General features: G+C 45.4%; 2 protein-coding genes, 1 non-coding gene and 4 pseudogenes across 3 annotated transcripts; 4 read left to right on the top strand and 3 right to left on the bottom strand.

Moving 5' to 3' along the window:
* Positions 1 to 43,185: 43,185 nt before the first annotated feature.
* LOC142458598 (large ribosomal subunit protein uL30 pseudogene) lies at positions 43,186 to 45,628 on the top strand (annotated as a pseudogene).
* Positions 45,629 to 50,269: 4,641 nt separating this feature from the next.
* Positions 50,270 to 88,511, bottom strand: LOC142458597 (F-actin-capping protein subunit alpha-1-like; annotated as a pseudogene).
* Positions 88,512 to 89,659: 1,148 nt separating this feature from the next.
* LOC142458596 (PHD finger protein 3-like) lies at positions 89,660 to 101,874 on the top strand (annotated as a pseudogene).
* A 239-nt stretch (positions 101,875 to 102,113) lies between these two features.
* On the top strand, positions 102,114 to 178,839 carry TNFRSF13B (TNF receptor superfamily member 13B). Its single transcript, XM_075559573.1, is given in 6 exon segments — positions 102,114 to 102,128; positions 174,487 to 174,508; positions 174,511 to 174,615; positions 176,101 to 176,352; positions 177,895 to 178,080; positions 178,592 to 178,839. Coding segments are annotated over 6 exon segments (828 nt in total).
* A 12-nt stretch (positions 178,840 to 178,851) lies between these two features.
* On the top strand, positions 178,852 to 188,795 carry LOC142458594 (armadillo repeat-containing X-linked protein 3-like; annotated as a pseudogene).
* Positions 188,796 to 193,110: 4,315 nt separating this feature from the next.
* Positions 193,111 to 234,533, bottom strand: USP22 (ubiquitin specific peptidase 22). The gene is made up of 13 exons (XM_075560927.1): positions 234,193 to 234,533; positions 222,138 to 222,270; positions 217,659 to 217,772; positions 216,022 to 216,123; positions 215,271 to 215,440; positions 209,464 to 209,611; positions 208,623 to 208,728; positions 207,426 to 207,584; positions 197,720 to 197,846; positions 196,799 to 196,890; positions 195,748 to 195,810; positions 194,996 to 195,145; positions 193,111 to 194,310 (listed from the first exon to the last, which is right to left on the bottom strand). The coding sequence occupies exons 1-13, from the start codon at positions 234,328 to 234,330 to the stop codon at positions 194,268 to 194,270; spliced, it is 1,545 nt and encodes a 514-aa protein (XP_075417042.1). The 5' UTR covers positions 234,331 to 234,533; the 3' UTR covers positions 193,111 to 194,267.
* LOC142460281 (U1 spliceosomal RNA) lies at positions 228,574 to 228,736 on the bottom strand. Its single transcript, XR_012786523.1, has one exon. It is a non-coding gene; the product is annotated as a U1 spliceosomal RNA (small nuclear RNA).
* Positions 234,534 to 253,717: the final 19,184 nt, after the last annotated feature.

Raw genomic sequence — 253,717 nt, 5'->3', positions numbered from 1 at the left:
CCTGGAGGTTAGCAGCCCAATGTGTAACCACTACGTTATCAGGGCTTCTTTCACCTCCAACGTATGGAATTTAGTTCCCCTCTCCTTGAGTGTTAACTGAACTTGATGGCTTTCTTTCAGACAATGAAGTATGGAAGCTGACTTCACAGTAGAGAAATCTAGCAGTTGTTTCCTTAACCACGTGAGCAAGGTGAGCATCACCGAAGAGACGTCGTGTGGGGACCATGCGCCCTGATATGATGCAATGAAAAGGGCAGCTCACCTAGACCCAAACTGAAGGATATCTATGAAATACCTGAGCAAAACCCCAAGTTCACTGCTGTGAAATCAGTTCCCACTCACAGGCACTGTAGAACAGAGTCCAGGCTCCACTGAAGGCATTAGCCAAAAACAAGGCTCCGGGAATTGGTACCAAACGAAGTGTTTCAACAAGCCAATGAAGCACTGGAAGCACTTACTTACTGAAAGACAGCTACCTGGCCAACTGACTGGATGGAATCTATATTTGTACCCTCTCCAAAGAGAGGTGACACAACAGAGCGCTCAAATGCTAGAACAATATCACTGATATCACATGCAAGTAAAGTGCTGCTGAAGAGCAGCCATCAATGTTCGCAGCAGTACATTGTCCGGTAGCTGCCCGGGGTGCAGGAGGGCTTTAGAAAAGGACTTGGGACAGAAGATGTCTTTGCTGACATCGGAGAGACCTTGGCTGAAAGGGAAGGATACCAGAAGGATGTTTGCTTGTGTTTTGTGGATTATGCAAAGTCATTGGACTGTGTGGATCCTAACAAACTATGGATAATGTGAAGAAGCATGGGCATCCCAGAGCATTTGATTGTGCTCATGTGGAATCTGCACACGAATGCAGAGGCAATGGTGCACACGGAACAAGGGACTGCTGCCTGGTTTACACTCAGGAAAGATGTGTGACAGGGTTGTGTCCTCGCACCATACTTAGTCCATCTGTCTACTGAGCAAATGATAAGAGAAGCTAGACTATATGAAGACGACTGGGGCATCAGGATTGGAAGGCTTATTAACAATCAGATGACACCACCTTGCTTGCTGAAAGTAAGGAGAACTTGAAGCACTTGCTGATGAAGATCCAAGATTGCAGCCTTCAGTGCGAATCCCAACTCAGTGTAAAGAAAACCAAAATCCTCACACCTTGACCAATAGGTAATATTGGGATAAACAGAGAAAAGATTGAAGTTGTCAAGGATTCATCTTGCTTGAATCCACAGTCATTTCTCCTGGACGCAGCAGTCAGGAGATCAAAGAATGCATTGTAGTAGGTAAATCCGCCCAAGACCTTTAAAAGTGGTGACGAGCGACGATATCACTTTGAGGTTGCTTGATCCGAGCCATGGTGTATTTTCAATGGCCTCATATGCATGTGAAAGTTGGACAGTGAAAACGGAACCCCTAAGAAGAATGGAAGCATTTGAATTATGCTGCTGGAAAAGAATATCGAAAAAGTACCATCCAAGGCCAAAATAACAAACAAATCTGTCTTGGAAGACGTACAGCCAGGAGGGTGAGACTTCGTCTCATGCACTTTGGACATGTTGTCAGGAGAGACCAGTCCCTGGAGAAGGAGATCACGCTTGGTCAAGTAGAGGGGCGGTGAGAAACAGGAAGGTCCTAACAAGATCGATTCACATCTTGGTCTTCACAATGGACTTAAACCTAAAAACAATTGTGGGAGTGGCACAGAACAGGGCAGGGTTCCACTCTGTTGTACACAGGGTATGCGTCAGAACTGGCTTACTGGACCTAACAAGAGCAAGAACTGTGCTCAGTGACTGTCGAAAGACAGGTTCTCTCAGAAATACACTTGTCTTCCTTGCTTTAGGATGTTTCTCCCCCCCCCCAAATAAAAGATCAATAATATTTGGGGGGCCGGGGAGATCTGCTCCAAAATCCCACCAAACCCTGTCATTGAGTTGATTCTGATCCATAGTGACCCTACAGGCCAGGGAAGAACTGCCCCTGTGGGTTTCCGAGGCTGAGACTCTTTACGGGGATAGGAAGCCTCGTCTTTCTCCAGTGACATGGCTGGTGGTTTCAAACTGTTGACTTTGTGTTTAGCAGCCCAGTGCCTCCAGTTGCTTGCTGGACCAGTTGAATTCAAGCAAAGAGATCAGTGCGGAAGGTTATAGCAGCCATGTTTTGGAATCACAAGGGGGTTCTCCTGATTTCTTCAAAGGACACTGGAAAATCACAGGGTTTACTGTGAAGACATTGAAAACCACGTTGGCGAGAAAAAGGCCAACAAAGTTGTGCCAAGGTCTTCGTCACAATAACAAGGCTGCTCCTTCTTCAAGTGAAGCGAGGGCTTTGCTAGGGAAGTTCCCTACCTGAAACCTGAGGCCTACATCCTACATTCTACCCGCCCCACCCCTTCAGCCTTCTTTTGGTGCCCTAACTGGAAGAACATTGGCAAAAAGTCGCAATTGGTGTCTCTTGAGGGTGCCCAAGCTGCCATTTTGCTGTGGCAGGAATCAGAGTGGAAACTTCTTTAGGAAGGGTGGGAGAAGTGGAAACCCTGCTTTCAAAAGTGGATAGGCCTACCCGGAGCATGTGCTGAGAAACAGTGAAGTTCCATATGTCTGTAGCAATACTTTTTTATTTACCCTGGCAGATACAGGAATGAATGTAGTTGATCTATACAGAGGCATGCAGGGAAAGATATCTTGGATTAAGCATTTCAGGAATTGTAGACTCAGAAGCCTCCAGGTTGAGGCAGATAAGGGCCACTGTAACTTTGATGAGCTGGAATATCATGTTCCTATGAAAATGGGCAACAACTTCTTGACCCAGCGGATTGCTGTCCTCAAGACTTGGAACCAGTCCTGGCAGGCCTTCTAATCTTCCAAAAGAAACCAAAATCCAGGGTGTCAGGAAAAAACATCAGAACCCACTTGGATGGAGCAGGGGGGAGGCTTCAGGGTCACCTGCCCAGGGGCAGAGAGGTGGGTCCCAGGCGAGGCAGTGTAGGCGACATACTGGTTTCTCCCAGTCTCGGCCTACTACCTGCAGCCCTGCTTGCGGCACAGCCAGTTGACAGAAGCAGGAAAAGACAGACAGTGCTCCTGGCCTACATTCCTGTGTCCAGATCCAAAGGAATGGAATAGAGGTTTCCGGAGAGTCCAGAGCTGTGTATCCTGACCGTCTGGTTGGCCAGATCATTTTGTGACTGTGACTGAGTGTATGTGCTTATACATGACAAGGTATGGGTATAACATCTCCTTGTGTGTCCACGTCTATATCTGTCCAGGTGGTACCTGGGTGTCTTTGAGGGTATAGGTAGGAATGGCTATGGCGGCTGCTTGCTGGGAATTATCTGTCTGTGGATCTGTACTTATAGCTGACTCTGTGTGAATTGTATGGATATTTCCATCTTTGCGTACATGAGGTGATGCTGGTTATGTGTTTATGCATGCTTGTATGCATATTTGGGGTTACAGTAACTGGCTGATTCCACTTTGTTTTTCATTAAACTATCTATCTATGATCCATATGTATTACTGTCTATGTCTTTTTAAAAAATTCTCTCTATTGACAAATACATTGATTTCGATGTGATGGCCCAATTGCGCACTTTGTGTGCGTGTCTGCTCTGTCGGGTTGCGTTGTGTTTGTGTGTGTGTCTGTTAAAGGCATGGAGTGCCTGTGTGTCCACATCTGTGTGCGTCTCCAGCCATGCCTCTGTGTGCGTGCCTCTACTTGTGCCCCTGTGTGAGTGCTGCTCCTTGTTTGTATCTCTTTGTGGCGTCTCACTGAGGGTTCATATATGTGTGAAGGTTGGGTCCTAGGTCAGGGAGGTCAGGGTTCAAGCCTCACTTATAATGTCCTTCCTTGTGCCAAGGCTCCTCAAGTCCCCACAAGAAGCGCTTTGTGCCAAGGAGAGCCCCAAACTCCGATCACGGGAGGGGGGGTGCCTGAAGAGTCTGGGCCCTGGCATGACCAGAGTCCAGGCTGTGGTATATGCCAGAGTTGCAGCCACCATCTGCGTCCACCTTCCTCACTGACCAGTGAGTGTCCGGGAGGTTCCCAGGCCTGGCCAGCTTAAGAGCACTTGATCCGGGGCAGCCCACCACCGCTTCATTGTCCCCCACAAATATCTGTGTAGAGGAGATCAGTCTGCTTTGATCCCTCCCCAAATGTAGACTATAGGTTCAGGAAGCCATTTGGTCCCTCCTCCTGTGAGATGACCGGAAGGTGGGAGCGTGAGGGAGGTAGGTAAAGGGGGGAAAATTTGGACAGGGAAAAGGAAGCACGAGGTCTCAGAGCTTTATGGCCAGAGGGGATCAATCATGGTGTGACTGTGACTGAGTGTTTGGGTTCACACACGTGCAACTAGACACTGTCTACTCCCCTGTTTCACAGACAAAGACACTGAGTCCAGAGAGGACAAGGTCCTGACCTGGAGTCACACAGCAAGTCCCCAGTATTGCTATCAGAGAGCTAGGCAGTTCCAAAGCTCACAATTCACAGGTGCCATTCATTCACTCAACAAATACATATTTGGTACCTATTTGATTGCTACTAGGCCACAGTGTCTGTCATGGGCTCTCACTACCTCAGCCGAAGTAAAGGAGACCAGGGAGGTTTCAGAGTGCCTATAATATACCAATTAGATACCTGGCCTGCGCCATCTCAAGTGTCCTTCCAATAACCTCAGAGGAAACAGTAGCTCCCAACGTATGGATGAAGAAACCAGGGCTGGGGTCGGGGGGCACGGGCCGTCACCAGAGGTGGCATACCAGCACACGAGCCTGGTAGCAGGCAGGAAGGGTAGGAAACTCGCAGGGGCCATGGCATGGGCTTTCCACTTGATGGCTCACCATCAGGGTCACTTGCTTGGAACACCCAACAGGCACGCTGCAGCCCAAGCCAAGTGGCACACTGGCAGGATGCAAGCCTGAGTCCCCCTTGGGCTGCTCATGGTACCTTTGGTAGACATTAGCTGGGGGTCATGGAGAGCATCAATGAAGAATGTGACCTCACCACTGGCCCACCCAGAGAGTCACTTTCCAGGCTGACACCTAGGCAGGGAGGAGAAAGGCTCCAGGGCAGTGGTTCCCAACCTTCCTCATGCCGAGACCCTTTCATACAGTTCCTCATGTTGTGGTGACCCCCTACCATAACATTATTTTTTTAGTCGTTTTATTAGCGGCTCATACAACTCTTATCACAGTTCATACATACATCAATTGTGTAAAGCACATTTGTACATTCACTTCCCACATCATTCTCAAAACATTTGCTCTCCACCTAAGCCCCTGGCATCAGCTTCTCATTTTTCCCCTTCCTCCCTGCTTCCCCCTCCCTTATGAACCCTTGATAATTTATAAATTATTATTTTGTCATATCTTGCCCTGTCCGATGTCTCCCTTCACCCACTTCTCTGTTGTCCATCCCCCAGGGAGGAGGTCACATGTAGATCCTTGCAATTGGCTCCCCCTTTCCACCCCACCCTCTCTCCACGCTCCCAGTATCTCCACTCTCATCACTGGTCCTGAGAGGTTCGTCTGTCCTGGATTCCCTGTGTTTCCAATTCCTAGCTGTACCAGGGTACATCATCTGGTCTAGCAAGACTTGCAAGGTAGGATTCGGATCATGATCGTGGGGGAAGGGGGAGGAAGCATTTAGGAACTAGAGGAAAGTTGTATTTTTCATTGTTGCTACATTGCACCCTGACTGGCTCATCTCCTCCCCGAGACTCCTCTGCAAGGGGATCTCCAGGGGCCTACAAATGGGCTTTGAGTCTCCACTCCGCACTCCCCGCCTCATTCACTATGGTAAGATTTTTTGTTCTGATGAAGCCTGATGCCTGATACCTGATCCCTTCGACACCTCGTGATCACACAGGCTGGTGTGCTTCTTCCATGTGGGCTTTGTTGCTTCTGAGCTAGATGGCCGCTTGTTTACCTTCAAGCCCTTAAGACCCCAGACGCTATATCTTTTGATAGCCGGGCCCCATCAGCTTTCTTCGCCACATTTGCTTATGCACCCATTTGCCTTCAGCGATCATATCATGAAGGTGAGCATACAATGATATGATTTTTTTGTTGTTGTTCTTTGATGCCTGATAACTGATCCCTTTGGCACCTCATGATCGCACAGGCTGGTGTGCTCCTTCCATGTGGGCTTTGTTGCTTCTGAGCTAGATGGCCACTTTTTTACCCCATAACATTATTTTTTGTTGCTACTTCCTAACTGTTATTTTGCTACTATTATGAATTGGGCAAGCCCTGTGAAAGGATCTTTGACCCCCCCAGAGGGATCACAACCCACAGGTTGAGAACCACTGCATCTAGGGAAAGCGCAGTGTGAAGCTGCCCCTCCTACCCACAGCGGCTTGAGCAGCTCCAGGAAGAAGGACCACAGGAAGCATCAGAGGAACCATCTGACCTTTCAACGCCACACCAATGTGCGACCTTGACCATGAGGGAAAAAGAACAAGACCGGGCATGTTACAAAAATGCCTGTCATAATACTTACTCAGCGCCAGACCAGGTCCTGGCACATGACAGACCCCACCCCACTGAATGCCCACAACAACTCCTGGAGGGAGCAGCCCCTATCCCGACCTTCATTTAGCAATTGGAAAACTGAGGTCTGGTCAAGTTGGAGCCAGGATCCTTGCTCTTCTGAAGCCACTCCATAGCATACTGCTCCACACACCATCTTGCTCTGCAGGCACTTGACCGCCAGAGGAATCGTGCACTTTGTTTTCCTCTCTCTGCCCCACTCTTGCTTCTGCCCTTTGGGAAGGTCACTTTCCCTCCGTGGTCTCAGTTCCCTCATACACGACTGTTCATAATAGCAATAGGCGATACTTGAAAAACTAAATCTCTGTCCATGGCAGCATGGGCAAAACAAATCGTGATATATACATGCAATGGATTTTGACTCAGCGTTGAATAATAATGCCATTGAGAAACACAAACACAGATGAAGCTCAGAGACATATTGTTAAGAGGCAAGAAGCTGGACCCAAAAGAAAGCACGGCTTACAGATCTATTAATAGGAATTTCCAAAAGAAACAGTGAGACCATCAATAATGCTAAATATGGAGAAAAGTGAGGCTGTCTACTCTCATCAGAGTCATGGTCTTGGAAACCCAGAGGAGGAATTCTACTCTGTCCTGTCCAGTTGGTATGAGTCAGAATGGATAAGATGGTAGCGGGAGTGGATGGAGCTAAAAGTCGTGGGAAGGACACCAACTAGGTAGGACAGGGGATACTTGTTGGGGTGCTAGAAGGGCTCTGAGTCTCCATCTGCCTGGTGGTTACTCACATGTGACTATATGTACAAGTTCATCAAACGGAATCAAGTCTATATCAATTTTGTTAAAAGACAAAATACAAGCTCTAGAACCTTGCTTAGATTTTGACTCTATGACTTCTGATCCGATTTGGGTAACCTAGGTGCGGTAGTTACATAATCTGGTGTAATTTGGGACTTGAGAAGATTAAGAATGCAGGGGTAGAATTTAGTCTGTCAATCTGGTCATAGCCAATGAGGCCTCTGTGTGGGCGTGGCCTTCTCCTCAGAATTCTGGAACTTCCTGATTTTCCTCCTGGGAGGCGGGAGACACACTCTCTCAGTTCATTTCCTGTGAGACATCCCTGAGGACAAGATATGCACTACGCTGATAGACCTCATGCCCTGGGAACTGGAGAAGCCACGTGGAGACCCCTGCCAGCGCCAAGATGCTTACAACGCCACTGGATCCAAAGACTTTCTACCCACCGGACTGTGATCGTCCTACATTCGGCGTCATTGCATGTGTTTCCTGAGTCTGAAGAGGACTTTATAAATTGGAATTGGACATATGGGCTAATATCAGACTTATGGGCTTGTACTGGACTGGGTTGGGATGAATTCTTAATGTACAATTACCCTTGATATAAAACTCTCTTATGCACACATGAGTTTCTATGGATTATATGGGACTTATGGGCTTGGACTGGACTGGGTTGGGATGCATTCTTAATGTACAATTACCCTTTATGCAATTACGCTTATGCACATATGAGTTTCTATGAATTTGTTTCACTTCCCTAATCTGGTCTCAGAATTTGTTTTCAAAAGATGCACCTAAGAGTGCCATAGGCTCTGAAGTATAAACCCAAGGCAGCTAGGAGGAAGCTTGTTCTCTTTCCGGAAGGTTCCCTGGGGGGCAAGAGCCTTGCTATGACATCAACCATAGCCTGGCAGCAGCGATGCCTGCGTCTGAGGGAGAGGGCTCCTGCCTGCCCTGCCTGTCTTTCCCGTCCCGTGAGTCCCACCAAGGGGGGAGAGCCAACTTCCAGAGGACTGTGTGATAATCCTTCCCTGGGAAGATGGAACCACCCACCTGGGCATCCTTCAAGGGAAGGCCTGGCTCTACACTCCTCAGAGATAAGGATGTTGCAGGCAGTTGCCCTCTGTGAATACCTCATACCACCTCTTTGTACCCCACCCCAGACCTCTGGATGATGGTCTTTAAAACCTGGTCTTGATCTTCCCTCTCTGCCTTCACCTCACACCTGTGTTTCATTATCATGATGTTTTGAAGTTCCCCCATTATCCTGTCTATGGGAACCCCTTGGGGAACACACAGAATTTGCTACTGGGGACCACAGAAGTTTGTCAGATCAAGCCTGGGCATCCAGGTGTGGTGGTCAACCACCTTGAGACCCTTGGGTGCTCTTTTCTCCCCATCCATCAGGGTTAGCTTTCATCTACGATGCGCTCTCACAGGCTGAGAGCTTTGCTGAGCCTTCCACCATCAGCACTTAGAAATCTCCTACAGCACAAGCTCCATTGTGACCCCATTTTACAGATGAGAAAGTTGAAGCTCGGGAAAGGGAAGCACCTTGTTTAAGGTCACTTTCAGAGAATGGCAGGGCAGGGATTTGAAGCCTGTGTGTTTGCTTCAAATCGGGAACTTCCTCTAATTCTCACCTCTGGTGTGTCCCGATGTTATAGATTACAACACATTGCATAAAAAATAGCTAAATATTCAAATAAGCATAATGCTGTGTGTTGTTTGTGGATATATGCATATAAAGGAATAGGTACACGTATGGAAAGGGCCGTTCATGAGAACAGTTGTCAGTGGCCTCACGGAAGATGAAAATGCATTTGTAATACAACTTAACTGTATACGTGCCGCTTAATTCACCTATTTCAAACACAGTTTTCTGTATATTCACAGTGATGCAATCAATACCATGATCTAACTTAGATCACCCCAGAAGGAAACCTTGTGTCTCGAGCAGCCACTCTACTCCTTGTCCCCCGAAACCACAAATCTGCTTTCTATCCCTAAAGATTTGCCTCCATGAGACATTTTCATTACGTGGAACCATCACGTGGCCTTTGAATCTGGCTTTTGTCCTCCTCGGTTCCCAGGGACATTCTGAGTGTACTTCTGCCCCGGCAGGGTTGTTCATTCTTCTGTCAGTTCATACGTGAAAATGGGGTGGAGGCATTGTCTGACATTTAACTTCACTGGCCCAGGGCGTGCCTCCGCCCTCCAGATGTCTTTGACCCATTTGGACACCAACTGTACCTCCCAGGGCACGCTTTACTGGGTTTGATAATTCATTGTGGTGGCCGCACAAAACTCACAAACCATACTCGCAACTATTAGGAAAGCAGCTGGTTACAAATCCGGATCAGAAACACCGAGGATACAGTTTTTCCATCAGGGCAGTGTCTTCTCAACCATGCCCACAAGCATGCCCAGGCCTTTAGTCTTGAGACCTGCTCAGGCAATCGTTAGAAAGCACTTTTAGCTCTGCCAATAAAGCATCGTTTTGTCAGTCACCCTTAGCCTTGAGATGCTCTGTTCTCTTCTGAATCTAGCTTGATTTCTGACAGGTTCCTGTTTTTGTACTACTGCAACCATTTCAAAGACTTGGCAAAACTTTCCGTATGCATGAGATTAATGAAGCAGTCCTTGTGGCACAGCGGTTAAGCACTCACTGCTGCCCCCTAAAGGTCAGTAGTTTGAGTCCACAGACTTTAGACACCCTCTGGGATAGGTCTTTTCTTTCGTACATGAGTTGCTATGAGTCAGAAACAACTTGATAGCAACTGGTTTGGTTTGGGGCTATTACTGATAACGGTTCAATAGTTTCTGTATTCTATTGGGTCATCTTCTTTTGGAATAGACACAAATGTGGGTCTCTTCCAGTCAGCTGGCCAAGTCACTCTCTTCCAAATTGCTTGGCATCGATGAATGAGTGCTTCTAGCATTCATTCCATGGGCTGAACCATCTCAACTGGTATCCTGTTCATTCCAGGAGCCTTGTGCTTAGCCACTGCTTTCTACCATTGAATCTTGAGCGTTTGCGATGCTGAAATGGTTGAGCCCTGACCAATTCTTTTTTAAACAATGACTGTGCATTCCGTCTATCTTCTTCTCTTGCCCTTTGACTTTTTATTATGATCTGAGTGAAAGTTTACAGAGCAAGTTGGTTTTGTGACCTTGATTGCCGTCCCTTCAAAGTCACGGCATCCTTCCCACGTCCTTCCTGCATTTCTAAAATGTTTGCATTCCCCTTGACCTTCTTTAAGGTACACTCCTGCCTTCTGAGCTGTGCCCCTTTACCTCATATGGTTGATTTTCTAAATAGTGCACATGCCCCTGGTATTGTCTATAGGCCTGTCTATTCTTTGGCTGAAAGCTGAGCCGTAGAGCTGAGTTTAGTTCTAAGCTTAAAGGGTCTCTAAGGGCCATAGGGCCCATTGTAGCACACATCTGTTTCAGACCAGCAAACTTGGACTGTTTCATTATTTTTAGTTTTGTTCTACATTTTTCTATCCGTTGTTGTTGTGAGGTACCATTGAGTCAGTTCCAGCTCGTAGTAACCTTAACCACAGAAGGAACAAAAAGTGACCTGTCCTGAGCCTTCGTTCGCAGTTGTTCTTAGGTTTGAGTCCATTGTCACAGCCAGGGGTCAGTCTTTGAGGGCCTTCCTTTTTATTTTATTTTAATCAAACATTTTATTGGGGGCTCTGACAGCTCTTCTAGCAATCCATACATCCATTGTGTCAAGCACCTTCGTACATTGGCTGCCTTCCTCTTTTTTGCTGCCCGTTTACTTTACCAAACATAATGTCCTCCTCAAGGGATTGGTCTCTCCTGACATGTCCAAAGCACGTACGACAACCTCTCACCATCCTTTCCTTCAAGGAGCATTCTGGTCGTACCACTTCCAAGACTGATCTGTTTGTCATTTCACCAGTCCAGGGTACTTTCAGGGCCCTTCCCTAGCACAATGATTCAAGTGCATCAATTCTTCTTCCATCATCCTTATTCAATGTCCAACTCTCACATGTCTACGAGGCGAGCTGAAAGAAAAATGTCATGGCTCGGGGCAGGTGCACCTTCGTCCTCAAAATAACTTCCTTGTTTTTCAACACTCTAAAGAGGTCTCATGCAGTAGACTTACCCAAACAACTTGTCTTTTGATCTCTTGACTGCTGCTTTCCTGAGTGTTGATTGTGAATCCAACCAGACAAAATCCTTGACAACTTCAATCTTTTCTCCATTTATCATGCTCTATATACAATCTGACTCTGGTCTAGTTGTGGGGATTTGGGTCTTCTTCACACTGAGTTGTAGTCCATACTAAAGATTATCGTACTTGATCTTTATTGGCAGGTGCCCCAGGTTCTCCTCAGTTTCAGCAAGCAAGGTTGCGATGCTTGCATATCACAGGTGGTTAATAAGACTTCACTCACTCCTGATGCCGCATTCTTCTTCAGATAAGCCAGCTGCTCCGATGATTTGCTCCACGCTCAGACTGAGCAAGTCCAGTGAGAAGACACAACCCCGTCACACACCTTTCCTGGGTTTATTTTAAACTATGCAGTAATCCCTTTCTCCATTTTCATTACTGCCTCGTGATCCATATGCAAGTTCTCATGAGCACAATGGAGTGTTCTGGAATTCCCATTCTTCTCAAGGTTATCCATAGTTTGTTATGATCCACATGGTCAGATGCCTTAGCACAATCAATGAAACACAAATAAACATCTTTCTGATATTTTTTGCTTTCAGCCAAGGTTCATCTGATGTCAGCCATGATATCCTTTGTTCCACGTTGACTCTGGCCTGAACCTCTGTCAGCATCCTGTCAATGTACTGCTGCAGCCACTGTGGGATGATCTTCAGCAAAAATGTTACTTGCATGTGATACAGTGATATGGTTCTGTAATTTGAGCATTCTGTTGAGTCACCTGTCTTTGGAATGGGTATAAGTATGAGTCTCTTCCAGGCAGTTGGCCAAGTAGCTGTCTTCCAAATTTCCTGACATGGACAAGTGTTTCCAGTGCCTCCTCGGTTTGTTGAGACTTTTCATTTGGTGCTCCATCGTTTCCTGAAGCCCTGTTTTTGGCTGATGCTTTCAGTGCAGCTGGGGCATCTTTCTTCAGCACCATTGGGTCTTGCTTATATGTTGTTTCCTGACATGGAGGAATATCATCTAGTTCTTTTTGGGGACTGTAACTCTGTGTATTCTTTCCATTTTCCCCGTAGAATCTTCCACAATTGCAACTCAAGGCTTGACTTTTTTTTTTTCTTGAGTTCTCTCAGTTTAAAGAACTGAATATATTCTTCTCTTTGGGTTTTCTAATTCTGAGTCTTTTAAGATTTCATTATAAGAGTTGGCATGTCTTCTTGATTTGCCCTTTGAAATCTTCTATTCAGCTTTTTGACTCATCATTTCTTCCATTTGCTTTAGCTACTCTATAATTAAGAGCAAGTTTCAGAGTCTCATCTGACATCCACTTTGAAGTTTTCTTTCTTTCCTGTTTTTTAAATGACCGTTTGCTTTCTTCATGTATAATGTTCTTGATGTTATTCCATAGCTCAGCAGGTCTTCTGTTCTTAGGGTTCAAGGTGTCAAGTCTGTCCTTGAGATGTTCTCAAAATTCAGGTGGGATAGATTCACGGCTGCATTTTGGCTCTTGTGGACTTGTTTTAATTTTCTGTTTTATTCTGAACTTACATGTGAGCAGTTCATAGTCTGTTCCACAGTCTGCCCCTGGCCTTTGGTGCTGACATTAAGCTTTTAGCTGCTGACATTAAGCTTCTCCATGATGTCTTCCTACAGATGTAGTCAATTTGATTTTTGTGTATTCCATTTAGAGACGTCTATGTGAACAGTTGCCTTTTGTGTTGTTGAAAAGGTATTTGGTATGAACAAGTCGTTGGTTTAGCAAAATCCTATCATGCAATCTCCAGCTTCATTTCTACCATCAAGTTCATGTTTTCCAGCTAGTGTTTCTTCCTCTTTGTTTCTAACTTTTGAATTCCAATTGCCAATAATTATCAATGCACATTGACAGCAAGTTCAGTCAATTTCAGACTGTGATAGTTGGTACAATTTTCCATTTCTTCATCACTAGCTTTTGTGGTTGGTGCCTACATTTGAATAATCATTGTACTGATTTGGATTTCCTTGAAGACAGGTAGATATAATCTGATCGCAGATAGCATTGTACCTCAATGGGTTACCAAGATCCTTTTTGACAATGAATGTCAAGGCATTCCTCTTAATTGTGTTATTTCCAGCATAGGAAATCATATGCTTTTCTGATTCAAAATAGCCAATACTAGTCCATTTCAGCTGAGTAATGCTGAGGATATCAATATTCATGTTTGGAACCTTCCAATTTTCCTAAATTCATGCTTCTCATATTCTAAGTTATGATAATTAACAGATTTGTTTCTTTCAGCGGTTCCTCCTCGAGATCTGGAAGTTTCCACTCCCATAGGCTTTACCTGATCCATGTCACCATGATTGCCTCCACTCGGAGAAGTTAACTCTTTCTTGGTCACATTTTGAGTATCCTCCAACTCCAAGGGCCCATCCTCTGACACTGTCCCTGTCAATGTTCTGTGTCCGTTCACTGGGCCGTCAGTGTCTGACAACACTTTGGAGCTGTGCATACCGTTTGCACCGGCTCCTTCCTTCCAAGTCTGAGCTGAGTCCTTCTTTGTTGGCTGTTCTTTGTCTGCAACTCCTCTGAAGCAGAGTCACTTGGGGTGGCCCTCTGGCACGTGAAAGACCAACGACATAGCTTCAGGCACCATAGCAACACATAGCCACCAAAGTTTGTCAAACATATGGACAAGTGGTGGCCCATTCTATCTAGGACATCCTATTGTGAGCCCTTTCAGAGAGGTTGGTTGTGGTTGCTGGGTACCATCTAGGGCTCTGACCTCAGGATTATGCAGCTTGGGGTAATAAAAATATTCTAGGAGCAGATACACAGATGGACACCCATGTTGAACAGGTGTGGGAAGATGAGTGGGAATACGCTCACAAATATATTGGATTTAACAGTATATATATATATATATATATATATATATATATATATATATATATATATATATATATATATATATATATATATATAAAAGTGCTGTTACTAGGATTCCCAGCTCATACATGCGTAGGTTTATCCCAAGCAAAAAGTTTTAGAACATGCCTCTGAAATTAACTGATGCCTACAGACAAGTTCTATCAGTGATACATCTATTTTGGCCTCCTTGGGGACTTAAAATGTACAATCAAAACAGTGGTTCTTGGAGGTATCTGCTGAGGCGGTTCAAATCAAGGTACCAGGGTTATCTCCGAAGGCTATGGTGACTTGTTTTTTATTCAAGTTGGGTAATTTTGATACAAATTTCAGAGGACATAGAACCATTATGACATTATGGGAGCGTATTAGGAAGAAATGTTTAAAAAGTGAAGACTATATTGGTGAGAAAAAGGCCAAGAAATTTGCTTCAAGGGATTTTCATCAAAATAGGCTTACTTGTTCTTCATGGGTAGCCAGGGCTATCCCACAAAGAATTTTATCGAGATGCCTTACTCTATGCAGCCTTCACTTACGATCTTCCCACATCAGACTTCTTTTTGTTCTCAAAACTGAAAGAACATTTTAAAAGCACGTGGTCGAATCCCTTGAGGGTGTCAACTGAAGAGCGTAGAATTTTCTGCAGAAAAGGTCAAAGAGACAGGAGCACTGCTTTTCGAAGTGTATAGACCTCGATAGAGGATGTGTTGAGAAAAAATAACCTCACCTTTTGCTATGCTTGTTTAATAAACGTTTCTGTGATTTTGTAGCAATACTTTTCACTTAGCCTCATATTTATATGTACTACAAATATATCCATGAGAATAGTAGTATATACAAGTGATGAAAACTTCTTAGTCATAAACATGCACCTTGTGGAAATGAGAGTCTTGGCGTTCAAGCATGTGGTCTTGGGGTTCAAGACCACAGTTTTGTGGGACTTCAAGATCAACTGGCCACAAAGACACTGCTTTGGTGAGGAGTGACGGGGGGGGGGGGAGGGTAAAGGCTTCTGAGTGGCCATCTAAGACGTAGCTGTTGGCGTCTCCTCTTCTGGAGCAAAGAAGAATGAAGAAAATAATGACCAAGGAGCACTGAAAGCCTAACCACCACAATCCTGAGGCCACAAGAATGAGGTGGCTCCCATCTCTTACTGCCTCCTGTGTCATTCAAAGGAGCCCAGTGGGCTAGTGGTTATGAGTTGGGCTGCCAACCACAAGCAAGGTCAGCTGTTCAAAACCAGCAGCTGCTCTGAGGGAGAGAGCCGGGTCTTTCTCCTCCTGTAAATAGTTACAGTCTCAGAAACTCACAGAGGCAGTTCTACTCTGTCCTGTATTGGTCAGCATCTACTTGATGGCAGTGAGGGCTTGTTGTTGTTTTGGGTGTTGTTCAATATTTTGTCCATTCTTGTTGACTCACAGTGACCCTAAACACAAGAGAAAAAACATACTGTCTGGTCCTGCTCCATTCTCACAATTGTTGCTGCAGCCACTGTGGCAATCCATCCCAATGAGGGTCTTCCTCTTTTTCACTGCCCTCTACTTGACCCACCGTGAGGGTCTCATCTTTTCCAGAGACGGGTCTCTCCTGATAACATGTTCAAAATATGTGAGATGAAGTCTCACCATTCTCACTTCTAAGGAGCTTTCTGATGGTACTTCTTACAAAACAGATGATTTGTTCTCCTGGTACTTTCAATATTCTTCATCAACAACACCATTCAATGCATCATTTTTTCTGTGGTGTACCTTATTTATTGTCCAATGTTCCCATGCATGTGAGGTGATTGAAAGTACTGTGACTTGGGTCAGGTGTGCCTTTGTCTTCAAAGTGACATCTTTGCTCTGTAACACTTGTGCAGCAGATTTACCCTAGGTTTGTTTGATTTCCTGACAGCTGCTTCCGTGTGCACTGTTCGTGGATCCAAGTAAAATGAAATCCTTGACAACTTCAATCTTCTCTCCAATTATTGTGATGTTTTCTATTGATCCAATTATGAGGATTTTGTTTTCTATACATTGAGTTACGATCTACACTGGAGGCTACAAGCATGATCGTTTCATCTGCATTATTAATAAGCCTGCTCCAATATTAAGGCCCCCTTCTTCTTTGTTTAGTCCAACTTCTCAGAGTGTTTTCTCAGCATACAGATAAAATAAATATAGTGACAGGCTACAACCCTGGCACACAGCTTCCCTGATTTTTTTTCCCCCTGATTTTAAACCACGTGGTATTTCCTTGTTCTGTATGAATGACTGCCTCTTAGTCCATATACAGGTTCCATATGAGCTCAAAGAAGTGTTCTGGAAATTCCATTCTGCTCAATGTCTTCCATGGTTTTTGTTTGTTTATGATCCACAGAGTTGAATGCTTTTTCATAGTCCACGAAACACAAGTAAACATCTTTCTGGTATTCTCCGATTTCAACCAAGACTCATCTGACATCAGAAATTATATACCTTGTTCCATATCCTCTTCTGAATCTGAACTGAATTTTTGGCAGCTCCCTGTAGGTGTATTGCTTCAGCTATTATTGAATTACCTTCAGCAAAAAATTTACATGCAGGTGATATTAATGATATTGTTCAATAATTTCTGCACTCTGTTGGGTTACTTTTCTCTGGAACAGGTACAAATATGGGTCTCTTCCAGTTGCTTAGCCAGGTAGCAGTTGTTAAAGTTCTTGGCACCGACAAGCGAGTAGCTTGTTGAGTCGTCATTTCAGTTGGCGTTCATCAATCCCTGAGGCATGACTTTCTGCAACTGCCTTCAATGCAGCTTGAGCGTTTTCCTGTAGTGCAGTTGGTTCTTGAACAAATGCTACTTTTTGAAATGGTTGAATGTTGACCAATTCTTCTTGGTAGTGACACTGTATTCTTTCTAATTTCATTTGCTGCTTCCTGTGTGTTTCAACATTTTGCCCATAAAAATCCCTCAATGTTGCAACTTCAGGATTGAAAGTTTTTCTTCATTTCTTTCCATTTGAGATCATCTGAGCATGCTTTTTTCTTCCCGTTTTCTAACTCCAGTGCCTTGTGTATTTCATTATGTCTTTACTTTGTCTGCTTAAGGTGCTCTTTGAAATTTTCTGCTAAGCTCTTTATTCACCATGTCTTACATTCACTCACATTCAGTTACTCTGTGACCAAGAGCAAGTTTCAAAGTCTCTTCTGACATCCACTTTGGTCTTTTCTTTCTGTCCTGCATTTTTTTTTTCTACTAACTTTTGGGCTTTCTTCATGTGTGATCTTCTTGATGCCAGCCCACAATTTGTCAGTCCATTGCTGTTCAGTGCATCATCTCTGTTCTTGGCATGTACTCTAAATTCAGATAGGATATATCAAGGTCGTATTGTGGCTTTTTTGGACTTGTTTTCATTTTCTTCCGCTTCCACCTGAGCTTACGTATGAGCAATTGATGGTCTGTTCCACAGTCAGCCCCAGGCCTGCTTATAGCTGATGATATTGAGCGTCTCCATAGTCCATTTACACAGATGTATCAGTTTGATTCTTGTATATTCCACCTGCATGGCCCATATATATAGTTTCCCTTTTTGTTGTTAGAAAAAGGTATTTGCCGTGAAGAAGCCTTTGGTCTTGCAAAATTCTGTCTTGCAATCTCCAGTTTCACTTTTTATCACTAATGCCATATTTTCCAACTACTCATCCTGACGATTTCCAATGTTTGCGTTCCAATCATCAGTAATTGTCAATACATTTTGAATACATGTTTGAATAATATCAGACTAAAGAAGTCAGTAGAATTCCTCAATTTGTTCATCAGTGGTTGTGAGGACATTTGAATTGTAATTGTATTAACCGGACTTCCTGGTGTTAGCACTCTTGGGCACAGCAGTGACGAGTTGGGCTGGAATCCACAAGGTCTATAGTTCAAAACCACCAGAGGGAAAAACAGGGCTTTCTACTCCAGTAGACAGTTATAGTCTCAGAAACTCACAGGGGCAGTTCTACTCTGGCCTACAGAGTTGCTATGAGTCAACATTGACTCGATAGTAATGTATTTGTTTTTTTGTTTGTTTTGGACTTCCTGGTAGGTGTCTAGATACTATGTATTAAAGACAGCATTGTGCTTCAATGTAGATTTTGAAATGTTCTTTGTGACAATAAATGCTATACCACTCCTCTTGAACTTGTAATTCCTAGAATAGTAAGTAATACAAAATGTCCAATATGGGAAAATCTAGATATTTGTCTTCATGTGTTCCATTTAATTTTTGAAAATGTCCTAGATTCATACTAGGTACATTTCATGTTCTGATTATTAGTGATGTTTATAGCTGTTTCTCCTCATTTTGAGTTGTGCTCCATAAGAGCAAATGAAGGTCCCGAACTTTACTCCATTCATGTCATTAAAATCAACTCTACTTTGAGGAGGTGATTCTTCTCAAGTCATACTTCGAGTGCTTTCCAACCTGAGGGACTCATTGTGATAGGTAGGTTTATTGTGCCAACCTGGCCAACAGGAACATGTGGGATTAATAAGGTCGCAGTTTGATTGGAGGGCAAAGAGATATATGGCTTGGCAAGGCCCACCCCTCTCTCTCTTGCTTTCTGGTGATCAGACCAATGTGTGGCTGATCTGGCTATCTCTCTGCTTCGACTTGTGAGCTGCACTACCTCTGGGACAGCCAACCCATGGACTGTGTTGCTAGAGCTTGAGGTTTCTTCGAGACCTGCTTTGCCACACTGCTGGTGTGTCTATCGCTTGAGCTTGAGGCTGGTAGATCCTGTCATCTTGCATTGCTTGAGTTCAACATCCCATCCAGACCTGTTTCTCTAAGCTCCTGAGCTGCTGACTGTTGGTGACCCATCCTGCTGTTGGCTGCCTGTGGGCAGACTGCCTGCATTACCTAAGGGAAGACTCAGCTGTCTGCTTCCTTGACCTTAGACCTAACAGCCCTTGTGAGTTGAAGGACTTCCAGTATATTAACTGTTCCATGAAAGTGAGTTGAACTGAGCCCTCTGTTGCTGTGTGGACTAATTAGCTGTTATATTCCTTTGTGCTGTATAAATCTATATATCTTTATCTCTATCTACATCTATAATCATAAGTGTCCTGGTTTTGTGTCTCTAGAGAACCCTGCCTGACATACTCATCTTTGGCATTGTATTAGACAGTGTTCTGTGCTCTTCAGAAGGTTTTAGGTGGCTAATCCCTCATACGTAGACAGCCTATTCCTTCTTCCTAGTCCATCCTTAGTCTGGAAGCTCTGTTGAAACCTATTTACCACGGGTGGCCCTACTGGTATCTGGAAGACCAATAGTATAGCTCCTGGCATCACAGCAACACGCCAGTCACCACACTGCAATAAACTGGTGGGCAAATGGTAGATTTTGCCCATAGAATTCTTCAATACTACAAGCTCAGCTTGAGAAACACGGTGCATTCTTCTCTTTTGATTTTCTAACTTCAGGTCCCACATTTTGTGAGCATATTTTGCCCTGTCTTCTTGAGCCACTCTTTTAAATCCTCTGTTCAAATCTTCTATTGCATAATTTATTCCACGGACTTTAGCTACTCTGTGCTCGACAGTAGGTGTCAGAGTCTCTTCTGATGTCCATTTTGGTCTTGTTCTTCTTCCTGTCTCTTTGTATGTATCAACCACATTTTGTTTATGCATACAGCTGACATGTAATACAATTATCTGATTTAAAGTGGATTTGACATAAATTTGATGAAATGTTTACATCATGAAAACAAAGTATTGAGAACATGTTTTAAAACAAAATGTCTCAGTGTGTTGATATATTTTTAAAATATATTGGAGGATTCAAAAAATGAATTTCCAGCCACTGAAGGGAGATAATGCTAAGAATATTAAAGAAACGTTTAGGAATGACATTAAGAAATAAGAAAAAGAATTCTAGAACCTTCCTTTTTCCCTCCTGACCTCCCTGTCACAGAGACAAGGAAAGAGGGACCTCCTCAGGTTGGGCCTTCTCTGGAGCAGGTCCCCTCTCCACATTCCCACATTCCTGGTGCACTGCACTAGGTCCTGGTAAAGCAGCTGCGCTCATAGAAGGTTTGGAACACTTCCCAAGGGTGGTAGTCTTGCCTTTGGGGAAAGGGTCCGGCAGGGCTCCCAGTTGGATCCTGCTTAGGCCCAGGTCTTGCAGCCTTCTCACCTATGTGGCGGCTCACCCTGATCCTGCCTGACCTGTTCTGGCAACATGCCTTGGGCACTGACTGTGAGCTCAGTCCCTCCCAAGACAATCATTCTATAGTCTACCACCAGGGCTGGGTACCCTGGACCATGCCCACTAGGAAAACAGTCCAGGGCATGTCCCAAGAGAACAGGGCTCAGGGGTCAAATGTGTCAATGTGTTTGTGGAGCAGGGACAGCATGATCTAAGGCTCTACCACTGTGTCATGTGCTGCCACATTCCATCCTCCAAGATGCTGCTGTCACGGCAGCCTCCAAGAGCATGAAGTAAGCTGCAGGCAAGACCAGCCTGAGGTCACCATCTGGCCTGAAGTCCCACTGAGCTCTGAGTTAAATCCACACCCACACCCACCCACTACCCCCAGATACCTACGTTTTATCCTGTTTTTAATCATATGACTCAGTAGCAGACACCAGGCTTTGGCACCTCCTTAGCCTGCCTGTGCCTGGCGACTCTGACTTGGTCCCCTGACCTGGCCTGGAGGACATGCAAGAGAGCACCTTGGAGAAACACAGCCCAGTGTTGTGCCATGTGTGGTTTGTTCATGATGCCCTCCAGGCATTTTCCCAGGAGCAGAAACAAAGATGTCTGTGCCTCCACAGTTGTGTGGAGTCCACCCTGTGCCTGTTTCTTAGCAGGAAGCTCTGTCCCCAAGCTAGACTATGTGGTGGGGTTCTGGCTCTGCAGCCCAGGTGCTTGTGTAAGGCTGAGGTGTTGCATCTTCAGGTTCTCATCTAGGGTGGGGTGAAAGGGTTGGAGGAGAAAGGGTTGCCCCCACCCACTCCCCCAGGTTCTCCTGCCCTTTCCAGGGGCTCTTGGGCAAAAGCTCCTATTGCTGGAAGAAGGCACAATGGCTTTTCTCAGGAATGAGCTCAGGAGGGGTCCAGCAGGGGTGGGTTGAAGAGGCATAGGCGTCTCCGCTCCTACAAGTGCTCTTTCATCCAACCCTTGCAGAATGGGACTGCATGTGGCGTCTTGGCTGTGGCTCAGCTCCACAGCACTGCAGAAATGTAGCGGGAGGGGCAACTGCCCAGACAGCTGCTGCCCTTGCTGGAGTTATCTGGACAGAATGGCTGGACACCCTCCCACTTCAGTTAAGTCCCAAGAATGTTGTCATCTGGCCACCCACAGTATTATCAACTTGGCATGTCTCAGGATTGTTGGGACAAAGGGCGTGCACATTCTCGGTTCTCTGGGTGATGCTGGGAATGTGCCTTTGCCTAGCAAGTCACCTGTGGGTAGAGCCAGCAGAACCCCCTGCTAGAGGGGCATGCCAAGAGGGACAGGAACTGGCCGAGGCCATAGCAGTTTTGCTCCAGTGACTCGGGCATCACGTGAAGCTGATTGGATGTTGGTTTCACAGACACCTTTGAGAGCTGGGAAGAAGCGCTCGATCAGAGGTTCCCAGAGCTGCACGGCCTACTGCTCCCTTTCCAGAAAACAAACAAACTCACCCCGCTGGCAATGAACAACTTCTGTACTTTTTCTACTCAGAGTCCAGGATACAATGTAGGCATTTGTTTTCCTAGCCCCCTCTGGATCGTTCCAGTATCTGGAATGCCCTGGGTAGCACTCACTTTGGGAAACACTGTGCCAGACATTGACGAGTGGTGAGGTTGGTGGGAACTGAGAGGCTGGTGGGTGAGTCTTCCTCCACTCTGGTTCATGGCTGCTTTACAGGGAATTAGATCTGCAAAGGCTTTCGAGGAGTCTAATATTCACATTTCCGAAGTTTTGCAATGGCATACTGGACAAGAGATGAATTTCTAAAATGTATTAAAAAAATACAATTTCTGCATTTCAACAAGAAAAAGACAATCCCGGTAAAAAATGGGCAAAGGAGGTGGACAGATACTTTGTTAAAGAAGACATTCCGGCAGGGCAGTACAGTGAGTGATTTAACACGGCCTTGCTGACTGTGAACTTTGTGACTGCCACCAAATAGCCTTTGTTTTCTGGGTGGTTGGGAAAGAAGGTGGAGAAAGATACTGATAGGATTGGAGTCTACGAGTCAGTTGGAGTGACTGTTACAGGGTTCATTGTGATTGCCATCTGTGCCACTGACATAATCTGGTGTCAATTCAAGGATTAAGAGTGTAGGGGTGGAGTCTAGCCTTTTGATCTGCATATACCCAATGAGGCCTCTGTGTGGGCATGGTCTTCTCCTGAGGATGCTAGGAACACCGCTATTTCCTCCTGGGAGTCAGGAGACTCTCTTGGCTTACTTCCTTTGAGATATCCCTGGACAGAAGACACATGGACATATATCTGCGTGGGTTCGTACCCCACTCCTGGTACCATAATGTGTTAGTCTGGGTACTTTAGAGAAACAAATTCACAGAAACTCATTTATAAGAGAAATTTTAATACAAAGGTTAAGTGCACATCAAGAAAACATCCCAACCCAGTGCTGCCCAAACCCACACATCCAACATTAACCCATATGTCCAACACCAATCCACAAAATCCTCCTCCATCTCACAAAACACATGCAATGATGCCAATTGCAGGAGGAAAGCCGAGTCAGTGAACGTGTAAGCATCTCAGCGCTGGCAGGGATCTCCACACAGCTGCTCCAGCATCCAGGGCTACATCGGGGTAGGTCCATGTGGCTTCTCCTTGGGGATATCTTACAGGAAGTGAGCCTTGCCAGCTGAAGCAGGAAACTGGTTAAGGAAGCTGCACCCTGGTCCTACCATCAGAAAGCAAGAGACCCGAGAACTAGAAAGGTGAGGCTCAGCTAGTCACTTATCTCTCTGCCCTACAATTAACCCCACGTGTTTATCGGCCAGGTTGGCACAATAAACTAATTAACTCAGAGGATGATGGAGCCAGACAAGCCACTGGAGATCCCTGACAGTGCTGAGATGCTTACACCACCACTGGATCCACAAGACTTTCCACCCACTGGCCTGTGATCTTCCTGTATTCAGCGTCATTGCATGTGTCTCATGAGTCTGAAGAGGACTTTATAGATTGGTATCAGACATAGGGGCTAATATCGGACTTAGGACTTGATCAGGACTGGGCTGGGATGTTTTCTCAATATTCAATTGCTGTTGTATATAAAGCTCTTTCCCATACACATATGAGTGTGTCTATGAATTTATTTCTCTAGTCTAGCCAGACTAAGACACCATCTGACTGGGCATACAGTGAGCCATCCCAGAAGCAGCAGTGAAGGGGACTTTCATGACCAGCAAAAGAGAAGAGTCAGAAGTAGAGTGCACCCTCTGGACGTGAGGTCCCTGTGCCATGAATTTCCTTAATCCAGGAGACAGCGATGGCAGCAGGGTAGAAGTGGCAGAGGCGGCACAGCAGCAGCACCAGGAGCCAGAGCATGAGACAGCAGGTTGTACTTCCAGACCACAGAGCAAGGAAAGCTAAGCGCTTTGGGGCAGGAGACTGGCTGCGGAGTGGGGTTCTTCTGGGCACTTCATTGGGGAAGATGGGCTCGCTGACTGGAGTAGCTATAACTGAGTGCCTTCAGGCTGAGGCTTATGGTGTGACATGCCCTTTGGGCATTTATTAGCACACACACACACACACACACACACACAGCAGGGCAGAGGCCAAGTCAAGCGTCTGAGGGCCAGAGAAAGGCTTCCTGTAGTCACAGCAGAGAAGACACTGTCCTGTCTGAATGGTATCCTTAACATTTCTCACTTGCGTTGTAACCTGTCCCCTTCGCTAACCAACCCCACAGTTGTGAGCATGTCTGTGAGGTCTGTGTGGACATTGCACGGAATTATCAAGCCCAACTGAAAAGTAGAGTTCTGTGGGAGGCAGAGCAGGCGCCCACAAACATATGAAGCATAGAGACAAGACCCGATGCACGATTCACAATAGCAAGACGATGGAAAGAATCCAAATACCCATCAGTGACAGAATGGATATAAACGATGGTGCTTACACACAAGGAAACATGACACGACATTAAGGAAGAACACAGAATCTACAGAGCACCCCATAGCACGGATGGACCCGAAGGGCATTATGCCCAGTGAAATAAGGTGATCACAAAAAGATAAATTATGTATGAGACCACTATTGTAAGAAGCCAAGAAAAGTTTTCACATTAGAAAACATTCTTTGATGGTTACGGGGCAGAGGGTAGATTGCTGGCTGGAGAGTAGACGCCTGTTCACTTGGGGAAAGGCAATATACAGTCAGATGCAGGTCAGCAAAAAAAATGATGGAGGCAGGAGAAGATACTGTCAGAAAAACAGCAACAACCGTGTTTCTGTGGGGAAACGACTGATTTTCAAAAGTTGGCAACTGATTAAAAAATATATATATATATATATTTGCATATATAAGTTGTTGTTAGGTACCATTGAGTCAGCTCCAACCCAGAGCGACCCCATGCCCAACAGAATGAAACACTGCACGGCGCTGCACCATCCTCACAACTGTTCCTGTGCCGGAGCCACTGATGCAGCCACTGTGCCGATCCATCGTGCCGAGGGGCTTCCTCTTTTTTGCCTCCCCTCCAGTTTACCAAACACGATGTCCTTCTCCAGGGGCTGGTCTTTCCCGACAATATGCCCAAAGTAAGTCAGACCAAGTCTTGCCATCCTTCCTCTCAGGAGCTCTCTGGCCTTACACTTCTTTCCAAGCAGATCAGTTTGTCTTTTTAGCAGTCCATGGCACTTTCAATATTCTTCTCCAGCACCACAATGGCACTGATTCAGTGTCCAGCTTTCACACACATATGAGCAAAGGGAGAACACTATGGCTTGGTCAGGTGCACCTTAGTCCTCGAAGTAACATTCTTGCCTTTCAATATTCTAAAGAGGTTTTGTGCAGCAGATTTACCTAATGCAATATGTCGTTTGATCTTTGACTGCTGCTTCCATGAGCATTGATTATGGATCCAAGTAAGACAAAATCCATGACAACTTCAACATAGTGTCAGCCAAATTAAGTACATCTGTTGGCCAGCTAGCTATGTGCTAAGGACTACTTGGCACCCAGTATCAGGGGTCTGCAGAACCCTGGGGAGCCAGGTACCCAGGCAGGGTCCCCTGATACTGCTGCCGTGGTGTGGTTTGGGGGAGGTGTCTTGGCGGGACCAGAGCAGCCTGGGCAGTAGGCTAGAGGCATGTGTAGCCTCAGCACCATCTCTCTCCAAGGGAATTGTGGGATCATTTCGCTTCCCTTTAGGAAAATAAGCCCCAGAGCAGTTGAGCAAGGTGTCCAAGTAGCCAGGGAAACGAGAAGGAGGTGAAGGTGGCAGGGATTGGGTTGAAGATAGGCTAGTCTGTTGGGCCATTGTGAAGACTTGTGCTATCAGTGGGACCTCTGTAGGTGACAATCGAGAGATCTACAAACACGTAAAGACACTGGCCTTTTACGGAACATCCAGAACAATCGGGGAGGAGGGAATACTTCCCAAGTCATTCCAGGAGGTTCACATTTCCCTTATACAGAAACTGGACCATGGATCAATATCTCCCACGAACAGAGATGCAAAGTTCCCTAGCAAAAGATCCTCAAATCTGGACACTGGCACAGATAGGAACTGAGAACACAGGGAATCCAGGACGGATGATCCCTTCAGGACCAGTGGTGAGAGTGGCGATACTGGGAGGGTGGAGGGACAGCGGAGAAGAAAGGGGGAACCGATCACAAGGATCTACATATAACCCCCTCCCTTGGGTGAAGGGAGACATCAGACGGTGTAAGACATGACAAAATAATAATAATTTATAAATTATCAAGGATTCATGAGGGAGGGTGGGCAAGGAGGGACGGGAAAAATGAGGAGCTGATACCAAGGACTCAAGTAGAATGAAAATGTTTTGAGAATGATGATGACAACAAATGTACAAATGAGCTTGACACGATGGATGTATGTATGGATTGTGGTAAGAGTTGTACAAACCCCCAATAAAATGATTTTAAAAAAGATTATCTAATCAAATGACACAATATATAAAAGGAATTATATACCAAGACCAATAAGGATTTATCTTACATATGCAAGGCTGATTTTACATTTGCAAATCTATTAATCAATTAATATGATTCCTCAGGTTAACAAGTTAAAGAAGAAAATCTTAAGAACCTATCAATAGATTTGAAGAAATATTGGACAAAATTCGACACCCCTTCATGATGAAAACTATCTGCAGACAAAAACTAGAGAGGGACTTTCTCAAGTTGATAAATAATATCTACAAAAACTATGAAGCTTACATCTTACATAATAGTGAGGCACTAGTTGCTTTCCCCACTAATATCAAGAACAAGTTAAGGGTGTCACCTCTCTCTTTTCCAATTTATCAGCAGACTGAGATCCTAACCAGTGCAATTAGACCAGAAAAGGAAAATACATGTGTGTAGATTGGAAAGGAAGAAATAAAGCTATGCTTGTACACGATATGATTTTCATTGTAACCCTCCCAGTTAACACAAGAGCAAACCCTGGGACTAAGTGATTATAGCAAAGTGGAAGGCTGGGAGGCTAATATACACAAGTCAGTCGCTCTCTCGTCTACCGACAATGAGCAATTGGACACTGAAATAAGCAGAAGAGGAAGATGAACCTATTTCATTCCTTCATTAATTTAGCCAGCTGTTGGTGAGTTTAAGACTGAGACAGAGAGATTACTAAATACTTGCATGGTATAAATAGGTAAGCCCTTCCTTGACAGCTATCCAAAAGTTGGAGGGTTGAGTTCTCTCAGAGGTGTCTTGGCGCCTCAGACCCGATGGTTTCACAGGGGAATTCTACCAACTATGCAGAGAACATCTGACAGAGCACGACACACAGCTCTTCCAGACACAGAAAAGGGCAACAAACTCCCAAGCTCACTCTATGAAGCCAGCATAACCCTGATACCCAAACCAGGAAAAGACCCCACAGAGATAGAATCAATCAATGCTCATGGATGCAGCAGGCAAGTAGTCAAACAATGTGTCACTCTGGGCAAATCAGTCTGAGACCTCTTTAAAACGTTGAAGAGCAGGGATATCACTTTGAAGACTAAGGGGCACCTGACCCAATCTATGTATTTTCAATCACGTCATATGCACGTGAACATTGCATACATTCAATAAAGAAGACTGAAAAAGAATTGATGCAGTTCAATAATGGTGCTGGCAAGGAATATTGAAAGTATCATGGATAACCAGGAAAAACCTAAATCTGTCCTGGAAGAAGTATAGCTAGACGACTCCTTAGCAGTGAAGATGGGGAGACTTGGTCTCACATAATTTGGACAGGTTGTCAGGAGAGACCAGTCCCTGGGAGAGGACACGATGCTGGGTAAAGTAGAGGGGCAGCCAATGAGATGGATGGACACAGTGGCTGCAGCAATGGACTCCGACATAACAACAATTGTGAGGCTGGAGCAGGATCAGACAGCGCTGCCTTCTCTTTTCTATGGATTTCATTCTGCTTACTAGGATGACTAAGAGTCGGGAGCAACTTGATGATACCTAACAACGAGATCTCTGTACCAAGAGACGTGAGTATCATGACTGTTTATTTATTTATAAGTAGTGTCAGTAGCAACCCTGCTTTGTGAAACTTGAAGTTGCATATTAATATGCCCAAATCTATAGATGCAATCAACAATCCTGTCAGTTAGACAACTTAGGAGAAAGAAGAAAAATCGTTCCTTAGATCCATGCAATAGCACCTTAAAACATTTATTTTTTAAGGAAATATTAAAACATAATATTTCCACATAAAACATTATTCCCATAATAATGTCTCAGAGTCTATTCAGCGGCTAATTTCTTTGTAAGGCTAATGTTTTACTTTGATTGGAAGAACACATGAGATTTAAGAAGCGACGAGTATAAGAGGTCAGGAGCATGGTGAGTTGTTACCAGAAAAGGTGTGTGTCAGGGGGATATTCTTTTCCATACTTATTCAACCTGTCTGCTGAGCAAACCCTCTGGGAAACGTAATTACATGAAGAAGAATGCAGCATCAGGACTGGAGGAAGGTTTTTTTGGTTGTTGTTTTGTTTTTAACAACCGTAGCTTTGCAAACATGCTTGCAGAAAGCCAACCCTGGAAGCTTGAAGCACTTACTGATGAAGGTCAAAGACTTAAGTGTGGATTGCAACTCAATATCAAAACATCAAAATCCTCAAAATTAGACCAATAGATAACATCATGATAATTGGAGAAAAGCTTGATGTTGTTAAGAATGTAATTTTACTTGGATCCACAATCAATGCTTATGGAAACAACATTCAAGAAATCAAATCAGTTATTCCATCTATTGAGCTCTGGAAACAGCTGGAAACCATGGCTAAGTCCAAGAACCACACCACATACAAGCACAGAAATGGCATCAAGAAACTGAATCACGATGATAGGAATCTCTTCCGGAGGTGGACCCCAAGTTCCTGAGGAACATGTGCTTTGCCAAGAAGCACAAGAAATGCCTGAAGAAAATGCAGACTCACAACACCAAGGCCATGGATGCTCATGCTGAGGCTATCAAGGCTCTTGTGAAGCCCAAGGAGGTCAAGGCTAAGACCCTAATGGGCATCAGCTGTAAACTTTGTCGCCTTTCCTACATTGCCCATTTCAAGGTTGGCAAGCAGGCTCAGGCACGTATTGCCAAGGGTCTAGTATTCTGCTGGTCGAAGTCCAAATCTAAAGCCCAAAGTAAGACCGATGCTCCATCCACGGCCTTGACTCAAACTTGGGCCCCCAAAGGTGCCGAGGCTCTAGGTTGAACTCCTAAATGAGCCAGGCCCCCCACAAAGGCTCCATTGTAGTTCTTCATCTGAGGACAAGAGGGGCTGGTGTGCTGGTGTGACCCCTGGGCTGCCATCTGTGTGGACCTGGTATTCTCCTGTGCTATTTGTACAAATAAACCTGAGGCGGGCCGAAGAAGAAGGAGGAGAAAACAAACAACATATTGCACTGGGCAACTCTGCTGCAAAAGACCTCTTCAAAGTTTAGAAAACAAAGCTACCACTTTGAGGAGTAAGGTGTGTCTGGCCCAAGCCATGGCATTTGCAATCACCTCATGTGCTTGTGGAATGGATGCATAAGGAAGGACGCAGAGTAACTCTTGGGGAACAACACTGACAGTATCATCATCTGCCAGAAGAACAAACATCTTGGAAGAAGTACAGTCAGAAAGCTCCTTAGAAGCAAGGAGGGTGAGACTTCATCCCTCATACTTTGGACCTCATAGCAGGAGAGACTAGTCCTTGGAAAAAGACATTGCACTTGGTAACGTAGAGGGTCAGCAAAAGAGAGGAAGACCTGCGAGCAGATGGATTTACATGTGGACGCGATAATGGGCACAAGCGTGCTAGCGATTGTGAGAATAACACAGGACCAGGCAGTTTGGGGCTCCTCCACCTAGGATCACTAGGAGTGGGCCCGCCTGGAGGGCACCTCACAGCAACAAAGATCTTGAACTCATCCAGACCCCACAAGACATCATAACTTCTGGAACAACATTTGTTTCAATATTGTTTAACATTTTTTGAATTTTAACTATTTTCTCAAATCTAAATTTAGCTTTTTAAGATTTCTTAAAATGGAGTCACCTAGTTGGGGGAGGTTCTTGAAAAGTTTCTGCCTTGCCCTTGTTATCTTTGGCTCAAATTCAAAGATAAAATTAGTCATCACAATGCATTTGCAATATTTATATTGGCCCAGGTATTTTGAAAAACAGTAGACAATGATTTTTTTCTCTCCTTTTACTGTTCTCTCGGTAAATACTTTTTTCTCTATCATGACTAGGGGAGAAAAAAAACAAGCTTTCAGGCTCTTTTCCTCTTTCTTTCTAACCTTGTCCGGACCCCAAAGCCCACTGCCATCAAGTCAACTGTTGCCCTCATAGAAACTCATAGTCACCCTATGTAGGGTTTCTGAGGCTATACATCCTTACAGGAACCGAAAGTCTCGTCTTTCTCCCTCATAGTCGCTGGTGGGTTTGAACTGATGACGTCACAGTTAGCAGTCAAAGCTAACCCACTTGCATCACTAGGGCTCTTTGAGACCTGTCCACAAGTTACAAAAACACAACATGACTCATTGTCACTGAATTGATGGCCAACGCACAGCCACACTGTGAACTGCCACTGTGGGTTTCCAACATTGTCTGTCTTCAAGGGAACACCAAGCCTCATCTAGCTTCCATGGAGCAGCTGATGGGTTCGAACTGCTGACCTTGCCGTCAGGGCTCCTAGCCTTGTGCTAAGGTGTATGGAAATACACTTTTAAAAATAATTTTTTCCTGTAGATGAAACACATTCTGCAGTATGTAACTTAAGTTGGTTGGAAAGATTCTTATAAACACCAAACCTCTGTCAAAATGAATTCATTTAATTAATTTTTTAGACTGTCAAAATGATTTAATTCATAATCATCCCTGTGTTAAACCAAATCAGAGTGAATTCATCGAAGAATTATTATTATCTAATTTAATAAAACCATCCAGAATTTAAAATTATATTTTCAAAACTATTTTTCCATGTATAATTCCTTAATTGTGAGGACCTTATTATAGCAATCAAAAGAAGCATTTAAAAAAAATAAAGCGTGCTTCTTACTAACACAGTCAATAAGAAGTGAGTTCTTGGCTGCTGAGCTCAGAGTCACTCATAGAGGGGATGAAGGAAAATCCAGATGGAAAGCTCTTTCCAGATTAGAATGAAGTCCCAAGCACTTTCCCAGTGACCGACCAGATTTTATCCAAGTGGACGCCATCTTGGTGGAGAATCACAGATCCACTGGGTCCCTGAAGTCAGTTTAAATAACAGGCATTTGAGGCACTGCCTGGCTTTTTCCTTATGATGTCTACTTTATGATAATTAACAACGGCATAACATTCTTAAAATGGCACACCACAAGAGAACAGACAGACGCAGCTGTAGGATTTCAAGCAGTTACAGAGGCCGACCTATCTTAAAATCAGCAGCGTTCTCCCTTGGAGCCTGTCCAAGAACACTGGCCTCCAAAGAGGCCCCTGATTTTCCAGAGAATTCTTGGCAACTACACACTAATATCTACTGTATCCAACCTGATCTTTAGAGGTGGCACCCCCACCTTATCCCAAGCAACTGAACGTGTTCTAAAGTTTAAGCACAGCAGGTAGGAAGGAAGCTGTTGCTATTCTCTCCTGGGAATTCCTTGCAAGATTTGGTGATTCCACCCAAAACACCCACAGAAGAAGTCAGACGGCAACACTTAGCAATAGTGAAGTGAGTGTGTTCGGTTTCTCAGGATTTTAGTCAAAAGACATTATGCACATATGCTAGGCAAGAGACCTAGAAGCCTGGACCAACTATCTGCAAGAGAGCAGACCAAAGTATTAGCAACCCCACAGCAGATAGGCTTCTTCTTAGCCACCCCCACAGCAGATACGCTTTTTCAGGGGGCAAATAAATGACCCAAATGGAAACTCATCCTCTCGAAGTATCACTGAAATGCTAAATGAATTCTAGTGTAGTCTGTTTAAAGCATAAACCCCAAGCCAGTGTCCTGATTAAAAAAAAAAAAGTGTGTGTGTTTTTCGATGGGGCGGGGGGTGGGGGGTGTGGGGGGGGGTGGGAGGAAGAGTGCTGGGCGAGGGTAGGGGCTAGGATCCAGACTAAGTTATCAAGGATGTTAAGAATCAAATGGAAACTTAGATTTTTCCTATGTCAAATAAAATTCCTATCAGTAAGTCAATCTACTGAGATTCTAATCTACTCTACAGAGAATTTCAATATGGCCCCATTCATTTTTCCAGACTGTCCTTAAAGAGACTATGCCACACAGATAGTTACAGCCATGTGGCGGGAACGCTGTATTGTCCCCAGAGGTGGCATTTCCCAATTATGGGGCTCAGGAAAATCCTGATGGGGAAGCCCTGCTGGCTTTGAGAGCCCACGCTGCTGACTTTCTGATCATCTTGTGTGCTTTGTTTGACAATTTCTGGAGCCCAAGGTTCCACAAACGTGAAAGCTTCCAGCACAATCATTTATATAGAGAAAATCTCCTGCTGATGCCACCAGCAGAGACAGCAAGCACAAAACACAAGAGAGAGAACTAGAACCCTGCGCTGCCGATACCAATGGGGGTAAACCAAATTCTTGTAAGGACCGCTTGGGAGTGGCAAAGACAATCTTATTAGACCAGGGATCAGCATGCGCAATTGCTCTTGGAATCTATACATCTGCTGGTACAACCACTTCTATTAGTACTAAAGCAACGTCGTGAGACATGGGATCTATAGAATCTAAAGCAGCAGTAAAGAGATCAAAAGCTGCATTATATTAGGCAAATTGCTGCACAAGACCTTCAATCCTGTAGTATTAAAAAGCAAAGATGTTGCTTTGAGGACTAAGGTGTGCCTGACTCAAGCCATGGTGTTTTCACTGCCTCATAGGTGTATGGACGTTGGACATCGAATAAAGAATGCTAAAGGAGAATTGACGCACATGGATTGAGTGCTAGAAAAGGACATTGAGAGTACCAAGGATTGCTAATAAGACAAACTGATCTTTCTCGGAAGAAGTACGACCAGAGTGCTCCTTTAGAGGCAAGGATGGGGAGACTTCGTCTTACATACTTTGCATATGTTGTCAGGAGAGACCATCCGTGGAGAAGGACTCCGTGTTTGGTAAATATAGGGCTCCTCAAGGAAAGTCACTGCAACGATGGTTTCAAGCACGGGAACAAGTGTGAGGATGGGGCAGGACCAGGCAGTGTTGTCCTGTTGTGCATAAGGTAACTATGGGTTGAACTGACTGGATGACACCTAACAACAATAACAATTTTTTTATTGCAAATTTAATTTCAAAAGTACATGCTGGATCAAAAAATTACATACAACAGTCAAAAGATTCAATACACATGATCCAGAACTTGGAAAAGCAACTTGCGTGAGTTCACTTATTTTCCAGAGAAATATCTGACAAAAGACTTTATTGCTTTGGTCCCATCCCTCTCCACACTCCCCACCCCAGGGTACACTCTTTCCATCTCCTGACTTAATCAGAGATGGGAACACAAACTAACGTACATTTCCTTAGTTACCTCTGGTTATGGACCAAATAAGATAGTCAAAGGTCACACAATGGTGAAACATTAACAACAATTTTAGTTTCTCTACAAATTTACCTTTTATGCTTTCTTGGATAGAAACAGACTGTGCTAGTTAGGCTGGGTTGACTAAAATGACAAATCCAGTGACACTCATATACGTGTAAGAAAGAGCTTTAGAACAAGAAGTAGTTATATATCGAGAAAACACCCCAGCCCAGCTCAGCTCAAGTCCTTAAGTCCGATACTGGTCCATAACTCCCACTTCAGACTCATGAAGCCACATGCAATGATGCAGAATGCAAAAATATCACAGGCTGGTGAATGCAAAGTCTTGTGGATCCAATGGCAGTGGATGTATCTCCAGACTCTGACAGCAACCAGTGTCAGCCAGCAGGAAGGTGAAGGCAGAGAGAGAGGGGTGGGCGGGTCCTACAACCCTCCTTATGAGAAGGCCATGTCCACAAGGAGGCACCATCAAGCTGTGACCTGATTGACTGGCTGAAAACCACACCTACATGTTTATATATCTTCAAGTTGACATGAAATTATGTCACTATCACACAGATTGTCAGAAGTATTTCTACCTATTGCTGGGGATAATTTCTGCCAGCAAACAGACAAAGCATTTACAGTTCTCAGACAAAACAAACAATCAAAACCCCAAACACACACACACACACACGACTTAGTAAGGGTCTTGGAGAGATACATCGAAACATAGGGCTCAAAATCCAAGAGCACTTACCGTACACTTTTCCAGGAGTCTATGGAATAACAAAACCTCCAAGCTAAACCCACTGCCACTCAATCCACTCTGACTTGCAGTGACCCTAGTTTGGGCTTGACTATAAATCTTTCTTTCTTTTTTTATGTGTAAGAGAGAACTTTATAGCAAGAAGTAATTATTTAGCCTAGCCTAGTCCAGATCAAGTTCATAAATTTTAAATTAGCCCATGAATTCCTCTTTAGACTCACACAGCACATACAATGATGTCGAATGCAGTAAGATCACAGGGTGGAAAGTCAGTTCTGTGGGTCCAGTGGTGGTGGAAGCATCTCCAGGGCTCTGGCTGCCATCAGCATGACTCCATGTGGCTTGTCAATAGGAAGGTGAAGCAGAGAAAAGTGTGTCCAGCCTCCAGGGAGGAAGAGAGGAAACTCCTAGAATTATCATGAGAAGGCTATGCCCACCTGACAGCATCAATCTGTCTGGGGTATCAATCTTTATAGGAGCAGACAACCTCGTCTGTTTCCCAAAGAGCAAATAGTGGGTTTGAACTACTAATCTTGGAGTTAGCCATCTGAGATAGTTTACTGTGCCAGCCTGGCCGATAAACACAAGAGGGATTAATTGACGGGTGGAGAGATAAATGGCTCGGTGAGCCTCACCTTTCTTGTCTCTCGCTCTTTAATCATAGGACCAATGTGCGGCTGCCTTGCTTGCTCTGTGCCTCAATTTAAAGGGCACACTACCTGTGGGATGCCTAGCCTGTGGACTGTGTCGCTGTAAGTTGAGGTCCCTTTAAGACCACTTGAATGAAATTTACATCCCTGGAGCTGAGGACTGACAGTTGGTGACCTGGCTGATGTTTAGTGACCTGCCTTGCTGTTTGCTGCCTGTGCTGGGATAGCCTAGCTCTCTCTCTCTACAGAGGACTACCTAGTGGCCCCTCAAGACTTGAAGGACTGCTAATGTCTCACAACTCTCCCGGGAGTGAGTTGTACTGAGCCATTTGTACTGCTTTATAATTTAACAGTTAATTTCTTGTGTTATATATCTAACTATCTTTATAAATATATATATAACATTATCAGCAATCTGGTTTTATCTCTCTAGAGAACCCTGTCTAATACACCATCTAAGAGGTGTAATAGGGAATTTGAATGTGTGCGCAGTTCTGTTTGGTGTTTCTATAACGTGCGTGAGATTAGACCCATCATGGATCCCTCTGTATACTATGGTTGTGGGAAGGGCATAAAGCTCCCCTTCTTTGGTACCTGTTCTAGTCTTTAACCCGCAGGGTCCCACTGGGAAAGACGGCTTTGGACTCCGACAACCATGTCAAATACTCTTGGGGAATAAGGCCCCAAATCCAAACATTTTATAGAGACTCAGTTCTGTTAAGCTTTAAACAGGATAAAGACAGAAGAAAGACACGTCATCCGGATGAGGAAACCTCTGAGAATGACACCATAGTGGTGTCCAAAGGATGTATATAGATGACATAAGCCAAAAGAAATCGTCACAAATCATGGTTGGCAGTAGAGCATCTCATTACTGCCGTAGTCGGGCACTCTAGAAGCCAGGGTACATGTAGAGGATGGCAGAAGGACCATAATTAGGATGTGCACACAATTTCAGATTAGCAATGCCTGCAAGATTGGTTCTGGGTCTCTTCTACCACCTGGTTACTTGAAGATTGAGACATGACTCATGATCATAGGTCATAGGTACCCCAACTTGCAGGGGATGGTGTATTTGTCATTCATTAAGGGCACACCCAAGCTAGTCCCCTGAGGGCAAAGCTACCTATCCCAGGGCTGTCTAGGAGAGTAATCATCTCATTTCAACGATACTCTGCCTGAGGACAAACTGCTGGTTAAGGATCAGAATGAACTCAAATGGAGGCTGGACACAAAATGACTCAAGATGGAGTTAGGCCTCCCACTGTAAAACACACCCTTCAGTCAACCAAGTGCTTTAGAACTTAAGTTCCGATACACATCCTAACAAGCCTACCGAGCCAGAGGGGACCAGTTTAATGGAGGCTCCTTGAGCCCCCGACCTGCAGCACGGAACAGGCTACATGTAGGAGAGCCATCATCTCCGTGGATGAGTCGGGGGGGGGGGTGAGCTGCAAATGCCCTTGTGTTTGCCCTCCTACTGTGCTGTTTGCTCCTCGCTGTACGTAATTTATAAAGCTACTTTCCATTATGCTAATGCTCTGGGATCATCTTCTGAGTTCAGGCTCCGATTGCATAGATATAATTTCCAAGGAGGGATCACTATTAATGATAGGTCTCCTTCCTGGTGATCTGCTGGCTCCTTGGGACCCTGGGAGCACCAGAAGCAATCTCTGACTGCATCACAGACCTTCTTTGTGTGGTCTGGACAGTAGCACACTAGACGAGTAGAAGTCTCCGTCTTTGTGTCGATTCTGATCCAGTGCCATTCTGGAGTAAAACCGCCTAGGCCATAAATCTCTGTGGAAGTAGAAAGTCTCATCTATCTCCCATGGAGAAGCTAGTGGGTTTTGAACCATCAACGTTTTGGCTAGTAGCCCAATGCTTATCCCACAGTGTGACCAGGGATTCTCAAACAAGTAAAGAATTGTGGAGAGAGAGCGAGAGAGAGAACAGGCGGCGTCCTATGATCTTTTCCTCCATGTCATGATCATATGCACCAAAGAATTATGGAGAGATTGAATGGACCAGGGCTGATTCCATCTACTTTCCATGCTCACCTCTCTCCTCTCCGTCACTCTTACCCACCACCTACAAACACGTGAACCAAAAGGAAAAGAGCCAGCCAATGCCATGGGAGTATGGTACAGTAGAAAGAGGGCAGCTATGGGATCGACTTGACCTGGCACAACTCCAGACCCTGGTATGTCCTGACTGTATGACCTCGGGCAGGTCCCTTCCACCTCCCACGCCTCCATATCAGCACAGTGGCCAAGGGAACAAAGGAAGCCGTGCTAAGGCTGCCACACATCCCTTCCCCTGGAGTCCTGAGTCGACGGGGTCTCTGAAAAATGCAAACTCAGTATTTTATCCCTTTGCTGAAAAGCCCTTGCTGTTAATAAAGGCTGCGAGAGGGAAGAACGGGGCTTCCTGTTTCAGATGATGGATATGGTGAAGTGAAATTGCTTGGTAATGACTTGGCTTTTAGGAGGAACCGGAATCTGACAAGCATCCAGAAAGAAGAGCAACTGGTGAAGCGCATTTGAGATCCTGCCTGAAGCGCTGTGTGTGTGTAGACCACGAGGCACAGCCGAAGAGCCGCGCTGACACCGTGAAGCACAGCAGCGGGTTCCTCAGTCTGTCGTGACATCAGTCAAATGGAGTTCCTTGGGGCAGGAGCCCTCGTGGTGTAGTGGTTACTGGTTGGGCTGCTAACTGCAAGGTCAGCAGTCTGAAACCAGCTGCTCCTCAGGAGAAAGATGGAGCTTTCTGCTCCTGTAAAGGACCTTTGTAAGCGTCCGGGTGGTTTTCTCGGGTAAGCATTGGACTGCTAACTTCCAGGTCGGTTGTCCAGTCCACCAGATGCTCGGCTAAAGAATGAGTAGGCTCTGGGTTCCTGTACGCCCCATGAGTCAGAAACTACTCGATGGCAGTGGGTTTCCTTGTTTGGTTTGTGAAACTTCCGTAGCACTTGGCCAAGTAGGGCAGAGATCGAGAGACTACATGGCTGAAAGACCAACAATGGTGCCTGCCAGCGTGGCTGAGGACGGTCACTGTGGACGAAAGGATTCTGTCTTTCATGTGTTCTGATTTGGATACCATTGATGATCATATGACATGGTACATGTAATCAATGCCCCTGCATTTTATGTTTAAAATGGATTTTTTTGGTTTACGTTTTACTGCAATTTAAAAACAGACAAAACAGGCCATCTACACAGGCGAGGGAGAATGAGAGTGGAACTCATCCCAGGGTGCCGGTCCACCAGGGCAATGTTCTTCAGCGGACAGAGCAACTTGTCCCCAGAGATGGCAGCAGGGCCGGCCTCAGCTCAGTTGTGTCCTCTTCCCTAGAGAGCAGGCTACAGAGGCTGGCTCTGAAGATCCAGTTCAGGAATAGTAGCGGGTCTGACCCATCCACATGGGGCAAATCAAGAGGGGAGAGCAACAGACCAGTGATGTATCCTGCCCATAGACTTCTGAGTGGGGGCAGCACTGGGTACCCCATCTAACTGGTTGGGATTACTCACAAGGGGGCCACACTGAACGTCTAAAGGTGTAATGGGGCGGGGTGGGGCGGAGCGGGCACTAGATCGCTTCATTCCTGACTGCAGGGATAGCTCTGAGACCTTTAGAATGCACTCCTGTCGGACCCGAATGCTGAAGACTAGAAGGGTGCATGAGTTGCTTGGTAAGCAGGACTCAGCTGTGAAGCTCTGGAAGAAAGTCGGGCTGGACTGATGGTTTATAACATGTCCTGCTCTCTAATTAATGGAAAGATATTCATCTCTATGGCAGGATCCCTACTAGACTTGTGACTATCTGTATGTTGATTTATTCATCATCCATCTATTTATTCTTTTGGTGTTTAACTATACAAGATAGGCAGCATAGGCAATCCTACAGAGACAACGCCTGGTCCGAGGGTTCCTGGGGCTAATAGGAGGGGTGTGGGGGATGGGAGTGGGGAGCCAACAATGACAGGTAAAGGGGAACAGTAAGGATCCTAAGCTGATGGTATGGAGGACTGAGTCTAATCAATCTAATTGTATCTGAGAGGGAGTACTGAGAGGTGAACAATGGATAAACATAAGAGTGAGGTTGGAGGAAAGAAAAGAGAAATGAGGAAAGAAAAGAGAAATGAGGAAAAAAAAAATATATCTGCTTGTTTATGTATGTCTGTATATGCAAATGCAACAAGGAAGCAGATGGACTGTGGGCCTCTACTTAAATCTTACCTCAGTTCCAGAATGATTTGTTCTAATAATGTGGCACTGTATGACACCTTCCTGACACAATCACTGAAGACAAACGGGTGCATAAACAAATGTGTTGAAGAAAGCTGATGGTGCCTGGCTATTAAAAGATATAGTGTCTGGGGTCTTAAAGGCTTGTAATTGAACAAGTGAACTTTTAGCAAGGAAGAAACAAAACCCACATGGAAGAAGCACACCAGCCTGTGTGATCATGAAGTGTTGATGGGAAGAGGTGTCAGAAGTTCAAAAACAAGCAACCCAATTAATGTGAAAGGGTGTGGATGTAGTGGAGAGCCAAAATCCACCTGTAAGATAATTCGATAGTCTCTCTCAGAAGTGTCACAAGGAATGGATGAAAAATCCAGGGTGTGGTAGGGCCCTGATGAACCACATAGCTATCCTCTATTTCTTTAATATTTCCTGCCCGTACTATTGTGGTTTTTCTTTGTTTTACCTCATTAACATGTTAGATTTTCATATGTTCATTTGTATTTTTCAGATCATTTGGTACATAAGCCAAGATAGATAACCCTTCAGAAACAGTAACGGGAGTAATGGTTCTCTGGGGGTTTGGGAAGAGGGTAGGGGAAGGGGGAGGATGGGGAGCTGACAGTATTGATGACTATATAACCCTACTCAGTGGGATTGAACAACAGAATTGTATGTGAAGAGATATATTGGATTGTGTAAGACATGGCAAAAAACATACCAAACTCTTATAGTGGGGGGTGGGGGGTGGGAAGGGTTCTTGGGGGTGGAGGAGGGAGGGTGTAAAGGGAGCTGACATAAAGGAGTTCAAGAGGGAAGGACATGTTTTTAAACTGATCGTGGTAGCAATTGTACAACACTGCTTGCTGTGATTAAACTATGGGATGTTATGATATCTGTAAGAGCTCCCAATAAAATGATTAAAAATTTTTAACGAAAACAAAACAAACTAAATATTAGCCTGCTGGCTTCTCAATGCCCACCTAGAATTAGCTTAATTCTGTCTCTTGTTTCCCTCTGTTTCCTCTTACAGGCAGGCCTGAACTCTGCCACCAATTATCTGTCAGGGACATAGGGGGCATATAGTTCCCTTAAGAGACCTTCCTAGACCAAAATGGGCCCTTCCCATCACCACCCTCAGAGTCTCTTTTTGTCCCGTGCAGCACCCAGATGTTTGCGTGGGTCCACTCAGCTGCAAGTCCCATCAAGCTGTCAGTGGGTCCCATTGTTTTCCACAGTGCCCCCCGCCTGGTGGTCTGGTTGGTCACCAGCATGCAGAAGCGCTCATTAATAATGAATAAATTCCGGAAGGTGCTGGTGGGCTTTCAGAAGAGTCAAAGACTCGGTCCCAGGGTGGGACCTGGAGGAACCTCTCTGTTCAGGGAGGGACCCGGAGCAGGCATGCCAGCCAAGGCCCTCGCCTGACTCTCTCTGACCCTGAGTCACTAGACTGTGGTCCCAGAGGTCTTGTAACTGGCCAGACAGGTTCTCCAGCCTGCTGGGCAGGATTACTATGGACCTACCTCAGCCAGCTGCTGGAGGACAGCCCAACTTGACACCTGTGGCCCTGGTTACCCTTGTGAAAGCCGTGAGGAGCTCTGAGCCGGGGATCTGACTGAGCCCTCTCTCTGGACTCAGACCATAAACCTTCTCTGCCAGGACTATGATCCAGAGGTCTGATTCCTGAGGTCCTCCCTCTTCATTCTCTCCCCAAGCATCCTGTGCAGGCTGCCACCCCTCCAACCTCTCATTTCCCACCCCCTCCATCCTGCACCCCCCACCCCCAACACACACACACACACACACACACACACACACGCACACACACTGGAGTGGACTGGATTCTAGCCTTTAATGGGATTTGCAGTTAAGGGCTATTGACTAAAACAAAATGACTGAGGAGTAAGGGGGGGTCCCTGACAGGACAGGAATTTTTTTCCCCCCAGAAAGTTTATACCATTTAATTTACATGCTTTCAACAACAATAATTATTTTCAACTGTAATAAATACAAGATAAACACACACCGAGGCAATATACAAACCAGTCGATTTTGACAAAGCCCTACCATTAATGATGACTTTAATGACCTTTTGTTTTTAAATCATTTTATTGGGGGCTCGTATAACTCTGTATCACAATCCATCCATCCATCCATTGTGTCAAGCACATTTGTACATCTGTTGCCATCATCATTCTCAAAAAGCTTTCTACTTGAGCCCTTGGTATCAGCTCCTCAAATTTTCCCTCCCTCCCTCATGAACCCTTGATAATTTATAAATTATTATTTTTTCTTGTATTGCACTGTCTAATGTCTCCCTTCACCCACTTTTCTGTTGTCTGTCCCCCAGGGAGGAGGTCACATGTAGATCCTGTGTCACTGTCCCCAACCTCCCCCCTATCCCCATGGTGTCTCTACTCTCATTATTGGTCCTGAGGGCATCATCTGCCCTGGATTCCCTGTGTTTCCAGTTCTGATCTGTACCAGCGTACATACTCTGGTCTAGCCATATTTTTAAGGTAGAATTGGGATTATGGTAGTGGTGGGGAGGAAGCATTAAAGAACTAGAAGAAAGTTGTATAGTTCAATCTGTGCTATACTGCACCCTGACTGGCTCCTCTCTTCCCCGAGACCCTTCTGTAAGGGGATGTCCAATTGCTTACAGATTAGCTTTGGGTCTGCACTCCACACTCCCCACCTCATCCACATTATGATGTTTTGCTCTGGGTCTTTGATTCCTGATAACTGATCTCATCGACACCTCGTGATCACACAGGCTGGTGTGCATCTTTCATGTGGGCTTTGTTGCTTCTCAGCTAGATGGCCGCTTGTTATCTTCAAACCTTTAAGACGCCAGACACTATCTCTTTTGATAGCCAGGCACCATCAGCTTTCTTCACCACATTTGCTTATGCACCCACTTTGTCTTCAGTGATCGTGTTGGGAAGGTAAGCATCACGGAATGCCAGTTTAATAGAACAAAGTGTCCTTGCATTGAGGGAGTACCCAATGTCCATCTGCTACCTTAGAACTAAGCCTATAAATATACACACATAGATCTATTTCCCTATCATTATATATAAATTTATTTACATAAGTGCATGTCTGTATTTAGACCTCTATAAATGCCCTTTGCCTCCTACTTCCTTCCTTTTATTTTCCTCTTGTCCCACTATCATGTTCAGCCTTCATTTGGGTCTCAGTAATTCCTCTCAGTTACATTGCCCTTGGTCAAGCCCTACCAAGCCTCTTACACCCTCTTCACCATCGATTTCGGATCACTTGTTGTTCCCTTATCCTTGGGGTTGCTAACACCCACTTCCTTTTCCCCACCTCCCCCTCTCCCATGACAGGACAGGAATTTAAGGCAATTCAGTGGAGGTGATCCAGAAGCCAACAGCAGGTGAGTAGGCAGTGAGACTAGGAATGGAGGAGTAGTCAAGGCATGGTGCTCCAGTAGGTAGACCACTGTTGTGGCGCTGGAGTACAGGATATAACTCCTAGTTGTCCCTCGTAGGACTGAAGGGACTAGGGTTCACCCTCCTATGTTCACTGTCATTGGGCAGGGGTGCCTCAGGATCAGGGGGAGGGGAGGGAGATACTGATTCTCCAGTTCTGGTGGGCAGTACCAGAGAAGTCCCAGGTAGGCAAGTGGGATCTGGGCCAACATCTCTGCTGGAGAGAGGCTGGGGGCAGGAACATGGGCAGAGAGAGCAACTTCTACCATCATCTTTAAGGGTCTGATAAGTCACAGCACAAATACCTTCACAACGTGTTAAGGGACTCCAAGCACATCTATTTACATGCCGAATAAGAAGCCCTGGTGGGGTAATAGTTAAGCACTTGGCTGGTCACCAAAAGGTTTGCGATTCAAACCCCATCAGGCGCTTCATAGGCGAAAGTCTGGAAGCTAGGCATTCATTAAGATTGCTATTACAGCTTTTTATTTATGTTATTTAATCTGGCTGGAACCATTGCAGAGAAGACAAAGAAGGTCCCCACTGTTCCGGAGACCCTTAAGAAAAAGTCAAGGAGTTTGCCGAGCTAAAGATCAAGCACCCGAGAAAGAAGTTTGCCGAAAAGATGCTTCAAAAGGCAAGGAGGAAGCGGGTCTAGGAGAAAGCTCAGCACTATCACCAGGAATACAGGCAGATGGACAGAACTGGAATCTGAGTGGCTCCAACGTCAAGAACACCTGGCAACTTCTATGTACCCGGAGAATCCACGCTGGCGCTCTTATCAGGATCAGAGGTATCGATGGTGTGAGCCCAAAGGTTTGAAAAGTGTTGGGGTTTCTTTGCTTTCTCCAGCTTTTCAATGGCACCTTTGCTAAGCTGAACGAGGCTTCACTGAACATGCTGAGGATGTGGGACCATACACTGTAAGGGGGTACCCCAACCCGAAGTCAGTGAATGAACTCATCTACAAGCGTGGTGATGGCAAAATAAATAAGAAGCATTGTGTTAGTCTGGGTACATTAGGGAAACAAATCCACAGAAACTCATATGTATAAGAGAGTGTTTTACATAAAGGGTAAGTGCCCATCAAGAAAACATCCCAACCCAGTGCTGCCCAAGCCCACAAGTCCAACTTTAACCCATATGTCTGACACCAATCTAAAAAGTCCTCCTCCATCTCACAAAACACACGCAATGATGCTGACTGCAGGAGGAAAGCCAAGTCAGTGAGCGTGTAAGTATCTCAGCGTTGGCAGGCGTCTCCATACGACTGCTCCAGCACCCAGGGCTGCATCGGGGTAGGTCCATGTGGTTTCTCCTCAGGGAGGTCTTGCAGGAAGTGAGCCTTGCCAGCTAAATCAGGGAACTGGTTAAGGCAGCTGCACCCTGGTCCAACCATCAGAAAGCAAGAGACCCGAGAACTCAAAAGGTGAGGCTCACTGAACCATGTATCCCTCTGCCCTTCAATTAACCCCACATGTCTATCGACCTGGTTGGCACAATAAACTTTAACTATATCAAGCATATTTCCCCAACAGGTAACACTTTGAGTGCATAATCTCTTGGTGAATATGGTATCATCTACCTGGAAATGCTAATTCATGAGATCTAGACTGTTGGGAAACACTTCAAAGAAGCAAATAACTTCCTGTGGCCCTTCACACGATCTTCTCCACCAGTGGGATGAAGAAAAAGACCAACCATTTCATAGAAGGTGCAGATGCTGGCAACAGGAAGATGAGATCAACAGGCTAATTAAAGGGATGACTGAAGTGTCCGCCATGATTATTTTTGTAATCTGGTCAGTTAATAAAACCGTAACTACTTTCAGTGGGCGGGGGAGGGAGGGAGATTGTTGTTGTGGAGAATGTTTTGTTGTGTATATCTTTGCCACAATTAAAAAGATAATTACACAAATAACAATGAGTACAAGGAGGAGGAAAATGTTCTAAATTGTGGTAAGGATGGTACAACTCTTCTTGATATGATTGAACTACTGAGTTGTATGATATTTGGATGAAGTGCCAATGAAAACTTAAAAAAAAAAAGATTGCACTTGTTAGGTTCTGTTGATCTCATCTTGACTCATAGTGACTGCTTGTGACTGGACACAACTGATCCATAGAGGTCTTCTGGGCTGAAATTTTTATGGAGTCAGATCACAGGTCATTTCCCCAGAGAACCATTGGATGGGTTTGAACCACCCACCTGTCGGTCAGCAGCCCTGTGCTTACGTACGTACCTATGTGCACCACCAGAGCACCTCCAGAAGCCCAGAAATCCCTAGGGGACAGTTCTAGTTCTTCATATGGGGTCATTATGAGTAGAACATTGTCTAAAGGGCACCCAACAACAACAACAACAACACACTTAGACTAGAAGCTAGTTTCTCATTAGTAAGGCCTCTAATCCTAGGCCCTGAATTACTTGAACTCCGCTTGTTTTCCTTTTGCTGGACTTTTACACACACACGCGCACACACACACGTGTGTGTGCGCGCTCTGCCCCTCCCTGCTCCAGCCAAACTAGCTTCCGACAGTTCCCTGGCACCAGCTCCAAGGCTCTGCCATGCTGCTCCCTCTGCCTAGACTGCTGTTTCCCAATGTTTCATGTTCACATCTGTCTGACGCCAATGTCACCTCTTTAGAGGGGCTACCCCTGGCCTCTCAGTCTGGGTTGTGACACCCCTCCATCCTGGACTGTGATAGTCTCTCCTGGGCCCCTCTTCCTCTTCAGAGCAGTTACCATGGTTGCAGTAAGATATCACATGGGTGTTCGGTGTTCAGCAGCAGCATCTCCCCAGCGAGATACCCCTGTGGGAGTGTTTGCTGAAAGAACGAGCGAGCACTCAGCAGGGTCCCAGACCCCGAGTCTTGGGCTCCACATGTCACTAGCTTCCTGTGCGTCCTGGACAAGCTTCCCTTCTGTCCATGAACTTGTCAGATTTTAGTCTCCTGGAGGGCCCAGCTGCTCTGAAACTAACACTCAAGGCAGCCTTGCTGTCTTACATTCCTGGTGCACACACACACCGAGGGAACAGACACATACGCTCGGAGTGACCATCACTCCGTGAGGACAGGGGCATCCTAGACCAGATAGGAGGAGAAGGACGAGAAGACCTCCGCACTCCAGTTTCAGAGGCAAGGATGGCGTGGTAGTCGCCTGAGTCACGGGAGTGGGGGATCCTCCGAGAATGGGGAGAATCTTGGCTGGGGTGGGAGAAGACGTCAACTCAACCCGAAGTCCTTTTTTGCAACATGCTCCTTCTCCTTGGAACCTTGGCCTGGTGAGCGAGGGTATGTGTAGCCACACTCTTTAAAGCACAATCACCACCTTGGTTAACTTGAGTCAAACCACAATGAACAGGAGGAACGGATTGGGAGGAGAGAGCGTAACTAACTCCCTGGTGGGGCGATGGTAGCCTAGACGCAGAGCTCTTCTCTCCCACATGAGAACTGGCCCTGATTCCGGCCAACGGACTTCATCCACAGCCACCACTTACCTGTGATGGAGGCATGTGTCTTGGTATGATGCTAAACCGGTTTCAATGAAGATGCTAAACGGGTTTCTAGGAAGAAAGGCCTGGTGATCTCCTTCAATCAACAAAAGGCCAATACTCCATAATAGTTGTACCCACAAGGGATCACGGGGATGCCACAGAACCAAGCAGTGTTTTGTTCCCTTGTGCATGGGCTCACCAGGTGCCAGAGGCCAACATAGCAGCCGCTAACAACCACAACAGGGTATCTCAGAGAATCAGAAAAATACAGAACCTGACATCCGGAAGGACTGGTCTGGCCATGAGATTGAGGTGCGAGAGTGCTTGGAATGAATGGCTGCTCTCCTTGGGCCACTCTCAGGATTCAAAATTCCCTAATGTATAATTTACACAAATCAATGTTGTTCTAAGGTGCTATCAAGTCAGCTTTGACTCATAGTGACTAAGTACAACAGAATGAACTACACTCGCAATTTGACCCTTCCCAATGACGCTGCAGGGGAACGAGCTGACCTGGAAAACCTGTGGGACAATCCTGTTTTGTCACATGGGGCTGCTATGAGTCAACGCAACGTGGTTCACTCGTATCTCCTTTCCTGTGCGCTGTCTGTGCCATTTTTACAATGGTTGCAGCCACTGTAACAACCCATCCTTTGAGGCGCTTCCCCTTTTCCCACGACCCTCTACTTTACCAAGCAAATGTCTTTTTGCAGGGACTCGTGGCTCCTGGCAGGACCCCTGATGGTATATGGGTTCTAGGGTGGGTGCTAACCCCAAAGTCAGCTGTTCCAAGGCACTGGCTGCTTTGCAGGAGGAAGGTGAAACTTTCTTTCTCCCACAAAGCTTTACACTCTCAGAAACCCACCGGGGCAAGTCTGCGCTATCCTACGGGGTTACTATGAGGTGGAATTGACTCAAAGGCAGTGGCACGGTTTGGTTTATTTTTTGGTCTCTCCTGATAAGAGGTTCAAAGAACATCAGCCAAAATCTTGCCATTCTCATCCGAAGAAGCATTCTGGCGGTACTTCCAAGACAGAGTAGTTTGTCCTTCGGGCAGTCCACAGTCCTTTCAATATTTCTCACCAACGCTGTTATCCCAGGAGGAGTCCTGGTGGCATCATGGTTACGGATTGGGCTATTAACTGCAAGGTCAGCAGTTTGAAACCCCCAGCTGCTCCTCAGGAGAAAGATAGGGCTTTCTAACCCCTTAAATAATTAAAGTCTTAGAAATTCACAGGGGCAGTTCTACCCTGCCCTACAGGGTTACTACGTGTCCGAACTGACTTGATGGAAGTGAGTTGTGTTTGTTTGGCTTTGTTCGCTGTTATCCAAACACATCCCTTCTGCGGTCTTCCTTACTCATTGTCTAGCTTTCACATGCATGTAGGTGATTGAAAATACCATGACTCGGATCAGGTGCAGACAAATAAAATTGCAACAGAAAAAGTTCCCCGTAGCACCAACCCCAATGCTCACTGTAAACGGGCCTCCATCAATTAAGAAGTCAATCTGTACGAAGCAACAACTCATGGATTGTTGATTGCAGTTGGACTATACTCCCACTAGCTCCCCATGTCAACAGTACCTGAAATTCTATGCCATTGGACAAATTATTGATGTTATCAATGCAGTCACCTTATACCTTAGGGGGGTGATTGACAATGTTTTTCTTTCCTGTTTGGTTTGATTTTTATTGTTGTTGGTTCTAGTTTTAGTTATTGTTTTTGTCACAATGTGAACACTAAAGTAAATCAGTCATCCATAGCCCATGGACAAGCAGATGGATTCCGGGTACCCACGTAATTCTAGCCCCAATCCAAGAACAGCCAGTTCTTATGATGTAGTCCTGCACCATACTCACCTTCACGAAGCGATCCCTGAAGATCAGGCTGCTACAGCAAAGTATGGTGAAGAAAACAGATGGTGCCCGGCTATCAATTGGAATAGAGTCTGGGGTCTTAAAGGCTTGTATTCACAGAAGCAACCTTCTAAGTGAGGCATCAACTAAGTCCACAAGGCATAAACACACCAGCCAAAGAGGACAATAACGAAAAATCCAAGCATGAAGAAGGGAAAAGTATCAGAGCTTAAATTGTGAACACCTGATTTGTCGAAGGCTATGGAGGACAGTTGGGAAACTCAAATCCATCTGCAGAGTATCTAGTCAGATTAAGCCTCTAGCAAATTCCCTCTGGCCACGTGGGAGGGACTCAGATAGTTTTACTATAAGATCGAGACGATTGTAAACTTAATTATGATGGACTGAACCGTGGTATAATGTGGTATTTGGTTAGTTGACCTCCCTCTTGACCCACCCTGAATTTGTTCTAGGCTCAAATATTTCTCAATTGTTCCACCACAGAAATTTCTTTTCTGGTTTTAAAAATATTGCTGGTGGTGTCTTCTTTCTTGCTCTTTGTTTTTTAATCTTCACATATTTGTCTCATTTTCTTCTTTTCCATTTTTTAGAACACACCAGGCATATCGCATTACCATCAGACAATGTGGTATGCATGGATAGTACGGATAACAAGCCACACAGATATATGGTACTTGAAATCAACAAAAGTGCTTCCATAGGTCAATGGCTCACTTGGAAACACTCTTGCTTGACTAAATACTGAGCAAAAACCAAAGCTGAAACACATACACCATTCTTTTTTTGTGTGTGTGCCACATAGTAGTGATTGGTAGGAAGACACTACTTTTTTTTTTTAAACACCTTCTTTTCAGGCCTGGTCATAGAAGTGTAAGTAAATGAATCCATTAGCAGTCACATCCTATCTGTTGACACCTGTACATTACGATATTAAACACACAAAGCTGCCAAAAGACCTGGGAAGAGTTGCTATATCATGGTTATATTTGAGCTTTGCCCAGGCAGGACTGAAGAAGAAAAATTTGGAACAAGTTTTACATCCTCTTTAGAACAAGTCACTAGCATTCCCTTAAATAACAGGCGACAGTAGAAAGATACTGCCTAGAAGTCATCCTTCTCCCTTGGATTCATTTTCAGTTATTATCTGCATCACTGTTGGATTTATTTGCTTGTACTACAATCCTGCCACAAAGCATAAAAACATAAAATACTTATGATTTCTTCAACATCTCCGCATTTTCAAGTTTTATTATATATTCTCTACTACATCCGCAGAATGTCAGCTGTTCTTGAATATCAAACAAACATAAATGGGTAGCTCTTCTAAGAATGCAGGTGTCTGTAACTTCCATGGTCCTACATGGAAATGGAGACAATGAGGGAAAAAAGAAGACTAACATACATGTGCAGGGAATATGGTTCAAGCCTTTGGATTTAAGACCAACTTCCCTAGAGACACTGGCTACAATGGCATTTCCAGTAGACCTTCTCTGCTTCTCCCAAAGGATGCAAGAAGCCTCAACCCCAAATTTGAACTCTATCTGGTGACAAGACGCTGTATAAGACGCTGGAAGCAATTGGAGGAGAAGGATGGGTGTGTCTTCCACTCAGCTGTATCTTTTAGCATCCCATCACCTCTTTAGCTGTTAGTGTAGCAATAAAAACCATTGAAGTAACAGTTCTTGAAGAATGGGGATATAAAAGTACTGAACAAATATTACCTGTCCATATCTGTAAGAGGGCTTTTACGGCTAAGGAACTTTTCTAACTAGTAAAATGACTCCAAGATAGAGCTTTCTCCAATATGAAGTGTGGCAGAGTTAAAACACACGCAAACAATGTGCTTGACACCATGGGTGTTGTGCTTCTGACGGAGAGCTGTATGAGCCCCCAATAAAATGATTTCAAAACAAACAGACCAAGTAGCTGTAGTGACAACAGCACATCACAAAATAGAGACTATAAAAGAATTCAGACACTGTGATAGTCAAGAGAATTCCACGAGGCTAGAAAACCGGTTTGCTTTGAAAGCCCTAGTAAAATATCACTCTTGTTGATAAACCAACGATTTATCATATGATCACATGTCAAACACCCCCATCCCCATATCTCCCTCCCCAGCCGTTACACACCGAATAATCTTGCATTCAGCCTTCAATCATTCTGCATTTCTTTGCCAATCTTGTCAGTATCTTGTTCAGTCGCTCTGAGGCGAGCATGGAAGCAGCCGGCACAAGGCCTTGAATGTGGCGTCCGACATGGTTTGATCGCTGTCACTAATGGCCGTCTAATACTCACTGTCTTCATGCTCTATGAACTTCATGAACTCCTATGCGTTTCATAACCTCCCTGGCAGTTTAGACTTCGTTTGACGCAGTCCCTGAGTCCTATGCATCTTTATGACTAACCAAGTGAACACTGCTGTCTTCGTAAGAGTGGACCTGGCTCTTAAGCACTCCAACCTAGGTGATGTGATGGGGAACTTCCACTCGGATCTCCACTCTGATCTTCCGTAAGGTTTTAGGTGGAAACTGGCGGCTTTCAATACATGCATGAATCATCCGTTGCTCATGTATACGTTCAGCATCAACAGCACTGAAGCCATACGAACAATGATCTTTCACATAGGCTCTCAGAGCACGGTCGCAGGATTCTCCCCAAGACTTCAGGCCGCCATCTACTTTCTCCGGTGGGGGGTTGGGGGGTTGGGGGGGGGGTGTTCATTTGCTCCTTTCTGTAAGTGATCACATTAAAAGGAAATTTTGTTTTCCTGCATTAAAAATCCGCTATTACCCAGGTCACCGCGTTCTGTCATGGAGACCCAATCTTCATATGCTTCTGTCTTCACAGGTGTGAACTGATCCGTGTCATCCCGGCAAATGCACACGCTGCCACTTCCCAGAGGAGATTGTTGTTATTAAGTGGCAGTCGGACACCATTAAACACTTCCTAAAACTCTCCAGGAGGTGGCTGGGTGATAAATTTAGCAGCTACGTGTACCTTCTCCTCCTCTGACTCTGATCCTCAAAGTTGGCCAGCTTGGGCTGCTCTCTGCTTTTGTTTTTGTTGTTTCTGTTGGGTTTGCCAGTTTGTGCAGCACAAAAGGAGTGGATGCACAGAAACAATAACTGACGCAATGATGTATTGGGAAGGTGGGGAGTCAGGGAGGGGGAGGGGAACTGGGGAGCCAACGATGAATGCGGGAGGGGCCAGGGGAGAGAGCATTAGAATGGATTGTGATGATGCACATACAACTCTTTTAGCAAGAGATGTAACTATGGAAGTGTATGATATGTGAACATTAGATCAAGAAAATTACTACTAAAAAAAAAAAAGAAAAGAAAAACCCCAAACTTGACTTCTGGTTACCATAGGTGAAGGGGGAAGAGCTGCTTAGGGGCATTGAGTTTAGGTAAATGCTGGTGGAACAATTTGGAGAGGGGTAACAAGAATGCTTGTACAACCTGCAGGGTGTGATCAATGGCACTGAATTCTACATATATAAGTTGTTGAACTGGAACATGTTTTTGTTGTGTATATTTTTGCCAAAATTAAAAAAAGAACACACAAATCACAATGAGTACAAATATTCTAAAACTGATTATGGTAAAGGCTGTACACTTTTGAGCTATTGAATTATATGATAATGTGGATGAACTGCCAATAAAACTGTTAAAAATAAGGAAAAAATGTTCAAGACTATGAGTAGATGGTTCACTGGAAACAAAATACAAGTGACTTATTGTTGGGTTGGCTTATAGTAACCCCGTGTGACAAAGCAGAACTGTCCCGAGTGGCTTTCTAGGCCAAGCCCTTCGCCGGCAGTCACTGCGAAGGCCAGCGGCTGCCCTTTTGGTTAGCAGTGCGTGCTTAACCATTGCACAACGAACACTCCTGCTACCTTGGAGTCAATTCTGACTCGTAGAGGCCCTATAGGACCCTATAGAACCCACAGGGTTTCTAAGTCTGCACATCTTTATGGAAGCAGACTGTCCACATTCCTCTCCCACAGAGCAGGTTGGTGAGTTGGAATTGACATCCTCTGGGTTAGCTGCTGAGCACTTACCTATGGTACGACCAGGACTCCTCCATGCTGGGCTTCCTAAAGGGCTCTTAAACTTATGACAAACTGTTCAGCCTCATTCATAATGCAAATAGGAACGGTGGGGAAATAGCATTTTTAACCTATCAGATTGGCAATGACCCAAAACTTTGATAGCACTGTGTTGGCATGAATGTAAGGAGACTCACTCATAATTTGCAGGTAAGAGTGAAAATAGATACAACATTACCAAAAAAACTTAAAATATACATGCCTTTGACCTAAGAACTCACACCTAGGAACCTATCCTATAGGAACACTTTCATGTGAGCAAACGTCTCTGGGACAAAGATGCTTATGGCAGGATTTATTTTATAACAGTAATAGTTCAGAAACAATGTAAATGGCTAATTTCTTTTCTCTCTTTTTAAAAAACAGTTTTATTAGCACTTCAACCACATCATCCAATTCAATAATATCAAGAAGGATTGCACAATTATCACCACATTCGATTCTAGAACATTTTCTTCGTCCTTGTGCTTATTATTCGTGTAATTATTATTTTTCTAATTGTGGAAAAAATACACACAACAAAGCATTCTCCAACCCAACAACTTCTACATGTACAGTTCATTGACATCGATAATGCTCTTCATGTTGTACAACCATTATTGAGATCCTCTCAATCATCAATATTTTAAAAGCCAGAGGAGAAATTTCTGTCATGGAACAAGTGAGAAATACTTGGCCTAGAGGAAATTCAGGTTGGGTCAAGAGAGAGGTCAACTGTCCACATATCATGTGATACCACGGTTCGATGCACCATAGTCGAGTTTACAACAATCTCTGATAGTATATCTGTTCAAGTCCTTTTTCTGGGCTCAGAGGGATCTGCCAGAGGCTTAATCTGACTAGATGCTCGGCAGATGGATTTGGGGTTCCCACTGTCCTCCCCAGCCTTCTATAAACCAGGTGTGCACAATTTAAGCTCTGATACTTTCCCCGTCATGTCTTCATTTTGTTATCATCATTTTTGGCTCACACAGGCTGGTGTGCTTCTCCCGTGTGGACTTAGTTGATGCCTCGCTTAGAAGGCTGCTTGTTTGAATACAAGCCTTTAAGACCCCAGACACTATTCCAATTGATAGCTGAGTACCATCTGCTTTTGAAGATGGTTAGTTTCATAAGGTAGCCATTCAAGGAAATGGAAGCTATTTTTCAATGAGGCATCTTGATATGCTCTGATCTGGAATGAGATTCTAGATAAAATTACGAAGTGAAAAGACAATCAAGGTGCAAGAGAAGCATGTTAGAAGCATATGCTTGCTAAGCCTGTTTCCTCACATCTTAGTGAAGATGGCTTGCCTCTGTTCGATGAGGACGTGGGTGGTCCTCCTATAAGACCATTCGCACCATTTCTGGGCAACATGGATTGGTTTTAATGTACTTTTGGTTCCAACTGGTGACACCTGAGACTCTGGAGGAGGCCTGCCCTCTAGCTGCTGGGGCCACCCTGGCCCTCCTTGCAGAGAATTGAATTTGGTTTGAAGTTTATGGGCTGTCTTCCCCTCACGACTACTGCAGCCCTTCACCAGTGAATATGAAAGTCCAACCAACTTTGCTCAGGATGGAAAAATTCTAAAGTGTCACTTATGTTGGGATCCACTGGGAAGTCAAACCGAACTCACCCTCTACAAAAAAAACCCCACAAAACAACAAAAACGTCTAGCCTCTTTCTGGTAGGTCTGCCATCCCCACTCCCCCAGCTTGTCACAGAAACCAGAGTCATCTCTCATAACTATGTTCCTTATTTACTCTCTTCTTTCCCACACACACTGGGAGAGAAGGGGTCTTGGGGCTTGCAATGTGCTTGCACTTTTGTGAATAATAGAATTAAAATACTAATAGCTAGCATTTCTTGAGCATTTTCTCTGCACCAGGTCCCGAGTTAAGGACTCTGTATATTATCCCAGTTAACCATCCCAACCAACATGTGAGAGGCCAAGTTGACTAGAGTAACAAGTCCAGTGACACTCATGTATGTAAGAAAGAGGTTTATAACAAGGAGTGACTACATATCAAGAAAATACGTCAGCCCGGTCCAACTCAAGTTCATAGCTCCAGTAGTCCACAAGTCCCTCTGCAGACTCACACAGTCATATACAATGATGCAGAATGCAGGAAGATCATAGGCTGGTAGATGGAAAGTCACATGGATCTAATGTCACTGGAGACAGTGTTGGGGCTCCAGCACCTCTCTGGGTGGTCAGCAAGCAGGAAGGTCAAGGGAGAGAGAGAGCCCAGCTTCCGAGAGTTATGTATCTGGTGGCATCTCCAAGGGAGGTCATCAGGCGGTGACCTGATTGACAGGCTTAACTCCACCCATATCTTTTTTTTTTCACCCATATCTTCTTACAGGTGCCATGTTGACACAAAAAACCCATCACACACCACCCGTATGATGCAGGTATAATGAAATTCCTGTTTACCAGGCGAGTGATATGATATGCCCTAGGTAAGTTAGCAAGTGGCAGATGCGTTTGAAGTCAGATGGCCAACTCCAGTGCTTCCTTCATAGATATTCCACTAATTATATCGAAATATTGAAAATGATACAATCAGGTGGCTATGAAAGCTCCAAATGCAAGGAAAATCTATATTTTCATGGACTGTGAAATGGGGGAAAGTAATTTATTTTCCCAAAGCATCCTCTTCTTTTCAGTCTTCCCTTCATAAACATCATGCTCTCTGAACAAATCCTAGGACCTGAACAACATATTCAGTTTTGGCAGGCCTCGGGGAAGGCTTTTACAGTGATAGGCCGGAAACCTGCCTGGGTCCCCTTAGCTCAGTGGTTCTCAACATTCCTAATGCACGACCCTTTAATCCATTTCCTCTTGTGTGGCGACCCCCAAACAAAAAATTATTTTTGTTGCTACCGTTATGAATCCTAATGTAAATATCTGATATGCACGATGTATTCTCATTGTTACAATTTGAACATAATTAAAGCATAGCGACTAATCACAAAACCATATATAATTATATATTGTGAAATATTTATTTCTAATTACAAATAATGAAATTTTGTCTTGAAGCATGGTGTAGCATGGGTAACATTCTTAACATAACAACAGCCAACTACATTGCTACATATTGGGACAGTGTGCATAAAAAGTTTGACTGTGAATGGGCTTTTGGAAAGTGCAAATGGGGTGTCAGGGAGATTTGGAAAGTACGATGAAGTTTTGTCAGCAAGCATGTGCAAGTGTTCGTTCACAGAAATTATCATCGTAATCCTTTTGTCTGGTTCAATGTAATGCTCTTCAAAGAAAGCAGATAAGGTAGGCAACATTTAAATAGCAGAGCACTATTTGGAGCATCCAACTCATTGCACAGTTGTGAAAATAGTCGACTGTTTAATAAAAAATTGACAGAATTATGATACTTTTCATTATTTCTTTTAACTCTTGTGGCAGTGTCTTCATTGCTAATATTTTCCAATGAGTCAGGCAGTGAGTTCTGATAACTTTTGTGATTCATTCAGTACCAGACATTGAAATCCAGATCGACATCCTAGCATAGCTGGAGCACCATCTGTTTAAATACCACAAAATTTTTCCCAAGAGATTTTATGCTCTTTCAGAAATGAGTCAACTGTGTCAAATACATCACATGCAGTCATTGCCTTTTCAAGAGGTTTGCAAAAAAGAAACTCATCTTTAAACTTACCATCATTAATATACCTCATGTAAACCAGGAACTGTGAGCAGTTTGCAACATCTATAGGTTCATCAAACTGGATGCTAAATATTGGAAGTGGAGCAGATTTAATTTCCTGGATTACCTGATCAAGAATATCAGCATACATGTCATCTATTATTCTGTGGACAGTGTCATTAGATAAGGAAATTGAACTCAATTTTGTAACAATTCATCTATGGTCATAACTTGAACAATGTCTTTGGCCATCGGCAACAGTAAATCCTCAAAATTGGTGTGAGGTTTCATAGCTCTGGTGATTCTGAGTGCCACCAAATATGAAGCTTCAACAGCTGCTACATTTTGTTTGTGGTACTTACCACCAATGTCAAGTCTGGCTTTCCTGAGTCCATCATGTTGGCTTCTAAAAAAGTTGGTATCCTTGCTGGCAAAGTTTGGATGCTTGCTATGAGAATGATAGTTTGTTTGGCTTCATGGATTTGGCTGATAGAACTTCCCAAGGAATACCACATTGTGACTTCTCAATTCCTGCTGTAATTATTGAGGTAAAACCATACTGTAAAAAAATCCTCAATATATTTTCTTTTCTTAATGTTCTTTTCTACATGATCCATTGTAACAGGATGGTTTACTAATGAAAATAATAACAATAGCTTTAATAATACAAAAGATGATACATGGCATAATTCAGTCAATACAGTTCATTAAAGTTTCCTATGATTTACCATTGTGTGTTTTTTTTTTGCACATACCTGTTACTATCACAAAGGGGGCAGTATTCACAGTTGAATATAAAAAAGAGCCATCAGCATCCAGATTAAATTCCCATGGTACAGATATATATATATATTTGCAGTAGTTGATGATTTTACAGTACATTATTTTACATTTACCCAGCAATTATAATGCATGAAGTGTCGTTTTACCTCCAATACTGCTGTTTTCAACACAGTAGTTGCTTTTAACAGAGTAGCTGCTTTCAACACAGCAGCTGCTTTCTACACAGTAGCTGCTCTCTACCCATGTGTGACTTGTCCACACAAGTACATTATGGCACCAACCCTGTCACATACACCTGTTTTTGTAGGGGGGTATGTGATGGGGTTGGCATGATGTCATCACGCCAGGCACTTGTATGTGAGCATATCTGTCTGTGGGCAGACCCGCTTGGAAAGATAGAGAAGCGGTGTCTCAGTTCCTAAGACCAGTGGAATTAGGTGTTTTCTGTTGGTCTTAGATGACCCCTGTGAAAAGATTGTTCTACCCCCAAAGGGGTCGCAACCACAGGTTAAGAACAGCTATTCTATAGCCTTCTACAAATTGATGGTCACAATTTAAGCTCTGCTACTTTTTCCCTTTTTAATATTTACATTTTGTTATGGTCACCTTTGGATCACACAGGCTCATGTGCGTCTTCCATGTAGACTTTGTTGATTCCTCAGTTAGATGGCTTTTTGTTTTAAGATAAACATATAAGATACCAGAAACTATTCTTTCTGACTGTTGGCCACCATCTGATTTCTTCGCCATACTTTGCCATCGCACCCACATCTTCAGTAATATCTTCATGAGGGCAAGTATTGAGTAGGGCCATGTCATAAAAATGAATTATTCTTAGATTAAGGATATGATGAAGTGTGAGCTCAAATTCCACTCATATATTTATGATGTGTATATATATACCTATATATATTCCAAGTTAGAGACATCATTATCATTTTATTAGGGAATATTATAAATTATCCCCATGGGCACATGGTAGTTCTTTTGATAGTATGATTAATTTAACCAATGGTATATATTTTAAAATACTGTTGAGTAAAGGAAAGTAAATAAATATCAGATAAGTATAGTTTTTTAGACTAGAAAAATTGTGGGGTTTTCCCCCAACAGTTTTATTGGCACATAATTCAAAATCATACAATCGAACAGGTAATTACTCAATTATATCAAGAGGAGCTGTACAATCACCACCTTAGAGCCTTCCCCCACCCCCATGGTTATATTGGCTTTTAAACTGAGTTGTATAATCATGATCAGTTCTACTGCTCCCTGCCCCCTTCCACCTTCATTGTTTACTCCTGAAATCCCCTTTCCTTCCCTATTGCCCATCCCCACCCCTGCATTACCTATAGCAGTTAGTATCGTTATACATCCACTCCTGTGCTTCACAGCTGGGAAACCCAACAGAAAACAATGAAAACCAAATCGCACTAAGGTGGTAAAGATAAGATCATACAGTGGAACTCCGACCTTGACACTAATCCGGTCTAGAAGGAAGGAGCGTTGAGATGTGATGCAGTCGAGTTCCAAATCAATTTTTCCCATAAGAAATAACTAAAAATGGATTAATCTATTTTCGATCACCAAGTTTTTACCCTAACCTTGCCTTTTTATACAAAACATGACACAGTAATTTCAAAGTAAATAAGTTCAGAGTTAAATAATATAATTTAAATAAGAAACACAACACTTAACAAGTTTTTGACAACTACAGTATGGCCCCTACCTTGAGATTGATCTGGCTCTGTGGACACTGTTTGGAAGGGGAATCCCCTTCCATAAAATCAACAGGAGCTACTTTTTTTTCACTAGGACCTGGCTGGCTTTCTCTAAAACAAAATCTGTCTGATGTGGTCTGCTGTTGGCATTTCCTTAACTGTTTTCTAAAAGGGTTTACTAAATTATCAACAACATTGGTAATATGGTTAAACAGTTCCTTATCGTGATTATTCTTTTCAAAAAATTCTTTTTTAGGATTCATGTTTTTAACCTAAAAACAGTACAAAAAGCCACCAAAACTAAGAAAATTATAGCAAAATGCTTAGAACACAGCCGCAAAAGGTTTAAACAACGTTTACTAAAAACACCAACTAACTCCCAGTGACCGAAACACAAACTGCTTTGCTTAAAAAAATCATGTGTGTCGGGCAGGAGTCTGATGTTTTGTTCGAGCTCCAAAGCAAAATTTTCTCCACATTTCGAGTTGAAATCTGATTATGTTGCATACTGATGCATTTAAGTACTGGGCTCTTTATTAGTATAAATGCAAAAATACAAATGATGCATAAGAAGGAGAAGACCTCCATCAACATTCAGAAAGCCAGGGAAGAAATTTCTATCATGGGACAACTAAGAGCTACTTGCACCCAGTACAAATTCAGGTAATGCCTGTAGGGAGAAGAACCGTCCTGGCACTGGGGTCAATCCCGCATAGTCAAGGTTACAATGGTCTCTGCCTGTTAGTAAGGCTGTTCAGGTCTCTTGCCTTTGGCCAGAGTGGATCTGCCCATGGGTAGGCTTGACTAGATGCTCTGCAGATGGGTTTTGGGCTCCCACTGTCCTCCACTGCCTTCTCCAAATTGGGCTTTCATAATGTTAGCTCTGATTCTTTTCTCTTCACCATATTTGAGTTTTGTAATTGCCATATTTAGATCACATAGGCTGGTATGCTTCTTCCATGTAGATTTAGTTGACTCCTTAGATGGCTGCTTGTTTGAATACAAGCCTTTAAGACCCCAGAAACTATTTCCATCGATGCCTGTGCACCATCTGCTTTCTTCACCACACTTTACTGTAGCACCCTTATCTTCAGTGATCATTTCATGAAGGTGAATATCGAGCAGGGCCATGATGTAAGAATCAAATGTTCTTTAGTTGGAGCTAGGATTTAGTGTGAGCCCAGAACTCGTTCCTGGATTTATGCTTTAAAAAATTTGCTGTAACTTGGAAATTAATCATATGTCAGTTTAATCATGTCAAACATAGTTGTACAATTTCTTCTATAATCAGTCTCCAGACATACTTTTCCTTCCTGGAATTCTTTTTTTTTTAATCATTTTATTAGCGACTCATACAACTCTGATCACAATCCATGCATACATCAGTTGTATAAAGCATATCTGTACATGCTTTGCCCTAATCATTTTCAGAACATTTGCTCTCCACTTAAGCCCTTTGCATCAAGTCCTCTTTATTCCCCTCCCTCCCCCTCCCTCATGGGCCCTTGATAATTTATAAATTATTATTTTGTCATATCTTGCCCTATCTGGCGTCTCCCTTCACCCCCTTTTCTGTTGTCCGTCCCCCAGGGAGGAGGTCACATGTAGATCCTTGTCATTGGTTCCCTCTTTCTAACCCACTCACCCTCCACTCTCCCAGCATCACCCCTCACAGCCCTGGTCCTGAAGGTATTGTCCCCCCTGGATTCCCTGTGCCTCCAGCTCCCCTTCCTGGAATTCTTGATGTCATTTCCTTTTTATATCCCCACCCTTCTAAATAGCACAACAACAACAACAAACCCTTGGTAAGTGTTCTTTCCCTATAGGTTCAATGTCTCTGGCTTTCTGATACATTTCAGTGAGTATTCTATCAATTCCTGGAGGTTTGTTTTGGAAAGTACCATTTATGGGGCAAGAGAACCAAAGTCCAATGACTTCCAAAACTATATCTTGGGATAGTAGTCATCTGATTCTCACACTAGAACACACCATCCTTAAGTTGAAGAGAGTGTTTCAGTTCTGTTCATCTACTACTGGTGTGCTATAGGCAAAGTTTAGTTTAACCATCCCTGATGTTTAAGCCTTTCCTTCTCTGCTGTCTTTCCCCCTTCACTCCTGTTTCTCTCTTCTTTTTCTCTTTTTATTTCTTCTTTCTCTCACTTTAAAAATTATCTCATTTTCCCTTTAATAGTCTCTTCTTGTTTTCTATCTAATTTTTTTATTGCTCTTTTCTAATTATTATTTTGCTATTTAGTTATTAAATTATTGTTATTTTGATTATTGTTTTCTTATTTGCTGTTGTTTTTTTCCTCTATGCCCCCCCACCTTGCACCACCCAATAGGAGGCAGCAACCATGTCCACATGACTCAGCCACACCTATACCTCCTGCAATCCCATCGACTGGGTAGGTGCCACTCCCTCCTCCAGTGCCACCTGATCCTCCATAGATGTAAAAGCACCAGCCGAACCTAATCTCACGCACGTTATAGAAACACCAAATAGAACTGTGCACACATTCAAATTCCCTATTACACCTCTTAGGAGAGAGGCGGTGAGTGGCTAAAGATCTCATCAACATTCAATCATTAATTAAAGACTACATCACCACCATGTCTCAGAGACAACAGAGAACTTCAGTTCAAAAGAAGAAACAAGACAGAGTGGCTCCAACAAGGGACTGATATAGAGAGACAGAAGCTCTTTCTCAGAAAGATGAAACGTTGAACGCTCTTGAGGAGAAGTTTAAGAGAATGGCGTATAGATACTTTCAAGGGATCAAAAGTAAGATCGAGAAAAGCTTCAGACAAAGTTAAGGAAAACACAGAAAGAAAATTTCAGGGGGAAAAATCAATAAAACACTATCAGATTGAGACTGATTAAAAATAAAACACTTAAAAAACAAAAAAATATAAAACACTTGTGTACATCAAAAGATTTCATTAAAAGAGTAAGACAAAAGCCCACAGATGGGAAAAGTCTATTTATCAATGACATCACGGACAAAGGACTACTTACTCAAATCTATAGACTTCCGCAACACCACAAAAATTAAAAAACAAAGAACCCTCTGAAAACATGGGCAAAAGACCTGAACAGACAATTCACAAAGGATGACACCAAATGGTTAACAAGCACCTGAGGAAATGGCTCCTGGTCACTTGTTAGCTGGGAAACGCAAGTCAAAACAACGATGAGATAGCATCTAACACCCGCAACGGAACCCACTTTAGAAAAAGAAACAAGGCAACAACAAATGCTGGAGAGGGTGTGGAGAGACTGGAACTCTTACGCACTGCTGATGGGCTGGTCAATAAGTACAACCACCGTGGAAAGCAATATGGCGAGTCCTAGAACAACTGACCATAGAAGGACCATATGACCCAGCCATACAATTGCTGGATGTATGCCCCAAAGAGATGAGACACATCATGAACAGAGATATGCTCCTCCGTGTTCGTTGCAGCACCTTTAGCAATAGCAAGAAGTTGGAAACAGCCCAAATCCCCATCAGCAGAAGAGTGGATAAAAAACGTTGGTATATACACACAATAGGATACTACACATTCTTTTTTTGGTTCCAAATTGAGGTTTATCTCTGCTGTGTTTTGTTATTGTGGGTAGTGTTCTTGACTCTCTGGTATGTATTTTTAAATGCATTTTGGCCTATGAAACCCAGGTAGGGTGACTCTGTCGAGACAATGACTAGAATAAGGGGTCCTGAGGGTGACAGCCAGGGAGGGAGGTGTTGGGGGTTAGTGGGGAGCTGATATCAAGGAGTACAAGAAGGAAGAAATGTTTTTAAAATGACTGTGGTAGCGATTGTACAACACTGCTTAATATGACTGAACTAGCGAAGTGTACGATGTCTGAATTATGTCCTAATAAAATGGTTTGGGAAAATCGTAAACAAAAACACTGGAAGAACAAACTGGCCAAAAGAATAAGAGATTAGCAACCAAACAAAAGCAGCCAATAGAAATCCAGAAGATTAATACTACAGTTTCAATAAAGATAATCCATCGAAAGAGCACAGGAACAGAGCGAAAGGCCAAATAAGTGAGCTTGAAGACAAATCTCAATACTCCTCTGATAAAGGCACAATCATTAAAAAATAATTTAAAAGTCCCAAGAAGGCCAGAGAGGCAACAGCTAGGCGAATTGTAGGCTAGTCTGACGCAGCACAGTCAATATCAGCTCTACTTTCGCAGGACCAGCACTAGCTGCTGGCTGATGATGAGAAAGGTGGGGTCTTCCATTGTGTCCTACACCTCCTGGTGACTAGCCCCCACCCTTCCTCACTCAGTGGCCAGTTACACCCCGCCCAACCCTCCTCGCACAGTCCGCGCCTTGCCTGAAGTCAGAGTCGCCTCCTATGGGTCAGACAGCCCTGCGTGCACTGCTCCACTGCGGGAGATGCCTGAGCTCTGTCTCGTCAGCGCAGCATAAAGGGCAGGGCCAGACAAACAGCTTGTTGCCAGTCACCCTGTTGGGCAAGAACTCTTTCCATAACCACCGGGCCCTGTCCCAGCTGCCCTCTGGGCCTAAAAGAGTTTCTTTCCAGGAACAAACCAAGACAAAAGCCACCACATGAGCTTGTGTGAACTACTCCTGAATCAGGTGACTGCCCCCAGCTAACAGCTAGGTACGTAGGAACTCCATCTAAGATCCGGCTTCCTGTCCCTTCATCCCATGACCTCCTCGAATGGCCGAGAGTGCTGGTCCATACTGTGCACTTTGACCTTTATGCTTTCCTCTTCTCTGAGCCCTGCCCCTGCCCAGTGTTTTCCTTTTATTTAAAATACATTTTCAGATATAATTAGCGTATACTGTTCAATAGTTCGGTCATCTCAAGGACTATGCAATCATCTCTAGAACATTTTCTTGCTTCGTGTACCTATTGCTGTTGACACCCCATTTTCCCCTCATCCCCCCTCCGCGCCCCCATGTAGTTACTGCTGTCTTCATAGATTCACCCATCCTAACGTTCCCACACAGAAAACCATAAAAAAACAAAGACAAAAAGCAAAATAGGACCCAGCAGCAATGACCAAATAAAACCAAGAAAACACTTCAATCAAAAAGGAAAAAAAAAGAATATTTTAAAAGTAGAATAATTTCAAAATTGGTCAAAAGGGAGGTTTAATGACAAGGTATGACATTTGAGCCTTACCACAGCTGCTAAAATCCAATGCAATGCTCTTTGTGTGACATGAAGGATGGTCACTTTCCTAGAGCTGGTCAGTGGGAGTCACCAGAGACTCAGTCTACAGAGGGCCTTGCAGTTGTATTTTGGGCTTCCACTGTTAGACGTAGCATTTTGAAAACCGAGTGCTTAGACCTTAGGCTCTGGGATACCTGCTCCAGGTATGGATTTTATTATTCATAATCTTTGGATCATATAAACTGTTGTGCTTCCTCCACATTTACTTAGCTGACTCTTCAATTAGATGGCTGCTTGTTTTAAGATAGGCCTTTAAGACCTCAGGTTCTATTTTTTTTCTGGTCACTGGGCACCCTCTTCCTTCTTCACCACACTTTGCTATAGCAACCATATCTTCAGTGATCCTCTGAGGAGAGCCATGCCACACAAATTCATTATTCTAATATAAGGGCTATGATCTAGTAAGAGCTCCACATCCCTTCATCTATGGTTTGTGTGTGTACCTAGTTCACTCTAGAGACGTCATCATCATTTTATTGGAGTACATCATAGAGTTACATAAAGTAATTCTATTGACAGTAACATTGTTTGAGTCATGGTATAGAATTTAAAACACCGTTGGGAAAATGACTTTATGCATGTGTAGGACATCTTATTAGGAAACAATGCAAATTGTTAACTTGCACAACTTTAAATCTTTGGTGACTGGATAGTAGCGACATAAGCCACAAGGGTGGGCGATATGGCAGTGATTTCACTTACAAAGGCAGAACCATACCTGGTGGACGAAGAGAGCATGGAAATATGTCCATCCTGAGCCACCATTTGTTTGGCACTCTCAAACAAATGTCCTATGTCCAAACCAGACTAAAGTCCAGTGGCCACCAAATCCCTAACTTGGGGATGACAATCATCTGCTTCTCCCACTAGACTGTTTCAGCTTTAAGTCCCATGAAGCCTTTCAGTTCCTTAGCTCTGCAACAAATGAGTTTAAGGTAAAGTCCAGTTCCCTTCGCGGCATTTCCAATTCAGGTTCTTGTGGAGTGATTGATAAAGGGAGTCATGCCCCTTGAAAGGACATAGTCTATGGTCCAGTTGTCTATAGCACACTGGGTCACTGGGGGCTGATTAGAAACTAGGCCAGAAGTATTAAGTTAAGAACATACTATGAGGTGTATTTACCCCTGGGCTCTATATAAGTAATGCTAGGTGGTTTTTCTCAATGGTGGGGTGCCCCACCTGATTTACCCACCATTGGAAGTATAGGCATCTTCTCCAATACAGACATTCCCTTCTCTTGATCTGGGTTCCTAGTACGGTTCACTAACTCTTGTAGAAGTTTCTGTTGACTTGGCAGGACTGTAGAACACAACTAGATAGCAAGGATTGATTGGTCTTCTTCCTCTACCCACACCTGGGAAAGTGACCCCATCTAAGAGGGGCTGTTTGTATTGAGGTGATTTCTAAGATGTTCAAGTAAGGGGGTGACATATGGTTTATGGAAACCAGGCAGGTGCACCATCTTGCTGCCTGGGGGAATCTTTCCTTCGTTCGGTTTGTTTTAACCTTTGCTTTCTCTGATTTTCTCTCTTTGGTTCCAGTTTATTCTCTCTCTCTCTTTTTCCTCATCTCTTAATTCTTTGCTATTCTCTTTTTCTCCCCAGTTTTGCTTATTTTTTTAACTTCTTTTTATTATCTGAGATTTTACCACCACCTCCTTTTTTTAAGTTGGTAAGTTAGTTTTTCATGCTGTAGCTTCCCTGCCCCTTTATTTTTTAATTTTGCTGTTGTTTGTTTGCTTTGTCACGCCTCATAAAAATATTCACCATATCCACACAGTCTAGCAACACCTGTAACTCATACAGCGAACCTACCGAGCAAAGTCCACTAACTATACATGTACCTAATAGTTGATAGAAAGTAGACACCAGACAAACCTGCCCTTAATCACGCTACGTGAACAGCAAACAGAAACCAGTGCCCCATCTGCCACAAATCAGGCCTTTTTTTGTCGCACACTGTTAGTCAACCTTTTTCAGAACCTCTCAATAGAAACCTTGATTAACAGTCAGTCCTGGTGGAATTCACTACAAGTTGACATTTTCATCTGTTTGGGAAGCTGACGGATGTCTAGAACAAGATTTATCATCAATTGAAATTTCACCATTTTTGAAATGAGAAAACCACTGTACCCTTGAGTTTTTCCCACAGCGCTGTCCTTGTAAACTGTGTTCAACATCACAACAGTTTTCGTGGCATTTTTCCCAAGCAGGAAACAAAATTTCGCAGCTGCAGCTCTTAAATTGGCCCTCACAAAAAATGAAGTTCAAGTGAAATTGCTTTAATGAAAAAATTCACTGTGACCAGAAAGATCCTCTCCAGGATACACCACTGGGTGCACTAACTCAGAGTGAGTTGCTTGAGGCTCACCTTCCCAATCATGACTTCATGAGCCAGGTCTGTCCAGAGAGGAACTAATTTAAAAGGAATTTTAAAAATGGTATTTAGATTCTTTCAATGGATTGAGAGAATGACAAAGAAACCTGCAGGAAAAAAATAAAGGGAAACACAGAAAAAAAGAAGAATTCAGGAAATTACTATAATAATAAACTTATAAACAGCACAATCAGCCAAATAGGCAACCCCAACATGACAGTATGAGACATTAATACACCACTTTTATTGAAGAATAGACTAACTAGAGAGAAACTTTAAAAGGCACAAAAAACTAACCAACACAATCAACCAAACTGATCCAGACATATATAAAGCACTCCCAATACAATACACATTCTTTATCAGAGCACACGGAACATTCTCATGTTTGGCTGTAAAGCAAGCTTCAGTAAATTAAAAAAATGAGATATTACACAGATCTTCTCAGATCACAGTGCTATCTAATTAGAAATCAACAATTGGAAGATCAAGGAAAATAATAAAATATACAGAAATTGAATAACACCTGCTTAAAAACTACTGGGTAATCGGAGAAATTAAAAATGAAATAAAAATTTTCTTGAATCAAATGAATGAAAACACAACATACAAAACCTTTGGTACAAAACCTTTGGTACACACAAACCTTTGAGACACAAAAAGTGTCCAGAATTCATTTTATAACACTTAATACACACATCAGAAAAGAGGAAAGAGCATAAATCAACACCTTAAACCAATATTTTCAACAATTAAAAGGAAAACAGCAAAAGATTCCTCTAGCCACCAGAAAAAAATAATAGAGTAAGGACTTCCGGCAAGATGACAGCCTAGATAAATGAGTTGCACTGCTCCTGCCTATTAAAAAATGTGAATAAATAGATATGAAGGGGAAATCTGGAGCCCTGAATCTCTGAGGAAAGAAAGATAAGCAACTGAACACCTACAGAGAAAATTAAAGAGTGGAACCCACAAGAGGTCAAGGGGACCAGCAAATTCTCTGCTGGTCAACCACGAGCTGATCAACCCCTCCCCCATCACAGAGTAATCTCTTCCACCTGACGACAAGACACATGGGCCTTCTTGCACCCACACCCACCTGGTGAACAGATGAATGACGGGGCCTGCACCCAGTGCACTCAGTGGCTGGGTGCACCCTTCTCTCCACATTGTTAGGCCTTTGAGGGGTGGGCCAGGCAGGATAAGCACACAACACAGACCTAATGAAGAGGGCACTGAATCATCCCTGGATCTCCATGGCACCCGGTACCCGGAGGGGGCACTGGCCCACATATTCCCACACTCAGTGACAACTGAGGCGGTGATTCTCCAGTCAGCTCAGGGATTAGCCTCCACCCCCTGGAGTGCCCCTGGACTGACAGCAGCTGTACAGCTGGAGGACTGGCTCTCCTCCCCTTTCCCACCCCCTTTTCTTTGTTTCATTTTCAAAAACCACCATCACACCACAGGAAGGAGGAGCCATCCCTAATACCCACATGCTCTGGCAATCAAGAAGTCAGTTCTTTGAATGGGGGTGTTGATAAAATGCAGCCGTTAATTCTGGCTTTGGGTTTATTATTATTTTGTTTTTATCTCTTATTGTTTTGATAAGACTAGAGAACAAATCCACAGAAACGCATGTGTAAGAGAGAGTTTTATGTAAAAGATAAGTGTACATTAAGGAAGCATCCCAACCCAGTGCTACCCAAGCCCACAAGTCCAACATTAACCCGTATGTCCAACACCAATCCACAAAGTCCTGCTCAAACTCGAAAAACACACGCCATGATGCCGACTGCAGGAGGAAAGCTGAATCAGTGCATGTGTAAGCACCTCAGCGCTGGCAGGAGTCTCCACACGGCTGCTCCAGAACCTAGGGCTGAGTGTTAGAAAGGGTTCTCTAGAGAGCTAAAACCAGATTGCTGATTATTATATATATATATCACAAGAAATGAACTGTTAAATTATATACAGATAGATAGATAATACAAGAAATGAACAGTTAAATTATGAAGCAGTACAAATGGCTCAGTGCAACTCACTCCTGTGAGAGACACTGACCGCCAGGTAGTCCTCTGTAGAGAGAGCTAGGCTATCCCAGCACAGGCAGCAAATAGCAAGGCAGGTCACCAACTGTCAGCCAGGTCACCAACTGTAGTCCCCAGCTTCAGAGGTGTACATTCCAATTCTCTGGTGAGGCAAGTCTTAAAGGGACATCAAATTACAGCGACACAGTTCACAGGTTAGGTGTCCCACAGGTAGTATAGCTTGCAAATTGGAGTACAGAACAAGCAAGGCAGCTGCACACTGGTCTGATGATTAAAGAGCGAGAGACAAGAAAGGCAAGGCTCACTGAGCCATTTATCTCTCCACCCTTCAATTAATCCAGTCTTTATCGTCCAGGCTGGGAAAATAAACTAACTACCTCAGGCTGCACCGGAGTAGGCCCATGTGGCTTTTCCTCAGGGCTGTCTCACAGGAAGTGAGCCTTGGCATTGAGGCAAAGAACTAGCTAAGGCAGCCACACACTGGTCCGACCATCAGAGAACTCGAAAGGCGAGGCTCACCATGCCATTTATCTCTCCACCCTTCAACTAATCCCACATGTGTTTATAGGCTAGGTTGGCACAACAAACCTTAACTATCACCACCACTAACAAAGAGACACAGGGCACAAGAAGGGTGGAATGGTCCCTAATCTCCTACAACACCCCCCCCCCCATGGCTATTCCCTTATTATGTGCATCATGGGCGGGGCGGGGGGGGGGACCTTCCTAAGAGCACACTGTGACCAAGAAGAGAAAGCAGCGGCTGGTCCCAGCTTGAGTGTTTTCCTGCCTCTTGTTCTTTCTCTGTATGTGTGATTTCTGTTTGTATGCTCATCTGCTCATTTATTTGTTTGATTTTGCTTTGTTTTATTGTTCATTTCTCACTCCATTTGATGGAGTCAACTATCGCTACATGACCTAACCACCCTTGCACCTCTAACAGCTACAGACAGTGGGCCCAGGCCATCACCCACTCCATTACCATCTGATGAACACATATAAATAAACGCAGAAACAATACAATGCCTCAAAGACAACAGGCACTTTCAGTTCATACGAAAAATCAAAATGGGATGGTGAAGACAAATGACCAATATGAAAAGTCCAAAGATCTTTCTAGGGTAGAAAAGGCACTGGAACTACCAAGAAAAGATTACAGAAGAACAGTACCTCACTGAACAGTACCTCACTGAACAGTACCTCACTGAACAGTACTTCACTGAACAGTACTTCAGTGGAAAAAGGGAGCAGAGAAGTTATGGGGGCGGGGGACAGCGGAAGAGCTGAGGCAATCTGACGAATAAGTGAAAAATTAGAAATCATGAAAAAAACTTCAGCTGGAAGCCATAAGATTAGTACTGAAACATTAGAAATAGATAACACTTTGAAAACCAAAACCAGCAGAATAGAAGCAATACAATGCCAAGTTAGTGAGTTTGAAGAAAAATCTCTGGATATCAATTTAGGGGAACAATCACTCCATGAAGAGAACAACAACAACAAATTAAAGACGGTCCAAGAATGATGCGGTGCACTATCAAGAGGAGTAACACAATGCCTGATAGGGATTCTAGAACAGGAAAAGACAAACAACAACAACAACAACAAAAAAGGCCAGAGAAAACAGTCTCAGAGCTCCTTAGCATTGTGAAAGAGGAGAAAATAACTGAAAGAACCCAAACAGGATAGACTAAAATATAAAATCACAATGACATATTATAATCAAACATTATATATATATATCAAGGAAAGAATCCTGAGAGTGGTTGGCTAACAAATAGAAATTACCTACAAAAGGGAGATTTCTCTGCAGAAATCATTCTGGCAAGAACACAGTGAAATGATAGATATAAAACTCTGAAGGAAAAAATGTCAACCAAGAAAGAATGTTATATATAGCTTAATTATCCCTCAAATGCAAGGGGAAAATAAGAGCATTTCCAGAAACAGAGACATTAAAGAAGGGCTTGCGATTATTAGCCCTTAGAAAGATGCACATCAAAATGAGATAACAGCTCACCCCAGCATTAATAGCAAAATTCATAAAAACCTAACAAATACTGGTGTGGAGAGACTGGAACCTTCCTATATTGGTCGTGGGGCTGTAAAGTGGTGTAAGCACTGAGCAAAGCAGTTGGGAACTTCCTCATAATGCCGGGAATGGGAATATCCATGAACCGGCATTCCCTCTCCTTTGTATGTATCCTAGAGAAATAAAAGCAGGGACACAAATAAATGTTCGCAGTAGCACTATTGCTATCCAAATTCATCACAGTACTATTCGGAGTAGTAAAAGATGCAAACAATTTGTCTTAGTCCAGGTGGACTAGAGAAACAAATTCATACACACTCATATATGTATAAGAAAGAGCTTTATATAAAAGAGCAATTGCATATTGAGAAAACATCCCAGGCCAGTCCAGATCAAGTCTGTAAATCCAATATTAGCCCATATGTCCAATACCAGTCTGTCAGGGGAAGCCAGCCCCTAACACATCATTTAGGGTCCGACAGGCACAATTGTATAGCGATCATAAGTAAAGATCATAGTAAAGTTATAGAGAGCATGAGAGACAGAAGAGAAATATTGAAATAAATGGAGTCAGACACAATTCATGGTAGCATGCTCACCTCAGCCCCGCTTGGTGGTCCACGTGGAGGAAGAGAGAGAGAGTCTTTAATGCTTGCCCAGGCTTTTTATATTTCCGGGGACATGCAAGCCCCCTGATTACAGGTGAGGACAAACATCACAGGAAGGGGTTGTGCTATAGGTAATACAGTAATGAGGGGGTGGTCTAGGGAAATATACACAATAGGAAGAGGAGGGACATGGGGTATACAAATGGCAAGATGGGCGGATCCTAGATACAGGATGGCAACTTAACCTTGGATGTCACAGAGCCAGTTTTGCCTGTGCCCTGGCTCAACTGATAGAGACCATTATTGGTAGAGTATGAACACTTGGTCACAGGCCTCAGGGAGAAATAGTTTATTGTCCCCAGCAGCAGGGAGCAAGGCCTACCCTGTAGTCTGGTGACTAACTGCCCTCAGGGAGGATGTCTGTAAGCATCTGACCTCCCCCCACAAGTCCTCCTTTTGTTTTATATATAAAATTCAAAAGCCACATGGGCGATATGGTTATTTTCTATACATTAAAAGCTGTCAAGGCAAATCTTCATGATTCAATTAGTATAGCCCAAAATTCAGGCTTATAGCAAACATTTTGAATCCAGGCATGGAGGATAAAGTCCCCCATGTCCATCTGCTATTGGAGGAAGGCATGAGAGGGGCTGGATGCCACGGCGGGAAGAAAATAGAGCCAAATAGGAATGGCTCTATCATTTTTTTGCCGACCTTCTTCATATGTTACCTTCCCCTTCTCCCGGGTTTACATGTGTCTGTCTTCTAGCCAGTAATTTCCTTTCCCTTCATCTCCCACCTGGGTAACCATCAAAAATTGTTTCTTTTTCTGTGAAAACCTTTTCTTGATGTTTTACAGTAGTGACTCATATAATTTTTATTCTTTTCTGATTGACTAATTTCATTCAGCATAATGTCCTCCAAGTTCATCCATGCTATGAGGTGCTTCCCAGATTCATTGTTATTCGTTAAAATTCAATAATATTCAATGGTTTGTATTCACCATAGTTTATACATTCTCCCATTAATGGGCAATTAGTTTGTGCGGCAGTTACATAATATACTGTCAACTTGAGTGAAGGGGTGGAGTCTAGCCTGTCAATCAGGTCATAGTCAATGAAGCCTCTGTGTGGGCATGGCCTTCTCCTGAGGATTCTGGGAACTCCTGTCTTCCTCCCTGGAGGTGGGGCACAGACTTTCTCTGTAAGACATTCCTGTTGACAAGCCACATGGAGCCATGCTGATGGAGCCCAAGCCCTGGAGTTGGAGGAGCCACGTGGAGCCCCACACCAACTCTGAGATGCTTCCATCACCACTGGATCCACAAGACTTTCCACCCACTGGCCTGTGATCTTCCTGCATTTGGCATCATTGCATGTGCTGCGTGAGTCTGTTAGTCTAATCAATCCTTTAAGATTAAAAGAAAAGAAATAGCAGCATTTATTCAGGGAGAAAGTATAGTGCACTAGGAATGAAGGAAACATGACAACAGGACACGAGGAGGGAGGAGGGTAAGTGTTGTGCCACTGGGGGGATTGCAGTCAGTGACGTGAAACAAAATGTGCATGACTTGTTGACTGATCGACTGGTTATCTGCCCTGTAAAGACTTCACCTAGCTCACACTAAAAAGCTTTCTTAAAAATTCGTTCAGGACCATGAGAAATAAAGATAGTCCAAGGAAACTTTCTAGAGGAATTATAGAGATGTGCCAGCGTGATACAGGGAGTGATGGACAGGGATACAGGGAGCCTGGGAAAGTGTTGTAAAGGGTATCAGTGGGATTATTGACAAAATGCGGAGATAGACTGTATATTACTAGAAAAATTTTACACTAAAATTTCTCAATCTGTGTATCGTTCTGTGGTTAAGAGAATACCTTAGTCTTGGGAGAACACAAGAAAGGTTTCGTACAGGATATTAGTGCTGTGTTCTATTCTCAGTGCTCCAGAGCATCATTTTATATCTAATGTATATAGAGTGGTAACAATGGAATATGTACATGGTACGTACAAAGTATACATATATGGCATATTCACAACGTGTCCAAAAGTTCATGGAAAATGGAATTAAAAGTTAATGGAATTTTAAGTGGGCTTTTTTAAACCTCCTCTTTCATTGTGGTGCTGTTGATAGGCATTGGACTGCTAACAGCAAGGTTGCTGGTTCAAAGTCACCAGCCTCTCTCCCTCTCCAGAGGGAGAAGGGTAGGGCTTTCTGCTCCATAAAGATTTACAACCTCAAAAACCTTAGATAAGTAGTGCATTGTGAGTCAGAATGGACTCTGGCAGTGGGTTTCTATAAAGTGTCTATAATCTCAAAGTCAGAGGGGAAATACGCATTGAAATGTTAATGACTGGTGCATCTAGGTGAAGGAATGGAAGTTTGGTTTTGTTTTCATGCTTACACATTTTCTGCTGGGTTTGAAATAATTTCAGAAGAGAAATCTTTAAAACATTCCAGGGTTTCACAGGGTGGGTACACACTGATGGTCTCACCTCCTCCGAGTCCTCATTACTCAATCGGATCATCTTCTCCAGTACTCAAATGGGATTTTGCATCCTGCTTCCTTCAACCCTCAGACACCCCCTCAGCCTCCCAAAAAACATTCTATCGCGACTACCTCCCCATGTTGTAAACTTTCCTAAAATCAATGACTTTTTATGGCTTCTAGCATTCTGCTCATGATGTCGTTAGCCATTGCCCTGTGTTGGAGCTTTTGCGTCCTCCTGGGAAAGTGTAAATAAGCCTGCAGTGAACAGTTTCACGGGTGCCTGAGTGTGTCTTTGGACAGATTTCCAGGAGGGGAGAGCGAGGCGGAGATTGCTGGCTTTCAAAGGCACCGGGCAGGTCCCTATGAGCGCTCCTGCACTCGGTCCGGAAAGGCTGCGCCAATGAGCATGCTCACGGGGTGGGGCCCCTGCTGCACCCTGCCTGACAGCCTGGAATCTTCCCTGGCCAAATTCAGGTGTCCAGCAGAGCTCAGTGTTTTTATACGTGGTTTCTTGGTAACTGGTATGTCCATTTTGGTCTTTCCCTTCTGCGGTTCGCTTGTGTCCCTGGCCCATATTTTGTCTAGTTGTCTCAGTGTTTTTGTATTGAATTGTATTGGTTATGAAGGATCAGATGAGTTTAAAGGGTCACAATCCATATGCGCACCCACAGACGACTGTTGCCAAAGGAGTGTCCGCCCCTTTAAACAGTCCTCGGGCCCATAAACTTAGGCCAGTTCAGCCCAGACCAAAACTCAACTCAACTCCCAAGGGAGATTTTGCAACTCCCTTTGGAGAGCCGTGTTCCAGTGTCACCCGGCTGAGACTGGTATCCCAGCAAGCTATTCTCAGTCTATTGTGGGTCAGGGCTTCTCCGAACCCGAGAAAAGCGGCAGGAGCTTTGTCCCTGAGGAACGAGCCGTGGGTCCTGGCCGGTGTCACCACTCCTTGCTTCCACAGGGAGGGGGCAGGAGGAACTGGAGGTGGGGCTCTGTGTCTCTGGGCTAAGAGGAGCTTCTAGCCAGGTAAGGCTGGGTCTCCATTTGTCTTCCGCCCACCCTGCTCCATGTTCTCAAGTGACTCCATTAGGGAGGGGCCCTGTGCCACCACTCTGCCTCCTTATACTGCCTGGGTGCTGGGGAGCACAATCCCAGGCTCCTCTAGTCTGTGCAAGGGAAGCTGGGAAGTGGGTTTCAAATTAGGGTGAGTCACCTCTCTCCCCTAAATTAGAATGATTGAGGGCCTTGCAGGGACCACACCTGTAGTGGCTGCCCGGCCCAGTGTTAAACATCTCTCAGCATCTGAGGAAGTGGTCGACAGGTTACAGTCAGCATCTTGGCCTGACCTCGGGCACCGCCCAGCACTGCTGACCATGGTCCAGGAAAGTCAAGGATGCCTCTCCTACCATTGATTACATCACTCTTTTATACACACGCAGCCATCTGGAGGATGCTCACCTGCTTTCCTTGTCCTCATCTCTGACAGAAGGGGAAGGAAGGGATGGACAGCCGAGGAAATATCTCTGGAGATGGGGCCGCTAAAGGACAGGAAAGGAGTCACTGTTGGACCCCATCCAGCCATGAGCTTCCTGCTCAGGGATCCTAGGAGGCACGTTCTACCAGTCCGTGTGGCACCACAGACTCCTTGTTAGCCCCGGGGTAGAGATGAAACAGAGAACGCGAGGGTATGCTGACAGTGGGAGCACCAGGGGGCCCTTGCTAACCGCCTTCACAGGTCAGAGGCACCGAGACTTTCCCTCTAGCGTGTCCAGCCTCCTCTCGGGCTCTTGTGTAAGAGCATCTAATAATTTCAGGTTAGGCTGGAGAATGGGGGATGCAGTACCGCTGTGTAGTATATCCATGCCTTTTATTCCCTGGTCCCTGGAAGAAACGAAGCAGATTCCAGCTAGCACCAGCAGCAGCCTCTTTCTGCACCTCAGTGGCTCCACCTGTGGGCAGGTCTTCACGGTCACATATTCTCCTTACTCTATTGTTGAGCCAGGAGATAGGGAGAGCAACTTCATGATGGTTGGTTGACATATAAGAGGTGTCATCCCTTGCTTCCTTGGGCTCATGGTTAACAGCAGTGTGCACAAGGTTGGCCTTCAGGGAACGTGTGTGTGTGTGTGTGTGTGTGTGTGTGTGTGTGAGAGAGAGAGAGAGAGAGAGAGAGAGAGAGAGAGAGAGAGAGAGAGAGAGAGAATGAATGTGTCAGGGAAGGGAAGGATAAGAAATGGGCTGATGAGGGGTTTCAAATGTCTTGGGCCATAAGGGATGGACATGGGAGATCTTGAACTAAGGAGGTAGGAAGGAGGCGCTAGTACAAGCTGATCTCTGGGAAAGCTAGGAATAATTTGGGGTCTGAGATAGTTAAACTTTATTATGCCAACCTAGTCGATAAACACATGCTTATCATGGGTTAGTTGAAGTGGGGAGAGATAAATGGCTCCATGAGCTTCGCCTTTCGAGTTCTCTGGTATCTTGCTTTATGATGGTCAGACCAGGGTGCACCTGCTTTAACCAGTTCCCTGCTTCAGCTGGCAAGGCTCACTTCCTGCAAGACATCCCTGAGAAGCCACATAGACCTACCCTGATGCAGCCCTGGGTGCTGGAGCAGCTATATGGAGACCCCTGCCAGCACTGAGATACTTACATATTCACTGATTCAGCTTTCCTCCTGCAATTGACATCATTGTGTGTGTGTGTTGTGAGATGGAGGAGGACTTTGTGGATAAATTTCAGACATATGAGCTAATGTTGGATTTAAGGGCTTGGGCAACACTTGGTTGGGATGCTTTCTTGATGTGCACTTACCCTTTAAATAAAACTCACTCTTATACATGAGTTTCTGTGGATTTGTTTCTCTAAAGTACCCGGACTAACACAGGGTCATTAAAGAATTTTCTGAATAACCCCAGAACAACCTGGTTAACTGACTAATTCCCTCCTTGAAATATTGACCTTGCATCTTACAAATTATTCATAGCCAGAGGGCCATTATGAGTCAGAATTGACCTGAAAGTTGGCTTGTTTTATTTTTGGTTTTAAACTTCAAAATTATTTGCAACCTATAGACCGAGATACACAAAGTGTCTAAAGCTATTCTGTATAAACTCCCTGCAATAATGATCTTTAAAGTAAAACAACAACAATGAAACTTACTAAAACACTCTTTAAATGTAAAACAAAACAAAGCAAAACAAGCAAATGAAACCCTCCCTGTAAATCAATAAGAACAAATACACAAAGAAAAGAGCGATTTGGAAAAGGACAGGAGATGACAATGAACAGAAGAGGCACTAACATTGGGCAAATCCGTGATCATCAAAATCCCAAGTCACAGAGACTAGAAACACAATTACGTGGGTGTGCCTTCTGCCTATCTAGCTGGCATGAACTTAATAGGGAATGCCTGGCATTGCAGGATTTGAGGAGAGAGGCCCTTCCAGGCTTTGTGGGTGGCAGTGTAATTTGGTACAATCCCTTTTGACCATCAAGTTGGCAATACCTTTCAAATTGTGAAATTGTACAAATGCCTTTCCTTTGATCCACAAATCCTGCCTTAAGGAATGTATTAGTCTAGGTTGACTAGAGAAGCAAATTCATGGACACTCGTGTGGATAAGAAAGACCTTCATATCAAAGAGTAATTGTATATTAAGAAAACATCCCAGCCCAGTCCAGACCAAGTCCATAAGTTCTATATTAGTCCATATGCCCAGTACCAGTTCATAAATTCCTCATCAGACTCATGTAACACATGCAATGGTAGATCACAGGCCAGAGGGTGGAAAGTCTTGTGGATCCAGTGGTGGTGGAAGCATCTCAGCACTGGCATGGGTCTCTACATGGCTCCTCCAGCTCCAGGGCTCTGGTTCCATTAGCATAGCTCCATGTAGCTTGTCAGCAGGAAGATGAAGCAGAGAGAGTGTGTTTCCTGCCTCTAGGGAGGAAGACAGGAGTTCCCAGAATCCTCAGGAGAAGGCCATGCCCATGCAGAGGCCTCGTTGACTATGGCCTGATTGGCAGGCTAGACTCCACTCTTTCGATCAAGTTGATAGTAGGTTATGTAACTGCCGCAAGGAATTATTTCAACAGGAATTTCTGCTCCAGTGTGCTAAGAGTTCTGCATAAGGTTTTCATCTCAGCATTGTGTGTGCTATTGACAAACTGGTAATGACTCCAATTTCTGTCAAAAGAGGACAATGAAGATATGTACTGTCATCCTATGGAAAACTGCCCAACAGTTAAGATCAATGAGGTGGACACACCTGTGGTGTCTCCCTGGAAAGAGGATGTTGAATGGAAAACGACAAATGTAGAATGAGAAGTAGAGGTAGAATGATTATCTAATGAAACATGGCTTCTTGTCTTGGCTCCTTGGGAAAATGTTTTGAGAGATTGTCCCCCACTCCCCACCCCACCCCCACCCACCCCTGAAACCCTGAGGTGTTACCTTTGCTCTGGTTTTCTTTCCCAGAGGATTTGCTATTTTCATCCAGGTTGACTGGTATTTCCTAGGTAAACTATAAACAACTGTGGTTGTTTATATATTGGTCTTAGGTGCTTCCCCTCTGCCCAAGGTGATTGGCATGCACCTTGCTGGGATTGGTTAATAGTCCATGCAAATACAGAGAACTTACTCAAAGAAACCAAAAACCAAACTCACTGTCATCCACTAGATTCTGCCTCCTAGCAGCCTAACAGAACAGGACAGAGCTGTCCCTGCTGGCTTCCGAGGTTGGAAATCTTCACCAGAGGACAAAGTCTCCTCTTTACTCTCAGGAGCCACTGGTGGTTTCAAACTGCTGACCTTGTGGTTACAACCCCACCTGTCCTCTGCTGCCCCACAGAGGTGTGTAGCCTATGCAGAGGAAATTGGTCAGTAGCCCCCCTGGAAGGGCTATACTTTGAAACTGACAAGGAGTTTTGCGTAGGCAGTGCCTGGGCTTTGCATGAATTCTGTTCCTGAGTCTGCACAGTAAGGTATGGTTTGTATCTCACATCAGTTAGTCAAGAGTGTGTCTTCGTATGTGTAGTGTACCTTTCCGTGCATGAAAAACAGCAAAGATCCGGCTCCAGACAGACTAAAACCTTTAGGGCATGTTAGTAGAGTAGTCGTAATCTTTAATGTACATCGTGAAATGGTGCCCATCGGTTATTCTGAACCATGGTTTGGATCTTGAATTCCAAATGTACTAGGGATTGTTTGTAATCACTATAGGGAATGTCCACGAATTGGATGCTTGAAACCCAGAGACTGCTGTGACCAGCACCACAGAGGTGTTTGCTGCAGGGAAAGCTGAGAGAAGAAACCGAAGGAAGCACGGGAGAGAGGAGAAACGGGCGAGGAGCCTTCTAAAGGAGCTGCGACTCGGGCTAAGGCTTTTAACTCTGAAGGCGGCGAGGGTCTCTGATGGGGCGCAGTGGCCGAGCTGGGAACAAAAACAGCTGCGCCAAGGGGAGCTTGTCGTGAGGGAGCTGCGAAGCCTCCAGGGTGGGTGGAACTGAGACAGCTGTCGTGTTCCAAAAAAGGGAAATTGTCCGCACACTTCCTGACCCTGACCCTGAGTTGAAATAAACCACTTAACTGTAAGTAGGATCTGCGGGTCACAGCGGAATGTCAGTCTTTTGTGCCTGACCTCTTTTGCCCAACCTCATGCTTGGGAAATTCATCTACAGTGCTCTGTGTAGCAGTGGGTGATTCGTTTCTACTGAAACAGAGTGCTCCACTGTGCAAACACCGTGATTGATTCATCCATTCACTTATGGGTGATCTTGGGGGTGCCCAGGTTTCCATTATTTGGCTACTGCTGCTTTAGTACTTTGATTCATTTTCTAATTTTTTTCAATTTGATGGAAATTGTAGAACTCTCAGAGGAACAGATGGGACCGTGCGTCTTACCCTCTTTTCCCTTGTCATGTGTAGTGCCTGTTCACGCTTTGCCTCTATGCCCGGAAGTGAGATTCTCCATTGTTTAAGGCAGGCCTGGCGCCCAAAGCTGGCATGGATGTCTCAGAGATGGGGACCATCAGCAGTGGGGTGCTCACAAGTATGGATGAGCAGGACTAGATGCCCCTGCTGGAGTGTGGGGGTGGGAAAAATAACTGCTTTGTGACTTAGCACCCCAACCCTGCGGTGACATTGACACCAGTTGGAAATTGTATCCAGCTGCAAGTAGTGGAGACTTGGGAAAGAGTGACTTAATTTATTTTTGCAGGTAAAAAAAGCCAGGGCTTCCTAGAACAGACGTCACCAGAAGCCCACCCTCTCGCAGAGTTTCTGCTCTGCCATCCTCAAGGTCACAGAAAGACTACTGAAGTGCCAGCCATCATGTCTGTATTCCACCAGGGGAATCGCGAAGGAAGATGTACAGGATACACACTGGCCTTTTGTTATTATTTTTGGAGCCTTTCTGGAAGTCTTTCCCAACAATCTCTGTTTATATCTCACTATCAATTCCAGCTTGTCAGGGAAGCTAGTCAATGCCAGCTGTGGACGGCCTTAAATAAAATCCAAGCGATGTTACTCAGAGAGAAAGGCAGACTAGACAGTGGGCAGACAGCAAGTACTCCTGCTCAACATTCAATCCTGGTTTTGTACTGTGTTTGGGAAACCAAACAAGCAAACTTACCACTACGAACTCATAGTTACTGAGATATTTAGTTTATTGTGCCAACCTGGCTGCTAAACACAGGTGGGGCTAATTAAAGGGTGGAAGGATAAATGGCTCAGTGAGCCTCACCTTTCTAGTTCTCGGGTCTCTTGCTTTGTGATGGTCGGACCAGGGTACAGCCGCCTTAGCCAGTTCCCTGTTTCAGCTGGCAAGGCTCACTTCCTGCAAGATATCCCCAAGGAGAAGTCACATGGACCTACCCTGATGCAGCCCTGGGTACTGGAGCAGCTGCGTGGAGACTCCTGCCAGTACTGAGATGCTTACACGTTCACTGATTCAACTTTCCTCCTGCAGTCGGCATCATTGCGTGTGTTTTGTGAGATGGAGGAGGACTTTGTGGACTGGTGTTGGACATATGGGATAATGTTGGACTTGTGGGCTTGGGTAGCACTGGGTTGGGATGTTTTCTTGATGTGTACTTAACCTTTATATCAAACTCTCTCTTATACATGAGTTTCTGTGGATTTGTTTCTCTAAAGTGCCCAGACTCACACAGTGAGAACAGGGCAGAACTGCCCCTGTGGGTCCCCTGTGGGTCCCCAAGTGTAACTATTCACTTGATCTTAGCCAAAAGGCCAAGAAGCAATGGGACTGTAATTCCCTATGGGAGTAGAAAGTCTAATCTCTGGTATATAAAAAGGCAAAAGCCAAACCCACTGCCATGAGGTCAAACCTGACTCAGTGGCTCGAAAGGCAGAGGAGAGCTGCTCCTTAGCAAGATTGAGATGGCAAGTCTTCACCTGAGCAGGCTGCCTTAACTTTCTCTCGTAAAGCGGTTGGTGGATTTGAACCACCGCCCTTGTGGTCAGCTGTCCAATGCTTCACCCACGGTGCTGCCATGACTTCTTACCGAGGAACAAACCCACTGACACTGAGTAGATTCCAACCATCGTGATGTATGTGGGGTTTCTGAGAGTGTAAACCTTTACAGGAGCACACAGCCTCATCTTTCGCCCTGGAAGCAGTCAGTAGGTTTGACCTGCTGACCCTGTGGTTAGCATCCTGATGCCTAATTTTAGCAATGGATAAAAGCAAGCAAGCATCATTTCTGAAACAAAATGCTTTCAAGAGGGGTTTTGTTGGTATTACTAGTTCTTCTCCTCCTTTAGAGATGTACAACATGCTTTTGGGAAAGGATACGCAGGAATTCAGTTTCCATCTATAGAGGAAGGAACCAGGACCCAAACCTCACCTCAGGTACAAAATCAGACTCAAGGTGGCTCAAGGACCTATGTATAAAACATAGAGCTATGAAGATCACCAATAAGAAATTAGGAACAGACTTAAGGACCCTATTGCTGGGCAAAGGGCATTATATTCCTATATCGCTGGGCATTGTATTCATCAAATATAATGAAGGAAACACACACACACAGCTGATGACAAAATAGGTGACCGGGACCTTCTTAAAATAAGACACCTGTATCCAAAAACCTCATCAAAAGAATAAAAAGAGAACTTATGAGGTGGGTGAAAAAAAAAACTTTGACAATGACACAATGGACAAGGGACTGATCTCTAAAATCTATAGAAAACTGCAACACCTCAGTAAGAAAGAGGCAAATAACCCAACTAAGGAGTGGGCAAAAGACCTGAACAGACGGTTTGCCGAAGATGACATCCCAATGGCCCACAAACATATGGAGAAGCGCTCAGGGCCACCAGCTGCCTGGGAGATGCAAACCAAGGCAAGCAAATATACCACCCTAACCCAACCATGACCGCCAATCAAAGCAAACAGACAATAACAAATGCTGGGAGAGGGTGTGGAGAGGTAGGAACCGTCAGACAGGACTCACCAAGCCAAGCTCACTGTCATAAGGTGATCCAAACTCAGCATGACCTTACAGGACAATGTAGAACTGCTCCTGTGGGTTTCTGAGATGGTTAGTCTTTACAGGAGTAAAGACGTGCCTCACCCCCCCTCATCCCCCACCAGAGAAGCAGCTGGTCGTTACAAAGTGCTGGCCTTTCAGGTGGCAGCCAAACATGTAAGCACTGCACCACCAGGGCTCCTGCGACATACACTACTCATGGGACACAGGGAGTTGGCATTGACTGGATGGTAGTGAGTTTGTTTACTTGTTTGAGTGGGACCTCAAGTATGCACAACCACTGTAGAAATGCTATGGCCCACCACAAACAACTGGGAATAAAAATTCCACGTGACTCAGTTATCCCTTGTTGGGGATAGCTCCCAAAGAAACAGCCTGAACAGACATATGCCCACCCAGATGCATCCCAGCACTGTTCACAGCAGCAAAAAGGCGGAAACAACCCCAAGGTCCACCAGTAGAAGAACCGGTGAAGAAGCTCTGGTGCGTGCACGCGCTGGAAGCCTGCGCGTCCCCGAGAACCGCGAGGAAACCACGAAACACCTCATGGCATCGATGGGCCTGGGGCATGTTACTTTTCAGTGAAATTCACCAATCACAAAAGGATAAATGGTAGATGAGACTTCTGTTACAAGGGGGTAAAAACCTAGATACAGATTTCCATACCGAAGGGAACAGACTAGACACTGTGTGTGGGAGGGCGGCAGAGGATAAATGAAGGAAGACAAAGCAATGGGCCTAAACTCTTAGCAGGTGTCAAGTTGGAAGACAGGGAGAAGAGAAATCAGAGTGGGTAAAGAGTCAACTATTGGGGTGGGGGCTAGGAGTTTAAACTGTTGAATAAAATATTGGTGATCTGAAGTGTAAACCTCTACCTAATTTATAATAATCTATGTGTATATGTTTAATAGATGAAATTACAGCCTACTAATCGCATGTGCTTTATAAGATAGAGATGGTTACATGACAATGTCAGGTGATCTCAAGTTCTGTGCAGACATGTGTCCGCATGGATCATAGGTAATTCCTTAAGAAACCAAATATATAAACACTCTCAGATGAGTGTGTAGTTATTATAAAGAGCACCAACTGCTTTGTGTGTGCAGTGATTTAAGAAGAAAGTGTTTCTGGGGACAGGGAGGGAGTGGAGCAGACTGGGAAGGAGCAGAAGCGAACAGGGTAGAGGCACTGACAGCAAGGGCAAGTATTCAAGGTAAGATTTCCAGAGAAGCCCTGGCCACAGGCTGATCCATGTGGGACCTCTGGGAGGTGGAGATTGTTGGCTCCAGGCCAGGGAGCTGAGCTTCCATGGAGCAGGTTTGGGCTCAAGGCTCTGGAGAAAGTTGCTGGTGTAGGCTGCTGGGGAATAAACCTGCAGACGCTGTGGGGAGGGTGCGCAGATCCGACACAAGAATCCAGGGGGCATCTGGGCTGAGCATCAATGGAGTCCTGTTGCATCGTGCACCTAATTTACACCATGACACCCCTGAGAGGTTGACACTCTTCATCTCCACTTTACAGATGGGGAAAGAGAAGCTCAAGGAAGAAGAGTCACTCATTCAAGTGGGAGTCTAACCCAGCTCTCACTCAATTTGTGGCCACAGCCAAGTCCACAGGTGTGTTTGGAGCCCCAGTCTCCAGGTCTCCCTGTAGGACGAGGCTCATCCCTGTGAGTGTGGCTTTGTGGGCATCTCCAGAAAGCAGGCACCCAAGTGTAGCCAGGATGGGTGGGTTTTTATACTCGGGCCCCTGAAGGATGCACTAACTGCAAAGCATTGGGGTGAGTTTAAGCAGAGGGGGTCCCATGAGTAGATGGACTGGAGCTGTCTGTGGTTTGACCCTTAGTTTATCCAAGGTGGGACTGGGTTCTCCTTGGGTGAAGAGGCGACCTGTTGGGCTGACACTGGAAAAGACTTGGGGTGGTAGTTATGTAATGTCGTGTCAACTTGAAGTGTAGGGGTGGAGTCTAGCCTTTCGATCAGGCCACAGCCTGATGGTGCCGCCTTTAAGGAGGATCCTGGGCACCTCCCCCTGTATCTGTCTTCAACTTCCTGCTGGCGAGCCTCTCAGAGACCTGCCAGAGACCCCCACAAGCCCTGTGACGTGGCCACCGCCATTTGGACCCACTGGCCTGTGATCTTCCTGCAGGCTGCATCATGCATGCGGCTGTGTGAGTCTGAAGAGGGATTTATGGGCTTAGGGACTCAGTTGGACTGGGCTGGGATGTTTTCTTGATGTATAACGGCCTCTTGATATACCGCTCCTTCTTACACCAATAAGAATGTCACTGGATTTGTTTCTCTAGTCAACCCGGACAAACACACTTGGAGAACAGAGGCTCAGGAGGAGGCCTCTTGTGTCTTGTGCACACTTACAGAGTTTAGGAATTTAACCACTGTGTGGCCTGGGGCAATTTTAATTTCTTGTAGGCTTAGATTCCTTCCTGAAAAAATAAGAGACGATCCCATAGAGTGGCTGTAAGGGTTAAATGAGTTATAACTACCACCATCACCCCTGCCCCCCCCCACTTCCCTCCACTCCCCACCAGACCGGAAGGGGACTCCTGGAGCAGTGGTGCCGCCAGGTGGTACTGAGAGGGCTGCTGGCGACCTTTGTGAGACTGGAGATGGATGGGTTGTGCTGCAGCCCCTGCCTGGGAGGAAGCCGGCTCTGTGTGGATAGAAGAAGCACAAGGAAGGTGTTCTTGGAGATCAAGCCCCACTGAACAAGGCGTCCCAAGGGTACGGAAGAGAAGGGATCCGTTTGAGTTCTGAAGTCCAGGTTCTGAAGTCAGAGGGTCCCATGCAGCCATTCTTGCCCCCGAGCACTGGGCAACTGCTTAATGTCGGGCCTTCTGAGAAGTGGGGTGGAACAGAGACTCCCAGATTCCTGGGAATCGTGCATGCTCGGCTCTGTGCCAGGCACAGTGCGAGGACCTCTAGGCTCAGCAGCTCCAGCAGACTTCCAAGATGCAGGAGCGCGGGGAGGCTCTGTTATTGCTCGAGGCCACCCAGATCGTAAGTGACGAGAATAGATGCCCTGGGCGCTTGCCCGCGAGCGACCCTGCTCACCGCACCTTCATGGGCTTGGTCAGCTTCAAGGGCAGATGGTCCAAACTGGGTGTGTTGGAGAGCAACTGCCTCCAGAAACAGCTCTCTGCCCTCAATGGACGTGGGATTGGCAGACAAGATTCCCAGCTCCCTGGAAGCAGTGACAATCCTATCGGATCCACACAGCAGGCGGGGCCAGCAGTGCAGTATCGAGCTGTCCCCTGTCCATGCCTTGCTATTTCCGACTGCTGCACTCCAGACCGACGCCGGCACAGGAAGTCCTGACATCATCCTCCTGTCATCAGTGCACAAGCATCCTCTGCTCCCAGCCCAGCTGGCAGCCTCAAAGCACTGCCGTGTCCCGGGGAGTACGGCTTTATAAAGATGGCGGGTGCATGCTTTCAAGGGTCAGGAGTGACAAGGTGCCAAAGTGAAAGGATTCTTTGTCTTACTTTTTTTTTTTCCAATCTCCCCTGAGGTGGAACATTCTGATGAAGAATGACGGGGATGGGTGGATGAGTCTGTTTTGAAAACCTGCCTTCATGTGAAAATGGAGGTCATTGGACTTTGGGGGGAACCCCTGGCTTAGTGGGTGTCCAATGGAAAGGGACCCAGAATCACCATATAGTTAGTACCTCGATAGTCCTCTGGGTCCCCACTTAGCTCTAGCCCCAATCCATGAACTGTTAGTTCTGATCACATGGCCCTGCTTGATACTCATCTTCATGAAATGATCACTGAAGATAAGGTGCTACAGCAAAGGGTGGTGAAGAGAGCAGATGGTGCCCGGCTACCGGCTATCAATCGGAATAGTGTCTGGGGTTTTAAAGGCTTATATTGAAACAAGCAGCCATTTAAGCAAGGAATCAACTAACTCCACACAGAAGAAGCACACCAGCTTGTGTGATCCAAAGATGACAATAACAACATTTGAATATGGCGAAGGTAAAAGTATCAGAGCTAAAATTATGAACACCAATTGGTAGAAGGCTGTGGAGGACAGTGGGAGCTCAGAATCCATCTGCAGAGCATCGAGTCAGATAAAGTCTCTAGCAGATCACCTCTAGCCCCAGGCAAGGGCCTCAAACAGCTTTGCTAGCAGACAGAGAGATCTTTGTAACCATGATTATACTGGATCAAACTTGACACTTGGTCAGTTGACCTCCCTCTTGACCCAACCGGAACTTGATCTAGGTACAAGTATTTCTTGCTTGTACCATGACAAAAATTTCATCCCTGCCCTTTATAATATAGATGATGGTCTTTTCTTTCTTACTCTTATTTGTATTTTTATCTTTATATATTATTTAATCCTTGCCATTGTACTGCATTTTTGTTTCTCACCGTTTCTGTTGGGTTTCCCAGTTTGTGAAGCACAGAAGGAGTGGATGCACAGAGATAGCAATTGATGCAAGGGTTTACTGGGGACAGGGGTGGGTGGTGGTAGGAGACAGAGTGGGTGAGGGATTTGGGGAGCAAACAATGAATGTGGCAGGGGGAAAGGAGCACTAGAACTGATCGTGATGATGTCTATACAACTCATTTTTAAAGTGATGTAACAATGGGAGTGTATGATATGTAAATACTATATCAAGGAAACCATGGGGGGAAAAGAAACCAAACTTGACCCGTGGTTACCATAGGGGAAGGGGAAAGAGTGGTTGTGTAGGGGGCATTAAATTTATGTCAATGGTGGTGGAATCATTTGGAAAGGGGTATCAATAATGGTTGTACAACATGAAGAGTATAACCAACGATGGAGAATTATACAATGTTCTGTGAGTCTATTTTTGCCACAATTAGAAAAAATTACATAACAATGAAAAAATAAAACAACCCCCCCAAAAAAGCTGTCTTCAATAGAGGTGCAGCTCAATCATATCTGATTAATCTCCCCTACCTCTGATGAAGATAGAGCATTACAGACATCAATATGGTGGCACTTCAACCATAAAACAAACCCCCAAATCTTCACAAACAGCCCAAAAAGTAACATCAAGATGAATAGGGAAAAGATCAAAGTTGTCACATATTTTGTTTCACTTGGACCACAACCAATGTCCATGGAAAGAGTTAACAAGAAAGCAAATGACATATTACACCGGGAGAATCTACCGCATGAGCCTCTTTAAAGTGTCACGGAGTGCAGATGTTTCTTTGAGGACTAAGGTGCACCTGCCCCAAGCCATAGGACTGTCAGTCGCCACGTGTGCTTGGGAACTTTGGACAATGAATGAGGGAGACTGAAGAAGAATTGATGCCCTTAAATTATGACGTTCACAAAGAATATCAAAAGTCACATGGATTTCCAGAAGAATAAGCAATCTGTTTCAGGAGATGTACAGCAGGCTGCTCCTTGGAAGCAAGGGGAGTGAAACTCTGCCCCATGTACTTTGGACATGCTTTCAGGCAAACCCGTCCTCAAGCCTGTCCATGTCCAGAGTGAATCAAAAAGGGGACGACTGTTCAGTGAGACGGATGGAGTGACTCAGTGGCTCCCACAAGGAGCTCCCACACACACGACCGGACACTGTTCATTCTGTTTACAAAGGGCAACTCTGAGTCAGAGCTAACTTGGCATCTGACAACAGCAGCGACATACTTGGGGTTTAAAAGTCACAGTGCAAGCTCCAGGCTCCCAGGCCACATTACCGATCCTTTTCTGTGTTGATAACTCCCCACTACATGTTGAATTTGTGCCCCACCCCCACCACCAAAAAACAAGACATGTTGAAGTTCTAACCCTGGGAATGTCACCTAATTAGGAAATAGAGTCGTTGACATGCGCTAACATGAGGTCCTCTTGGGAGTAGGGGGGAGTCCAAGAATAGGGCGAGTCTAGGAGTGATGTAAGTCTAGAAGTGAGAAGAAGAGTCGAAGAGACGGAGACACAGAAGATGACCCCGTGTGGTACAAAGGCAGAAACAGCAAAGAATGCCTCCCAGAACCCAGGGAAGCCACACAGCTTCCTCTGGAGACTCCAGAGAGAACTGGATCTGGATCATAGCCTCTGGAGCTGCGCAACAACACCTTTGTGTTGTTTCAGGCCATTTACTCCTTGGTGCTTTGTTACGGCCATCCTAGAAAATCAACCCGCTTCTGCTGGCAACATATGCTTCAGCTCCAGGTTCAAGGAAGCAGTCATGCTCCCTGGGCACGCGGTCTGGTGGGGCCGTAGAACGAAGTCGGCAAGCTTTCTGCAGCGCTGCGGGAAGAGCTGAGAAGGGCCACACAGAACTTTGATCGTTTAAACTGGAGGGGTCGGACCTAGTTTGGGAAAAGTGTCCTCAAAGAAAGGAACCTTTTGTTTTACTTCTTATCTAGGGGATCAGAAGAAAAGAACAAAGCAAAACAGAAAACGGAAGAACGATGGGACTTTGTACTCCTGTAAGCAGTTCCTGTCTTGGGAGCTGCCCGGGGCAGATCTACTCTGTCCTATATAGTTGCTCTCAGTCGGCATTGACTTGCTGGCCATGAATTTGAGTTTGAGGTTACATACAAAGTCCACACATTTTAATTGGCCATTGCTTCTTCAAATAGTAGTCCCAGGTGGTACACGTGGCAGAGGGCTTGACTCTTAGCCAAGAGGTCGGCAGTTCAAGACCAAGAAGAGTAACTTCAGAAGGAAGAACTGTCCCTCTGAAAAGGTCACCGCCATTGAGAACCCCGTGCGAAGCAGCTCTACAGGGACACTAACTAACAGGATCACCATGACTCAAGTGACTGCTCCCCACACTGTCTCCTCCTCCTGGGATCTCATAAAACATAGATTGGTCTATTTGATGGTGTCCATCAAATTCCATTCTACTCCTCACCCTGGATCTTTCGATCTCCCATCATGGCGTTCATGGAATCTTACTTCGGCCTGGGGAGCCCCTCTGTCCCTGGGGACAAAGTCCTCAGCAGCAAAGCCTCCCACAAATGTAGAGACAGCTCACTGCCTCCTCTCCTGGTCTTCCATGGCCTCTCATCCAGGGACCGGCAGCCAGGGCTCAGGTCTGGGCTTGAAGCCCACAGGGAAAGGACTGGCGTGCAGGCCAGGAGCGCCACCTGCTGGTAGGAATCGGGACTCTCCAGCCCACAAGGTGGGAGGGAAGGCACCTGGCCCCAGGTGAAGGCTGTCCTTAGGGAGATGGACTAAAGCCACCAGAAGAGGAGCAAGTGTTTTATGATGACGTGGAAAGGTCTTCCTCACCTTTATTCCCCAGGGAAGCCTTATTCAGACACCCCTAGAGCAACGCTGTCCTCATCGCCTCACACAGAGCACACTGGGTGGATAGCGTTTTCTCCTCTACATCAACCCCAGGCTCTCCTAGTCAACCAAGACACCGACAACCACCACAGCCTTCAAGTTGGGGTCAGAGGTCTTCTCCGGGTCCCTGCAGTCCCTCCTGAGTTTTTTTTTCACATGTCTTGTTTGGGGGGGGGGTGCGGAGAAGGCGCCCAGGTGCTGCTCATGGATCCAGAGGACTTACCTGGAATCCAGGTTATCCAGAATGAGTCTATGACCAGACGTCATATATTGGTGAGGGAGCACCCGTTGCACTAAAAGAGTCTCCAGGAGGAAGAACAAAGCGGCGCATCCCACTGCTGTCCAGTTGATCCCCACAGCAAGCAACCCTAAAGGACCGGGTAGGAACTGCTCCGTTGAGTTTCCAAGGCTGTAAGCTTTCTGCCTCCCACAGTTTTATTGGACTATAATTCACATATCATACAACTCAATAGTTCCATCACACCAAGAAGCGTTACACAATCATCAATCACCGCAATTTTTAGAACATTCTCTTCATTCCTGTACCCATTGGTATTAGCTCCCACCCTCCTCTGCCATGCTCCCGATGACCATTCATCTAGTTACTGTCTCTATAGAGTTACCTATCCAGGACTTCATAGACAGAGACATGACATAGCAAGCAAATAAGGGAGGTCACGTGACGCAACCACGCTCCAGCCCCTGCAGCACAGAAGGGGGTCTCGTGCCTCCGATGGCCAGCAAGAGGTGGATGGACCTGGGCGGCTGCAACGTGGAAAAGGAGGCCGAGGAAGAAGCCAGAGATAGTGGGTCAGGCAGCCTCCCCGTCCCACCCTGTCCCCCTTCCCTCCCCCACTCTGTTCCCCCTCCCTCTTTGCTCCCCCCTCCCCCCGGCAGCAGCCACAGCCACCACCTTCCACCTGCTGCCAGAGGTAGTGCTGGTCTGGCGGACGTGGGGCTGAAAGACACACAGAAGTCTTCATGGCCACAGATGATGTATTTAATAATTTAATTCCTACTGAGCATGTAGGGGATTCAACCTGAGAATGAAGTCTGTGAGGATTGTATTACACGTCAAAATGTCTTAGAGGAATCATGGAAGAACATGCTGGTGATAAGTCTTCTAGTCCAGGATCTACCAGTTAACCAGTTCTGGGTAGCAATGATCCCAATGCCCTGATGCCTTGTCCAATAGATGTTGGTCTCAGCGATATGATGGTTGAAGGAGTTGTTAAAGAAAGTGGCAAAGATGCCCTTGATGAAGAACTGATTTTACCTAACAGGAATGTAGGGGACAAAGCAGGAGAAAATTCAGTAAGACCGCCAAGAAAACCGCCTGGCTTCATGGCACAGGAACAAGTAGGAAGTCTGCGACAAAGCGCTATTGCCAACCATTTAAATGCAGCACCCCAAAGTTGCGTCTGGAAAGATCATGTCTTCCCCTAAAGCAGGGGTAAACAACCAGAGAGGTGTCAGACTAAAGGAGTTTATACGTGACCAAGCCTTAAGTATCCTCAAGGGAGAAGGAGCAGCCGGCTTATTGGACAAGTGGAAGTGGTACCCGCAGAGCCTGTGTCCTCAGCATCATCTTCAGTGTCATTTTGTCTTGAAATGAAGGGTGATGCTGAACTCGATTCTCAGCATAAGTGTAATCATGAGGGAGACGCCAATGCAACACCTCATGAACTAGATTGTCCACTTCTTTCAGAGACGTGTGCCAGTACTGAAGAAACAAAAATAGAGCTCAAGGTGAAATCAAGCCCATGGGTTAAGTTTTCAGATAAAGAAGAGTGGGAAGAGAATGATTCCGTTTCAGATGAAATGGATGACATTTTTGTTGAAGAAATGGGAACAGGGGGAAATTGGACAGGAGTCATAGGAGACAGTAAAAGTATCTAATGAGGGTGACCCAATTGTTGAGGAACCTCGATCTTCTGCTGATACCGCTTATACAAATCCAAATAAAATAGAAAAGAAATGTGAAAGTCGGCTTGCTTCTGTTGCTGAGGCAACTGAATGTAATTTGGAATTAAGGAACACCATAGACTTAACTGACGAAGGTAGGCATGTCCTAAGGAATTAAATAGAACCACTGAATTCCTTTAAAGATATAGAATCCAATAGTAACCAGCTACAGTGCTGAATTGAAAAAAAATCAGGAAAAATGCTTTGTGTGATGCTCTTAAACCAAAATTCACAACAGCTCGCTGAGAGTGTTAAAACAGAGCCTCCACTCTCCCGACACAACGGCTGGAGCCAAAGTGGGTGAACAAGTAAATGTGGTGAAGAAAGCTGATGGTGCCGGCTATCAAAAGAGATAGTGACTGGGGTCTTAAAGGCTTGAAGATAAATAAGCGGCCATCTAGCTCAGAAGCCACAAAGTCCACATGGAAGAACACACCAGCCTGTGTGATCGAGTGGTCCCGAAGGGATCAGTTACCAGGCATCAAAGAACAAAAAATCATATCATTGACTGTACACCTCCATGATAGGATCGCTGAAGACAAATGGGTGCATAAGCAAATGTGGTGAAGAAGACTGATGGTGCCTGGCTATCAAAAGAGATAGTGTCTGGGGTCTTAAAGGCTTGAAGGTAAACAAGCAGCCATCTAGCTCAGAAGCAAAAAAGCCCACATGGAAGAAGCACACCGGCCAGTGCGATCACGAGGTGCCAAGGGACCAGGTATAAGGCATCATGCAAAAAAAAAAAAAGATATATGTGTGTGTGTATGTATGTGTATATGTATATATATATATATATATATATATATATATATATATATATATATATATACCATATTAAATGAAGGGGGAAGTGCAGAGTGGAGATCCAAGGCCCAAGTGTCAGCCAATGGAGATCCCCTCATAGAGGGGTTTAGGAGAGGAGATGGGTTAATTAGGGTGCGAGGTAGTACTGATGAAGAACACAGCTTTCCCCCAGATCCTGGATGCTTCCTCCCCCAACTACCATGATCCGAATTCTACCTTGCAGGGCTGGATAGGACAGAGGCTGTACACTGGTACATATGAGGGCTGGAGGCACAGGGAATCCAGGGTGGATGATACCTTCAGGACCAAGGGTGTGAGGGGCGATGCTGGGAGAGTGGAGGGTGAGTGGGTTGGAAAGGGGGAACTGATTACAAGGATCCACATGTGACCTCTTCCCTGGGAGAGGGACAGCAGAGAAGGGGGGGAGGGGAGACTCCGGATAGGGCAAGATATGACAAAATAACGATGTATAAATTACCAAGGGCACATGAGGGAGGGGGGAGCGGGGAAGGAGGGGAAAAAAAAAGAGGACCTGATGCAAGGGGCTTAAGTGGAGAGCAAATGCTTTGAGAATGATTGGGGCAGGGAATGTACAGATGTGCTTTATACAATTGATGTATGTATATGTATGGACTGTGATAAGAGTTGTATGAGCCCCTAATACATTGTTTAAAACAAAGAACAGAGCCTCATAAAACAACAGGTCTGTAGGATCACAGACAGGGCCAGTCCAGTAGTGTTGCTTTTTTCTTTTTCTAATTTTTTTCCCCAGTAGTGTTTCTTATGCAGCATTAAAAAACAAGAAACCCAAGCACACAAAACCTGCAAGTCGTTCCAAACAAAGCATGACCACAGAAACTCCAAATAAATTGTCGCAGCAAAGCTTGAAATAATAGGTCACAAAGAGAAAGTTAATGTTAGACGTGTGAAATGAAATGCCCAGCAACCAGCGTCTCAGCAACATTTGCATAGAACCGTGAAAGTGGGAAACCAACAAAGTGACCGATTTAAAGATTCAGAATAGCAATTCTGAGGTTAAATGTGTCAAAAGTAAGGATCATTTGGTATTTGAAAAAATAAATCGGGACCAAAATGTAGTGCTGATGCCCGAACACATAGGTCATTCTCTGAGTGATAGCCCGGGGTCACCCCACCTGCACTAAAGGACCTTCTCTCACATCCAGCACAGACTGGGCATTTGCTGCATTCCAGCCAGAAGCAGTGTCCTGGGCCTCAGCAGCAGGCCCAGCAATGAAAACCAAGAGTCTCATGAAGGAAGAGTGAGAACACGCAGGTGTACTGTATTTAAAGAAGGGAGGGACATGCTGAAACTTAAAAAAAATGAGAAGAATTTACAACCCCACCAAAGCAGCAGCAGCAAAAGGGTTTTTTTTTTTTTTTTTTTTAAATGAGCCACCATTGTTCATTCCAGACAACACAGCTACTGGAAAAAGAGCAGTCTCAGATCATAGCTCCTCATTCGAAAGCAAACATGTGTGGATCCCAGCAAGGAGTGAGAGTTTTGCAAAAAAAATACCTCACATGGCAACAGGTGTGTGTGTGTGTGTGTGATGTGTATACATTTAAGAGAAATTGTGGGCTTTTAGGGGGTGTGGTTAACATGAGAACTGTTTTACACACAAAAATAAGTTATTCAACATACAACACCCCCCAAATAAGTAAGAATAACAAGAGTAACAAAGTAAAACAGGTAAAAATCCAAAAGAAAAGGAAACAGAAAATATTTTAAATTGCAACAAACTTAAGTGGATCATCAGGCTGATCAAATAAGAGGGTGCTAAGATTTAACATGACGACAGTTGCAACAATTTCCAATGAATTCTTCATGTTAGCCAGGCTATTCACGCCCCTGGTCCATGGTCAGAGAGGATTTCCCAGGGGATTAAGGCATGTGTATGTCCCCCTCAATTAAAAACAACAACAACACACACACACACAGAGAAACAGATTTAAAATAGCTAAAAAGAGAGATCAAATGATAAGATATTACACCGTGACCTGACTATATCTTCCATAATCGAGTTTACAATGCTCTCTGTCTTATAAAAGGGCTATTCACATGCCTCAACTGTGGTCAGAGGGAATTCGACAGAGGCGTAATCCATGTGTGGACTCTGAAAATGGATTTTCCACTGTCATCCAGAACCTTCTGCAAACCAGATGTTGATAATTTAAGCTCTGATACCATTCCCTCCTTAAGATTCAGATCACATTTTTTACAGTCCTTGGATTACACAGGCTTCTTCCATGTGGATTTAATTGGCACCTCACTTAGATGAAGACAAGCCTTTAAGATCTCAGTTGCTATTCTTTCTGATAGTCGAGCACCACCTACTTTCTCTGCCATGCTTTGCTCTAGCACCCATATCTTCAGTGATCTCTTCATGAAGGTGAGCATCAAGCAGGACCATTTCATAAGAACTATTTGTTCTTAGATTGGGGCTAGAATTAAAAGCAAGCCCCAAATCCATTTATGCATCTATGGTTTCACCTTAGAGACATCACTGTCATGTTAGAGAAAGTTATCCCCCTCCTCGGGGGATCATCTCCATGCCATGAAGTCCATGCTAACTTATATTGACTCTGTAGGGCAGAGCACAACTGCTCCTGTGAATCTCCAAGCCTGCAAATCTGTACATGAGTAGAAAGCCTCATCCTTCCCCTGCGGAGCTGACAGCAGGTTTCGAAACGCTGAGCTTGCACTTAGCAACCCAATGATTAATCACTGCATATTGATGGTGTCATAAATTTAGCCAATAGTATAGAATTCAAAACACTGTTGCGAAAAGGAAGGTATACGATTACCTATAGGTCAGCTATGAACTACGATACATGAATTGCTGACTTGTACAGATACACTCTTAAGTGACTGGACATTATTGACACAAACAATGGGGCAAATCTTCCAAAAGAGATGGCCACATCTTTCTTTTTAACAAGCGCTTTGTTGGCATATAATTCACATATCATACAACTCAATAGTTCAGTCATGTCAAGAAATGTATAATCATCACCACAATTGCTTCTGGAACATTTTCTTCATTCTTGTGCTCATCGTTGATAGGTCTCCATCCCACCTCCTTAATGTCTCCTGTCACACTCCTAAGGAACCATGAATCCAGTCACTGTCTCTATAGATTTACCTAGCCTGGATTTCATATATACAAAAAATATTTTAAAAAACAATAACAATTACAAGTAAAACAGATTAAAAACCTCAAGAGGAAAGAAAGCAGGTATTACATTTTGACCTAACCACATTGGCCATCATGGGCTCTGCAATGCTCAGCCTGATAACTAGGCTACTCCCATCCCTCAGCTATGATCCGAAGGGCGTCCCTGGGGACTTAATCCAAGCGGGGCCTGCACATTAATTGGGGGCGTCCACTGTCACCCATGAAACCCTCAAACGTGTTTGAGTCGATGCTGACTCAGCAACACTGTAGGACAGAGTAGTGCTGCCACTGTGGATTTGGGAAACTGTAATTTTACAGGAGTAGAAAGCCCCGCCTTTCTCCTGAAGAGAGACTGGTGGTCTTGAACTGCTGTCCTTGCAGATCACAGTCCATCTCGGAGCCACTGTACCACCAGGGCTTCTTACAATCATCCAGTCTTCTGCAAACCACATGCTCACAATTTAAGCTCTGATACCATTCCCTCCTCGGGATTTGGATTTTATTATTTATTTGCAATCCTTGGACCACAACAAGCTGCTGGGCTTCTTCCATGTGGACCTAGTTGAAGCTTCACTTAGATGGCTTCTTGTTTGAAGACCAACCTCGAAGACCACAGACATGATTCCTTCTGATAGCCAGACAACAACTAGTTTCTTCACCACACATATCTTCAGTGACCTCTTCAAGAGGGTGAGCATCACGCAGGGCCATGTCCTAAGAACTAACTGTTCTTAGATTGGGGTGGAATTGAGAGTGAGCCCCAAATCCACATATGCACCTATGGCTTATATGCCTGATATCACTGACATTTTATGTTAGAGAACATTGTCACTCACCCTCCTGCTCACTCATCACCACAGCCATGGAGTCAAGGCTGACTCCCTGCGACCCTATAGAGTAGAACTCCGCCCCCCCTCCCGTTTTTGTGATTGTAAATCTTTACAGGAATAGAAAGCCTTATCTTTCTACCATGATGCTGGCTGGTAGTTTCAAACTGCTGACCTTGAGATGAGCAGCCTAGGGCATAACCTCTACATGTTGATAGTGCCATTAGTTTAGCTAATGGGATATGAGGGGGTACCCACCCCGCAAAAGAACCCTGAGTTTTTTTAAAGCTATTTTTTAAAACAAATCAGCATTATCACCTTCAAAGTACTCTCCGTGACACTTCATACATTTATCAAATCTGAGACTCCATTCTTGGAAACATTTTTCAACTCATCTGTTCAGATGGTTGGTTGGCAGCATCTCCTTCGTTTTTTCCTTCGCCTCTACTCTGTTGTCAAATTGCTGTCCTTGTATGTCTCTGTTCATTCGTGGAAACAAAAAGAAGTCACAAGACGTCTCAAAGGAGTAGCAAGGTCAGGTGAGTAAAGTGTGTGGGGCAAGAGGCATGCTGGATTTTGCCCCAAACTGGCACACTGAGATGGCTGTGTGAGCAGGTGCATTGTGGCGGTGGCAAAACCAGCCCCCGTCTGCCACAAATCAGGTCTTTTTGTTGCACCCTGTTATGCAATCTTTTCAGAACCTCTAAATAGATTGACAGCCTGATCTGGTGGAACAAACTCCAAATGCACCACCACCCTTACATAAAAAACAAACAAACAAACAAAAACCAAATGAGCATCATCTTCATCTTTGATTTCACTTGACGAGCTTTTTTGGGGTGAGGTGATGATGGCCTCTTCCACTGGCTTGATTGACATGTGCTTTCCGGGTTGCAAGAATAGCACCATGTCTGTCACCAGTAATGACCTTGGGAAAAAGTCTGGGTCGCTTTGGAACTGTTCTTTCAAAGCAGGGCATGTTTGACTTCCTGTGACCCTATAGAGTAGAACTTCCCCCGTTTTTGTGACTATAAATCTTTACAGGAATAGAAAGTCATATCTTTCTACCATGGTGCTGGCTTGTGGTTTCAAACTGCTGACCTTGAGATGAGTAGCCTAGGGCATAACCTCTACACGTTGATAGGCCAGGCTCTTTTTCCTGGTCACTCAGAACCAGAGGCACAGATTTTGAAGCGACCCTTCTCATTCCCAACTCTTCCATTAAAATTTGCTGAACCGAGCTCCAAGATAGTCCAGATAACTCCCCATCTCTTCAATGGTCAAACATCAGTCTGCGAGCACAAGTGCACAAATTTTGTCTAACTTTTTCGTCTGTTCTGGAAGTTGACGGAAGTCCAGAATGACGTTTGTCATCAATTGACATTTCACCTTTTTTGAAACAAGGAAACCCCTTGTACACTTGAGTTTTTCCCATAGCGCTGTCCTAGTAAGCTGTGTTCAACATCACAACAGTTTCTGCGGCATTTTTCCTGAGAAGGAAACAAAATCTCACAGCTGCATGCTGTTCTCTTAAACAGCCATCACATAAAAAAACGAGGTTTGAGTGAAACTGATTTGACGAAAATATTCACTGTGATCAGAGAGAACCTTCCCAGAAGGTGCCTCTGGGTGCACTAACTCAGAGCAAGTTACTTGATGCTTGCCTAGCAGGGAAAAAATATGTACTACAAAAGCTTTGCCCAGCAGGGTTTTTTTGGGGGGAGGGGGGAAGCGGGGTGGGGAGGACCATATTATACAATTCAAAATATTGTTGAGAAAAGGAAATTATATGAGTATAGGCCAGCCACGAACTGCAATACATGAATTGTTGACTTGTACCGATTGAACTCTTGAGTGACTGGAAACTATGTAACCAGTGGGGGTGGACAAGTGGGACATTTTTCAATCATACTCATTTGCTACAGCAGCGCCGGGCCTGCCAAGTTAACACTTGTCACAATGAAGCACAGAGGGCATTAAAAGAGTAAGTATATGGCAGTTCCGGGCCACCACTCATTAGGCACCCTCGAGGCAAGAGACTTGAACCAAAGTCCAACTTCTGTCCGTTTCATGCCTGGGCTAGCAGCCATCTGCTGCTTCTCACACCAAAGCAACCTTTAGTCCAAGGGTGACAGGTGAATTTGAGGCAAAGCCCAGTTCACTTAGTGGGGTTTCCACACCGAGTCCTTCCAGTGTGGCCAATGAAGGATGCTGTGCACCTCAAAGGAACAGAGTCTCAGGTCCCAGGATTCTATAGCACACGACCTGGCTCCCCAAGGGCTGCGTAGATCTAGCCTGGGTTTGTGGTAGGCTAGGGATGGCAGTGGGACCCCGAAAACCCTTCAAGTATCTGCATCTGGATTGAGTCTCCGGTGAATTTCTCTGACCATAGGCCAGGAATGCGAACAGCCTTGCTTTCCTGAGTGTAGTGAGATTTTTGTCACTCATGTTTCTCTGCCTATGAAATCCAGGGCGAGTAAAGCTATGGAGACAGTGACCGCATTGATGATTTCTTTGTGGGGTTGGCAGGGGATGTTGGGGAGAAATGGGGAGCTGGTAACAGTGAGTATAAGAAATAAGTACATATTCTAAAATTAATTGTGGAGATGATTGTACAATTATTTTAAAATAGGATTGAAATATTGAATTGTGTCATTGTGAATTTTTTATATGCCAATAAAAACTGTTAAACTAAGTCAAAACTGCTATTCTTCCCCCTTGGGTTCTATATAAGTATTGTAAGCACTTTATTCTGATGGGAGGTTGCTCTTCAAGATTGTTTTGATTCAATCAAATCATTGTGAATGAGGGACAGTGCAGAGTGGGGACCCAAGACCCATCTGTAGGCAACTAGACACCCCTTACAGAAGGGTCGTGGGGAGGAGACGAGTCAATCAGGGTGCAGTGTAGCAACGATTAAACATACAGCTTTCCTCTAGTTCCAAAATGCTTCCTCCCCACCCCACCACTATCATGATCTCAATTCTACCTTACAAATCTGGCTAGACCAGAGGATGTACAGATAGGAACTGGAAACAGGGAGTGGGGAGGGAGGGGGTAAAAATGAGGAGCTGATGCCAAGGGCTGAAGTGGAGAGCAAATGTTTTGAGAATGATGAGGGCAATGAATGTATAAGTGTACTTTACACAATTGATGTATGTATGGATTGTGATAAGAGTGGTATGAGCCCCCAATAAAATGATTAAAATTTAAAAGATTATTTTGATTCAAGTGTCTATATATTAAAATAATAGGCGTGGGCTACTGCTGTTTGGTGTCATTAAGTTAGCTCTAATTCCTAACAACGCTGTGTCACCGAATCAAACACTACCCCGTCCTCATCCATCCTCACAATTGCTGTGTTTGAGCCCATTGTTGCAGCCGCTGTGTCAATCAGCCTCTTTGTAAGTGGTCCACTTTTTGATGAACGTCTAACTTACCAACCTGAGGTGGTGTTTTTTCTACCTGTCTCTCTTGAAAACATATCCACAGCACACGGGACGGAGTCTCTTCATCCTCCCTTCTAAGGATGGTGATTGTGCAACCCTTCTTGAGGTGATCAAACTATTGAATTGTATGATATGTGAATTATATGCCAATAAAATTGCTCAAAATAATTCATGTTGACATTAAAAAATAAGGAAAGTTCTGATTAAAATTCGGATTTCCAGCTTATCTTGTAAAATCAGAGCTACCTTAGTATTAAAATGTGCTATATATGTTTGCTGTGAGCCTACAAATAACCATATCTGTTTTGGGGTGTTTGTTTATTTTTTTTTGGTGCTCCAGGTGAGGCTCAAAGGGGTGTGTTTTTTTTAAACAATGATTTCAAACTCTATATGCATGAGTCACTTAAAGTGTGAAGTTAGAAACGGAGAACTTCTGAACATAGAAATACAAACATGTACATGTCTATGATGCTCTGTAACCATTGACTGTAAGTCATTTGAAACTGTAAGTCACTAGATGATTATTCTAACTTTAGAAAGAGATAGTGGGCCTATGAGAATTAAGGCATAACTTTTCTGAGTTGGATTGTGTGCCTGCACACTGTGACAAGTGTAGAGGTAATCACATCTCTGTAAATTGGCCTTAAGGCATAAATATGTCATGAAACAGCCCCTCTAATTGGCTTTGAGACATAAACATATCATAAATAACCCCCTTCATTTCTAACCTAGAAGAGAAGTTGCAGCATTTAACTAGATTTGGACTTTGAGAGAGCAATAAAACACCATTCTTGGTACGTGTGACATCACCTGACCCTTACCTTGTAAAGTTAAGGTGAAGAAATCACATGCAAACACTAGGCTTCTGCTCATTCACTGAGAGAAAGCAGAGGTTAAAAGGTCTCTCTTTAATCTCCAACTTGCTCTAAAGACAGCCAGGGAAAAAGAATGAGATACAGATACTGCCTGCCACTGCCAGCTTCCGAACTGAGCGATGGGAAACATCCACGCATTCCAAGCCATCGTTCAAGCCTTCCTCCTGAAAACATGCTTTAAAAATAAACATCTCAAATCTAAAGATTTGGACTCTAACTTGCTGATTGCTAAGCCTAATTCCCTAGTCTTAAATGAATATCTTGACCTCTTCCCTGTGTGTCTTGCATGACAAATCTTGCTCTCACTTGTGCGGCAAACCTGAGTCCTTCTGTATTTATTTTAAAATAAGACAACAAAATAAAACGAGGCAAAGGCGGTCAGTCACTGTTAACATTAAGTTGCCTGACCTAATTGGCCCCATGGCACGAGAGCTTGAGACCCCTAATCAGGTCTCCTCTAAATTTAATTTATGTGTTGTTGTTGAGAATACACACAACAACACATATACCAACGCAATAGTTTTACATGAACAGTTTAGTGACCCTGGTTGGGTTCTTTGAATTTGTAGGCTTTCTCACCCACCTTTTCTGTTTCCTCGCTCATGAACATAAATTCACTGCCCCTGGGTTCCTAGAAATGCTGTTGTGCTGTTGACGTCATTGGAATTTGAAAGGAGCGTAATTCTCAAGACCGACCTTTATCTGTTAAGCTCTACAAGTATTCAATTTTAAGATGAGTTCAGAGGATATTTTTGATTAAAAGTTTAAAGATTATTTCAGGACAATAATGTCAGGGATTCATCTATCCTCCTCCATGGCTTCAGAGACGCTAGAATCCATGAGAATTTGAAATTCTGTTCTGTATTTTCTGCTTTAGATAACATTGATCTATGGAATCTTTGATCAACAGCTTCAGTAATGATGGTTAGGCACCACCCAGCTATTCTAATCTCACGGCAAAGGAGGCAGTTGTCTGTGGAGGCAATTAGTCACACGTTCTCTAGCCTTCCCCTGTTCCTGCTGTATTTCTTTCTTGGCTGCTCCAGGCAAAGAGAGATCAATGGCACACTGACAGTCACTTGCAAACTTGTAAGAGCTGTATGCTGCTCAGTGAGCTAGGATGGAGAACCGAAGGATAAAATACGGAGGGAAATGACTGGGGTTCTTGTCTACCCATTTCCATGTGTTCATCAATGGTCTGGTGTTTTTCGTTTCATTGTTTGGTTTTTAAGGGTTGGCTCTGATTGCATGTTGCATACCGGGAGCCTGGGTGGTGCAGTGGGTTACACAGTGGGCTTGCTAACTGCAAGGTCAGCAGTTTGAAACCATCAGCCACTCTGCAGAAGAAAGATGAGGCTTTCTGCTCCTATGATGATTGACCGTCTCGGAAACCAACCGACAGCCCTTGCCGGCCCTGTAGGGACTAATGGACTAATGGCGGCGAGAATGGAACACCAGGCACTGTGACCGCCCTGCGTGCACATGTTAGACAGCTGCCCGCTCGTGCCTTCTGAGAACACGATGGAAGGAATGATCCGCCTGTACTAGGAAGGGGACAGAGAGCCACTAGGAAGCTCCCTGGGGTTAGGTGTGAACAGACCAGAGAAAGGAGGCTACGTGGGCTCTGAAAATGCCAGGAGAGACGTGGAAAGGAGATTTAAAACCTTTACTCCTGGGGCGGCCTGCACAAGACAGAAGCCACACCTCCACGAGCCTGTATCCGACAAAGTCTTGCTTGGCAGGTTTTGGCTCTTGTTGCCAGAGGAAGGAGGAAGAAGGGGAGACAGGCATATTGGAGCTTGGGGATGAGGGCGACGGAGGCCGAATTTGAACTTCAAAATGCCTGCAGACCTTCCACTGTTCACTGTTGCTGATTAGCGATTGGCTAGGAGACTCATGGATTGGGGGGTCAGGCGATTTGTGAACATGCTAAGGGGGCATGTTTCTTGGCCATTTACCTCATCTGGTCTGGCCCCACTCTGACTGATGCTGAAATGGAGCTTGGGCACGTCACGAGGTACTTGTCACCGTGTCCCTCCAGCTAGTCTTGGGAGGCCAGCTGTTTGCACGATGGGCCCTGGGGAGGTGAGGTCGGCAGGGGCCCTGCCAGCATCATGCTCTGTGCTGCTGGCGTTGCAATGTTGTAGAAGGCGGTGGGATTTCTGAGAACACTGGGTTGATCAGGACTAGCCCCCATGGGCGCTACCCCGCCCCCCCCCCACAGCCGGTGCTAGTGTCCCTCACTTCTTTTTCTTTCTTTCCGTCTCTTACTTGTAGTGGGGACTCCGTAACACGAACAGAAGCATGAGGGGGATGAGGAAGTAGGGCACACAGGAGACTAGGGTTAGCTGCTCCTGCATAGACTTGGGGCCTTGTCCTGGGGTACAGGCAGGCGTTGGACAAATCCTTGAACAGCAGCATGTCAAGAACTGGAATGAGAGCGGTCATCACATGGACAGAGTAGATGATTGCCGGGGTGCAGATCCACTTGCAGGCTCGTTGAAGAAGGCACAGGTGGCAGAGGGGACAGAAAGGCAGCTGGAATACAAACTCTCAAAGCAGTAGGGGTCTCAGCCACACTGGGGGGTGCTGGAGGAAAGGGTCTCTGAATCCGTGATATACCACTGTAGCAGGCATCTCGGCTCGACCAAGTAGTTTGTGTGGCAGCAGCACCTGACAGTCGAATGACGTGATGATGGGAAGGTAGGAGAGGAAGCAGAAGCCCAGAGCCACTTCTCGCTCACCTAGTGCTCAGAAACCAGCCATCCATAGCTGGGACCTAGCGAGCACTGAGGCTGAACCCCACCAAAGTGGGAAGCTTGGATTTGTTTTAGTGTATGGTCTGAGACATGGATCCTATTTTAATTTTCTCTATATGAAAATTCAATGTTCCTAGCACCACTTCTTGCCCATTAATTTAGCGCCCTTGTCAAACATAAATTGACCACAGAAGATCTACCAAAAAGGAACTCAGAATAGAAATTTATGAAAAAAACAAAGAACCCAATAACACCACAGAAAAATGGCAGCAACAAACCCATACATATCAATAATGACACTGAGTAGATTAAATTTCCATTCAGTGTCATGAGACAGTAATAGACTGGATAAGAAAACAGGACCCATCGATTTTCTGCCTACAAAAGTAAACCTTAGATACACAGACCAAAATACACTAAAATTTAAAGAGTTGGGGGTAAATCAAGCTAATTGAAATTTTTAAAGGCGGGAATATTAGTATTAATAATATTAATCTCTGATTAAATAGACTTCAAGGCAAACTCCATCATGAAAGACAAAGAAGGGCATCACATGACAATGAAACAGTAGAACAAGAATATGGAACCATACTAAGTATATACTCACCCAATGAAGGCCCTTAAAATACATCACTTACACTCTTAAAGAGTTGAAGAGAAAAGTAGGAATACACCAATGTTGAGGAAAGACAGATCATTGGGAAAGAAACTCAGTAAAGAAGCAGAAGAACTGAACACCACAGTTAACTTGCCCTCCTAGCTAGACTTTTAGAGAACACTTCACCCCACAGCAGCACAGTATACATTTTTCCCAGTGCTCATGGGACATTGCCTAGAATAGACCATATGTTAGGCTACAAATCAAGTCTTAATTTTTTTTAAATATTGAGATATTACAATACATTTTCTCATGCCACAGTGGTATAAAATTGGAAATCAACAATAGGACGAGCAGGGGGTGGGGTGGGAATGAAATACGTGGAAACCGAAGGACACTGCTTAAAAACGACTGGGAAATTGATGACATAAGGGATGACATTTAGAACATTCTTAAAAGAAATGAGAATGAGAAGACAACATAGCAAAACACATGTGGCACAGCAAAAGAAGTACTCAGAGAGCAATTTAAAACGAGAAATGCACAAAAAGAGAGGACCAAAGTTAAGACCTTAACCCAGTATCTTCACCAACTTGAACACAAGCAGCAAAATAAACTTTCATTCACAAGGAGAAAAGAAACTATAAAGATTAGAGCAGAAATCAGTGAGTAAGAAAATAGAAAAATCGAGACAAGGAGCTGGTCCTTTGAAAGGAGTAGTAATGTTGATAAACCACTGGCAGACTTCATGAAGGAAAGAAGATCCAAACGTTAAGAATAACACATAAAAGGAGCAATATCATAACAGAACCAAAAGAAATAAAGATAATTAGAATGCATTATTGTGGAAGATTGCACTCCAAAAGAGATGACATGGGCAAATTTCTAGGAACACATTATCTACCCAAATTAGCACAGATTGATGCAGAAAACCTCAAGAGACCTATAACAAGAGAAGAAATACATGAAGTCATTAAAAACAAAAAACGCCCAGGGCCAGATGGCTTCACTGGAGAATTCTGCCAGCTTGCAGAGAAGGGCAGACATTAGTTCTGCACAAACGATTCCAGAATATAGAAAAAGACAGCAACCTCCTCAACCCAGTTAATGAAGTGGGCTTTGTCCTGATACGCTACCCAGGCAAAGACATTATCAAGAGAGAAAAATAGAAGCCACTATGCCTTATAAAGATTTATCTAAAAACTCTTAACAAAATTCTGGCATCTATATACATATATATGATATAAATACATTATGGTTAAATAGAATTTATATCAAGTATGCAAAGAAGAATCAACATTGGGAAAAATAATGTAATCCACCATATAAACAAAAGATAGGAACTACAAGATTGTATCATTTGATGCAGAAAATTAATTTGACAAAATCCTAATAGGAACTCTCAACAAAATAGGAATAGAGGGGAACTTTCTCAACACAATGAAGGCATATGCAAAACCAATGGCCAACATCTCGCTAACTGGAGAGAACCTGAAAGCATTCTCATTGTGAACATGAACCAGACCAAGGTGTCTCCTTTCACGCCTCTTAGTCATCATTAAGAGCCTGAAAATCTCAGCCAGGGCTATTAGACGACACGAAGAACATAAGGAAATCAGACAGCCAAACGGGCAAAAAGGCAAAACTCTACTTGCAGATGATATGACTCTATACGCAGAAAACCCCAAAGACTCTGCCAAAAGAATGGTTGGGAACCGGAGATTTGGCAGCATGGCAGGATGCAAGGTGAACACACACAAATCAATTGGATTCCTGCACACAAACGACAAGGACATCGAGCCAACGGTGCAGAAGACGCCAACCCAGGAGCACGCACAGGTGGGACAGCAGAGACCAGCGCAGAGGGACCAGAGGGATGGCCTATACTTCAGATGCTCAGATAGATAATTAGACACAAAGTTATTAAAATAAAAGAGCTGCAAGCCTGCCATTTGATTCCCCTTTGTCTCTGGGCCTCGGAGGAAACTAGAGGAGCATAGCTCCCCAACTTCCGACTGATATTTCCTGGTCCCGGCCAGAGCTAGGGTGTCTGACTGAGCTAAAGGGACACAGCTGTTTGTGACCAGCCTGGGTGGATACAAGGACAAATAGGCTTGACTCTCTGCCCAAGCCAAGGGGCCTCCATTCTGATCCCCTGGAGACCCTTGGCAGGAATAACACAGCCTACTGAGGCGTGAAGATAGCTCTAAAGGCAACCTGGAGCCGGCATACATCGTGTATAAGCCAACACTCCATACGGGCAGGGCAACTCCAACCCATTCGGCAACACCAATCCACCATCCCTAAGGTTCAGCTTTTGCCTGACCCTGTCTTAAGGCACCCCCAAATACAACCATGCTTGGGCTTCCCCCCAACCCCTTTTGTTAGCAAACAACGCACACAAGCCCCAAGGCTCAGAGGCAGCTGCTGCTGAGGTACTGGACAGACTGAGCAATCCACCAACTGTCCCATGACACAAGCCCCTGGTCAGAGCCCCAAGTCACTAGGATAAGCAATCTGCACTCTGAGTCGGTTATTGCTTCATCCCTCCCTGCTACACCACCTAGGGTGGGTGGCAGTTATGGACCCCATTCCCACCCCTACTTGGTCACCTCCATCATCAGAAAAGAACACTGACCTGGTCCACCGGAAGTTTACCCTTTAAGATAACTTTCCTAAATCATAGAATACAGGACTCTCAGTCCTAGTAGACATCAAAAATCATTCTCCTAATCTTAATCTCAACCCCCACAATCACCAGGTAGTAAAGGCAACATACTACCAGACACTGTCCCCAACTGCTCAAATGACTTCTACTCCATACAGTCTTGATTTCCCCCCAGGACAAGGTCTAGATCCAAGCTTTTCTTTTGTTGACATTGTTGTTGCTGTGCGTTCTATCATTCCTCTACCCTCCCCCTCTTTGAAACAAGGTTGAGTTAAAGTTTATGGTGCCAACCTGGCCAATAAACACATGTGGGGTTAATTGAAAGGCGGAGAGATTAAATGGCTCAGTGAGCCTTGCCTTTCTAGTTCTCAGGTCTCTTGCTCTCTGATGGTCGGACCAGGGTGCAGCTGCCTTAGCCAGTTCCCTGCTTCAGCTCACAAGTCTCACTTCCTACAAGACATCCCCTGTGGGGGGAGATCAGACCCTTACAGACATCCTCCCTGAGGGCAGTTAGTCACCAGACTACAGAGTAGGCCTCACTCCCTGCTGCTGGGGACAATAAACTATTGCTCCCTGAGGCCTGCGACCAAGTTCACACCCTACCAATAATGGTCTCTATCAGTTGAGCCAGGGAACAGGCCACACTGGTTCTGTGACATCCAAAGTTACGTTGTCATCCTAAATCTCGGATCTGCCCATCTTGCTACATGTATACCCCCAATCCCTCCTCTTCGTATTACATGAGTACCCCTAGTTTACCCCTCCTATTGCTGTATTAGCTATAGCACAAGCCCTTCCTGTGACGTATGTCTTCACCTATAATTAGGGGGCTTGCGCATCCCCAGAGAATATAAAAGCCTGGGCTAGCATTAAATATCTCTCTCTCCCTCCACGTGGACCACCAAGCGGGGTTGAGGTGAGTATGCTACCATGAATTGTGTCTGACTCCATTATTTCAATACTTCTATCTCTTATGCTCTCTATAACTTTACTATGATCTTTACTTATTATCGCTGTACAATTGCGCCTACAGGACCCGTAATGATGTGTTAGGGGCTGGCTTCCCCTGACAATCCCCGAGGAGAAGCTGCATGGACCTACCCTGATGCAGCCCTGGGTGCTGGAGCACCCGTGTGGAGACCCCTGCCAGCACTGAGATGCTTACACATTCAATGACTTGGCTTTCCTTCTGCAGTCAGCATCATTATGTCTGTTTTGTGAGATGGAGGAGGACTTTGTGGATTGGTATCAGACATATGGGTTAATGTTGGACTTGTGGGCTTGGGCAGCACTGGGTTGGGATGTTTCCTTGATGTGCACTTACCCTTTATATAAAACTCTCTCTTATACATATGAGTTTCTATGGATTTGCTTCTCTAAAGTACCCAGACTAACACAAAGGTCATGCACTATTTTTATAATTCACCCTTCATCAGGACTTCATCTGTTGGTCTGCATAAAGACACAAAAATATTATTTTACTTTTAATTTACATTGTTTCTAGTCCCCCGACACATACTCAGTCCACAAGTTAGCACTCACATCAGAGACCAAGCTCCTGGGGGAAAAGCTTAGAGCCTAAACAATCACACTAATATATTTAGCAGCAATTCTGTTTCTTCGTCTACTCACTGCTGCGGAACATTCTAACCAGCAACCCAACAGGTGAACCCAAATAAAAAGGGATAAGTGTGTGGAACAGGAATTTAGATTTTTTAAAAAACAGAACTTGAAAATGTTAAAGACTTCAGCATTCCTGCACTTACAGAGGCTGAAGACCATGACCTTCAAATATTGCATTGAAGCTATCCCCTGATGTTTAGCAACAGGTTAGCCCAAAGAGTAAACACTCTACTGCTGAAGATTGCATTACTTAAGAAATATTACCCATACAAAAACAAAGGGTCAACATCTATATCTATATATTTTGAGAACTGAGAAGTTGTGGGGCAAGAAGGCTTAGTAAGAAGTTGTGGGGCAAGAAGTAAAACAACAAGAACAGAAATAACTGGAATGTTGACACAATATGACAAATTTAGCCCATGTCACTGATGACTATGTAAAGAAACCAAGAAACGGGAGTGAGTTTTTCTGTGTATATTTTCACAAATAATTGTTAAAAAAAACTACCAAGCATGTAAAAGGGCAGAAAAATATCATCACTGATGAGTGAAAAGAAAGCTATTGAAATTTACCCAGAACTATCACAGATAATAACATTAAAAGATATAAACATTATTATAACTGTATTCCACATGTTCAAATATTAGAGGAAATATTAAACATGTTAAATAGAAACATGGAAGATAGATATGTATATATATCCAAATAAATATCTTAAGAGATAAAACATAAAATATAGGAAGTGAAAAAAAACACTAGATAAGATTAACAGCAGATTAGATTTGGTAAAGAATTTAACCTTAACCCAAGGGAGGTCTAACGTTTGCCCTTGACCCATAGAGGTAGTTTCTAAGTCCTTGGGATGATCCACCTGATTAAAATACCTTTAATTATCTGGGTGCTTTGAATTAGACCGAGGGCAAACATGTGATTTAGGATGGGGCTTGGTGGCCACATTAATTATGTGATTTAGGATGGGGACTTTAGGTCCTATGATACCAGTTAACTACAGAAGGAAAGGAAGATATGGGAGGCCAACGAAGTTTATGAGGTCCAACCCAATGAAGACCCTGAACACCAAGGCTTAGATGGGTTTCCTGGTTGGCAGTATTGATGTGTCTCACACTGTCACCAGGAAAGTAAGATTTTCTATGGGGAAAGGACAATTAGAAGTTCCACATTTGGCACTTTCCTGTATTGCACTTTATATGCATCTTTCTTTGGCTGATTTTAATCTAATAATTTCATTTTAATAAACTATAACAATGAGTTCTTTGGGTCTTTGAAGTGAATTATTAAATTATTATTAGAGGGGTTTGTGGAATCCCTAAACTTGCCATTAATGTCAGGAGTGAGGGTGATCTTGTGAACTGTGTCTTATAACATTACAACATTATATAAAAGATTAGTGTAGAAGAATAGATTAGTGAAATTGAAGACATAACAAATAATTTATACATAGAAACACTCTAGTTTTTGAATGCTTCCTTTCCCCAACTACCATGATCCCAATTCTACCGTACAAATCTGGCTATACCAGAGGATGTACACTGGTATAGATAGGAACTGGAAACACAGGGAATCCAGCACAGATGAACCCCTCAGGACCAGTGGTGAGAGTAGCGATACTGGAGGGTGCAGGGAAGGTGAGGGAGAAGAGGGGAACAGATTACAAGGATCTACATGTAACCTTCTCCCTGGGGGATGGACAACAGAAAAGTGGGTGGGGGAGACATTGAACAATGTAAGCTATAACAAAATAATAATAATTTATACATTTTCAGGGGTTCATGAAGGAGGGGGGTAGGTGGAGGGATGGGAAAAATGAGGAGCTGATACCAAGAGCTCAAGCAGAAAGCAAATGTTTTGAAAATGATGATGGCAACAAATGTTCAAATGTGCTTGACACATGGATGTTTGTATGGATTATGATAAGAGTTGAATGAGCCCCCAAAATGATTTTTTTTAATGAATGATTTTTTTTTATCAAAGTACTTTCTCAACAAAGTGAAAAGAAAATTTGGGGGACTCCTACAACAGGCTTCAAAATGTTCGTGGAAAAATTCCATTATCTTTTAACTCCATTCTACTACATGTTTGGTAGCACCCTCATCTATCCAATAGGGATCTAATACACAAAATGTATAAAACACTTCTACAACTTAACAAAGACAAACAGCCCAGTCAAAACATGGACAAAGGACTTGAGCAAGTATGTCATCCACGAGGACAACCAATGGCCAGCAAGGACAAGAAGAGATGTTTAAGGCCAATAGTCAAGAAACCAAGACCACACCCACTGCTTCCAATTAGATTCTGTCTCACAGTAACGCCGTTAGGACCAGGTAGAACTGCCCCATAGGATTTCCATGGTTTTAAATCTTTACAGAAGCAGACTGCTACATATTTCTTCCTGAGAGTGACTGCTAGGTTTAAACTCCCAACCTTTTCCATAGGAGGTGAATTCTGAGATGCAAATTAAAAGTACAGTGAGTAGTTTTAATCTCATCCCTATTAGAATGGCAAAGATTTAAAAAAACAACAGAAAACAACAGTCATGGGGAAGGTTGTGAGAAACTAGAACTGTCATCTATTGCTAACAGTTTGTGGCTTCTCGGAAAAAAACTTGGTCCAGCAATTCTAAGTTTAAATCTAGGAAAAAGTGGAAGCATGAACACAAATAGGAACCTGTACATGGTGGAAATGACTGAAATATTCATCAACAATATGTGTGTATTATATATCTGAATCTCACATCCCCCCATTCTATCCAAAGCCTTACATATATTGCTCAGCTACAAAGATAAATTACGTCCAGATGCATGTCACAACAGAGACGAGCCTTGAAAATCTACTGAGCAAGACAAGTCAGTTGCAAAAGGAAAAATACTGTATGATTTCACTTATAGGAAATAAGCAAACCAAAAATAATTATTGGTTATCAGAGGTGGGAGGGAGAGGAAAGGAAAGTGTAATAGTGTATTAGAGTTCTCTAGAGAAACAAAACCAGAACACTAATAATTTCGTATTTATTTATACAGCTAGATAACATAAGAAATAAATAGTTAACAAATCTATAAAGCAGTACAAATGGCTCAGTGCAACTCACTTCTGTGAGACAGGTAATACACTGGCAGTCCAAGGCTTGAGGGCCGCTGGGTAGTCCTCCGTGGAGCAATCCAGGCTATCCGGCCACAGGCAGCAACCAGCTCACCAACAGTCAGCAAGATGACAGGGTCCAACAGTCCCCAGCTCAAGAGATGTATACACCAGTAGTATGGTGAAGCAAGACTTGAAGGAGCCTCAAATTACAGCAACACAGTCCACGGTTTAGGTGTCCCACAGGTCGTGTAGCTTGCAAATGGAGGCACAGAACAAGCAAGGCAGCCGCACACTGGTCCGATGATCTGAGAGCAAGAGACAGAGGCGAGGCTTGCTGAGCCATTTACCTCTACACCCTTCAACTAATCTCACATGTGTTCATTGGCCATGTTGGCACAACACACCTACCTATGACAAATAGTAACTCTTGACTGTCAGAATCAGAACCAAGCTGCTTCCTATGAGGCTAAAGTCAAATGTATTTGACTGTTCTCCAAACTAGCCACCATTTCTGAAGCCAGTCTTTCTCCCCATGACACCTTTTCTCTGTTGGGTTCCATAATTCACTAAGACAGTCACAGAGAACTCATAACTGCAATAACAACTTTAATAACAAAGAAGGATATAAACAGAAAGATATGCAAATGGTGAGGTTCAGGAGGTGTCTCAGCTCAGGATTTCAATGTCTATAATTAGACTTGCTTATGTTGCAAAGGGAACTCGTATATCCTTTCTGAAAACCTGTGTGCATTCTCACCCACCAGGAAACTTTCAAACAGAAAACTCAATGATGTCACTTGGGGGGCTTGGCTATTGGTTACTTCTCTAAGCTCTCAACTGGATTTTGTTTTTTTCTACTCTGTTGTCATAGTCTGGATCTCTGTTTCCCCTTCTGGTACCATCACAGCCACTGCCTCTGTTGCCAGGCAGGTTAACTTTGTCTGGGAAGGTCAGGGAGAGCTCAGGAACCCAAGACGAGGGGACACACTCTATCCAGAATCTCGCAATGTGATCCTTTTCAGAGCAGTTGGCAGTGGGAGCTGAGCACCATTTATTTCTGGTCTCAAGGTTGGGGACCTTGATGTTTGTGGGGTCCATTAGTGCATACGGCTAATTGTTTTCCAAGAGCTTTTGGTTTTCATCACTCCTCTTTCCACCGAATGGAGCAGGAACAAATGGGTGTACTTTAGATGGCTGCCCGTGAGTGTTCAGAACTCCAGTCACTAACCCAGGGAGGATGTAGAGCATCGCCTTTGTGAACTAGGTTATAAACAAATATTTCTTAATCAAAAACATGGCCCATAAAAGAAAATCTGATAATTGGACTTAATACAAATTCAAAAGTTCCGCTCTTTAATAAATTCTATTAGGAGAATAAAAAGAAAAGTCAGACTGTTAGTGAAGATGGAAAATCATGCAACTTATTAAGGACTTGTATGCCGAATATAGATAAAGAACCCCTCAAACACAATGTTTAAAAACATAATAAAAAGAATGGACAAAATACTTAAACAGACACTTTATCAAAGAGGACATCTTGCTAGAAAACAAGCATGTGAAAGATGCTGAGCATTATTAGTCCATATTATTGTTGGGCGCCATCAAGTTTTCCGCTCATATGCCCCTATGTATAGGAGCATGGAACCATGTCATGCTCATAGTTTTCATGTTTGCGCCCATATTGCCCACTGTGGCAACACATCTCCTTAACAGTCTTTCTCCTTTTCACTGACTCTCTGCTTACCAAACACGGTGTCCTTCTCCCGGACTGGTTCCTCCTAATCACATGCCCAAAGTACTTGGGGATTCTTACTACCTTCGCTTCTAAGGAACATTCTGGCTGTATGTCTTCCACGACAGGTTTGTTTCTCCTTGATGGTGTTCATGGTGCTTTCAGTATTCTTCCCCAGCAGCATAATTCAACTGCATCAACTCATCTCTGGCCTTAGTCCATAGGACATGAAAGTAAATAGAAGCTATAATGAGATAGCACTAGAAACTCACTAAAGAGAAACAGCCCGTTGCTGTCAACTCAGTTCTCACTAACCCTGCTGGATTGTACTCACATTGGTACACATCAGAACAAATGGATATGTAGCAGTTGAATGCAAGTCATTTGAAGTACACAGGAATCTAATACACCTTCTAGAGTGGCAAAAATGAAGAAAATGGGTCATACCACATGTTGATAAAGATGTGGAACAACTTGGACTCTCATGTTCTTCTGTGTGGAATGTAGACTGTGTGACCACCTTTGAAAATAGCCCAGCAGATCCTTAAAGATTTAAACATACACCTATGATATGACCTAGGAATTCCATTTCTAGACATTTTATTCAAGGGAAATTAAGAATATGCTCATATGAACTTGTACATGATGTTGATGGCGGTGTTCTTCAAGCCTTGTTATGGATTGAAGTGTGTCCCCCAACATATGTGCTGTAGGTCCCATTGTACTTGCAGTTATGATCCATTTTGGGAAGGGGATTTTGTTGTGTTCATGATGCAGCATTAGTGTGGAGTGGGTTCCAAATTAGTCTCTTTTCAGACATCACAGAGTAGATTAAGAAAGCAGCAAGAAGGCAGTGGGGAAAGATTTATATGATGACGTATGCGATCTCTAAGGAGCCAAGACACATAAGAGAAAGAGATAAGATAAAGTCTTCTCCTGGAACTGGAAACAGGGAATCCAGGGAGGATGGTCCCTTCAGGACCAGGGTGTGAGTGGCGATACTGGGAGGGTGGGTTGGAAAGGGGGAGCCGATTACAAGGATCTACATGCAACCTCCTCCCCGGGGGACGGTCAGAAGAATGGGTGAGGGGAGGCGCTGGACAGGGAAGGATATGACAAAATAATAACTTGTAAATTATAAAGAGTTCATGAGTGGGGAGATCAGGGAGGGAGGGGAAAATGAGGAACTGATGCCCGGGGTTTAGATGTTTTGAGAACGATGAGGGCGATGAATGTACAAACGTGCTTTACACAATCGGTGTCTGTATGGATTGTGACAAGAGTTGTAATAAAAGGATTAAAAGAAAGGGGGGAAAAAGTCCTCTCTTAGAACGAGAATCCTGCATTTTGACTTGACTCATCACACTGAGAAAATAAGTTTGTTTGTTAAGGCTACACACTTGTGATCTTCTCTTTTATAGCAGAACTAGATAAGCTTACAAAGATGTCTTTGTAAACAAAGATAAGTTTACAACCAATAACAGTCCAGATGTCCATCAACAGGTGAATTGTGATGGGTTGTGATAGATTTATACAACAGAATACCTCTTTCTAAGAGAGAAAGAGGAATGAGTGGGTCCTTGATGATCCTGTGACCCAACGACCAGGTCAGTCAAATCTCTCAAGTCCTTTGGTGACTCTCATCTCACTCAGAGGGAAGACCAAATTTCTCATAATGCTCAAAGCACTACATGGTCAGATGCTTTGCCTATGCAGTACCCTATATCTGGAATGTTTGACTTCCTTCCCTGCTTCTCCATGCTCTTACCAGCATCTGACATCTTAGGGCAGTGGTTCTCAACCTCCCTAGTGCTGCGGCCCTTTACTACAGTTCCTCATGTTGTGGTGACCTCCTCCCCATAAAATTATTTTCATTGCTACTTCATAACTGTAATTTTGCTATTGTTATGAATCAGGCAACCCCTGTGAAAGGGTCATTTGACCCCCAAAGGGGTCATGACCCACAGGTTGAGAACCACTGCCCTAGGGTTTTTAGGTATTTGTAGCATTTATTGTCTATCTTTCTTAGCTAGAATATAAACTCTGAATGGAAGGAAGATTCTGTCTGATTTATTCTGTGCAGTAGCCCTGTATACAGAACAAACAACCCTGGCACGTCGTAAAGTCAGCTCAAGGTGTGCTGAGTTTCAAACCCTGAATGAGGGTATAAAATAATTTAATACTCATCATGGTACACATATGACCTAACAGACATCCAATAATTCACTGCCAGCAAGCTGATTACGACTCATAGTGACCCTATAGGACAGTGTAGAACTGCACGTTTGGGTTTCTATGATTTTGTAAATCTTTATGGGAGCAGAATGTCTTATACTCCCCCAACCAGCAGCTAGTAAAATCTCATTCCAGATTTTGCCCTTAGCAGCTTTATTTGTACCCTTTCTTCCATCAGCACGCCAAATCTGTCTTAGAGGAAGAATGGTTAGAATGCTCCTTAACAGCAAGGATGGTGAGACTTCACCTTATGTACTTTGGACATGCTTTCAGGAGAGTCCAGTCCTTGGAAATGGACCTTGTGCTTGGTAGAGTAGAGGGTCAGTGAAATAGAGGAAGAGGAAGAAGATGGGTGGGCACAGTGGCTGTAACGAAGGACTCCAACATATCAGTTGTGAGGATGGTGGATGACTGGGTGTTTTTTCCTGCTCTGGTACTTAGGGTCGCTCTAAGTCAAAATCAACTCAACCCCCAATGAGGCAGTTACCGAATTTCATGTCAACTTGAAGATACAAAAGTGGAGTCTAGCCTATTAATCAGGTTACAGCCTGATGGAGCCTCCTTGTTGGCATGACCTTCTCACAAGGAGGGTCCTGGGAATCTCCCTCCCTTTAATATCCTTCATGCTTCCAAGCCACTCTGAGACCTGCCAGAGGCCTAGAGATGTGTCCACCACCATTGGATCAACAAGAATTTGTACCCATCGGCCGGTGATACTCCTGCAGTCAGCATCACTGCTTGTGACTGCGGGAGTCTGAAGAGGGACTTGTGGACTTGAGTGGGACTTGGCTGGGATGTTTCTGTGATATGCAATTACCTCTTGTAATAAAGCTATTTCTTACACATATATGACTGTTATTGGGTGTGTTTCTCTAGTCCACTTGGCCTGACACATGCTCCAAACAACAGACACCCAATTTTTAACTGGCTTATCACTTTTTTTTAAACAATTGGTTCTGTTTGCTCCATCATTTTTTGGTTAAGGCCTGAAACAAAAATAAAAAACAAAACCAAAGCCTTTGTTATGAATTTAATTGTGTCCTGCTAAAGAGGTATATTGAACTCACCAAACCTGTGATCACACCTTTGAAAATAGTCTTTAAAGATGTCATCAGTTAACATGAAATCGTAGGGTGGGTCATAATTCTACACGGCTTGTGTCCTTATAAACGAGAAGATACAGAGAGACAGGGAACCAGAGGGAGAAGGGCACGTGCTGCTTCAGCTGCAAACCAAGGGATGCTTGGAGATTACTAGAAGTGGGGAGAGAGACAAGGAATAGATCTCCCTCGGAGCCCTCACACGGTTCTAGTCTCCAGAATGGTGGGACAACAAAATTTCGCTTCTTATCAGCCATCCACTTTGTATCATCATGTTTCTGCAGCCCTGGGAAATCAATCGAGCACCCTTTACCAGTGCCCAGCTTGATTCCCAAAGTAACCACTCTGGGGAATCCAGCTGTAGGTTTCCAGTCCATTTTAAAACACACACACACACACACACACACACACATATATATGTACTTATGACTTACCCCTTGTATTCTTTAGGGTGTGTTTTTAAAATGCACATTAAGGAGGCTTCAACAAGTTCATGGAAAAGTCCATTGTTCCACTAAGCACCATTAAAAGAGCCACACTAGGCATAGGGGAAAAAGCTACTGTATACAAACATTCTTGGGGTGAAGACTGTGTAGTATGGCAGAGACCAGATCAAAACCAGGGATGCACATGGTATACGATGGTGGAGGAGGTGGGGGAAAGGAAAATAAAAGGATGAATATAAGGAAGAAGAGGGTAGTGGGGGCATGGGGCACTAATCCACCCAAGGGGAGGGTATTGTTTATATGTCCACAGGGAAAGTGGGACCAGACTTCAACCCAGTGCCGCAAGGTGTGAATGCAATATTCCGGCATGGAGTAGGGAACCAGTGGAGAGGTCTGGGAGGCTGGCCCCAGCACCAAAAATTAAGTGGATTCCTGCCCCTCCCCCGAAAAGAATTTGTTCCAAAGGACGACATTGACTCTGCAGCTCCGGGAGATGGACATATCTGATCAGAGCACATGGGAGCAGATGAAGGGGCAGGAGGAGAGAGTGGAGCACAGCCTGGCCCACCAGACCTTGAGGATGATGTTCCTGAGTAGAGCAGCCAGTCCACAGAGAGAACAACATGGCTGGCCCCACTATGAGAAATGATGCCAATCAGTGACTAAGGGCGATACAGGGGACTGTACCGGAGACACAGTGTGGGAATTGCACCTGACCTGATCCCACCACACTGAGGCAAAGCACTAGGGGAGTGCAGCGGAACAGCAAGGGAATGGAGTGGCAAGGTCCCCAGGGAATGCTGAAAGTGGACTTTGGGGCCAGGGCATGGTGCCCCAACAGACTGGCCTGGAAAACACTCCTAAGGGCCAGGAAACGATCCCTGAACTAACTACAATCTTTTCTCTTGTGAAGTGTTTTGCTCTTTGTCAGTGGTTTGTTTTTGTTGTTTTGTTGTCTGGTTGTATACTGTTGCTTTGTTTTCCTCTGTCTTATTTTCGTGCATGTTAGTGTCTCCACAAATCTGTCTGAATAGGACAGGCTGGATGAACTATTTGGAGGAAAAACAACGGGACCGACAGTTCCGGGGGGACTTGGGGTGGGGTGGGGGGAGTAAGGAAGTGGTGTTAACAAACACAGGGACAAGGGAACAACATGGGACCCCAAATGGTAGAGAGGGGGGAGTGGCACCTGGTAGGAAATGATCAAGAGTAAGGTTGTTTAGAGAAGAGGGATACTCTAGCCCAGGTGGCGATGAAGCATGGTAGTAGGGCAGGAGGAAAGTCAACGGAGATGGAGGAAAGAGCTAGGAGTCAAAGGGCATTTATGGAGGTCTAGACAAAGACATGTACATGCAAATATATATAGGAGGATGGGGAAATAGATCTATGTGTCTATATTTATAGGTTAAGTATTAAGGTGGCAGAAGGACCTTGGGCCTCTACTCAAACACTCCCTCAATGCATGAATGCTTTCGTTTATTAAATTGGAACTCTATGATGCTCACTCTCCCGACACAACGGCTGGAGCCAAAGTGGGTGAACAAGTAAATGTGGTGAAGAAAGCTGATGGTGCCCGGCTATCAAGAGAGATAGTGACTGGGGTCTTAAAGGCTTGAAGATAAACAAGCGGCCATCTAGCTCAGAAGCAACAAAGTCCACATGGAAGAACACACCAGCCGGTGTGATCGAGTGGTTCCGAAGGGATCAGTTACCAGGCATCAAAGAACAAAAAATCATATCATTGACTGCACACCTCCATGATAGGATCACTGAAGACAAATGGGTACATAAGCAAATGTGGTGAAGAAAGCTGATGGTGCCCGGCTATCAAAAGAGATAGTGTCTGGAGTCTTAAAGGCTTGAACGTGAACAAGTGGTCATCTAGCTCAGAAGCCAAAAAGCCCACATAGAAGAAGCACACTGGCCAGTGCGATCATGAGGTGCCAAAGGGACAAGGTATAAGGCATCATGCAATAAAAAAAAAATGTGTGTATATGTATATATATATATATATATATATCATATTGAATGAAGGGGGAAGTGCAGAGTGGAGACCCAAGGCCCAAGTGTCGGCCAATGGAGATCCCCTCATAGAGGGGTTTAGGAGAGGAGATGGGTTAATTAGGGTGCGAGGTAGTGCCGATGAAGAACACAGCTTTCCCCCAGATCCTGGATGCTTCCTTCCCCCAACTACCATGATCCGAAGTCTACCTTGCAGGGATAGATAGAGCAGAGGTTGCACACTGGTACATATGAGGGCTGGAGGCACAGGGAATTCAGGGTGGATGATACCTTCAGGACCAAGGGTGTGAGGGGCGATGCTGGAAGAGTGGAGGGTAAGTGGGTTGGAAAGGAGGAACTGATTACAAGGATCCACAGGTGACCTCCTCCCTGGGGGAGGGACGGCAGAGAAAGGGGGGAAGGGAGACTCCGGATAGGGAAAGATATGACAAAATAACGATGTATAAATTACCAAGGGCACACAAGGGAGGGGGGAGCGGGGAGGGAGGGGAAAAAAAAGAGGACCTGATGCAAGGGGCTTAAGTGGAGAGCAAATGCTTTGAGAATGATTGGGGCAGGGAATGTATGGATGTGCTTTATACAATTGATGTATGTATATGTATGGACTGTGATAAGAGTTGTATGAGCCCCTAATAAATTGTTTTTTAAAAAAAGAGCCACACTATAACCTCTTCATTCGCCATTGTGTATTTCAGAGACCCATAATTAGACACAGAAAGGTTGACCCATCCCTTGTCTGCTATCTAATATTCCATTTCAAAGGAAAAAATATATCCCATTTTATCCATCCATTTCCCTGTGCATCTGGCAGTGTAGACAGAAGACAGATGTGGTGGTGTTAGATGCTGTTGAGTCGATTCGAACTCACAAAGAGCCTGTCAATGTAAAGCAGAAGGAAACATTACCTGGCGCTGGGCCATCCTCCAAGCTGTTCTCTGTCTGAGTCGATAGCTGCAGTCACGGCCCACCCGTCTTGTTCAGGAGCTTCCTCTTTTTGCTGCCCCTCTACTCTACCAAATATGATTGATGCCTTTCTCCAGGAACTGGTCTTGCCTGGCAACATGTCCAAAGTACACATTGACAAAGCCTTGCCACCCTTGCTGCCAAGAAACATTCTTTTGCTTGTTCTTTTGGAAATTCATGGTACTTCCAGTATTCTTTGCCAGGAGCATAAGAGATCAATTCTTTTCAGCCTCTTGTTCAATGTTCAACTTTCACATATATGTGAGGCGACTGAAAATACCAGGGCTTGGGTCAGGCTTACCTTAGTCCTCAAAGTACCATCCTTGCTTTCCACACTTTAAAGTAGGCTGTGCAGGAAATGGACAGAGCCTTCAAAACGTCAAGAACAGAAAAGAAGTGACAATGTAGAGAAGTGTGGCAGGATTAAAGGAAGCCACACACTCGGCACCTTTGCTCTTTGTGGTTATGATGCGTCTTAGTTCATGTTCTCTGTTTTACTTCTCAGAAGGTTTTCAGTGGCAGCCTCCTCTGAAGCGCACGGCTGAGTCCTTTTTCACTGTATCTTCTTTGTCTGGAAGCTCTGCTGAAACCTGTTCACCGGGGGGTGGTGGTGGGGGTGGTGGTGGTGTGTGTGACCCTGCTGTCCTTGAAACACCAGTGACATACCTTCCAGCATCACAGCAACACACAAGTCACCACAGGACGACAAACTGACAGACAAATGGTCTGTGCACAGCCTTGAGGAGAGTGAGTTTTCCAGAATGCTATTGTGCTCATGCAGAACTCACACGTGGATCAAGAGGCAGTGTGGGAACCAAACAAGGGAAGCGTCTACAGTTTAAAATCAGGAAAGATAGGCATCAGGCTTGTATCCTCTTATCCCGCTTATCAAATCTGCATGTGGAGCAAATAATCAAAGGAGGAGAATGTAGCATCAGGACTGGAGGAAGGCTTATTAACAACCTTCAATACATAGATGACACAACCTTGCTTGCTGAGAGTGAGGAGGACTTGAGGCATTTGCTGTGGAAGATCAAGGGTTGCAGCCTTCAGTCTGGATGTCAACTCAATGCAAGAAGACCAAAGTTCCCACAACTGGACCCATAGGTAACATCATGCTAAATGAGGAAAAGGTTGATGTTGTCAAGCTTGGCTCTACAACCAATGCTCGTGGAAGCAGCAGCCGTGAGATCTAAAAGATGCTTTTCATTGGGTAAAGCTGCTGCCCAGACCTCGTTAGAGTGTTGAAAAGCAAGGACGTGACTCTGAGGATAGAGGTGTGCCGGACCCACGTCATGGTATTTTCAACCTCCTTATTCATGTGTGAAAGCTGAGTATGGAATAAAGAAGACCCAAGGAGAATGGCTGCATTTAAATTATGGCGTTGGTGAAGAATATTGAAAGTTATCATGGATTCCCTAAAGGACCAACAAGTCTGTCTTAGAAGATGTGCGGCCAGAGTGCCCCTACGAGGCAAGGATGGCAGGGCTTCATCTCACTTACTTGGAACATGTTGTCTCGAGAGACCAGTCCCTGGGAAGGGACATCCTGCTTGGGAAAGGAGACAGATAGTGGAAAAGAGAGGCCTCAAGGAGATGGATTGACACGGTAGCTACAGCAATGGACTCCAGCATAGGAACTGTTGTGTAGACGGCACAGAACTGGGCAGGGTTTGTTGTGCGTCGATTTTCTACAGGTCAAGACTGACTCAATGGCACTTAACCACCACCCCAACAGCTTCCTTCTCAGGGATCTAATATTCATCGCCATGGTGACACAGACAAAAGAACTCACAGACAAAATTCATGACTGGAGGGTTTATGAAGGAAGTTAACAAGTTGTACTGTCAGTGAGAAATACCCACGGTTGAGTTGTTTATCAGGGCATGTCACAAGGTTCTTTCAGATTTGCTAACAAATCCCCACGGGGCACCCAACTCCACTGTAAGCCTCAACCATAAGGCATTCTGTTCAAATTCTTTGGGTCAGCAAGCCCAGTTTCCCCCAGGTAAGTGTCCAGAGACCCCTCAATTCCATAAGCCAGCCGCCTGCACAGAAGCACTCAGTATTACTTGCTCCATGGACTGGGAAGTCCATCACTCTGTTCTGGCTCCTGGTTCTGCTGCGGCTCCTCTGGATCCAAAAGGTTCACAGTGCAGGAATCTCAGGACCAGAGGATGTGCCCCACTCCGGGCTCTTGCTGCTAATGAGATACCCACCGCCTCCTATTTCTCAGAGGGTTCATTTTATACACAGCAGGATGGCATTCCAGGGAATTCTTCACACGTGAATTCTATCCGTATCTTCCCCGCCTTCTTACCAGACCCGTGCAGGAAATGGCTGTTTGGTGGGCGTTAGAGTCTTTGGCTAGAAGAACCACCGTTAAATATACCCTGACCCTGCAGCTATTTCAACGGCTGCTGCCATGGACGTCTTTGCACACATTTGCTTGTCCCTGGAGGGAAACTGGCTGGGTCAGACAGTGTAATATTCGAAAATACCGTTTTACCTAAGAAGTGTGGGATGACTATTTTGATCAAAATGAAGGGGCCTCCCAAGGAAATTTGTCCCTCACCACTTGCTCCTCATGTCACCCAAGGGCTCCTGAGGGGGTTTCTCTGCATGGTGATGTGCTACGAAGTCTCACTAGTACAACCCTAATAAGCATGTAATCCTCATGCCACTGTGTCCTACAAATACTCCAGGTCTGACCACAGCTCCCACAGAGAGGACCAAGTGGTGGGAGGCAAATCAGAAAGAGATACAGAGCGCCAGTCCACGCGGGCCCCAGTGAAGTCTAATGGGCACATTGCAGAAATAGCCTTTCTTCTGCAGTGAGAACAAAACTGCCGCCTTTCTCTCACTTCCTTCTTGGGGCCTGGGAGGGTTGGCCTGTAAGGGCCAGCTGCTATTTCTAGGCCTCCCTGCTCTGTGTGAAACCCCAGTCCCTCTTGATCGGAAAAAGAACAGGGAAGGGGGGCAGCCAGGTGATCTTGCCCTTGGTCTGGGCTGTAGATATTCTGGTCTCAGAGTGAAACCCACCTTAGGAGGCAGGCTGAGTCTAGTGTGGTCAGTTTCATGAGTACATACGCTTGCTGTGCACACTCCATTTATGGACCCCTGTAGAAATTAGTGCCCCTAGGTAACTTACTGTGTTGGCTAAGACCAGGCACTGAACCTCTCTCAGTGCCTGGTCTTAGCCAACACAGTAAGTGGGGACATCAACAGGTCTAGGACTCAATGTCTGCACTCACTGTAGGAGGGAGCACAAATGAGAAGACGGTTGAGTGCCTCCCTGATTCCCAATTGTCCCGGGGTCTTAGGATTGGGACCGCCCACCGCCTCTGGGGGAAGAACAGGCTGAGGGGTGAAGAGGACGTGCTGCTGGGAGCAGCAGAGCAGGGGCCCTGATGCCACAGGGGAGGCATCCAGCGCTCCCTCAACCGTCCTCATTTGGGCCTTTTCCTACTTCCACCGGGCTCTTCGGGGTTCAGTGTCAGCCGATCCTGACGATTCCCTCCCTTCTCCCTTCCACATCTGCGTGTTCAGGCTGAGGTGCTGATCTAGAAGAGGTGGCATTCCGGTCCAGATGTGCAAATGAGGTGAAGCAAGCCAACCTCTGAGGGGCAAAGCAGAGAGAGCAGCAGGTACAAAGGTCCTGAGGTGGAAGGAGTGTGACAGATGGCTGGAGGCCTTGACGGGGCTGGGAGCTGGTGTGCTGTGAGAAGCTGGAGGGAATGGGCTGGGAGGTTCAGTAGGTGAGGCTGTTGTGAGGACAGCAAACGGGGACCAGGGAGACCAGTTAGGACTCCAGCGCAGAAAGCTGGTGAGAAGAAGTCAGAGATTCAGGCTTCTGAAGTCTCAAGATTCATCTTTCGGAGTTCACAGGGTCTGTGGATGGATGTGTGGGGAATGCAAGCAGTGCAGACCACCACGGACTTTGAGACCGGAGGCAGCAGGTGCCCGTCACTGAGGAAGGGAGCGGGGATAGGCAGTTTGTGAAGGAAGGGGCGTTTGGCCATTTTACTCCTGAGTTGTCCATGAAGAATCCCCAGGAGACACTGGGACAGTGGGTACCTGAGTCGACACAGAGAGGAGAGGTATAGAGAGGTGTAGGCTTCAGATATAAATGTGCACGTCATTAGTATTGCTATACCGCGGTGGTAAGTGTCTATGGAATAGAATGTTTGACATGTCAACATTCTTTTTACGGTTAGTTCAGTGACATAAACTTACCTCCATCAGTTGCTCAACCACCTCCCTTAGTCTCAGAATTTTCATCACACTTAACAGAAGCTCAATGTCACCTAAGCACTGAGTCTCCGTCACTTGTGCAGTTATTATTACCATCCCAGAGATCTACGGGTAGTTTCCAGACACGTGTCCAGCTTCCTTTAGCGTCCCTAAGATTTCCTAGAAGTTTCCTACTGGGCTGCTCCCACCTCAGGACAGCTGTCTGTCCAGGAACCCAAGAAAGCTCTCTCATACTAGAAAGCCCTTGACAACCAACCAAGAGAAGGCCTTTGAAACACAGCATTCTACAATTTCACAGGGAAAATGTAATGCATACTGCAAGCTCCCCCAAACAGGGCCTGAGTTTGGGTGTTTTCATTTTGAGCTGGTTCTTGTAAAGCGCTCATATTTTAACTTTTTATTGTGATTTGAGTGAACGTGTGTTGGCCTTACCTTCAGCAACTCATGCATATTTTGTTTGGTGACATTGATTGCAGTCCTCACAATGTAACATCACTCTTTCTGCTTGCTTGCTGTCTTACCACTGGAGTTTGGAACCTGCCAAGAGAAGGGAATCTGTTGAACATCCAAGCTTTGGGGAGTGTTCCTAAGGGTTCTACCTTAAAAAGAAGAGTGAATAAGAAATAGACATAAATATATTTATATACGACAAAGGGAAAATAGATCTATGTCCATATATTTACAGGCTTATTATTAAGGAAACAGATGGACAGTGGGTCCCTACTCAAGTACTCCCTCAACACAAGAACACTTTTTTCTAACAATTTGACAGTCTGAGATGCTCACCTTCCTGGCATGATAGCTGAAGACAATGGGTGCAATGGGTGCACAAGCAAATGTGGTGAAGAAAGTTGATGGTGCCTGGCTACCAAAGATACAGCATCTGAGGTCTTATAAGACATGAAGATAAACAAGCGGCCATCTAGCTGAGAAACAACAAAGCCCACATGGAAGAAGCACACCAGCCTGTCCCGACTTGATCGCTGAGGACAAAGTGGAAGCATAAGCAAATGTGAAGAAAGCTGATGGTGCCTGGCTGTCAGAATATATAGAGTCTGGGGACCTATAGGCTGGAAGATAAACAAGGGGCCATCTAACTGAGAAACAACAAAGCCCACATGGAAGCAGCACACCAGCCTGTGAATCAAAAGGCATCGAACATCGAAGGGATAAGGAAACAGGCATCAAAGACAAAAAAAAAAATCATTGCATTGTGAATAAGGGGGAGTACAGAGTGGGGACCCAGGGCCCATCTGTGGGAAATTGGACATCCCATTTCAGAAGGGCCATGGGGAGGAGAACCAGTCAGGGTGCAGTGTAGCAATGATGAAGCATATAATTTTTCTCTAGTTCTTGAATGCTTCCCTCCCACCCCCTGCTATCATGATTCCAATTCTACCTTACATATCTGGCTGGATCGGAGGATGTACCCTGGTACAGATAGGAATGGAAAACACAGGAAATCCAGGACAGATGAACCCCTCAGGACCAGTGGTGAGAGTGGCAATACTGGGAGGGTGGATGGAAGGTGAGGGGAAAAGGAGGAACAGATTATAAGGATCTACATATAACCTCCTCCCTGGGGGATGGACAGCAGAGAAGTGGGTGAAGGGAGATGTTGGATGGTGTAAGATATGACAAAATAATAAGCTATAAATTTATCAAGGGTTCATGAGGGAGGGAGGAGGGGGGAGGAGAAAAATGAGGAGCTGATACCAAGGGTTCAAGTAGAAAGCAAATGTTTTGAGAATGATGATGGCAACATATGTACAAATGTGCTTGACACAATGTATGTGTATATGGATTGTGATAAGAGTTGTATGAGCCCCCAATAAAATGATTATAAAATATTTTTAAAAGATGTTCCCCTCCCCCACACCCAAAAAAAGAGAAAGAAATAGACAAAGTCTCCCAGGAACTAAATCTTAGCTTCAGTTCATTTTCAATTTCTCATTGGAACCAGGGTGACCTGGAACTGCTAGTGTTTCCATCTAAGCTGTCTGTCTTGTCAAAGCAAGAACAACACTTCTCCAGAGAAAGATAATGTTACAGTTTCTAAATTAAAAAATTATCTTCCATATTCAGACTTACAAGAAGACCAGATGTGGCCCAAATTCATGGGAAATGAACTCACAAGTAAGAAAAGTACACCCAAGGGATCCAGATAGTGTAATGATAAGACAGAGCCTTTAAAGTAGTTTTATTTTATATAAGTGTTCCATAAATTAAAGTCCAATGAGGCAATTTGGCAGTGAATGTGACTCTTATTGAGCAAACTAGAAATTGTAGACCTAAGGTGTTAAGTAAATTAAAAATCCAAAAGATAAATTAATAGCCAAAGGGCTAAAGGGAGATGGGAAAAATTAGAAGGCAAGTCAGAAGAACATATCTGGATTATAGAATTAAGAAACAAAAGAATTCTAAACAAAAATAAGCACATACTAATCATAAAAACAAGAGCATCGGAGTCATTTGGGACTTGGCAAGAGATCTAACGTACAAGTATGTGTAACTGGAGTCCTATAAGCCAAGGAGAAAACACAGGTTAACAATTGTTTTAAAGATAATGACTGAGACTAGTTCACAATGAATTTGATGTCAAGCCATGGACTTGAGAAGGTCTGTGTATTACCAGGATTAAAAAGAAATCACTCCTAGGCATAGCATAACATTACTGGAAAACAGAGGTGGGGAGGGGAATTCTAGAAGCAGGCAAAGAGAAAAATAAGAATAATGAGAAGTCATTGAAATTTTTGATGAGATATCTGATTTATGTCTTTTAAATATGACCTGCAACTTCTATGAGATAATGGGTGGCAGTCGGGAGACCTAGGGAGAAGACAAATTGGTGGCTCCGGAGGTTGTTGATGTGGGGTCCAACAAAGGTCCTAGACAGCAGGAGTGGGTAGTGGCCCACACCCTGTGCGTGGGGCTGCGGGATGTACAAGCACGGCTGTAGCCTGTGAGTACAGTCACTGTCTCCCATCAGCCAGAAAAAGGAGCAAAAAGAACACAAATACCAGCAACAGGGGAAAAAAAACAAAATAAGAAAAAATAACAAGCAAACAACAACACGGGGACTTGATAACTAAGATAAAAAAGAAAGGGAAGAAAAAGAAAAACAGGGAACTAGGAAAAGAGAAAAAGATAAACTAGAAAGCTACCATACACAAACTGTGTGTTTATCATGTTGATTCTGACTCATAGTGACGATGGAAAGTCTTGTGGATCCAGTGGCAGTGGAAGTACCCTAGCGCAGGCAGGGGTCTCCACGTGGCTCCTTCAGCTCCAGGGCTCTAGCGTAGCTCCATGTGGCTTTTCAACAGGAATGTCTTGCAGGGAGTGAGCTGTGTCTCTCCTTGGCGCCTCCAAATGAGGTCATCGAGCTGTGAACTGACTGACAGGCTAAACTCCACCCCTTCACTCGTAAGTCTCAAATTCTGAACAGATTATGTATCTATCACAACAGAGTTCCTGTTTAGCCAGGGGCAGGCCGCCCATCAGGCAGTGCAAGTTCTACCTGGATGAGAGCGTTCACACACATCTAGAAGTGAGTGGTGGTGTGCACCTCACAGCCCATTCACGAGGGAAAGGTTTCGTCCTGAGGCAGAGAAGGACCTGTGTGGGGTTGGGATGGGAAGGGATGGGTGATGACCACTCTTCTGGTCATCAGCCACGGGTGTGGGTCCTAGACTGCACAGGGTGAGTGAAACCCACTGGCTGAGGTCCTATTAAACCCTGTGCAGAAGTTTAAAAGGCCTGCGCTGTGCCAGGCCAGTCAACAATCTACCTGGTCTGTCTGTCTCTTCTCCCACTGCCCGTCCATCTTCTTCTCCCAGTTGCTACCCAGTCCATCCCTCCACTTCTTTCCTTGAATCCCTGAAGCCTGGGGTTCTAGGGTTACCATCTGCCTCTACTTCAAGGGGCCTCTCTTGTCCCTACTGCAGAGTCTGGGTAGTCTGTCCACCCAGTCCTCCATCCGATAGGAAGGCCTCTCTTGGCTACTGCTATAAAAGAATCCAAGTGGAAATACGGAGCCAACAGTTCAGAACAAGTACTAGAAACAGGACTCCCCTTTCCTTTGCCATCTCTGATAGAGAGCTGAAGCAACGAGGCCAGCCCAGCCCTGCTGTGTGAGTTAGAGGGCTCGTGCTATTTTAACCTCCTGCCCAGAGCCAATTTCCCATTTACCAGGAAAAGGGGAAGAAATAGATCAGCCTTCATCATTTGTAGGAGATTAGCTCAAATCCTGAAACACAAAGGCCTGATGTGTATTTTCTGTTTTGCTCAAAGCTTTTAAATTCTGCTTCTGCAACCTGAGCATTACTAATCTGGCTTATTCCATCGGCATATATTATTTTTGGTTTACCAACCACCTGGAGAGTAGCATTCACCGTCATTCTCCCAGGAGAGAGTTTTCCTATGAGAAAGATTAGACCAGAAATTGTTCTTGTTTTTCCCAAGCAGGACACTGAGCTGATTCCATTCTATTTAATTCCAATATTCTCAAGGGGGCTTTTCTGTGCCAATAGTCCAGAAACTAGAGGAGCCCCAAATAACACTTCCAGGTCATAGTTCCCCCTGTTCCTCACACACCTCCTTTACTCTCTACTCTTCTACTTTGCTCAATCAAGCTCATTGCTAAGGACTGCACCCACTTCCCGGACTGCCCTTCACCTAGATCTTTGCAAAGTTGGCTTCTTAGCAAACAACTGCTACAGAGAATCTGCTTTGTAGCTACCACCTGCAGAAAACCCGGCCCTGTCTGTGTATCCCAAACTGCCACCTGGAGACTCCCTGTTTATGTCACCCCCCACTTCAGCCCAGTACACACCAATGTCTGAACTTCTCTGACATACTTATTTTCCTACTGTGCTGTCTTTCTGCGAGCTCCATGAATGCAGCCCCTTTACTGAAGGACTGCCATAGTCTAGCGCCTCAACACATAGTCGATGCTCATTTGATGTTTGTGGAGTAATCGAGTCAGTCAGTGAGTCAGTGAGTGAGTGCTGCCCAAGCCCACAATTCCAACATTAGCCCCTATGTCCAACACCAATCCACAAAGTCCTCCTCCATCTCAAAAACACATGCAGTGACGCCGACTACAGTTGGAAAGACGAATTAGTGCTGGCATGGGTCTCCACACAGCTGTTCCAGCACCCAGAGCTGCATCAGGGTAGGTCCATGCGGCTTCTCCTTGGGAATGTATTGCAGGAAGTGGGCCTTGCCAGCTGAAGCAGGGAACTGGCTAAGGCAACTGCACCCTGGTCTGATCGTCACAAAACAAGAGACCCGAGAACTAGAAAGGCAAGGCTCACCAGCCATTTATCTCTCTACCCTTCAATTAACCTCACATGTGTTTATCGGCCAGGTTGGCACAATAAACCTTAACTATCTCAATCCACCCCTTGCCAACTTGGCACCTGTACATAATTCTTTAGCCTCACAATTGCAATTAAGTAACACCTATACCTTAATCCTATAATTCTGTGAATATGTTCTCTCGCCTATGAAAGTTTGTAAGCCAACCACTTCATGCCTTTATCCCCCCAATTTTGGGTATCCAATTTCTATACCGCCCACTTACATCAGCCCAGTGCTCTGAGGAGACAATCATATTTTCCGACGTGAAGAATCTTCATTCCAATTGGAACCTTGCGAAGTTTGCATCCATAAGCAAAGTCAAATCCGTACAGGCCGTCCATAAAGTCAGCAACAATATGCACCAGTTCACAGGCTCAAAAATCTCCAGCTGGTTGGGTTCTGGTCAACTCAATGTAGGCTGCCTCACTTAGCCTCCACAGGGTGCCCATTGGTCGCCTTGCCTTTAGACCATGGGCTCTCACCAATACTCAACAAGCCTAGACCCCAGTCAACCTGCTCTCATCGTCTCCTTTTTCTCCTGTAAACCAAGTCCACAGGTGTCAGTGGCCAAACTCAACCTATCTTTATTGCTGCATTTCTCCTACTTCCACTCAACAAGTAGATCCATGTGGTCACCTAGCAAGCGTCTCAGCCTGCCCACAGGTTCCCTTTAACGCTCAGTCCCAGAGGAGTTTTCTTCATGGTTCCAGATTTTTTCCAGCTTCTGACAAAGACCACTAGTTCCTGAATACTCCAAAGCACTAGGTGGGGTATATCTTTTCAAAGTTTTTTTTTTTGCAGGCATGGCCTAAACCCTCCTAAAGATCAAATTTCAATGACTGAAAGTAAGTGGTTTTACAAACTTTGTATTTTCATACTTCCCATATTTTCCCCAGAAAACAGCTGAGTAAACAGTGTGGCTTTATCTGATCTCTGGCTAGACAAAGAAGAAACACTTCCATGAGGGAGAGGTCAAACCAACATCTACTCTCCATCTTATGATTTATTTCTCCAGGACTCCACTCCCAAGGTACCATAATGTGTTAGTCTGGGTATTTCAGAGAAACAAATCCACAGAAACTCATGTATAAGAGAGAGTTTTATATAAAGGGTAAATGCATATCAAGAAAACATCCCAACCCAGTGCTGTCCAAGCCCACAAGTCCAACACTAACCTTTTTGTCCAACACCCATCCACGAAGTCCTCTTCCATCTCACAAAACACACGCAATGACGCCGACTGCAGGAGGAAAGCCGAATCAGTGAACGTGTAAGCATCTCAGTGCTGGCAGGGGTTTCCACACGGCTGCTCCAGCACCTAGGGCTGCATCGGGGTAGGTCCATGTGGCTTCTCCTCAGGGATGTCTTGCAGGCACTGAGCCTTGCCAGCTGAAGCAGGGAACGGGCTAAGGCAGCTGTACCCTGATCTGACCATCACAGAGCACGAGACCCGAGAACTAGAAAGGCAAGGCTCACCGAGCCATTTATCCCTCTGCCCTTCAATTAATCGCACATGTGTTTATCAGCCAGGTTGGCACAATAAACCTCGACTATCTCAGTGAGATAGAGAGTGAGTGAATGACCGTGTTTCTGAACCTGTGTGTCTTTTCTGTGAATGTTGGGGAAATCTTTGGGCAGAAGAACAGAGTCAAGCAAGAGCTTGGGCTCATATTTGGGTCTGAGGAAGATTTGGGTCTGATGAAGATATTCCCAGTGCTTCTAGCATCCACTAAGCTCTAGGCTCACCATGTGCTGTGTGGGGGTCAGAGGTTTATGGGGTTAAATCCAGTTCCACCAACAGCTTAGGCTTTGAGCAAAGTATGCAGTCTCTAGGCCTTCGCGCCCTTGACTGTGGAAAGATCATGACAGTATCTCCCTTTTTCGGAGGAGCCCTGCTGGGGCAGTGGATGAAATACCGGGCTGCCTGCAGACTGCCGGGTCGGCTGTTAGAACCTACTGGCCTCTCTGCGGGAGGAAGCTAAAGCATTGTGCTTCTGGGAAGATTTACAGCCTCAGAAATCTTTGGGAGCAATTATGCTCTGTCCCATAGGGTCACTAGGAATTGGAATGGATCCTCTGGAGGTGGGTTTACATGGTTCGGAAAAGGAAATGATTTAAAATAAAGTTTGTGCCCAGGGTTCAGTAGGTCTTTGTGATACGCTCACAGATTGTCCCAGAAAGTAAATGTTTAGAAAATGATGGTGACATATGTACAAATACGCTTGATACAATTAATGTATGGAAGGTTATGAAGAGCCGTAGAGCCCCCAATAAAATGATTTAAAAAACAAAAAAAACAAAACGGAGGACCACTAAAGAAAGGACCAAACTAATAATTAATTGACTTATGGTTCCTCCATGAGGAACTTGTCCTTTGGGTCAGAGACTGAACACACCAGAACTTCAAACTCACTGCCACTAAGTCAATCTCAATGCTGACTCACAGCGGACAGTATAGAACTGCCTTGTAAGTTTCTGAGAGTGTAACTCATTACAAGGGTCTCCCTGCACTGGAGCAGCTGGTAGTTTAGAACTGCTGACCTTCCAGCTCACGGCCCAATGTGTAACCACCAAGCCACTACGCCACCAGGTCTCCTGGCACTCCTGACTAGGTAGGCTTCATTAGGTAGGTGGATTGAAAACCCTGCTGTGTGCTTCCACCTAACACTAGCTGAGGGACTCAGGGGGCACCGTTTCATGGAGCCTTTCTCCGCTGACTTATCTGGTTTGTCCTGGGGAGATGGAGAACTTGTAAACGATGAAAACTGTCTTCACCTTGCACTGGAGTCTAAGGACTCTGCAGCCCCCCCCCCAGCCACTTGTATACCCCCAAGCCTATGTGACAGGTGACGGGCAGCCCAATGCAGACTTTTCCTGCATGACTACCCTGGTAGCAGGATCAGACATCTTGGTGAGATATATAGATACATAATCATTAGCACTTTAGCTCAACAGGTGGTAAAGTGGGCTAAGCACTGGGTTGTGGACTCCAGGGTAGGCAGTTCAAACCCATCAGCCACTGCTAATCGAGAGAAAGGCAATCTGGCTCATTCCCGCTCCAAAGCGGCAGACACCCTGAGGGGCGGCTCTGCTGTGGCCTCCATGGTTACCTGGAGTCAGAAGGGACTCAGTGGCGGTACGTCTGCTTTGCTTTGGGGGTAGGGTGTAGGTAGGCTTCAGAGGGGGGACAATGGTTTGCTCCACGGTGAGGAACTAGGTGAGGGACTGGGAAGACCATAACTGGCTATGCCTGAAGGGTTTCTCCTGATTGTATTCAACGAATGGTGGTCATTTACCATCAGCTGAAGGCCCACCAACGCACACACGCACACACACACACACACGTGTGTGTACACGTTATCACTCCAACTTGGAGTCCCAAGCCCCTTTCCCAGCTCAGGCTTACAGGCTTCACCTCAGAAATCAGCCTCAACCCCAAGCCAAACACTGCCATCGAGTCGATTCTGACTCACGGCAACCCTGTAAGACTGGGTCAAACTGCCCCTGTGGGTTTCTGAGACCGTAACTCTGTGGGAGGAGAAAGCCTCATTTTACTCCCCAAAGCAGCCCAAGCCCCTGAGAAATTAGCTCCAGGTGACAATCATAGGTGTGATCTTTCAGGCCTGGCCACAGGCAATTACAAGGCAAGGCTGCGAGGCACCGTGAAGAGGAAGCGGGCCAGCCTGCTCCTAGGAAAGTCTGCATCCCTTGCCCAAGCTCCTTAGTCTGGAGCCTCCTAACACTGAGGTGACGTCTCACCTGAGGGGCTGGTCTCCACTCTGACTCAGTCCTTTTCCACTTCTTGGTTGGTCGGGTTGTTTTTTAAAGGTCATTTTATTTGGGGGCTCTTCAGCTCTTCTAACAATCCATACATCAATTGTTTCAAGCAAATTTGCACGTGTGTGGCCTTCATCATTCTCTAAACATTTCCTTTCTATTTGAGCCCTTTGTATCAGCTCCTCTTTTTTTCTCCTCCTTCCCCTCCACCCTCCCACCCGCATGACCCCTTGATAAATTAGTATTATTTTCACCTCTTACACTGATACTGTCTTCTTTCACCTACATTTCTGCTGTTCGTCCCCTCGGGCTGTGTGTGTGTGTGTGTGTGTGTGTGTGTGTGTGTGTGAGAGAGAGAGAGAGAGAGAGAGAGAGAGAGAGAGAGAGAGAGAGAGAGAGAGAGAGAGAGAGAGAGAGAGATTTCTACATCAATTATTGTGATCGTTTCCCCCTTCCTCCCTTCCCTGACCTCCCCATTTTCCCCTACCCTCCTTGTATCATCACTCCCATTTCTGTTCCTGAGGGGCTTATCTGACCTGGATTCCATGTGTCCTGAGCTCTTATCTGTACCAGTGTACATGCTCCGGTCTAGCCATCATCATTTTCACAGCATTCTCTTGTCACTTGAGCCCCTGATACCAGCTCCCCATTTCTTCCCCCCCCCACTCTCCCTCACAAACCCTTGATAAGTTATAAATTATTATTTTCATATCTTTCATCGTCCTCCATCGCCCTCCCCACCATCGACTTTTCCCTTGTTCATCCCCCTGGGAGGGGCTTAGAGATTGATCCCTGTGATCGATTTTCCCTTTCTCCCTCCACCCTTCCCTAATCCTCTTGGTATCTCTATTCTCATTGTTGGCCCTGAGGGGTCTATCTATCCTGGATTTCCTGTGTTGTGGACTCTTATCTGTGGCAGTGTGCATGCTCTGATCTAATCCAATTTGTAAGGTAGATTTGAGATCATGATAGTGGGGGGAAGGAAGCACCAAAGAACTAGAGGAAAGTTGGATGTTTCATCAGTGCTATACTGCACCCTGACTGGCTCATCTCTTCCCTGTGACCCCTCAATGGGGTATGTCCATTTGTCTACAGATGGGCATTGGTTCTCCACCCATGCTCCCCACCTCATTTCCATTGGTAAGATTTTATTCTGGGTCTTAGATGCCTGATTCTTGATCCTATCGACATCTCATGATCACACACTTGATTCTTTTTTTTGTTTGTTTTTCTTTTTAAAATCATTTTATTGGGGGCTCATACAACTCTTATCACAATTCATACATACATACATTGTGTCAAGTACATTTGTACATCTTTCTTAAAACATTTTCTTTTTACTTGAGCCCTTGGTATCAGCTCCTCATTTTCCACGTCTCTTCCTGCCCCCTTCTCATGAACCCTTGATATTTTATAAATATTATTATTTTGTCATATCTTATACTGTCCAACGTCTCCCTTCACCCACTTTGTTGTCTGTCCCCCAGGGAGGGGGTTATATGCAGATCATTGTGATCAGTTCCCCTTTTCTCTCCCACTTTCCCCTTCCCCTCCTGTTATTGCTCCTGTCATTATTGGTCCTGTGAGGTTCATCTGTCCTGGATTTCCTGTGTTTCCAGTTCTTATCTGTACATCCTCCAGTCTACCAAGATTTTTAAGGTAGTATTGGGATTGTGATAGTGGTGGGGGGAGGAAGCATTAAAGAACTAGAGGAAAGTTATCTATTTCATCGTTGCTACACTGAACCCTGCCTAGCTCATCTCCTCCCCACATCCCTTCTGTAATGGGATGTCCAGCTGCCTACAGATGGGCCCTGGGTCCTCACTCCATACGCCCCCCTCATTCACAATGCTATGATTTTTTTGTTATTGATCTTTGATGCCTGATACCTGATCCCTTTGATGCCTTGTGATCTCACAGGCTGGTGTGCTTCTTCCATGTTGGCCTTGTTGTTTCTCAGTTAGATGACCACTTGTTTATCTTCCAGCCTATAGGACCCGACTCTATATCTTTTGATAGCCGGGCACCATCACATTCTTTACCACATTTGCTTATGCACCTGTTTTGTCTTCAGCAATCATGTCGGGATAGGCTGGTGTGCTTCTTCCACGTGGGCCTTGTTGCTTCTCAGCTAGATGGCTGCTTATTTATCTTCAAGCCTTTAAGACCCCAGACACTATATCTTTTGATAGCTGGGCACCATCGGCTTTCATCACCATATTTGCTTATGCACCTACTGTCTTTAGAATTGTTAGAACAGTGTCCTTGTGTTGAGGGAGTACTTGAGTAGGGGGCCCTCTGTCCATATATTTGTTTCCTTAATAATAAACCTATAAATATATGTACATAGATCTATTTCCCCCTCGTCATATATAAATATATTTACATCTGTATATGCCTGCATTTAGATCTTTATAACTGCCCTTTGCCTCCTAGTTCTTTCCTCTATTTCTTTGTACTTTCCTCTTGTCCCACTATCATGTTCAGCCTTCATTTGGGTTTCAGGAATTCCTCTCGGTTACATTTCCCTTGATCCAGCCCTGCCAGACCTCCTACACCCTCCTGGCCATTGATTTTGGATCACTTGTTGTTCCCTTGCCCCTGGGTTTGTTAACACCCACTTCCTTTCCCCCATCTCCCCCTATCCCGTGTCCCCCTGGAACTGTTATCCCATTGTTCTCTCTTCTGGCTTGTTTATCCTTTCTATCCCTTCCAGGTAGACATGCAGCGACAACAATATGCACTATCACAAGACCAAGTATAAGGAAGCAACAATATAAAATAAAACAACAAAAAATCCTATGAATAGTTCAGGGTCTATTTATTGTCCTTTACGAATGCTTTCCAGTTGAGTCTGATGGGGTGCCATGCCGTGGCGCCACATCTATCCCTGGGGACTTCACTGCTCTGCTCCCCCTGCTGCTCTGCTGCACGCCCCCAGAGGCTGACTTAGGCGTAGTGGGCTGAGGGCAGGCACAATTCCTGTCTCTAGTGTTGTCCCCACTGTGCTATGGGTCAGTGAGGAATGCTGTGTCCTGTGGTTGGGCCGGCCCTGTGGTTGTCTCTGTGCATTGCTGCTCTGAGCAGAAATATTGTCCTTGGGGCTTGGTGAGCCAGGTTGTGCTTCATTCTTTTTTTTCCCCTTCCCCCCTCATTGGCTCCTGTGTGCTCTGATCAGACAAGTCCCTCTCATTGTGCTGTCCTCTGAAGTGAATTCTTTGGGTAGGGGGGGGGGCGGGGAGTGTTGCAACCTCGATTTTTAACATAGAGATATGAGTACATAGTTCTTTTTAAAAAAAAAACATTTTATTGGGGGTTCATACAACTCTTATCACAATCCATACATATATCCATTGGGTCAAGCACATTTGTACATTTGTTGCCATCATCATTCTCAAAATGTTTTCTTTCTACTTGAGCCCTTGCTATCAGCTCTTCAAATTTCCCTTCCTCCCCCCACAGTCCCTCCCTCACAAACCCTTGATAATTCATAAATTAATATAATTTTTTCATGTCTTACACTGTGTGATGCCTCCCTTCACCCACTTTTCTATTGTATATCCCCCAGGGAGGGAATTATATGTAGATCATTGTAATCGGTTCCCCCTTCCTTTCCCACCTTTCCCTTATCCTCCTGGTATTGCTACTCTCATTATTGGTCTTGGGGTGTTTATCTGTCCTGAATTCCATGTGTTAAAAGCTCTGATCTGTATCAGTGTACATCCTCTCATCTAGCCAGATTTGTAAGGTAGAATTGGGATCATGATAGTTGGGGGGAGGAAGCATTAAAGAACTGGAGGAAAGTTGTATGTTTCATCAGTGCTATGCTGCACCCTGACTGACTTGTCTCCTCCCCACGACCCTTCTGTAAGGGGATTTCCAGTTGCCTACACAGGGGCGTTGGGTCTCCACTCCATACTCCCCCTCATTTGCAATGATATGATTTTTTGTTCTTTGATGCCTGATACCTCATCCCTTCGACACCTTGTGATCACACAGACTGGTGTGCTTCTTCCATATGGGATTTGTTGCTTCTGTTAGAGGTCTGTGTTTATCTTCAAGTCTTTAAGACCCCAGATGCTATATCTTTTGATAGCCAGGAACCATCAGCTCTCTTCACCACATTTGCTTATGCACCCGCTTTGTCTGTAGCAATCATGTCGGGAAGATGAGCATCATGGAATGCCAGGTTAATAGAACACAGTGTTCTTGTATTAAGGGAGTACTTGAGTAGAGGCCCAATGTTCATCTGCTGCTACCTTAATACTAAATCTATAAATATATGCACATAGATCTATTTCAACATCATCATATATAAATATATTTAAATATATACATGCCTGTATTTATACCTCTGTAAATGCCCTTTGCCTCCTAGTTCTTTCCGCTTATTTCCTTTTACTTTCCTCTTGTTCCACTGTCTTGTTTGACCTTCATTTGGGTGTAGTAATTCCTTGCTGCTACATTGCCCTTGATTAAGCCCCACTAGGCATCCTACAACCTTCTCTCCATTGATTTTAGTTCACTTGTTGTTCCCTTGTCCCTGAGTTGGTTCCCACCACCCCCTTCCTTTCTCCCACCTCCCCTTCTTCTTCTGTGTCCCCCCGGAATCATTGGTCCTGTTCTTTTCCTCTCCAGATTGTTTATCCCGCCTCTCTTCCCTAGATAGACATGCAGAGACATCAATAAGTGAAAAACCAGGCAAGGCCAAATAAAACAACAAACGGGGTCAAGGCCAAGAAAACAACAACAACAAAAAGAAAGCCACTGGAAAAAATGGAAAAGCCTATAAATAGTTCAAGGTCTGTTTGTTGGCCTTTATGGGTGTTTTCCAGTTGAGTCTGATGGGGTGCCCCACTCTGTCTCGACAGTCTAATTTTGGTATTCCCCAGGGATATCATCACTTTGCTCCCCTTGCTGCTCTGTTGCATGCCCTTAGTGTTTCACCCCAGCATGATGGGGTCAGATTGTGCACAATTCCCACACTGTGTCTCCAGTGTTGTCCCCTGCTGCACTATGGTTTAGTGAGGGACATCGTGACTTGTGGTGGGGCCAGCCCTATGGTCCTCTCTTGTACATTGTCTGTTCTGAGCAGGAATATCATCCTCAGGGCTTAGTGGGCCAGGATATCCTCCCCTCCCTCTCCAACCCTTTTTGTTTCTCTTGTGTGTGCTAATCAGATGTGCCCCTCTCCTCAAGCTGTAGCCACAGTGCTGTCCTCTGAAGTGCATTTTTTTCTGGGGGGTGGGGGGCCCACATAGTTCGGATTGGGGCTGGCCCTACAGACCTCTCTATTGTTTCCCTGGTACATGCCCGTATGTTGTATTCACATCTTGGTGCATCAGGTTGAAACCTGGTCTCTCTCTCCCTCTCCTGTGGAGATATAAACAATACCCTCCCCTTGGGTGGATAGTGCCCTGCTTCCTCCCCCCCACCTATGTCTTTTTTTTCTTTTCTCCCTCTATTTAGTTGGCTGCCATATGTATCCCTGGATTGGGTTTGACCCCTGACAAAATAGCTGGACCTCTCCCCAGGAATGTATGTATATAGTAGCTTTCTCCCTCTGCACCCCCCTTTTTTAAGCTTACCTCAGTGGACTCATGCTGTACTTGTCCTTTTGTGTTTGGCCTACTTCACTTAGCATGATTTCCTCCAGTTCTTCCCGTGTGGCAATGTGCTTCATGTGTTCATCACTGCATTTTAGAGATGCGTAGTACTCCATTGTATGTATGTACCACCGTTTTTTGATCCATTCATCTGTTGATGGAAATTTGAGTTGTTTCCAACTCCTTGCAATTGTGAACTGTGCCGTGAGGAACACTGCAGCACAGATGTCTGGCCATGGGTTGTTTCTTGCCTCTTCTGGGTATATACCCAGTAGGGGGATTGCTGGGTCTTATGGTAGCTTGATTTCCATCTGTTTTAGATATCGCCAAATCTATTTCCATAGTGGCTGTACATACCAACAGGTCCACCAGCAGTGGATGAGAGTTCCTATCTCACCACAGCCCGTCCAACACATGTTACTTTCTGAGTTTTTGAATTGGGCTATCTTTCAGGGTGTTAGGTGGTATCTTATTTTAATTTGCATTACTCTTATGGCTAATGATTGGGAACATTTTGTGATATGTTTATTGGCCATTTGGATTTCTGTCCCTGTAAAACTTCTGTTCATGTCCTTTGCCCACCTCCTCAGTGGGCAGTTAGTGTTTTTCTTATTGTAAGTTTGCAAAGTATTGTAGATTCTAGTAATAAGGCCTTTGTCTGATGTGTCATTGCTAAAGATGTTTTCCTAGTCTGTGGGCTCTCTTATTACTCTCGGTGAATTCTTTCGATGTACACAGGAGTTTCATCTTCCGTATATCCCACTTGTCCATTTGTGCCTCCTCTGAATTTGTGTCCTTCCCTATTTCCGATATGTACTCCCTGTTCTAAGGTTCTCAGGCTTGTCCCATACCTCAAGGTCTGTGATCCACCTTGAATTTATTCTTGTGCATGGACTAGGTAAGGGTCTTGCCTCATTTTTCTGCTGCTAAATATCCATTATTTCCCACTTATTGAAGAAGGCATCTGCTTCCCTTTTAATATTTTTGAGACCTTATCAAAGATTAGTTGCCTGTATGCTGATGTTTTTATATCTGGGTTTTCAGCTTTTTTCCATTGATCTGAATATCAGTCATTATACTAGTACCACAGTGTTTTGACCACTGTGGCTGCATAATACGTGCTAAAGTCAGGTAGAGTAAGCCCTCCCACCTTGTCCTTCTTCTTGAGGAGTTCTCTGCTAATTCAGGACTTCTTCTCTCTCCATATGAAGTTAGTAATCCATTTTTCCAATTCTTTGAAGAAGGATGATAGTACTCATATTGGGATAGCATTAAATTTAAATAGTGCCTTGGGCAGAACTGACATCTTTACTATATTGAGTCTTCTAATCCATGAGCATGGGATATTCTTCCATTTGTTGAGGTCACTCTTGGTTTCTTGTAATGGTGTTTTGTAGTTTTCCTCGTAGAAATCTTTTGGGTTTTTTAGTCAGGTATATCCCTAGATATTTCATTTTGTTCTTGGCTATTGTAAAGGGTACCACCTTTTTAATCGTCTCTTCTGTGACATTGTCTGTTGTGTAGAGCAGTCCGATAGACTTCTATTTGTAGATCTTGTATCCTGCCACTCTGCCACATTCCTCTATTGCTTCAACACTCCACTTGTGGAGTTTAGGGGATTTTCGAAATATAAAAATCATATCGTCTGTGAATAACAATAGTTTCGCTTCTTCCTTCCCCAGACGAATACCTTTGATGTCTTTCCTTTGTCTTATGGTGTTAGGTGGGACCTCCAGTATGATGTTAAATAGGGGTGGGGACAAGGAGCATCCTTGTCTGGTCCCCCTTTTCAGTGGAATTGTTTTAGTCTTTCCTTCATTGATTACCATGCTGGCTGTTCATTTTTCATATATAGCTTATAAAATATTGAGGAATTTTCCTTTCATTCCTATCTTTGTGAGTGTCTTAAACAGGAATGGGTGTTGGATGTTATTGAATGCTTTTTCTGCATCTATCAATATTATCATGTGGTTCTTATAATTTTTCTTGTCAGTGTGGTGAATAATACTGATGGTCTTTCATATGTTGAGCCATCCCTGCATTCCTGGTATGAATCCCACTTGGTTGTGGTGAATTATTTGTTTATATGCTTTTGTATTCTATTGGCCAGTATTTTGTTAAGGATTTTTGCATTGATGTTCATTAGGGATATTGGTCTGTGTGTTGGACAGGGTTCTCTAGAGAGACAAGACCAGATTGCTAGTGATTATATATAAATATATTTATAAGGATAGATGTATAATACAAGAAGTGAACCATTAAATTATATACAGATAGATAATACAAGTAATTAACAGTTAAATTATAAAGCAGTGAGACACTAGCAGTCCTTTAAGGCTTGAGAGCCGCCAGTTGCCAGTCCCCTTCTGTAGAGAGAGCTGGGCTATATATATACAGGCAGCAAACAGCAAGGCAGGTCCCCAACTGTCATCAACTGTCAGTCCCCAGCTCCAGAGACGAACATTCCAATCATGTGGGCTTAAAGGGACCTCAACTTACAGCGACACAGTCCTCAGGCTAGGCATCCCACCGGTAGTGTACCCCTTTAAACTGAGGCACAGAACAACCAAGGTGAGGCTCACTGAGTCATTTATCCTTCTGCCCTTCAGTTAATCCTACTTGTGTTTATCAGCCAGGCTGGCACAATAAAATATTGCAATCTACACCTTGCCAACCTGGTACCTGTACACAATTCTTTAACCATACATACTTATATAATCTCCGGATATTAATGAAATCACACTTATACTTATCATCAATCATCTATCATACATATAAATGAAAACACACTGAGTCAAATTATATCTGATATATCATACTTGAACAAAGGAAATATATGCAATAATTACAAATAAAATACATTGACAATTACAAGGCTCACTTTTGCAATTGATCACGTGGTCGTAATTGATAGGTAGAACTACCTTCTACTGCTACCCATTCTGTATTTGCCCAAAGGTATTTGCTCTCAGCAAGCTCCTCAGCTGGCTGTGGTTTTTGGCCTGGCGGGGTGACCCAGACCTTCATTCCTGAGGGGTCTGGGTCATTATAAGTCCTGTCAGGATTGGGTTGCTGTAACTTACCATTTACTTTAATAACAAGGCATGGTAACACTAAGAGTCGGCCTATGGGATCTCCTGGATTCCAGACATTCTTCTTTACCTCCGTTATGTAGTACCAGTCCAATTTCTCAGGATCAATCACACCACTTAGTACGGTGACACTCTTCCTGACCTGTTGATCCAAAGGCATGAGAAGTCCAAAGTGCCCAGGGGGCATTCTCAGCTGCCAGGTCAGTGGAATCCGTGCTGTGTTTCCAGGTGGGAGAGTTCCTTTCTTCGGGACCAGGACCTCCAGGCCTGAGGAACACAGGGTTGCTGGGACAGGAAGCAAAAATGCTGCAAGGGGATCACTAGGAGTAATAGTGAGTGGTGCCACTCCAGCTTCCACCCCTTGGTTCCTGGACCCATGAATTCTGGCTATTGGAGACACAGCACCATATATTGGCCGCTGGTTTAGAGAGTATACAGCTTCCTGGAGAACATTGCCCCATCCCCGCAAGTTGTTAACACCAAGTTGCTGGTTGATCTCCCTGAGGAATTGTCCCATATCTTGGACTTAATGTTGGTTTCTGTTGCTGGCAAATGGGACACTCAGCAGTGGCAGTGGTGAGCCTTGGTGAGTGGAAGTCCATGTTGCTGTGCCCATGCATAACCTCCATCCCTGCTGCGATGTCCACTTTGTTCATGTGCCCATTGGGCGATAACAGGGGTGGCAGAGGAAAGAGGAGGACCAGTCTCCACAGCGCGTGTCATCTTATCCACTTGATTATTAAAGTCCTCCTCTTCAGAGGTAATCCTTTGGTGAGCGTTCACGTCAGATACAATTAACTTTACTTTCTTGGCCCATTCAGAGAGGTCTATCCACATACCTCTTCCCCACACCTCCTTGTCACCAATTTTCCAATCATGGTCCTTCCAATTCCCTGACCATCCAGCCAAGCCATTAGCCACAGCCCATGAATCAGTATATAATCTCACATCTGGCCATTTTTCCTTATATGCAAACTGAACGGCCAGGTGCACTGCTCGAAGTTCTGCCCATTGGGAAGATTTCCCTTCACCACTGTCCTTTAGGGAGATCCCAGAAAGGGGCTATAGTGCTGCTGCTGTCCACTTACGAGTGGCACCTGCATATCATCCGTAAACCAAGCATGCAGAGTCATCCGTAAACCAAGCATGACTCTTTTAGTCTTTACTTAAAGTATGGAAAGGAACTCCCCAGGAGGCCATAGGTGCAGACTGGGAGAAAGGTATCAGAGTTATACTAGCTTCATAGAAAGAGTTTGGGAGCCGTGCACAGAGGTTTTGTCCATAATATATCCCTCTTGTCAATTTTGGGTTAATCTGTGTGTGCACTCTTCACTGTTTAGGTTAGCCTATGTATTCCTTGCCCTAAGGTTCCTAGGTTTGTCCAAATTCCTTTGTTGATGGTCCTAATGTTTGGGGTTTTACTTCGAGGTCTGTGATCCACCTGGAGTTTGTTCTTGTGCATCAGGTGAGGTAAGGGTCTTGTTTCATTTTGCTACAGGTGGATATCCATCGTTTCCAACACCACTTGTTAGAGGCCCTTGTTGAAAAAAAAAATTGTCTATATGCTGATGTTTTTCCCCCCTGGGTTTTCTGTTCTTTCCTATTGATCTAAGTATCTGTCATTATTCTAGCACCCTGCTGTTTTGATCACTGTGGCTATATAATAAGTATTAAAGTCAAATAAAGTGAGCCCTCCTACTTTGTCCTTCTGGAGGAGTTCTCTGCTAATTCTGGGCTTTTTCCTTCTCCATATGAAATTGGTGGTTAGTTTCTCCAATTCTTTGAAGAAGGTTGTTGGTATTTGAATCAGGATAGCATTAAACTTCTATAGTGCCTGGTGTAAGATTGACATATTTACTATGCTGAGTCTTCTGATTCACAAGCATGGGATATTCTTCCATTTGTGGGGGTTGCTTTTGGTTTCCTGTAGTAAGGTTCTGTAGTTTTCCTTGTATAAGCCTTTTGGGCTTTTTGGGGTTAGATATATCTCTAGATATTTTAAGTTGTTCTTGGCTATTGTGAAGGGTACTTCCTTCTTGATCTCTTGCATGGTCTTGTCCAATGTATATAGCAGTCCAATAGACTTCTGTTTGTTGATCTTGTATCCTGCCACTCTTCTGTATTCCTCTATTGCTGCCAGCACTCCTGTTGTGGAGCTTTGGGGATTTTCAATGTATTGAATCAAGCGATCATTTCACCTCCTCCTCTCCCAGATGGATACATTTTTTAAAATAAATCATTTTATTGGGGCTCATACAACTCTTACCACAATCCATACATACATCAATTGAGTAAAGCACCCTTATACATTCGTTGCCCTCATCATTCTCAAAATTCGCCTTCCACTTGACTTCCTGGAATCAGCTCATTTTCCTTTTTTCCCCTCCCCCTCCCCTCCCTCATGAACCCTTAATAATTTATAATTATTTTATCTTATCTTACACTGCCCAGCGTCTCCCCTCACCCACTTTCCTGTTGCCCATCCCCCAGAGAGGAGGTTACATGTAGATACCCGAGATCGGGTCCCCCTTTCTACACCCCCTTCCCTCCCAGTGTTGCCACTCTCACCGCTGGTCCTGAGGGGTTCATCCGTCCTAGATTCCATGTGTTTCCAGACCCCTACCACACCGCTGTGCATCCTCTGGTATAACCAGGGCTGCAAGGTAGAATTGGGATCATGATAATTGGGGGTGGGGTGGGGGGGTGGAGGGAAACGTTCAAGAACTAGAGGAAGGTTTTGAGTTTTGTTGTTGCTACCCTGAACCCTGAGTGACTCGCCTCCTCCCCACTACCCCTCTGCAAGGGATGTCCGGCTGTCTACAGATGGGCATTGGGTCTCCATCACGCACTCCCCTCATTCACGGTGATATGATTTTTTTCCCGCCTTTGTTGTTTGAAACCTGGTCCCCTCGGCCCTTCATGATCACACATGTTGGTGTGCTGCTTCCATGTGGGCTTTCTTGCTTCTGAGCTAGATGGTCGTTTGTTTACTTTCAAGCCTTTAAGTCCCCAGACACTATTATCTCTCAATAGCCGGGCACCATCAGCCTTCTTTACCACACTTACTTATGCACACATTCGTCTTCAGTGTTTATGTGGGGAAGGTGATCACACAATGATGGTTTTTGTTCTTTGGTGTCTACTACCTGATCCCTTCAACACCTCGTATTCACTTAGGCCGTGTGGTTCTTCTCTGTGGGTTCTGTTGCTTCCGAGCTAGATGGCCGCTTGTTTGCCTTCAAGCCTTTAAGACCCCAGACACTATATCTTTTTGATATCCGGGCACCATCAGCTTTCTTCACCACGTTTGCTTATGCACACATCTGTCTTCAGTGATCATGTCGGGAAGGTGGGTATCATGGAATGACCGTTTAGCTGAGCAAGGTGCTATTGTATTGAGGGAGTGTGTGCGAGGAGGCCCAATGTCCACCTGCTACCCTACTACTGAACCTATAAATATATGCACATAGGTCTATTTCTCCCACAATCATAAATATATTTACATGTGTACATGTTTGTATTTAGGTTTTTATGTATGCCCTTTGCCTCCTACTCCTTTCCTCTATTTCCTTATACTTTCCTCCTGTCCTACTACCATGTTCAGTCTTCATTCTGGTTTCAGTAATTCCTCTCAGTTACCTCACCCTTGGTCACTCTCTACCAGTCCTCCCATCCCCTCCCTGGCACTGGTTTTGAACCACTTGTTTTACCCTTGTCCCTATGTTGGCCAACACCTCCTCCCTTCCCCTACCTCCCACACTCTCATGTCCCTCTGGGACGTTGGTCCCATTATTTTCTTAATGTCCTCCCACTGCCATATGTTGTTAGCTAGGACCCTCAGTACAATGTTGAATAGAAATGGGGACAAGGGACATCTTTGTCTGGTCCCCCTTTTCAGTGGGATTGTTTTAATCTTTTCTTTGTTCACTATGATGGTGGCTGTTGGCTTTTCATAAATTTGAGGGATTTTCCTTCCATGTCTATCTCCTTGAGTGTCTTAATTAGGAATGGGTGTTGGATGTGGCCCTTTTCCATTTCAAACCCTTCCTCCTTCCTGACCCCACCCCCTCTACACACACATACACACAACACCAGCCTAGCCCCAAGGACCATAAAAAAGGCAGGATCAGGGCAATGAATGTACAAATGTGCTTTACACAATTGATGTATGTATGGGTTGTGATAAGAGTTGTATGAGCCCCTAATAAAATGATTTTTTAAAAAAAATCAGGATGTTTTGTTGGGGGTACCTTGGCAGTGGCTGGGTCCCAGATTGTGATGTGTGTCATTGGACCCCTACCCAGCACCTTTCTTAGGGAACAGAGCACTGGGTAGCCAGCACCTTGCTCTGTAATTGCCTGTTTGCGCTACTGCAGTATGTGAATGGAAGCCTGAGTGTTACTTTCAATTTGACTCTTGTCCGCCTCTACACCTGGCAGCTCAACAGTCTTCTTCTTTCTCTTATCCATTCAGCAATTGTCCACTGGACGCCTTTCACATGCCAAGCACAGTTCCATGTACCAAAGACACATGAAATTACAATGGAACTTCCTGGCACCTGGACCTTACATTCTAGTTGAAGACGGAGAACCATCGCATGCACATGAAAAATCCAGTTCAAAATTATGTGCCAATAAAACTGAAAAACATCCAAACAAACCAGGAAACACAGGGAGCAAGTGGGATAAGTGATGATATATTGAGGAGTTGACAGCAGATCAGTTGAAATAAAATGTGTCTGAATTGTTGAAGGTAACAATGATGATCTTCTCTGTAAGTGTTCATCTAATTCAGATGAGTAAAAAGATTTTGTGATTGAAAAAATTCTATGAAACTTCAATGCACACATGCATGCATGCACACACGCACACAAAGAAAAAGCCAGGTCCTTATAAGCAGAAGTGCTCAGAGAGAAATAGACCAGACTGAAGTGGTAGCGATGGTGTAGAAAGGATTCTGACAGGGCGGTGACGGCCGCTCTGAGCGGTGATGTTGGAGCTGACTCGGTGCTGTGAAGGGTCTGAAAGCAGACTTTACTGGTAGTGAAGCTGTGAGGTGGGAGGCACCAGCATATCTACAGGGTGCCAGCAGTGGAGGGCACATGGGGCGGTAGCAAAGAAGGTCGAGGAGGCAGTAGGATTAGCTGGTGTCTGACCTTCTCCAGAGTCTATGTTTAGTGTTTGTACTTCATCAACAAGACGTCTAGTAGGAACCCACTCTATTCAGAACACCCTTTCCTGACTGCAGCCTTCAGGGAACTAAAAGCCTCTGCTTCCCACAGCCATGAACACACGTGCTCAGTTCTATGTAGATAAAAGTATAGCTAGATGGGAACAGTCACAAACTACTAGTGAGGGTGTAAACCTGTAAGGCCAGTTTGGCACTACCTGGGGACATTGATAAAGTGCAGACCCCACAACCCAGGATCCTGTTTGTGCACATTTCCCAAAAGGGGCTCTCGTGTGTTGTGATGAAGACACTCTTTCTATTGTAGAATCGTTTATACTAGCAGGGAATCTGAAACAGCACAAATGTTCCTAGGGACAGTCCCACTACTAGTAAGTCAAGTCTAGTACATAGCTACCCTATGAAGGCTTTCTTTTGTAAATCCTTATGGGAACAGGCAGTCTAATATGTCTCCCGTGGATGGGGCTGTTGGTTTTGAACAGCTGACCTTGTGGTTCGCAGTCTAATGCTTACACTCAGTGCCACCAGGGCAAAGGTGGAAAATTCAATGTAGAATACCATATGGGGATCCAAAGTATTGCTACAAAATAATAGGGAACTGAACTAAGCAAAAGAATATCAACACACGTGGAGGTATTGTTTCTCAACGAATGTTCCATCTAGCTCTATTGGCTTCTGAGAAGGAACTGTTTCCATGAATCCTTCCCCCAAAGAATTCTGTGCTCTTTGATCGATACCATGTCAACCTGGCAGTTTTGGAACCCCCAAGGGACTTAATTGTGTTCCTCTGAAATGTTCTTTGAGTTTGGGGAATAAGATTAGGGCTGCCAGGTGAATCAAGTAAGGTTTCCCAGTGAAATTCCCATAGGACAGCCGTTGCTACCTTCAAGGAATGAGCAAGGTACATTGTCTTGAAGGAAAACAGACAAACAAAAAATCCCCATTACAATTTTCTGGACTTTTAAAAAAATCACAATGCAGTTTCCATTTTCTTAAAACTGCATCATAATATGCCTGCGTCCTTTGAGAAATTCTATTAAGATTACTCTCTGGATAAAAGGATACTGATGTCTTTAACGTGAACCAGGGACATACATAAACTATAGCTACATGAATAGATTTCAAACTCACACCTAATCGTAGTCCTAACCTAAAAACAATTGTTTCTTATGGCCTAGTCCTGCTCGATGCCTCATGAAGAGATCGCTGATGCTATGGGTCCTCTAGTAAAGTGTGGTGAAGACATCGGATGGTGCCCAGCTATCAAAAAGAATAATGTCTGAGATCTTAATGGTTTGTCGTAAAACAAGCAATCTTTAAGTGTGATGACAGCTAAGTTGACATGAAAAAAGCCAACCAGCTTGTGTGACCCTAGGATTGTTAATAATACAGTCCAAGAACGGAGGAGGGTATGGTATTACAGCTTCAAGTCTGAGCCCCAGTTTGCAGAAGGCTATGGGTGATAGCGAAAGCACACATCCATGTGCAGAGCCCCAACTTAGATTAACCCTCTGACTATTGACCAGGGGTGGGAATAACCTTGCTATTAGACAAGGTGCATTAGAACGTGATGGAGTTAGGTTAAGATCCAACCCCTTACCATTTGCTCTCCCTTTTTACCTATTTTAGATGTATTCTACTTCCCCCTATTATCTTTACAACTGAGGTTAAGCTATATTTTATTTTGTTATTGTTATTTTTTCTGTTTGTCTTTGTATGTTTTCTCTATATGAAATGTAGGCTAGGTAAATCTATAGTGACAGTTAACTGGGTTAATTGCTTCTTTGGATTATGGCACGGGAGGTTGGGGAGAAATGGGGAGCCAATAATAATGAATCCAAGGAAGATGAACTTTCTCTAAAATTGATTACAGTGATGACTGCACAACTCTTTTTAGTATGTTTAAACTATTGAGTTGTATGATATGTGAATTATATGTCAACAAAACTGTTTAAAATATTTTTAAAGGATTACCCCTTTGAAAACCAGATGTCCTGGTCTTCTGAGCTGACTTCTCTGGCTCAGAAACCCTGTAGAGAGCCACTGTTGGCCCAGCCTTCTAGTAAAAGCACCTCGAAGAGTCTAAGGCGTGTGTATTATGGAGACAGTTTGTCTGCAGCCTATTCACTGATTACAGAGAAACACTTAAGCATGTTTTGTTTGGAATAAATTCATGCACACACAAACTAGAATCTATTAACAATGTTTTTTTGTTGTTGGTTTTACTTACCCTAGCATAGTAGTTAAAAATAATCAGCTAGACCTGGAACTACTTATCAGGGTCCAGCTAGACCTGCAACTATTTCTAGCCTTCTCTCTCTCTTCTTTTTTCTCATGTCTATCCATATAAGATAGGCAGGATAACCAATCCTGAGGAGAAAGTATGGGGCGATGGCTCCTGGAGAACATGGAAGAGGAGGAGATGGGAGGAAGGGAGGGAGTAGCCAACAAACCCAGGGACAAGGGAACAATAAGAGCCCTAATATAGATGGTGAGGAGGGCGTTGAATGCTGAGTGGGGGTTGATTAAGTGCAATGTAGCCTTGCGAAAGTACTAAGAGTCAAATGAAGGGCAAATATGATAGTGGGACAGGAGGAAAGTAAAAAGAAATAGAGGAAAGAACTAGGAAACAAAAGACATTTATAGAGGTACTAATATAGGCATACACATATGTAAATATATAAATATGCTAATAGGGATATAGGTCTATATACATATATTTAAATGTTAAGTATTAAGGTAGCAGACAGTCATTGGGTCTCTGCTAAAAACCCTCCCTCAACACAAGAACACTTTATTCTAATAACCTGGCATTCTGTGATGCTCACCTTCCTGACATGATCATTGAAGTCAAAATGGATGCATAAGCAAATGTGGTGCAGAAAGCTGATGGTGCCTGACTATTAAAAGATAACGCATCTGGGGTCTTAAAGGCTTGAAGTTAAATAAGCGGCCATCTAGCTGAGAAGCAACAAGCCCACATGGAGGAAGCACATCAGACTGTGTGATCATGAGGTGTCAATGGGATCAGGTATCAGGCATCCGAAGGCCCCAAACAAGCAAATATATTGATGCAAATGATGGAGTCAGAGAGGAGATCCAAAGCCCATCTATAGACAATTGGACATGCCCTTACAGAAAGGTCACAAGGAAGGAATGGGTCAGCCAGGGTGCAGGATAGCACTCATGGAAAAGACAACATTCCTCTAGTTCTTTAATGCTTCCTCCTCTCCACGCCCATGCCCCACTATCATGACCGCAATTCTACCTTACAAATCTGGCTAGACCTGACCATGGACACTGGTACAGATAAGAGCTCTCGACACACAGAATCCAGGACACATCAACCCTTCAGGAGCACTGATGGGAGTAGTGATACTACGAGGGTAGGGGGAAGGTAGGAGGAGGAGGGGTAGAAAGAGGAAACCAACTACAATGATGGACCACCCACCCAGGGGAACGAACAAAGAAACGTGGGCGAAGGGAGAGAGCCGATGGTGTAAGATATTAAAATATTAATAATTTATAATTTATCAGGGGTCCATAAGGGTGGAAGGGGGTGTGTGTGGGGGGCGGTGATACCAAGGACTCCAGCAGAAAGAAAATGTTTTTAAAATGACAATGGCAACATATGTACAAATGTGTTTGATACAATTGATGTATGGATTGTTATAAAAGCTCTAAGAGCCCCCAATAAACTGGTTTAATATTTTTTTTAAGGTAAGAAAAAACAAACAGAAAAGTAATCAGCTAGCTGTCGATGTATCCATATGAGCTACTTTCAATGTTGGGTGAAAAGCAAACCTGCATAATGATGTGTACAGCATGTCAGTTATATTAACGTTTTAAATAATTAATGCAAAACAGCATTGTAGTTCATAGACTTCTTACTAGAGAATACAAATTGGGGCATTGATAATGGTGGGGTTCCCTCTGGTGTGAGGATGATGTCAATTTTTGTGGAATGTTCCAATTCTAGGGTTTTTTTATTTCCTTTCTTTCTTTCTGTTGTTTTTCTTAAGAGAATTTCAACTACAAACAAACAACCTCACTGCTATCAAGTTGATTCTGACTCATAGCAACCCCAAGACAAGGTTTCCAAGATTGTAACTCTTTATCGGTGTATAAAAAGCCTCTTCTTTCTCCTGAGGAACAGCTGTTGGTTTCAAACTACTGACCTTGTGATTAGCAGGCCAGTGTGTAACCACTACCCCACCAGGGATGCAACATATGAAGTGCTTGGTTCCTAAGTGAAAAGCCGGAGGCATGAACCCGCTCAGAGGTGACTTGGAAGAAAGGCCTGGCTAACTGTTTCTGGAGGGTCTCAACATTCCAAAACTTCCAAAGCACTGTTCTCTCTGGCACACCTGGGGTTTTCATGAATCTGAATTGACCGGATGGCAACTGGATTGGTTTGGGTTTGGTTCCTTGATAGAACATTTTAAAGGTGAATATACCAACATTTTAACACATCATTTTGGCTGGTAAAAATATGAGTATTTCTTATAGGAGTCCTGGTTCTATTCCTTTTTCAGAAAAGGGAATAAAAAGCCAACTCTTTGCAGGAAAGCATCAGTTAATCAATGGAGGCGGAATGGCAACAGGATTGGGAATTCTCCGCCTTTGCCAGCCCCACGGTGACATCTGGTTCAGCCAAGGCCGGGTCATGGTGAATGCTAATGCTAATGAGGGGAAAGTTGCCGGGAGCAGAATGTATTACTGTGCAGGCGATGACATTGCTCCGAAGGGAACGGTGCCCCTTACCTGGGAGACCTGGCTGTTACGACCTCGACAAGTCACAGTTTGTGGCACTCCCTGTGAACCAACCGTACATGTACTCCTTGGCGTGAGTCTGCAGGAGACGCCGGCATCATCTGGGAAGTAGTCTCGGTAACACGATGAACCTGAACCCGGCTGAGCCTGCTGACCTAACGTTTCATTCCCAGAAGGAACAGGAAAAGGAGCCTGCTAACCCACACCCAGGAAGAGACAGACAGATCTACACCTGGCACATCCGACACAGGAGCGACCAAGTCGCGATAAAGTCAACCAAACAGAGGCAAGAAAAAATAAAAGGAGAATTTCTCTAGACGAAACAAGCAAACAAAAAGTAACCCGAAAGAGCGAGAACAAACAACTGCTACGTGTGACCCTTTGTTGGACACAACCATGAACGGCATCTTAGGACGACTGAGAAAATGGACTCGTTGTTATTGAATTATTATTCATGTTCGCATTTGTGATAACGATCGCCGATATGAAGAAATGTTTCCTTAGGAGATGTCTGCTGGAGCATTTAGAAATGACATGTTTTAAAGTCTGAAAATTGTTTGAAGAGTCTCATCAAATTAGTATCCAGATGAAGATTGGCGATTTTGAATATTGAGGTGGCTCTAGAGATCGGTGGAGATCCAGAGATGCACAGAGATAGCCATGGATGCAGACACCACTGTCAACAGCTCATGATTCTGGTCCAAAAGGCGTTGCTTCGAGGTGAAGGGCCTATGGATGGGCATTGGACTCGACTTTAAACCTTTCTTTGTGCTTTCATTTTTCCATAATACAAGTTTGGGGAAAATGCTTACAAATAAGAATTCTTAAAAATAAGCAGCTCTTCCCCACAGAAGTTTAAAAGGTGAGGGGCTGTTCTTATAAAGGCACACATACACACAGTTCTCTCTGTGGAGTGGGTTTTGCGAAGATAATGGTATTTAACATTTCTGAGAAATTAATACAAATGAAGGGGATGGCTACATTAGCCACGTAGGAAATTCACTATAGAAAAAATGACTCCTTTATGTAAATTGCCATCGTGAAAATCAGGCTTTCGCTGCATTTCTAAGAAATAGCCCTTTTGGGATACTTTTGCTTTTGTTCTACCTCTCCTGCTCCAGCCGCCGCGGGGGGACAAGAGGAGACGCCGGCCCGAGGGAAGGAAGGATGCCGAGAACAATGCCCTGTCTCAGAGACAACCGCCATCAGATCAAAGACTACGCTCTTGGAACATTTGGACAGCTTCCTGGGGAACGATTGGTCAAAATGATAACATTTCCTTAGGTCGAGTCATTCCACCCCCAGGACCTCAAACGAATCTGTCAGGCGTGACGTGGAGAAACGATATTCTGCAGAAGCGCAGAGCATGTTCGGAGCATGCAAAATGCCTGCGGTGTTTACCACGGGAAGAAAGAAGCATGCTAGGCAGGCTGTCTGATCTGAGTGGCTGGAAATTGTGCAAAACAGTCCGGGGGGAGAGAAAATATAGACCGACCTACATACGCGTGCTTGAGAATGCGTAGGCTTGCTAGAACGATGAGTGTGGGAAAAAGAAGAAGAAAGGTGAATGAACAAGAATTTCCAACAGGTCTGGCTATTGCGGAGCTGGGGAATGGCAGGCTCGAGCCTGCGAGAGGAGAGAGTTGTGTCTTTCACTGGATCTGCCGTATGAAATGTTAAACCACATACATCTTGTAACTATTTAAATACATACACAAATGGACTGGCTCCCCAAACTTGAGTTCTAGGAGGTATCTTTACTCAGTCTCAATACTCTGTCACGTCGACCGTGGAGTTTAAAATTAGAGCCTGTGTCCCCTGAGAGGTGGCCCAGAAAGTGCCGGTTTCAGAATGAGGCTCAGAAGCTTGAAAATGAGGTTCAGAAACTTCCCACACCTGTTCTGAGGAAACCTAGTGCACAGGGGAAATCTACGTGTCCATGGTTTTTGGTAGCGATATTTTTTGACTCATCCTTTCAAGGGATCCCAGAAAATATGGTGGTGGCGTTTTTTGTGTGTCTGATTTCTTCTTTTTAACTAAGAATTATGCTGTGAGAGTCGGGCCATCAGCTACCTGTCTTCACTCAACAATAGGCCTGGTGACCTTCTCATGTTTCTGCCTGCCTGGCAGCTTTTACAAGGTTCCCCAGAATTCCTCCTGATGATCGGGGTTCCAGTTTATTTACTCAGCCATTATCTACTAGGTGGGCACTGCACTTGGTCCTAGCTTTCCACGATTACCAAGCTTGGCTCAGTGAAAGTCCCTGCGCACAGGTGGCCATTTTCTCCGGGCACCGATGGAAGGAAGTGGGCTGAGCGTTGGCAAGCCCCGTCTGAGCTTGCACGGCCCTCCAATGTTGCAGGGCTGTTCCGCTCTCCCGCCAGCCCTGACCACTCCTGGTCACGTCCAGCCCCTGACGTCAACCAATGTTAAAACCACCAGCCCGGTCGGTGCGAAATAGCTTTCCATTGTTGCGCACATGCTATTTCCCTGGTTATTGACAAGCTCGAGCCTTGTCATATGTCCAGTCCCTTCTATCTCCTCTCCGATGCTGCCCACAACCATTCATCTTTGCCTCGTGTGCCTCCATCTGTCCCCTTCTTTCTCTCTCCCTCCCCACCTTTGCTCCCACCCTAATAGCCGCGCCTGGAAAGCCTTACCCCACTGCACCCCATCTCTCTGGCTCTTTCCCATCCTTTGAGGTTTCTCTCCCCACCCCCAAGCTCCCTCAGGCTTCAAACCCTTGCACTTCAGCTTTAGCATTTGCTATGAGGGGAGGGAGCATTCAGGGGTTGGGAAAACACTGAAAGTCACAATAGTATGGCAGAGAGCAGTAATCTTCACCGTCATTCATTGAGAGTTCACATGTGCCAAGAATTTTCTCGAAGAACTTCACTGTGGTAACTCAGCTCCTACTAATAGCAACCTATGAGCAAATGGAAGCACAGAGTTTAAGTAAGTTGCCCAAGGTAAAAGGGCAGAGCCAAGATGCACACCCAGGCTGTCACCTCTAGTGTTGAGTATCACTAGTACATTGCTCAAGGTTAGTCCATGGCGAAGCAGACACGTGTTATCAGGAGAGACCAGTCCCTGGAAAAGAACATCATGCTGGGTAAAGGAGAGGGACGGCGAAAAATGAGGAAGACCCTAGACACGATGGATCGACCCAGTGGCTGTGACAACGGGATCTCACATACCAGGTGTGCGAACGGCTCGGGATGGCGTGGTGCTTCATTGAGTTGTACATAGGATCATTGTGAGTTGGAACCACCTCAACGCTACATAACAACAGCGACAACAAGCAAACACAGAGAACGGGCACCTGACAGATGCCGGGACAGTCAGGGAGGGCGTCCTAGAAGGAGTGATAGTCAACAGAGCCTAGAAGGAGTCAGAGGAGCTGGTCAGGCAAGGCACTAAGAAGAAGTGGTTCTGGGAGAGGAAAGGGCTTGCACCAATGCCTGGGGACTAGGGAGCTTCACGGCCCAGTGGAGGGGGAGGAGCACATGGGGGTCGAAAATGAGATTTAAAATTGGACAAGGGTCAGGTTTTGGATCGCCGTGGACGTTGTACCAGGTTTTGAAGTTCATTCCAACGTCAGGGCCAGCTTTTATGTCTCTGCCTCCTTGGTGGGCAGCACACAGTAGGTGCCCAGCAGGTGTCCTGATGGGAACCCTGAGCACGAGGCCACGCTCACCCACCTTGGCTGCCCAGACTGATCAGCCGGGCATAGAGAGAGAGTTGCGCTCATTTACATCACACAGGTTGTGGGGAAAACCCAGATAGGGGAGCCGAAGCACTAATCAAATTGAAGACTAATAATAAACATCCTGAGTAATGAGTGGTCTGGGCCGGAGGCAGCACAGTGTCCGGAGCCAGGAGGACCGGGAGGAACCATGTGAGTAGCCCACTAGGGCCTGCGGCTGGGGGCTTGGGGGTCAGGGGCTGTGGGAGAGGAGGGTGGCTGGGCCTGGAGTACCCAGCCAAGGGGTGTTAATGCAGTCAGTGCCAGTAGAAGACCAGCATACAGGGAAGCCCGGGAATCCGGGGCCTCCCCAAGGCCTTGCATGCTAACAGCACTGAGTTTGGGGCCTTCGAAGGAACAGCTATGGGGCATGTATTCCAGGTAAGGAAAACAGCAGAGAAACAGTAATTCCCAAGTGGGATCCTCCTTGCTGAGATGGGCAAAAGGTCTCGAATCAGGGTAGGTTTCGAGTTCTTTTAAATTTTCATGTTGAAGTTCACCTACAACTCTCACCATGCTTCAGCAATATCACTGCCTGGCCAACTTCAGATCATCAACGGGTGCCCCCACCCCCGCCCACCACCACTTCCCCTGTCGGCCCAGCTGCATGATTTTAAAACAAATCCCAAACATCATTGAGTTTGATCTGCAGATAGCTCAGCTGTATCTCTTACAAGCAAGGACTGTGAATAAAAAGCAAAGCCCACCGTAATGCCATGATCATGCTTCACCATGACCATTCTTCAGTATTATGAACCAGCTGGTGTGCATATTTTCCTGCTTGTCTTATGTCTTTTTGAATTTATTTACTCAAACAGGGATCTGACCATGGCCCACATTATACAGTTTTATCTCTAATGGTTCCTTGTTTTTCACACACACCCCAACTTGTTGTTTATTTGTTGAAACAGAATGATCGATCCTATGGAATTTTTATCAGGGAGGGATTTCGAGACTTGTTCAAAGAAAAAACACTGCTAAAGTGGATGAAAGTCTGAGTCCTTTGTGGCCCTGGGGAGCCCCAGATGACTCAACAGCGAAGCACTGGCCCTGCAGCTGGTCCTCCGTCTCCAGGCCGGCGCATGTCTTTCCTTTGGTTCTTTTTGGAGTCTAGCGGCCCCCTCTCCAGACATGTTCCCGAACTCAGGCTCAAAGACAGGCCGTTTCTGAGAGTTGGATGAGATGGTAATCCAAGACCATTGGGGATACATGGAGAAATCACCCAGGCCCAGGTCCGTGAGTCACAGGACAGCCAGGCTGGTGGTGGCCTGGAGCAGTATTTCAGCTTTAGGTACTTTGTTTAAGGCCCCTGCCCACAGACTCGCTGCTAGACCTTGAATGAACCTTTCTCCTCCACTGTAAAAGGAAGATGGATCAACAACAGCAACAACAGCAAAAACCCAACTCACGGCCATTGAGTCAATGCTAACTCTTAGTGACCCCCTGTGGGTTTCTGTGACTGGAACTATTTACAAGAATAGAAAGCCCAATCTTTCTCCCAAGGAGCTGCTGGTGGGTTTGAACTGCCGACCATGTGGATCATAGCCTAACATACAACCGCTACACCACCAAGGTTCCTTGCATCCCATTAGATCAGTGGTTCTCAACCTTCCTAATGCCGCGATCCTTTCATACAATTCCTCATATTGTGGTGACCCCCCAACCATAACATTATTTTCGTTGCTACTTCCGGTCATTTTGCTCCTGTTACGAAAGGGGTCGGGACGCACAGGTTGAGAGCCACCGCATTAGATGTTCCTCAAAATCGCAGAAGGTTCTGCTTCGCACAGACCAGAGCCCCGACGAAGAGCAAAGGCTCCACTCTGTGACTCCTTAGAGCTTCTTTTGTTGCACGCCTTTCACCGAGCTTTTGATTGGACTCTTTTGTTGCTAAATTATAGAAGTGGTTTTTTTAATATACTTAATAGACCCTTATTAGTGAAATCGTTCCCAACTATTTTCCCCAATCTGTAGGTTTCCCCAATTGTGTCTTTTGAAGAAGACAAGTATTTAGATTTTTATGAAGTCCTAATTAACAATCTTGTTTTCAGTTGACAGTACATGCCTTGTAGTGTTTGATAACCTATCATTGGGGGAAAAGGCATTGCCCATTCTTAATTGAGTGATTTGTCTTTTTATTATTGACTTGAAAGGGTTCCTTATAGTTCATAGCTCATCAACGATATGGTTTTCAAGTATTTTCTCTGACTCTGTGGTGATCTTTTCTTTTTCGTGAGAGTGTCTTTGAGGCACAAAGTTTTTATTTATGATGAAATCCAATTTATCAACCACATCTTTCAACCCTTGTGCCTTTAGGATCATTGCCTAATCCCAAGTAATGAAGTGATGAAGAGTTCTCCAGTGTCTCCTTCTAAGAGTTTTCATTCTTACACTTTAACTGATCATCCTCTTAACACTATTTTGTGTGTGTGGCTCTGAGGTAGCGATCCAAATCAATTATTTCATAAAGATTCAGTTGTCTTTGTTGACTAGGCTATTCTTTTTTTAAAAACTGAGAAGTGTAAATCCTCAGAAAGTGTTCGTTGCCAAAATTGTTTTGACTATTTGGAGGCCCTTGAATTTGCATATGAATTCTACAAGCTGCTTGTCAATTTCTACAAAGAAACCAGAACGTGGATGGAAATGACATTGACTCTAGAGATCAATCGGATGGATGTTGCCATTGAGCAATATTAAGTCTTCTGATCCATGAATATTGCATATTATTTTGTTTATGTAAATATTTTTCTTTCGATGTTTTCTAACTTTCAGAGTATATGTTTTATGCTCCTTTTGTTAAATTTAATTCTAAGTATTTTTTAACTAAATCATTTTATTAGGACATACTCCAGACATCATAACACCATTCAGTAGTTGACATATCGGGCAGTGTTATACAATCACTACCATAATACTTTTCAAAACATTTTCTTTCTTCTTGTACTCCTTGATAATGGCTCCCCACTACCCCTTCCTCCCCTCTAAATATTTTATTTAAATAGCTGGGCGCTTTTTCTTCATTTTTATGCTTCTCTAAAGGGTTTTTATTATATAAGAAAGAGATTTATATACAAGAGCAATTGAATATTGAGAAAATATCCCAGCCCAGTCCACATAAGTCCGATATTAGCCCATATTTCCAATATCAGTCTATAAAGTCCACTTCAGACTCATGAACCACATGCAATGATGCCGAATATCAAAGATCACAGGCCAGTGGGTAGAAAGTCCTTGGATCCAGTGGCATTGGAAACATCTCGGTGCTGGCAGGGGTCTCTGCATCAGGGTGGGTCCATGTGTCTTGTCAGCTGCTCTGTCTCCCAGGGTGTGGCAGAGAGAGGGTTAAAGGTTTTCTTTAAAGTGCATAGACTAACAATGGCAAGCATTCTGGTAACATTTCTCCCTTCTTTGCCGACAAGAGAGCCTGAGAGCCGGCGGCGCTGTGCCTTCTTTGGGATTGCGCTTTTCTTCCCTTGTCACAGCATTAGGTGAAGACCGTTCTCATTCGTCTTTTTAGTAGAAGCATAGTAGTATTTCTGTACACCACAATTTTCTCAGTCAATCCTGGTGGACATTTAACGTATTTCTAACGTTGTTATTGCAAACAACACCACAACAAACTTGTCATGTGGTGCCATGCTATCAACCTCCACAGTGGAATCTTGGATAAATACATCAGTACTTTGGCCTAGCGATGCCAAATTGCCCTCCCTAAGAGCTGTCCCTTGGCATAGGTTTTTGTGTCCACTTAGCCCGGCCGGGATTCTCTGTGATTTGGCAGTAAGCGTTCTCCCATAGGGTGCAGGTCAGCCTGACAATGTCTCAATGGGGGTGTGGCCTGTTTTGAGATTTATCAAAGCGATGTTACAAGGACCTGGCTCCTTTTCCTTCCTTCCTGCTGGCATGGGCATGGCATCTGGTCTCTTGGGACATGTGTCTGCAGTACTCATGACGTTGTCTGCTGATCCTGGGAGCTATCCACACACTTGTCATATCTCTGATCGGCCTACCAAATCTCTCTCTTGGTCCACTGGCCTCAACCTCCCGGCTTCCCAGCTCCCCAGACCAAGGCAGCCAAGGAAGCCAAGGAAAAGCCTCCAGGGTAGTGTCTGACAGCACACTGGATTTAACCACTGCTACAACTGCGTGAGCCATTTCTCTTGGCATACACTTCTCTGCTCGTATACTTCCATGTGTCACTGATTTTGCTTCTCTGGGAAACCCAGCCTAACGCTTGCGTCTGACACATCCTTAATCACTCTCCTTCCATCATAGATCAAAGTGCCACCTTCAGCATGACCTTGCTAGTAGGAAGTTGTTAAACCTTTGGATTTTAACAATGATGAGGGAAATGGTGTCAATACAGTTTGAATCTGACAATATCTTATTAATGAGACCTTGCACTTTTACATTGTATTTCCTTGACTGTTCACTATCTATATATGACCTTCATGCAGTGGTGGGATTCAAATAATTTATCAACCAGTTTCCTGCCCTCATGGCTGTTTTAAGCATAAAAAAAGATACACCACAAGGTAGCTTATATTTCATACAGTTAATACTTCAACAAGAAAAATAAAAGAGGTATACACAAAACTAGATTGCACTATAAGAGTTTAAACTATTAATGAAAAATATTAAATAATACCTGACAAAAATCAATGAAACTGTTACTTAAGGTATTTCTATATTGCTTCTTGATTGGTGTCCTCATTTGCAATAGCCTGCTTTATCTGAGCATCATTGACTATGGGATTTATCCTTACCTATCTTCTCGCTGAAGGAAAGGATCCCATTCCTTTAGCGGTAGACCAATTAGACAGCAGGCATTGTGTCTGACCTATCAGAAACAGGCAACTTCTCTGCTCCGAACATATTATGTTCATCTTTGAAAAACCCCTTTCCACTTCTACTGACCTGACAGCAATTGCTCTGACAATGTTTTTAGCTCTTTGAACACTTTCAGGAATTGCATAATTCACTCCTCATGCCTTGTGGAAATTTGGAGTCTAACCCACAGCTGAAATGAATGACAGCACGTCACCCTCTGGTTATTTGGCACTTTTTCTCTTTATGTTATATGTTTGTTGACTGACGTAACAAATGCAAGGGAATAAAAATGTAGATTTCATCAATAGTGTGACAAACTTCATGAAATGAATAAATAGATATTACAAGCATAGTTCCCTCCAACTTTCTATACCTGTGGACAGAATGGACATTACTATGGGCTTATAATACACTGTTGTGAACATTTAAAACAGAATAAGGAATGTAAATCTGTGATTTCCACATGAATTTGTGATTTCTAAGGTAGGTGGCAGCTGCCCAGTCACCTACCTTAGAGAGAACTCTAATTACAAGCACCATTTTAACAACTGATTTGCTGAACTCAACAAAAAATTGGATATCTGTTCTGCTGAACTGGAGCAAACCAGCTGAATCACATCACTGCCTTGACCCATTTTTCTATTGCGTTGCTGATCTCTCCCCACCCCCACTTATCTCTTTGAACGTGAGTTCAAAATGACTCGTTGTATTTCTGAGTTGTCTGTGGACTTAGCTTGGGTGTTCTCTGCCACGTGGAAGCCTTCCATTGCTGGTTTGTCTTGTGCCGTCTGCTTAACGAGTCTGGGATTTGGAAGCGTAGTTACAAACTCCTTTCATCCTCCAAGGTTGTGAAGAAATGATCAGATGGCTTCTTCTCTAGCACCTTTTATCATTTTATCTTGTTCACATTTACATCTATGACTCTTTGTCCATGGGGGAATTTCTGCCCACACTTGCTTCTGGCCAAATCGCTTTATCTCTGCTGAGATTGCTTTCCTCCCAGTTTTGAGAAAACAAGCCAGGCCGCCTGCTGGCCGGCCCCACTCCCAGGGCATCTCGCCCTGTCAATGAGCACAAGGCTTGTGTCTGCTGAAGGGGAGGATGTGCCGGAGGCCTGCAGCACAGTCGACCACAGCCTGAGTGTCTCTCCGGGGTGCAGGACGTACGCTGCTTCTGGACCAACGAGTCTTTACCGGACACAGGTGTGCACATGGGTGTTCAGTTATTTATTGGCATTCCCTGAGTTCAGAGATAAACGAGGCAGTGTGTGGAGGCCGAATGGCTACCTGACAAGATGATAAATTACAAAACAAGGACAACCTAAGTGACGGCTGCTGAGGTCGCATGATAAGCGAGACTGGTTCATGTGAAGCCGCTCAGAGGAGGGGAACATGGCCAAAGGCTTTGACAACCAATGATAGCAGCTATGGCAACAAGTGTCTGAGTAAAACCATGGTTACTGACTTTAAGTTCCGGGAGTAGTTCCCAAATAATCTGATGCTACTGTCATTAGGAATAAATATTAATATATGCTATTGCCATTAATGTTCGCTATGGTGACCCCATGAACAAGGGAACAAGATGCCGTCAAGTTCCATTCCCACGATGGGCTGCAGGTTGGACCATTGTGATCAATAGTGCTTTCATTGACTGATTTTGGGCAGTAGGCCACCAATCTTTCTTAATAGTGGCAGGGAGTTTGCTTACACGAGGACTCAACCGCACAGAGGTTTTGAGAGGGAAGTGGGTGGAGTGGAGTGATGGGGACCCAGGGTTCTCACGTGGGGATACCCAACAGGAGCTGTCATAGAAGGTCCAGGCTCATGGCAAAGAAGACGGCTAAAGGGCTAGAAGAGTCTGAGGGGAGAGCTGGAGGGTGAGAGGGCCCGCACAGCTGAGAGCTTGGAAGTTCAAATGGCACTGAATGGATTAGCCACGCACAAGGCTCCAGGGATTGATGGAATGTTCACTGACATGTTTCAGAAAGCTGGACAATTCGTGGAAGCCCTCACTCACCTATGCCAGGAATTTGGGCAGCAACTACTTGGCCAATGGACTGGGAAGAGATCCATATTTGTGCCCATTCCAAAGAACGGTGACCCAACAGAATGCTCCAACTCTAGACCCATATAGTTGATATTGCTGATAGCCCTGGCATCGGACTGCAGTTCAAACGCAGCTGCACCAAGGGAGAGAGACTTGGCTTTCTAGCCCCATAAAGAGTGATCGTCTTGGCAACTCACGGGGGCAGTTTGTCTTGCAGGGTTGCTATGAGCAGGAATTCACTGGATGGCACTGAGGGTTTTGTTTTTGTTGTTGTTGCTAGTTGGTTGGTTGGTTGGTTAAGGAGTATTCTGGCTGTACTTCTTCCAAGATGAAACTGTCTGTTCCTCTGGTAGTCTGTGACACTTTCAATATTCTTTGCCAGCACCATAATTCAAATTCATCAGTGCTTCTTTGGTTGTTCATAACATGAGAGTAGATTATGCTGACAGACACAACCTTGCTTGAAAGCTAGGAGGACTTGAAGCGCCTGCTGGTGCAGGGGCAGTGAATTGTTTAATGTGGATCTTCTAACCAAAGTCTCTAGCTCCCACCAAGTGACCTGTCCTTGAACAGGTCTGGTAAGCAGGTGGGGAAAGATACTGATAGGATTCACCTGTGAGTAACTGTGAACAGGAGTCCCTGAAGCGCTGTCCTGCTGGGTATAAAATGAGCCCTCTGAGAAGCAGGCGGGGGGAGGGGGGAAATCTCATTATCCATCAAGAACCAGGAGCAGAGCGAGTCCAAGATTCCTGTGCAGTGAACCTCCTGGATCCAGAAGATAGGTACACCATCAATGGAGCAGCATCAGAGCCAGGAGCCAGAGAAAGGAACCGAGGGATGGATTTCCCAACCCATGGACCAGTAGAACTGAATGCTTTTATGCAGGAGGCTGGCTTGAGGAGGGGGAGCCTCAGGGCACTAGCTGGGGAGGTTGGACTTTAGGCTGAGGCTTACTGGAGTGGGGTGTCTATGGACACTTAATTAAGGGAGCTGGATTTGTCCACCCACAGAGCTCAAGATAAACACCTTTGGGCTGAGGTTTATAGCAGCGTGGCAGGCTTTGGGGGCATTTGTTAGCACACTTAACAAAACTTTGTAAGATGTCTTGATAAATAACTCAACCCCGAGCATTTTTCATTGGCATTACAACTTGTTAACTTCTTTAAAAAACTCTTCAATCATGATGAGTGTTGTACAAGCCCCCAATAATACGATAAAAAACTCTTCAATCATGAATTTTGCCTCTGAATTCTTTGTAACCATTATAACGGATATTAAAACCCACAGAAGTGAAATAGACAACAGTAAGACAGGCACTGATAAAGATCAAAGGTTACAACTTGCATTCTGGATTGCGAATCAATGTAAAGAAAAATAAAAAACTTCACAACTGACTGACAGACAATTTCAAGAAAAACAGAAGAGGCTGAAGTTGTTGAGGTTTTCATTTGGCTTGGATCCACAATCAAGACTTATGGAAGCAGCAGCCGAGAAATCAAAGGATGTGTTGAACTGAACAAATATGTGTCAGAAGACCTCTTTTTTTTTAAAGGCTCATACAACTCTTATCACAATCCATTCATACATCAATTGTGTAAAGCACATTTGTACAGTCATTGCCCTCATCCTTCTCAAAACATTTGCTCTCCACCTAAGCCCCTGGCATCGGCTCCTCATTTCTCCCCTCCCTCCTCCCTTCCCCCTCCCCCATGCCTCATGAACCCTTGATAATTTATAAATTATTATTTTGTCATATCTTGCCCTGTCCGACATCTCCCTTCACCCACTTTTCTTTTGTCCATCCGCCTGGGAGGAGGTTACATGGAGATCCTTGTAATCGGTTCCCCCTTTCCAACCCAGCCTCCCTCCACCCTCTCTGTATCGCCACTCACACCGCTGGTCCTAAAGGGCTCATCTGCCCTGGATTCCCTGTTTCCAGTTGCTATCTGTATCAGTGTAAATCCTCTGGTCTAGCCAGATTTGTAAGTTAGAGCTGGGATCATGATAGTGGGGGGTAGGGTGAGGAAGCATTCATACACCTTTCCTCTAGTTCCTAAGTGCCCCCCCCTAGAAGACTGCTTTAGAATGTTGAAGAACAAGGATGGCATCCTGGGGACTACGGTGCCTGACCCAAGTCATCTAGGTCAGGCTGGGTTCTCGAGGGAAGCAGCACCGGGGATGTTCATATATGTCCGCAGAGAAATACATTTATATCAAGAAAATTACTCACACAGCTGTAGAAGTGGTGAAGTCCAAGTTTGGGATGGTACGAAATCTGTGAGTCAGATATTAAGCTGAAGAGTTTTCCTGATGAACCAGAGGCAAGCAACAGGCTGGTGACTGCTGAGGCAAACAAACCCAAGGTCAGTCGGCTAGATGACAGGCTGTTGGATCAAGTCCAAAGAACTGGAAGTTGATAAACTAGAAGCAGGATCCAGACCTAGCAAGACGCAAGCAGGCTTTCCATAATGTCTATTTATATAGAAAGTAGGCCACACGCCCACGGAAACCTCCTTCCAATCTCATCAGGGCCGTGACCTGAGTAAGGGGAATGCACTCAGCCAATCTTCTTAAAACTCTTTGACTACTCACAGTAGATCTCACATTACGTCTGGTGACCAAACCACTGAGCATCCTAATCCACCAACTTTGACACCAAAAACTATCACACCATTGTGTATTCAATCATCTTATATGCATGTGAAAGTTGAACAATGAAGATTGTGGGGAAGAATATTGAAAATGCCACAGACTACCAGAACAAATATATCTTGGGAGAAGTACAGCCAGAATATTCCTTGGATGAGAAAACAGCAAGACTTTGTCTCGAGCACTTTGGATACATTATCAAGAGAGACCAGTCCCTGGAAAAGAGCATCATGCATCTTGGAGGATAGCTGAAGAGTAGGACGGTCCTCAATGCGATGGGTTGACGCAGTGGCTGCAACAATGGACGCAAGCATGACTGCAATCATGAGGATGGCGGTGATATATTGTGATACACAAGGTTGCTCTGAATTGGAACCGACTGGACCGCCCCTAACAACAACCACAAGTTCTTGTCCTGCATGTAATTTTCCTAAAGACTCCGTGAAGGGTGCAATCGCAAACTCCTTTTACAGGTGAAGACACCGGATTTTGAAGAGATGAAGAGGTCCCCTGCTGCCCTGTATTATCAACAAGCCTACCCTAAAGACTCTTCCACCACAATAATCTTGAACTGCTAGTTCTTGACTTCTCAATTCTAGATACATACATTGATGTCTTGCTTTCTAAGATGAGCAATTACTATTACATCATCATCCATACACAACTTCCTCTCTATTCAGCCCCAACAAAGTCAAAGTGCAGTGTTCACTTACGTATATGCTTGTAGACCAAGAAATTCCAATGCAGGATAGCTGACCCACCAGCCTAACTGAAACAGAAGTACCAATGGGAGAACCAACCCTGTTGACATGATATCCAGACTTCTGGAACACCTGACCCCGCCCCTATCCCATAAGACACCCTCAGTGTTTTCTGGAGAATCGATAAACAACTGAAATGATGTCTGACTCCCCTCGCTACTCTAGACTCAGTTTGCTCTAAAGTGTGAAACTGTCTGTTTTTCACTCTCTGCTTGTGGTAGTTACATACTCTGTTGTCAACCTGAGACTTAAGAGTGAGGGGTGGAGTTTAGCCTGTCAATCAGGTTGCAGCTTGAGGACCTCATTTGGAGGCACGAAGGAGATATATAGCTCGCTGGAGGTGGGATAGTCACTCACTCCCTGCGAGACCTTTCTGTTGACAAGCCACATGGAGTTACGCTACAGCCCTGGAGCTGATGGAGCCACTTGGAGACCCACGCCATCTCTGAGATGCTTCCACCACCATTGGATTCACAAGACTTTCCACCCACTGGCCTGTGATCTTCCTGCATTTGGCGTCATTGCATGTGTTTTGGGAGTCTGAAGAGGAATTTATAGATTGGTATTGGATTTATGGACGTGATCTGGACTGGGTTGGGATGTCTTATCAATATTCAATTGCTCTTGAATATAAAGCTCTTTTTTATACACATGAGAGTATCTATGCATGAATACAACATGCTGGCATGAAGCAAGGAACCGATAGAGAGGTATGTGGGGCTGGCCTCAATCTCAACTATGTAGACAGCCTCTCCCGCTCCCCCTGAAAAATATACTTCAGGGGACAGCACTGAAGCTACAGCTCAGGGAGATCAGAGCACACAGAAGTTAAAAAAGAGGGATCAATAGAGAGTGGAACACATCCTGGCCCACCAAGTCCCTAGGATGATATTCCTGCTCAGAGCAGCCAATACACAGAGAGGACCATAGGGCAGCCACACCACGAGACAGACACAACGTCCCTCACTGACCCATAGCACTCTGGGGGACAACAATGAAGACACATGAGGGAATTGTGCCTGATCTGACCCCACCAAACTGGAGCAAAACACTAAGGGCGTGTAACAGAGCAAAGCAATGAAGTCCCTGGGGAAATACCAAAAATAGGTTTTGGGGTCAGGGTGTGGCACCCCATCAGATTCTACCGGAAACACTCTTAAAGATCAACAAACAGATCTGGAAGTATTTATAGGCTTTTCTTGTTTTTTGACTTTTGTTGTTGTTTTGTTTTTCTGTCTTGTTTTTGTGCTTATGGTTGTCTCTGCATGTCTATCTAGATAGGATAGGCAGGATAAGCAATCCAGTGGAGAAAACAATGGGACCGACAGTTTCGTCTCCACATGGGAGAGGGAGAAGTGGAGTAAAAGGGATGGTTGTCAACAAACCCAGGGACAAAGAAATAACAAGTGATCTAAAATCCATAGCAAGGAGGGTATAGAATGCCTGGTAGGGCTTGATCAAGGGCAATGTAGCCGTGAGGAATTACTAAAATCCAATGAAGGCTGAACATGAAGGTGGGACAAGAGGAAAGTAAAAGGAAATAGAGGAAAGAACTAGGAGGCAAAGGACATTTATAGAGGCCTAAATACAGGCATGTACATATGTAAATATATTTATGTATAATGATATGGAAATCGATCTATATCTATCTATCTATCTGTTAAGTATTAAGGTAGCAGATGGACATTGGGCCTCTACTCAAGTACTCCTCCAACGCAAAAACACTTTGTTCTAATAACCCGGAATTCCATGAAACTTACCTTCCCGACATGATTGTTGAAGACAAATGGGTGCATAAGCAAATGTGGTGAAGAAAGCTGATGGTGCCCAGCTATCAAAAGATACAGCATCTGGGGTTTTAAAGGCTTGAAGATTAACAAGCAGCCATCTAGCTGAGAAGCAACAAAGTCCACATGGAAGGAGCACACCAGCCTGTGTGATCATGAGGTGTTGATGGGATCAGGTATCTGGCAACTAAGACCCAGAACAAAAAAATCATATAAATGTGAATGAGGGGGAGTGCGGAGTGGAGACCCAAAGGCCATCTGTAGGCAATTGGACATTTCCTTACAGAAGGGTCACAAGGAGGAGACGAGCCAGTCAGGGTGCAGTGTAGCACCGATGAAACATACAACTTTCCTCTAGTTCTTTAATGCTTCCTTCTCGCCACTATCATGACCCCAATTCTACCTTAAAAATCTGGCTAAACCAGAGCATGTACAGGAGTACAGATAAGAGCTTGCTACATAGGGAATCCAGGGTAGATAAACCCTTCAGGAACAATAATGAAAGTAGTGATACCAGGAGGGGAAGGGGAAGGTGGGGGGAGAAAGGAGGAATTGATCACAATGATCTACATATAATCCCCTCCAAGGGGGATGGATCACAGAAAAGTGGGTGAAGGGAGACATCAGTCAATGTAAGACATGAAAAATTGTAAGTTATCAAGGGTTTATGATGGAGGGAGTGTGGGAGAGCAGGAAAATGAGCTGATACCAAGGGCTCAAGTAGAAAGAAAATGTTTTGGAAATGATGATGGTAACATATACACAAATGTGCTTGACACAATGGATGGATGGATGGATTGTGATAAGAGCTGTACAAGCTTCCAATAAAATGATGTATTTAAAAAAAGACTGTCTATGGATTTGTTTCTCTAGTCAACCCAAAATAACACACTGCTTAAAGGTGATTCCATTTCTGTTAGTAGGAAAATGGGGAGGAGCAACCTGCCATTGTGGAGGGGAGGGGTACCACTTAACAATACTTATGAAGAACCTCAGGGGAGAATATGCCTGGTACGTGCTCCTACCTGGACCCTTCTGACCTGGTTTCTATCGAGCTCTTGGTGACCAGGCCATGCGCTATAGACTACTTGGTCATTGGACTCTTTGTTCTTTCAAGGTGCACAAGATCGCTCATAGGCCACACCAGAAGGATTTGATGGGGAAACCCCACTAATGAGCTGGGCTTTACCTCAAACTTACCTTTAGCCCTTGGACTAAAGGTTGAGACTCCCCCGTGTGAGAAGACGCAGATGAGCGCCATCCCAAGCGTATGGAACTGGTGGTTTTGGACTTTGGTAACTTTGGATGTTCAATGAATGGTGGCCTGGGATTACTATATATTTACTATTTTAATGCTCTCTTCCTCACTTAATTATGGCATGTATTAATTGGGTAGGTGTAGTTCTGTTGCTGTGAATGAATATTATTGAAAGTTTTGCCCTATCAACAACCCCATTGTTTGTCCAGTCCCTTAAGAGGTTAACCTGCACAAGTCAGCAATTCATATATTGGGGCTCAGAGCTGGCCTATACATGCATAATTTCCTTTTCTCAGTGATGCATTATGTTTTATACCATTGGATAAATCAATGACAATATCAATAGAACACTTTATCCCCAAGGGGATGATTCATAATGTTCTTTAATATAAAATTGTAATGATGTATCTAAATTGAACCAGAGACACACAAACCCATAGATGTGTGCATGGATTTGGGGCTTGCACTTAATTCTAGCCCCAATCTCAGAACAATTAGTTCTAATAACATGGCCCTGATTGATGCTCACCCTCTTGAAGAGATCATTGATACGGGTGCTAGAACAAAATTGCTTTACTTGATTGTGGTAGTTACATAATCTGGTGCCTACCTGAGACTATTAAGAGTAAAGGGGTGGAGTTTAGTCTGTCCATCAGGTTGCAACTTGTGATCTCATTTGGAGGCACTATGGTGAATAGCTTGCTGGAGGCAGGATACACACAAAATCCCTGTGAGACATTCCTGTTGACAAGCCACATGGAGTTACGCTGATAGAGCCAGAGCCCTGGAACTGGAAATGCCACGTGGAGACCCACGCCAGTACTGAGATGCTTCTACCACCACTGGATCCACAAAACTTTGCACCCATTGGCCTGTGATCTTCCTACATTCGGCATCATTGCATATGTTGCATGAGTCTGAAGAGGAATTTATGGACTGGTATCAACATATGGAGTAATATAGGACTTGTGGACTTGATCTGGATTGGGCTGGGATGTTTTCTTTTTTGAAATCATTTATTTCATGAAAAGATCATTTTATTGGGGACTCTTACAACTCTTGTTACAATCCATACATTGCTTGCATCAGGCGAATTTGTACATGTTGCCTTCATTCTTTTCTAGACAGTTACTTTCTCCTGAGCCCTTGACATCAGCTCCTATTTTTTTCTCCCTCCCTCCCTCCCCCTGCCCTCATAACCCCTTGATAGATAATAAATGGTTATTATTTTCATATCTCGCACTGATTGCCATCGCCCTTCCCCCATGTTTTCTGCTGTTCTTCCCCCTGGAGAGGGGTGTGTGGTTATGTGATCATTTACCATTGGTTCCCACTTCCTTCCTCTCCCCTTCGCCCCCTACCTTTCTGGTATCACTATTCCCACTCCTGTTCCTGGGTTCTGTGTGTCATGAGCATCCATCTCTCTCTCTCTCTCTTTAAAATCATAGAAACCTTTATTGCACAGAAATGTCAAGGTGTCAGACTATCATTTCTTGGCAGAACCTCCATCTATGTCTGTCCTTCTGAGGGGGATGCTCCATCTCTTGCCCTTCCCCACAGAACCCTTCCATCTCCCGTTACACCACATCCACAATGAAGTGTGCCCGGGCAATCGCAGTAGAGTGGATGGGGTGAGAATTCCCAACAAAATCCTCATAGTGCAGCCATTTGTAACCCGGAAGAATGAGCAGGCGCGTTCTTGGAAAATTTAGTCACTGCACCTCGCCAGGCATTTTCTAACACAGAGTCCAACGATCTTCTTTTTAATCATTTTATTAGGGGCTCACACAACGCTTAGCACAATCCACGCATGCATCAGTTCTGTAAAGCACATCTGTGCATTCATTGCCCTCATCATTCTCAAAACATTTGCTCTCCACCTAAGCCCCTGGCATCAGCTCCTCATTTTCCCCCTCCCTCCCTGCTCCCCCTCCCATGAACCCTTGATAATTTATAAATTATTATTTTGTCATATCTTACACTGTCTGACGTTTTTTACCCACTATTCTGTTTTCCATCCCCCAGGGAGGAGGTCACATGTGGTGGATCCTTGTAATCAGTTCCCTCTTTTTTTTTTTTTCAGTTCCCTCTTTCCAACCCACCCTCCCTCTATGCTCCCAGTATCGCCACTCTCACCACTGGTCCTGAAGAGATCATCTGCCCTGGATTCCTTGCGTTTCCAGTTATTATCTGTACCACTGTACATCCTCTGGTCTAGCCATATTTTTAAGGTAGAATTGGGATCATGATAGTGGGGAGGCGGGGGAGGAAGCATTTAGGGAACTAGAGGAAAGTTATATGTTTCATTGTTGCTACATCACACCCTGACTGGCTCATCTCCTCCCTGAGACCCTTCTGTAAGAGGATATCAAGTGGCCTACAAATGAGTTTTGGGTCTACACTCCACACACACACCCCTCATTCACAATATGATTTTTTGTTCTGATGATGCCTGATACCTAATCCCTTTGGCACCTCGTGATCGCACAGGCTGGTATGTTTCTTCCGTGTGGGCTTTGTTGCTTCTGAGCTATATGGCCACTTGTTTACCTTCAAACCCTTAAGACCCCAGATACTTTATCTTTTGATAGCCAGGCACCATCAGTTTTCTTCACGACATTTGCTTATGCACCTATTTGTCTTCAGCAATCATATCATGGAGATGTGCAGCCAAGGATATGATTTTTTGTTCTTTGATGCCTGATAACTGATCCCTTTGGCACCTCGTGATCACACAGGCTGGTGTGCTTCTTCCATATGGGCTTTGTTGCTTCTGAGCTAGATGGCTGTTTGTTTAGTTTCAAGCCTTTAAGGCCCCAGATCCTATATCTTTTGATAGCTGGGCACCATCAGCTTTCTTCACCACATTTGCTTATGCACCGCTTTGTCTTCAGTGGTTGTGTGGGAAGGTGAGCATCATAGAATGCCAATTTAATAAAACAAAGTATTCTTGCATTGAGGGAATACTTGTGTGTGGGCCAGATGTCCATCTTCTACCTTAATACTAAATGTATAAATATAGGAACATAGATCTAGTTCCCTATCTTCTTATATAAATATGTTTACATATATACATGCCTTTATTTAGACCTCTATATAGACCCTTTGCCTCCAAGCTCTTTCCTCTATTTCCTTTGATTTTCCTCTTGTCCTACTATCATGTTCAGCCTTCATTTGGGTTTCAGTAATTCTTGTTGGTTACATTACCCTTGATCACGCCCTACCTGGCCTCCTACACCCTCCTCACCACCAATTTGGATCACTTGTTGTTCCCTTGTCCCTGGATTTGTTAACACCACTACCTTTCCCCCCACTTTTCCCTCTCCCATGTCCCCCCGGAAGTGTTGGTCCCGTTGTTTTTTCCTCCAGATTGCTCATCCAGCCTATCTTATTTAGATAGACCTGCGGAAATAATAACATGCACAAAAACAAGACAGCACAAAACCAAGCAATAATATACAACAAAATAACAACAAACCAATGACACAAAAACAAAACAAAATAAGAAAGAAAAGCTTGTAGTTAGTTCAAGGACTGTTTGTTAGACTTTAGGAGTGTTTTCCAGTTCAGGCTGTTGGGACACCACACCCTGGCCCTAAAGTCCACCTTCGGCATTCCCTGGGGACCTCGCTGTCCATTTTCTTGCTGTTCTGTTGCACCCCTTAATGTTTTGCCTCACCTCCATGATACTATCACTGAAGACAAATGGGTACATAAGCAAATGTGGTGAAGAGTAGAATTGCTCCACAGGCTTTCAAGGAAGGCTGTGCCCTTTCAGAAGAAGATTGGTCCCCTGTCTTCTGAAGTGCCTCTGGGTGGGCTTGACCCACCAAACTTTCAGTTAGTAGGCAAGTTCTTAACCATCTGTGCCTCTCAGAGACTCCTAGGACAGAATGGACAACAGTGTATTTCTAAGGCTATCAGTGGCTTCAGTGGCGATTCTTTCAGTCGTCTCCTCTTTGCTACCTGTGTCTGATGGCTTCTAACCTTTTCCTTCTCGTGTTTGGTTTAAAAGCGCTCTTTCTGGCTGGGGGGCGCCTCCTGTGACGGTCACTTCACAGTGAAGACAGGCGCCCTGATGACCAACGGGTGCTCTGGGGAAACAGAGTGTTCGAGTACATGCTTCACTCAGCGTCGATCAAGGGCCTAACCGTGTTGAGAGCATCTCTCTGTCAACGCCTCTAGGTTTCCCATAGGACTACTTTCCCCCAAACAGTGTCTGTTGATTTCCAGCAAGCTGGGGAGCGGAAGGGAGGCATTTCAACAAGCTGGCCTCAAACACCTCTTAAAGAGGGCGCCGGGGTGGTGGTGATGGGTGTGGTGGCAGTGGGGAGGGAAACCTGACCATTCGGAATAATGTTCCCGTGAGCCCCCTTTGTCCAGCAAAGTCCCACCTGCCTCCATAAGCTGGCCCTAAGGAGGAGATCCTTCAGGCTTTGGTGTGGGCGAAGGAGTGGCTGACAGCTGGCGGGAACAGGGATTCATGTTGTAGCCAAATCTTCTTTAGACATATTTCCAAATACCTCTCCTTGCACAGCCTCACCCCCACCACCCCACCTTCAGAGTTACTTGGTGCCTCCAGTTCCAGAGGCTTTCTGGGAGTTTGGGCTTCCTCTCCAAATCGATGTCCATCTGCCCTGCCAACCTTAGCTATCATCACTTTCCCCCTTTATTTATTATCTGCGAGGACAAATGCCCTTACTGGTCAGGGAAGAACGCGGGCTCCAAGGGGCGGAAAGCACATGCATGTCTTGCAGCTGCCGTGGTAAATAGGAAGTCACTTTTCTCGACTTCCTGTCACGGAAAGTATGAACAAACGCATTGCAAAACATTTTAAAAGAAAAATTTATCGGGGAAGCAAATGCCATCAAATCAGATAGGAAATTATTTTAAAAGGCGATGCCTTCATCTCAGGAGAGACTCACCACTAGACAAGCCCAAAGGGCTAAGAAAGCATCAACCTGGATGAATCTCACCTGGTAGAGCAGAAGCCAGCTACCAAGTCCGAGAGCATCCAGGGTAAGTCTCTGGTGACAGTCAGAGTAGCAGCTAATGCCGTGACTGTTGACTGGGACGTGGCCTGGGTGTGGGAAATGTTCTTTATCTTGATGTGGGTGCCAGGGACATAGGTTTATATATATGCACACAACCGTTCATCTAAACATTTCAGATCTCTGCACCGGATATGCTGTATTATGTGCGTTTCATGCCCACCACGTGATACAAAGGGAAAGAACTTTTCATGGCTTAAGTGCTTACTGGATAAGAGGCACTGGCTAGGTCTGCACTTGAAAATCATCGCTCATTCACTTAATAAACACCACGAGAGTCTGTGGATGCAGCATTGAACAACCACAACACCACCACAGACACCCCCCGCCTCCCCGCACGGTGCTCACGGACATCAGGGGAGACAGTCACCCAGACAGACGTGACATGAGCACAGGGGACTCTCGGGACGTGCAGGAAGAAGGGGTGTCTGAGAGGCCCCCCTGAAGAAGTGAAGCTTACACCGAGGTCTAAAGGATAAGGTAGCATTAACCAGCCAAAGAGGGAGAGGGAGAGCAAGAGCATTTTATACTAAAGACTAGCATCCGCGGCCGGTGGTGGTCGCACATGCGGCACTGGAAGGGGTGCAGTGGGCAGGGCCAGGCAGGGCATGAGCGGATGTGAGAAAGGCCTCTACCTTATTATGGTTTCGCATATAGTGCGCCCCCGGGAATGACGTCATCGCACGAGGGCCACAAGGAGTGCACACGGGGCACATATGACGTGGCCTGCCAAATTGCTATCACGGGGACATGATTTGGATAATGGCACCAGGGCCCCTCACAATGACTCTTTTCATATGGGGAAACTGAGGCTCAGAGAGGATGAGCGTTTCCCATGACGTCACCGCACAGTGTAGCTGGGGTTAGACTCTCACTTGGCCTGACTTCCCCTCTGCTCGTGGAGCCAGAGGGCTGGAATGTGAGCCCGAGAGGCTGCCCAGTCCAGCCAGGCAGGCCAAGAAGACGCGGCCGCTGCCTGCCAGTTGCCCTCAGTTTCCGGCCTCTCAGCCCCACAGGGTCCATGGACAGGCGTGGCCATGAGCCTTGCCCAGAAGAGCACTACTGGGACGCCCTGCTGATCACCTGCGTCCACTGCAAGTCCGTGTGCAGCCGTCGGAGCCAGCGCATCTGTGCAGCCTTCTGTAGTGAGTCAGAACCGGGGGCCAGGGCGGGGCTGGTCAGCCAAAAGGTGCCAGGTGGCAGCTTTTCACTCTTCCAGCTTTCTGCTCCGGTGACGCTGACCGCCTTTCATTTTCTTTCTTTCTTTTTCAGTGACAATATTTTATTTCAAATTAGATTATTTTATTGTCAATGAGATAGGGATTTACCTTTCGGATCATCTACTTGTTCTTAAACAGTTCAAACTACTGATCCAATCTGCCCCCAATAGGTACCCTTCACCTTGCTCCTTGATTTCTCCCCTTTCAGCTTCTTGGACATGCGGCCTTTCCTGCCTCGGCCTCGGCCTCTTTCGCCATCCTTCTTTCTTTGGGGCTCCTCCTGTCCAAACCTCAGGTCTCCGCCCAGCTGTTTCTTCTTCGCAGGGGTCTTCTTCAATTGCCCAATAGAAGTTCCGCTTTCCTTGGCATGCTTTTGTTTAAGATTTTCTTTTGTATTATTTGAGTATAGCAATGATCAGACATTCCCGAAACGTGGAGAGCACAGCGGGATAAACCCCGTATATCCATCACCAGCTGCAGAAATCATAAAAATGCTGCCTTTCGACTCCTTCAATTTACTTTTTATTTTTTTTTGGCTTCTGTGTTTTAAAGAAATCCATTCTAGGCCTATGCCTGTGTGGCAGAACACGAGGCCACTCATGTTTGTGTGACTTTGAAGTCTGCGCCCTTAACCACCTGCCGCCTTGTTTCTCAGATCTGTCTTTAAAGTCTTGTGCTAATCAAGTTTTTAAAAGAAACTCTTTTTTTTAAAGACAAGGGAAATGCACCCCCTGAAAGCAGAAACATTCTGAGCCTTTTCACAAAGGGAATCATTGTTTCATATCAAGACCTGAAGGAAGTAGGACTCGACTAATTTTCTTGGATTCCGCTCTTTGGCATTGATATCTATAATTTTCATGTAATAATAAGGCAGAAGGAACATGATTAATGTGAGCTTTCTCACCTCTCTTCCAGCCCCAAGAAGATGCTAGCTTTCTCTTCCCCGTTCCTTTGATTAATATGAAATAGGTTTTCCTTCATGGGTGAGAAATGCCAGTAAAGAGCTTGAGCCACAATGCAATTAATCTCGCTGTCAAATTTTAAAAGCTTTGTACATTTGGAAACTAAGACATGTTCTTTTAAGTAATCTATAGGGGAAATTTAAATAATCTATAGATCAAAGAAGAAATAAAAGTAAAGAAATGAAAAGTAAAATAATATCTTGAACTAAAATTACTTAAAATGCTACACATTAAAACATGCGGGATACAGCTAAAACAGTATTTGGAGGACAATGCATAGCCTTACAGTTATATGTTAGAAAAATATTTGAATTTCTGTGGAATTGCTTTTGGTAATTGAACTCTGATTTAAACAAACAAACACAGCACTTTGATCCCTTTTGAGGCCAGGCTCACAGCTTCTGCAAGTCTTTATCCCCGGCTGGCAGTACTCATTTCCGTCTCCCAGAGTCACTTAGGTGCCACAAGGATCCAGGCAGGTACTATGACCCTCTTCTGAATGACTGCATCAGCTGTGCCTCCACCTGCGGACAACACCCCCAGCAATGCGCCCGCTTCTGTGAGAACAAGCTCGGGGGATGGCGCCAAGGGACCACTTCTCCAGAGCTCCGGTGGCAGAGGAACGGGCAGGCTGAAGCCAAGCAGAACGACTCGGGGAGGTACCAGGGACCAGAGTCCAGAGGCTCGGAGGAAGGCTCAAGTAAGCTGCCTGAGGGTCTGAGGGTCAGAACAAGTGGAAGGGCAGGCCCTTGTTCTAAGTACGAAGGGTTGTAAGCTGTATACCCTGAGTTCAGGCACATGGCCAGAGACGCCAGGTGGGCATCGTAGGACGGGAACAAGGTAGGTAGACGTCAGAAGTCGATGGTGTGAAGAAAGCAGAAGAAAGGATGGTGGTAGGAGCCTTCTAATGGTGGTGCTGCATCAGTCCCACTCTGTCCTATGGGGTCACCATATGTCACAAACAACGGGATGGCACCAAGCTGGCTCTCTGAACAAAGGCAGCACGTCTCAGCAGGGCAGGCGACTGAGCTCATGTTGGCAGAGAATCTCATTGGCCGCAGAGGCTGCCTAAGAATGAGAAGGGGAAGCTATTCCCAAAACACTTATGGCAGAACTGGCCCTGTGCGCCTGGCAATAAGGGTGCCCTGAGTTGCACTACAAAGTGCCAACCCATCATCCCAAGCCAACCAGCTCCTGGCTCCCTTGCCCTGCTCCACCGTGGCAGGAAGGAGCGGGGAGGAGACTGTGGAATGTGGGTACATTTGAAATGCTGCCAGCACGGTCCTCACCCTATTTGTGGAGAGACAAGCCCACAACTCCTGGGAGGCCTGGTAGCTGATTTCCCTTTCCTGTGACTCGGGACCCTACTACTGAGACAGCAAGCGGCGGTACATGGGGGAAGAAGGGGGGCACTTCTCCCTAGGCACAAGATCAAGGGGGTGGTCAGAAGAGACCCGCTGGAGAGCCATCCCCCATTTCTATGAAACTGATTGGGGTGGGGGTGGAGGACACATGTAGAGATGGTCCCTGGACACATGCTATTCTAGATATGCCTCTGAGGCCCATGTGACCGCTACGCGGAGGTTGCCTGGACACACGTCCTAACTGGATAGACTGTAGTCACGGTAGTTACTACTGCATAGCAAACCCTTCTAAGCACATGCCAGCTTCCTGACCTGGCTGAGGGTTGGCTGGGGCCAGGCTAGGGTCACATGTCTTGTCCTCATCTCAGGGCTGCGGGCTGGCCAGGTGGGTCCTTCTCACGACCGTGGTGGAGGTGCAGGCAGGAAGCCCCACCACTTGGGTTGGAGCCATGCTCTCTCTTGTAAAGCAACCGGCAGGTCAGTTCCCAGCGAAGGCTGAGGAAACTGCTGTGTCAGTACCTCTCGGTACAGAACCAGCTGGCGTTTGAAATCGCCGCATGTGCATGCTTCTGTGAGTCACGCGTGGGCCAGGGCTTGGTTCAGAGACAAAGCTTTTGTGGGTTGCATGTGGAACCCCGCGGGTTGTGTAGGTCCTCCTATGTGGATGTTGTGAAGGTCGTATGGGGATTGCATGCAGATTTGTGGGTGCTCCGTGTGGATTTTGGGTGCATTGCATATGCATCACAGGCAGGGTGTGGACGGCAGGAATCTAATAAGGAGAAAAGAAAGACCATAGGTTGGGGGGCTGCTGGCCTAAGAGTCGATGGGCCCCGGGGAAAGCAACCCCTCCTGACCTCTGGATGACCCCTGTCTTGTAGTGTCCCAAGGACTGAGGCTAAGTGGGGCCCAGCTGGCCCTAGTCTACACCACGCTGGGGCTCTGCTTCTGCGCTGTCATCTGCTGCTTCCTTGTGGCTGCGGCCTGCTTCTTCAAGAAGAGAGGGGGCCGGCGCTCCTGCCCGCTGCCCACCCAGGCAGGCCGCACTCTGGCGGAATCTTCACAAGGTGAGCACTGCAGTCGCACACACCGCCGGGAGCAACCTCATTGCCCAGTTCCTAGTGGGGGCATTTTGCCAAATCGAGCGCACCCCTGCAGGATTTCCTCCCTCCAGGCGAGGGCAGGCAGGTAGGGATGTGGCGCCTGAGGAAGAGGGTGCAGGCACCCGTCATGGGGAACTGGCTGGGTCATCACGGAGTCCGTTTTGTCGGGGGATGGATACAGGAGGGAATGTCAGTGGGAGGAGGTGAGGGCTGGGCTTCGGTGGGCCTCACTGAGCTGGGGGTTTACTCTGTCGCCAGCAGACCTGGGTGCCCACCGTCCAGGTGTAAGGGGTTGGGCGGGGGGGGGGGGGGGAGGGGTCAGGCGGGACTTGGGCAGGGAGGCAGTTTGCATGAAGGATTTCCACATCCTCAGCATCTGTGCCCGTACCAGAGGGTGGCCCTGCTGATGTCTTCCTGGGTTCCGGGACAAGGAGGAAGGTGGGGCGCGGTCAATCCCTCTCCACCTCTTTCTCAGATCACGTGATGGAGGCCGGAAGTGCTGGCGGCAGGACTCCCGAACCCGTGGAAACCTGCAGCTTTTGCTTCCCGGAGCAGAGCGCACCCACCGAGGAAAGCGCAGGGCCCCACAGGGGACAGGGCCCGCCGGCACCGAGGTGGTGGCCCCTGCCGGGAACCGCGTCGCTGCTGCCCTCCTCCAGCAGCCAGGGCACTGGCCTGGCGATCATCTGCGCTCCTTCCCAGGAGAGGGGCCCCGCCACGTAGCGGTGGGCAGCCATGGACCCAGACGGAGGAAGCCAGGTGGAGATCTCCCCTCGCCCTGGCTCTCGTTCTCCATGTAAGCTGAAGCTCAGTGACCGGAAAACACCCACAATAAAGCCATCTTTGCCTGTTGCGTACGCGCTGAGCCCAATGCGATCGACGTCCATCCCCTGGCGGCTGTGACACGGTTCTTGGCGGCGTCAAGGCACTGTTCCTTGAAGGTCATTGGGTGTAGCTGAACTCATGGCAGAGTTTATTAACTTGGGTTGGATGTTAAGTCATTGGGTGTGAGTGACAGTAGATCTCTCCAGCTCTCTTGCCTTGAAGAAGGTAAGACTAAAAGAGGTGACCCCCAAGACTGGAGATTGGGCTGTCGACATTTCTTTTTTTTTAAAACAGATTCTTTGAGACTGAGAAGGAATGAAGTGTGTGTATGTGTGTGTGTGTGTGCGCGCGCGCACGTGCGTGGTTCCGGTGGACAGGAAAGCAGGTAGCTCAAGTTCAATGGGTCAAGTTACCCTCAAAGAATGAATGATATTTTCCTGGGAACACAGCAAGAACGGGTTTTCATTTACATTCCACCTGTTGCCATATCTAACTACCCATTTGCTGGAATATTTATTTTTTTTTAATTAGCCAATTTTTTGGATATACCTATTTAACCTGATAACATGCTACTTACATGTTCTGAATTCTGAGCACTGTACTAAGCATCAGCAAATGAACATTCACACATTTTAGATATTTTTATTAGCATTAAACCTGGATCTTCAGTAGTAACTTAAACCTCTATGTAACAGTTCTTTGCAGCATTTTCACATTTTGATAAATATGTGGTTATTTAAGCTAAAATAATTCATCCTGAGTCACCCAAAACTATCTTGCATACCTTCAAATACTAGAGATTTACATAACACACACTGGGAAGTCTAGATCCAGGGCCTGTTGCTCCATCTCATATTTTAACTTTCACCAATCGCAGGCTAGCAGGCCCTCCTTCAGGGAGCCTCTACCCCATTATGGTCCACAGGCAAGGAGGCATCTAGACAATATCTTCCCAAGACAAGTGCCGATACATTATAAAGTCCGTCCAACATAGCAAATGGCATGTCTGACAGGCTGTTTTCTTATCATCATACTTTCTTACAGCAGAGGTGACACACAGCCCTGTGGCTGGGTAGACGCGGTATGATGATGCCCATGTTTGGATCTATAACTTTCATATTCTGCTCATTTGAATGTGAAAGTTCTTGGGGGATTAAAGGGGAAGTTTGGGGTGCTGAGAAGACCAGGTACTGTGTCCCCTACTCCAACTTCACTCAGACAAAATAATCTTGGGGCTTCTTTTGTGAGAAGGGTTGCTTTTAAATAGATTTTTGTGTAAGTTTTTTTTTTTTTAAGATTCTGTGCTAGACGGTCTAAAAATAACTGCTTTAAATCCTGGCAGTTTTATACATTCTTTTAGTTCTGATTCCTCCAAAATATATCCCAATTCCAACCACTCATCATAGTCTCCTTATCTAGGATCCTACCATCTCTCCTGGGCAAGAAAACCCGCCTCCACTGGCCTCCCTGTGGCCACGTGGAGCTCCTACTCCGGGGTTGGCCCACCCTTCTGGAAAGTCCAATGGTAAATACTGAGGCATTGTAGGTTGTGCAGTGTCTGTAGGACCTACTCAATACTCGACTCTGTTGAGTGGGAAAGCACCCAAAAGGCATGACTGTGCGCCAATAAAGCTCTTCAGAAAGAGGTGGTGGTCCAGAGTTGACCCGTGAGTCAGTGTATGTGGCAAGACTGGGCTTTATCTGTATGACCCTTAAAAAAAAGGTAACGGTCTCCCAGGCTTTAAAATACCTATCTTTAATTAATCAGTCATCCTTCATATAATAACGTACCTTTTCAGCAGTATCTTTACAACAGTGCACTCCTGATCCTTCTCTCCTGGTTGTGTGTGTGTGTGTGTGTGTGTGTGTGTGTTCATACATTTAATTCTTCCATGTTCTGTACACTCACATTACCTTGCTGTTTTAAAATCTAGAAAGTTAAAATCTTCTAGAATGCATTCCCCTAGCTTTTTCCATGTGACTCTTCCTTAGAGTTGCCATTTCTTCTGAAATTTCTATGCACGTGGTTCATCTTTTCTGTTAAAAGCTTCAATGTTTCAATCATATTGTTTCCTTTATAATAAAATAGCTCCAGGATTGGGATCATTTGAGACTGGTTCTGTTGACGGATTTGTCTCTTGACAGTGGGTGGATGTTACTTACTCTTTTCGGTGTCTTGTCATTTTTAACTAGATTGCAGACATGAGCAGGAGAGACTGAGGTACAATTATTTATACCTGCAAATGGACATGTTTCTTGACTGTGTCACTGGCATGCCAGGCTGTGTTGAGCTGGATTTTCATTTTGTTGTTGTTATGGTTACCTTCCATATTGGCTCTCTAAAACAGAGTAGAACAGCCCCTGTGGGTTTCCAAGACTGTAACTCTTCATGGGAGTCAAAATGTCCCTCAGACTGGTTGGTTGTTTCGAACTGCTGGCCTCACAGTTAGCTGCTCAACTCATATCAGTTACAGTTAGCAGCTCACCTCATAACCACTGTCTTTCAACATTGCGACTGGGACCCTGTTCGGAAGTTGAGGGCTGACTTGCCCGTGTTCTTTACAATGTCTCTCCGTCACTCCCAGCTTTACTCCTTCCCTAGGCACCTCGTCTCCAAGAGTTTTTCCTCCATAGTCTCTCCTCTCTCCTAGTAGCTTTTACTTAGTACTTAGTGCTCATTCTTGTTCCCATCTCAATCCCAGGCAGGCCCCAGGTTTTTCATTAGGTGTCATTGAGTCACGGCAAGCTGATGTACAACACTGCCTGCGGGCGGGAGACTGTTCAGGGCACATCTCGCGAGAGTTCTCCTGTCCTGGAGGTGGGTCAGGATCACTGGAAAAGCCACAGGTCCCTAAACTTTTTAAAAATCATTTTATTGAGGGCTCATACAAGTCTTATCATAATCCATACGTACACCAATTGTACAAAGCACATTCATACAATCATTACCCTCATTCTCAAAAACATTTGCTCTCCACCTAAGCCACTGGCAGCTCATTTTCCCCTTCTTTCCCCCCTCCCCCTCCCTCATGAACCCTTGAAATGTATAAATTATTATTTTGTCGTATCTTACACTGTCCGACATCTCCCTTCATCCACTTTTCTGTTGTCCGTCCCCCAGGGAGGTTATATGTAGATCCTTGTAATCGGTTCCCCTTTTCTACTCCATCCTCCGGGTACTGCCCCTCTCACCACTGGTCCTGAAGGGATCATCCATCCTGGATTCCCTGTGTTTCCAGTTCCTATCTGTCCCTAATCTTCTGGATGAAGACACACAACCTATGGATTACAACTCAATGAAAAGACAAAAAAAATCCTCTCAGCTGGACCAGTGGACAACATCATGACAGAGAAAAGATGGACGTTGTCAAGGACTTCATGTGACTTGCATCCACCATCAGTGCTGGTGAACCATCAGGCAAGAACTCCAGCGGCATACGGCACTTGGCAAGCTGTAGCACAAGGCCCTTTAAAGTGTCACCGAGCCAAGTCCCTGCTCTCAGGCCTTCCACCCATCAATGAGCCTTTCCCTGTACTCTGGGCCCCGCCTGGTTTGCTGTCTTGATGTTTGTTGCTAGGCACCATCAAGTCGCTTCCAACTCTTGTATAAGAGTGACACACACAGCCCGTCGCACATCCTCACAATTGTTCTCATGTTTGGGCCCATTGTTGCGGCCACTGTGTCCGTCATCTTGTCGAGGGACTTCCTCTCTTTTGCTGGCCCTCTGCTTTACAAGCATGCTGTCCTTCTCCAGGGACTGGTCTTTACCAACGACAAGTCCAGAATACAGGAGACAACGTCTCACCATCCTTGCTTGTAAGGAGCATTCTTGGCGCTACTTCTTCCGAGACAGATTTATTAGTGTCGCCCCATGTGGTGGTGACTGTCATGGCCAGAATGAAAAAATCTCAACAAGCAGCTCTGGACCTGTCTTCTAGCGTCGAGATCCTCCCTGCAAAATCAACGTAAGTCCATCCTGCACTACGAAACTGTTCGTGCTGTTTGAAGTTTCCTTGGAATGAAATCAGACTCCCGGATCTGCACCAAGGTACGCACTGGGGTGAAGGTCTCATGTCCGCAGCTCACAAGATGACTTGCAGATCGATGTCGGCGCTCACGATTGAGCCCTGGTTTCCTCCACTGTAGGAGAGCTGCGTGGGGCGGGCTCAAAGCTAAGCCCTTTCAGATGACAGAGCAGCTTCGCCCGAAGTCAAACACCCTCACTGGAGGTCACGCCCTTTTGGGGGCCATCTACATCCAAGGATACAGCTCTGTGGGAGTAGAAATGGCTGGTCCTTTCTCTGGGGGTGGCCCGCGGGCTGCATTTCATTCTGACTCCTCCCTGGGCTTGATCTGCTGCCTTCACCAGGCGCTGAGAGGGCCAGCCCGAAGGCATGCTCACCCCTGCAACCCAGGAGCTACTCCCAGTGATCACGTATGCGAATGCCACAGGAGAATCCCGTGGTGAACCGCAACATGGCTAGGATGATGTGTTCTCCGACGCAACCCAGTCTAAAGAAGGTCTTCACTTACTTTCTAGAGTTCTTCATTAGAATTTTAAAAAAATCATTTTATTGGGGACTCATACAACTCTCATTACAATCATACATCAATTGTGTAAAGTACATTTGTTGCCCTCATCATTCTGAAAACATTTGCTCTCCAGGTAAGCTCCTGGCATCAGCTCATTTTTTCCCCTCCCTCCCCGCTCCCCCATCCCTTGTGAACCCTTGATAATTTATAAATTATGTTGTCATTATCTTACACTGTCCAATGTCTCCCTTCACCCACTTTTCTGTTGTCCGTCCCCCAGGGAGGTTATATGTAGATCCCTGTAGAATTCTTCCATCGATGCTCTAGTTTTCTGTAACTCCCACCCATTAGTTCTCATTAGTTTAGTGCTTGTGGGAAAAACAGAATGGAAAGGTACGAATGTTTCTGTCTTGTTTGAAACTCCCTTGTCGAACTGTTTTAGCCTTCCTCCACTTCGTGTCCAGGTGAACAGCTCGCTTTGTCCTCCTTCCTGCTGCTTTCTCCTCTGCTCTCCTGTTTTCTCTGTTGTCACACTGCCCCTGCTCCCTGGGCTGTTTCTTGAGGGTCTCTAACCACCCCCTGCTTCCCACTGTCATTTCCTGTACAGGGCTTTGAGCAGCCCAGCTTGTCTAAGTCAACTGTGAAACCAGATGGCTGGAACACGGCAGGCCCCCTCTGCCTCCTTTTCCCCGAAGCCTAGTCAGTCCCCTTTTTGCTTGTGTGGGCTATTTTGGGGGTGATGGGGGCCACGCCAAGTAAGATAATCATTTATTCAGTAAATACTGTGGGCAAGCACTAAGTGCGATCAATGTAATACTATGTCAGCCCTCCCCGTTGATTCTAATTATTTTACAAATGCATCCGTGATCACAGGCTTTTTAATCACCACATCGCTCGCTTTGCTCACATGTCCATCAGTGTCACCTGCAGAGGCTTCCACCACCCTCCATCTAGGACATTGGCGAATGGAGCCTCTGGGGAATGGCCAGTGCTGGCGGAGCAAACGGAAGCTAGGGACCCACATGGGTGCTTTCTTGGAAATGATAATTTCTTCGACACATTGGAGAATATTATAGGCCTCAGGGTAGTGCGAAGGATTACGGGGCTCAACTACCAGCCAAAAGATTGGAAACTTGAACCTACCCAGGTTTCTTGGAAGATCAGCTTGGGCAACTTCATGGGCTAACTCTACTGTGCACCCTGGGAAGCGCCCCCACACATCTGAGTCACAGCACTTTTTACAGAGCCAAGTGCGTTCCTTCAAGTGTTTGTAGTGAGTCTCGGAGCTACATGCAAGTCAAGATACAGAACATTACCTCCCCCTCCCAAATGAATTGCCTGACCTCTTTAATCTTAACCAAACCCCTGCCATGGAGTCAATGCTGACTCATAGCAGCCCTGTAGGACAGAGTAGATTGCTCCTTTGAGTTTCTGAGACGAACCCCCATGGAAGTAGAAAGCCCGTCTTTCTGCCGTGGAGCTGGTGGTTTTGAACTGCTGACCTTATGGTTAGCAGCCCACACTGCACATCCTCATTTTGGTCTGGTTTCTTTCACTCCACTCTTCAGAGGCTCATCCATGTTGTTCCATGTGTTTTTGCTGCCGAGTAATGAACATTGTACAGGGCAGGGCTACTTTGCCACTTATGGGGCTATCCTGGAATGGACTAGATGGTGATGGGTTCTACTTCCGTGTTCCTTTATACAGACATGCCAGGACTGACCGACCCTTTCTCCTGTGACAGGGGTTTGTATGAACATTCTCACAGGGCTCTTGGGAAACAGGCTTTCGTATGGACAGATGGCAGCTGGAAGCCTGATTTGGGTCATGCCAGTGGAGAGGCAAGACTTCAGTTAACTCACCCGTGGAGACTGGTGCAGGTCCCTTTAAGGTCCTCCATGGTTACACATGTGACCACAGAAGCTCTTCCTCAAGGAGACCTGTGGCCATTAACCAGTGGCTTTGTGCTCCTGAACACCAAATCCACTGCCATCGAGTTGATTCCAAATCGTAGCAACTCTATAGGGCAGCGAAGACCTCCCTCTGTGGGCCTCAGCGTCACTAACTCTGTACAGGAGCACAAAATCTCCTGGTGGTCCCTGGAGTAGCTGGTGGTTTCAAACTGCCGACCCCGATACACCACCAATTTTGTAGCAACAGTTTTTGACATATCTGCATAGTATATTTTAACTCAATTTTTAAAAATTCCTCTCTGGATCAATTGTAACTTTGTGCCCTTAAATATCAGTCCTTAGTAGAGGGAGCCCCTCCCCCCACCTACACACTTATTTTTGGAGAATGTGGTGGGCATCTGGCCAATTTGGACTTCTCATGCCACTGAACCAACAGGCAACACATATATTTATTCTTTCCTTGGGAATTTATCTTTGTAGCAAAAAGAACTGGTGGTGCCAGGGTTAATGGAAATGGCTTTTAAGTGCCATTGAGTGGGCTACAACCCATACTGACCCTACGCACAACGGACTGAAACATTGCCCAGTCCTGCGCCATCCTTCACAATCGTTCCTAAGCCTGAACCCATTGTTGCAGCCACGGTGTGAATCCATTTCCTAAGAGCTTTCCTGTGCTTCACTGTCCCTCCACTAGACCCAGCAGGATGTCTTTCTCCAGCGACTGGCATCTCCTGACGTGTCCAGTCTGTAAGATGCAGTCTTGCCATCATCTCTGCTCCAAGGAGCAGCACTCTGGCTCTCTTTCTTCCAAGACAGATGGGTTTGGCCTTTTATAGTGCACAGTACTTTCAATATTCCTCTCCAATTCAAATGCACCGATTCGTCTGCAGTCTTCCTTATTCCATGTCCACCTTCCCCATGCCACTGAGGCAATGGAGAATACCATGGCTTGGGTCCGGCACACCTTAGCCCTCAAAGTAGCATCGTGCTTTTCAGTGCTCTAAAACAGGTCTTGTGCACATTTACCTAGTGAAACGCATCTTCTGATCTCTGTCTGCTACTTGGTCTAGGTGTGAGGGTTTGGGTCTTCTTCCCGTTGAGTTGTAATCCATCCTGAAGGTTACAATCCTTTATCTTCCGGCAAGTTCTCTTTCAACAAGTGAGGGTGTGTCACCTGCCTGTGGCAGGTTAGTAAGACTTCCTCCAATCTGGCTGCCACATTCTTCTCCACAGAAACCAGCTTCTCTGATGATTTGAGTGAACAAGAGTCCTTCCTGTCCTGGTGGTTGTTCCCGTCTGAGGATCAGCTCCCATTACCCTGAGGGCATTAGGGCCAGCTGAAAACCAAGGGAAGGAGGTGAAGGAAATTGGCCCAGATTCCTGCAGTTTTCCTGGAGGTTGAGGAATACCACCAGGCAGAAGAGGCAAGAAATTAAGCCTGCTCTGTGGAGGTCGATTTGGGGGTTCACTGTAGCAAGTGGCACCACCTGAAGGGAGAGATCGCCCCTGCATCAGTCCAGGGCAGCAGTGGTTGGGCGGGGTGCACTTGCAGGGCTGGGAAGAAGGCCCAAACACATGTGGAGGTCCACCTCCTCAATCAGCAGTTACTGCCCCAAGTGACTTCAGACCACCACCCACGACAGGCCAAAGCCACCCCTCTCCCATCCTGACGACTGCTTCCTGGTCCCTGCTCCTGTAAGGGGCAACTGCAGGGGTTATGCTAGGAGCGTACCCTGGGTGACTAGGACTGGTGACTGGGGCCACCACCTGCTATTGCACCAGGGGAAGACGACAGAGCCAGGAGAAAATGACCAAGGTGGGCCTGTGGGTGCGGATGATTACGGAGACTGTTCTGGGGAACACAAGACTGGTCCGATGACAACAATGAGGACAAGGGTACCGCATGGTGTCCACCACGGGCTCTGATAGGGGCTGAGGCTGGGAGCAGAGCTAAGGCCAGAGCCACTCGGGCATGTGGGGCTGTCCGGAAATGGGCGTGGCCCAACTCAAACTATACGATCTTGGCCCCTCAAGAGCTGCAAGAAGTTCTTTGCTTTGTTGAAGTGTCTGAAAAGCCTTACATTCTTGAAGCAGCTGTAATCGCTCTGGGTAAAGAACGCTGCTTAAGCGTTGAACAGAGTATTCAGCATCTGGGTGGTCTCCCAATGGTTGCAGATTCTTGATGCCCGGGAAGCCCGTTACCGTAAAAGTGTGAATTGTTCTGAACCACCGGAGTGTGACTGCCCCCAATCAGCACAGGCTTCAGACAGACAGAAACCAAGCGTGTGATGATAGCCACATCTCCCTTGAACTCACCTGTGCAGCTGGCTGGACTAAGACTGCTTACATATGTGTTACTCGTGAGCATCAGCACATGCTTGCCAATTCCATCCCAGACCATTCTGTGTATTTTCAGCAGGACATGGAGAAATCGAGCTCCATCTTGAAATCCCTGTTTTGAACTTGGCTGAAAATTCAGCCGTAACTAGAGAACTGCTCAGGGCCCAACTACCATCTTCAATGGATTCCGTCTCTTGAGAAGAGTTTATTTTTGAAACTTTTGGTCATTTCTGAGAACGTAAATGATCATTTTAACTGGGAAGAAAATGAACCTACTGAGAACCACTTGAGCAAAGGTTCATTCCCCAACCCCCTATGATAGTTAAGGTTTAGTTTATTGTGCCAACCTGGCCGGTTGGACCAGTGTGTGACTTCCTTAGCTAGTCCTCTGCCTCAGCTGGCAAGGCTCACTTCCTGCAAGACACCCCTGAGAAGCTACATGGACCTACCCCGATGCAGCCCTGGGTGCTGGAGCGGTCGTGTGGAGACCCCTGCCAGCGCCGAGTGCTTACACATTCACTGACTCGGCTTTCCTCCTGCAATCGGCGTCATTTGTGTGTTTTGAGAATGAGAACTTCACAGATGGGTGTCAGACATATGAGCTCATGTCAGATTTATGGGCTTGGACAGCACTGGGCTGGGATGCTTTCTTAATGTACACTTACCCTTTATATAAAACTCTCATAAAATGTGTCCATGAATTTTGTTTCTCTAGTCTACTCAGACTAATTCATCACCACCCCACCCCACCCCACCCCTTTTTTTGAAACAGAATTTCAGGTACGTGCTGATAAGTTTCTGGGAGTAGAAAGTCATGATTTTTTGGTGAAAGTAAAAGCTGGAAAATTTATGGCCAAACTCGTTGAGCACATGTTCCCAGAGTCAGGAATAATGTCTTGGTTTTGCAATCTGCTAACAATAAATATGGTAAACTATTCTTTTCTCTACTTTGTGTACAGCTAGAAAGAAACCCTTTCAGGGTTCCAATTTTGAATAAGGATTATCATGTGGTGTCATCGTTGCCGATGTTTTCCAAATTGGTCTTTAGGTTTAAACTCGACAAATGAGTATTATACTTGCTTTGAAAACAGGTTTGCTTTTATCTTGTGGCCTAGATGGGAATATTTTAGCTACTTTCTCTGGGTTGACAGTGGGCCCATGCACTGTGAGCTCCTTGTCGTCATTTGCATGGACTTCCTCTGTCTCATCAACCAAATTCCGTGTGGATTCTGGAAAGGGCGTGTGTTGACGAAAGAATGAAAGAAATCAGCGTTGTCTTTTGGTTTATAATCTGCTTGGAGAGGGACGCTATCAAAAACAAATAGGTAACAGACTAGCTGCAACGTATGCCCAGGGTCAAATGTGCTCTCTCAGAACACAGACGAGATTTCTGTAGGTGACCTTAGCAGTCAGCTAAAGCTTCGTGGAGGGGCGCAGCCATTTAAAATGGGTTCTGGGCAGGGCAGATAGAGAATTCAATGATGGGGGACGGGACCAGGGATGGAGAAGAAACCAACCTGTTTAGCGTGGAGGGTGGCAATGGGCTAGGAAGTAGAAAGCGGTTTGATTATCTCACTGAATCCTGGAAGCCACTCAACAGTTTCGACTAGAAAGCCTCTTTGGGACCCACATCCGAGTCGAGATGGACTGGCACAGGGGCTTCACCAGTGGGCTCTGGCACAGCAACCACTGTGAGGGCGGTGCGTGTCTAGTTCCGCTGCGCACAGGGTCGCCATGGGCTGGAGCAGACTCAATGGTATCCAACACCACACTAAGAATCCTGCTCTTCCATGGGAATGACTGTTTGGAACCTTGGCAATCCATAAACTTCAACTCTGCAAACGTTTGACTTCAAGGACTCAACCCTATGGAAACAATAGGAAAATTGGCCAGCTATGTGCACAAGGCCATTCACCCAGAACTAATACGAAAAATGGGATGCCAGCTTGGTTGAATACATGATGGCATTTCACAGTGGAATGACGGGAAATCTGTATTGCCAGAGACGATATTCACCATACTGGTATGTGAGAAAAGTTTGGAGCAAAAGCCACAGGATGAAGATCCATACGTTTGATCATCAGCTGCAAACCCTGAAGTGGGTTCTCTCCACTTCCTCCTCCTTTCCTAGCCTGCTTCCTGCCCTGAGCAGAGGCGACAGCTCCGACGGCCTCTGCTCAATTGTTTTAGGGAACGTGCACTACCTTCCCAGTGTCACTGCTCAATTTATAGGACTATTTTTTGGCTGAAAGCTGAGCCACGGGAGAGTTCAGTTAAAGGATACATCTCTGGACCGTTGATGATTCTGAAAAGTCCCATGTTTCAACCCCTCTGCAGGCACATCTCTGGTGGTCCCTTTCAGAGCAGTCAGCAATGGGAACTAGGTTAACAGCTAGTCCTGGTCTCAGGATCATGGAGGCTGGAGTTCATCTAGCCTGCTGGTTCTCAATGTTCCTAATGCTGTGACCCTTTAATACAGTTCCTCACGTTGTGAACCCCCAACCATAAAATTATTTTCGTTACTTCATAACTGTAACTTTGCGACTGTTATGAATCGGAGGACCCCTGTAAAAGGGTTGTTTGACCCCCAAAGGGGTCAAGACTCAACAGGTTGAGAATCACTGGTCTAGTCCATTAGTGAGTTTTAGGGAATTTTTGAAAGAGAGAATTGTTGGGAATGAAGCAGACTGGAGTATGAACTGAGTGGGAAAATACTGAAACAAATGACAGGGCGTCAGGCTTACTCCCAGAAAGGGCGAGGCGTGAAGACGGGCTCTGTCGTGAGAAGGGAGGCACGCCACGTGTTCCCGTGTTCTGGTCCGCGAAACAAGCACCTCTACTTCCTTCCAATGCCAGGTGGATGTTTTGGCTGACCTTTGTTTTGCTGGGGAATTCTGCCATGTGTGTCACTGAGTGAAACATAACCAAAAAGGCATGAGTAAGTACGGTGACAGGATGCAACCCTGGCCCACACACCTACCTATCCTGGTTTTAGTCCCTGCGGCAATCCTCTTGGTCCATGCACACGGCCTGCATCAGCCATGCTCTGGAATGCCCATTCTTCTCAAGGTTATCCGGTTGACTACGGTCCACATCGTCCAGTGTCTTGGCATAGTCAATGAAACACAAGTAGACATGTTCCTGGCTGGTATCCTCTGCTGAACCACCATTCAGCTGACATCAGCAATGAGCTACACCCCGTGCCCATGTCCTCTTCTGAATCTGGCTCAAACTTCCGGTCACCTGTCAGTTTGCCATACTTCAAATGCCAGCAGGGTCATCCAAAGTGAATAGTTTTCACCAGAGCATCAAGACTTAAGAACAAACAATGAAGAATTCAGTCCCCCACTTCAAAGAAGAGTCCATGAAATCCTAGTGGAAATGGCAGAGTTGCCAAATCATGTGTGCGTGCACACGCACACACCCCCACCCCCAGTCAGACTCTTCAGGAATGAAGATTGGGTCCCTCCCTTTAGTAAAAGACTCTAACCTTGCCAGGTGCAAGGCCTCCCAGCCAGCCCAGCACCCTGAGAATACTACCCTCCTGGCGGGGGGGTGGGAGGGGGGGGGGAGGGAGTCCAAAGAGGAGGACCCATGGAGGGCTGAGCCTGAGCAGCTAGTCACTGCTGTCACATGTCTGGTCCCCCACAGCCCTGCCCTGCCCTCCCGGCCGGTGGCTGGTCAGTGAGAAGAGAAACCGCTTATATGCAGGATAATATGCAGCTTTATTTATGATACAGGCAACACTACAGCCACCGGGGAGAGGAGCGTCACAAAGCCTCAGACAGGCGAGAGGCCGCTGTCAACACCTCAGTTACAGAACATCCAGTCACAGCACCACCACTGGAATCAGTTAGGGTCAACAGAACAGTCACTTGGGAGCTGATAGATGATCAGCAACTATACAACCTTAGCGGAGACCAAGGCAGCACTCAGGTGCAAAGACCATGCCCTGCCCACCCACTTAACCCTTGAACTGCCCAACTCTGCATCTGCCCACTGGGCAAGCCAACAGTTGATGCTTCGAACACCCTCTGAGACATCTGCCGGGACCCCAGCACAGCGCTGATGGTGGCAACTTGGGGGTACATGCTGTTGCCATATACTGGCAAGGAGGGGTGAGACACGAGATACGGAGTGATAATACGAACACGGCAGAGGAAGACAGTTTTCCTGAACTAAGTAAGGCTACAAGGGAAGATATCCTAAAGCCCGTTTTGGAAAAACCAAACCAACCCAGTACCTCAAATGCAGCAGTGCACGCGGACAGCACGGGCAGAGGTACAGCCGGCAAACCTGCGAGGGCAGAGGCTCCTAGCGCGAACAAGAGGGGGACGACGAATGCCGTCAGTTGATAATCCTGTCCAGACAACCAACGCAGCCCCAGCTCCCGTGGACAGGAGAGGACGGGAATTATGTGGGGTGGCAGTCCCCGTTCAGGACTCACACTCTAGCCAGCCCAGAGCAAGGCAAGCAAGCAGGGTCGGTGACACGGCCCAGCTGTCTACAGGACACGTCCGCAGCCCTTTCCCCTCAGGTGTGTTCCTTTCTCAAAGCCAACGCCTCACCTGGGCCCCGAAAAGAAAAAGCTGGTTGATCGTAGTCACACAACTACGTGACCAGGGGCTCTGTGGAGCCATGTGGGGTGTTTCTGACAGCAACTGCCACCTCAGTGCTCTGGCCGTACCCTAGAGGCAGAAATACAGCAGAGAACAAGCTGTACACGTTTTAAAATTGACCGCCCAGGATTCTCCACACACGAATCTGCAGAGCACTGCTTGTTTTATGCAACCTTAACGTTTTCCTTGCAGCCACTATTAGTCCTCAACTTTTACTATCCCCACCCTACCCCGCAACGGTCTGCGCTAATGAGCTAGCCAGACACAGCCAGACACAGCCACTGCCTGATTTTGTAGGGTAGACCAGCACATCTTCCCGCTTTTCTGAAACCAAAGCAACAGTTCAAGATGTGTGAAGTGCGTGTTGCTGTGTTGTTAGGCTTCACTGGGGCGCGCTCACACCCGCTCACCTGCACTGTATACATGTGGCTGCTCTGGACCATGGTCCTCTCACCTTCAAAGCCTCCACAATTATGGTCTTTACAAGACATCGCCTGTTCTTTAAAAACCAACCCTACCCCCCTCCGCCCCCCCAAGAGGTTCAGATCTGAGACAGCAGGGCTAGAGTCATAAAGTACATAGAAGCAACACTGTCTTCTTCATGTCTCTAGGCCCCAGAAAATGTAATCTAAGCTTGGGTTTAAACAGAAACCGTGGCGGTGTATGTAGCTGGGGTAACAAAGGTAAGCGGTTCAAATATACCAGCTACTCCATGGGAGAAAGCTGAGGCGTCCTACTCAAATAAATAGACATGTGCATGGTCTTTTACAAGGAACATACTATCATTTATTTCAATTAGTTCTCCTGACAAGCGCTACTTCATGAGTCATTTATTTCTGTTACAATCAGACACAACACAGAAAGCAGGGCACAGGGCCAGTTTGAGGCAGTTTCCTTGTGAAGTCACGCTAGTTCAAATCCAACACACCAGTCACTAAGCAGAGGCACTGGGGTTGGGACACACAGGGAAGCAGCGGGCACCACAGAAACTGCTCTGCCTTCTAAAGGGTCCTGGAACAAACCCTCAGCAGCCACCAGCTCTCCCTTTGTGCCATCCGCCGGCTTCACCCAGCAGACCGGGGTGCTTCCTGGAGGAGGGGGTGTCACAAACTAACAACGGAAACAGCAAGAGTCACTCAATAACAACGGGGGAGTTTCTAAATTTAAGTATAAACTCAATGATTCATTCACTTCACTATTATTAAGTTTATGAAAGTCACCATTAAAAATGAGGAGGGGGATAAGAAAATGCCTACTTCTAGAAAACCAAGAAACACTATCTGGGCTGATGCTTCCACATGCAGTTTGATGCAAAGTTACCTGAAGAACCCCAAGTTCATGCTCTGAGTCTCCCAAGCCTGCAGGTGGTTCTTCGATTCTGCTGAGAACACCCAGGCTGAGCATCTCATACTTAGTACTAGCACACACACGCAGACAGAAGCTCGCAGAGTCCCTTTCCTTCTACAGACGGCCTGCTCTCTGCCGCATGGCTGCTTCCTTCCGCGCACCCACCGAGTCCCCAACACGGGCTGTGAAAAAGATCTTTCTCTGCCACCCACTGGTCAGTCAGAACGGAAGCACAGGCAGGAGATGTTCTGTGCAGACACGCCCACCCCACCCCACCCCACCCCCACATATGGTTTTTGAAGAGCACAGGACACTAGTGTTAAGTGTGTCCTGTTCCGTCCCCACTCGGGAGCACACCCTACATTGAAATGTCCCTTTTGTGCAATTTCCCAAGCCAGTCTCCAAGCGCAGAGCCGCTCAGTGTAGGCCACTTGCATGCTGGGCCTCACTGTTCCCCAGCCTGGGCCCGGGCAGGGTGCTGGCTCCGGAGTGGGCGGTAGTGTCCCCCATCAGGTGGGTGGGGTACGTCGGGGAGAAGCTTGCCAGCTCGCTCCCGTCCTTCTGCTGCAGGGACTATTCGTACTCCAAGAACTGCTTGTGGTAGAAGAGCAAGTACCTGTGGGGGCAGAGGAGACATGGACACTTAGGCCCTCTTATTTGCGGGGAGTCAGAACAAACCCAGCTCTCCTGAAACACGGAGGTGCATCAAGTGTCCTCCATGGGTGTGCAGTCAGTTCCTTGGGTTGCCAGGGTGGGACAACTTCTTAGCCTGCTGCGTGGCACCACCCTTGCTCCCAAGCCTGAGGCCTATTCCCTCCTGCCCGCCCCGGGGGGCTGCCTGCCGAGCCTGTTTGGTGGGGGAGGCGGGGGGACTAGGATGTCAGTGTCTGGACCCACCTCCAGGCGTCAAAGCCAGCATCATCCTTCTACATAAGACTACTCAGAGGCTGCTACACGGATGGGAATGTAAAGTTCAGGCTGTCTGACACCCCCTCCCCCCTTATGGTCAACAGTTCACTTCTCAACCTGGAGGGGAGTTCCTGGGGTCTTGAGACCAAGAAAGCAGTCCACGCAGGAGACTGATGCCCATGCTTCCCTGGGCCCCGGCAGAGCAGTGTTTCCTTATGTGCAATAGGAAGGCCAGCTGGAGATCCAGGGCTCAGAGCGGCCGTGCTTACAACAGGGTGACTGCAATCCACTCTGGGAAGGTGAACTGCCTGGAGTGAGTGGTCCCCAGGGAATCAGCTGCCCGTGCTTGCTCCCACCCTCCCTCCCAGGGGCGGGGGGACCCAGCCACACACCCTTCACTGTCTAGCACGTCCTTGATGCTGGCCTTGGTGATGATGGCATCATCACACTTGAACCACTGGTCCTTGTGCTGCCGGATGAAGCTGGTGTAGTGCCCACTCTCCAAAGTGCCCTGGTGGTTAACAACTGCGAACAAGGAGTATCTTGGGGGGAGAAAAAGACAGTCACTCCACTGTTATCACCATCAGAACCACTACTGTCATTAAGCAACCAGAAGCCCGTACTTGAGTGAAAAGCCTGCGTGTTAAGGGACGCCCTACATTAATACGCAGGAATGAAAGCAGCAGCAAGCTGGGTGGGGGCAGGTGGGAGGGGAATGTGGGGGTCCGGCTTGTTACAACCCAGTGCTAATCCAGGTCCCAAGGAGCCCTTGCTCTCGTTTACATCAGAAGAAGGGGAGAAGAAACCAACTTCCCCACAGGAAGGAAAGCAAGGAACACTTCCTTTGATGCCCCGGGGCCAGCAAGCCTAGGGCTGGGGTGCAGGATCCCTCACACTAGGACTTTAACGCCCAGTATGAAACCTCTTACCCACGACAGGGAGAGCAGTCATGACACACAGGTGTGAAAGGGCCTTGCATACTAGGGATGAATTATTTTCAACATATGTTCACAAGCAGCAAGACAGTCGGCCAGCCAGTGGCTCAATATATCATGTGAAGTGAGGTGACCCTAACAGGCTCCCCACAGTCCGTCCCCGCCCCAATAAATGGAGAGGCCCGGGAAACCCACCCCCGTGCCCTTACTTGTTGTCGTTGTTCAGACTATCCGTCGGCTGCTGGTACTGCCCGTTCATCCTGCTCTCTTTGCTGTCACAAGTAACACCAAAAATCAGTGTCAACGGCTAGAGGCTCATCGCTCACAGCAGCCACGCCACACACTGCTCCAGCTATCAACCACGTGGGGTTTCCAACTCTCCCACTGCACGGGAGGACGCCGAGGCCTACATCGGACCCGCCAAGTCAGCTGCCGGTGAGCATGAGCACCTGCTGGGAGCTGGGTCACCCCAGCCCCGCGGTTTGTGAAACGAGATCTGCAGCCACAAGTGTCCTGACTACTCTCCCCGCAAACGCCAACCGTCTCCAAAGTCTGAGGCAAGCCTATCCAGCAACCTAGTCACCGCCTCACAAAGAACCTAAGGACTATTTCTCTCGTGAACACCCTTGGGTAGTTGGTGTCGACACCAAGTCCGGTCTGAACACGGGTGCAGAGTCGAACCATTCTGCAGGCTGAGACCTTTTGGAAGTGGAACGCCAAGGCTTCTCTGCTGAGGCGTCAAAGAGGCACGGAAAATGCCACAACTGATACTGAGGCAATGTGTCTGCACCATGGTTTCTTCGCAAGAGTAAATTTCAAACAGTCTCTAAGACCTGAAAACAAGAAACGTGAACCCTCCAAAGGTCTAACCAACCCTGCGTTTCTAGCTAAGCTTTCTCCACGGGAGTGAGAAAGGCAGGCTCCGAGCAGAACAGTCCGACCGTCTGAGCAAAGAGGACTCGTGCAGCTCACGCGGCCCGGGGCTGAATGAGCTGTGTTCACCCCCCTCCCTCCTGAAGAGCAGGCTCTGCAGTGTCCTGTGGCTGGTTCTCAGGAGCAGCCTCACCTTCCTCTGCGTGAAACCCAACCACCAGCTCTCTAGTTAGCAGCCAAGCACAGCAACGAGGTGCGCCCATCTGGGACACCCCTCTTGGGTGGGGGCAGCGGTTTTGTTTGTGAAGACTGACAATTCCCACAACTCCTTCATGGGCCTCGGGGCTGACACAACAAGAGGCCACCCAACAACAAACGCTGCCGTACCTTGAGGCCATGAAGGGGGTCATGTCCAACTCCAGGGGGAAGGACACATACGTGGTGATCTTTCTTCTCAGCTTGGCCGAGTGCTCAAACCGCTAGAGGCAACGGAGACAGGGGCAGAGGGAGATGAAGAATACCCCCAGCCTCGGAGTGGAGGGGGGATTGCAAAACAACACAAAACCACAGTGAGGCCCTCACAACCTACAGCACAGCCAAGTGAGCTGACCCTTTCACTAGATAGTAGATTAAAAAGGCTGAGTTTGGGGTTAATTTTTATTTTAGAAATTTATTTTTAATAAGAAAATATGAAAACCAGGGAACCGATTCCAAGGATCTACATGTGACCTCCTCCCTTGGGGATGGACAACAGAAAAGTGGGTGAAGGGAGACATCAGCTAGAGCAAGATATGACAAAATAAAAATTTACAAATTATCAAGGGCTCATGAGGGAGAGGGGAGTGAGGAGGGAGGGGAAAAATGAGGAGCTGATGTCAGGGGCTTAGGTGGAGAGCAAATATTTTGAGAATGATGAGGGCAATGAATGTACACATGTGCTTTACACAATTGATGTATATACAGATTGTGATGAGTTGTATGGGCCACTAATAAAAGGATTTAAAGAGACTATGAATACCTGGGAAGATGTTTTGGGGGGTGGCACATGAAGACCGACAGGAGAGGTGACTGACAAGCGGGAAAACTGTGTGCAACCAACGAAAGCCTCCACATAACAAGGGGAAAGGTCAGCGCTGGATTTCATGACTGCTACTCTGTCACCACAGTGCACGTCCCGCAGCAGCAGAGAAGAGCATAGTTAACCACCCTCCAGTCTCACTACAGGTTAGGACACTCTCTGACCCTGATACAATGTTAAATGAACTGAAAATGGAGTCTGTCACTCAGGTCCTTTCCTGGAAAACTTACCTTAAGATGGAAACAGGCCACAATGGGCAATTTCTTCATGGTGAGCTGCTTGGTGGATTCCTGGTAGCTATGGCAACCACTACATTTGATCTTGGCACTGCTTCCTAAGTGCTCTGGTCTGGTGAATCTATACGGCATTTGAAAACATATGTGTTTAATAACTCCAGCAAAGTTTCAGGGTACACAATCAATATACAACATCAGGTGCTTTTATATACAAGCAATAAACAATCTGAAAAGGAAATTAAGAAACCAATGCCATTTATGACAGTGTCTAAAAGAGTAAGACTCCAAAACATGAATTTAATCATAGGCGAGATTTCACATAAGAACGAATAGCATATTGCTAAAATTAAAGCAGATTCAGTAACCGAGGAGACACCTTGTGCTCACGGGTTCACTGCTTGCCATCCAGTGGATGCGTGAGACTCGCGCTCCATAAGGGAGGAGCAGGCCCCTCTGTGCCCTCAAGAGCGGGGGGGCTGGTGGTTTCCAACTACTGGTCATGGAGGTCTGGCAGCTCAAAGTATAACCATGAACTTAATAGTGTTGAGATCTCAATTCTACTCAAAGTAATCTATAGATTCAATACTATGCCCATCAAACCCCAAAAGCCCTTTTGAATGAACAGACAACCCATCCAGCGTTCACATGGAGAGACAGGTGTCTTGAATAGCCAAAGCAATCTTAAAAATCAAGAAATTCAGGGGACTCAAATGTACTACAAAGTGACAGTGATCCAAACAGTGCAGAGCTGGTTCATAAAGTTTGTAGAACATGGATTAAGCGTCTGGTGAATCCCCTCTGAATGGTCCTACTGAGGGGTGTACACAGCCCTATTATGAGAGAGATTAAGGGAGACACGGGTCAAAATGTAGCACATTACTGTTTGCTCTCCCTTTGACCCACTGTAAAGCTGTTTCCATTTAAAAAGGAAGGAAGGAAGGAAAGAGAGAAGGGGAAATCCATTTGGTGGAGGCCCTGGTGAATCTCCTGACTGTGGGCCAGGGACGTGAGCAGCCTTGCTATCATGCAGTGCACTGCCATGTGGACCACTGAGGACGCAGTAGGTTAACATTTAGCACCCTATATCAACTGATCTCCCTTATGATCCAGTTACATTTGTTCTAATTAAAAAAAAATTTTTTCTTTTCAGTTGAGGTTTCTGTTTCACTTTTATTACAGTTGTTAGTTTTGAACTCCAGGATGAGTAAATCTACAGACACAGGAACTAAGGGAACTTTCCCTATGTCAAGGGAGTTTGAAGGAAACGGGGAGCTGATAACGGGTCAGAATGAAGAAAATGTTGTAAAACTGGTACAACCCTTCTTGAGGTAACTGAACTATTGAATTGTATGACATGTGAATTATGTCAATAAAATCATTTTAAAAAAAGGTTTGTGTAAAAGTAGAATGCAAATAGTTTTTCCATCAGCTTTTTGAAGCCCTCTCATCCACAGACTAAGAAATATAATTGTCCAGAATAAGCTTGTGCCTCTATGGTGAAGTGAGTTTCAACAAGGTCGCCAAGGCAGTTTAGTGGGTAAAGAATGGGGCTAGGACAGCTGGACTTGAATATAAAAACAATTAGACCCTTGAACTATCTGGAGGAAAAACAACGGGACCGACAGTTCCGGGGGGACTTGGGGTGGGGGGGTAGGGATGGTAAGGAAGTGGTGTTAACACAGGGACAAGGGAAAAACATGGGACCCCAAATGGTAGAGAGGGGGGAGTGGCAGGCCTGGTGGGAAATGATCAAGGGTAAGGTTGCTTAGAGAAGAGGTATACTCTAGCCCAGGTGGGGACGGAGCATGGTAGTAGGGCAGGAGGAAAGTCAAGGGAGATGGAGGAAAGAGCTAGGAGTCAAAGGGCATTTATGGAGGTCTAGACAAAGACATGTACATGCAAATATATATAGGAGGATGGGGAAATAGATCTATGTGTCTATATTTATAGGTCAAGTATTAAGGTGGCGGAAGGACCTTGGGCCTCTACTCAAACACTCCCTCAATGCATGAATACCTTCTTTTATTAAATTGGAACTCTATGATGCTCACTTTCCCGACACAACAGCTGGAGCCAAAGTGGGTGAACAAGTAAATGTGGTGAAGAAAGCTGATGGTGCCTGGCTATCAAAAAGATAGTGACTGGGGTCTTAAAGGCTTGAAGATAAACAAGCGGCCATCTAGCTCAGAAGCAACAAAGTCCACATGGAAGAACACACCAGCCTGTGTGATCGAGTGGTCCCAAAGGGATCAGTTACCAGGCATCAAAGAACAAAAAATCATATCATTGACTGCACACCTCCATGATAGGACCGCTGAAGACAAATGGGTGCATAAGCAAATGTGGTGAAGAAAGCTGATGGTGTCCGGCTATCAAAAGAGATAGTGTCTGGGGTCTTAAAGGCGAACAAGCGGCCATCTATCTCAGAAGCAAAAAAGCCCACCGGCCAGTGCGATCACGAGGTGCCAAGGGACCAGGTATAAGGCATCATGCAAAAAAAAAAAAAAAGATATAAGTGTGTGTATGTATGTGTATATGTATATATTTTTATGTATATATATATATATATATATACCATATTAAATGAAGGGGGAAGTGCAGAGTGGAGACCCAAGGCCCAAGTGTCAGCCAATGGAGATCCCCTCATAGAGGGGTTTAGGGGAGGAGATGGGTTAATTAGGGTGCGAGGTAGTACCGATGAAGAACACAGCTTTCCCCCAGATCCTGGATGCTTCCTCCCCCCAACTACCATGATCCGAATTCTACCTTGCAGGCCTGGATAGGGCAGAGGCTGTACACTGGTACATATGAGGGCTGGAGGCACAGGGAATCCAGGGTGGATGATACCTTCAGGACCAAGGGTGTGAGGGACGATGCTGGGAGAGTGGAGGGTGAGTGGGTTGGAAAGGGGGAACTGATTATAAGGATCCACATGTGACCTCTTCCCTGGGAGAGGGACAGCAGAGAAGGGGGGGAAGGGAGACTCCGGATAGGGCAAGATATGACAAAATAACGATGTATAAATTACCAAGGGCACATGAGGGAGGGGGGAAAGGGGAGGGAGGGGGAAAAAAAAGAGGACCTGATGCAAGGGGCTTAAGTGGAGAGCAAATGCTTTGAGAATGATTGGGGCAGGGAATGTATGGATGTGCTTCATACAATTGATGTATGTATATGTATGAACTATGATAAGAATTGTATTAGCCCCAATAAATTGTTAAAAAAAGAAAAAAATTAGACCCACCTCACCACCACATATGAAAATTACCTCAAAAAGGACCAATGACCTAACCAAGACAGGTCCCATAAATTCTTAGGGTCACAGAAGGTGGATGTTGCTCAGCTGGCTTGCAGTTCTTAATTCTTACCCAATATCAGAATCCTTTATCTAAAAAATTACATACTTTAAATTCTGTTGGCTTTGTAGACCAATCTCAACAAAACTTGAACTTAAATCTAGAGATGAAGGTCCTTGAGCTGTCGTCCCCACCACTGGGTCCTGTACTGCTAACCGCAGGCTGTTTCCTATGGTCTAGTTGGGGAAATGTGATTTTTTTCCCCTCTCGATGCGTTTTTGTTCAGTGTCAATTTTATTTTCTACTTACCTAAGGAGCTCTGACAGTCCCCCTTTGGCATTCTAAAGTACACACGCGCTCACTTGGACCCAAACCCAGGTAGATGCTCTACAGAGCTGACAACAGCCAGGTGCAACCAGCTACATAAAGCACAACCAACCCAAACCAAACTGCTACCATCCAGGCAACGTCAATGCCCTCCTCAAGAGAAGCATCTGCATGCCTCCCTCCCTGCGTCTCATTTCCTGAGGGCGCAGGACTTGGGACCTAGCCAAAGACACTGCTTGTCCTCTACTGAGGTATTTAACTTTGGTCCTGCTAACTACACAGAATGATAAAAAACAAGAGGGATATGCCCTGCACCAGGCTCTCCTATTGTCATCATTCATAATTAACACAAGGATACAAAGGCCATCACACACCAAACCAAACCCAATTTGAAGAGGTGATCGGATCTCTCCACCAAGTGTTTTACAGCTCCTTTACTATTGTTGTACTGTGGCTGCGTCCTAGATTTCACTGTCTACATCGATCACGTAGCAAGGGTTAAATAAAACAGAGCAAACAATCCCCTCTGAGGGGAACAGCAGCGTGTTGATACGGTTAATTTTACCTTTGTTAACTTGGCTAGGCTACACTTCCCAGTGGCTTTGACAAAAATTGGTTGCTGTTCCACCATGCCATCGAATGCAATATAAGCAGCCCCGAGGGGTGATTTCCATAGGGTGTGTGGTCTGTTTGCAGCCTTCCTCCAGGCCCTGCATGTGCATTCTCTGACCTCACCCTTGGATGCCTGACCTTCAGAGCTTGAGCTTGCCAGCCTCCACAACTGTGTTGGCAATCCTGAAAGAGTAATCTCACTCTAAGTCTCACCGGCTCTGTTTCTTAAGAGAGCCCAGACCTAGATATGTTGGTGCTGACAAGTGGGGACCCTGCTCTGACAAATACCTGAAGTGAGAACTGGCTCGGGGAAATAGAAGCTAGAGAAATGTTGGTGTGTTTAATAGCAAGTTCGTTAGCTGCCCAAAAGAAGTATTTGGTAGAATTATGGACATTAAGGAGAATTCTTATGAAAACTTCAAACTGTGAGGAAAGTATCTATTGCCACTGTGAAACAAAATTTTCAATTTTATTAAGATAAAAGGGGGTTCTCTTGCCCAAGACAGAAGACAAAATCATAAATACATTAGTTTCAAATTTTATCTTAAACGATAACTGAACTTCCAAAATGTAAAGCTGGATGTAGCTTGTCATTTTATCTAGGTTGATGAGACTCACTTGTTGAAAATACTTGAAACTTCTTTTTTGTAAGAAAGTAACAGAAAACTAATGAATATGTTGTTTCTAAATTCATGCCTCACTGATGTGATTTTCTTAACAAAATTTCATGTAAGCTTTGATGTCTGAGCACATATCCCTCTTTTAAGATTTATGTATTCTGATATCTACCAATAAAAAAATCCTTGTCCAAAACTCATGATTAAATTGTGTATGTAGTACTCTAAAATAGCTTAATCAAAACACACTGATCCACTCACATATTACGCTGCCCAATTTGCAAATTGTCTACTAAACTTATATCCCCAAACCCAACTCCCTGGCATTGACTCACAGAGCCTGTATAGGACTTGCCCCTGCTCGGTTTCCAAAACTCAACTCTTCATGTCGGTGGAAGGCTGTCTTTCTCCCAAGCCTACAGAGCACTCTGTAAATGTTGCCTGAGTCGCTTATTTGGACAGCTGCTTGGTGTGAGACGCTGGATCAAAGTTCCTTTCCCAGGGACTCCTCCCAGGAAGGCAACACACGCTGGTCCCAGCATGTGGCGCTGTCACTCCTCTGCTCCCTCTCCCTGGTTTGGAGTCACAGGAGGACCTCGGATGCTAGGTTTTAAGTTGCATGTGTTATCATTGCTCCATGAGATTGTTCTGCCATCTGGCTGCTTGTTCTAAATTTGCTTTTCTGTTGTTTCAACCAGGTTGATTTAAGATCTGAGATTCTTGTCATATTTCAGTAACTTGAGAGTCTGTGTGTGGCCCTTCCAAGTTCTACGAGGCAGGAGACGGCAAATTCTAAATTCGAGTGTAAAGCACCCCCTGCTGGTGAGGCAGCAGGAGTCATGGGAAAGCACGTTTTTGCTCCTTGATAAACTAATATGGGGGGGCTTCAAAAAGTTCATGGAAAATGCAATGAAAAGGTAATGATTATTTAAAGGTACCCTACCAAACACACAGAAATTTTTGCATGAATTTAAAGAAATGACTTAAAGTTCTTTAAAGGGACATGGTTTTTCTCCGTTCCCTTCGGCCTCTTCTGCTTCTCTCATCTACCCAATATTCCCTGGAGCCTCAAAAACTCACCCACGTTTGAGCTTATCTTGGAACGTTTCTCTAAAGATGCCATACCTTTTAAATTTCAGTCATCAGAAAATTCGGGGAGCCCTTTAAGAAATACATTCTCTTTAAAGGCACACTACAAAGTGTAATAAAATAATTCTCTTAGACAGGGGAGGGTTCCCACAAGATCTTTGAACAATTTCATTTTTATTAGTGCTTACAACTCCACTTTACTGATCTCTATCGGTTTATTCGCCAGCTTTGTGGGGCAAGAAACAGCGAAATGAAAGGGGCTAAGAGAGTCATGCTGTGAAGCCTCAGGCCCCTCTCTAAACTAACGTAAACCAGCGGATGGGTCCGCGATCCAGTTCTGCAAACCTACAACTGCCGCGGCTGCTTGCAATTACCCGAACTCGTCATGTTTCTTGATCCTTTCTCCATCTACGACTCTGCCCTTGGCTGCTCTGGAAACTGAGTCTTCACACCACGTTTCATACAGTCCAACACATTAAAAAGAGGCAGCCCCTCTAAAAGAACGCTGCAAGTTGCACATTTTAAAACCACTATTAAATCAACTCGGGGGGGGGGGGCTAAGTTGGTGGCTTTATAAACAAAGGTGCTCCTGGGCCTTCAAGACCCTCAGTGCTTCAAGAAAGGCCCATGCTTGCTCTCTCTTTTTAAAAACAAGTCCTTCTCACCATCGTCAAACCCCTTCATCTTCTCAAAACTGAAAACAACAACCAAAAAACCAATTGTGTTCAGACATTAAAAAAGATACTTGACCAAGCTTGCAGGGACTCCTAACCCTTCAAGAGCTCCGGCCTCACCCCAATACATGCTTAAAACTGCTACGGAAAGCTGTGCTGAGAAAAAGGGCCAAGTGTCACACTCGCGGCATATGTTTAAACATGCACACAGAACCGAAACTAGCGACACAGGGAGCACCAGGCGCAGCTCCACCAGATCCTGCATAACAGTTTCCCATTACACGGGTCTTTTGCAAGCCATGCAACCCCTTTGTGACTTAGCGTGTTCACATGGGTGTTCTGCATGGGGAAAATAGGGTTCTTACAGAAATAAGTAGTAAAACTCACACTGTGTAGGTTTTAAACCTCTTCATAAAATTGAGCCCCCCAAATCATAAAACATTCATTTTTGCTTCAAAATTCTACTCTTACGTATTTATTTTCCTTGTACAGGAGACATTAATGTTTACATTAGAATGTCCTAATGGGATTTTTATAGTTTGCTTTAATGAAAGTGGCATTAGAAACTAAAGTAGCCATAGCAAATGATAATTTCAAGTTTCAGAAAAATTATAGGCAAAAAACTACCTGATATGGTCCATATTTATTCTTAAGTTCTAACTCCATAAAAAACTAAAACTGTGCCCTGCCTTGTCCAAACCATCACCTGAACTAGAACCCAACCGCCAGCATGTCTACTTCACCCCCTCACGAGCAGAGCTGCCTCAGGACTTTCCGCAAGGCCTTTGTCAGCAAGCCAGCCTTGCTCAGTGCGCAGCCATGCTTAATCACCGTGTGACCAGGGCTCAGCAGGGAGATTTCAGTAACCAATTTTCCTTAAAAGGGTATTGCTCCTTAAGAACTCTTGTACTGCCCTCACTTCACCAGTTGATAAACTACACGGTCAAGGTTGAAAGCCTGAGATAGAATAATGAGTGTCCCATTTTCCTCCAGTACCTCAACCTCACTGGATAAATACCCACTGTCACACAATGGTTCAGTTATTGACTTGTTCTCTTGTCTTTTTCAACATTTCCACAGACGTCTCCTGTCAATGTTTTCTTTCACTTGAGAAAGTGGCCTTTGCTTCCCATAGGATTTACTAAACCACATTCTTATTTCTCTCAAATCCTTACATTGAGAGAAATTTTAAACTTCCCCCCAAATTCAACCCTCCTACAGTATTTAAGACTTTCCCCTCAGTTGCTTTTGCAGAGCGTTTTCTTATTGAGTACGTGTAACTGGGTCACAATAACCTGCAGATTTACATGGAACAACTGACGGGTTGACACAGGCACACGCTTGCAGAGCCACCAGCACCGCCATTAAGAGACTCACCCGCTTTTATGCCCCGATTCTCCGGGTGAAGTGGACTCCGTACCCGTTTACCGCTGTGCGCTTGGAAGGACCAGTAGGTCTCCAGGGATACATTCAGCTTCATTGTAGGCAAACCTCCCTGGCTGTTTGCTGGTCTGCTGATCCTAGGCATTGCCAGCAGCCGCCATCTGACCAGCAGAGCTTGGATTCATTTGCCTCCACAGTCAGCACCTTGCCCTCATCCTGTCAATCTGGGGTACCTCACTCCCTGCAGGGACTTGACTCAGAATCCTCCAGCCCGCTACCTGACCCACGAACTTGGGATCTGCTAGCCTCTAAAACTGTGGGGCCACTTCCTTGAGATAAATCTCTCTGTATCCGTATATAAGCCGCACTGATTTTATGTCTTAAGAACCCAACCTAAGACAGGTTACAGTTAGTGTGAGAGCTCCACCGAAACCTGACTCACAGTGACCCATATAGGGCTCTGAGGCTGTCGACCTTCATGGGAATGTATGCTTCTATTCAAGCTTTGATCATGCTTAACACGCACTGTGTCAAGATTTACATACTGCTGAGACACAAAATCCTAGTAAGTTCTGTATGTTTACGATAAAATGCTACATATAACACTTGAACAGATGCTGCTAGAACTACGAATGTTAAAGGTTAAAGCTTCGGAAACAGTGAGGTCACTGGACAACGGAGGAAGGCCGATCCACTTTATAAAGCAGCGAAGAGCTTGTGCTACTACTGGCCAAATAGAGAGCTTGGAAGAGATGAAACTGCGTATTTCAGCTGAGGAGATGTCTAAGCATTTCTTAGATTTCTAATCTGAATGTAGTAATTCCTATATACTCGTGAATAAGCCAAGTTTTTCAGCACATATTTTTTGCTTCTGTGGTAAAATTAGGTGTGCCGGCTGATATTCGGGTCAGCTTATACCCGAGTGTACACGGTAGTGTTTTTCCCCTTGCTGTTTATACTAAAATGTGAGAGAACAGAGATACTCTTAAAAATGAACTGTGCCACATGAGACCAGACCTTAGAAACTAAGGACAAGTATCCGGGAATTTTCAAAAGAGCCTGGATGCCTCGTCTGCTACTGCAGTGATTAAGACTGTGACTAGTGTTCGGGGACCCTAGCCAGATGTGAAAGGACATGGGCAACGCCACTTGATGCAGATGTCTTATAGCACCGAGAGATGGTTTCCAAGCTTTGAGAATGAACGACATTTGCTTTGCTTGGTTGTAGAAGTGCTCACTGCCCATCGTCTCTCCCATTTGAAACTAGACTTTCCCTTCTATTCTATATTATACACTGGAAGTCGCCAACTCGTAGTCTCTAGGTTTTACAAGTTATCGATGGCAAGGAGAGTCCCACCAGACAGAGCATGCTGAGTATCAATGTATTTGTTTGAGATGATTTAGAAGATGAGACTTAGGAATAGAGCCCTGCTGGGGTGGTATGTAATGATGAATACATTTGCACAACGTATGGGATGTTATGGAGTAAATTGTCTGCCCAAAATGTGTGCTAGAATCTTAACCTCCATGATACATATGGACGTAATCATCTGGGGAGCAGCGTTTTCTTTATGCTAATGTCACATCTCCCCTCGGTGTTCACTGGGCATGTGAAAGAGAATCTTGCTGGAACCCCCTTCTTGATCCCGAACCCCCACTGAACAATGTCACGGCGGGAGCTCTCTGGGAAGCCTTTCCTTACCTCCGCAGGCAGTCTGTCAGCGTGGTGGTGCCCGAGGCGTGACTCTCTCCATTCACCATGCTGCCCTCGCTCCCCGGGCTCAGGGGCCAGAACGGTGTGGAGGAGCCAGGAAGATCCAAGCTGATGTCCCAGAATGGGTCTATGGTGGTAGAGACCCCACTAGACGCCGAAGGAAGATCAGAACAAATGTGAACACGGGCAGTCCGCACAGGACCCTCAGAGAACACCACTCGTTAGGATGCTGTTAAAAAGTGGGAGGGGCTTCAAAAAGTTCATGGGCAATTTCCATTATTTTTTCATTCCAGCTCCCCAGGAACTTTCTGAAGCCCTTTCTCATTCTTCTTTGTGCACATGGACCCTGCAGCCAGGTGCTAGGCAGACTTCATCTACAGTTCTCTGTGCAGCAGGTGTGAACCGCTAAAGCCAGGTTGCTCCTCACACAATGGCCTCTAAAGCGGGGAGTTTCAAAAAGTGAAACTTCCCAGGCCCCGCCCAGAGGCTTCGAATGGACGGCGCTGGCCCAGGTCACAGTGCATCATTGTGGAGGGCAGCTGCACTTCGCACCCTCTGAAGCCAGCTCCTTCTGAGAGATGCACTTTCAGACACAGAAACAGCACATCTACTAGCTCCGAGACTGCCTCCCGCTATTGGGGGTCAGTAGTACAGGGCCTCAGAGGAGGCTCTTCAAAACGGTGGTCTAAGCTGTGTGGGGCAACAGCTCCCAATAAAATATGCAGTGTAACAGAAAAGGCACTGCAACACTGCTGTGCAAAAACAGGCCATCCCATCAACACACAGCTCGTATACCCAACAACACTGCAAGCGGAGGGCCACAGCGATTTCATAGCACTTTCAGTGGGCACGACCAGGGTTTCCTGTGTTGCTGTCATGTATAAATAAGCCAAATATCAACTATCAGAATGCTGAGGGCACGCGATCAATCAAGAACGCACTTCCTGGTTCTCAGAGCCCGACTGCAGTCACAGGCAGAGATTGCACTTCTGTATAACAACCGGGACAACCACAGCAAACCCGGGAGGGACAGGAGCTTTTAGAGAAACTCCTATGACCCCAGTTCGGCCTTGGCCACTACACAGTCACATGGACATGGCTGAGAATGTGGCTGGCTGGCCTAGACCATATGCTCTCTGGCATTCCAGAGGAAAAGCCATGCCTCAGATGAAAGAGCACACTTACTGGCAGACCTGGCAGGTGACGTCCGACTGCAGCCCACCTGTGAAGATCTGGTCAATGATGCAGTTGCAGTGGTTGGGGTTGTTGGCCTTCTTCCCGTTATCATCACCTGGGGAGAGGACAACAAATGGCTCCGCAGGACACTGCAGCTTTGTGCCACACCCCAGAGGAAGCTCGCCACACAGAGGCACAAGAGAGGCAGTGCAGCCAGCACGGTAAAAGGGTCTTAGACTTTTGCAACTTCCCGTTTCCTAAGATCGCCTTAACTTCTACCAAGGCATCAACGCCCATTGAACACGCAATAACGGGAGAGTTACTTTTTCATGTGCAAAATCATGACATGTTTCCAGTAAGATAGCTGCCACCACTCTCCCCACACTAGATAACCTCACCCACAGCCACAGAATAGATTCTGACTCCTCCTCCTAAGGAGTGTCGGGTGGATTTGAGTAAGTTTTAAAAAGGAAAAACAACAACTATACCTAAACTGTAACTCATCGTTTCAATTCCTACAACATATATCCTGTGCATGTTTTCAATGAAACAAAAGGGGTGGTGGTGTCAAAGCAGACTCTAGCACAATCAGTTATCCAGTAAGCCATTGTCTTTCACATCCAGGTGGTTCCTGACCTACAACTGGGGATGCCAGACCACTTCCGGGCCGTCCGTGGAGGTTTATAAGCTATGTAAGGGCACTCCACAGTTTGACCAGGATTGTCAAAAGACACAAATTTAAGAGGGAAGTAGCCAAATAGAGCACAATTGGTCACTAGAAACCCTCCCATGCACAGTGCACCCCCTTGTGCCACCCCTCCCCCCAGCCCCTGCAGCAGCAGGCTCCCACCTTTGCAGTGCCTGTGCAGGACGTCCAGCGCTGCAATCAGGAACTCGTGGGCGTCCTGCTGCTCGTACCCTGCCAGGTGGCGCGCATGAGTCCACACCAGGTGCAGTAGTTTGTATGGAATGTGGGGGGACCGGTGCCCAGAGTAAAACTGCTCAGGGTGAAGGGGGAGGGGAGGGAGACACTCGTCATCAACAATGGCTACACACTGAACACAAGCAACATGATTTTAAGAATTAAAACTACAAAAACAATACGGAGACAGCTGCCTGGGATTATGGCCATTCTGATAAAAATGTCTCACTTTACTTCCCCTATAAACTGCTTTTATCTCGACTCTCTGAACGCTGAGTCTACACGTGGTCCTCTCCCTTCTCACCACATAGGTTCCTATAAATCAAAACCAAGTTACTTCTGACTCATAACTCCATATACAGTTTCTGAGGCTGTAAATCTTTATAGGAATGATAGCCTTGTTCTCCCTCTCCCCCTCAAGAGTGGCTGATGCGTTTGATTAGCAGTCCATGCGCACCCAACAGTGGTTTCTGCAGGCAGGTCTAAGTCTAAAAGATTGCTATAACTTGATTATATGAAGTTAAATATATATATATACATGCAAATAACTTGACTTGCCCAACATTGGTTTACTCCAAGAACTAGCTACACCAAACTGGGCATTCATCTGCCGACACTTACATCTGGAATAATGCCGGAAGGATTATGACTCCAAGCACTGCTATGAACACACACCAGTCAATTCAGGGGGAGCCAGCAGCACACCCTTCTAGCGGTAGGGCTAGTTACAGCTCACTCGGGCGCCTACCAGCCATCTCAACGAGGCAGACTTCAGGGACGCCAGCCCAGCAGCACACCTCCCATCCTGCAGCTCCGTCACTAGGTAAGAATCCAGGTTTATCCTTTATTTGGCTACTCAGATAGCAGAGCAGCTCCAAGTCTTTCACTTTCCCTTGTGCTTAACGCTCATCTGCAAGTTGGTTTCGAACGTGTGTACCAAGCACCTTATCAAAGTGGAGACGTACAGAATGCTAGGTGACAAACTCCACAAACAGCCTGGTAACAAATTGTGCTATTATTAATTACTAATAGTGGAATTAGCTTTGTTTCAAATTCCGAAAGGGCTTACACACACTCACCATACTCATCCACTTCCTACTACATGAAGCGGTTTACAGGGAAAGACTGAGGTGGACAAGAAAGCCAGAAACACCAAATTCCTAAGTCGCCCTATGGATGTGCTTATGAGTACTGAGGTCAGAAAAGGTGAAGGGGGAAAGAGGACAGTAAGAAAAATATCGATATGCTCACTTTATAGAAGGAACTCGACATATCAGAAATCAATCGCCAATCCTAACAGAAGACAATGAAGGAGTGTCTGAAGCACACAGAATAACCATATTTCTAGATACCAACCAGCCAAACCCATGACCACTGACTCGATTCTGACTCACAGCAACTCTGTACAGCAGTGGTTCTCAACTTGGGGGTCGAAGGACCTTTTCACAGGGGTCACCTGATTCATTAACAGTAGCAAAATTAGTTATGAAATGGCAACGAATGGAATGCATGAAAACAGAGCTACAGGGCTGGTCTCACCCAGAGCCAAATTGACCCCCTCCCTGGAAGTGGGTTTGGTGGAGAGCAGGTTGGGGAGAGGGCCCAGAATGCCACACCCACATGGAGGCAGGACGGGAGGGAGGAAGAGAGAGTCGGACTGGGCCCCACACTAGCACATGATGCTCAGAGGTGACTGGGCAAATGACAACAGCACGTATCACACTGTCCCCTTACTGGAGCAGACTGCGCCAGAGGACATTTCTGGGGTTATATGGTAGGGAAGCAGCGTGGTCTGAACCCCCTAAAATGGAGTGAATCAAGAAGGGAACATACCTGGATAAACAATCTGGAAAAAACAACCAGGTTGACTGTTCGGGGGACAAGGGAGAGGGGGAGTTGGGTGGGGGGAAGGAAGTGGTGTTAACAAACTCAGGGACAAGGGAACAGTGGTCCAGATTTGGCAGCGAGGAGGGTGTAGGAGGCCTGGTAGGACTTGAGCAAGGGTAATGTAACCGAGGGGAAATGCTGAAACCCAAATGAAGGCTGAGCATGATAGTGGGATAAGAGGAAAGTGAAAGGAAATAGAGGAAAGAACTAGGGGGTAAAGGGAATTTATGGAAGTCTAAATACAGGTATGTACATCTATAAATATATTTATTAAGATGAGGAAACAAATCTATGTGCATATATTTATAAGTTTAGCATTAAGGTAGCAGATGGACATTGGGCCTCCACTCAAGTACGCCCTCAATGCAAGAAGACTTTGTTCTATCAAACTGGCATTCCATGATGCTCACCTTCCTGACATGATCGCTGAAGACATAGTGGGTGCATAAGCAAATGTGGCGAAGAAAGTTGAGGGTGCCCAGCTATTAAAATATATAGCGCCTGGGGTCTTAGAGGCCTAAAGATAATAAATAAGCGGTCATCTAGCTGAGAAGCAACCAAGCCCACATGGAAGAAGCACACCAGCCTGTGTCAAAGGGATCAGGTTTCAGGCATCAAAAAAGGAAAAAAAAAAAAAAAAATCGCATAATTGTGTGCTCTCCTTCCCGATACAATGGCTGAGGACTAATGGGGGCATAAGCAAGTGTGGTGAAGAAAGCCGATGGTGCCTGGCTATCAAAAGATACAGCATCTGGGGTCTTAAAGGCTTGAGGGTAAACAGGTGGCCATCTAGCTCAGAAGCATCAAAGCCCACATGGAAGAAGCACACCTGCCTATGTGATCATGAGGTGTCAAAGGGATCAGGTATCAAGTACCAAGGAACAAAAATCACATCATTGTGAATGAGGGGGAGTACAGAGTGGGAACCCAAAGGCCATTTGTGGGCAACTGAACATCCCCTTACAGAAGGGTCTCGAGGAGGAGACGAGTCAGTCAGGGGGCAGTATAGCAATAATGAAACACACAACTTTCCTCTAGTTTTTAAATGCTTCCCTCCCCCCAACTATCATGATCCCAATTCTACCTTACAAGTCCAGCTGGACCAGAGGATGTACATTGGTACAGATAGGAACTGAAAACACAGGAAATCCAGGACAGATGAGCCCCTCAGGACCAGTGGTAAGAGGGGTGATACCGGTTGGGTTGAGGGAAGGTGGGGTAGAAAGGGCGAACCAGTTACAAGACTCTGCATATAACCTCTTCTCTTGAGGTTGGTCAACAGAAAAGTGGGTGAAGGGAGACGGTGGACAGTGTAAGCTACGACAATGACGTGTAAATTATCAAAGATTCATGAGGGAGGGAGGAAAGGGGAGTGATGGGGAGAGATGAGGAGCTGATGTCAGGGGCTCAAGTGCAAAGCAGATGTTTTGAGAATGATGGGATGGCAACAAATGTGCTTGACACAATGGATGGATGTATGGACTGTGATAAGCACTTATGAGCCCCAATAAAATGATAAAAAAACTGGTCATAACTTGCGATTAGAAATTGCATTAACTTGTAATAAGAAAAAAAAATTAAAAGATTTAGGCCTTGGGGGAAAGAAATGAAATGGCAACAAAAGTAATGTGATGATTGAGGTCACGACATGAGGCACTGTATGAAAGGGTTTAGCGTGAGGAAGGCTGAGAACCACTGCTCTGTAGGGTTTGACACGACATCTGTGAGGGCGCAGACAGCCTCATCTTTATCTCTCAGAGCAGTGGTGAGGTTAAACTGCTCATCTTGAGTCACCTAATGCTTTTACCACAGCGCCACCAGGGCTCCTGCTTCACATACTAGCCATGGGTAGTTAGAAACTGACACCAAAAGGTCTAAGACTGATAACAGCTTCCAAAGGACTAGACGTTCAGGGAATAAATGTAACAGGATACATACAAGAAACTTTGTATACTGTATCCCAAACCCACAAAACACGGATGAGAGAAATTTAAAGCCTGAATGCACAGAGAGCTGTTGGAGACAGTTTTGCCCCCACAGAAATCTGTACATGGACATTACAGTAATTTTTACCTATTATCTCTGCAGACCATACGGGACCCAATGTCTTTCAACTTGAAATGGATAACTAAGCCATGGTACCTCCACACAATGAAACAACATGCAGAACACAAGGTAGCAAATTACTAAAGGATCTGCCCCGAACTGTACACAATGCAAGCTAGACACTAACTCAATTCATGTGGCACTTGGGCTTGGAAGTGGAAACGGACAGAAGACAATGCATAGTTGTTGGGGTAAGAAAGGCTAGCTCCAGAGTTACTATCAACTCGACATAAACGTTTCATAACCCCGAGCAGCCTAATACAGGTGACTTTACCACTTAATTGTAGCCCAGTTGAAAAGGCTCAAATCCATGAATGTAAGCGACATGACACCAATACATCTTTCCACGCGTACTGTCTTCCTGCCCCGAAGCCAACACTGTCCCTGGGCTTGCTCACTGCCTCAACCCAGTGGTCATGTTGCAAACATTCCAGACACAGATCAGACTAGACAAGGGCTTGGCAAACAAACTCTTGAAAAGAACCAGACAACAAATATTTTTTACTTGTCAGGCTCTAAGGACTCTGTCCCCAACCATGACGACTGAACTCTGCCACTGCCACACAGAAGCAGCCAGTAACCAGTTAAGTAAATCATGGGCTGTGGTGAAGGGAAACAGAGTCTGCTGCATTTTCTGACAGGTCTCTAAGTTGCTGCAGCTGACAGACCCTTGTCGGAGGTCAGTGAGCAGGAAGTGCTGAGGCTCCAGCCAAAACATGTCTGACCCCAGGCTGGTGCTGTGTCGCTCTCATGGTTGTGAGGACACAGGTCGATCAGGAATTCTGGTCAGAAGGGCAAAGGACGGAGGCTTCCTAGGTGTAGTTACAGAATTTCACGTCAACTCGAAGATACATGAAAGTGTAGAGGTGGTATTCAACTTCTCCATCACGTCCCGACCTGATGGCACCTCCTTTTCATAAGGAGGGCTCTGAGAATCTCTTCTCTCTGCCTTCTCCTCCCGGCTGACCCTGTGATGCATCCACTACCGCCACTGGATGCACGTGGCTGCATGAGTCTGAAGAGGGACTGATGGACTTGATGTGGACTGGGCTGGGATGTTTTCCTGATGTATAATTACTTCGTGCTATAAAGTTCTTTCTTACACAAATATGAGTGTCACTGGGTTAGTTTCTCTAGTCAACCCGGCCGTACCTATTGGTGCAGCCCGACTAAAGCAGAGTTCGTGACGCGCCCTGGGGTAGGAGGTCTGGCCAGAGGGCAGTCTACTCTTGTGGAGCAAAAGGCCACAAGCAGCACGAGCACGTCCACATCGCCCACCCATTCCGTGTCAGGGCAGCACTGGGGTCAGCAGAGCAGGCAGAAGATGGAGGAGTAACTGCACAGGGCACTGGTGCCACGTTACATCACTACTCTGTGGGCATCTTCCTCCCTGTCCACTTTGCAGCCCAGTCTCAAATGCCTCTATCCCCTTGGAAAACACACCTTCCACAATAAACGCACAAACTTGTACGTACTCGCTACATCGTTAGCCTTCTTGCACTTGTCTGATTTTCAGAAGTAGATTGCCAGGCCTTCCTTTCTCTGTCTAGTCTACCTGAGTCTGGGAACCCAGCTGAAACATGCGCTACACAGGAGGTGGGGGTGCACTGGGCCTGGCTCTCCCACATGGAAGTAGAGAAGGCTATCACTGAACCACCAATTCTCTCTTCCTTTGTTGTAGTCCAAATAAACAATAAACAAACGGTTGCAGAGAAGCCTCCGTGAGAGGCCAGAAGCCGAACCTCCTGGAAGAGTGAGGACATCTCGCAGACCAGACAAGAGCTGGGGCTCTGCATCTCACACTTGTGTCGGTCCGAGAGGAAGAAGTCTCGCAGGAGTGGCGTGTGGGTGAGCGCCTGCACAATGCAGTTCATGAAGCATGTGTTCCCGAGGTTGATCAGTCCTCGCAGGCCTAGGAAGGAGCAGGCAGGGAGCGCCGGTTACCTCTGCACCACATCAGGCTTTGCTCTTTATCAGTTATGTTTCCTGCTCCGTCACTTGCTTTTATTCACTCATTCAACAAAAAGAACAGGAAGGAAAAGTCGCTTTCCTAACATTTCTACCACGTCATATGAACTGCATGATGACCATCCCTCGAGCACACACACTTCACTTCAGCCTTCCTGTGGTGGGCACAATCACTCAAGCAATTCTCCGCATTAACCGTCAGGTGGAACACAAACCAACAATACACACATTCCCTATTTCCTAGAAAACTGAATGCCCATTCCAAACTCCAACATGGATCTTTCTGTGCCCTGCAAATCACTGCGTCCAGCTTCAGCCAGACCCAAGTTGGCGGAGTCCTACCATCCCAACAGGCTGGCAGGGCTGCATCTTTTCCAGGCACCACACTGTACCCCATGCCATTCCCAGGCCCTGGCAGCAAGCAGATGTCGCCATCTCGAGGCCTTACAAGCTCACATTTCCACGTTTACTTTTAAGCCCCAAGATGAAAGCCCACTCAGAAGAGCAAGCAGACAATCAGCCTACCTATGGTGCAGTTGGAGGTGATCTTTCTTCTCTTTGGGTTGTGCTTCAGCAGCTCAAGCTCTCGTTTGGTTGGTTCCCAAGTGGAAAACTTCTCCCCAACACCTACGCAGACGAAGCACAGTTCCAGGTGCTGTTACAACCTTCTCCTTAATTCTGCTCATAAATAAGTGTTGTGAGGAAACACCACCTAGCAGGTTGCTGTGTTTCTAAGAGGCCCATCTTTTTAAAGCACTACGATGCCTAGATGTCTGAGAAGAATACTCACAGGACACTCTGTTAGAAAATGACCTGGGAATAAGCTGTCTGTCCATCCAAAGAAAGGAAACAACCTCCGACTGAAGCCATCCTGACACGAGTGCCAATACGTGTCTCCCCCTCGCATCGAGGCCTCGAGGAGAGATGCTTACGCTATCATCGACTTCTGAGCAAACTAAAACACATGATGATTGAACACAAACATCGATTCCATCTTAATGTCTACCCTGATTCAGGTAAAAGGTGCCTGCTGCGCATAATTCAATACACTTAAGAGATGGTGTCTTGTTGCCAGATGGAATTTTAAAACAATTTCTTCCATGTTCTTCCACGGCATGAGTTTCTTAGGCTGGTCCACGTCTGGCACCAGTAATACATTACAGGCAGACCAATGTTATTCCAAGTCTTCAGAGTGGAGAAAGGAAGATAAAGTCATACAGATTGTTCTCCAGAAGAGATTGTTAACTTCAAGTAATTTTTTTTGATTACTAAAATAATCTATTTACTATCTTCCTTCCTCAAAAAAAAAAAAAAGAGCGTCACTGCTGAAGCAAAATACTAAAGGCAGAGCCCATTAAGCACACGCTAGGAAACATGTTCTCCCTGTAGACATAGAACTGAGAGCGACACATATAAGGGCCTGTATCAGAGACACTCATCAGTCTACTGGGTAAGCGGCATCTTATCTACTACTATCACTGTAAACTGACAATAAGCGTTTGTGGGAAATGAAAACTAAAAACATTACTAATAAAAATCAGGAAAACCAAGATGAGTTATGAAAGAAAATGTTCACATAATGCTTCTGTGTAATCTCTATGTAGATGCCCCAAGAGTTTCTGCACCATGGAGAGAAAGCGACAACCAGGGAGTGATGAGCATTTCCACTATTTTCTACAGCACCAATGTTAAGGACATTTTTCAGGGGTATCTGGTACCAGATCTATTGTGTACCAGTGACGTGTGGCCCATGCACTGCCCTGTAGGCTCTCCCATAAGGGTGTCAGGCCCAGCACAAGAGCACCGTGGCACAGCAGCAGGTTGGCATCTTTCTCAGCCCTGGCAGAGCCCCACTTCACAAGGGAAAAAGCTGCAAGGAGCAGAGCACTGTGCACCTGTGCTGCAGTCACCGCGCCTGCTCCGGCTCCCATGCTCCATGCTTCTGGCCAAGCGAGAAACCCAGAGAGCCGGGTTAGTGGTTCTCCTCCCGACACAGCGCAGCCCAATCTCAGCCTACGCATCAGTCAGCCACCTTCCAACCCACCCCTTGTCTCGTGAGTCACTGCGGTTTCCTTCAGTGAAGTTTGCCAACGACAAGTATGACTGCGGGGACTGCAGGCTTAAGGTACAAACCAAGGAGGCAAATTCCAACAAATTCCAACCTTGCATTTTCCACGCCTTCCGTTGTTCCTCTTTGGCAATGATCTCCATGTCTCTGTCATATATGTAGTCCTGACACAAAAAGCAGTATATGCCTCCATGCATGAGGTCTATGGCTGGAAAGAGAGTGACAGCATTTAATCCAATGTACCACTTCCCAACTCTAAGCCATGAAATTCTGTTCAAGAGGGGTTTCTCCCACACCAGAGCACATATCCTGGGCAGTTGGAAAAGGCTTCTCTGCTCTGAGGGTCAGGTCAAGGTGAAGGAGTCTGAGTAAAAGGGAGCTGCCCCCATACTTGGTGAAGCACCTGGGCAGTCGCTGTGAATTGCTCTAAGCAGCAATCAAGGTAGGACCAGTAACTGGCTTTTGCTCACACAGGACCGCAGTGGCACCACTGGGTGATCTGTGACCAGGTGGGCCTCCCACCCCTCCTAACAGTCCTGTCCCCAGAGGGATGGCATGACCTCCCACCCACCAGGCAAGCTGGTCAAATACTGCTCTACTGCCAGCACTATGCCCCTTTCATCTCATTTTCCACCTACCCACTCTACTGGTTCCCCCCACTCCCACCCCTCACTTCTTCCCTCCCTCCTCTGTGCTCTTGACTGGAGTGGGCAGCCCACCCTGTCTGCTGCCTTGACCATGGACCCACAGTTCAACTCACTTTCGTGGGACCAGTTAGTATATTGAAGTTCCTTCAATTAACTGGTCCCACGAAAGTGGGTTGAGCTGAGCCCTGTACTGCTGTGCAGACTAATTGCCGTTACATTCCTTCTCGTTGTGTGTGTGTGTGTGTGTGTATATATATATATAATTCTTAAGTGTCCTGGTTTTGTTTCTCTAGAGAACCCTGCCTAACACAATGTGGCGCATTATTAAGCAGGATAGCTTATTCTATTATATAATAATATTCTTTTATTACTGAATCAGATTTCAAGAAGAGACCCCAAAAAGCACTGAGAAACCGTCAAAAGATATATTGGTAGAAACCTTCACTAATCCCATAAAAGATGTATTCAAGTAACCTAAGGAACCCAAAATATGGTATCACCAAAACATATTATAATCACAGGTTCCTAAAACTAAAGACCAAAAAAACAAAACCCTAAAAGCAGTTTGGGTAACACAAAAGTCACCTAATGAGGGAGAACCAATACTATTAAACTGACTTCTCAGCAAACACCGTGCAAGCAAGAAGGCAACGGAAACACACGGAATTCCTAAAATAATTAAGAAGAATGATACACAGCAAAATTGTCTCAAGTGATGCTAAAATTATGACCTATCCAGATGGAAATTTGTAAAAATCAGGACACATTACAAGAAATGCTAAAGAGAGTCTTTCAGACAGAGAACTGCAACAGATAGCCTGAGTGAAGTTAAGACATGGAACCACCGTCACCCAGAAATGATTCCAGATGTAACCACCAACTATCAATACTGCAGGGGTGTTAGCCCAGCCCCTAGAGCCCCTCGAGAGGTTCTCAGGCTATAAATTCCACCAGAGCAGATAGCTTCCTCTTTCGCTCCTGGAATGGCGGGGCTTAAACTGCCAACCTTGGTCAGCAGTCCCATGCTTAGCCAATAGAGCAACCGATAGAAATGTCCCCAAAGTGAAATAAACCTGAAAGACTGAACTAGGAAACCAGGGTGTCAAACTGTTATGATGACAACTGCACAACCAACTGATGGAGTAAATGGTGTCCAGGTCTTCCAGAGAGGTCGAGAAAATGTAGAACGGATGCTATAAGCTTGGGATGATTAATAAATTATAGAGTGCCCTCAAAGAAAACTAAGAAACTTTCTCATAAAAATCATGAAAATATTATCAAAATATAAAGGTTCGGTAAACACTAAAACAGCAAGGAAATAAATAAGAAAATTCATAAACAAAATGAACACAGCACAGAAAAAATGTACACAACCAAAAAACCCAGCCCCCTGAGGCACAGCAACCACACAGGATGCCCTTTATAATAGCTCGTCAATGCCCTCGCAAGTACAACAAGAGAGGGAAATTAAAGAGTATCCCAATTGGCAAAGAACAAATGTAAAGCTATCTTTATTTGCAGATCCAGTACATATAAAACCCCAGAGAACTTAAGGCGATGAAAGTGTTAACACTACCCAAAGCATCCTACAGACATAAAGCAATCTCAAATCCCAATCCCATCACCACTCTTTAAAAAGATGGAAAAACTAATCTCAACTTTATAAAGAAGGGAAAGAGATCCCAAATCAGCAAAGCACTACCAAAGAACAAAGTCGGAAGCCTCACAGGGGCGAAGCAAACAGGGTGTGTGTAACAATACTACTTGGAGGGGACAGGTCAGCCTGTGTTACCACTGCCCTGCCTATAAGGAAGTGCGTCTCGAAGGTGGCAGCAGAGCACATCCAAGCTCTCTCGTGAAGTGGCTGAAGAGGCTGCTGAGACTAGACGCATCAGAGACTCAGAGGAGCAGTGGAAGGGCTATCGGGTGCATTCTCCTTATCTGGCTCAAGACTGGGGGCTGTGGAACAGGACAAACTACATTCTTGGCCTACAGAGGAAAAGGCCACAAGGGACCATGTGGTTGAGAGAGTGAGGACCAGAGATTCGGCTGCTGGTTGAGGGGACCAATGACTGTTATCCTTACTATGTGCTGATCCTGACTTGTGGTAACCCGACTTCCCTAACAAATGCTCTTAATTGTCGAGTACTGTCTGAGTCCTATAGGGAGGGCACTGAAATGAATAGATGTGAAGTGCCATGGAGGAACGGTTGGTGTCAGGATGGGTAATGAAGGATGGAGCAGGGAGGAATGTCAGCTCTGCCTCATGGCACTAGGGAATCCAGAGGAAGTCAGATACAGCCCTCCATTGCCATTATAGATCACTGATGCTTTACAGGAAGTTGATGGGGCAATGCCCTGCAGAAGTATAGCTTACAAATAGATGCCTCCTTTTAAGGGACAAGACAATCAAGATGAAGCCTACAGTGGTAGATCATCCAGATCAATTTGTGAGCAAAAAAATGTTTTCAATGCCTAACAGGAGACAACTGACAATAGCAAAAATAGTAGTCAACACAATAACTCTCTCAATTGATTCAATAGCTTACATAATTCTGACTGAAAAATTAAAGTGGAGCACCTTTTCTGGTTAATGGATGCCCAAACTGTTACACCGAGATCTATCGTAGCTAAGAGTAGCTTTCAATGAAAATTTCAAATAAGTGCGACCAAGATCCTAAAACTGTAACAGGAAATGAAACATGGCTTTACCAGTTGTAACAGCACTATGACCCTGAAGGCTGGAAGGAATGCAGTCAAAGCCATTACAACAGCTTTATGGGATGCACGAGGCATTTTGTTTATAGAGACTTTCTGGAGGGTCAAAGAACAATTACTGTAAGAGAGTGTTTTGGGCAAGTTAGAACCCCGTAGCAGAGGAACAAATGGAAACCTTCAGCAGTCCTTCACCACCAAGACAAATGTTCCTGCTCATGCCTCTCATCAAACAAGGGCAATTTTTGGTTTCCAGGGAAGTCGTAAGGCACACACGCACCTTATAGTCCTGATTTCACTCCTGACTTTTTATTTCGTAATCTTAAACTTCAAAGGGTACCCGTTTTTTCCATTAATGTAAAATACTGCATGATGCAATGAAATCCCTAGGACCCTCAATTCTTTACGGATGGACTAACTGGTTAGCACCATTGCTTAAAAAAGGTTTCTTCAGCTTATGCTAAGAAATTAAGTTTACTATTTATCTTCTATTTCCATTTATCCACATACTTTCTGAAGCCTCCTTGTATAACCAGTGTTCACTGTCCCCTTTATGAAGCACCTTTCCTTCCTGAGATGTTCAGGTGATGTTGCCTCACTTGAATCTTAGCTACTCACAATAAACATATTCTACTTATTTTTGGTGTTTCTTCATGCATTTACCTTTCTGACAAAGGTTTCATACCAACTTCAAAACACTGAAGCAAACCCAGTGGCACCAGACAGTAAAGTTACTGTCTCAGAAACCCCTGGGGGCAGGTCCTAGATATAGGGCTGCTATGAGTCGGAATTGACTCAATGGCAGTGTGTTTGAACACCTCCTCCCAAACCCACAGGGTTTCCAAGGCTGTAAAACTTTCGGAAGCAGACTGTCACATCTTTCTCCCCTGATCTGCCGTCTTTGCAGGTGACAGCCAAGTACCTAACCACTACATCATCAGGGCTCCTTAAAACAAAATTCAATCTCAGTAATTTACCACTTAAGATTACATAAAATAACAAACTTCAAAAGCTTAAAGGACAAACCAAGTGGATAGAGGTCAATATAGCTCTTCCCCCACCACTGTAAAGATTGACAGGAGAGCACAGATATTTTAGATGAAAGAGAAATGGACTGTAAATAAAATATTAAATATCCCAAGAAAAGCAAGTTGAGAGGCGTGCCCATCTCTGGAGGTCTGGCAGACCATCTCAGGGGGCAGGAAACTTACCCAGGTTGTGTCGCTTCGACTTTGCATGTTCATGAATGTGTTTCTTTGTGAAGCAGCCAAAGAAGACACAATAGAGGCAGGAGTGGAGCCTGTTCAAATGGACACCGCAGACGTGACAGACGCATGACTTGGCCTGGAAATCAGGGGAGAAAACTGATGAACAGCACGTAGTCGGGCAAAGGGATCCACAGTGGGACTGTGGATGCACACACTGAGTGCTCCTACACTGAAGTCCATTTTGCAAAATCTTTACTCACCCCTAAAAGGCTATTCTGTGACAGCTGTAATATCCTTAGTTACTGAGCTTGCTCTCAACTATGAAAACATACCTAAGTGTATGCCATTTAACACCTTTCAGGACAACATCTGAGCACATACACACTACTGGTCTCAAAGTGTTCTCTCCACAGAGAAAAGCGTCACACCTTTGACTCTTGCAGCAGCAGACGCCGTGGAAAGAGGCAGGCTGAGGCAGCCGGCTGGGCCTTTGTCTGTTGGGTAAGGAAGGTGGCAGCAACAGCAGGCTTTTCCTGTTGCTCCATCAAGTGGTGTAGATGGGAAAGACTGGTGACAAGGATGACGGAAAGCAAGCACCGGTAAGGTTTTAATATGCTGTCTGTACAACGTAATTCCCTACTTCACTGTGGTAGATATATAACTGCTTGTCAATTTGAGGAATAGGAGTATAGTGGTGGAGTCTAGCTTGTCAATCAAATCATAGTCAATGAGGCTTCTGTGTGGGCATGGCCCTCTCCTGAGAATTCAGGGAAGTCCGGTACTTCCTGCTTGGAGGCGGGAGACACTTCTCTCTGCCACTTCCTGGGGGACATTGACGCTGACAAAACACATGGAACTACGCGAGTGGCCTAAGTTGGAGAAGCCACATGGACCTACCCTGATGCAACCAGATCTCTGAAGCTGGAGAAGCCACGTAGAGACCCTGCCAGCGCTGAGATGCTTACAACGCCACTGGAGCCAAAGACTTTCCATCCAGTGGCCTGTGATCGTCCTGCATTTGGTGTCATTGTATGTGTTTCATGAGTCTGAGGAGGACTTTTATAGATTGGTATCAGACATATGGGCTAATATCGGACTTATGAACTTGATCTGGACTAGGTTGGGATGTTTTCTCAATGTTCAATTGCTCTTGTATATAAATCTCTCTTTAAAAATCTTTCTTATACACACGTGTGTCCATGGATTAGTTCTGCTAGTCTACCTAGACTAATACATTCACCCACCACATCACAGACATTGAAGCAACACGTACCTGCATTCATGGGGGGGCTTCAATTATTGGAAAAATGAATTTAAAAGATAAAAGAATTTTGGGGTGGTAGGGGTGGGGCAGAGAAGGAACACACAAAGAAATAAAATTAACAGAATTTGTCCATGATCTTTTTGAAGCCCTTTCATATTTATGGTTGCAAGTGGGCAAATTAGTTCTATATGTACACACTATTCACACTGTCTCTAAAGCAATAACTGGTGAAGACAATGGCATTACAAAATAGAGTAGCTCTTGATGGTTTATCTACCTGCTTCCCAAGAAGGAAATCTAAACTTTGGTATAAAGGAAATGGCTGTGACATGTTATTGACATCTAAGTAGAAGTCTCTTTAGATGCATGCAGTCACTGCAGAAGTTCAAGACTGGAGATGCAATGAGGCTGCAGATGCTCTCGTATCTGTGGTCGCAGTTCACAAATTTGACTTGGTGGTCATGACTTACACATTTTCCTCATTTTGAGCCTTTACATTACATGACTGAGCTGCTTGGTGTCTGGGATCTTGGGAGCAGCCAACTAACGTACAGCAGATTGGCTTATTCTGACTAGAGAGCTGGCAAAGAGAAGAGGCTAAAGAACCAACCAGAATAACCGATGTTTCACAAAAAGGAACCTCACAAAGTGACACCTGATACCCATAAAGTTGGTAGTTCAGAGGCACCAGCGGCTCCGTGGAGGAAGTGGAGGGTATCTGCTCCCATGAAGATTCACATCCTTGGAAACTCTACAGAAGGTAGCTAGGAGTCGCACTGACTTAACCCTAGTGGAGTTTGGGGTATGAGGTCCACAGATACTAACCTGGTGCCCAGCCAATATCTACTGATCAGAGATTCTAACTTAATCATGATCAGAAGGGGGGAAAAGATGACTAGGAAAATTAACAAGATATTTTACTTTGATTTCCCCCCATCTATGAAACCAAATATTAATCATAAAGAGCCGGCTAGGAACTGCTCTACAGCATTGTAAGCCTGTCTTCTTCTAGAAAAGGATAGCTGTCAACCCACCTCCTACTTTAAACCTTAGAGTCTCAAGGAAATAAGTGGGTGGAAGGTCAAATGATGGCCAACTTACAGCAACCAGGGCAGAAGTAACCTGGCATCAGTTGATCTCAATAAATCGATGGGGGTGTGTTTCAATCAACCATGTTAAATTTAGCCAATGGTGAGCTATTTTTCTCTCCTAAGCTGCCCTGGACCACTTATTTGTCAAATAGTTGTACTGTGGTGCTTTGTGGGTTGCTGTGATGGTGGAAGCGATGTCTGTATTTTAAATACCAGCAGGGTCACCCAAAGTGAACAGGCTTCAGTGGAGCTTCCAGAATACAAAGGAATAAATAGGCTTGTCCACTTCTGAAGAATTAGTTGCTGGAAAATTTATGGATAGAAAGGAAACATTGTCAGATACAGAAAACCTAAGGACTAGAAGGAGACCACGGTCAGAGATGCTGCCAGGAGATGAGCCCCTCAAGTCAGAAAGCACTCACAACCTGACTGAGGAAGAGCTACCTTCTCAAAGCAGAGTCCACCTAACGACACGACCGGAGGGAGTCAAGCAAGCAGGAGTAAAGCCTTCAGGACGTTCATTTGCTGTGGATGCGACTCAAAATGAGAAGCAGCAGCTGCAAATACCCACTAATAACCAGAACTTGAGTAGTGTGAAGTCAGTCTGGGATGTTTGAATCTAGGGAAATGGGAAGTTCTCACAAATACAATGGAACCCACAAAGATCGCTAACGGTACTGGGCGTTTTGAATTAGGCAGTCACATGGCTTGTGATGCCAGCAACGGCAGAATGACGAGGAATTAAGTCAGATTCCCGGTCAAACACGACATTTCAAGATCTACTTTGAAGTACGATGCTGTCTTTGATAGGGACAATACCCCTCAGCATACAAGGAAATCCAATGAAGACCATTACTATTCAAATGTACACAGTAGCCACTAACACCAGTGATGCAGAAATTGAAGAAATCTACCAACATCATTAGCCTGAAATTGATCAACCGTGCAATCAGGATGCATTGATAATTACTGATGATTGGAATATACAAGTTGGAACCCAAGAGAAAGGAACAGTAACTGGAAAACATAGAATTTTGCGATTCCAACTACATAAAAAGACCTTTTTTCTTTTTCCTAAAATCATTTTATTGGGGGCTTGTACAACTCTTATCACAAGCCATATATCCATATGTCAAATACATTTGTTGCCATCATCATTTTCAAAACACTTTCTTTCTACTTGAGCCCTTGGTATCAGCTCCTCATTTTCCCCTCCTCCCTCCCCTTCATGAGCCCATTGATCATTTATAAATTATTATTTTTTCATGTCATACACTGATGTCTCCCTTCACCCACTTCCTGTTGTCCATCCCTGAAAAGACCTTTTTTCAATAACATAAAAAACAATTAATCACACCAACTTCTCCAGATGGAATCAACAGAAATTCAAGTGCCTGTGTAGTACAAGGAAAGAGAAAACCGAGCAACTCAAAATGAGCAAGCTAAAAGCAGGCCAGGGGCTGCCGTAGAGCAGAGCATCATCATGCAGATGTTAGTTGAGGTTGAGGAGGAAGAGACGGAAAACAAGTCCACAGGGGTCATTGTATGACCTCGAGTCTATACCCACCTGAATTTCAAGAACATCTCCAGAACAAATCTGACACACTGAACACTAATGGCAAAAGACCCGCCGAGTTGTGGGGGTGTATCAAGAACATCATGCATGAAGAAAGTAAAGGGTCACTAAAAAGGAAGGGGAGAAAGAAAAGATCAGTGGAGATGTCAGAAGAGATCGAAAGTTGCCCTGAAATGTAGAGTGGCTAAGGCAGATGGAAGAAACGACGAGGTAAACGAGCTGATTGGAACATTTCAAAGGGCGGCTTGAGAAGGCAAAGTAAAATGTTACAATGAAATGTGCACTGACCATGGGCTAAGAAAACAAAGAACACACGCCGTTTACCTTAAACTGTAAGAACTCAAGAACACAAAATCTGGCTTCGAGGTGCAGTATTAAGAGTCTATGCACAAGACATCGAATGATTCAGGAAGCATCAAAAGATTTCAACAGTCACTGTACTGAAAAAACGAGTCCACACCCAACCACTTCCAGAGCAAGAACCAATGGCACTGAAAGCACAACTGTAGGCGTCACTGAAAGCAGCAGCCAAGACAGGCTCCGGGAATGGGTGGCAGGCCAACAGAATGTTTCGACAGGCAGATGGAACACTGGGAGCACTCACTCAACTCTGCAAGGAAAACTGGAAGGCAGCTGCTCGAGTCAGCCGACTGGAAGAGATCCTATTTGTACCCACTCTAAAGGAAGGTGACCCACCAGAACACTCCAAGTACAGAGTCATATTGCTGCTAACATACAAGTACAATTTTGCTGAAGACCTCAACAATGATTGTCGCAGTACATTGACAGGGAGCTGCTGCTAGCTGCCAGGCAGGATTCCGAAGAGGACATGGAACAAGGGTTATCATTGCTGAGGTCAGATGGATCTTGGCTCCAAGCGGAGAAGACCAGAAAGATTTTTACTTGTGTTTACTGACTAGTCAACTGTGTGGATCACAACAAGTATGGCTACTCTGGGAAAGAACGAGAATTCCCGTAGAACTCGTCCATGGATCAACAGGCAGTGTGTGAACAGAACAAGGGCAAACTCATAACCCACTGAGCCCCATGCCACTTCCCCACTAGCAAGCCGCACTGCCTGAGGGCTTACTGTGAGTTGGAATGGATTTAAAATTAAGAAAGGTGTGTGTCAGGGCTGTTCCTCCCAACTGTATTTGTTCAATTTGTATGCTGAGCAAATCATCAGAGAAGTTCAATTATATGACGAAGAATGTTTCATGAGATAGGCAGAAAACGCAGCTTGCTTGCTCAAAGTGGAGGACTTGAAGCACTTGCTGATGCAGATCAAGCACTGCAACCTTTAGTATGGATTACAACTCAATGTAAAGCCCCAAATTTTCACAACTGGGTCAATAGACAACATAATGCAACTGGGAAAAGATTAAAGCTGTCAAAGATTTCATCTTGCTTGGACCCACAATCAATGCTCATGGAAACAGCAGTCAAGAGATCAAATGACATACAGCACTGGGTAAGTCTGACGCATCTGAATCATGGTGCTGGCAAACAATATCACCAGGACCATGGATTGCCAGAAGAGCAAACAAATCTGTTTTGGAGTAAGTACGGCCAGCATGCTCCTTAGAAGCTAAAATGGTGGGATTTTGTCTTACCTACTTTGGGTGTGTCATCATGAGACTAACCCGCCCCTGGAGAAGGACATCATGCTTGGTAGGATGGGGTGGCAGCACGAGTGTAAGACTTTTGACAAAATGGACCGACACAGTAGCTGCAACAACGAGCTGAACATGACAGTTGTGAGAGTGGCCCTGAGGGTCACCACAAGTCAGAAGGGGCTAGATGGCACGGAAAGAGATGCCTGGCTATTGCTAGTTAAAGTGATGGGCTTGGAGAGAACGGTGTGGCAGTCTATTACTGTGCGTTGGGGATAAACGCCAGGGCAACAGGATTGCTGTTGTCTGATGACGCAGTGGTTAAAGTGCTGGGCTGTTCATCAAAAGGCCTGCTGTCTAAGCCCACCAACTGCTCCATAGGAGAGAAGATCTGATAATCTAACCTCTGAACAATCTACAACCAAGGTATGGTAAATTGAAATTCCTTGGTATGGTTCTTCTATCCAGTCTTTGTAACTCACACCAATTGAAATAAAACTAAAAACAAAAAAACAAACTCATCACCATCGAATCCATTTTGACTCATAAAAACCCATAGGAGTATACTCTTGTGTACATAAAGACTGTAAATTTTTATGGAGTAGAAATCCTCATCGTTCTCTCCTCAGGAGTGTCTGCTCGTTTTGAACTACTGCACCTGTGGTTAGCAGTCCAACCCACTAACCCCCTATGCCACTTCCCCACTAGCAAGGTGTACTGCCAGGGGCCTTACTGTGAGTTGGAATGGATTCAAGGGCACACAACAGGTACACACTTACAAATTTTAAGAGGTCTGGAAGACCCAGACAGAAGACCAATCTTAACTGGTTATCTGAATGTGGGGAGAACTTTCCCTTCTGTAATCTATAAGCCCTTTTGACATTTTATTTTCTTTCAGGGTAGAACGCGAATGCAGTCCCCCACTACCACAAATTACGCAGTCGAGTTTCCCACATTTGGGGAAATTGCAGGGTCTGCACATACGGAGTGCAATGGATAAGCCTCGCCCTGGGGAAACCGCCTTCGTGATCATAGTGTCTCCCCTGCCAGGTATTTTTTTTTAAACAATTTATTAGGGGCTCATACAATTCTTATCACAGTTCATACATATACATACATCAATTGTATAAAGCACATCTGTACAGTCTTTGCCCTAATCATTTTTTCTCTTTTCTTTTTTTACATTTTATTAGGGACTCATACAACTCTTATCACCATCCATACATATACATACATCAATTGTATAAAGCACATCCATACATTCCCTGCCCCAATCATTCTCAAGGCATTTGCTCTCCACTTAAGCCCCTCAGGTCCTCTTTTTTTTCCCCTCCCTCCCCTTTCCCCCCTCCCTCATGTGCCCTTGGTAATTTATACCTCGTTATTTTGTCATATCTTGCCCTATCCGGAGTCTCCCTTCCCCCCTTCTCTGCTGTCCCTCTCCCAGGGAAGAGGTCACATGTGGATCCTTGTAATCAGTTCCCCCTTTCCAACCCACTCACCCTCCACTCTCCCAGCATCGCCCCTCACACCCTTGGTCCTGAAGGTATCATCCACCCTGGATTCCCTGTACCTCCAGCCCTCATATGTACCAGTGTACAGCCTCTGTCCTATCCAGCCCTGCAAGGTAGAATTCGGATCATGGTAGTTGAGGGGAGGAAGCATCCAGGATCTGGGGGAAAGCTGTGTTCTTCATCGGTACTACCTCGCTCCCTGACTGACCCATCTCCTCTCCTAAACCCCTCTATGAGGGGATCTCCAGTGCCCGACACTTGGGCCTTGGGTCTCCACTCTGCACTTCCCCCTTCATTTAATATGGTATATATATACATATACACATATATACACATACATACACACACTTATATCGTTGCTTTTTTTTGCATGATGCCTTATACCTGGTCCCTTGGGACCTCGTGATCGCACTGGCCGGTGTGCTTCTTCCATGTGAGCTTTTTTGCTTCTGAGCGAGATGGCCGCTTGTTCACCTTCAAGCCTTTAAGACCCCAGACACTATCTCTTTTGATAGCCGGGCACCATCAGCTTTCTTCACCACATTTGCTTATGCACCCATTTGTCTTCAGCGATCCTATCATGGAGGTGTGCAGTCAATGATATGATTTTTTGTTCTTTGATGCCTGGTAACTGATCCCTTTGGGACCACTCGATCACACAGGCTGGTGTGTTCTTCCATGTGGACTTTGTTGCTTCTGAGCTAGATAGATGGCCGCTTGTTTATCTTCAAGCCTTTAAGACCCCAGTCACTATCTCTTTTGATAGCCGGGCACCATCAGCTTTCTTCACCACATTTACTTGTTCACCGCCAGGTAAGTATTTTATATACTGAAAATGTATTTATATGATCACCCTTCTCATTATTTTTTTTTAGAAATACACAGATTCATGGATTTTAAGCTTCCACTATAAATCTAACCAGCGTCTGAACACTGGGAATTACTTACACAATCCATTTTAGGAGCAACTAAATATTCTATGTATAGGAATTTGCATTAATGCCAACAAATATTCTTACACCGTGAGGCAAACATAAAGTCTTGCTACAGATTAAATATATATTGGACAACTGAATTCAATTCCTCATGGCAGAAGCTCAGCGTGTCTTTGTGATCACAGAAAAGTTAATCTGCATCTCCTTTAGGAGCTTGGACTTGACTTTGGTCCTCAGTCAACAACAAAAGAGGGAAGCATTCCAGCTTCTTCCAAAAAGTATCCATCCCACAAGCATAGAAACAAAAATGTTAGCATGAGGTATGCTTTCCTGCGCCTGATTCATAACAGTAACAAAATTACAGTTATGAAGTAGCAATGAAAATAATTTTATGGTTGGAGGGGTGTCTCCAAAACATGAGGAACTGTATTAAAGGGTGGCATTAGGAAGGTTGAGAGCCACTGCTCTAGACTATCTCGCAAGCTAAACCAAAATTATCAATAATGTTTGACAAGTCATCTCCACTTACGGGAAAGTACATTTGGTTACAGAAAAGCAGCTGTGTTGAAGATGCTCAGAAGACAAACTCACTGTCAGTTCTGATTCCTAACTACTCCATAGGGCAGAGTAGAACTAACTACCTTGGGTTCCCGAGATTGCAAATTCTTATCAGAGCAGACACTTTCTCCTGAGGAGCAGCTGGTCGATTCCAGCCATGGGCCTGCGGTTGGGGTCACCACGACATGAGGAACTGTATTAAAGGGTCACGGCATTAGGAAGATTGAGAACCATGCTCTGAAGTGATACACCAAAAATCAAACCGACTGCCATCGAGTCAATTCTGACTCGTAGTGACCCCTTATATGGTTTTTGGTACTGTAACTCTTAAGAGTAGGGAATCCAGGACAGATAAACCGCCCAGGACCGATAATGACAGCAGAGATACTAGGAGGATACAATGATAAACAATACATATAACCCCCTCTCTGGGGGACAGACAACCAAAAAGTAGGTGAAGGGAGACATCAGACCGTGTAAGACATGACAAAATAATAATAATTTATAAATTATCAAGCGCTCATGAGGGAGGGGGGAGTGGAGAGGGAGGGGAAAATGAGGAGCTGATACCAAGGGCCCAAGCAGAAAGCAAATGTTTTGAGAATGATGATGGCAACAAATGTACAAATGTGCTTGACACAATGGATGGATGGATGGATTGTGATAAGAGTTGTATGAGCCCCCAATAAAATGATTAAAAAGAAACAACCAAAAAACCCACTGTTACCACCAAATGTTGATGAGAACGTAAGAGAAAAAAAGAGTAGGAAACCTTGGCTTTCTTCCACAAAGCAACTGGGGTGGCAACAGCCCGATGCTTAACGCAGAGCCACCCCAGCTCATTTTAAAGTGGTAAGAGATGATATTTCATATGTCAAAATATAAAGGCGAGGGTCCCCTGTGGCATTATTATTGTTAGCGGAGTCAATTCTGACTGAGGTCAACTTCAGGTTCAGAGCTGAACCACCCCACAGGGTCTGCAAGGCTGTGACCTTTTGGAAGCAGGACAGCTGGGCTATCTTCCGGGGTGCCCCTGGGTTTATACTACCAACCTATCAGCTGGTACTCATGCACTTAAACATTTGTACCACCACTGACTCCTAATCTGTGGGGACGTTTTTAAGCTGAGCAGTATGAAACTTTTACTTTGATTCCATTACAATACCAAACTGGAGAGAAAGTTATCAAATCAAATCTGTTCTCACTCCTTGTCTAATCAAAAGAATCAAATTTTGGATCTGTAGCCATAAGCCACCTCTACTAAGATAAAGCATTTTAACTCCCATGCACCCAGGATTCATTTCTGTAGTTAACTGCATAGCTGTGCGGTGCTACGTGTCAATCTCCTAAGGCATCTTTGTACAGATTTTAACTGAAACTGCAGTATTTTTGCTGAGAATGTCTGATCTTGAGAAAGAAGCTAATGCACTGAGCTTAAGCATCTGCTGAGAACTGTATGCAAACTGTCAAATGTGCCTTAATCACTCTCAATCACCAAGGTTAAACTATTTCCCAAGACAATTCTTCCCTCACTGAGCCACTAGTGCTAGGAATAGTTCGACCCAAACTTGAAATAATCCATGAAAATGATCCCCAAAGAGAAAACGAGAGGCTGACATCACAAGTTGACTGCTGGTATACGCCCGAAGGTACTGCAATACTGACAGCCCTGAATTCTGAAAGAAGCGTGTATCACCTCCCCTTCTACAGAGCTCAAATTCTCTCCAGTAATGCAAGATGCGGCTAGCAGCTTTCACACAAAGCAGCACGTCATTTCAGAAAGTATGAGTATTCTGAACCATAGAAAGAAAATTTCCTTTCTTTAGGAAACAAGGCCGAGTTAAGGATGTTTTTCCTTGACTGCTTAATTCTTTGTTTAAAACTGGAGGAAGAGCTGGGATTCCTACTCAAATCAAAGGTGGAAATAACCCTACATACATCACATTAAGTGTAATCAAATTCATTTTATAGGGAAGCATTTGGGAGAGTAAGACTACTGCCTATACAAAGCACACAATTCCATCTGCAAATCATGATCTAAGTGTGCCCGGGCTCTCCCGAGAGAAATCCATCTTACCTCTGGTTTTAATTCATTCGAAGACCAACTTCATTACCAAAGAACTCAAAACACCTGAAATCTGATGCTTACCCTTCCCTACAATCTCAGTGGTCTGTTGGTTTTTCCTTCCCATTAAAAAGCTACATGACAGGTAAACTGCTCAACTCGCTCCTCATCTTGCTCTGCAATTGTCAGAGAAAAAAACCAACCGCAAAAAATGCAGTCTAGGGAGGGAGGGGAAAAATGAGGAGCTGATGCCAGGGGCTTATGTGGAGAGCAAATGTTTTGAGAATGATGAGGGCGATGAATGCACAAACGTGCTTTACACAACTGATGTATGTATGGATTGTGGTAAGAGTTGTATGAGCCCCTAATAAAATAATTTTTTATAAAAAAAGGCAGTCTGTACAGATGTGCTTTATACAATTGATGTATGTATATGTATGAACTGTGATAAGAATTGTATGAGCCCCTAATAAATTGTTAAAATTTAAAAAAAAGGCAGTCTATTCAGCTAGGAATTAAAAGTAAACTAAGAGTGCATTCTAATTACCAAATCATTAGTAGTCCAATTGTCGGGATGTACACAATGTCTGAAAGACGGCGAATCACAATGTATTTCCTCAAAGCCTCACAGAAAGGGTTCAATTCCTTGCCTTCAAATTCCTGTTTTTCCACCGTCCCACCTAAGCGTGCCTTTGGAATCCGCTCAAGTGGTACAAGTGATTCACCAAACTTCCATACAAATCTGCAGTCGCTGCTCGGCGTCGAGACCTGGACACCTTTCTCACTGCACTCCCTCTGCGCCCCGCGCTGACCCGGAGGCCGCGGGGCGACGCCATCTAGCCAACGGCTCCTCCCAACCCCAGCACCTGGCGGGGGTGCGCCCAAGGGTCACGGCAATGGCTACCGGCCCTCGCCGTGTGGCTCCTCCGTCTCCCTGGCGCCCACGGCCCTGCTCGTGGGCGGGAATGGACACGCGAATAAAGGCTATCTGAGCAGGTGGCAGGGGCCCACGGCAGGCTGGCAGGCCCCCATTGTTCTCCCCTCCCCCCAGGTGCATCCGTTGCCCACACTCCCCAGCATCCCCGCCCGGCGGACTGTAGTTTCCCGTTTCTTCCCGGAGGTCAAGTTGAAGCGCCAACTATCGCGCAGGAGCAGCCCCTGGGCGACGCCGACGGCCTCCCCCGAGGCGCTCGCCTCTCACGACCCCAGGTAAGTACCGCAAGCCCACCGAAGGCCGCCCCCGCGGCGGAGGGCCTCCCGAGGGAGGGAATGGGGAAGGCGAGGGAGGAAAGTGGAGGCCGAGGACATTCCCAAGAGTAGGAAGTCGACCAGCCGAGGAAGGGAAGGAGGAGATCCGCCGCCCCTCCCCCGGATCCCTCGGCCCCCGCCCGTCGCCCGCGAGGTGGGCAGCCCCTGGCCGAGCTCCTGGCGGAGTCCCCCACCTTGCGCTTGCGGGCCTCGGCGGTGCCGCTCCACACGAAGCACTGGTAGATGGCGCGCAGGTTCTGCTTCCAGTTGTCCACCTTGAAGCTGCTCAAGTGCGAGCAGCCCGGCGGCGCCACCGCCAGCTCCGCGTCCATGGCCTCGCCCTCCACCTCCACCCGGGTGGCCGGAGGGGGCAGGGCCCGGCCGCGAGCGGGCGGCGGCGGCGAGGACGTGGACGACGCCAGGGCGGCGCCGGGCCGAGCGGGGAACAAAGGCTGAGGCGGCGCACGACCGCCGGCCTCGGGGTCTGCAGGGGTCTGGGCGGCGCCGGGGAGATCACCGCAAACCTCGCCCGCCTCACTGCGCAGGCGCCGCTTCGCGCCGTAAGGCCCGCCCCTCGGAGGAGTGGGCGGGGAAAGCGGTGCCAGCGAAGGCTTACTCCCGGGCGAACGCTATTGGCAGTTTGGCCAGCTTGCGGCCCCGCCCAGCACTTCCATTGGCTGACTTTGCTGTCCGTCTGCCTCGGAGCTGTCTCTGGGGCCGCGCTGCTTCTGACACTGCGCGAGGGGAATGATGTGGATTGGCCGGCGCCAGATGTCTGTCAAGGCTCTGAACCGGTTTGCACCGGCTTGAGCTTTGCCGCAAAGAGGCGGAGCAACGCGCCCGGGAGGTGCAAAGCCCTGCGTCTTGCAAACTGCTTCCTGCGCCTGTGTCCTGAGCGCCCAGGCTGCCTTGCGTTTCCTGCAGGACTCTATCTTGGTAGCCTTTCGTGGGCATCGTAGATCCCTAGCCTTGCCTTAGAGATGTCGGCTGCCGACGTTTTGTGGCTCTCCGACAGAAATGGGACTTGAGTCGCAGCGTATTTAAAATTGTGAATGCCTGGGGAGGGAGGGGAGGGGGGGGGAAAGAGGACCTGATGCAAGGGGCTTAAGTGGAGAGCAAATGCCTTGAGAATGATTGGGGCAGGGAATGTATGGATGTGCTTTATACAATTGATGTATGTATATGTTTGGATTGTGGTCAGAGTTGTATGAGTCCCTAATAAAATGTAAAAGAAGAAAAGAGAAAAAAATGATTAGGGCAAAGACTGTACAGATGTGCTTTATACAATTGATGTATGTATATGTATGAACTGTGAAAAGAATTGTATGAGCCCCAATAAATTGTTAAAAAAAAAATTGTGAATGCCCTCCAAAAACAAAACAAACGCACTGCCGGCCATCGAGTTGATTCCGACCCAATCTAGTCCAGGATAGAACTGTCCCTGTGGGTTTCAGAGACTACACGGGAGTAGAAAGCTGGCTTTCTCCCTGGTCCCTTCTACACACTGCGGTCAAACAGGCTGGTGTGCTTCTTCCATGTGGGCTTTGATGCTTCTTAGCTAGATGGCTGCTTGTTTATCTTCAAGTCTTTAAGACCCCACATAGCTAGGCACCATCAGCTTTCTTCACCACATTTGCTTATGCACACATATTTCTTCAGCAATACCACAAGGGCTCCTTATATGAATATTCTAAAGTTGTATTTTTTAATCAAAAGCTCAGAGCCAAAAAGGAAACATGGCTTAACTGATCAACAAATGAATGGATAAGTGAAATGTGATATATGTATCTTGTGCTCCAAATTAAAACATGCTTTTGTTGTTAGAGGCCTTGAGTCAGTTCTGACCCATAGCGACCATTCGTGCAACAGAACAAAACACAGCAAGGTCCTGCACCATCCTCACAATTGTTCCCATGCCCAAGCCCATTGTTGCAGCCACGGTGTCCATCCACCTCCTGGAGGGCCTTCCCCCTCCTTCATGACCCTCTGCCTTACCAAAGGTAATGTCCTCCTCCAGGGGCTGGTCTCTCCTGACAACATCTCCAATGTATGGAAGACAAGTCTGGCCATCCTTTCCCCTAAGGAGCACTCTGGCTGTACTTCTCCAATACAGTTGTGTTTGTCTTTTTAGCAGTCCGTGGCAGTTTTATTTATTTATGTTTTTTCCAGAAATTGTAAGTTTATTCCTACAAGTCCTTGGTTGCAGAAGGAACACAACCAGGTTTCTTCTCGGAGCTGTTTCAGAGGGCAGTTCTGATGACACAAGTTAAGATACAAGAAACAGCCCGTGGCAGTTTTAATAATCTTCTCCAGCACAATTCAAATGCACCGGTTCTTCCATCTTCCTTGTTCAATTCCCAACTCCCTCTGCAGTGGGGAGCACAGTCCTTCCTCATTGTCTGTATTTAATCTGGAAGTTCTGCTCGAACATGCTCACTTGGGCGACCTTGCTGGCCTTTGAAATACCAGGGACACAGCTTCCAGCATCACAGCAACACACAAGCGACCACAGTACAACAAGACAGACACACAGTGGACATACGCTGTAGACTCTTTTATTTAGCTTTAAACAGGACAAAGACAACATAAAGACAACACCTTGAAGGGGCATCATCAGCATGTACAGACACTCGCATGAAGATTCCTGATTTATGATCAGAGGGCTAATTAAAAACAAAATCAAACCCACTGCTATGAGTTGATTCCAATTCACAGTGCCCCCTAAGTAGGGTTTCCTATAGTGTAACTCTTTTCAGGAACAGATAACCTCATCTACAGAACTAGCCCCATTGCAAATAACAGTCCAGTGTTTACTAGACAAGCCACCAAGGATTATAGGACAATTAGGAATCACAGAAAATTTATTAGACTGGGTTAACTAGAGAAACAAATCCAGTGACACTCATATATGTATAAGAAAGAGCTTTATTGTACAAATGTGCTTGACAGAATGGATGAATGTATGGATTGTAATGTTGTATGAGCCCCTGTCAGGGGATGCCAGCCCCTACACATCTTTACGAGTCTGGTAGGCACAATTGTACAGCGATAATAAGTCAAGATCATAGTAAAGTTATAGAGAGCATGAGAGATAGAAGAGAAGTATTGCAATAAATGGAGTCAGACACAATCATGGTGCATGCTCACCTCTACCCGCTTGATGGTCCACGTGGAGGGAGAGAGAGTCTTTAATGCTAGCCCAGCCTTTTTATCTTCTCTGGGGACATGCAAGCCCCCTAATTACAGGTGAGGTCATACGTCACAGGAAGGGGTTGTCTTGTAGGTATTACAGTAATGAGAGGGAGTAGTCTAGGGACATACAAGTAATAGGAAGAGGAGGGATTGGGGGTATACATGTGACAAGATGGGCGGATCCTATATTCAAGATGGCAGCCTAGCCTTAGTCATCCTTGGGCAGGTTTGACCTCTCTGGGGTCTCCTACAAGGAAACAGACAACTACTATCCTTATCAGAAGGGAGTGGGCCCTATTTGTTGTGGGATAAACAGTGGTGCCTGCTTGCTCTAGATGGTTGATAGCTCTCAGGGAGAATAACCCCTGACCTACTTCTGATGACCTCCAAGTGTATGGTCATTCACAAGCAACTGTTTGGCATATATTTGGGGGAGACAGCTTGAGAGAAATCCTTCTGTATCCCACAAGCCCCCAATAAAATGATTTTTTTAAAAAAAAGAAGGATATGGACAGTGTAAGATATGACAAAATAATAATTTTTTATCATTTTATTAGGGGCTCATACAACTCTTATCACAATCCACAAATATGTCAATTGTGCAAAGCACATTTGTACATTTATTGCCCTCAAGATTCTCAAAACGCTTGCTCTCCACGTAAGCCCCTGGCACCAGCTCCTCATTTTCCCCCTCCCTCCCCCTCCCCCTCCCTCATGAACACTTGATAATTTGTAAATTATTATTTTGTCATATCTTACACTTTCCAACGTCTCCTTTCACCCACTTTTCTGTATTCCATCCCCCAGGGAGGAGGTCCCATGTCGATCCTTGGAATTGGTTCCTCCTTTCTCCCCCACCTTCCCTCCATCCTCCCAGTATTGCCACTCTCACCACTGGTCCTTAAGGGATCATCCCTCCTAGATTCCTGTGTTTCCAGTTCCTATCTGTACCAGTGTACACCCTCTGGGCTAGCCAGATTTGTAATGTAGAATTGGGATCATGATAGTGGGTGGGAAGAAGCATTTAGGAGCTAGAGGAAAGTTGTATGTTTCCTCATTACTACACTGCACCCTGACTGACTTGTCTCCTCCCCAAGACCCTTCTGTAAGGGGATGTCCAATTGCCTACAGATGGGTTTTGGGTCTCCACTCTGCACTTCCCCTCATTCACAATGATATGATTTTTTGTTCTTTGATGACTGATATCTGATCCCTTCAATACCTCGTGATCGTGATCGCAAAGGCTGGCGTGCTTCTTCCATGTGGGCTTTGTTGCTTTTGAGCTAGATGGCTGCTTGTTTATCTTCAAGCCTGTAAGACCCCAGACCCTATATCTTTTGATAGCCGGGCACCATAAGCTTTCTTCACCACATTTGCTTATGCACCCGCTTTGTCTTCAGCGGTTGTGTCGGGAAGGTGAGCATCATAGAATGCCAGTTTAATAGAACAAAGTATTCTTGCATTGAGGAAATACTTGAGTGGAGACCCACTGTCATTTGCTACCTTAATACTAAACCTGTACATATATGCACATAGATCTATTTCCCCGTCCTCATATATAAATATATTTACATATGTACATGCCTTTATTTAGACCTCTATATATGCCCTTTGCCTCCTAGCTCTTTCCTCTATTTCCTTTGACTTTCCTCTTGTCCCACCATCATGTTCAGCCTTCATTTGGGTTTCAGTAATTCCTCTCGGTTACAGATTTGAATCACTTGTTGTTTGTCCCTGGGTTTGCTAACACCACTTATTTCCCCCAACCTCCCTCTTTGCCATGTCCCCCCAGAACTGTCGGTCCCATTGTTTTCTCCTCCAGATTGTTCATCCAGCCTATTTTATTTAGACAGACCTGTGGAGATAATAACATGCATAAAAACAAGACAGAGCAAAACTAAGCAACAAAACAACACGAACAAACCAATGACAAACAAAACAAAACACGACAACAAGAAAGAAAAGCTGTAGTTAGTTCAAGTACTGTTTGTTGGCCTTTTGGAGTGTTTTCTGGTCTATTCTGATGGGGTACCAAGCCCTGGCCGCAAAGTCTATTTCTGGTATTCCCTGGGGACTTAGTTGCTCTGTTCCCCTTGCTGTTCTGTTCCACACCCTTAGTGTTTTGCCTCAGTGTGGTAGGATCAGATCGGGTGGAATTCCCACACTGTGTCTCCAGTGTTTCCCCCTGTAGGGCTATGGGTCAGTGAGGGATGTTGTGTCTCATAGTGGGAACGGCCATATGGTCTTCTCTGTGGATTGGCTGCTCTGAGCGGGAATATCGTCCTCAAGGCTTGATGGACCAGGATGTGCTCCTCTCTCTTCCTCCCCCTTATATTTGCTCCCATGTGCTCTGATCAGACATGTCCCTCTCCCTGAGCTTTTGCTTCAGTGCTGTCCTCTGGAATAAATTCTTCTGGGGGGAGGGGCAGGTGTCCACATAGTTGGGATTGGGGCCGGCCCCTCAGACCTCTCCACTGACTCACTACTCCATTCTGGCCAAAATAATAATAATTTATAAATTCTCAAGGGTTCATGAGGGAGGGGGAAGTGGGGAGGGAGGGGGAAAATGAGGAGCTGAAGTAGAAAGCAAATGTTTTGAGAATGATGATGGCAACAAATGTACAATTGTGCTTTACACAATGGGTGGATGGATGGATTGTGATAAGAGTTGGATAAGCCTGCAACAAAATGATTAATAAATTTAAAAAGAAGAGCTTTACATCAAGAAGTAATTATATATATATATATATATATATCAAGCATCCCAGTCTAGACAAGCTCAGGTTCATAAATCCCTGTTCAGATACATAGCTGTATACAATGATGAAGAATTCAGGAAGATCCCAGGCTGGTGGATACAGAGTTATATAGATCCGAGGTTGGAAGAAACACAGTGGGGCACAAGCAGCTCTTAGGGTGACCACCAGAGCCCCAGCAAGCAGGAAGGCTGAGTGGTAGGCAGAGGAGGAGGTTCTCAGCGCCCTCCTCATCAAACGGCCACCCCCCCAAGGTCGCACCATAGATCAGCTTCAGGTTAAAGTTCCCTGAAATTTTAAATAAAGTTCTTTGACCAAGAAGAAATGAGTAGAGCCAGTTTGATTAGTTATGGACACATTTTTATTTTGTGCGTTGGCCTGCTTGAAACTAGCTCCTGTGCCACAAAAGAATTGAAGCCAATTTCCTCCTTTTATAACCAGAGTCTTAGAGCTTAAATTCTGAGCAGAAGGCCGTGAACGACAATAATAGCCCCAAATCCATTTGCAGAGTCCCCACCTAGTTTGAGCCCCCATGATTTCCTTCTGATCATTGCCCAAGTGTGTAGGTCAGCTTGTCCGGCAGCGTGCATTGAAAAGTGGATTCCCCCACAGCTCTCCAGCTATCCCAGGCAGGGTAGTCTCTGTAGAAGCTTGCCTGGGTGTGTCCTTGATGAAGATCGCCATACTGGGAACAGCACTGGGGGTTGAATAGTTATACGTCATTCCCTGTTGGCACTGGGGTCACCGAGTCAGAAGTCAGTGACTACATCTGGGGGAAGAGACAGTGGAGAAGCTCAAGATCAGCTGCTAAAACCAGGGCAGGAGCTGACTGGAACAGACCACCAACGGCTCATATGCAAGACAGGATAAGGCTGAAGAGAATGGAAACAAGTCGAGAGTCAAAATGCAACCACAAGAGTCTATCACACTGAGTTTGGAGTACATCTGGAGAACAGACTTGACGCATTGAACACTGATGACGGGGCCAATGAACTGTGGGAGGACATCAGGAATGCTGTGAATGAAGAAGACAGTAGGTCATGAAACAGGAGAGAAAGAAAAGATCAAAGTGGATTCAGAAAAGACCCTGAAACTGCTTTAATCGTAGAGCAGCCAAAACAAATGGAAGAAAGGATGACGTCATAGGGCTGAGTAGAACATTTCAAAGGGCAGCTCGAGAAGACAAAGCCAAACACAATAATGAAATGTGCAAAGACCTAGAACTAGAAAACCAGGTGGGAAGAATACGCTTAGCATCTCTGAAACAGAAAGAACTCAAGAGAAAAGTCAAGCCTCGAATGCTGCAGCCAGAATCAAAAGAAGATGGAAAGAAAACACAGAGTTCGTGTTCCAAAAGAACTAGCTGCCATCGCCCCATTTCAGGGGGAGCATGGACCAGAGCCGGTGATGCTGAAGGAAGGACGTCAAGCTGCACTGAAAGTGCTCACCAAAAATCAAGGCTTTGGGAAGTGCTGGTGTGAGGTTGCTAAGTGGTCTGCCTCAATTCTTGCTTTGCAACACTGAAACAATTCATGCGGCAGAAGCACTTTTGTAAATCCAAGTGACTTTTATGAGGGAAAGGTAAGTTTCAGGTATTACAGTCTCAAAAAGTACATGCTTCTGGAAAGTGTACAAGGCTGTGTGGGCACTTGTGACTAAAGATGGCCACTTCAGGAGAGCAAGAAAAACCACATAAAAAGACTACCAGATCTATTTCCCCACCATCCTATATAAATATATTTACATATGTACATGCCTACTTAGACCTCTATCAATGCCCTTTGCCTCCTAGTTCTTTCCTCTTTTCCTTGTACTTTCCTCTTGTCACACTATGTACATATATTTATAGTATTAAGGCAGCAGATGGACATTGGACCTCCACTCAAGTACTTACTCAATGCAAGAACACTTTGTTCTATTAAATTGGCATTCCGTGATGTGCACCTTCCTGACGCGATCACTGAAGCAAATGTGTGCATAAGCAAATGTGGCGAAGAAAACTGGTGGTGCCCGGCTATGGAAAGAGATAGCGTCTGGGGTCTTAAGGGCTTGAAGATAAACAAGTGGCCATCTAGCTCAGAAGCAACAAAGCCCACATGGAAGAACACACCAGCCTGTGTGACCCCGAGGTGTTGAAGGGATCAGATATCAGTCATCAAAGAACAAAAAATCATATCATTGTAAATGAGGATGAGTGCAGAGTAGAGACCCAAAGCTCATCTGTAGGCAACTGGACACTCCCTTAAAGAGGGCTGTGAGGAGGAGAGGAGGCAGTCAAAGTACAGGGAATCAATGATGAAACATACATCTTTCCTCTATTTCTTAAATACTTCGTCCCTTACTATCATGATTCCAAATCTACCTTATAAATCTGGCTAGATGAGAGGATGTATATTGGTACAGATAGCAACTAGAAACACAGGGAATCCAGGACAGATGATTCCTTCAGGACCAGTGGTGGGAGTGGTGATACCCAGAGGGTGGAGGGAAGGTGAGGTCGAAAAGGGGAACTGATTACAAGGATCTACATATAACTTCCTCCCTGGGGGATTCCCTGTGTTTCCAGTTCCTATCTGTACCAGTGTACATCCTCTGGTCTAGCCAGACTTTCAAGGTAGAATTCGGATCATGATAGGGGGGCGGAGCTTTTAGGAACTAGAGGAAAGCTGTATTCTTCATCGGTGCTAAATCACACCCTGTTTGACTCATCTCCATCCCTAGACCCCTCTGCAAGGGGATCTCCAGTGGTCAACAAATGGGCTTTGGGTCTCCACTATGCATTTCCCCCTTCATTCACTATGGTAAGATTTTTTTGTCCTGATGATGCCTTATACCTGATCCCTTCGACACCTCGTGATCTCACAGGCTGGTGTGCTTCTTCCATGTGGGCTTTGTTGCTTCTGAGCTAGATGGCCGCTTGTTTACCTTCAAGTCTTTAAGACCCCAGACGCTATACCTTTTGATAGCCGGGCACCATCAGCTTCCTTCGCCACATTTGCTTATGCACCCGTTTTTCCTCAGCGATCGTATCATGGAGGTGTGCACCCAATGATGTGATTTTTTTGTTCTCTGATGCCTGATAACTGATCCCTTCGGAACCTCGTGAACACACAGGCTAGTATGTTCTTCTATGTGGGCTTTGTTGCTTCTGAGCTAGATGGCCACTTGTTTACCTTCAAGCCTTTAAGACCCCAGACCCTATATCGTTTGATAGCCGGGCACCATCAGCTTTCTTCACCACATTTGTTTATTCACCCGCTTTGTCTTCAGTGGTTGTGTCGGGAAGTTGAGCATCATAGAATGCCAGTTTAATAGAACAAAGTATTCTTGCATTGAGGGAGTACTTGAATGGAGGCCCAATGTCCTTCTGCCACCTTAATACTAAACCTATAAATATAGGCACATAGACCTATTTCCCCATCCTCATATAGGTATATTTACATATGTACATGTCTTTGTCTAGACCTCTATAAATGCCCTTTGCCTCCCAGCTCTTTCCTCTATTTCCCTTGACTTTCCTCCTGTCCCACTATCATGCTCTGTCCCCACCTGGGTTTCAGCAATACCTCTTCATTACATTACCCTTGATCATACCCTACCAGGCCTGCCACACCCACCTCACCACCAATTTGAATCGCTTGTTGTTCCCTTGTCCCTGGGTTTGTTAACACCACTTCCTTTCCCTCCACCTCCCCCTATCCCATTTCCCCCCAGAACTGTCGGTCCCATTGTTTTTCCTCCAGATTGTTCATCCAGCCTATCTTATTTAGACAGACCTGCAGAGATAAAAACGTGCACAAAAACAAGACAGCAAAACCAAGCAACAATATACAACAAAGCAACAACAACAAACCACTGACAAAGAACAAAACAAAACACAACAAGAAAGAAAAGCTTGTAGTTAGTTCAAGGATTGTTTGTTGGCCTTTAGGAGTGTTTTCCAGTCCAGTCTGTTGGGGCACCACGCCCTGGCCCCAAAGTCCACCTTCAGCATTCCCTGGTGACCTTGCCACTCCATTCCCTTGCTGTTCCGTTGCACTCCCCCAGTGCTTTGCCTCGGTGTGGTGGGATGAGGTCGGGTTCAATTCCCACACTGTGTCTCTGGTGCTGCCCCCCACAGGGCCATGGGTCAGTGAAGGACGTCATGTCTCATAATGGCGCCGGCCATGTGGTCCTCTCTGTGGACTGGCTGTTCTAATTGGGGTCATCATCTTCAAGGCTTGGGCCCACCAATGATCTCTACATGTAACTCAGGTCCAAACAAATCACACAAATCAAAGTGGAAGACAGTGGCGGGGGCCGGGGGGGGGGCGGGGAGGGCATGATCATACACAGTGTAAAAGGTTACATTTTTCCTGCTGGAGGTTTTTCCACAGATGTGTTTGCGGTTGATGGGGGAAACGGCGGGTGCTGTCAGCGATATTCAGACAGACAGAAACAATTAAGTTCTGCAAAGTCTTAATTTTAAGGATTTTTCTGTCTTTCTGAGCGTCCATCTTTTCAGGATATGGTCAGGGAGGGCTTTTTTTTACTTGTGACTGATGAATCCACGGCCCCTTCCCCGCTACTTTAACAGCAGTTGGGGTTGTAAGTATCACTTGGTATGGGCCAGTTCACCTTGGTTCTAAGGTGTCAGGTTGTTGCTTCTTTACCCACGTCCAGTCTCCAGGTTGCAAGTTGTGGGCTGCCTCTTCACCTTTCCCTTGGTTGGGCCCAAAATGAAGGTGTCGGAGCAGCTTATCTGTCTCTCACCTGCTGCACAGCCTGCAGGCACTTGATGAGGGAACGATTAATGACTTCCATTATTTCTACTTCAACCTTGGGAGGATTTGGGGAAGGTCTCTCAAACATAAATTCAAATGGGGTCATGCTTTTCACATAGGGAGTGCAGCGGACTCGAAGTAGGGCAAAAGGTAAAAGATCAACACAGTTTTTGCCAGTTTCTAAATGTAATTTAACTAAAAATTCCTTTAGGCTTCTGTTCATTCTCTCTACTTGCCCTGAACTTTGGGGCCTATATGCACAGTGGAGCTTCCAGTTAATATTTAGAAGCATTGTAAGACTTTAGTAATTTGATCAATGAATGCCGGGCCATTGTCGGACCCCAAGGTGGTGGGAAGGCCAAATCAAGGGACAATTTTAGTTACTAATAATTTACACATAGTGGCATTGTTTTCCTTCTTCATTGGGAAGGCTTCCACCCATCCAGAATAGGTGTCCACGAACACCAGCAAATACCGGTAGCCATACCTTCCAGGTCTGATTTCCATAAAGTCCACCTCCCACAATTTTCTACCTCGAGCTCGTGGTTGGGGTTGCTCCTTTTCTTTCTGGGGTTGTTTCCCCGAGCCCAGTGCAATCAACGGTGGGTGACATCTGCCACCCAGTGTCCAAGCCTGGGTATGTAAAAGTACCCGAGGAGCAACTGAGACAGTTTAGAGGATCCCCAGTGCATACCTTCATGTAGTCCTTGAATCAGAACTCTCCCCAGAGCTTCTGGCATGAATCTTCTTCCTTCGGGATGGAGCAGCCACCTGGATGCTCCGAGTCTCTTTGGCAGGCCAGCTCTTGGCTTATCTTTAGATCATTATCCGAGTGTGCAGGTTGTGGCGGTAACACCGGGGACGCCATGGTAACGGCCACTACCTCAGGGGAATTGGTCCTTGCCGCTTCTTTCGCCACCTGGTCTGCCAGTGAGTTCCCAGTTATATCAGGGCGACTTCCTTTTTGGTGAGCCCAACAATGAATTGTAGCTACTCTTTTTGGGAGCCATAAAGCTTTCAGCAATTTTAAAATTTCCTCTTTGTTTTTTATCTCTTTACCTTCTGATGTCAGCAACCCTCTTTCTTGGTACAAGGCCCCACGAAAATGCGCAGTATCAAATGCGTATTTGCTGTCTGTAAAAATATTTATAGCCTTATCCTTGGCTAACTCCAAGGTTTTAGTTAAGATTATTAATTCTGCGTTTTATGCCAAAGCATGACTGCCCAGGGGTTGAACCCACATAACGGTTTCTGTGTCACCACTGCAGCTCTGGACACACATGAGTTCTCAAAGACATAGCTACTGCCATCCGTATATAATTCCAAGTCCACCGACGTAAGAGGAACGTCTTTTAGGTCAGGCCTATAACTGGAAAGAGAGTCTAACACATCAACACAATCATGCACTGGAGCTTGATCATCAATGTATGGCAATAGGGTGACTGGGTTCAAGACAGAGGCTTTTAAAAATTGTACCTGAAGTCGGTTGAGCAGCAGCACCTGATATTGTATAATCCTGGCGTTCGAGATCCACCGGTCTGGGGGACTGGTTAGGAGGGGCTCAACCATAGGTCTCCCACCACAGCAATATCCTGTCCCAGTGTAAGCTCCCTGGCTTCTACAACTAGGATGGCGGTGGCAGCCTCAGCTCGCATGCAGCTCGGCCATCCTGCAGCTACAGAGTCCAGTTTCTTTGAAAGATCGGCCACAGGTCTCTTCCATGGCCGCAAGTTCTGAGTTAGCACTCCTTTTGCTGTGCCTCTGGCCTCATCGATAGACAATTGGAAGGGCTTTTCTATGTCTGGAATGGGAAGAGAGGGTGCCCAGATGAGCGACTTTTTTAAGGATTCAAAGGCTTGCTGTTCTACTTCAGTCCATTTAAGTTCTTTTTCCTTTCCCCAGTACTTGCATAGAGGGGTTTGGTAATTTTTGCAAATCCCAAATTCCACAATGAACAGTACCCCACAGCTCCTAGAAACTCTCGCACCTGCCTCTTCGTCTCAGGTACTGGGGTTTTGAGGATCGCCTCAGTGCGGCTGGGGACAAGGTCCATTATCCCTCCTCCAGTTGGTAGCCTAGGTATACAGCTTTATGGACACACAGTTGAGCCTTTCTTGCAGATACCCTGTACCCCAATTGGCCAAGGACTATTAGCAGGTCCTCGGTAGCCCTTTGGCATTTCTCCAGGGTCTCAGAGGCCAGGGGGAGGTCATTAGCATACTGGAGCAAGGTGGTTTTGGGGTGTTTCTCCTTGTATTCCTGTAAGTATTTACTTAAAGCCTCATCCAAGAGTGTCGGAGAATTTTTAAAACTCTGGGGCAATCGAGTCCACATTAATTGCCCTGTTTGCCCAATCTTGGGTCTGTCCACTCAAAGGCGAAAATAGGCTGACTTATAGGGGACAAAGGTATGGAGAACAAAGTTTCCTTTAAGACCAAAACAGTATAACAAATTCAGTTTGACTGAATAGTGTACTCAGGAGGGTCTCGGGGTTTGGTACCGTGGGGTGGGCAGGAGGTTCTACCCTTGCATTTGGAAGTCCTCAGCTCCTGGCTTCTGCATGGGCAGCAGGGGAGCATTCCATGTGGACTTGCAGGGCATCAAAATGCCTGTCCTTTTGGGTCTGCATATGTGAACAGCAATACCCACCTCTGCTTTCCATGGAGTAGGGTATTGCTTGACTCTCACCGGTGTGGCTGAGCTCAGAAGTTGTACGACCCCAGGCACCTGATGTTCAGCAAGGTCTGGCAGGTTCTTCTCTGCCCAAACAAAAGGAATATCTTTTAGCCATTTATCAAGAAGTTCCTTTGAGGAGGTCTCTTCTGCTCCTTGATAAAACGCATATCCCTCTGACAATGGAGCGGTGAGCAAAACCTTTGCCATTTCAAGTTCCAGGGTTAAGGTGGTCTCAGCAGGCAAGAAAGTAATTGTGGGCCCCAGTTTCTGTAATAAGTCCCTACCAATTAGGGGATCGGGGCACTCTGGCATTACCGGGAAGGAGTGTGTAACTGTCCCTTGTGCTAAATCTGTTATTCTGGCCGTTGTCCATGGGTGTGCTTGGGTCTGCCCTGTGGTCCATGTGATTAAAATCTTTTCTCTTGACAATGCACCTCTAGTCTTTGTCAAAACCGATAAGGTGGCCCCTGTGTCCGCCGAGAAATTTACTGGCTGGCCCTTTACTTGGAGAGTTAGCCTGGGCTCCTGGGGCCAAGTGAAACAGAGCCCTGGCTCCCATTCAGCTTCTTCAAACATTATTGTCTTTTGCTTTGGTTTTTCTAGGCGAGGATGCAGCCCATCCTCTCTTCTGGTGGGTCGTCCGCCTTTCCTGGGATTTTCGGGGCACTGATGGTTCCAATGCCCTTCTTTTTTGCAGTAGGCACATTGATCCTTCCTAAGAGGTCGGCGGTGCCCACGGGTCGGCCTCTCTGTGAGTGGGCAATGATTTCCCTTTCCTGAGCCTCTGGGTTCTCCCGTGGCAATTACTAGTATTTTAGCCAGTTTCTTTGTCTCTGTCGTGGTGAGGTCATCTCTGTTGTTATACACCTGCTGAGCCACTTCTACCAATTCACTAAGATTTTTCCCTTCAAACCCTTCCAACTTCTGCAATTTCTTTCTAATATCTGGGACCGACTGAGTAACAAAGGCAATATTTATTGCCCTCCTGTTCTTGGGGGCCTCCAGATCTATAAGGGTGTAAAGCCTGTAGGCTTCCATCAGCCGCTCTAAAAAGGCAGCCGGAGATTCTCCTGTAAGAGCCTGTAAAGTCTCACTGACCTTAGATAAATTCATAGGTTTCCTGGCCGCTTGTGGAGGCCCTGCAACAGAAACTGGCTATACCTGGTCAAGGCCTCCCGGCCTTGTGAGGAGTTTGGATCCCACATCGGTCGCACAGTGGGAAAAGAGTTTCTCTCTAGTGGGGAGTGCCTGCTGGCTGCCTGTCATGTCCAATGACTGCCCTCTGGGCCTCTCTCTGGATGCGCTCCTGTTTCTCTGATGGGAACAGCACCTGGAGAAGTTGCTGGTAGTCGTCCCAGGTGGGCTGATGAGTGTGCAAAACAGTTTCTAACAAAGAAATCAGACCTTGTGCTTAGTCAGAAAAGGAGGGATTTTGTTGCTTCCAATTATACAAATCCCTGGAGGAAAAGGGCACATATAACAAAAAAGGGACTCGGGGGTCTTCCCCAGGTGTTGGGGCTGCTTGTCTTAAGGGGAGAATGGCTGCCATTGCGTGGTCCTTCTGGGGGTTTAATAAGACGTGCCAGCCCTAGTGTTGGGGGAACTCAAAAAGGGGTTGTTAGTATTTCCCTGTCTTCGGCCCCTGGGAACCTGTTAGGGTCGGAAGCCAGTTCTCCTTCCCCGGAGTCCTCCTGCAAAATGGGATAAAGCCAAAGCGCAGGGGAGGGGTGGGCTCCGCCACCACAGCTTTAGGGATTTGGACCGGTTTTTTTCCCTCCGGTCCCGCCATGTTTCCTGAAGTCTTGGAAACAAGAACCCTGTCTGTTGGGGGAGGAAGAAAATTTTTTTTATATGCTGGCTTATTGGTGGCAATGTCAATCCACACATCAATATAAGGGGTCTGATGGGATGTCCGGTTCCCCATAAACATAACTGTGAACTCAGAGTAATGGGGGAAGGGAAAACGAGCTTTGTGGGGGCCAGTCAGGGACTCTTCTGTCCAATCACCGTTACACAAATTGCTCAGTCTCCAGTCTTTAGGGTTAAAGCCAAATGCTCTCCATGAGCGCCTAGAGAATTCAGAGAAGTTAGCCAAAAGACATTCAAGTGGTGTCGAGGCTTCTGTCCCATTGTGGAACTCTCTGGAATCCCATCTACCTCTGAGGAACTTTTAAAAGGCTAAAATGAACACTTAAAGTGACAACACACACACACACACACACAAGCAAAAGCAGCGAGCAAACAATAAGAATGCCAAGACCCGTGACTAGCCACGGGGCCCTGCCCCTTTCAAGATACAAGAGTTCCACAGGGACATCTCTCGGGGACCTCGAGCAACTGTCATGTGCAGCGTCCAGCTGCCAATTCGCCCCCAAAGGTGCACCGTTCAAGTCACCCAGCAAAGACAGCTGCTCAAGTCAAATGAACTGGGGCGAAGGCGCATCTCTTGGAAAAGCCCTAGTTCTGGGCGAGCACTCCCATAAAGGAGGGCTCCTTTCTAACCAGGCTCAGACAGGGGCAGCAGGGTCTTGGAGGGACCTCCAAATGCTGTAGCCTACTGTCGTTCCCAGAAAGAAAACAACCCAGACCGTCGGCAAGTTCAAAAGAAAAAGTTTTATTTCCTGCGCAGGGACCGTCAGCCCTCTTGAGAGGAGACTGAGCGGTGTCCCGTTTACTTTTCCAAAGGTTTTATACTGTTGCACCGTGCTGGTTTGCAAGCAAGCCGAGTACAGAAGCGGGGTATTGCGGTTAGCCATTCTTAGTCAAACAGTAACTGCTCTTAGTTGCACAAGAATTGCTCTGACCGTTCTTCCAAGCCTTCTGAACACACATTTCCTTCGGTACACTCCGTCGCGCTTGTCAGACAGCCTGCCTCCCCACTATCAGCCTGTTCATTGACGGCTCACAATGGCTTCTGTCAGCTCAACATGGCTTCACTCTTGTCAAGGCTGTTTAAGCTTTTCCTGGAGCTGCGACAGCTGCAGCATTGCTGCCACCTGTGCCCCTTGGTCACCATCATGCTCCAATCTGGACATCATTTTCTTAGCAGACTCTTTAGTAATAAAGGAAAATGCAAAAAAAAAGGTTTTGAAAAATATTATGCAAGGGAAATTAATTTTGCTAGCTCCTTTCAACACCTATTAATATCATTTTCCCCTTGAAATTCCCCCACCCCCAACTTTTCATTGGGAATTGGGTGAAAGTTTACCTAGCAGATTATCAGTTTTACACTCAGCAATTCAGAGGCATTCTAATTCATCCAGTTCATTGCAATCCACAATGTAATACCACCCGCCGCACCCCTCCCCGTGTTTCTTGGCTTCATCATTCTTTCTTTCTCATCCTTTATGAACGTGGTTGTTGGTCCCACGTGGTCGACTATTGGAAGGTGTGTACACATCAATAGTGTTATTATTCCCATACACACCTGTGTATTGTTTGCTTTAAAACTGAGTTACAAGATGACTTCAGTTCTAGACCTGAAGGCTGACATAGCGTTGAGGGTTCCACTAGTCTCTCTCTCGCCCGCGAGCCTGGTATCCCTTATGATTTGGAGTTGTATTCCACTCACAGTGGGTTAGCATGGGAGCTGGCCATGCTTCTTATTACCAAGAGGGTGTGGGGACAACGAGAAACCTAGCTTTCTAGTCATGAGCCACCACGGTGCCAGGCAAAATCTTGATGAAATTCTGCTTGACAAAGTTCAAGATGGCCACATGACAGCAGGCCGACCATAATTCACATTCTGCTTGACAAAGTTCAAGATGGCCACATGACAGCAGGCCAACCATAATTCACCTTCTGCTTGACAAAGTTCAAGATGGCCACATGACAGCAGGCCGACCATAATTCACATTCTGCTTGACAAAGTTCAAGATGGTCACATGACAGCAGGCCGACCATAATTCACATTCTGCTTGACAAAGTTCAAGATGGCCACATGACAGCAGGCCGACCTTAATTCACCTTCTGGTTCCTCTCTTCACTATCATTTCCCCTGAGGTCCAAGGGTCTGGCAGCATCTGTGTCTTGATCCCGTGTGTCTTCGTTGTAGAGGGTCTGCATGTCATATCTGCCTAGTTTGTCATCTTGCCAGAATTCTCTCAAAGTATCAGTCAAGGAATTGTTAGTACTAGTGAAGACGCAAGGAGACAGAGGAGGATGCAAAAAAAAAAAAAGTGGGTGGAAAGGGAGGATATGGTATAGGGATAATTTAAATAGTTGGAACAGAAATCTGGAATTGCAATTTCTTATTTTGTTTAATTAATTTTGAAACATTTTTCTGTAGACAAGAAATTCTATTCGCATCATGACATCTAGAAGCTTAAATACTCCAGTTTTGTTTGTTTTTTTTAAAGCATCCCACTGTTTCTGTTTAATTCAGGACACTTTCTTTTCTGTGCATAAAATTCAATTTAGATAACTCAAAAGAACCAAATGTGGCCACCCATTTTCCAGACTGTCCTTAGTGAGAAAATGCCAAGCAGATAGATGCAGATAAGTGAGAAAGCCAGTGTGTGTCCACATATTGAATTTCCAGTGGGAATTTCACAGGCTTGAATTATTCTTCCATTCATTCTGCATACAGGTTAAATAAGTATGGTATCAGCTGAGCACATTTCTTCCTTTTTGGTTTTCTAGCTCCAGATCTCTGCACATTTTCTTATGACACTTTAGCTGATCTTCTTAAGCCACCCTTTGTAATTTCTTTTTTTTAAAAAAATATTTAATCATTTTATTGGGGGCTCGTACAAATCTTATCACAATCCATGCATCCATCCATTGTGTCAAGCACATTTGTACATCAGAGTCTTATGACATCACTTTGATATTTTCTTTCTTGTCTTTTTAGTGACCTTTTGCTGTCTTCATGTATGATATTTGTTATGTCATGCCATAGCTCATCAGATCTTCTGTCATTAGTGCTGAATGAATTAAATTCTTGAGATATTCTCCAAATTCAGATGGGATAGACTCAAGGTCATATTGGGACTTTAATGGATCTGTTTTAATACTCTTCTGCTTCTACCTGAACTTACATATGAGCAGGTAATGGCTTGTTCCAGTCACCCTCTGGCCTCAATTGGCTGATAATGAGTTTTCCACCATCCCTCCTCACAGACAGAATCCACTTGATTCCTGTGTAGTTCATTTCATCATTTGTGTGCATATTTGCCATTCGTATTGCTGAGAAAATATATTTTCAATGAATAAGTTGTTGGTTTTGCCAAATTCTATCATGCATTCTCCAGCTTTATTTCTATCAAGGTCCTATTTCCAACTACTGTACCATCTTCTCTATATCCAACTTTGACATTCTAATCACCAATAATTTTCAATGCATCTTGATTTCCTGTTTGATTGATTTCACTATGAAGAAGTTGGTAGATTTCTTCAATTTCTTCACTATTTTCAGTGGTTGGTGCATAAGTTTGAATAATAGTTGCATTGACTGGATTTCCTGGTATGAGTATAGATACTGTCCTTCCACACACACATTGTACTTCAGGATACATCTTGAATCATTTTTGAAGATTAATCTGATGCCATACCTCTTAAGTCGATCATCCCCAGCATAATAAACCATATGAATGTCTAATTCTAAATGGTATTCTCCATTGCATCACATGCATGTGAAAGTTGGACATTGAAGAAGGAAGCCCAGAGAAGAATCGATGCATTTGAATGGTGGAGTTGGAGGAGAATATTGAAAGTACCACGGACTGCTGAAAGGACAAAACAATCTGTCTTGGAGGAAGTAAAGCCAGAGTGCTCCTTGGAGGCAAGGAAGGCAAGACTTGGTCCGACATACTTTGGACATATTGTCAGGAGAGACCAGTCCCAGGAGAAGAGCACCATGTTGGGTGGTGGAAAAGAGGAAGGCCTTCAAAGAGACAGACTGACACGGCTGCATCAATGGGCTCAGGCATCGGAACCATTGTGAGGGTGGATTAGGATTGTGCACTGTTTTTTTCTTCTTTTTAAAAAATCATTTTATTGGGGGCTCATACAACTCATCACAATCCATCCATCCATCCATTGTGTCAAGCACATTTATACATTCGTTGTCATCATCATTCTCAAAACATTTGCTTTCTGCTTGAACCCTTGGTATCAGCTCCTCATTTTTACCCCCTTCCTCCCCACGCCCCCTCCCTCATGAACCCTTGATAATTTATAAATTATTATTATTTTGTCATACCTTACCTACTCCCCTCACCCACTGTTCTGTTGTCCATCCCCCAGGGAAGAGGTTATGTGTAGATCCTTGTAATTGGTTCCCTCTTTCCACCCCACCGTCCCTCCACCCTCCCCGTATCGCCACTCTCACC

Source organism: Tenrec ecaudatus, chromosome 10 (assembly GCF_050624435.1).
Source record: "Tenrec ecaudatus isolate mTenEca1 chromosome 10, mTenEca1.hap1, whole genome shotgun sequence".
In the NCBI taxonomy this organism is placed as follows: Eukaryota; Metazoa; Chordata; class Mammalia; order Afrosoricida; family Tenrecidae; genus Tenrec; species Tenrec ecaudatus.
Note: the sequence above shows the minus strand (reverse complement) of the source record. Positions and strands in the feature narration are given on the sequence as shown.

Coding starts and splice junctions, on each gene's coding strand:
- USP22 (XM_075560927.1), bottom strand. CDS start 234,330: ATGGACGCGGAGCTGGCGGTGGCGCCGCCGGGCTGCTCGCACTTGAGC. Junction 209,612..215,270: donor TGTCCTCACTCTTCCAGGAG/GTTCGGCTTCTG, acceptor CACCCTGAGCAG/TTTTACTCTGGGCACCGGTC. Junction 207,585..208,622: donor GTCACCTGCCAGGTCTGCCA/GTAAGTGTGCTC, acceptor TTCGGCGTCTAG/TGGGGTCTCTACCACCATAG.